Below are 264,360 nucleotides of genomic sequence, written 5' to 3'. Positions count from 1 at the left end.
TGAGGCAGAGATGTCAAATCCAAACTCTTCTGTGTAGAGGAATTATAGAGGAATGAAGGCAGGTTAATTAACATTGATAATACACAGCTGTGGGCTGGCTTCAGGGGCAGTGGGTTGGCTGATGTGGATAAGGTGCAGCTGTGGCTGGTTCCTGCTAAGCAGTTAAATAGCTCTAAGGGGTACAGAAATGGAGTACTGGATGAAGAGAGACCAGGAAAAAGCAGAGGGATGAGAGAGAGAGTGAGCAAGAGTGTGTGTGCCCTGGATATAGGAGAGGCTCTGGGAAGAGAAGGGGGCCTGGATGAGGAGAGGCTGGCTGGAAGAGGAGCTCAGAGAAGGAAGAATCCAGACACAGCAGAGGTAAGATGCAGGGTGGACTGGCCCAAAGAGGATGGAGAAACAGCATGGGCAGTAGATGAACTGTTGAAACCTTGTGGGGGACTGGTTGGCTGTGCTGGGGCAAGGTGTAGGAGCTGCTTACTGAAGTTAACCTGGTATGGGGCAGTAAGAGCCTTGCTGCAGCTGGCTGGTTTTGATAGTGCTGCAACACTGCCGAGTTTTACATCTTGGTATGTTTATTGACAAAATGAAGTATACAAACCCCTTTTTTCTCTCTGAATGTATTTCTAGCAATTATTTTAAGACAGCTTAAAATCTGTGCAGCCTCAACTGATCTCAACCAGAATTTCTAAAGCAAGGCCCTTGCTCTCCAAGGTTTGCTCTACTGTTAATGAATGATGCACTCTCATGCATCAGGTCTGCATTATTGCTGATCCATGCCAACAGTTCTAAGAGCAAACATTGATTCCAGATGTTTTAGTTCAGCAATACATTTGCCATATTAAATATAGTCATTCCTGTTAAAACACTGACTACCTTCCTCAAAAGCTATCTTGAGTGGAAGAACAGCTGTGCTTAGTATGCAAATGTACTGGTGTACCAATAAATTCAGTGACTGATAAGGATTTATCTAAATAACAGAAGTATGAAATAAAACCAGAAATTACCATTAAAAGGAAGATCAGTGTATTTCAGCCTGCACAGAGCTCACCAGAAAGATACCCTGCATGCAGAGCTGAAGCTGCAGTGCTGAATTGGTGAAACCCTGCCCACAGCCTTAATTACCTTGGGGTTAACTTGGACTACGCTTGTGCTGCTACAAGGACAGGCCTACAGGCAGGTGCCCCCCCACCCCCCCCCCCCCACCCCCAGAGCTGCTTATCTCCCCCAGGACATGTAGAGGCTTCTGCTGCCCTCACCACCCCATGGTTCCTGATGTTTCCTACCTGGGGAAAGGTATGTCTGCTCTGGAGCCTTCTCCCTCTTTTGCACAGCCTAGTGATCAAGGGGGCCCTGCCAAGGTCTTCCTCTTCTGCCCCAGATGCTGTGCAAGGAGAAACAATGGCGATGGGCAGGTGTGCCATTGACACCAACTGATTGCACAGGGCTTGATGTGCGATGCACTCATCCAAACTTTGGGCAGGTCTCTGGCATGGTGTGGAGTGAGGTGGCTGAGGAATCTGGTGCAAGTCATGTTTATTTTTAACGTGACTGCTCTGCAATGATTATTGTGTCAAGTTGAATGCATGGCAAACTGGTTACGTTTCTATTCCAGTTACCATGGTTGCTAATACTTAAAACTGCCTGAGAAAGGAAGAGAATTGTTCTCCCCATGCTGGGAAATGTCTCCCTGGTTCATTCCTGCCCACATAGTGCAACAATGCTGTTGGTCTCAGCTTTGGATGTGAAAGCTGGCGGAGATCTGCCTAGCCGGGTCTGGCAGATGGAGCTTGGTTTCTCATGGTTTATCACTACACTGGCAGAACAAATCTCCTCACCTCTACTTTGGTTTTATGTAGGGAGAAATCTTTCATACTATTGCTGCCAGTAGGCATCTGTGGGAGAAAAGAAAAAGTGCACTTGCATCCCAAAGACATTTCTGCTGTATTTGATCTGAGCCAGTAACAGTGTGCGGTACCAGGCAGACAAGAACAAGGCAAAAGCCTAGAGGAGCAAACTGTGTGCAGACAATATCTGTGCTCCCTTAAGCACAATGGTCCACTATGATAAGCAAATAGCTCCGCAAGATTAAAAAAAAACAACAAAAAAACCCAAACCACAAAAAACCAACCAGAAAGTGGACAGAGAACAGTGGTTTGAGCATAACGAAGTGAGCTGTTTAATAGTGTAAGCCTTTGCCTTAGCCCTGTTGCTAAGCAGGGGTAACTTGGCAGCAGCATCTCCCTTCCTGGTGGCAGGTTCAGCCGTGCTACAGCCTAGCAAGCTGTGCAGGTGCAGTGTGGCAGGACATGGCACTGACCCTCCCTGTGCTGTGCCAGGCGCCCCAGTCATCATCAGTGTGGGTCTCACCTCCCCAGTGCCATGGTCTGTGGGTGGGATGGACCTGACCCACCTCACCCATCCACAGCATATATGAAATCCCTCCAGCTGGCAGACCCCGCCAGTATTCTCCATAGTTCACAGCAACAAAAACATATTGAGTCAATATGAATCTGAAAAGTCTTTTGACTGCAGGTCTGATGCAAATCCTCTAGCAGGTTGATTTCCCTCTGCTCTCTACTTCCCTACATCCGTGTGATGATTCCCTACATACAAAGAACTAAAACAAAATGTCACACCCCCAAAAAAATACCTGAAGTCTGTGGAGCTTAAATTCACAATTAATTAATGCATTATTAAACAGGCAAAACAATGACCTGAATCATTAAATCTCTAAAGGGTTTCAGAATCAAGGGGACCTTGGTTCAATTTACCTTCATTTAGGAGACTCAAAATAAGTTTTAGTGCCAGTTTAGCTAAATTTATGCCTTTATTCGCTTCTCTGAGCATTTCCGTGAAGAAGTTTCCCTCTGTCAAAATGGTACCTTTTCTGGGAAGTGCAGCCAGTGAGATCTCACTATCGGCACCAGTTTCTCCTTTCTACTGGTTTGAGTGAGGTCATTAAACAGAAGACTGCTGTGGGAAGCCTCCCTCTTCATGGGTGGTGGGGGATTGTGGCACTGGTCAGCACAATAAAGATGCCCTGAAGACAAGAGGACCCCCGAGAAAGGACTGCTGCTGCGGGCAGGGGCTCACGTGGAGGTGCTGCAGCATGACGCCTGGAGAAGGCTCCCAGAGGCTTTTACTGAGTCACCATTAAGTAACAGGCATGGAACAAGGGACCAGAAGCTGAGGAAGTCACCAAAACAAATACATGTTTATTGCCCAGCTAATCATCTGGTGAAACATTCCATGGAAATTCTTTATTTTATTGCTAACACTTCAAAGAAGTGTTAAATGTGTCCCAGAGGAAAAAAAATTAATATACTGCAATAGATTTTTCCTGTTTTCATAACAAATGTTTTGACCAGCTCTTCCTAGGCACCTTGGCATGTCATTCCCTGCTGTAATTCCTAGACCTAATTATTTAAATGCCCAAGCAATCATTTGGAAACCACTGCTCGGCAAGCACTGTTATTTTTCCTCTATTTTCTGGTACATGGCTGACCAGAAGGCATCATTGCATGTGGTAAACTACAGCCACACCTGTGTTTAGACACTTGCATCCTACTTTCACAAAACAATAAATTGGAAAAGTGCTCAAAATATATCCAGGACCAATGGGCGCTTCTTAATATTTCTGTCCATCTGTGCCCAGGCTTCACATTCTTATTCTATTTTTTTACTGAAACTTTTAATAAAAAAACCCCATGTGTTTACATTCCATAGCGTCCCCTGGTGCTGCAGGATGGAAGATCACCTCTGATCAGACCCTGTAGTTCTGCAGCACATCATTTGATAGACTGGATTTGGCTGGGAAGTATTTTGTCCCTGTGCTATTGAGAAGTAAGTTGACACTTCACAGTGGTTTCTTCTGGCTTATGAGTCTGCCAACAGAAAAAAGCAATAGAAATACTTGGGTCATTGATATTTCAGTGAAAAAAGAGTTTTGTAATTAAGGCTTACCTGGCTCTTCTGTTTCCTATTAAATAAGCATCTGGTTTATTGCAACCTATTTGTGAAGTTATCCATCATTCCTCACAAAATTTGGTACAAATTCATGTGAAAAGTCATTATAATATTCAGCTTTCATTATTCTCCTGTCTTTATGCCCATTCAACCACGTGACACCAGTTCCAAAGAACAAGTGGTGTTGTGGGATGAGGCAGCCATGGCCACTGCCAGGGGACACATACCGGCAGGACACGTGCCAGCGGGTCTGGGGGAAGGCGAGGACACAAGGCAACCTCTCGTGTGTACGCATAATCTGCCCTGTCTCAATTACACAGTTCAGAGGCAGCTAATAGCCTAGTAATGATATGAGCAGAACTAGTGAGTACTTACAGACTGCTACACCAGCAGAATATCAAGATGGAGTGGGAAGCTGCTGGCCGTGCAAAGGCTGAGACTCTGGTGGAGGGGTTTGTACCCAGGCATTTTCAGCCAGAAATGCTCCCTGCTGATGTCACTCATGAAGAACTCAAGAACACAGAAATACAGGGGAGCAATGCCATTTCCTTCTTCACAGGCATGGCAGCAAGTGCGCTGGAGGCAGGGCATCCTCCCAGCTGCCTGCCTGTCTGTAGACCTGCTGGTTGGTGTTTTTTTTTCAGCTTGCTTGAGCAGGGGCTTCTTATTAGAAAGCAGCACTCCCTGGCCAGATCTAGGGAGAAAAGGGATATTGACGTCTCTTTTTAGACACTTTGAGGTACAAAAAGCAAGCTAGGAATAATATGAAGTTCCACTGGCAATGTGCATAATGTGCTCAAGAAGCAAGGGAGACTGGAAGGCACTTGAGAGCCAGGTCACAGAAAGTGCTCCATGTGAAGCATTTCTCATGAGCAGATCAAATGGTGTTTTAGTGAGGACTTATTAATATGGCACCTGTTTCAATTATTTTCAACTAGCAGGAGCAGTCACGCCCCGTGTGTGTGGTGACACAGGAAGGGAGCAGTTTGTGACAAGTCTCCTATGTGTACTTTCATGCTTCTCTCCAGGATCACATAGGCTTCTTTTTTAAATGGCATTCTGGGGTAAAAGTGAATCTAATCACAAGCTGAAGAAGGTACAGCTTCATAATTTAGTAGATGTGCACTATATCCTCACAAAGAGAAGGCGGCTTTGGTGGGTACCAGAACTGATCTCACAAACGGCTGCGAGTCTGCAGTACGTAAGCCTGTATCTAAAAGTGCCTTTGGCTACTTGAATTATTCACAATTGCCAGCATATTCCCTTGCAGTAAATACCCTCCTATATAGAGGAGAATGCAGCAGATATTAAATATTGTTCAGTGCCAACATACAATTTATTGCTGCCTCCGTACCCCGTGAGACACTGCTTTGTTACTGGTCAGAGGCTGCGTGTGGAGGCTACCCAGGTCAAAGCTTTTTACAAATGCTACTCTTCTGTAATAGACAAGTGACATTTTTGGGTAAAGGGCAATCCATGCAGTTCTGCCCACCTGAAAATTTACAATGCTTGAAAGCGAGCTACTGTATTTCACCTGATCCTGACGCCTTCCTTCACACAGGGTGTCCAGGTTGAATTCTGCCGTGGAATGGGAAAGCAGCTGGGACTGCCCGAGCTCTGACGCAGCAGTGTCCTGCGCTGCCCACCTTCCCAGCCTGCGCTGCCCAGGGAGGCATGGGCTGCTCCCTCTCACCTGGCACACTTCTGCGCACCCTGCCAGAGCTCAGATGCTCATAAATAACAATGACAAAGCTCAGGTGTTTAAAGCACAAGGGGGAGAAACACAGAATAGCCACAAAACATTTACTGTCAAATAGGCTCAAAGTGCTGCTTTTATAACTGTTACTTACGTCATGACATACTTCTGTGATACAGTGATACACATCCAACCATAAAAATATTGTTTGCTTTTTAAGTCACTTCCAAGTATTTCAGTGCAGAAAACTTTTATATAATATCATTGCACTGTGCTGCATGTGAGCACCTGCACCCCCTGAGTGCTTTTGCGCCCAGAGCAGGAGGCAGTGAGGTGGTGCTGCCCTCTTGCAGATGAACAACAGTCACATGAGGAGGCTTGCCAAGGTCACAGAGGCAGGCTGAGCAGAATGGAAACTTGCTCCAGCATCTCCTGACTCCAGAAGAGATCCATACGTGCTGGACCGTATCTCATTGTGAAGATGCTGGAGCTTTGCAATGCAGCACCAGCACGAGCAACACGGAATAACCCAGCTCAGGGAGGGAGGAGAGAAGATACAGGTTTCTGGGTGGTAACCTGACATGAGTTAAAATTTTATATAACCCCTGCTTATCCTCTCTGCCCTTTCCCCCTCCCTTTCTTTCAGCAAGGGCCCACACACACCAGGGTGGGTAAGGATGCAGAGGGTTTGGTATTTCAGTACTTCAGCCTATTACGGGGGTATCTTGGGATAAAAATTCAGAGGTTCTCACTCTCATCTTCCCCTTTCTATTTCTGCCTTCCTGTTTCAGCCAGATGGACTTCAGCTACTCCTTGAAGCTCTATTCAGTTTCTGATGTGTTTTCCATGAGCAAAAGGGGTACTTACATTTTTCTTCCATCAGCAGTTTTCTACAGTAAATAAGGAAAGGAAATGGAAAACCTCGTAGGAAGTCCCAGGCTGCTGAGGCTTTTTAAATGGACTCAGAGCTCAGGCGTGAGGCAGATTAATCACAAACCAGACATATTGAGCCAGTGCAGAAGATGACATTTCAGGGCCACTGTAAGGAAGCAGGATTAATCGAATGATGGGACTAGGGAGAAGAAGTGAAGCCTGAGAATGAACCACCAGGTACAGGAGAGACAGGTTATGATAGCGCTGAAACTGTTCAACAAAATTAAGCACCATCATCAAAAGATTTTCCTTTGCATGAGCACTGTGATCTCATTCTATTGTGCTTAAGAGAAATAAGAGAAATCGTAGATGATTAATTGGATCATTTCCATATCCTGCTCCTAAGTGAGTACTTAAGGAAACCGTTTTTCTGTTGCTGCCTGACCTGCAAATACAGGGTGTCAGCCACTCCAAAGAAGCTTCAGCATGAAAAAGGATGGAGTGATAAGCAGTACATATTAAAGAGACAGGCAAAACAGGTAATAGCCCCTGTGTCCCCTGAAATATATCCCAGTCCTCAGGTTAACACTTTAAAAATGTATTGCATGGAAATGTACCCCTCATTTAACAAAAATAAATGACTATAGTCAAATAACAGGCTGCTGTCGACAGAAAGCAGCACTTGCCAAATATAATGATGCCTTTTCATGCAGTGTTAGTGCTCCAGAATGGTTAATCTTTGCTCAATGGTCCTTTTACCCTAAAAGTACAGAAGATACATTGCAGTGCTTTCTCCACTGGGAAACCTACATGTAATACTACAGCCATAAGTACTGAGACTCAAATCCCTTTGTCATTTCTCCCCTCTCATTTGGCTTCAGGTGCTGCAAGGTAGAACCAAAAAAAGAAAGGAAGGAACAGAAAAGCTACTGCTGCTGCGAGTGCACCCTCACTCTTCATGGACATGGATGGTGCAGTTCTGTTTGCTGGACAGCTGGTTCCTTCTTAATGCTTCATTTACTCCTGATTACCAGCAGTGTATCTCTTTGTATATCTTCAGCCCCAAAGATTTACTTTTCTTGGGGCTGGAAGATGGCTCTCAGAGCACCTAAAAAGCTGGTTTCCACATATTCTGCTTCCACATAAATATATTACTCATGAATAAGCAAAAGGAGGGTTTTTACTCCTGTCTGAAACCAGGCAGGTAAGCAAATGTTTCATATCAGGCTTGGAGGCAAGCCATCAGCAGGGCTTTATCTGGTGCTTGAAAATCTGGAATGTGCTTACATGGGTACTGAATTGGGTAGTCTCAGGAACAACATATAGCTGCCTTCTCATAGAGTTTGTCAATTCTCTAAGCCAGTTAGGGAAGAATCAGCTTCTCAGAGGCTAATATCCATACATCTGAACCTCAACAGTGTGGTTTCAACTTGTGTGTCGTTCTGAAAACCTTCCCATCAATCCATGACTTCATTTCAGTTTCTCAGCATTGCTAACTTGTTCTGAAGCTGCCATTGATTTGCTGCTCAATTTCTGAGCAGTTTGAAGAGTTTTTCCCCAGCAGAAATGTTCCTTATTTGAAGTAGAAGATGAATCAAATAGGAAAACTTCTTTTAATTTGCAAAACAGAGAAGGTTAAAAGGAGTAGAGAAAAACCAAGCTCCTCAAACCACTGAGTGACAGTTTTTAGCATAGCAACAGTACAGTAGCAGTTCCTGTACTGATTTAAAGGAAAAAACCAAAACCACATCACCTTTCCAACCCTTGCATCGCTGAGACATGTTAAAGGGACCTACCAAAGCCTCTCCGGTGCAGAGCATCATGGTCTGGCTCAGGAGATTCGCAAAGCAAATACTGGCACATGAGGGTGCAGCTCACTCCTGGGCTGGTACCATGTGCTCGCAGTGCGTGATTCCACAGCAACCTAGGAGACTTTAAAATGTTTTACAGATATAAAGTAAACCTTAACACCACCTCCCCTTTTTGCTCTCCTTGTGATCTAAGGCAGCTGAGCACTTACCATGTGGGAGCGGGAAAGGCTCTGTGTCCTGCTCTGGGACATCTCCAGTGAGGTGGAGCAGGCTGCAGACCTCCAGATCAGTGACCTCAGGCTGTACTTTGAACTGTGGATGCAAGCCAGTGCTCTGCATCTTTCCCAGCATTTCCAAGCCAGGTGACCCTCTCTTGCCACTGCTGCACTGCTGTATGCTCATATTTGCCATGAGTATGGAGCAGGGAATTCAACCATTGCTGTGTGATGTAGCACTCTGTTATCAAAATATAGTGACAAACCAGTTATGCATTGATATATGAAATGAAATTCAAGATGAAATGAATTGATGTGGTTCTCATCTGAAGTGTGCAGAGACACCTTACTCTGTCATTTTCCACTAAATATACAGTCTTTCTCTTTGCTGAATTTATTTGCCACTTACCCATATCTGAACATTTGCATTCTTTGTTGTTGCATTATGTTTGCAATGAATTCTCATTTGTATGTTGTAGAGAAATATCTTTTTCGATGTCTTTTTCGGTCACCACATAAATGCTGCTTCTTGTTTCCTCATCGGATAACTCAAGAGCAGAGGCTGAAATTTACAAGTGTAAAGGAAAATGATGGGAAGACTCTGTTCCACACAGAGTAATTCGAAGAATGTCACATTTCTTCCGCTGTGAGATCCTTGATCGTTGGTTTTTTCCTTCTGCTAATAAGCTGTTAAAAGTAACACAGAAATTTAGATTCCTGGGTGCATGTTACAAGCCTTGAAGAGAAACACCTTGACCTGCCTTTCCTTGGCATCCCCGCTGCCTGCCCTCCCCAGAGGCGGCATTGCCGTCGCACCCTGCTGTGCAGGACAGTGCCTGCCTCTGCCTTGGACAAGGGCACGGCACGGTGGTGTGAAAAGCAGGCGGTGTAGGGGCAGGGGGGGGGCTGGTGCGAGTCGGGAAAGGTAGATGCACATGTGGGGGTGCAGCAGCAGGGACAGGGCAGGCAGTTGGTGAGCAGTTCTGCCTCCTGCTGTGCTGTGTGTTGTGATGTCTCAGTGTTCCACAGCTAAAATTGCTGTTTTGGGTATCGTTAGCCTCCATAGTTCAAGATAGGACTAATTATGAGTAACAGACTGTACTGTTCTTTTATCACAGGTTTTTGATTAACATGAGACATTATCTTTGGATATTTCCTATGCCAAATTATCCTTTCAATTACTGGAGCCTACATCCCAGGTATTTAGAACTGGTTGTTCCTGTTGAAGTAGAACAGAAAGAAAAGGACAAAATAGAAAATCTAGCTCTCCTCCAACTCCTGCTCAACGGTCCTGCTGGCACCATTCAAGTCTTGACTGTACCTACAGGGAGAAGTGAAAAACCTTACTGACACTCGGTGTTTTGTTACAGGTTCTCACCTTTTAGGCCAAGTTCAAACCTGAGCTCTGACCTTCATGACTGAATGCTGAAGCAAGACACACTCTGAATCAAGCAAATAACCAGCAAATCTGCTGCCACCTGGCCGAGGCATGCCGCACATCAGGGGCGAGAGGGGATTGCAATGGGATGAACAGGTTGCAGAGAGCATTTTTGCAAGATGCAGAACATGAGCCTGTTCCTGCTGCCACCAATTCTGCAGCAAGACCGAGCAGGGTTTGAGCAGCCAAAAGCAGCTCCCCCCCGGCCCCTGCTTGTCTGCCTTTTGTGCTTATTCCACCCCAACGCGGGTGGCTGTGTCTCTGCCCTGTCACAGACCACCGGCTGTGGGACCCCCTGGCCACCCACCTCTGTCACCCTGCTGCACGTCCCTGCCACGTGAGCAGTGCTGTGTCAGCCTTCAGCGCTTCAGAGGGCTGAAAGTAGGTTAGATTAAATCTGGTGGACCAGATTTTGGTCACCTTAAAAACAACACACACACACACACACACACACACCCCTTTTCCCTCACAGCCCTCCCACGCACACATCTGCCATGCTTAAACTGGAAAATTAAATCACTTTTCCACTCAGCTGGCAGGAGTCAGCTGATAAGTTGTGAGAACAAGTGTTTTAAAACAAATTAACCCCTTCAGCAAAGCAGCCGAACTCAGAGGCAGGGAGGGCTGGCGCAGAGGTGGCAGCTGGGTCTGTCCCTGCCTTTGGGACAGCGGCTGGGAGGGAGGGCTTGGACACCCTGGAACGAGATACATTGCAGAGTCCACGTGGAGCAGAGCACTTCCACAAGGGCAACGTTCACACCAAGCAGCAGTGTGATGTGGTGGGTTGGTGCAGCTTGCCCACTGCTGCACCCCAGCCTTTCAACCAGAAAAAAAAAAGCAAAAAAAAAAAGCAAGCTTACAATTTTGTAGTGTATTTTGTGGCAATAGTTTAAAGGTCTTGTGGGGAACTACAAAAATTAATTATTCTCAACACTTAAGTGATGCTTTCTCTGTCATTCTGAAATAGAAGGCTACAGTGCTCACTTATAAGTGCCCTGACGTTATCTGTAATTCACACATCCAAGTGTCATCCAAAGCGTGTGGACTGTCTGTCTCATTTTAAACGAAATGTCTCCTGTCACATGCTAGATGAGACTTTTATCTTTCCTGGAGATGCACCTAAATGCAAGCTCACGTGTCACTTCTCAGTTGAATTGTCATTTAGGTGCATTTCCAGAAAGATAATACTCCCTTATCGAAATTAAAGTTATTCTATCTTATTTAATTAATTAAGTGGTTTTGCTGACCTCCTCTCTGCATTGTATTTCCACTTACCTTGTGCTTCATTAAAGTTGTATGAAGCTATCCAGCCTTCAGTGGCTTGCACTCAGGTTGCCAGGAACTAATCTGACAACAGATTGGAAATCACCATGTAAAATAATGAGCAGCTTTTACTGGAGTTATGAAAATACCTATGTCATGTAAGGTGATGCAATTAGCAGGGAAGCAGCTGAGGTCCTAATAGTGAGACAGAGATGACAGACAGAAACAGAGTTAAATCTGCTCAGGAGAGAAATGGGCTGGTGACAGCTCTGGGACTGGGTGGGAAGGGGAAGAACTTGAGAGGGCACGACCACAGCAGCTTTTACTACTGCACTTTTTTTTTTTTTAGCCTCTATACTGAAATGCAATCTAGATGGCATAAAACATTTACAGAAGCACTGTGCCTCGTCTACGTTGCTGCAATAAAACACAGCCTTCTGCAAGTGTCCTCACACAAATTTGATTCCTGTTTTCAACATCCAGCTGACATTGTTACCTGCATAAAATCATACAGACAGGCACGTCCAGAGCTGCCCGCACCAGGACACGAGGAACTCATCAAAGTGCTTGCTCCATGAATGCAGTCATTTGTGTCTGGCAAGTGTTCACATGTAGACCTGGCCTTTATCTCAATCACAGATATTCAAGTCCTTTGTAATTACACCTTATGCTGCAGGTGCTTCCTTGGGGATTAGGTAAGTGATGGGAAATGTAGGGCACCGAGTCATAGCTAACGCGCTCTCCATTCACCACTCACTTTTAGGAAAAAAAAATTATTATCAGGCAATATCAACTCAGTAAGTGATGACTAGCGTGATGAAGAGTTAGCTTTGACGAGCCTCTCACATCTCTAATTTTTTGGGGAAAAAAATTCTGATTTGAAGTGCCTTTACATTTTAGAAATTGTTGCTCAATTCTGGTTTAAAGAAGTTCCAAGGACAAACCCAGAACAAATTACAGTGTGATAAAATCTAAATGTGATGCTCTGATTGGGAACTCAAATGTGTAATGCTGAATACCGTTTCAGGAAAATTTTTAGAATTTATATTTTTCAGCCCAACACAGTGAGAAAAGAGTTGACATCTCAGAAACGTCCTGCCCATCTCTCCCACCCACATCCCAGTGTTGCTTCCAGGAATCTCTATACATTTATTTTTAGCTACCCATTTTCACATAAGATTCGGGACCAAAGCATTCAAGCTCACTCTCATTTTAACAAAACATGTTTAGTATTCAGCGCTGAACTGGAGGGCACAGAACAGCAGGCATTTAAACAGATCTCTCTGCAAAGCTTTCTAGCAGAAGGTTGCTTGCCCTGAGTCGGCCTGGTTGCATTTTCAGAAGTTTAAACCAGGTATCGCTCCCTCAAAGACACTGACTGGTAGAAATGGCTTAAGAACAAGGGTACGGCAATCCTGGGTGAAAGCCTGGCTCACATGAAGCTGCAGGAACCCCCCCAAACCCAGTGATTTTAACGTGCCTGGGGTTTTGTTCTTCACATTAGTATGAGAAGATTAATTTCAACATATAGGTGTGAATAATAAAAATAGAGATGACCTTTTTTAAGCCCTCTCTTAAAGCATTTTCAACGATGAAACAAGTATACAGGCAAATACTCCCCAGTGTACTCGCACCCAGCAAAACATGACAGAGCATTAGCAATCAGTGCAAGAACAAATTGGCACAAACTTACCATCATAAGAGAAACACAAGTGTGCAAACCAGAAGCAAATAATGCCAGGAATGCAGAACAACAGACAAGTCCAACCCCATTGCTGTTGAACCAGGGGAGGATTAAATTTACACTGACTGCAATGCTAGTAGAACCATGCCTTCAGAGAAGTGACTCACATTGGCCATCAAAGGATGCATGCATGGGGAGCCTACCACATTTCTCAAATACCCATAAGACCTTCAGGACAAAAACAAAATTGAGAAAAATACACAAATGTTGATAGCTGGGTGACTGAGGTGCTGCCCCATATGTGATACAATATCTTACGTATATCGTGCAGTGTTTACTTAAAGAGTGGATTTTTTCCTTTGATCTAAATATAGTGAGGAGCAAACTCAGAGTACCTTTTGCTGCATCTGCTAACTGGGGTTGTTTATTTGAAATGCCTAACAGTCAGTGGCATTTATCTTCATTTAGCATTAATCATGGCACACAGCATACTTTATGTGACACCACCTTCCCCTGCACAGCATACTTCATATTCATAATATTCCCAAGTTCTTGCAAATCAGTAAGATTCAAGCTCTGTTTTTCACACTTGTGGTGGTATCAGTAAACATCAAAGTACTTGAGAGACCAATCAGGACACTGTGAGTTTTGAGACAGGAACCAGTGCCTAATGCTACACCTGGAAAAAGCTTTTTTTTGCAGAGCAACAGCTCCCCACAAGCACAGCCACCAGCTGCTGGAAGCATCTCCAGCTTTGCCACCACAGGTGAACTCAGGCATTTTGAAAGCTGCTGCCATTGGTGCACAAAGACGCACTCTCTAAAGTGATGACAAATGCCACATGTGAGATGCTTTATCTACTTCCCTCCTCACTTGCCCTTGGACCCCGCTGCAGCTGCCTCCGAGCATTATTCCAGAGGAGTCAGATACTGCCCAAGCCACCTCTTCTGAGCTTAAACTCTAACATAACCTTTTTTTTTTTTTATTAATTTTTAAAATCTATGTAAATGATCCAAACAAGAGTTTGTGTACGAACCCAGACCCCACATGCACATCCGTGAAGGCATTTGTGACATTTCTCATGCTCAGAGCAGCCAGTGTTGCTGTAAAGCCAAGCACCCAAGGTGGCAAGCGTTGCACTATTGCTGGCAGCCACTGCACTGCAAAGCCATACCTGAGCGTGGAAGAGGATTGATTCGGTGCACATCACGCAGCAGAAGCTTGACAATCCCGTGCATTATTCAGCAGAGCCTGTGATGGCTTTCCGTTTAATCTATGTGAAAATTGGATTTATGGTATAGGAGTAAGAGCTATCTGAACATGGCCCATAAAACTGGAAGAATCATATTTTTCTCTTCAGCAAGCAACTTTTAACAGCTCTGCTGGGTGCTTATTTGCAGTCACCAGGCAAAAATTTTCTCTCTGCTGTTTACGACCATTTTACTCATTTCTGTGACAGAGGGGGGTGGTTTGGAGTATGGTGCCAGTGATGCTCTAGTTACTGGTGTTATTTGCTCCAGGGACTCTTTTGATATGTAGTCCTCTGCTGTACTAATGTTCCCATTAGTCTTGATTGCCTCTGCAGGGGGTAGTAAAGACTTCTGTGACAAAGTGCCTAGGAAAATCCTTCTTGAGCCTTTGATATTTTCTTTGTAACATTTTCCTCATCTTTCACAAGATAGCAGTTTGACTTTGAAGTTATTTCCAGTTCTGTTGTTGTCATTACTTTAACTTCTACTGGGGAGCTGGATACTTCTTATGGGGGAGCGAGGAGACACCAAACAGCCTCCCTTTCTGTGTTCCTTATGTGGTCCTGACCCCTTGAGTAAAGCCTCCAGTTATCGAAAGCATACAATCTAAAACCACAAGGTATTAAAATACAGGCATCAAATGCTGTGAGGTATTGCTCAAAGTTGCTGCAAGGAAAATGAAGAACAAAAATATAAATGCGGAAAATCATATACATTAAATATCTCAGTGAGAAAATGGCTGGGGACCAAAGCTGTTTAAAAGCCATAAAGCATAGTGGAAGGTCAAATAAAAAATCGGATATTGGCCTAAAATGTTCAGATGTCCAGCTTCATGCCATGGAAGCGTGATGTTTTTAGGAGGCTGAGCTGAAATGAATGGAGATTTCCTGGTGAAATTTCATAACACTCGTGTTCATGGGTAGACTGAAATAATATTTATTTATTTTTTTTTCCTCTGGGAAACAAGATAGGACTTGAAATGGAAAAGTGAAAATAAGGAGCTAAAGGTTCTTCTCACACTTCTGCTACCTGGAGAGAGCAGCTCTTTTGTAAAAGGGCTTTATATCCCCCGTGATAACATTTGCTTTATAAATATGTCATAATTGCTGCAATTTTCATTATGATTAGCAACAGAAAGTACATATAAAAATACCCAATAAGGAAAGAAAACTTAAGTTAACTTTTTTAACATTGAATATTACTATGAAAACCTGGGAGAATTCCAAGGTAATTCAGAAAAGCTGTAACAAGACTTCTGCTGCTTTGTCATGGAAGAGATGGATATACCTCCCTGCAACATTAAAACATGCCAGAAAAGAGTCACCTCGGGTTTGGATTTGACCTTTCCAGTTCTGTAGTACTCCAGTCCTGAACTGTGATTCAGAAACATTTCTGCAACATGCAATTCACGGAGCTAGACACCAATTTGCTGTCATTATCTGCAGTCACAGTTCCTTTGGTTCAAAGACCACTAAACATTACTTCCCATTACAGTTCACGCCTCAAAAATACAAAGCAAGGGCAAGAGCAGAGCTGCAAAAAAAAAAAAACCACCACAAAGGAAAGCACAGCAGCAATAACCATGCAAACACAACTGATACAAAACCAAGCAGAGGGTTGTCTCCATTTTCAGTTGTTTACATGTAACCCAAAGGCTATTCAGCCTTGAGCCTTGCAGCTTCACCATATCCTCTGCAAGAAGCCCAACCTCTCCATCACCTCCAGCATGCACCCTTCCATGCTGGGATCAGACCTGCTGTCACTGCGGTAACCTACCCATGAGAGAGGATCCAGAGCAGTAGGACTGATGATCCAGCTGCCCTTTGCTGTAAGTTCAGCCTGGGGGGAGGTCCCAGGGGGAAGAAAGGGCTTTTCCTCCATGGATCTCCTGTGCTGCTGGTGACGTTGTTTTTATGCATTTGCAGGATGCAGATAAGAAGGGCATCGAATCTGAATGTTATGCTAATAAGAACATCTGTGTACTTAAAGCAGCACTGAGCAGCTGGTACATCTAAAATAGCCCCCAGCATGTCTAAATGCTCTGTAAATACAGAGTTAATATCTCCTGAGATCAATTTATCATTAATAAGTTATAAAAACAGGATTTGATGCACACTGAAATAAAAATATTTGGGGGAAAAGCCTATTGTTTATTTCCATTTTCCCCACCATCTCAACCCTCCAGTGTGGGAGGGACCCCAACCAGACACTGAGTGGCACAGATGAACTCAGGGCTGGCCTTATCCTGCCTAGGACAGCTAAGTGCAAAGTGCAGTCATCCTTTGGTCCCCGTGCAGTCAATGCCAAGATGCAGGCACCCCAAAAGGTGATATGGCACACAGCTTCTCAGTTCAGCACCTGAACGTCAACCAGTGAGCGTGTGCCCAGGCTAACTTCGAACAAGTGTTTTGGAAAGAGTCTTGGCCAGTATTTGGTGGCTGTTATCCCCCTCCACAGTCACCTCTGCATTGCTGCTGCCATTACTCAGCCTCCTCCTGCCTTTACTCAGCATGCCTGGCTTTACTAAGGACACTGCAATGACCTGCATGTCCCCAAAAGACTCCAGATAGCATCTGAACTTATTCTGAACACTTTGGGACTCCACCTAACACGTAAAAATTAAAGATAGCAACTATTATGAAATGGGTCCCTTTTCCTCTTTTGCTCTCAAATAATCTGTTGTGAACAGGCATTGGGCACAAATATCCTATAGGATATATGGCTATATATCCACTTCTTTAGCCTCCTAGATCCACAGACCAGTGACTACTTCATTAAACATGTATTTTATGCATTGTGTAAGCTCAGGGAAACTGTATAATTCAGGGTACCAGCCAGGGAGTGCAGGTGGCGATTTGATCAATGCTGTGTGCATCTGTTAAAACTAAGATACTCCTCTGAATATTTGGAGGCTGGTTTTGTTTTTTCTCCTGCTCTTCTTTTCCTGGAACACTTTTATCTCGCTCCAGTAATTGCTAGCAAAACTCACAAACAGTAAACTCCATAAGTAAACCTTATCAGCTATGTTACACTCAACAGCCCTCCTCTCCACTTCTGAATGTGTCATGCCTTGAAAGATAAGCACTACTGTCACAACCAAGGTAGTCACAGGTGCCCTTGTCCCACAGGGTCTGGCGCACTGGAGACACATCTGGGAAAGGGTTCCCAGAGGGGATTGTATTTTATTTATTATGGTTTTATTATGGCCCTAAGATGGGTGTGCATGATCTTCTGCTATAAAGGGCCAAAAAATGCACACGATAATCTGTAATTTTGTCTAGCTCCACCCTGTTTGGAACATGAGAATAGATACATAAAATATGCTAAAGCCCATTAGGCTGGCTTATGATGTTAAATAGTCTCGCATAATGAACTTTGGAGCGAGACTGAAACCCTCCAGAGCATACAGATCATTTGTGCAGCAAAACAGCGAAGTCCTGCCTCTGCACCAAGCATCTGAAGTTGCCACACGGCTGCTGGAGCTCTGTCTAGAAGGCACATAAGATCTTTATCAGGGTGGTTAAAACCCTTATGTTATTTCTATGATTTATATTTTTCCACTCATCTACATCACATAAATAGCATTAACACCTGGCAGAAGTTCCTGTAAACGCTGAGAAAGTCATCTTGGGCAATTTTCTCTGGGCAACTGATTTGATTAATTTTCTGGAGAGAGCCGACCCACCAGTTGGCCTGGCTGGGGAAATGTTAAGATGTTTGTTTGCTTGGTTATCCCTTCCCAGGGGCCTCTCTAGGATTACAACTAATTTAAGTTTCTAGGCTAATTTGTTTCTTAATATCCTGGTGTGAAACATGAAAAGCGGCATTAAATTTAACAAGGGAAAAAGGGGAGGAGGGTCACTGTTTTGTCATCATGAAGCTATGCTGAAGGTTTGCATGGCTTTTCACTGGAAGAGACCATCTCTCTTGCCTTGTGCCAGCAGCTCTCCCCTTCCCCGTGGTTGGTTTCAGTTAATTGAATCACTAACAAGAAATGTGCCCGCAAATCCATGAGCTCAGCCCTGCTCGCACAGTTGCTGGTGAGCCTGCTGATCCAAGCTTCCCTGGATTGCACCTAGGTTTTAAGAATTCTTGCTGACATTAAAGGACATGCATAAGATCTACACACTGCTTTGTGAACTTCACAGTAAATATGAACAGGATACAGAAGACAATACATAAATACTGGGTGCATGCACAAGAACCAGCTTTCTCTTTGACGTGTGCTATCCCAAGCTTTCCCTCAGCACTGATATTCCCTTCCTTGGCTTTGCTGTATTCTGGAGAATCCTTTTTCTAATTGGTAAACAATGTTTTTTTCCTAGATATGTGAAAAAGATAATAAATAATGTTCTAGAAATCCAAAACTAGAGTGGGAGTTTTGATTCCTAATGCTGCTGTGAAAATTCAGTGTTCACTGGAAAGGCTTCTTTGAGCCTTACAGCAGAAACTCAGCGTGGCCAGCACAGAGCTGAACTCACCAGAGCATGACTGCCAAACCCAAAAGAAAGGTTTTTGTCACAAACCTGCCTTGATAGAAAGGAAAATGGGTTTTAGGACAGAAAGCCAGCAGCAACTGAAATTCAGTATTGTATGCTTGTAAAAAGGCATGTAGCATAAAGCCCCCAGTCATCAGAGGCAGAGTCGGGGTGACATCTGAAAGGCGGCTCATCTCGGTCTGCTTCTGAGCTGGCCAGAGCCTGGCACCGCAGAATTAATCACAACCCCAGGCTGTTAAGGACAGAGGCACACAGAAATGAAAAACTTCTCCTGAAGATTTTGAAAGATGGGCTCTGGTTTTGGCCAGGACTCAGGAACACAGGTTTTACATGTATGTCAAGGTAAGGTCAGGTGAGTGAAGTACAGGGAAAGACACAAACTACAAAATCATTCACTTAACAAGAATCCTCAGGATGCATTTGCCAACCTGCCAGGTGACTGCCAGTCAGAACAAGCGCTGCCATATTAAGATAGCAATAACTCAGACCTCTTCGCTTAAAAGGTTAAAGAAAATTATTTCCTGCACTACGGATACCATGCTGTAGCCCAGAAGCATGCTGCAGGTGTGCTGAGATGGCTTTGACCAGGCCAGCATGTCTCCTGATGCCCAGCAGCCCCACAGCTCTTGCCCAGCAGCAGGCTGGACCACAGCAGCAGACTGGACCACAGCAGCAGGCTGGACCAGGACACACACGGCTGGTGTGAAGACTGAGCCCATGGGTCTGAACAACCTGCACTCACATCTGGGAGCTCACGTGTAACCACAACAAATACACGTGTTTAATGAGCAAGGTGACTGCCAAGGTGAGACTGACAGACAATTGATTGCACTCACCCGTCATTCAGAAAGGACAAACCAGACTTACCATGCAAAGGAAATGGAATCAGGTGCCTAAAGGACACCCCTGTGAAATATTAAAAGCAGCACTTACGAGATGAACGGCTCTTCGTGGTTGCACTGACTTGAACAGGAGATGGCAAGAGCTGGTGTGTTGGCACTGAGTTATTTATGGCCTTACCACAAGAGCATTTCCCAATCACTCCTTAGAGAGAACAGAAACTAAACCAGGTGCGAGCCCAGCCTGGGTTCTGCCTCTGGTCTCTGTCTTTCAGTCTCCGTTTCAGTTCTCCTTGCAGAAATGGTGTGACCTCCAAAGTGCTCTGAGAGCTAAGCATGGAAAAATGTAATAGGTAAACTACATATAATTGTCATTGCTGTTTTCTTTCAGATCACCTGGAAAACAGCACTGAAGAGAAATGAAAGCATCAGTGATGCAAAAGCTAAAGGGACATGCTCACTGGGAACCCATCAAACACGGAGGGGCTACCTGAGAATGGAAAATTTAAATGCTTCTGGTGCCATAATCCAAGAATTCCCTTCCTCCTGGCTCTTCCTATCAGTTTTTCCACTGAAGGGGAAATTCCCACGTCCCATTCTGCTTCTAAATTCTGTAAGGAATGATGTTTGAATTTCCTTTTCCCACCTCCCATTTCATGTCCCACTCTGGCACGTTCGCTATTCTGAAGCTATTCTCTTCAATTCATTTTACATTAATAATGATGGTCCTTTCCCTTCCTGTTTGAATCCTAACATGTCTTTTCAAAAGCTGTTGAAGTTTATACAACTGTATATACAACCACCTTTTTATTGCTACTCTGCAGGCACCAAGGTACAGTCTGAGTATTTGTAGATGCTTTGGGAATACACCCTCTACCTTTACAGGTGGGGTTTTTTATTGGAACACTGACATATTCTTACAGATAAAACGTGCCTCTACCTTAGTGTGATGACACAGTATCATCTTTCTTCCCCAGCATATGATACACTTCTTTTAAACCTTGAATGTTCTGACCTATTTCCTTTAGTTGGCAAGGTTTGTGATTTTTTTGAAACAGTTTAGAATATTTTTTGGAAGAGATAACTGAGGTCTTTATAGTAAGTGTCACTCAGACTAATTCCAGATGCTTTGTTTGTTTTTACATCGAAGTAAGAAAGAATAGCTCTGCTTGTAGACTTCTCTCTTTTCCTGCATTTTCCTGGGAGAATAACTTGATTAAGAGAAACTTGCATCTGTTAGTTTTTCTTTCATCCAGGATTGACAGCAATTTAATTTTTTAAGGTTTCTTAAATTATTTTAGAATGTGGGAGGGCTAAATTCTGATTTGCATATCCTTACTTGGACATTTTCCAGGGCAGTGTTCATCGGGAAGTATGTGAATATGTTCCACCTTGCTCAGGATTCTGCCTTTAATTTAGGGGGAGGTTTTTGGGAAGGTCCTCAACTCACTTGACTTGTTTAATCCTGCAGGCAGAGCATGGATCCCACGCTGCCCGCCCAGGAAGGGATGCCGGTGGGCTCCCTGCTCTCTGCGCAGCGCTGCAGAAGGGGCCCAGCCTGCGGGTGCCCCAGGTTTGCCAGCTGTGCCCAGCCTGCCCTGCCCTGCCTGCTCAGCCGGCTGCGGGGCCGGCAGGTGGGCGGCCGGCAGATGGAACCCCCAGTGTGGGCGGCAGGGCTCAGCACCCAGGGGCAGCGTGCCAGCCTCGCCTTGTCCCAGGCAGTGGGGCTGCGACCCACTGGCAGCTGTGCCCCAAACTGAAAAATCCATTCTTCTACCGTCTCATTTGCAAGATGAGAACAAGAAGGGTCTTGATTCGAGCATTTCTGCGCTTAATACATTTTTTTTCTCATAAATATATAGGTGGTCATTGGGTGTGTCTGGGAAGGAGAAACATTTTGGTCTTGGATCATTCGGGTTGTGTTCTTGCATGGTTATGAGAGCCCCCAACAGGTACAGCATTGCCGATACCAAAATAGCAGGAATGCTTCAAAGAACGGGGTAAGCGAATGGTAAAAAATCAGTCTCTTTCTAGCAAGCTGTGAATGTGTAAATAAGCATGAGCAGTGTAATTAGTTTTTCCAAGCACTATGAACAGGATGCTTTCCTGGCCAGAAGCAAGCAAAACTTCTTGATGTATTGGGATGCCGTGTACTGAAAATTTGTTTTATATTTAATTGCATTTAACATTTATTCTCTCTTCTGCTCTATCAGCTGAGCAGTGCAGCATTAGCTAGTCATCTTCATTTTGTGTATTTCCTTAATCATATTTGTAAGAAAACTTTCCTAATGCTCAACCCTTCTTTAAAAAACACAGGCTAAAACAGTAATCAGGTAGGTACAAATAAAAGAGATTAGCTGAAGCAATCAATTAAAACTGCATAAAAAAACTGAAGGCTATTTTTCTTCTACACATCATACAGGGTTCTGCTAAACTGCACGTAACTCCTTCACTTTAAACACTGTTTCTGCTGGAGATGCACAAGTTTCTGCAAGGTTAGGAGATGGTTTACCTTGACAGCAGATGGGAACGAGCCCAAACTACCCAAACAGTAACATTGCCTTTGCCCCTTCTGTCCACAGGATATTTCTGGATTGCTTCTCAGTAATGTCTGGCTGAACTTGTTTCTACACTTCTGGAGAAGGTCCAGGACGGTGGAGCACTCCTGGGATGGGCAGGGGCTGCTCTGAGCTGGGGCACCATCTGCCTGGGGAAGAAAGTGGTTGATCAAAACTCCCATCCTCTGCTTCATAACAGTTCTGCTTGACTGAAAGACTTTTAACGAAAACAATAACAAAAATCAACCAAAACACCTCTTCAATTCTTGTTAGGTATATAAACAATCCCAGTTTATAAAAGCATAAAACTTTCGGTAAAATAAACAAGCAAAGAAAAAAGTTTGCTAGTAACTTTTTGGCAGATAACCATCATTTTAACTGTTTTTAGTGCAGTTTTTCCAAATGCTTCAAGCTTAAGAACTTACTTGCATGTTGCCTGTGAGGAAATGTTTTTGTGCAGAACTACTGACCATTTAGTTATTTCTTGCACTTCCCAGCAGTCAGTTACAGCTCTGGACACTGATGTCAGCTAACAGTCATCATCTGCAATTACCAAGATGGTTAAATTTTGTGACAAAGAATGTGTACAGGAAACAAAACCATTAAATATCTAAATAACAGAGAATCACTAACCCTCTTCAATTTACCTGCTCCAGGAAAATGCTGTGCAGGCTGCAGAGCAAGATAACGCTCCCTGCACCGGCGCAGATAGTGCTGGGTGGCAGCTTGTTCTTTTCTGAGAGAAACAAGGATGAACAAAAATCCAACACGCGAGTTATTTGAAAAATGCTAGTAAAATTGTCCTGATCTGAAAGGAAAGATGCTTTTCCAGCTTTACCCAGTGGTGTTTTGGATGTGTGTGATTTTTTTTCTGCTTCTGAGGAATTCTGTGCTTTGCCACCAGCAACTCATCCTCCTTGCACAGCTGTTGCTGCAGCACCTGCCTTTACATTTATATTCTTGGCACAAGGGAAGAAATACTGCCTATTGTCACTTGTCCTCACTTCTTCTATTGTGATATTATGCTTATTACCAAAGCGATTTAAATTTTAAATTTTGTGACTGAAATAGAGAAACTACTCGGTAAATGCCGATTGATGAGTAGCTATGATACCTACACATCCTGAGCTTTGTTTATCCTCAGCATTTCTGCCCCAGCATTCAGCAGCTTTCTGCTGGTCCACCTGGGCACAGTGATCTAAGGAGGAAAGAATGAGCAAGAAATACACACAGTTATGTACAGTATAATCCAGTTTAAGGATATGAAAATACCCTGCCAGAAGCAGCAGACTCACTCTACACCACCTTCTTTATAAAAACAGAAAATGGGTTTCTGAAGTTCAGTGGCAGGAACTGGCTGATGCCAGTGGAGATGACAACCAGCCACCAAGCACTGGTGGTTTATAGCATGGAGATACCCTGGAATAAATCCCCCCTGGGTCAATAATCCCACCTCTCATACCCCAGCCTCCCCAGACCAACCTCTTTCAAATAAGCAGATGAAATTAGATTTTTGAGATTACTTTGTTCTGCAGGACTTGGGCAAATGCACAGCTTAAGAGGCTGCCCTGCCTCTGCCCAAGTACTCTCATTCTGTTCCCTGATAAATTCACTGTGCTTTTAAGGTTCTCCAGATTTAACTCAATCACGTTCCCAGGGGCTGGCAGGAAAGAACAGAAATAAAGAAATCAATCACTTGATGAGAGACAGGCTTGAAGCAGTGCCAGAACTAATACTCCCAAATTCTGGGAAGGGTCTATTTCAATATTTATTAGAAAGGCATGATTCTGTCAGATGTTTACAAGTCTGTTTCTCCCAGCACTTGCTTCAGAAGGCTCACGCACCTTCCCCGAGGCACAGAGGGCATTCCTCTGCAAAGCTATCTCTACAAGCACTGCAGAGGATTGCCATCCCTGTTTCTACAGCAAGAACATCCTTTGTGTCCTGAGGCAGCAGCAGCAGCACTGGTGACCAGAGCCACGCTGCCCGCTCAGCCCATTTAAACCTTTTAAACTTCTTTTTGCCCTTTGTGGGCTTTGGGTTTTACATCCTCCCTCTTCGCAGCTGACTACGTTTTCGGACTGTTGAACTGTACTCTGTAACCTGAGAATAATTGAGGGCAACGGGTAATGGCTTATTACTGCAGGAATGTGGGTTCCCTGAGCATCAGAAACATTTCAAACAGTGCATGGGGTTAAGCCATTTAATGTTGAATTGTACAGGTCAGCCTTCAGAAAGCAGGACTGAAGGTGCAACATTGCTTCTCTTCTTTTCACTCCTGTGCCAGCCACTTATTTAATTTGCCCACAACAGCACTAAATATAACTTAAAATACTCTCTTGTTTATTTAATCTAGTATCTTCAGTCTCTGGTTCAATTTTTACTCATCAAAATTACTGAAACAGGCAGTTCAGACTCATAAAAAATGAATTTTTTCCATCCAATCTTAGTTGTATCTTTGAGAGGTTATTTTCAGCCTTAATTGAAATCTATACACCAAAACTACCATTTTCCCACTAAAACCAGCATCAATGTAAATAAAGTAAGTAGAAGTCCCTGTCTTTCCAGCACCATATTGAAGAGATGGATTCACGTAAACCAATTTAAGAATAATTTAATTCACCCACCAGATCATCACCCATAATTTAATTCACACCGTGTCTCAGCATGGGGCCGCAGGAGCATGTCCAGCCACGCCACGTGCAGGAGTCACGCTCCCCAGCTACGCGGCCTCAGCCCAGCAGCAGACCCAGATACAAAACTACAGCCAGATAACCTTTTCTTGAGCTAAACATACTCATCAGAAATCCAATCTGAACAAAAAGTGCATCATCTAACAAACCATGGAGAGAAGGCAGCCCATGGAGGAAAGCGGGGGCAGCTGCCAGAGTGTTTAGGCAGGGCACTGGGAAGCACTGGGCACTGCTCCTAGCTCCTGCTTCTCTTAGTGCTCAGTCAGTGCTTTTTATCCTGACCTTCAAATGAAAAGCAAAGTAATTTGGTAAATAGAAGCACACTGCTTTGTTTACAGCTGACCAGAATAAACTCTCTTGTTAGGTGTTGGCTCAGGAAAACAGCCAGAATAATTACTTGGATCAAGAAGAGATAGCTGAAACAGCTTTTAAATGTTTCATCCCCTGCCACTTTGTTTTTAGAAAAGAAAACCACGTGGCCACATGAAGAAGACAAGGGGCAATGGACACAAGTTGCACTGGGAGAAATTTCACCTCCATTTAAGAAAGAATTTTTTTTTGCTGTGAGAACAGTCACGGGAACAACCTCCCCAGGGATGTGGTGGAGTCCCCGTTGTCACAGGTTTTCAAGATGCAGTTGGACAGGGTGCCAGAGAACCTCATCCGGGCTCCCTCTCCCACAAAGGGTTGGACCAGAGGATCTTTTGAGGTCCCTTCCGACCTGGGCTGTTCTACACGATTCGAAAGCCAATTCCCTAACTTGGTTGTTTTTTCAGAAAAACAAAACAAGAGAGAGGCAGAATCAATAGCTAAATAAGAAACAGGCCAGATCATTAGTTATAATACTTTACCCATTGACAAAAGGTATCGACTTCCATTGACGTACTATAATATGTATTTAAAGAGGAGATGATGCTTTACAGAAATATTTGGAGTGCATTAAGAAGAACAATTCCACCTGTGACAGAAAATCTGTTTTTATTTTCCATCATTTTTTATTGGGAGGACCATTCACATCAAAAAATGTTGTATCACAAGGCTATTCTCCTTTCCGAGCTCATAATTGGTGTGCTTACGGAACATTTCTGCAGAATTTAATTGCAAATAATAGATTTTTGCAGATTTATTGATCACCTATATAGAATTTAATCAAAATCTATATTTGTGCTATGGAATTAGCAACTAGATAAAGATAATTATTTTATATGGGACATTATAGATTTCATAAAAAAATCTGTAAAGTATTATGTTTCTTTTGAATTTCACAAGTTTCATTCCACAATAAATTAAGTGGTACTGATCACAAAACATCTACAGATATAGGACTATTTAGGCAATGTTATCCTGGTGCTTTAGTTTTGTAAGTGTACTAGAAATCTAAAGTGGCATAGGCAGCCACCTATTTCTACCGGTATACAGCTATTCATGTCCATTCTGGGAGTCTGACAGAGCAAAATCTTCAAGTAAAACTTTTAGTAAGCATTTAGGGTTTAAAAAAAGGTTTTAGGACTTGACCCACATTTTCAAATTAATTTGGAGATAAAGTTTTAAAAAAGCTCTGCACGACCTAGAGTGCCTGAATTTTTAGAATCACTGATTATCAAATTCTTCCCTTACATGTAGGACGAGGAGTTACAGTTTTAAACCAAAAGACAGGAGATTTAAATTAGATATTAGGAGGAAATCCTTCCTCGTAAGGACGGCGAGGCGCTGGCACAGGCTGCCCAGAGCAGCTGTGGATGCCCCATCCCTGGCAGTGCCCAAGGCCAGGCTGGACGGAACTCTGAGCAGCCTGGGCTGGTGGCCGGTGTCCCTGCCCGTGGCAGGGGGTTGGACTGGATCGCCTTTAAGGTCCCTTCCAACCCAAACCATTCGATTTTGATGTTTTTGACGAAAGTGGTTTTGACAGTTTGGACTGGTAGAGCTCTTAAAGCTCTTTTTTTTTTTAAGCAGAGTAATGCCTCAACACTCAAAGTGTCTCCATGTTGGACATCTCACTCTCCGTGGAAGCCACAAACCACAGAGCCTGACCACAGGGCTGGACCACATCCACTCCTTCCCCCGACACTGGGGGCTGCCACCTACGCTGCTGCACCCCCAGCCCCCCTTCTCCAGCAGCAGTGAGGGGGTGAATCCCAGCAGAAGACACCACCCCTGTCATTTAGCTGCAGTCCAACAGGCACATGTGCCTGAGATCAGGTTCCTCCAATTTATTCCATTACGAGTTAAGCAGAGTCACTGAAGAAAATCATTAAGACCATTTTGCTGTCACATCACCTGCAAATGAGTAAACAATTTACTGGAGTGCTTTGCCCTCTGTGGAGGCTGGACCTGGCTCACATTTGTTATGTGCAGAAGCCCCTACACTCACCCACTGAAATAAAAATTCAAGCTGAACTTTGCACTTCTCATGGGAAACTTAAATCAGTGCTTTTCATTACAAATTAAATTTTAAGTGCCACCTTCCAAGCAGCTGTTTTGGTTTAAAAACTGGAAAGAAAAAGAAGACAAAGTCAAAATTAAATAAAACATCTTTTCCATCTTATAATTTTCTTTCATTCATAACACTGAAATTTGAATTCCACCATATATCGAAACAGCTTTTGAAATGCTGACTTGGAAGAAAAATTTTGTTCTGAATCGAGTCACCGGAGACCACAGAGCACTCAGAGTATCTCTTACACGAGTGTGTGTGCAAGGTGCAATGGTGCAATTGTGCAAACTGTTACATTTTATCCAGCTTTTCTCTTCTTGTGTGGAGAGAAGGAATAAAATAATTTCATTCAATTTGTATTAATTTTCGCTGTTCTGATCTAGATAATTAACACTGTTATATATAGTCTTGTATCTATTGGTTAAACAACAGTGTGTGTGAACTGGCATACTCACATGTAGTGTGTCTGTGTATATATATATACACACACACAGACATATGGGAACATGCAGTAAATGAAATGTGAATCAGCTTAATGTGGAAGCCCCCATGAAATTCCTGCACATCAAACAGAAAACAATTAATAAAAAAACAGACAAGAAACAAGTCAGAATTTAAAATCAGCACCCTGAATGCCCACAAAAAGGAACTGTCTATCAAAACCAACCTAATTAATATTTTTTTTTAGCTGTTCTAGGTCTTTGGCCATCAGCTAGTCCATTTTAAAAGAACATTTCTATCATTTGTTTTTGTTGAGCACTTATTTTCATACACACTAAAACCTCCAAGTGATGAAGTTTCTCCTTCAAATGCAAATCCTCTGTAAAACAGAAAAGAAAACCTTCCTTTAAAGCAGCATGGTATGTGTATGCAGCTGACCACATGGCTCCAGATGTTTACAGCAGGCTGCTGTTTGTGTCTGGACTCACATTAGCAGGACAAATTTAATGGCATATTCTGGCAACTGGTTGAAGCGCTATTATATTTCATTACATAAAACAATTTTTTTAAGGCTGCGGGATACACACCACCTAAACCTGAAAGGTATCTCTGAGTTGAGCACCATTACTGAAGGTGGAACCTGCCCATTGCCCTGGCACTCACCTCTGCTGCAGAACTGGCGTTGTGGAATCGCTTAGGGATCACTTCCCTAGTGTCCAGGATATTAAATCAGAGGTCAGTGCTAAGCTTTTTGCAAAAGTCACGAGTGCCTATGTTTCACAGTGGACTAATGACAACCAAGTATTGTGGATTTTAGATTTCATAAAATCTCCACGAAGGGGACAGTTGGCAGGCACTGCAATGGAAGAAGAAGGGAAAAGAAAATCTAAAAGGCTCCAGCACAGATGAGAATAACGAAGTGCAAACAGTTACATATACAGTTACTGGAATGGCATTTGAAGCAGTGGTCCATCTCACAGGTATTTTTACTATTACATTTACCATGGGTATTACAGCAGTGCCCTGAGAGTAAGAACACAGCCCTGCTGCACTGGGAGCTGCACAGAGCCCTGCCCTCAGCAGAGGTGCGTTCCCATTGCCACCTTCCCTTGCTTCTGAAGCACTGCTGGGATCTGATTTACAGGGGAAAACGGCACAAAAATGTTATACATAGTCCAAAGTTCCAAAGTTATAATTTTTCAAGGCATTTCCCAGTCACTGCCCAGTGACCTGGGAAATTGGATTAAGTAACTCTGGATCAAGCACTCTGGTTCCTCACGGGCTACCTTGGTCCAGCAGCCGCCTGCGCTAAATGGTGCAGGTGCATATGCAGACATCTTCTTCTTAAGCCACGAACAAGCTGGTCTTTGCCCTGAGCCCCCCTCCAGCCATCCTGCACACCCATGTCAGCACCCTGGTGCTGCCACCTCACCCCTTCCCCACAGAGCAGGGTCTGGCTCTCACAGGAGTGGTTTTAAGAAGAGCAGAAGCATCCTTTCCACCATTTTTTCCAACTAAAAAGTAATTTTAAAAGTCTTAGTACAAAGCCTAGTAATCACAGGTAAAAATGGATCTCCTTTGGAAAGGAGACAAATTCTGGTGATTCATTTTGAAACTTTATTGCAGAAATAAGCTTCTAGCCTGTCATAATCACGTGCATAGCATTAGCTGCTACTGCTAATGACATTCTCTTGTCATCAAGTCACTGTCAATTTTGGGACAAAATACCATGTGCTCCCGTAAAATTAGTGGGGACTATGGAAATATAAAAACATAGATTATTGGGCTTTATTACCTTTTATAATAATATATTATTATTCTATTGATAAAGTTCAGTACTATCAAAATCTTAAAGATTCATTCTACTAGCAAAATTCAGTACCATCAAAATCTTGGAAATTCATAATTCCAGCAGTGCCCAGGACCGACAGTTCATCACAAGGCAATTGCATTTGCTGAGCCTTCACTTGGTGCCTTTTGACTCTGAGCAGTTATTGTGTGTCATGATCCAATGGAAATCCACATAATGAGGCAGCTGCAGACTTGCTTGAAGGCTCTAGCAACCGTTTTAGCACGTTCCTTTTAAATGACAGAAGGTAAAGATAAGCTCCTGATCCCCACCATTTTTCCAAGAGATGTGCAGAGGTAGACAAAGGTCAAACAAGCCGTGGCTTGGATGTTTTTGAGCAGATAGTGCTGCCCTTTGGCGCCAGCCACTGTGGCCAGGCAAGACCAGAACAACCTGCCAAGGTCCCATCAGTCTCCTGATCTGAGGAAAAGCAAAAGAACAACTGAAAGAACAAACTGTTCTTGTAATCAGGGCCATCTTCGCCAAAATTGGGGGTTTGGGGGAATGTTAATGCTGGTGACATTACACTAACGCCCCTAGAGCAGCTCTGGGCTCCTGCTCAGGTAAGCAAGCAGAAAATAAAAGCCAGTTAAAACAGCCTGTGCAAATTAGGAACTGGGTCCTGGACCTACGGTGGTCTTTTTTCTTTCCTTTCTTTCAAGTGAGCTGTGGGTCTGTTATTTGGTAGTGATGTTTACTTGGTGAATTTTGACATATCACATATCGGAAAGGAAATCTTTACGTTCTGAGACTAACAAATAGGAAAATCAAATTGGTTAATGCAAGAATCCTCCCATCTTCCCTCCCTCCAATTTTAATAGGGGATAAATATTTGCAGAGAAAGGGTGCTGTCTGGAGCTCCGTTTATCTCCTTAACCCCATGGCACCAATGCAATAGGTGCTGAGGACACACACTGGTGGAGATGCTATCGTAAAGCCCCAGCCCAGAAGCCTCTTCTCTGGGCTGGGCAGATTAATTGTCACTATGGCACTCATGTTCTGCATTGTGGGTTTGGGTGTTACTGTCACCCACCTAGGGCCTCAGATAAGAGTGAAAACCCAGCGCCACCTGTCAAAGTGTGTAATATCCCTTCAATATGCTTGACCTGATGATCTCAGCATGGCTGTGGAAGACGGCTGCAGCTGGCAGGTGCTTTCTGGAAAAGCACAGCCTATTCCCTTACTGTTTTTCCACACTGCTATATCTGGTGTTAAATGTGGATGACAGGACTTGGGAAGTCCCAAAGGCTCGTGTCATGTATTCATGGTTTAAAACAGTTATGTTGGTACTTACTCTTTGAAAGGACTGAGTGGTAACAGGTCACAGCACACCGATGGCACGCACACACACAGGCTCAAACCAGGTATCACCAAATGTATCAGCCAACAACCGGAGGGCTGCAAACCAGGTGCAAGTGCTAGATAATGAGTTCCAAAACTGTGTTAAAGTACTGGGGGGATAAGAAGGGATGAGGAGGGATGAGGAGGGATGAGGAGGGGTGAGTGAGGAGCACCCTTACAAGGACATACATCAATAAGCATACCTGTCACAAGAGAATTCGGAGCTCGTGGCTTTCCCGTTGTCTTTTAAGTTGGAAATTTTTTTGCTACATTTTTTTGCCTCTTCAGAAAAAATAAGTTAAACCAGTCCATAGCAGTAACTACATCCCCTTTCTTCCATTTCTTTTCCAAAAGACATGTTTTACAAATAGAGTTTGACTTCATTTGAAATCATCTCCTAATAGATTTCAGAGAAAATTCAATAATTTTCTTTTATCCTGAAGTGACTCAGTGATGGAAAATAGATGTTAAAAAAAAAGAAAAGAACAATTTATTTATCTGCTGTTGCACTTCCTTTGCTTTCATTTGCATATAAGCTGTTTGGCTAAATGGTGGGATAGGGAGAATGTGAACACTGCTCTCTCCTTGTTCTGATGATGTAATGACAAAGGGAGGATTATTTCTTAATTTTCAGTGTGTTAAGTGGGTAATTATTGTCCAATTAGACTTGCTATTAACCTCTCTGTATCTCATTTTTCCATCCATAAAATGAGAATAACAGCACTTACCACCCTCACTGAGATATTGTGGATATTTATTAGTTAATGTACATACAGCACAATGAAAATGAAAAGCACAACACATTAGCTAGAGCAGAATTATTAATAATAAATTGTTATTAGCTTTGTTAGCATGGCTGTAACTCTGGAAACATGGTGTGTCATTTGATGTCCAGCAATAGGTTGCCTCCCTAAGGGTTTCTCTTGTGAGCCTTGAATCTTAAGCTTAAGTAGATGGAGAATCTAGAAATTTGGATGTAGTAAAATGAAAAAAGCCAATTTTAATTGCTGCAGAGATTAATGTACCTTTTTTGTAAGTACAAACAAAAAAAAAATCAGAAAAAAAATCTTCTAAAAGAAAAATTAGTTAGCTGGGAAAAAAAAATCTTAAACTCTTCCTCACCAAACCCATTGTACTTGAGCAAATACCTTGTGTCACATCCTGTCCGTGATGTTCTGGTTCTTTAGAAGAAAGCTTTAAGGGGATGGAAGAGACATCTGGAGAGGTAACCTGCCTCAGGGGCGACAGTGGGACCAGAGTTGGTCACTCAACAGCAGAAACGTGTCCTGCTGCAGCTGTACAAACAGGAGCGAAGGACAGAGAGGAGAAGGGACAGGGGCAGGAATCAGGTACTGCAGAATTACTAGTAACATCCTGGAGACACAGCTGGTGGTTTTACTGGTGGAAGGCTCCCTTAACATCCATCCTTGTCTCCTGCCACTGTGTATATATCTCCTTTCCACTCGTGCTGAAATGAACTGAAACCTGCAAATTTTTTTGATTTACCACAGGGATTCCACCAAATCTGGGAAACTCTTACTTCAGAACAATGTTCCCTCACAGATGCTTTGGAGACAAGGTCTGTGACAGTACCTGTGGCCACAGGCATTGACGGGGTTATCGGAGGAACCTTTTGGTTTAGCACACTGCTTTAAGCAGCTTTAGAAGCAAAGCTGCTTGGGCCATGATCAATTAACTAAGTTCCATAACTACAGTCCAGTGCTAATTCACATTCACAAACAATCTCAGAAATCGTGTGTGTGTGGAACAAGAAATCTTAGATGTTAGTTAAAGTAATCTCTTCTAAAATTTTGTCCCAATTGTATTATACTTTCTCCAGATGGCTGTTTTTGATGGATCGGGAAAACCCCAACATCCTCTGGCAGATGCGTGGCGATGCCAGCAGTGCTGCCCAGGCACCAGCTGTGGCCTCGTCCCTGCTCTGTCCTGGCACCCCAAGGTCCAGCTGTCACATCAATTGCTTAATGCCTGTGTACCAGACCAGAGGTGGATGACCAGTAATCTTTGATTTGAGGAAAAGTTGCCTGCAGGCACATGGTCCCCCACTCAGCTAACTGCTCTTTCTCCTACCTTCATGGTGATCAGCACCCTACAGCACTGCTGGGGCAGGAACCCATGGCCCCCGACCGAAACATGACCACGAGGACATGGGCACCTGCGGGGTGTCCAGGTGGGGCTGGTCAGGTACCATGGAGAGCAGCATGGGACCAGCTGTGCTGTTACTCTCTAGGCTGTAAAAAATTGAAACAAAAATAATAATTAAAAAAGCTGTAGTATTTGGCCAGAGCTTGCGGTCAACAGTGCAGCCTCCAGACAAGAGCAGCTCACAGCCTGAGGTGCCTCTGCCTTGCGCCTGTGGCCTCCTGCTGCGAACGGCCCGTTACCGACCCGCAGGCTGGGGCAGAGCCACAGGGACCCCGTAACGGGACCCGTACGGTGTTCCAAACCCAGCTGTCTTCTGTTTCACCGGTGGAACCCCAGAGCTACACACCGCTCCTGTGGCTGCAGCTGCCACTGGGAGCAGGTCAGGCTGTTTCTGGGGCTGCCAGGATGCGCTTCCTGGCCTGGAGCGGCACCACCGGGGTCTCGGCTGGTGACTGGGACACGGGAACTGCTGAGTCCAGTCCTGTGCGGGTCTCTCAGGGACTGGAGCTGCTGGTCTGCAGAGCACAGTGATGGCCCCTACAGCCTGTCAAGAGTTCTGTTGGGCAGCACGAGTCTGTGCTGCTGTCTGAGAGACTATGACTTTATGTCAGGGATAATTTAATTAAAGACTATACTAACCGATGCATGGGAACGTACCAGTAATGAGTGTATTTTATCCACTAAGGAACAAGTACATTTTCAGAAACATTCTTTCTTCAGCTCACTTCTCATTTAAACATTTGGATGGTTTCCAGTAGCTTGCTGTTGCTCCTTCTCCCATCTGTCCCACTGTGAAATACAAAACATCATTCTGCTCGTGTATATATGTGTGCATACATGCATACAACATATACATTCATACATAAACCAAAAATGATGTTATACCTTCAGTCATACCATCTGATACATCTCAGGCATGTGAAAGCAGCAGCTGGTTCCTCAGTGCCAGCGCCAGGGCAGAGTCAGGTGCACATTGAACCTGAAGCCAATGTGGGATATCGAGGTATAGCCGCAGGAGAGGGGATGCCTTGTCCCTAATATCAAGTTGTACTGCTTTACTGATAAAAATTCCTGGGCTATGCCCCAAAACTGTGGCCACTAATTGAAAATTCAGTGGCTTTTTCCTTCCTACATACTGTGAAAAGTTGGAATTTCAACCAGCCACACAAACACCCAAATAGTATTTTCTTTTTGAATAAACATAGAAAGAATGAATATTACCTGGGGTACTTGTCAGCTTTGTCTAGCCCAAAGAGAAGTATCAATCTGACTTGTGGTTCATAGTCTCTAAAGAAAGTGGTGACTGAATAACTCTCATGATTGTCCTACCAACAAATCACTTCTAACAAAAAGATCTATGGATACCAAACTGCAGCACAACTGCTTCTCCAACACAGGAGATTAATATGGTGACGTATGTAGGTGTAGCAATAATGTGTTAATGAGTTATTGATTTTTTTAATTAAACTTCACTGGTATCATATTTTCAATCTAAATGAATGCATCATTAAAGTAATTAATAGCATGGTGATAATGGGAACTGTCTGAAATTGCAATTAATCAGTGGTGCACAGTCCTCCTGTAGCACCCTGTAAGGCAGACCAGGAGCCTCGGCAGTGACACTGTACCTGTCCCGGATGGATGCTGTAAGGAACCGGTACAGCAGAGCTACAGGCACGGGGAGCTGGGCTGCGCCGTGCCTGCTGCTTGCACAGCCGCCCTCCATCTGTCACCAGGTGCCGCACTGCTGGGGTGCTGGCAGGCATTCTGGGAATTAGCAACAATGTAATCACTAAACAAACACACACACACACAAAAATCATCAAAAAACCAAACCACGAACAAACAAACAAACAAAAAAACCCTCCCCCCCCAAAAAAAAATAATAATTAAAAACAGAGACAAATCCAAACATTCCAGACCACTTGATTGAAGCCATGCTCCAGGGCTCAGCCTGAGCAGCCTGTAACCGAATGGATGAACCTTTTCCTACTGGTACCAAGATACATTGCTCTAGTTTTTTTTTAGTTGCTTCTGTCCTTTTCTGTTTTCAAAGCATCCCTGTCCCCATGGAGGCCAGACGTGTGTGAGCTGAGCCGAAACCCAGCCCTGGAAGGATGCTGCATGGTCAGCAGGCACTGCGTGCCCATCTCCTGCTGTCCTGCCTTCCCCTTCAAGCTAAGAATGAGCAATCACTATTCATACAGCACTTAATTTAAGAAATTTGATTTTTCTCCTGCTGATCAGTCATATTTGAAAAGCATCCTGGCTGAGCCATTGCAGAGTTAGCTCTTCTCCTCCTACACACACCAAAACCAACCTCAACTTGTGCGATGTGAAAATGGCATATTAATTTAGCAGTTCTAGCTTTGCAAATAGTTGCTTAGGACAGAACACATTGTGTAAACACATTTGAAAGCTTGGTATTTTTAAGCACAGCATTAAAAAAAAATCAAACTCACATATACTATGTTACACAAAGTATAAATAATAATAAATAAAAAAAATACTTAACTGTGATCATAATTACAGAACAATTCCTGAAACTGAGGAGACATTTTCACAGCTGAAACAGAGTGTTCAGGTAGAATATTTTTTTTTAAGATACTTTTTTCTTATAAATAAAAAGCATCTAATTTTCTCAGAATAAGAAAGTCTATTTAAGCTGCCATCCTTGGGCTGGGAATGGGGCTACAGATGTGGTCACTGATGCTCAAGTTCTAGCCCTTCCACAGCTTCCACGTATTTTAACATAAAACCTCACCAGCTATTTTTAGCCTGAACTGATTTTGTGTGATCATATCTGTCTGTGGCAAAAACACAGTATCAGACTCACCCTTACGAAAGTTATGACTTTCTGTAACTTTTTCCAGGACTTGTTCTGCCCTTTTAACCCTGGAAGAACGGTGCGATAAATTCTGAATTCTCCTGCTATAAACCAAAGGAAGAAATGTCCCAGCTGAAAATGAGAGCTAGACAGCAGGACTCTCTCATAGCTTACCCCATCTTCTTGATGAAGACACCTGACTTACCTGTCCTTGCTGTGTGACGGCATCGGACCCACCGCAGAACCATGTAACTGGATTAATCTGATGCCAACGAGGCTGGTAGCTCGCTGGAGGCAGGGAACGGACAAGGGGCAGGGGAAAAAACCTGAGTGATTCTTAGGGGTTCATATAGAACTCAGCTTAAAAGCTCTTTTATTTAAACAAGTTGCCACTGCTAACAACATTATGTCCTTCTCTTGTCTTATTTTAAAAGAAGTGCTTCCTTTAGGGCTAATTAAGCTGATGAATAACACTTCCAAAGATTGAGCAGTTTAACTGATCACAATGCAGTGATGCTGGGGACCCTGGAGAGGACCAATTGCTGCTGTGCACAGCTGGGAAAATTACTGTGCCCCCTCTGTATCAGGACACGGAACGAGAGAAAAATAATACCTCATTAATCTTCCTAACGAACCTCTTCCAAACAAGATAATACACAATTTTATGGGACACATGGGGTTGCTGTGGAGATTTTCTAAGCTGCCTACCAAACTGCAAATGGAAGCGCACAAAACCAAAAGCCAGCTGACAGCAGTAACATGGCAAACCTACCTGCGGTCTTCCCCTCCTTCGAGTTAGCAACACCACCTCAGAACCAGGGATGGGATAGACATGCCTGTGGAGAGGTATGTTTAGCTTTCATGATTACTGGATAGAGGATGCAGCCCAAGCAGCACAAACTGATAAATGGGAGAAATAAAGCGTTCTGAGTCAGGAGCTGGGGTACCTGTACCAGGTACCTGTACCTGGCACTGGGCATCTCCGGAAAAATCTCTTTGCTCCTCTGGTCATGCTGCTGCTCACCAGCTGAGCACGGCTGTCCTTGACCACCTCTGGAACGTGAGAGCAAAAGGTACTGAAACAATCCTGCCTATGCTTCACTTTTCTACATAGAAGGAAGATGGTGCCTTACATCCTCCCTAGGCATGAGACACAGACTCTGTTTAAAATTTGAAATTAATTACTCTAGATGTAGTACTGTTAATCTCACAACATCACAATCATCTTCTTAATGTTCACAATTCAAGACTGAGGTCCCAACCTTTAACGGTATTTGTATGTTTATTACTTGCTCAATAGGACTTATCATTATCTTTGAAGATTTGGATTTAAGTGTGTTGCAGTCCCTAATAGGAAAATGCTTCACCACAGTACAGAGGTACACTGACTCTTTAAATCTTCTACAGGCTTTCAGTGGAATCCCAGATCTATAGTGTTTCAGAGTCCATCTGGTACCTTTCCTACTTTGTTACTGAGTTTTGGGAAAATTCCGATAAAAATCTCAATACTAAATGGTATAGCAAATCCTCAGGCATCCATGGTTTTTTGTATTTCTAAATAAATAACATTATTAACGCAAGTATCCTTAGGAAAAAGAAGCCATCAGGCAATATCTGCATGGGAATTTCCTTCCTAGACAAAACCAGGAACCTTTATCACTGAAGGCTCTGATGTGTGCAAATAGAACTTTTTTTTGGCAGGTCCATTAGATATTTTAAGAGTGAACGTGAGTGCCTTGGCAGGGCAGGTATACATTTAAAGGTTTAAAGTCACAGTTCCTCTTGATGCAGGCCACGTAATGCTCCATAGTCTGCAGCTTTGGGACAGCCTTATTCCTATTCCACAGGCAACAGCACTGAGCAATCACAGATGGTGGTACAGCAGTTCACGAGACACTCATGGATTTCTCATAGTCCATTGTGACCCTAAATCATACAAATTCACATTTGCATGTTAAGCTTTTTTACAGCCTAGGTAGTCTCACAGGACTAAATAAGGATAAAGCGACATCAAGTTGTGTTTCTTTTTTCTTTTTCCATAATGGAAATATAGCTATTATCAGACCAACATGACATTAAGTAAATGATACTATTGCAAATATCCACCAATTTCCATAATGTTTCAATGCCGTATTTCCATAATTTCATACACTCCTCTCTTTCCTTTTTATTTAATGCTGTTTCTTTCAGACAAGAGCTCAGAGCCCATGATCATTTGTGTGTGCCAGAGACATCAGTGAATGCAGAGAGGAGGTGGGAAACCCCACCTTTGAGTTTCCTGCGATCCAGAGGCTTTATCTTTAAATCCAAACTTGAGGCAGCTTTGCTGAACTCATCTACCAGCTGCTCATCTGCGTGTGCCAAAGCACTGACCATTTCTGTAATTTAGTGTAGCCTGAGAATTATTCCATTCTGTGCATTTCCGATTTACGTATGCACTTCAGCAGAGCTATCAGAGCCCAGGGAAAGCCCCATATGGCAACCCAGAACCCTTTATTTAAGGAACCTCACCAGGGCCACAAGGCGTGTGGAGCTGCCTCTGCTCATCTGGAGCTGCTCTCGCTGCTTGCCTTGCACCAGGCTTGTGTGGCTCTGACCATGCCTGGGAGAGCAAGGGAACATCATGCTCCTCCTGCAAGGTCTTGGGCAATATGGGGAGAATCCTGCCTTTAGCAGAGATCGCAGAAATATGTGACAACCATTTCACAGTAGTCTGAGTGTTATCAGAGCCACTCAGACTTCATACAGTGCATCTTATGGAAACTCCTAAAGAGCAGCCAAAATCTTTGTTCCATACACGAATCTCTTAACCATGAGCTCCCTTCCACAGTGTTCTTTGAAGGGTTAAGACAATGAATGAAGTTACCACTTCTTTTGCCTATGAACACAGTATTGAAAGCAGTAGCTTTGAAAAGCACTTCGAAAAGAGTTGAAACTGAAGCCTGCTTCTTGTTCAGTCTTTCATTTCTTTAAAATTGCTTTCCAACATGAGAAAGGTCCACAGAGACAAAGCTCTTCCTCTTTTCTACGACACTGCACTCCTTGGACACAGAGCACTGCAGAGACCGAGGGTGGTGGGAAACTCAGCTCTGGGTTGGCGTTGATTTTCTAGCCCCCAAATGGCATCACCAGTCACTGATATCTAGCATTAATGAATTAAGTTTATCTTTGTTTGTTTCAATACTGTCACCCCCCTCCTACCTCTCCCCTAACATAATCTTGTTATCTTTGGATCTTGCATGGTTTTTTAATTATCATTATTATTTATATAGCACGATACATGCAGACAAATTTAATCATGTTGTTTACATGAGCTAACCTGATAGACTAATGGAGAAATTATGTATTTTGTTCCCACTGTTGGCACAAATGCAATTTCTTTCCTCACTCTCATTAACACAGTTGGTTTTGTAAAAGTCTGATGGTGCTGGAGGAGGAAGTGTTTCCTTCAAAGGAGGTAAACCATAAACAAACAAAAGTTCCTCCCACCCTAATAGCTCGGGCAAAAGTCATGCAGAAAGGCAAAAAGAAATTACTGAACATACACAAAAATTATGAAACCAAATCCTTCTGCAACATAAAGAAAAGAACAGTAAAAAGAGGTGATGGCCAGAATAGTATTCATCAGTGTATGAGATGGAAGAGCACACAAAAGCAATCTAGAGGATAGGTTAGAAAAAAAACCTAAAGGTTTTAAACAAAATATAAACCTACACCCCAGAATAGGCAAGGAAAGAAAAGGAAAAGAGCAAAACTTAAGTTATTCTTGCTGACTTAGAAAGTCATATGAAAGGTCTCTTGCTGCTTGAACAGATGGGTCTAAAATTGTTCTCTGTCAGCAGAAACATCACAGACTGTATTTGCCTGGAAGGGACAAACCCTGGCTGAGAGGTGTAAAAGGAGAAATGCCACACCAGTACTTAGATTGAGCACGCCTCTGTGCAGGCAGAGTGCAGCTGATGTGCCTTATGCAGAGACACTTTATCTCTCCTTCCCCTTTTCTGGCCAACCCTTGTACAATTTATCAGTTACTTCTGCTGATGCACAGATTCAAGGAACACTGGAGCCAAAAATTAAGTAGAACAAAGACCCCTCCCCTAATCTTCCAGCTCATTTTTTGAAAATATCTTACAATTTTCTATGTAAAAGGTGTATTCAGCCATCAGAAAAGGAAGAGCAGATTCTGACCATGTGTGGGGTCAGCACTGACTTTCAGAACAGCCCTGGCCACTCCAGTGGCTGGCAGCCAGGGCCATCTAGTGCTCAGTGGTGGCTACCATGCAAACATCTCCTGCGGAAAAAATTGGCTCCACCTCTCAAGATTTGTACCTCTATGCTGTATACTGTGGACTTGAAGATACCCTTGATAAATACTTATGTTTCTGTATATTTACATTTTCCTTGGAAATCTTTCAGTTTGAGGCACTTTAATCAATTCTCTGGTGGAACATCAAGAGGAGGTTTTGCCTAGCTTGTAAAACTGAGTACAGAAACCAAACTGTTCTGAAATTGCCCATGCAGAAAATCTCATTAGAGCACATCTTTCCAAAAGTACAAGGTATCTACCAAGCTTCATCCTTTTATTTTCTGTACAGCAATGGAATAATTAGGCAGTTCTGGTGGTTCCCTAGAAAGAGAAGAGATACATGGCTACTGTGACACAAATAAAGATGACTAAAACATAGCTGCAACTGGAAAACAAATCCTTGTTCAGGTACATCTTTAACCTGATGCCAGTAACAATGGGTATCATCACACATAGGTACTGAAGACTTTAAAAGGAGACATATCAATTCAGTGAATGAATTCACATCAACACACTTGGACACATTTGAAATCAAGAAAAATTTAGCCAAGTATTGGCTGTTACTGTTGCGAGCAGCTGACTTCACTCCTGCATCTCTTGAGGGACAGCAGAATCCCAGTAAGTTTATGGAATAAATTGCATTAGATGATGAACAATTGAATGAAAAAAAGGCTGAAACACCTTTCTCAATAGGTATTTTAAAAGTTTTTGTGTATCAGAGATGATTTCACCTCCTCTGAACCCAGGGAAAGCTGTGCAGGTGTGACAGCAGTCATCCTCACATTCTGTCTACAGATGCGGTCAGGACATTGCTGACCAATGCACATTGAACGAAACTACACCATGCCTTGACATATGCTTGCCAACATATCTCTGCAGCCAGCACAGTGAGCCCCACTGCCAACAGACCCCTGGGTTCCACACATACACAGCCGTTGCATACAGCATCTACCACTCACCCACCAAAGTCTCAATCAAAACTCTGCATGTCCGAAGGGGGTCATACAGCCAGCCAGTGACCTGCTCACCTGTGGCAATCCCTTCCCAAGAAACAGCTACTCCCTTGCCAGCTTCTCACTCATCATTCTTGGGAGAACTACAAAATACCTCTGAAGAGCAAAAATTTGTAAATTACACTGGGTACTAAAAATTAGAGTCAATCCCACATGGCCTTCTACAGAAGACACCACCAGCCACCCCCCGCCCCTCCCCAAGTGTTTTCTGCCTGCCTGTCCCTCTGTCTTGCAGGGACACAACCCTACTACCTCTCATTTTGCTGACACCCTCCCCTGTTCCTCACGTGTCAGCCTTACTTTTATCTTGTAATACCTCGGAAAATAAGTAGTTCAGGGCAACTATTCCAAACCTTTACTTACCTTGAAGTTTGTTTCAGTTTCACCCCTGAAGGCAGGCTTTTGTGTCTGAACGCTTGTCTGGTTTTGCCATCTAAATGAGTTGATCTACAGACTTGTCCTTAAGCCATTTGCTCACCATGGTTAAAACCAGCCTCATTTTTGCAGTCTCTCTTCATCCAGTTCTGTGGTTTCCATGATATCCCTGCAAACACATCAGAGAGTGTTCACATATACACCCTATGAGGCGTTTTCTACGTAACAATCATCTTTCTGGTCTGCCTCAGTGATGGACTGGCACACAGGCAGAGGTTAGTTTGAAGCATTAAGGAAAAAGCATTGCAAATGCAGTCAAAGGAAACCCCTTTCCAGTGAGAACGTATTATAAGAACACATATGGAATTAGGATGCTGATTACATATTTAAGACAAGTGTAATTTTGCAGAATTTGTATGTGGTACCATAAAATATAGTTCGGGAAAAAGAAATCTAAATTCATAGCTCCCCCGTTCAGACAAAGGCTAGCTGGCTGGCAGCAGTGGATTGTAATTTTCTTTCCCTGAAGAGTCTCCAGCTCTTTCTGATAAGAATGCGATGGAACCGAGCAGTCAGATTTTTATAAGCCAAGAAGAATATTTCTTTGGTGACTGATAGACCTAGCTCTAGGTATTTATATTTTTAAAAAGCAGAAAAAAAATCCAGCTTTTGTTTGTTTGTTTTATAAAAATGACCATCTCTACAACAAAGCTAATCATAATGGCATGAGGGGACAGAACCCAGTTTGAAAGAGCAAGCAGGCAGCAGGCAAGCCCCGACCTGGAGACAACAGCTGTCCAAAAATTATACAGAACTTGCAAGGGATAGGTCAGCTTTGCATCCCAAGTTTATATAAGCTGGGCAATATTAGAAGCAGCAGGTGACAGAGATTAGCTTTTTGTTATCTGTTGGATTACCATGCTCAGGTGGATCATGTAATGCAAGTTCCCTGAGTGGCTCTAATTAGGCACCCATTGTTTACCACATCTTTCAATTTTGCAAGGGCAAAGGCACAGACAGTTTGCTCATTGGGCACAAATTGCCTCTGTTGTTCCGATGAGCCCTCTGGGGACTATGCCCAGGGGATGCTGCAAATCTCTGGCACAGTGTGCCTCCGTACAGGAGGAGAACAACGATTTTGTAAGGTGGCAATTGAGAAGAAATCTAACTACGTGAATACCTGGTAGGGCTCTTCATTAGGTGTATGTTCATTTTGTCAGTGCCTGTGCCAGCATTCCATTACTAATACAGGCCTTAAAACCAGGAGAGCATCACTTCAGGGATAATGAAATTTCATGAGGAGGAAGAATATTGACTTTAAAGGCCTAAAGCCACCAAGACACTGTTTTCAGACCAACTGTGACTCACCTGCCTTGTGGAAATCCAGGTTATGATTTCCAATCCCAATGTTTGACAACCCTGATTATGTTGATTTAATTTTGTCACATTTCTGCAATTTTCTGGTATTAGATTATATTTTTAAAAATAGAGAGACATAAAGAGAGGGGGTTGCCTCCCTGAAACCACATGGAATGGAAGACTTCTGCCTAATGGCTTTTAATCCAAGCCTATGTAAATTTTAGACTGGATGATCTATGACATAGTGAGATCTGTCAAGCACAAGTCATCACACTGTAACTGAAATGTGAATAGACACTCACATTATCGAGCATGCAGCAGATAGATATTGCTATTAGAGAAGAAAGGGGAGAGGTGAAAAAAATGTCCCGTTCCATGGTGAGCAGTGGTAACATTTCATTGCAATGTGAGTAAGAATCATTGTGCACTTTAATCAGAGCAGCATCTCCCATTCTGAGAGCAGGTAACCACAGCACAGAGGCTGCAAAGTGACTGGTACTCTTCTGTGTATCTATTGAGAATTGCCTGGTAGTGCTGAGAGCAGAAACACGTGTGGAGGGCTGAGGGGAGAAGGCGGCAGATACTGTTTGGGAGTATCTTCTTCTGGTTAGTACTTTAGCACCTCATACCTCGCGTGACAAATGGCATTCATTTCGCTTCCCTTCTTGGGAAGCTGTCCTATCCATTCTGCCTGCATTGAAAATCCAAGCACACAGTTCAGATCATGCTTTCCAGTCTTCTGCAGCCCATCTCTCTCCCTCCAAACTGTTCCACAGCACTGGCTCAGTGTCTTTGCCTTCTACAGAGAATTTACCCTGCAGAAATATGTAGCAGTAAGAATTTATTTCCAAAAAACCTGGCAACTCTGGCATAACATTTAGAACAAATTAAGCTGTAATACCAATTCCTCTTTTTGTTTGGTTTTTTTTTTATTTATTTTCCTTCTTTATGGGTCTGTTTAATTCTCCTCCTCCTCTGTTGTTTTTGGGGTTTTTTTCTGTGCTGTTGTCATTCTCACCTTTTCATTCCAGTGAAAATGAAATGAGAAAGGGAAGAGACTATTTGTCTATGCTTCAGTTTTAGACTTTGAAGACACACACACGTATACAGATCTGAACATTCAGGTTGAAGGAGAGTTCATTGCTGTGGAATAAGCGCCAGCACTTAATGCTCAAGACATGCAAAGCTGCCTGGTCCCTTCTCAGGCGGCTCTGAAAACAGCCTTGCTCTGCAAGGGTACATAAAGTGGTGGAGTTAATGCACAAACCTGGTCTTGCAGGAGGCACACCTGATTTCTGTAACCGAGGACTAACTGTCCTTTTACCCTCTACCATTGATTCTATTAGAGATGAACCTGTGTAAGAGACAGATACATAAAATATGACTTTATAATAAAATATGCAGGGACTATAAAGTCCGCAAATACTTAGCACTCTCCAGAAGTGATCTGACAAGATTAAACTTCTTGTTATGCTATTCCCTAGCTAACAGTCCACTTAATATTTGACTAAGCATTATTAAGAATCAAAGACAACCAGAAAATAGTCCCTAATTCACTTCAGAAAGAATGAGACCGTATTCAGATTGACTTGCACTTATTTCAAAGCTCCTGTCCCCCAGCTTCATCAAAGAGATATTTAATCTTTTACACCATCATTTATTCATGCTGCTAGCACATACAGGAAGCTGGAGCTAAGGGAAGGAGCCAGTGGCATGTACAATGCTCATTATCAGATGGATGACTTTCAAATCCTATTACTGAGCGTGAGGCTCCAGCTAGTGAAAGCAGTCATTTTTCTCTCAGGGTCTCCAAAAATCATCTTTAAACCAATAAATAAGTGACAGACACCCTCAGCTTACTGCCTGAATGTATATAATTAGCAAAATTTCTTACATAGAGCGAAATAACCCAGCAGCTCTAAGAGCAGGCTCGCCCTTCCTTGCACACCACAGGTCCTGGGCAGGAGGAAAGGAGAACTCCATGAAAAGCGAGTGATGCTCCAGGCAAGAGGTGGTCCATGGAAGAGGTCTGCATGAGAGACCCTTTGCCGCAGCGTGCCGCCTCAAGGCCGGCAGCCCTTGGGTGTGAGGATGAAATTCAGACTGACCCCCTGGCTGGGGCACTGCGGTGCTGGGGGTGGGCTGGCCATGGCTGCCCCCTGGCAGAGGGCAGGGATAGAGCTACGCACACTGCCAGACCCTGGGTAATCCCCCATGCCCAGTGCTTGCTGTCCAGACAGATGGAGTTCAGTCCCAAGCACCCCTAAAGGTAACGAACTTCAGTTCCTATTACTTAAACTGAACAGAATTATAGTTTTTGTCCAGCTCCAACTGATGCTGCCACAGCAGGTCATCGCCAGCTTTCCTGAAAGCAGCCCTACTCCTGCCCCTTTTACCTTCAGCCTCTATAGACTTAGACTATAAACAAACTGCTAAAACATCTCAGTCTCTGATTTAAGCAACTTGGAGATTAACTTTTGTGCCAATTCAGTTCAAAATAATTTTTCTTACCCACTAAACCAAAATAAAAATGTCATGCTGGAAGCTAGAAGCAGTATTTCAATATTTCCTAAATGAGATATGCCCGATGGAGCCAGCACACAAAGGCAAACACCCCCTGTTACCTTCCTCAGTCACCACCATGCAAGCTGTGGACCTCGGAGGTTCCCCTGTGCCACACACCCCCGCGGGGCTGCAAGCTCGTGGGCGGCCCACCAGGGGAAATGCCAGAAAAACAAAATTTTGCAGGACGGACATATTTTCATGACACCTTTCTGTTTCTGGTAACTGGCGCATTCCAATGAAATCAATTTTGCCATGAAGTTCTTGACCTGCTCTATCCACAAGTAGACATAATCTGTTGGAAGAATAAAATCTATCGCAAAATCAATACTACATTTTTCTGCACTTAGTTTATCTCTTTCATTGATTACACCACTAAAAATGGTTGAGGCACAGCTACAAGAAAAGATCTAAACATTGAAGAAGTTAGAAATCCATGTAATAAAGGCAAATGTTCCATATCCTCAGCTGCTGGATGTCAAACTGTATGTTTTTGTAAAAGCCCTAAAATTAACTAAAATGTTAAGGCCTGGGGATTTTTTTTGATTTGTGGGTTTTGTTTTGTTTTTTAATGCAGTACAAAACCCTGATTTTAGTTGTATTATATTATATGTATTATATGCAGATACTCCATACACATTAAGCAAGCTAAAACACATTTTATCATTTTATAATTAATCAGCAGCCAAAATTCCACAGATTAAAACAATTTTGAATAAAGCCTAGTTTACAGGATTAGATGATTATAATATCTGCACACAGAGAACGCCAAACTTTCTATGACTTCATACAGAAGGGTGGGGAAAATCCAATTTAAAACTGCTTTGCCAGAAAAACTAAAAGCATTGCAATTGCATTACAAGAAGCAAGAAGTATTAGTCTTTCAACACCTAAATGAGCTGTTATCTGTAAAACTAGCACAGAAAGGTATTTTTGGAATTACTATATTGAAAGCTAAAAGTTCCAGAGACAGTTTAGTAAAGAAGAAAAATAAACAAATAAACAAATAAATCACTGTATATTTACAGCAAAGCTTGCAGTGCACATAAGTCTCTTTTGGATGTTTGCTCAGTTCACACCTGAAAACCCTGCCTTTTGAGGTTATTTTTCTAACAGTCCAGAACAAAGAAAGCTGCAACAAGTAACTAGGAGCACTGGTTTGACTGTGCTCATTAGTCCTAAGGGAGGAAAAAATACCTCCCTGTTTGCAAGCCCAAATGGCAGCTGCCTGACAAACCTGCTTTACTCTGCCTGCAGTCAGCTCCCAAAAAGATTCTCCAAGTTTCCCAATATATGTAATCAGTCATGCAAGCTCTCTTGAAAGGAAGGACAGGCAGACATCATCCCTGTGTGACCCTATATACCTTTTTTCATATTTTTAAATTAACATGAGATTCGGTTCAGTATGTAGGTGATACAAAGATCACAAGTACTCCTGGAATCACCACTGCCTCTCTGGCTGAAGCTCTCTCGAAGGCTTACTAAATTACCCTAACACTAATAAGCAAAATAAAAGCTCATTAAAGTAACCACAGATTTTGCAAAGCAATCTGCATAAAGTCCTCAACACAAATTCCTGCTTCAGTAAACGCAGCTAAGCATTCTGGATTAGATTTATTCTATGTTCTATCACCATAATCACAGTTACATGGCTGCAATCTGCCACAACAATAATATTCTGGGGTGGGGAATCTATGTATCTGCAAGTTTCATAATTGCCTTTTTATTGCACTCCTGGAGTTTTTAGAATTTCTAAAAAAAAATGATATTAAAATAACGTTCATAGAGAATATTAATCGGTTACAGCAGAGCAATCAGGGTAGGTAGCTGCCTTGAAGCATACCACAGAGCATTCAAATTGAAGACGGCATTTGCACGGCTGACAACGCTGTAAAACCAGGCACCAAATCACCCCATCAGTCACACAAAACGCAGCTCTGAACCTCTTCCATGGCATATAACTCCACAGAGCCACATATAAGACTTCACTGTAAACAAAGGTATAAACATAACCATTTTATCACAATTTCAGCTTCATGAAATCATTTATCTTTGTTGAGTCTCTGTAATTACCTCGCAGTTGCCAAAAGCACATCACAGTACGATCAGCAGTACAGCACACACTAAGCACTGCTTGCAGACACAGCGCCTAATTTCTCTGGTTAGAAATTCCAAACATGGCACAAAAAGCACTGCCGGGCTTTTCTTTTCTTGAAAGACAGACCAAACTGCTCGCAATTCAAATGAAGAGTTCTAATCCCCTCTAAAAATACTGACAGTTTTTAGGTTCATTAAGCTCTCCCTGCTATAATTAAAGGTTGTTGTTTTCTGCTAGCAAAAACTATGTCAAAAGAAAAGACCAAAGAAAATTTTCTAAGACTAGTCGGTGAGAATGAAAATACTGAGAAATTCCACTTCTCTAAAAGTGAAAACATTCAAACAGCGGAAGAGATTGCACAGCAGACCTAAGAGGTTTGGCATCTTTTTTATAATTGGAGAAAGAGGAGACCATAAACCTGGAGAAATATCAGCTGCATAGATTATAAACTTCTCTGTGTCTTCTTCCATTTCCTAACACAGTGAATAGCAGGCACATACATCAATATAAATCAGCGCTATATATCTGTTAAGGTAAACATCTACTGTAAATGTACTGTGACAGTCACAGCCTTTGACTTTGGGATTTCAAACATTTCAGCTGCTGTAGACCTGCAATTCTTCATTCATTTATTTCTGACCAAAAAATCCACCCCACCCTGAACATACTTTCTCAAGAGGGTCTTAATATTCGTACCAATTAATGCATGAATTCGAGCAGGTGAGTTGCTTCTCCTTCCTCCTGAGGATGATATATTCAATTACCGCCAGCAGATGTAAGCAAGCAGGGGAGCAAACCACTTTTTTTTTATTATTTCTCCTCCATGCATTGCTGAGTATTTTCAACTCATTTTTATGCAGAGGTTTTGGTGTTAAAAAAAGCTATTCACTCCCATCCGATGCAATACACTGTGCATCTTAAAAAATAATTTAAATTGTGCTGAAATGTTTCTGTCTCCAATAACCTAGTGAGTGATGCCAGCCTATGCTTTGGACATCTGTTATTGCAGGGAGGCCTGTGCAGGGAGATGGAGCATTCAGAGCACGCATCATGCCAGGTCATGCGCAAGAATGTTTCAAAACATCAGGTGTAATTTGCACGAATGAGGATCCTTGGGAGTTTAGTGTCTGATCTAAGAGCAGCTAAACGATTATCAAAACATAATAGCCAGTCTTTAAAGTTTCTGGTGTTTAGAATAACACTGGAATCCGCCACCAAGCTTGGTCAAGTTCAGGAGCCGGTGGAGCTCCCTATCTCAATGAAGGAATTTTGCCTCTCGGAGATGACGTGTTGTTCTCTTGAACCCAAACAGAGCTAAGTCACGCGTACACTGAATGCATATAGACTTTTGTACATGAAGACCCTTGGGCAGCCTTGTGCCTTGAAGAACTTCCTACTTGTGTTTAATGACATAATTTAACCCCTCATGCCAAGCTCCCTGGTCCTAGTCTATGTCAAAGTGAATATAGTGAACTTGCATGGACCCAAACTCAGAAAACTATGCTATGAGCTTCACCCAGGGCTGATGGAAGTCAGAAGCAGCCTTTCCCTTTCCCCCAGAGACTATGACAGACACGGAGCAGTCTGGGCCGTAGGGGACCTCAGGAAGTCTCTTCTCCAGCCTTCTGCTCAAAGAAGGGTCACCGTTTGGTTCTGGCCAGGCTGCTTACAGCAATTGGAAAGCCACCAAGAGCAGAGGCTCCAGAAGCCCCCTGGGCCAGTGCTCAGTCATCCTCACAGTCAGAATCTGATCCTCTAGAACCCCCGCTCCTCCACTTTATGGCTGTCATCTGTCCTTCTCCTTCTGTGTACCCACCTGAGCAAGTCCCTAACTTCATCGTCTTTGACCTCCTCACCGTTACTGGAAGGCTGCTGCTAGATGCCCCTGAAGCTCTTTCCTCTCCAGGCTAAAAAAGCTCAATTCCCTCAGCCTCTCCTCGCAGGAGAAGTGCTCCAATTGCCTGGGAACACTGGCATATGCACAGCTTATTACATTTCTGATTTGCTTTCCTAATAATCTGTTGCTCAGCCAACTTCATTCTATAGTCTTACAACTTAGAGGTGGTGGAGCATGCTAACACTTTATTTTCTTGCCTTTTTTGAAAAATCAACAAGGTCCCACTGTGGTGATTGCATAAATTACCATATCTTCATGGAAAATGTTTCAGAGAGTTATTTCAAAGTGACAGGTTCTGGGCTTTCCAGAAATCTGCACCAATATATTTCTCTATGCCCTGAATGGGATGGGGTCATATGCGTAGCTGATGTAAGCTGTCATAGCACCATTACTCTTATAGAATTTCATTATTCTTTACTCCAGCTAAGGATTAGACCAACAGTTTCTCGTAGGAGGCTAGACAGCATTTCAAATCACAGTCTTGTTATTTTGGCAGCTTATCTCTGTGTACAGAAACCAATTATTGCTGGAATGCATTCATTTCTTGTTCAGCTTTATTTTAAAGATTTAGCAACCCCTTTTTTCCACTGCTGTTCCTAGACTACTTAAAGAACACCACAGCAGAATAACCAGAAGGGATCATGCTGGTAAAGAAAAAATGGTGGGTATTTTCTTTTGAGCATTAGCACACAGAAATCCTTACTTAAATGCCTAAGGATTCACAAGTCATCTGCTAACATGCACTAAACAGGAAAATCCCACGTTCTTCAACGTCATTTCAAGTTTCTGTTCTCCTAAAAATCCCCCAGTCCAGACCTCTGGAAACGCAGATCTTCAAAGAGGTTGCACAAATGGAAAGGAAGGGCACTTCATTAACCAGGCTACCCTGAACCATGGAGCCAGCTACAGGTGAAGAACGGTTAAATAACCTAGTTTTCACTCATGTTCAAAGTACTTAAGTTTATTCCTTGAACCCTTAGCCAAGCAAAAGCCATGGCCATCATGGCAGAGAAATAGAATCAAACCCAAAGGAAAGAGTCTGAGAGGTTATAAGCTTCATCCTCCTCCCATAATTCATTTTCATATTTGGGGAAAGGAAGGCGAAGTCTAAATAGCATTTGCAAAAGTTTAATCTCTCTAATAATTTCATCAGTCTGCCACATTCTTAGTATAATAGAATTTCCTTTTTCTCTGTACTTCCTTGAAGTCTGAGATACCATTCCCAGTGCAACTGAACAACAGAATTAGATATCAGATGAACTCAGTTGGTTCAGTTGCACAGTCCCTATCCTTCCCAAAAAAATAATTTATTTTTTTTTCCGGGACTTTTCATTTTCAACTCACTCAGACTTTAAGCAAAAGCATAGAATGTTTTTAACGCATCTGGGTGGAAAGTAAGTAAAAGCTATGCTATACATAGACAATGTTAATGCAGAATTCTAGAAATGTTTGTTTGGGCAGCTGGTATTTGAGAAAGCTGGTTCTTATTTTGACCTTCGTCCCAAGCTCTCTGGATGAACCAGCATTCTTATTTCTTGTCTTTTCCACTTCTGTGGTGAAGTGGGGTGCTGAGTACTTTGGGAAGACCAAGCTCTTTCTGTGCCCCTTCAGAGGACAAACAGGCAGGTCACTGATGCAGAGATGCAATCGGTGCATCAGTCACAAGCCTGTGGAGAAGTGGGAGATGTTCTTTAGGGAGAATTTGCGGTTATGGAAAGCTGCTGGAATAAAGAAGAGAGCCTTTTTCTATTTCGTCTTTTATATATGTGCGTATATATATAGATGACACAGAAGAAAAATTTCCTTGAAAAATATTAAGCTAGTGCAGTTTGAAATGGAAATGTTCTCATGAACTCTGGTCTGGGCTGGTTTGATGCCCAAATGCTTTGATGTGTGTTTGGATCAGGGTAGTTCTGCAACTTAAAACCAGTTCTACCGATTTCTCTTTTCTTTTACTTTCTTTATATACGACTGCATGTGTCCCACCTTTGAAGAAGGGGAGAAGGACTGTCTGATCACAGAAGAAACCAGCAGGGAAATTCACATTTAGACGCCAATTACTGTTACATGAAGAACTACCCAAGTGATGGAATTAATCAACTGCATCGATTAACAAGACAGAAGCAACTGCACAGAGCTTGGACTATGAAAATAACATAAGACCGCTCATTTAGAACGCTTTTACCAGCACCAACACATGGTGCTAGCAAGTAAAATACTCAAGTGCCCTGATGGATAATGCTCATTGCTCATATATCCTGCAGTGCTTCTGCCCTTGCACTAATATACTGATCCACAGAGATAAGGGAAGGCAAAGCTATGAGCTGAAACAGGTTGACACCCTGCTTTATGATGTAATATAATTAAACATAAAGTTCACCCTTAAAAAGAAAAAACAACATCTTGTCAGTCCTATTGCTGTTAATACCGTTAGTTCAGTCTCTTACACAGCAGGGAAGCCCTCCTCTCCCTGCCATCAAATAGTTTAGAAAAAAAAATAATCTCTGAAACACCTGAAAAACCATGCACATATTATACAAAAGGAAAACAAGCCCCTATCTACATGAAACACAAGAATTTCAGAAAGCAAGCTTTCCCCGTGCTGTTCAAAGGTCACATGATCCACAGTTGAATGAATTTATAAGTGACTGACATCTCACCTTTACAATTTGAAATGAAAACCCATAAAATGTGTGCTAAGTATTAACTTTAGAGATAAAATACCAGTTTAACCACAAATGATTCAAAAGAAAAAGGAAAGAATACAACACAGAAAGTGACTAAACAAAGTTCACATCAAAAAATCTGTTCAAAATATATCATGCCTACTGGGACTGAGCCAACGAAGGTAACTGCCCCCAGCTCTCTGCCGCCCTTGCCATACGAGGCCAAAGCTGACTAACACCTACCCTCGCCAGGCTGAATTTCACAGAGGTGCCTGACCGGTAAAACACCCAATTCAGTTATTTTGAATACTGCTTTAAAATGTTACAGAAAACACAAGAATCACACTTTAACACTTGTGAGCTGAAATGTCTGCTTTTCAACAACTGGACGCTCTGTGTGCGGGCGGCGAGACCTGCTTTCCCCGTGTGTGCATTGTCCTGTGAGCACCAGGGGAGCAGCACACGGTGGCGACGAGCAACGAAATCAGGAGAGATAATACTTTTTTTACCCTCATGGAAACGTAGGGGTTTAGTTGTTTTCAAATCCCACTGGCTTCGAACACACTCCTCATCAACCTTAAAAAGACAGAAACAGGTTCAGCTACTGGGCTGGAGCAGTTAAAAAAAGCTGGGAGCCACACTGACCAGAGCTCAGGGCAACATCAGGCTGGGGCGAAGGATGCCAAACCCCACGCTCGTGCTTTCTGAGATGTTTCATTTCATTCTTGTCAGGCACTACAGGCTTCCTGAGCTACAGCTAATTATACAAGATTTATCTGTATGAAAACATGAGGATTAGGCAGACTGGAAAGCAGCTAAAATTTATTTGCAGGTTTTGTTTAATAAAGAGGTATAAAAAACAGGATTTGTACAGAAACAAATAATTTCTGAAACATGTATCTAAAAGCAAGGGGGGGAGGGGATTAGCATTCAGGGTTTTTTTCTTTTCTCCCATCCTTTCATGCTGCTGCCAGGGGGGGAAAAATTTTAAAAAAACCCAAAAAGCAATATGAACTTGTGATGCAGCAAGGAGTTGATACTTCTGGTAAACAGGAGACTGCTGCTCCTCCCCATTGTTCCTGAGAGCCACATGCTCCTCACAGAGCTACGATCAATTCTTTCACCAGTCTGTACTGTACGCCAGGTGTGTAGTTCATGAGGAGGCCAGTCCCCACAGACGAGATCAAAACCCCATTATTCAAAACCTGAGATGATAAAAAATACCACTAAGGAATCTAATGTTAAACTGTAGTCAATATCAAAGCTTTCCCCAGTTTCACCAGGAGTGGGATCAGGATGAAGATACACACAGATGATAACATATGGACACGTAAAGGTCAACACAGTTCCCACCAGGTGAGCTAACTAAACCCATTTACACTGTAGGAATGGACCTGAAACCTCTGGCATCACACAGCACCTCCACGCACAGGTTCATTTCTTTTTACGACTAATAGTAGCTGTGTGAGCAGCTCCTTCACTCATGCTGGGCAAGATCATGACTCTCCCATTCATTGCAGTGAGAGATGAGAACACCACTGGCCTTTTTTTATGTTTCTCTTTACACCTTGGGTGAGAAATTGCTGCTAAAAACATTTCCAAAACATAGCTTTTAATCTTAACCTTATATTTTACTCCCCTTAATTTTGGCAAAGATAGCTTTTAGTCTTACTTCTTTAAAAACAATTTCTTCCCAAACTCTCCCCCTGTATTAGTCTCTCCTGGAGTTTCTTAGTAACATTAATTAGTTATTGTACATCAGTCCTAATCTGCGATACACGTAAAGAGACCTCACACTTCATCACTTCTGTTTATAGCTCATTTGCATGAGAGCTTTGTAATAAATCAGTCTCAAGACAAGTACATTTTGCAGGTTAAACACATACACCAGAACTTAATTCATCACCAGCTTTTCCATCATATTTACATTTCATTATCTGTGGAAATAATGCCGTGTGTATCCATTTAATTTGCAAGAGTGTAGTGCTCCTCCTGAAAGATTTGTAGTGGCTCCTACATGCACTGGAGCCACAAAAAAGTGTTTGCACCCTTTTTTCAGCACTTGCTCAGCATCTCAGGCAATGAGTTCTTGAAAAGAAGCTCTGCCACAGGATGACACATAAAAAAATATACATGAATAATGGCACAGATACTATAAAAAATATCGTTCACCCTTCCTTCTTCACTAGTATTTAACATTTTGATGAACTGAAATTGGAAAAACTACAAATAGCTGTACCGGAAACATAACAATTTGAAGCTGATTTTATAGGCAGCTGTTTGCTAAAAGGTATATTTATGGTATTATAGTTATCTTAGAAATCCATTTGTGGGTGGAAGGCCTCGTATTTCTTCTCCATATAGCCTACAAGCTCTGAGAAGCAAGGACCATCTGAGCCTTTATTCTGTATGGTACTTATAGTGGGAACAGAACACAAATAAATTAATAAAAAAAGATGGTAAAAACAACTTTGTACAGATAACCTTAAAAAAAGCAGCCAGTGGGACCCCTTTCTGCCTGGGACAAGCCCACACTGTGCTCTGGGTCCTGGTGCAGAAAATCTCCCAGGAAAGCGCTCTCAGCTGCAACTGGCAGTGGGAAAATCTGTTGCAATTTGTCATCAATAATCAGTGCAGTCAATATTGGGTTACAATGTCACAATAGCAACTGGAGATCCATTCCAGCACCAGCCAGACTTGGCAGTGTGTCTCCGTACAGGCTACCGCCCCGACAGACAGGAACCGTCTGAGGGACTGGCAGTCGGCGTTGCAACACCGGCTGAAGGGTCCGTGTGGCATTGATGCCTTCCCGCGGGATGGGCTCTGCGCACAGAGGGTGCGGGGGGCGTCTGCCCCCTTGCTGGGCACGTACCAGTGCCCGCCCGTGCCCCTGAGCTGGGGTGGGCTGGGCCCGGGTCCAGCCAGTGGGGGGCTCTGGGGCGATGTGCTGGAAGAGCGAACACAAGCTCTCTGCTCCCGTGGCTCAGCATCCAACCCCTTCTCTCCAGCCATCACAGAGATTCTCCTCCTTGCCCCTGTTGGGCTACTCCTCCTCCTCCTGGCTGTTGTTGGGCATCTTTGCAGAGTTCTTTTTCCTCTCCAATACTCATCAAAGGGGTGGTGCGGCCCAGCCACCTCTGCCACTGCTGGGGATCCCACACAGCATGCTGCTTCATATTTCTTGCCAGCAAGAGAGATGTGGGTCTGCTATCATCATGCTGAACTGGCCTTTCACCATAAACTTCTCATTGTTTTAATTTTCTCTCTCTTCCTTTTAGGTCTCGTTACATGGAAGATGCATTTTTTCCTGTAGCAGCTCATTTTTTTCCTGTCATGCTACCTCACCACAAATCCTCTGAATTAAACACCATGTCATCTGTGCATCTGGAACAGTTAAGACTCTCACTGCTGGTATTTCAGGGTGGCTAAAGTAATTCTGTCAGCAGAAAATTGTCCTGTTCTTCCCAAGGCACATCCCAGCAGCTTAGGGTGCAACAGGGAGTCACCTTGTCCTGGTTATCTGCTGGAACTGAGACTGTCATGGTCTCTGCATGACCTGTACCACTTCACTGTCACAGAGGTGTACGCTGTTTCTGATTGAGCAGCTGTTAAAAACAGTAACTTTAGCATTTTGAGCCTTCAAGAGTTATGGTGGCTCTTTGTATAAGACAGTGCCTGCTTGCAGCCTGGAGCATAGAAGCACCTCTCAAGAAGTCCTTGCAAAATCAGATGAACTTCTTTAATAGCTTACCCCATTTTTCTTCTTTTCAGCATTTAATAAATTGTCCACTCACTGGATTGTGGCAGAAAACCCAGCAGTAGGTGCAGAATAATTGCACCAGGTTCTCTTTTTAAAATCTCAGTTAAAGAAAGGATCAGCAATGCCAAATCAGGAAGCGAAGAGAAAAAATAATTTTATGGCTTTCTAGTTTTATGTTTCTCCATTGTTTCAGTTCAATCAAGAGTCACAGAAAAAAGTAGTTTGGATTTAGCTGGGACTTTGCAAGGGTCATAAAGCCATTGGCAGGTGGTAGGATCTAGGGTTCTTGCATCCTACTGAACACCAATCAATATTGATGAGCTTTGGGTACCTCACTCCCTAAGGTTCAGACACACAAATCGGATACTTAGGATAATATGCAATATGAACTGATCCATGGCATATCTCTCTCTCCACATGCACCCTCACTTCATGGAAAAAAAATAAAAATCAAACCACAACACCCACAGATAATCAGCCTAAGTAGACAGGAAAGTGCACTAAATTAAATTCCTCATGCTTTCCACATGTATCCATACATGTGGTAGGAGGGTTGGTAACCCTCATTAGCTGTTCTGGAGGAGTAACCTTACTGCGTGCAGCAAGGCCCCTGTCGCTGCACTTGAAATAGGCAGGGCTGATGTGCGTCAAGCAAGATACAACATCAGTCACATGAAAGTTTAAATGCAATCCAAAAGATTTCAAGTATTGTCTCTCTGGAGTGCCCTGCACAGGAACACAAGCTTATGCACTCATCACGCAGGACAGAGAACCCCAGGCAGCATTTTGAGCTTTCAGGTCTCTAATATACTTCTAAGAACTTTTGTCTGAAAGGTACACCCCTGAAGGGGAATTGAAAACTGTTGTCAAAAGACAATTTAATTTGCAAATTAATTCAATTCTTTTTAAAAGCCAGGTTTCACCTCCCAAGCAGCTCCAGCATAGCCCTTTCTCCTTATCACATGACAATACAGCCCTTATCCAATTACACGATCAAATAACATTCTTGCTGTTAGATTTTTATCTCATGCCACAGGTTGTTGAAGAGATTGTAGAGGAAAAGATTGCTTTCTGTTTGATCTTTCCATTTTTGCTGCCAAGATGGAAATATTTGTAATCAAGAAGGTAAGAGGAAAGTGGAAGGAGCAGCGAACACTCCCTTGAGAGTGCTGATCATAATGCTATACACCAGCATCACGATCAATAGGAAAACAAGCAAAGAAAAGAGAATCCTGTAATAGATGGTGGGAGACAGAGAGAGCAACCAGCGTTGCTCTGCGTGGAGCTGTGTGGTGCGGCGGCAGCAACCAGCACAACCAAGGGGCGATGAAAAGAGACCCTCCCCTGCTATAACAATTGGTCACAGATAACAAAGAGGTACTGAAGAATGTGCAAATAACATGCTAGAGGTGATGCTGGAGGGGATTTACACATGCTGCTCAGCACAGAAACATAAACACACAAAATATGTCCCATTCACTGCAGATTCTGCCAGCGAAGGGAGGGAGAGGTGGGTGAGCCTTCTCCCCATCTGGGCATCATCTGACAAACCCCAGTGAGGCTCAGAGCATGGTTTTTTAACTTGAGCGAACTAAGAGAGCTGATGATTTTTGGGTCAGAAATTGTGTGTTGTAAATAATGAAATAAAGCCAGAAAAGAACAGGCAGAGCTGAAGCTCAGTGACGCAATGAAGATTTGAGCAGATACAGCTGCAGTTGGAACATTAAAATTTTCAGTGCTGTGCTGGCATTTCTCAGCTCCTGGTAAAAATAGCATGGCTGGTGTGGTTACCAGGGACTGCAAAAACCTGTGAGAAAGTTCCAGTGTTGAACAGGTATTAAAAATAAAACAGCCCACTGGGAGAGCGGATTGAAAAGCCACGGGGAGAAGAATGAGGTTTGCATGTGTGAGGCGAGTGACAAAATGCTGTGAAAAGGCTCGGCGAGCAGGTTTGGAACTGCACATTTTGCACTCGCTTTAACGGAAGAGCTACAGCAGCCACTGCCACGTGACCGGCCATGCAATGCAGTTACTGTGGTCTCTGTGGTAGGGTGATACAGTCCACAGCTTGATACAGCACATCTAACAACAGCATTATGTTATTCAACATAATTTCCTGGCTTGGGGTTAAAAGATCAGAGGCCCAATGCCCATTTCTGACAGCACACGTACCAGGAAAGTGCAATGTAAACTTTTCCACCCTGATTCTGCCAGTGCATCAGCCCTGAAACAAATGCTGTTCACACTGCATTGGACAGGCAAGGGACAAGAACCTAGAGAAGACCTCAAACTATAAATTTCCATATATACACATATTTTTGTCTGAGAAGTTGCAAAGTGTTAAAGCAACTCAATCCCTGCCTTCATGACTATTTAGCAGCAACTGATGTTGCGTGGGTCAAGCCCTTCAATCAAAAAATGTAGAAGCTACTGCAAATTATTAAATGGCATGTACAGTTGAAAGACAGCTCAAAAGAGAGAAAATCATCCTGCTGAATTGAAAAATAAGGCCTGAATGCCCTAAGTGTATATTACTCAATCTCACCATCAACAGAAGGAAAAAATATATGGTGTTTTATAAGACTTGTTGCAGAGAGCTAATACATAAATGTTTCGAAGTATGCAAGGGGTCCTGCTGAATTAGAGTAATCACAGGAGTTAATGGTGAGTTCAATTCACTTGCAGAAATCCTAACAAGAGCACTGCTAACCTGCTGCTCACAGCTTGACCCCCAAAATCTCATGAAAGCATGTAAAATGCTGTCAACAGTAGCCTTTTCTATGTACCTTATTGCACCGATGCTGGTTTTCAACTCAAATGTATTCTAAAAGCAACCAGGCAGCTACCTCGGGATTCAAATCATCACCTTCCCTAAGCAGATAAACCACGGAAAGCAGAGCTGCATGTACACACGGACAGCTGCTCCAGCAGGATTTTGGTGGCTTCTGAAACAAAAGGAAGACCAAGAGGGAGCTCACATGCTGTTCTCAGTGCACTGCAAGTAGCTAACAGACCACCTGAACTATGAACACTGTTGAGAGTGGATCTCAAAGGACTAAAACATGGGCAGTCATACCTGTGAATATGTCTTAGAATAAATAAGCTGAACCAAAGGTTTTCCAGAAATACAGAGTAACAGCTAAACCTTGTGAAATTGTGACTTGACATTTTTTGAAGCTTGTGAGGCTGACTACATCATATTACTAAATCTCACACAGCAGAAGCAAATAATTTCCAATATAAGGCATGGCAAATGTCACAGGACGAGTCAAGGTGATTAACAGCAAGGCACTTGACGTTGCCTCCCTGCTCAAACATCCATTCGTACCTGGGTCGCTTTGGAAAACAGCTTTAAGTTCAAGAGCAGAAGACAGGTGTGAGCTCATGTCCTCAGCTGCTTTAGCAAGATGCCCTCCCCGTTCTGAGTTAAGGTACAGGAATCACTATCTTCAGCCTCTGCCTCAGGCCTTTGGCAATCCAAGACTTTCTGCAAGGGGCTGCTTTGCACATCAGCACAAGTCATTCCTGCTGTGCCTCACACTTGTTACTTCTTTTGACCTAGCACAAGCATATTCCAGAGCTATTGTCACTGCAGCAGGATTCAATTAGCCCTCTCCCTCCCCACACCCTAATTCTCCCCTTTGCTAATTCTCTAGCCTGGAATAGCAGATGCCTTCCTCTCAAAACTTTCAGTGCAGAGTGCTGACATTTAGAGATAAACAGAAAAGCACTAGACAAGCAGCTAATTCTCATCTCATCCTGCTCAGAATTTCGATTACAATTTTCTTTTAAGATGTCTGTCCACAGCACTAGTATAGAGATATGTCAGACATGCAGCCCTCCTAATAAAAAGACAACATCACACTTTTGCATGTCAAACAACAGTGTAGATAGGTTTAGAAATTTCACAGCACATGTAAAATCCCCTTAACCACACCACCATTTGAAGACCCAATTTGAAGCTGCAGCAAAAGCTATTCTCCAAACTGATTATGGCATTACAGAATTTGCTTATCCCTCTAGGTCTGAAGATTTTATTTATTCAAGCTCCCTGGCCCCAGAGGCCAAAATTCAGTAAACTTTGCAGCAGGCATAATAATTAGACATGCAAGAGCAAGAGTCTGGCACCCCACATACTCTCACTGCACAGCCTTCATCCCATGCTCACTTCCCAAGCACTAAACCATGTAACCAGGCTTAAGCACATGCGTACAAGCCTTTAAACCTATCATCATTTTAGGCACACAGACAGCCCCCGGGGTCAGGGAAAGTGAATATCTACAGAAAATAACAATACAGTGCATTTCTTACTGCTAAGATTCAAATCACACCAGGAAGGAGAAAAAAGCACCGGGCTGGCTGGCTCACAAAAATTGTCTCTTTGATAGCAGACAAGTATAACCCTAGTCTGTGCTCAACCCAAAGCTTCTCCCAGATTTAGAGAGCTCGTTAGGACAACATAACCGAGAGCTTAACACATCTCCCATCTACCCATACATCAGCTTCGGGTTTTACAGGAACCTTCCTCTAAATGAGGGGGAAAGGATGGGCAGCGTCAGTGTGTGGATGCACATGGCGGTCAACAGAACAGTGCTTCAACAGTGATTTGCAACAATCCTTATCAAAACTATGAACATATTTAATTTGATCTCAAACTCATTCACCCTTTGGTCTCTCACAGCTGCCAGCCACTAGTATCTGTGGAGCTTATTCTACGCAGAACAAGAAAAACAACAATGTGATGAACAATTCAGCCTTACTGCTCAACACATTTAATGCAACACAAAGGCCACTGGTAAAGACATATCTTAGGTCTGAATTAACACTAAAAACATTATTTTTTTTCAGTAAGATGATGCCTGCTTTTGTGGAGTGAGAATTCCATTACTTAGTGGCAAAAGAAAGCAAAAAATGGTGAATGGCATTGAGCAGATTGTCTAGTAATTTCTGTGCAAGGTTTCACACAAATGTCATCCTCACAAGAACTTACTGCAAGGGAACAAATGGCCAGCAGAGGTGACTGGTATATGCAGCTGTTATAGTGATTAGGACCACTACTGAAAGCTTACGTTGAAAATCTGCTTCCTCATGGTTGCATTTTTGTTTTAAAGGATGTACTGAAGGCATTGTAAGATTCATCTTACCCTCCATAAAAGCAGACTATACTCCAACTGCAATATTCCTATCCACATGAAACACCCTACTACGGAAACAACAAGCTGGTAAGTTATCCTGCTTGTAACAGGGTACATCCCAGCTGGAGACTTACAGGTTTGTCAAAGGATCTCTTGGAAGCGTCTTTTGCCATTAGCACTCCCAAACACGGCATTCAGGGGTTCTGACAAGTACATCCATTTCCCCTCAAGCCCAGCAGGTGGTCAAATGGCCAGAACATGGTTGTTCCCCAACGAGACGTGGCTTGGCATGCGCCTGGGAAGTGGGTAATGAGGTACGGACACTGGTCAAATCCAGCAGCCTGGCTAAATGCAGTGCTTCAGAGACCCAGAATAAGCATGCCCCCAAGCACACCAGCACTGGAAGTGCTGTTGCCTTGCTGGGACAGATGCATGTATGATAGGAGGAGTGTGAGGTGGCACTGCCAATCAATAGCACAGCAACAATCAAAGCCTTTTCATTGACCCACACAACTACATCCACTCAGTTCAGCTGCCTGTGTCCAAATACATCTTCCAAAGCTCTGGCTGACAGCAGAGGCTTCCTAAAAGGCCACGGATACATTACTGCTAGCAAAGCCTTGAGGGATGGTCCTGCCTCTGGTAGAGTTTATCACGTATCTGGAGACAGACTGTGGCTGAGAAATGTTTCTGAAAGACAGCCTGTGTGCCCATGGGGTAGACTGGGCTGTGTACACAGCACAGGTATTTGCAAAAGATTTCCCTAAGAGCTATAAATCCATGTAATTTCTCCGCTTCGCTCCTTGCCTCAAAGCGAAACTTGGTCTGCTCTACTAGCAACCTATCCCAGACATTTTTCAAGAGGGCTTTGAACAAACACCAAGCAATAAAAGCTGATGTGCCAAACAGGCCAAATGGTGTTACCTCTTTGGTTGCTGGAATTATAAAGTGCCTTGCTGTCATACAGAGACAAACAAAGAGCTTTTACCCTACTCTGTGCAGAGATAGAAGGCTTATCCCAGCCAAGGAATAACCGCTTTTATTAAACACGCTTGTTAAAATACCAGCAGCATCTCACTATGCCAGAGCAGGTGCCGAGGAAGCGAAAGCCACCAGCTAATACCCTGGATTTCATGATAATCCCAACTTCCCCTCCGGTTCAGTAAAATATTTGCACCCAATCTACAGGAAGGGTTTTCTGGCCACATTTTATGCATAGAATATCTCTTGCATTAATTCTATTGGGTAATGCGTGAAGTTAGACCGATCAGTATTTATGGGCGTTGTAGGTATTTTCCCCCCACAGTTTAATAGATTTCCACCAGAGCATTCATGTCATTTCTCAGGTACCATAAAACATACCTCCACCCTACACGCTGGTGTTTTGTAGTGAATACTGTATATCAAATCAGTAGAAATCAGTATTTTAGTCCAAGTCAGCAATTTTCAATGAATCATCACCCGCCTATGAATATCATGATACTATTTTGGTATGGTATTTTTATGCTTTAATGTTAGGGCATACAACAGTTAGCTGCATGTACTTGAGACTATGTTCAGCTCAACAGCTGTCCATACGTAGTTGTAGTCTACGAGCTTGTACTGGGAAAAAAAAAATCAGGTAAGGGAACATTCCTTAACAGCAGCCATCACGATATTTACTGTATCAGTAGCAGAAGCAGGGTATTGCATGAAGAATAAAATACTGGTGCCCCCACCTTGTGCACCAACCTTTATGCAGGGCTCCAGACTAGTCAGGTTTGTCAGGGAGAGGAGGTAAATTCAAGTAGAATGTAACTTAACAGAAATACCAGTGAGAAGACTTTTGCACACCTTTAACTTAAAGCACAAGCAGTTTGGTTGAAGCCACAGATTTCATCTCCAACACACCTTATGGGTTTTCTCCAAGATAAGCCCTTTTCCAGTCCTCAAATACTGTGGGACTTGTCTAACTCTCTTTTTTCCTCCAGTTCTTTTGTTAATAAAACTTTAGCACAACCCTCCCCACACCCCCTGACCTCTCTCTACTTCTCTCATTTAAGCATCTTCTGAAGCTTTAACTATCAGGTTAATTATGTTAAAGCCAAATTCACCCCCATCTAACCACAATTTTGAAATACACTGAGGAAACTGCTGTTAATTAAGGTGAGACCCTGACAAATGGAAGAACAAATTTACCTACAAGAAGGCAATTAGGACATTCTCCTTCCACTTTCCCAATACAATTTGTGAAACAAACATGAGTTTTGCTGCTGATTACAGACATCACAAACAAACATGGCTCACAGATTTCCGGGTGCAGTTTTATGCATCACCACTTCAGAGCACTTAGCTGAGCATCACTGATTGACTGCATGAAGTCCTGCCCACTCCCCGCTTCTGCAAACCCTCCTGCAGAAGCACCATCACTGCTAATCACGGAAACTGTCTGCCTGGCACATCTGGCCTTGCTTGGCTACACATACCTGGTAAAGGTGAAAAACTCTGTACTGTCCTATTGTATCCAGCAGTTTCCAATGGCAGAAGGCTTTGCCTTTCCTAGTGTGTCTTCGTCCCCACTGACTAATCCAGGCTGGATTTTCCAAACCCCCCAGAGACACAGGATCCAGATTTCTAAGGCAGACCCGAGCCTCCTTGCATCCCGCTCCCACAGCATGCACTTTGCCTTTTCGCCCATTGCTGCAGGGAATGGGTGGGTAAGCATGTTGTGCTAAGCAAGAGCATCATCAGGACTCAATTTTGACCCAGAACTTTGAGCAACTGGTGAACATCAGGTTTTAGGTGGTTTTGACATGTTTGCCAGTGCAAACTTCCCAGGTAAGGATTTATGCTAAGGCAACCTCAGGATTATGTGAAAACTGAACAGGAACATAATGAATGACAGTGATGCCTAGGTGTTGGTCTTCGGTACATAAATGCCTTTCCACATATTGTCATCTGCCAGGGTATTCAGCTCTAAGTCATTTGCACGTCTTCTTTTTCCAAAGGTAGCTTAAACCCTCAGGATCCTCATTTCCATCAATGCCAATGAAACTTGGGCTTCTCAGAGGTTTCCACCTCTGTTTTATGTGTGAATCTTCAAACACTGCTTATGTCTGAGGTGCTGTAGTGTCCAACAGCAGACAGCTAGGTACCCTTTAAAAGACAAATCCAAACTCAGCCAGGTGGAGAGTGCATGAAAGGCAAGGAAAAGAAATCAAACTTTTGTGCCTAAAGAGGTGACCTAGCCAGACACAAACATGTGGACACATTTGTCTAACACCTCTAAACATTAAAAGACAAAAAAAAAAAAAAAAAAAGCAAAAAAACCCCAAACCCCACAACGAAACCCACTCACCCATGTCTTTTAACTTATCCCACTACTTCTAGCTAAATCCATTTTAAAATTACATCCTCGGCACTTTTACCCTTCACACACTAGTAGCTGATTATCGCAGCTACTCTTAGTCGCTGTTTATCGCATTGAAACATTTTGTTCTTTTAATCTTTCTTCCTAAGTTCTTCAAGCTCCTTAATAATTTTTGTTGTACATCCCTGGATTCTTTGTAATACACAGCTTGCTGGCATTTTGGTACTCTTGATAATAACACTTGTAAGTTAATAGAGTCACGCCAAGAATGAATCTGCCCAAATTTACAGAAGCATTTTTAAGAGGCAAAAAATCTGTAATCCCTCTTCAAACGACATTGGTAAGACTGCACATAGGCTTCTGCATTTGATTCTACATCTCTAAATACTAAAACTTGTAGGGAAATTAATGACTTCGTTATCTCAACAGAATTAAAAGATGGATTGCTCCCCCACACTTCTTGCCAGTATGACACACTAACAACTTGAACTAAATTGGCTTTCTTCCATCAACCTCAGATTTTGTTTCTCCCCACCTGCCACCCAGTTTTCTGTCAGAGTTGCTGCTTTCCTGATCTCAGCTCCCACCTGGTGCTTGAGCCCGACAGAGGAGCTGCACCTTGGAAAGGTCACACTGGCCAGGGAACCTTTCTCTTCCCCAGGCAAAGACTGTGCATCAGCTTATTTTTGACATACACGATGTAACACTTGAATAAAGAGAGTCTCATTTTGTGTGTCTTCAGCTTTTTAACCTTTCTGGTGATCCCTTTGTAAAAATATTTTACCTTCACATGATTTCCAAAGCTGTTCAACAAACTTTGTGCTCCACACAATGATAGGTGCCCTTAAGGGCAGACATCTGGAGGCCAACTGAAGGATGCATTAGTTCATGCACCTGCACACTGCTTACTCAAAAAAAGCTAACCCAAACAATCCAAAAAAAACAAAACAGGGATGCCTGGAGAAAACAACCCCAAACTTCTTGGCTGTCCTAGCTGAAAACACAATTGTGCCTTACAATATCCATTTAGATTTCAGAAAGAATGTGTTTTTAGAGGCAGCACACTGAATCACACAAGCAGAAAGCAAGCTGCTTGAGGCTGTCCATTTCTTCTGGCTGTCAAGGTTTTTCAGTTTTGTTTTATAGTTTCCTTTGGCTCTATAAAATACTTTGACACACTGCTGCAGACCTCTGGCTTGCTTTCTATTCCATTTTTTTCTGACTAAGTGAGATGCCACTTTGAAAGGCATTGAGGCATCACTGCTAAATTACACCCACCGTTTGTGCAGACAAGCATGTAGTGAATTTACTCCTACTTACCAGTTCAACATTTAATTCAGTTCAGACTTGGGAGAACACTGGTGACAAGACCGCTGTGCTAGACCAGACAGAGGAACCCAGGAGATGCACGGAGCGCCCTGCCCTTGCCTTCCAAGCACACCTTTACCTTGGTTAGTTCTGTGGGTGGCTCTCCTTTTCATCTTTCTTTTGATGACTTTGACTTTGTCCTATTTTTAAAGAGAAGATAACACTATTATTAATCACATTAATTCACGTTGCTCCTCAAAGGTTCACTTTCACTGTAGTTGCATCTGTTTAATCAAACATCCAAAGGGGCAGAAACCCAGCCGCCTAGGCGTAAATACAGGTGTCACCCTACAAAAATTAATTTCCTCCCCATTTAGTAATTTTCCTTTTTGTACTTTATGATGTACTTTAAACTACTTTAAACTACTTTAAAATACTCTAGCTAAAATTATTTCAGTCAGAAATGAATCTGTATTTCCAAAATTTTATAATTTTTGATAGTTGACTTCAGTATTTCTGTTGTGGAATAATTGCTGTTTTCATGTTAGACAAAGTAAGACTTTATGCAGCATTTCAGCAGGCCAAGTTAAAGACAGACAAAAGACAAGCTAATACAACATTACTGGATTCTAGACAACCTAGTATTTTATTTCTGTAAGAATAAATTCTAAAATTTACCTGTTGCAAATAAAAATGTTTGGACATGTTATAGATCTCTACATTAAAACATTAAATCCTAACTGGAATTAAGAGAATAACTGACCTGAAACTTTCTGTCCCTAAAAAAACCCAGAACAAATAAAGCAAATCAATCAGATTGGAATTGACCAAAACATTTACTAAGTTAACATTTAAAATCTTTCAAAAACTCAAACCAGTTTGTTTTGGCATTTTCAGATGATAATTTTGATTCACCAGATTCAGAGCTTAATTATTTCAAAGTTTTGTTCTACTGAAAAAATAAATAAAACTTTTAAGCTAACCTAAAGTTAAGTGTTTCAGTTTTTCATAAAAACTTTACAAAAAGACCTACTCAAAAACTATTAATTTTAGCTAAAGAAAAACTCTTAAAGTGGAAGAAACAACAAATTTACAAGAAAACACTGTAAAAAACCACTTATCAATTTACTTGCAGAGCCTGTATTTGCATAGGGAATCATTTTATACAGCTGTACCCAGGTAGCTGCGACTCGCAGCAGAACATCATGGCTCCTTCTCGGGTGCACTTGACCCTTACGAGAGAGAACAGGAAACCAAAACTGCTTCGTAAGCCAGCCCTGGTCCTAGCCCAATTGCATTATTTGGTGTGGCTTTATAATGTCCCTGTCTTTGTATAAGGTTTCCATGACCCAGGCTGTTTAAATCAGTGCATCATAGAAGATATTGAGTTGGAAGGGACCTGTAAGGATCATCAAGTCCAACTGCCTGCTTCTTGCAGGACTCCCCAGAACATGAAACTGAACACCAGCATGCTCCCAGCCACCCTCGGGCCCAGGGACTTTGGGCTACAGATGCCAGTTTGCGTTGGGACAGAGCCAAGGGGATGCACTTTGTACTGGGAACTACAGCTAAGGGGATCTAATTTGTACTGGGACAAGACTACTTTGTGCTGCGATAAAATAATTATGTTGATTAAATAATTCTGGGGGCTTTGGTGCTCTTTGACACTCTAAGTTTCAGCAATCCTGGTCACACACTGCTTGGTGCTGGCATCACCCCAGCCCAGAGGACCTTGCTGGGAGGGACAGCAGCATCTCCTGTTGGGTGGGACAGCATCTCTTCATCCCGGTCAGGACCAGCTGTCCCCAGGACAGCACCTTAGCTGATAACATTTGCCTTTATGGGTGATTCAGAAATGAAAAGTTTCCGAACCCAACGCCTCACTTTGCCCCTCAGGGACTGAGCAGTGCCCTCTGCACCATATTTCGGAGGTCAACCCTCTCTGACCCATTTGCAGAGCAGTTTTGCCCTAAGGCTGCAAAGGACCTTTTCACGTTTTGCTCAGCTGAAACTCCACAATTATTTTTTTCATTTCCCCCCCATCTTAATGGAAAAAAAAATAATTGTAGAAATAGATGGTGCTATGAGAAGACAGCTGAGAGGTGGCCAGCTTCAGATGACATCAGAAACGGGGGCAAAGGAGAGGGCAGAAAATGTATTTTCATGTATTACAGATATTGTTCTTCAGAGACAAATGATACCAGCAAACACAAGCTCCCTGCCAAGATATAAATATCAAGCTGCTGATACAAGCCTGCTTTTGCTGGTAGCTCATTCAGCAATTCAGAAACAACGCCAGAGGAGGGTGCAGAATTACAGATGTTGCCTCCGATGTCACCCACAGCAAAGGTGCTGAGAGCTCCATTCATTTTCCAGGAATAGCAACGTCATTACTAAAAAATTCCATGGTGACATTGAACTGTCCAAGTTGTACCAGCTTGCTTCTTTTAAAGGTAATATCAGACTTCACGTGGAAACATATTAAACTGCACACATTTTTCAAACCAAGAGGCTGAACTAAAGCAACCAACGTGCTCCACAAATTCTACTTTATCTTTTTATTTTGGCAAAACATTCACTACCTGTCTTCATGCTGACCAGCCAGAGTGACCATTTCCAGACTACTGTGCTGAAAGACCTTTTCACATGAAGGATATTTAAGACTTCCCAGCGGGAAAGAATTTTCATGCAGTCCAGTATATATTATTAATCAAATATCTCAGACATGCCAAACACAAAGTGAAAAGGAAATACTTAGAGGAGCTATTCTCTGCCAGTCTGAAATAAAAGGATAGTTGGCAACTGAGACACAGACTTTACTGGAAGAACAGCTTCTGTAGTGCTAATCCAATCTCAGATATTTAAATGCTTTGATTTTCACAGCCATCAAAAACCTCAGCAGACAAAAGATGTGTAAGAGGATCCATTAGGCAGAAAAATCAGGGAGCCTTAACAAGACTGAGAAGATGCAAAACAACTAGAGGAGTGGAAAGACCATTTAACTTATCCTTAGCAAAACAGAATGACATGTGGCTTGTCAGTGTTGGCCCAGTATATTGAATTTAATGCTCTGTGAGCCTCCTCAATGCATTTGTAGCTGCATCGGTTTAAATGCGTCGCTAGTCCCTAAAATACATACCAGCATCTGGAAATAAAACAGTATGTGCCAGCCTGAAGGGGAACGATTCAAACCATATGAATAAATTGGAACTTTTCAGTCACATGGAAAACCGCGCAACTGAACCACCTGCCTGGGACGAGCCCAGTCTCCAGCTGACTTTGAGGGGACACAGCCTGCAAGGGGAGGGAGAGGGCTTTAGGGGATTTCTCCCACCCCTTTAAAAAAAGTTATAAATACCTTCATGAAAATTAGACACACCAATTCCCAGTGTGCTTTTTTAGACACCTGAGTGTATGCTGTACACATGCACACACACACAGAAAAACATGAGGCGGGTAAAGCACAAAGTTCCTTTTGCTGTGAGAATCCAGCTGAGTTCAGTCCTCTCCCTCTCTGAGATATCAAGATTTGAGCAGATCTGGGATGAGAACACAGGCTTACACGTGGAGGGAAGAAAGGCTGTGCTGAGTACTCACAACAGAGGCAAAAACTGTTTTGTGATAGAAATCAGGTCAGAAAACCAGAGCACTCAGGTTCTTCAAGAGAGTTGCCAAATCCTAAAACTGACGGAGGGCAAACCAGCTGCAAATCACCCTGCCGATAGCTGCCTGCTCCAGGATCCGGCCACGTATGCTTCACCTGGGAACAGCATTACCAGAGGCAGAACATTCATGATCCAACAGTCTTTGTATGCATTATTTTATAATAAAATCCAGCCTATTTCAGAGTCATGGCAGAACATGACCATGACTGAGTGCAGAGCATCACAGATGTCCTCAGGGCCATGCTTCAGCCTGGGCTGGAGAGAAGGCATCAGAAAAGGGACAGAGTTTCATTCAACTGGAATGAAAGGGGGCTTCAATGCTTCAAAAAGACAGAAGAAATCAAGTACAGCAAGACGTGTCCTCCAATCTGTGTCTGTGCAGACTGCACACCATTTCCTTTGCAAGACTTTAAGGACTTTGACCTGGTTCTTCCCCTCGCCAGGGCTGGTCTGAGCTACCACCATGCGCCTGCAAATGCAACAGCAAGGAGCAGCATAACTGCCTGCAAGGGCCACACTCCTCCAGGACACAGCATAGCACCTCTCCTTCCAAACCCACTTCTGGAACTGTGAGGAAGCCATCAGCAATTCATGCACATGCTGTTCCATTACTGAAAAGTTTCCATACGTTCTCACCAAGCACCCCTTGCTCTATCCCACAAGGGTTTGCAGCTAACTGGCATTTGATGGGATGATTTTGGCTTTGTTCAGAGATGTATTATAAATTTTGATTTGCTCTGTTTATTTAATGAAACTCATTGAGACTAATCCTAATTTTCTACCAAGTGTAAAAAAAAAAAAAAAGGTCTGTTTAATTAAAATTAATGACCTTCATGCCTACAGAAGATTTTCAGGCTCAGAGGATTAAGTTTAACACTTTGTGCAAGATGCGAATACAAAAGCAATGCTCAATTACACGAGGGAAAAAAATTATCTCTGACAAAGACCACTGTTTCTGTTGATAATTTAAACTTTTGCTTGAAGGGGAAGATCTAGTCAGTGGAGGGGAAAAAAAGTGGTTTCCTCCTACTGGCTACTCCCTGCAATCATAAAATATGTGTTTGTAGTTTAATTGCTTCCAGTAAATTTACTGAAACATTCATGGCTTCTTTTTAATTTTCATTTTCAAGAATTAGTATTACAAAGAAAGAGAAAAAATTTGATATATCATCATTTAAAAAGGCCTTCCTAATACATGGGATTTCAGACACGGAGATTTTAGAAACTAATGGCAAAATTAAATTACATTAAAGGCTCTGACATAAACCATGAAAACTAAGCAAATGGTGAACACATTTGGCTGTGCCTCACTATTATTCCCCTCACAAAAGCCTATATTGCATATTGTTATCTATATGTATAATTTATTAGAGAAATTCCAGTGAAGTCCCCTTTACATTGAACTGCTGAAATTACTTTCCAAGTTAATGGATACGGATTTGAAAAAAGAAAACAGCTTACGTTCAAAGGAGCACACCCCCAGCCTGCTGGGATGCCGCTCAGAGCTCGTCTTTATTAATCCCACCCTCACATAAATTTTAAGGTATAAAAATTAACTGTATCATTCTAAGACAATCACCTTGGTTTATTACAACTGTAGGAAGGTATATTTCTATTTATAAACATGTTAATGGGCACTACTCTGCTGTGTTTTTCTGATTCACATTTGGGTATTTTTAATGAAATAATGCATTTCTGCTTTAGGTAGATGTCTATTTTAAACTGACTGCATCACAGTGCAATTATGAAATCCTTTATTTAAATTACTGTGGCAAAGCAGAACATGACAAATTGATGTGTGGGAGTTGAATGTTCTTAATTTTCTAATTAGTGCTTTAAAAAATAACCAAAAAATCAAAAAACAAAAGAATCTTGCAACAAAAAGCCCAGCAACAGCAAGAACCATCTTAATATCACACTCAAACCAAAAGCTGAACTCCCTCCCAACATGCCTTCATAATCACTCGTCTTTCTGGGGGCATGTTCAGCCCCTACCATTCATCTCAGATATTAGGGACTTAGTATTAAACATAAGCTTTCACAGTCTAAAACCTAGTAGCTTTCCATGCAGGTGTTCTTTTTGAATGGGAAAAAAAGGAAAACAACAAAACCATATTTATTTCCACATTCATGTTCTCAAATCCCCATTTCTTTTGGTTTTCACATTTTTACCTTTTAATCACTGTTGAAGAAAGTCAATTTTTCTCCTGGTCCAGCTGATAATCTCCACAGCTTGTTGAATTTTGCCAAGTTGCAAATGGCTTACATGTTTTCACATTTATTTTTAAAAATTTAACTGTCAAAAATTTATCCTGAAGCAACATCTGTGTTTGCATATATTTTAATTTTTCCCCTGAAGTATACTTGTTAGTGGCTTTTCCTTCTCCATACTTCAGTGATAAAATCTGAGGTGTGAAGGAATAAATACATTTCAGTCAGTGCTGTCTTTTTGATTTAAGAAAAGAATTACAGCTGCATGAATCCTGTGCCATTCCTCCCTTCAGTTTGTCTTTAGTCCATTCTGGTAGCACCACTGCCATCTTACAGGCAGCTGGGCTTTTTCCAGTATTTCTTTGCGATAACACCACTGGCAATATAAGGTATACTCCAAATACTCCAATGTAACCACATTTTCCTGCAAAGAAATGCTAGGAGGGTTTTAGAAAGTTGATAATGAGGCATGTGAATCCCCAGTGGCCAAACCCCTGGAAGCCCCAGCGCTGCCCATGTGCCCTGTGCTCCTTGCACCAGGGCATGTGCCCAGCACCCACCGGCTGCAGCCACCCTGCACAGAGCCGTCGCCTCCCAGCACCTTGCTGCTGGCCACAGACTTGGGGCAAGAATTCCTGGTCAACATGGAAAACCACAGTCCGATGCACGTATCCACAAAGCAGCAGCCATTGAGCTTTCCCGGTGGGACACAGGGCTCGACTCTGCTGTATGGGGCAGCTCATACAGCAGCCAAATCAAGGCTTGCAAACACCTCATCATCTGCATATCCAACCCCCCAAAAAATTCAGTGCAATTTTCAACGTTCATTAGCATTTATTATCATAAGGCTCTATTTCAACATGGCAGTGCTAGGTTTATGGTTGGACCTGATTATCTTAAAGATCTTTCCAATCTAAATAATTTTATAAGTCTATAATAATACATTTTGCACTTATCAATAGCTGCTATAAAACAATATACCTAGGCATCACAGGCCACAGGAATGTCAGAAGAGATTCCCATGAATATTCGTAAACACATGAGGTCCCAACAAGCTGTTTACAGCCCTCTGTATTAGGACACCAGCGAGCTGTTGCCTGCTGCAGATATTCAGCACCTACACTTCATCTGAGTCCCTGTAGCAACCTCACAACTTGTCTGCAGCACCAGACAGATGTTCACAACCAGAGACCCAGATGGGCTTATTCCCTCTGAGCTGCTGCCCTGTACGGGACTACAGCTTACAAAGTGCAAAGCAAGAGATTCAGAACAGGTTTCCAACGGTGTGCTTACAATTCACCTTGAAAATGCAAAGCTGAAATAAAACAGACCCCTGCCACCTCCCATCACTCAGTCCTCCTGCAAGCAAAAAGCCAGAAATGTCAGTGGGGATTTATCAGGTGGCAGCAGCCAAGTGCAGCACAGAGCACCCAGGGCTCAGCTGCAATGCCAGCTACCCATCACCAGTGCAGCTCTACTCTTACAATGATTGATAATGAAATTAAGTAGCAATTAGGACTGGGCTAGCATCTAAAGGTTACAGGAGATCCTTAAAGCTTTCCAGATACACATGAGCTACATAGTGCCTTTTGATTTACGAACCTAAGCTCAAAGCACTGGGCTCAGGGCTGAGGTCCCCTTTCAGGAGTTACTCAAGTAAATTCTCCCAATGGCCCATTCGCATCCTTAACAAGACCTCCACATCACTGCGTCTTGTGTTTAAAGAAAAAATAGAAATCAGATGTAATTTTTGGTACCATTTCCAAAGAACAAGAGCAGGGAAGTGTGCAAGGGCAGGGGCAAGCGTGAAATGAGAAAGAAGTTAATCTCTCTGTCCATGGACATCTCCACCTTGGGGTACAATGCAGGTAGAGCACTGAGACCTCAGATTTCAGCTGCTTCCATCAAAAAAATCCAAGTATTTTTTATATAGATTAGTCACCTAATTAGGGTTTTTTTTAAGACTACTGTGCTGACTAACTGCCCGAGCCTCCCTAGGGCTCAGTACAGCCGGTCACCAGCGCAGCTCCACCAGCACACCTGCCATCCCTGCTGGGAGATGAGCCGCACTGCAGGATGCTGGGGTGCCCCTGAAAAGCCGCCCCTTGAACTCAGTATTTCCATCCTGCCCACTGCAACAGGCGTAAAACCCACGTGCTTTCCCCAGCCCTGGGGTCAGGATAGGCGGTCACGGTGCTCCATTCTGGCCTCCCAGTCTACAAGCATACCTGAGCCAGTGTGCATGTGCTGGTTTAAGATGCAGCTTGCTGTTACAGATCATCTGCTGGAAGGGGCGATGCCTTACCAGCTGCTGTGCTGCCCCTGTGCTGGCACAGCCAATAGAACACACAGGGGGTGCCCAGGCTGGGTTCCTAACCAGGAACAGCCGCACAACAGGTATATTGGGAGTTAAAAATACAGTGCTGCAGGGAAAGGTTTTGGGCCAAATAGCAGCAAATACAAAAGCCCAGATAACTTTTACATTAAAGAAAATTGTCCCTAGTGTTTTGTTAATTAGAGCCTTGAAGGTGTTAAGGTGGGCGCTCTCCCCTTGCAGAGAGGCGACGCAGGGGGCACGGGCTAGCCCCAGCCTCCAGCACATCACGTTCCTGTCCCCATCAGCACCTGCAGCCCCAGGAACCTGCAGAGCTGCTAACTGCCTTGTGATGGGAAACTGAGGCACAAAATGGGAAACGACCTCTCTGAGGCCATTCCACAGAGCCAGGGGTAATAAATCAACATTTGAAAAAAATCATGATGTCTAATGTCTGTGGAATTCTTCCTCATTAAGAAGTTTGCAACTAAAGTAATGTCTTTGGATTCATTTCAATCTAAACTTATTTCCTTGAGGAAAGCTAACCAAATTCTAACTTCAGTTGGCTTGAAAATGTTGAAACGTTACGCTTAACATGACTTCATTTCTCAGATTTCAAAAGTCATATTTCCCTCAGACCAAGGACTATATAGGGACGTATTTTGCGTTCAAAACATTACCTACGTATTTCTCAACCCAATTTTTCCTCAACCAGTTACATGTAACCAGCAACATAAAACATTCATCGCCAGGTTAAATGAACTAGTAGGATCTTTAGTACTCGGGATTGCACAGATAGCTTAGCCCCAAGTTCAAGAAAAATTCCTGAGACTTTTCACTGAAATATATTCCAGGTACCCATCACCACTAATCACTTTTCAATGCATTTAGGATAGCAGTCATGAATCATAGCCTCATCTGCTCATTTCCAGAGCTTTATGCACTATCAGGGGCTCTCAGGAATATCTTCAGGGAGCACTGAGATGCAACAGCTTCCCCAGAAAGCCCTTTAATGGATCTGGAAAACAAGAGTCTTACAAAAACACACTCCTAAATGGATCTAAAAATAATTTTGTTCGGGTATCTAAACAACTCTTTAAAACACAATTATAAATGTTTAAAAGAAACAAACCACAAACAACAAAGCTTTCCTCAGTCCAACAGCTTTAAAAAAAATCACGTATCTCCACAGACCTCCACCACAAGCTGCAGAAACCCTCCCCCAGGCCACGTGGCCCTTCCCAACCTTCCTGGGAATAATGGGCTCCCTCCTGCCCTCATTGGGTCACTCCTCATGCTAGGTGGCTTCAATGGACTGGTTCCTTAGTCAGTTAAGCTAATTAGGGAGGTTTTTATGCTGAATAATTCATAAGCATTTATAAAACCTTTTCAAAATTGTGGGCCAAATCCTGCTTAGAGCTGCAACCTTACAAAAACATTTTATTTCACCTTGAAAGTGATTGATATTTAAAATTATCATTCAGAATTTCCCCAAATTCAGACAAGCAATATTACAATTGCTTTTTCTACAGAAATCAACTAAATGAACACCAAGCTACCAACAATTATTTTTTTTCCATGGAAGTATTTGCCATCAGCAATTGTTCAGGACAAACAGCAGCATTGTGATGCGTATTTGTTTTTATTTAAGTGAGCTCCAGTTGGGATGGGTGGGATGGGGAGTAATTGGGTACCCAGGCTGAAATAATGAGGCACTGCGGTGTAAACGAGTTGGTATGCTCCCTCTCCTGCCACACAAAGTCCTTAGCAGAGGACATTCAATGACAATGGTCTTTCTTGCCATCAGGACAAACGCAGTGAGGAGTGACGGACTCCGGCGGGATGGCCCATGGGGTCTAGCAGTGAGAAATGCAAAGCCGGCACAATCACCACATGCATGGGGCTGTAAAAACCTGCCGGTACAAGTTCAGTGCACCCTGAGCAAAGGGTTCTTGTGCCGCACGTGCTTCTGCACCATTGTCCTGCCACAGAACCCTGTCCCACTGGCCACAGCCTGAGCCAGCTGCCATGAGGCTCCAACTTCTGGTGAGATCCCAGCTAGTGTGGCTCTGGGCATCCCTGCATGCTTTGACTAACGGGGGCGCCTCAGCATCCTTCTAGACTTCTGCCGCACTTGGGAGCTTTAATTGGAAATGCATGTTGTTTCTCCTCCTTTCTGTTCAGATTAGCAGGTCTGTAAGATGCTGTTTGGTAATGGCAACAGCTGAGTGGAGGTTTTCAGGATCAAGAATTTAATTTTGCAAATCTAATGTGGCAAATAGGTAGGTGGTGACCGAGCTCCTTCTGTAGATATAATTTCCACATCTTCATTCCTCCTTCAAAAAAAGACATACATCTCAAGTTCATAACAAAGTGTAATGATAAGTCTATTGAGATTATAAAACATATATAATAAGATTATGAGACATTTAAACACTCTATAAGGGTAAATTGTATGTATGAAGTGGGACTAAAAGGGTAGAAAGGCATCTTCCGCCACCTTCCACACCTAATCCAGGCAAATATTTTATTAGCATTTAAGAAAAACTAACGCTCAAGCTTTTTCCTTTTTTTCTTTTTTTTTTTTCCTGATTTACTTTCACTCTTTAATTGAAAATAAAGCTTGCGAGAGCCTGGCGCTGCCAAGGCTCTGCAAGCGGAGCAGCTGGTCCGGAGGACGGGCACAGCTGAGCCCCACGCTGCGGTGCCTGCCCCGCCCGGTGGGCAGCCAGCAGCACAGCCGGGGGCACAGCACCTCTGCCACCGCTGGCCCCGGCTCCTGCCCGGGCTGCACGCTGGAGTGCTCTGTGAGCCCGTGGGGCTGCAGGCTCAAAATGCTGAAACTGCAGTCCAGCCAGCTCCCCTGAAAACTGCAAGAGCTTCCAAATCCAGCTGTGAGCTTCTAGCAGAGCAGAAAGCCTCCTCTCTGTATTCTCCTTCTCCCTTTCCTTCTCCCTCTCCTCTCCTCCTATCCTTCTCCTTCTCCCTCTCCTTTCCCTCTCCCTCTTCTCCTTCTCCCTCTCCCTCTCTCTCCGGGATGAACGGCCGGGATGCTGGCAGGGAGAGGTTGCCTGCGTTGTGCTCCGCAGTGCCAGGTTTGCCAGCGTTTTGTTTATGGCACAGACGGCCGCCTAGGGGAGGCTAAGGAGAGACAGCAGTGCCAGGGACCCAGCGGCTGCGTGTCTGCACCAGGCTACCCCAGTTGGAGGCCAGCAGCCAAAGAAGCTCACACGGTGGTCACAAAGGGTTTCTGTGTGTGTGTGTGTGTCTTACTTGCTGCCTGTGATGTCTGAGCTCCAGAAGTGCCCTGTTAAGATGTGGGGAGGTGATGTTATCATCTGCTTTGGAGAGGAGAAGGTGAAGGACACTCCAAACCATCTGCTGGTCAACACACACTGAGCTGGGGACCTGCACAGGCTTGGCAACATCATCTTTATGCTTTGGTGAGCGCAGTGCAATCCTTGTTTCTTCAGTAATAGTTTGGGACCCTAAACAATCCCAAGGAAACAGGTGCCAAAAATACAGAATTTATACTGATTTATGCAGGTAAATGTTATTGAAGAAGGGATTCCAAGTGAATTATTTTATTTAGTATAAATCTGAACAGATGGATTAGAAATAATCTTGCCACTGATACCCAAGACCTGGTTTTGCAAAAGTTATTCAGAAAAAAGGAAGGGATTTTCATCAACTGGTTGTGTCCAAAGCCCAAAGCTGCAGCACAGAACGGCAGCAGCGGGCTCCCCTCTTGAAATCAACTTCCCTTTATTTCCTTTTTAGCATGTTTCTAAAGGAAAGCCTGCCCATCATCTTTACCTCAAAACTGAGTTCTTACCCAAGATGGGTTAAACACAGACAAAATGGAAAAAGAAAAAGGCAAAAAAAGAATGATCCATAACAAGATGTTCAGGTGCCTCCTCTGGGGTTGGTTTCCTGTGACGGTTATTACCCACTGCCACATTCAGAGGGTTTGGGTCTTGGATCTGTGTAATTCACACTGTTAATTTGCACTACAGGTAGCTCTGATCTCCTGAAGTGATCTGTGTAAGCAAGCAGGGCTCTTGGGCTTCTGGAATGCCTGCACTGCTGCTGAGTAAATTGGAAGAGCTTGCAATTTTCCATGCTTGTACTTTGACTTCAAAATCCAACATAGCAGATAAGCATTAGTTGAAATAATTGTAGAAACTGCTTCTACTAAAGCATCTTTAATACAAATGAGGTATCATTAGCAGCAAGATACTTGTTTTATTACAATTGTTCAAGACTTAGCAATGATTATTGTTGGCACACATACCCAAGTAAAAATCCTTTGACATTATTTTGGTTACGGCATTTAAAATATTGTACTAATAGAATAGTTAAAGTGAGGCAAAAATAAACAGAAAGCAAAGCTTTGAGAACCAAAGAGAACAAATCTTATCACTGCCCCCATATGCCGCATGTCCCCATTGCGGTGGCTGGCTGCCTGGGGAAGGACGGCTGGCCCCACCAGGCAGCGGGAGCTGTGCCTGGGGCTCCAGGAGCTGCACCCCGTGGTCCTGCCGCAGGGACAGGCAGCCTTGCCACACACCAAGGCCTGGTGGAGGCAGCAGAAGGGGAGGTGGGAACGGGTTTGCCAGACAAGGACGGCAGCGTGAGGGGCACGCAAGGGCAGGAGGTACGGGGGGAGCGGCGGAAGCCGGGAGCCGACAGCGGCACAGGCAGGGCCAGCACAGCCTTGGCCAGGGGAGCGCGTGGGCAGTGGTGACACGATGGAAGAAGACAAGTGTCGTGGCTTGGAGAGTTAGAAACAGATGAGAGGTGAGCAGCCACGTCTCAGGTGGCCTGGGTGACATGCTAGCTGAGCTAATTTGTTGTTTACATGTAACTTCCACAAATTTAGTTTCTGAGTGCCAGAATAAAAGCAGCAGAACATGGGCAGATGTCGCATGAACTTCTGTTGCCTTTGCTGCCACCACACTGTGCTCCATGGGAAAAAGCATCTCTTGATATCCGACGACAGACTGCTAGGTGTTTAAAGATGAATTACAAAGCCAGAAAAAAAGATAAAGAAGAAAGTGCATAGCTTCAATCCTCTCTCTACTCTACTAGAAGAACAATCAGGCAGGATTCAGAACAAGATTCTTCTCTGAACATGGAAATCAGGACACAGGCAGGAAAGGCATTTGCGAGTGAAGCCCACCTTGCTTCCCTCAGTGCTGCCCTGATTGCAGCCAGTGCGTGCGAAGCATCTCCTGGTGCTCTAGGAATCGTGGCGGAGACCCTGCTAGTCTGATTTCAGATTTCTCCTGTTGCCTCTTGCATTTATGCCTCTGACTTGCTGCTGTCACAGCACGGGCTGCACTAACCTGTGCTGCCACGTGAAATGCCAGATTTAGTGTCTGCTCATGATTTCAGCTTTCCAGGGCTAGCAGGGAGCCACACGGAAACACAAAATCGAGCCCATGGCAATGGATTCTGGCAATGCCAACGTTTTACATGCTATTTAGATGCTGTTTCTAAGCAAGCTGTCAGCCAGAAACAGTTCAAAATCCAACACATCACCTAAATAATAAGAAGAGGAATTCTGAGCAGTAGTGACAGAAAATAAAATTTACAACCCTTTTTTTATTAAAACCAGCAGGAAACTAGGGATTACAGTCATAACCAGCATCTCTGATCTCTGAGGAAGTGGGAAGGCAAAGTTTATTGTGGGGCGTAGTCATGGGCCTTCAGAAAAGAAAACCTGTTCTCTTGCATCACTCACCATCCCAGAGCACTTTGCCTTCATCTGGAAAATAAAAAATACAAGCTCAGCCCACAAGCACAGCTCCAGCAACCCACGTGAGAACTACTTAGCTAGTACTCACTCAGCTCTGCTCAGGCATGACCTGCAGCACAACAGCACTTACGTCTCCGTTGCTTAATTCTGCAGCCTAAACAACTTCTGCATTGTGCATGTAGGTACGTATATACTCATCAGAAGTATGGCAGCACAAACCCAAAGGGATCTAGATCTCAACAATGCAAAAATCCAGCTAAGGAAGAGAAAAATAGCCAAAACTCTCACAGTATTCAACCTCAGGAATAAATGTCCCCCAGCTTCGATCCCTCATTTTCTCGCCTCTAGTTCCATTTCCAAATTCAGCATTTACCTTTCTGATTTGAACATCCCTTGCAAAATGAGCAACATTTTGATTTTACTTGGATTTGAAATATATAGTGGCCTAAAGTGAAGCCGGAAGAACAGGCACCAGCATGCAATTCTCTCTGTACACAACATCTGAAAGAAAAAGCTTTATGAATGGGTTCCTTGAAGGCAGAGGTAAAAAATTCACATAAAATTCAATTAAAATAATTTAGCCTAATCTGCTGTTAAACAATTAAGACTTTGCTAAATCAGGGGTAGAATTTACATAAAAATTAAACTAACCCATGTGCAATATTGAGCCATTTCAGAATTACCAGTAATTTAATTGAATATGTTTAAATGGTTTGTTATCAGTATGATTGTTGTGGATTTCTTCAGCATCAGGAAGGTAATCAGAGAAAGCACCAGACATGCCCACCCCACACAAATCAATTATGCCATAAAACTGAACTTAATGAATAGACATTTTCATGTTTTTGTTTTATTTTGAAGTTGCTTTATTTGCATGTTAATATAAACATGTGCAGCTAATTTCAGAAAGCAACTTGCATGCGTAATTCTGCATAATTTCAGGAGCCCATGCTGTGCAGTGATGATGACTCTGGCAGCATCGCGCTGGCTTGCTGGGTAGGTTTGAAGCCAACAGAAGCCCCACTGGGGGAGGGCAGAGCACCCCCTCCCCACACACGCAGCGGGCACCCAGCAGAACTGCTGGCCCTCGTGCGCTCGGCGCAGCAAGGTGTGTCAAAGGTCAGGCTGGCCTGCTGCTTGCGAGAAATCATTCCCCATGGGCAGGCAGTGACTATAATCCTTCCTAAGAAAGTCTTCAGTACCCATGAAAAAGGGAGGAGAGTGCTCTCCTCCACCCTTAAGAAATCTTAGGAACTTATTCTATCCAAAAGAGTTTTTTATTCTCAGCGGTGCAACCAATTCAAGGAAAAAGTTCTCTGCATGGTGCTGAATGCAAATTAATAACAACCCCTCAGCCTGGCACCTGTGAGTTGCTTCATTGGCTTGGCTGTGGAGAATTCATACTTTCTGGTGTGGAAGTCATCAGCATTCAGCAAGATGAAGTCCCTGTTAAATACGTGCATTTTCTCTGCTAAATGAATCCACTTGTTGCCTCCCTCTGCTTGTACGTGGGCACCAATTTATCATTTTAACTCCAGAATGTTTATTCTTTTCCATCGTTTTTGCTTTTGGAAGGCACAGCTGCTCCCTAACGTGAGGCCAACAAAGTCAGCTGTTATCACTGTGTACGTGTGGTCTGAGCCCTCCATGCAACCGGGGAAGCAAATGAGATGCCGGCGGATCGAGTCAGAGCTGTACAACTTGGCTGCTCAGCTGAGAAATTGGAGAAGCGGGAGGTTGCGGCGTGGCGAGTGGTGGGTCAGGCTGGCTGGGCTGGCAGCTACCTTCATCACCACGTCAAAGTCGCTGCAGGTACTCAAGCACATGAAAGAATAATTGAACGCTGGTTTAAAATAGTCCAAAAGTCAAGGAAAAATCAACACCACACTTACTAATGGGTATGATTTATAGAGCAGCATCCTTGAGGCTTTGTATCTTGACAGCAGAGTTTATAATACTGTCCTTTAGGACAGGGAATATAGAAGAGTTCATCTACTGTCTGTTACAAAAACCTCTATTTTTTTTTTTAAAGCTTCATTTAAATGTGTAGCATGGCTTTAAATGCCATGCCACTTTTTTCTTTTTAATTAAGAAACCTTTGTATTATGTACAAACATACAAACACATGCAAATATATAAATAGAAAAGTGACAAAGGTATTTTAATGAGTTAGAATATGAAATCTAAGTAGGATTTTAGGGTATAGATTCAAAGACTCAACTGACCTCTATTGAGGTACTGAGTGTATGAGCTCGCCAGCTCAGATTTTGCTAGCTTTGTGGATGAGAAAAGCTCAAGCCTCACGTAGGCTTCTCTTGGAGACATGCCCCTGTCTCCGTTAGTTTTACATGATCTGCTAGAGCCTTCGCTGGTGCAGGTATGCTATTATCTCTGTGGGACCTGGCTGGTTTACAACAAGCTCAGGTTTGTCTGCTTGAATTAGAATACCAGCATGCCTTTCAGCACCTAAAAGCTTAAACTTATGCTTATGTTAAATTCTTAATTACAGTTCCCACCCATCTGGCCAGTGGAATGACTGGGTTCAGTACGACCATCACAAAGGTTAGAGGGTGCTACCAAACCGAGCACAGGCCATAAATCTGTTTGCATATTGGAGAGGATAAAGAGAGTCTACTGTGTAGTTTGGTTTTCTCTGGATTCATTCAATGAAAATTAAGTATTTTTGTTTCCTGGCACTGAAACAGACAGTCATGTTCTATCAACCAGTATGAACAGACAACAGCAAAATAACTTGCCCTGCAGTGACTGTGGAGACCTAGTCTGGACTTGTGGCTTTATTACAGGCTGAAGTAGGTAAATAAAGCTCCTTTGTCCCAGTGGTCACACTGAAGCACACAAACCCAAAACCTGAAGTCCTTAAAACCCCCTTCCCTTCTGGGGAGCCCAAAGCACCGCAGCAGGAGGCCAGGGGGTGTGCTGGGTCCAGCCCTGCCCATGGCTGCTCGGGTGCATCATGACCAAGGGCTGGTCAGACCACAGCGCAGGCGCTGAAGATCAGCTGGGTCCCCCCCCCCCCCCCAACACACACACACTCTGAGATGCCAAAGCACCCTGTCCTGCTCTGTTAATTATTAAGGCAGCAGGGCCCTGTCACTTGAAGAGCCTGGGAAATGAGGGAATACATCCCGTTACCATGCCCAAGAGACCAGCCAGCATGTTTACAGAAACCATGTGCTGTCATTATGGTCAGTAGTATATAATATAATTACTTTCATTTATCATTAATCCTGAGCTTTGTTTCATGTCTGGAAGCAGCACAGGGTTGTGGCCACCTCCAGCACTGCATTTTCTTACCTCGGGGCTCTGCTTGATATGAAGAAGCAGGAGATGACAGCTTCACCAGCAAGCCGGAGCAGAAAAGAAAGCCTCAAACAGATGGTTCCAATTATAGCCCCAGCACCAAATCTGAATAATGATTGTGTAGCTGACAATATTAAGAGCGTTCTTAATGCTGTTAATTGTTAAAGAAGAGCCTGCGAAGCAAGGATGAATCACACGTCACAAGTACCTCCGCAGGAGCATTATTAACTACCAGGCAAATGATCTGAGGTTAAAGCTACTAAATGAGGGTCAGATTTTTGAGACAGCAATTGTGTAGCGAGTGAATTAATACGTGGCATAAGACGTCTAAGGGGTGGATGTGGCTGTAATATGCAAATAACTGAACACTGTTTCAATCTCTACCCCAAATTTACTAATTTGCCACTGTGTTTACATCAGACAACTTTGATACTTGTTATTTACTACTTAATTTATGTTAAATAACAATGTTTGACAGTCACTAGGCTGAGTGCTCAGTGTTTTGTTGCAATATAAGAAATACAGAATGACCCAGAGAGTGTATTCTTTCCATACCAAATTCAGACAAGCAAACTGGGATCTTGGTCTCTGATTTCAAGTGCCTTTCGTCCCTTACTCTCTGGCTGGTGAGACTAGTCACCTCATTTTCCTATTGCTTTTGTATAGTTGGTGTTGCTAATAACAGCTGAAAAAGAAAGGGAGATTATAGTATATCTGAATTTTAATCAAGGCTTTCCTAAGAGCTTGCTACTCGTTACCGGGACCAGCTGGCATTGTCCACGGTGTCCATGACTTGATTCTTTCCTGCTTGCTTGAAGGTCACTGTAAGGGGCTGCATTTCCCAAAGAGCTCAAAACCACTTCAGACACTTACATGCACAGAAGAACTGTTTTGAAAACCCGTCTCTGACTGCCAGATTTTGCAGAAATATTCAGCATTTAACCCATAGATGCCTTTTGCCTTTACGCAACTTCTCCACAAAGTGTACAAGCTGAGGTTTCTCCCCTCCATGGAGCACTCCAAGGAATGAACAGTGACAGGAGAGGTCTTGGAGCTGTCGGTTACTTAAGCCACCAAGGAGAGCCTGCGAAATCAAGGGCAGCAGCGTGTCCCAGAGGAGCGGCACCCTCCAGCTGAGCCGGCAAAGCCTCCCGGACAGCTCCTGCCCCAGCCAGGCCAGCAGCCATGGAAGCCAAGTGGAGGGGGCTCACCCACTTCTTAACATGCAAAGGAAAGTTACCTGCAGCTCATCTGACATTTCCAGCCAAAAACAGCTGAGAGGAACAGGCAGAAGGATCAGGCTTGCCTTTTCCTTGCTGGCTCCCACCATCTGGAACTTCCCAGATGCTTATAGCTTGGACACAAGAGGTCAGGTGGACACAAATGTCACATTCTGTGCTCATTTGTCTGAAAAATATCAGTCCCAACATCTTGGACATTTCTGAAAATAAGTTTGATAAAAATAAGAGTGACCTGTTTTCCTATAAAACACCCCAGCTTTCCCCAGGCTTCGCAACAGGGATTTCTGGGGTGCAGTTGTGTCAGGTACAGCCTGCGCGACCACTGGGACACTCCACCTTAATCTGGCCCTTGGAGCAGAACAAGAAGCAGGTTGCACAGAATCAGACATCATTAAAGGTTTGGCAACTGGATGTCCTGTGGGCTCCCTCCATGCTGGGGTCCAGGCTGCTATCTGGTCCCAGAGGGTGGTTGGGGCTTCAGATAAACATCTTGGTGGTTAGGACATCGGTTGTCATGGCAGTTGGAATATAAAACATGAACATGGGGGATGTCCAGACATGGAAGTAATATGACAGGCATGTACAATATGGAGGGAAGATCTCTGCCTGGACCACACCGACCCTCTGCTCCATCTTGTTCTCCTGTTCCCAGCTTTGCTCAGGCTGATCGACACCAGATTTACATTAAGGTAAAGAAACACAGAGCTGCAAAACTGATGACAGCCATTAGCAAAAATAAAAAGGATAAACAATAGAGTTGGGTATTATTCAATAGACCATTAATGCTACAAAGACACAAAATGGGTACTAGGGAGTCATGCTTATAATCAACTTTTTAAAAATTATGGGGGTCAGGATGAAAGGCCAGACATATCTGATTCTCTCTGCCAGTTAGGAGAATTACATGTTACAGAATGGAAGAACTCAGTAACAAACAAAAAATGGGAATAATCATAGTTATTTTGGAACAATGAAAAATCTGGGAAGAAAAGTCTGATCTTTTTTTCCCTTCATTTTAAGTGCAAAGTCCAGTTGTTTTCAGTCTAGGTGAACTTCAAACATTTGTTTCCCATGTCTAAGAAGCTTTCTGACTAGGAACAAAGTGAAAGGAAAAAAAAACCCCAAAAAATCAAAACCCCAAACAATTCATATTTGTAAGCCATTTCTGTTTGAGAAATAACTATTACAAGCAGTCAGACTAGTGCATGAAGTTAGTCTTAGACAAGGCTGAAGCTTTCTTATATTCCTTCTTTCCCAGAAACAGAAGCCACTTCTATCCCCCTGTGGATTGTAAGTTGTTCACTGCAATTTAACGTTCTCCCTTGGCAGACGGTGCTGATCTGTTCTCAGCACCAATTTCCCTGGTCAGGCACGCACCAGGAGGATAAAGCGTGCTGGGAAGGAGAGCTGGAGGATCAAACTTCTGTGACATGTCCAGGCCCTATAAATATCCTCAAGAGGCAAACAGAACCAAAGATGGACCCATGCGTGTATACTACATCGATTCACATGGTCCGCATGGCGGCAGCAAGCCTGCGGGGTGCTGGCTACTGCTGGAAGGTGCTTTGGCATCGCCGGCAGGGATGGACCAGCCATGGAAAGCACTTGGGTACGTACCTTCTGCTCACCTGTCCCTGCTGGTGGCCCACTCCAATGGGGTTGGTCTTTGAAATACTTCTTACGCTCAGGAGGAGGCAAGTGCAAATGGCAGGTTGAACAGCAGAGCATCAGCCTGCTGGGTAAGGAGAGATAAAGGGATTGGCAGACATCCTTTCAGGTGTTTTTCAAAAACATACAAAGTTCTTTGTGGTTCCACTCAAAACATAGAACTTGCCCCTCTCTGCTCGGCTCTAACCACCAGAAGTACTGTTTCCCTCCCTCTTTTTGGCTGGGTGAATGTTTATTGCATTGAACTGGAGCAGCTGGGACAAGAACAGGTAAGATTCCCAGCTGCAGCACCTCCACTAGCAAGGAGGCTGGAGCACCAGCAGGGCCAGGACAGTTTGGCTGCTCTGAGGGGACTGGGGCTGAGCCTGGGCTCTTCTGCCCTGTGCCCTGCTCCAAACACCCCCCTGTGCCCTCCGAAGGAGGCTGAGGTTTTGGGAGAGGGCTGGGTTCCCCCTCCCCACCACTCCTTGGCAGCACTCGGCATTGCTGCATCGAGGCACTGGCACAGCTCCCTTCTCCCAGAGCTGGGCTCTGGGCACGCAGGGCGAGCGGCAAGGTGGGCTCCTGCAGCTGGAAACGCTGCCCAGAACATGAGGAGTCTCCAGCTTCTCCCTCCTTTGGCATCTTTGGCAAACCTGGTTGGGCAGTTCCCCCCTCCCCCTCTGGATGAGCGCGTGCTGAGCCACCATGTGCACTCACCGCAGTGTCTTGCACAAACAGCCAAAGCTCTTCTAAAATGAAGCACTCCCCTCTCCTAGAATAAATGCAAGTAATATCAGATGCCATCCTGGGTAACAAGAATTAATAACTTGTTTCTTCAGAGTCAAGTGCATCACATAGACAGGAGGGGAAATAACTGCAACCTGCCTCTGATTACAACAGAAGATGACGGAGCTGTTCCTGGGCCTTCCTCGTATGTCACTGTCTTTTGCTGCCATTAGCTATTTACCCCAAAGTCATTGAATCATACCTTGGATTTCATTATCAAAACCGATAACTGTTTTGTTACAAACCAGAGTATGTTGCGCTCTGCCTGGAAAAAAAAAAACCAACAATCCTGGCATTGTATTTCTCATAATAAGTTTTAATTGGATTTTAGCTCTCTGTCTTCTGTGCTTCATCTTAGGCTTTATTGGGTTTAATTACAAATCCATAGTTATTTGTTATGTGGCTCTGGTTCGATATTTTGCAATGACAATTACATTTTTATTCACAGAAAAAAATGTATTAGGAAAAAATAGCAAGAGAGAGGCTCATTGTATGAGCTGATTAATTGAATTCCAGCTTTATGTGCATTTATGATGAATGATTGCATGCCAAAAAATGAGTTGAATATTAGATCAGAGTACACTTATTCATTTTAATTGGTTTGCACAAAGTGCAAGCCGCCGTAATAATAGATCAGCTGTGAAACACCATAGCAATGGAGGCACCCAGTGCCCTGACTCTGATGTCTCATAAAACCCTGTTCATGATTTTTAAAAATCTTCCCATGCAGAAGAGCAGTGAGATAGATAGTGAAGCCTCAGCACTCTCATTTAAAGAAAGCAAGGACAAAACATCACTACCTCTGCTTCCGAGTTGCAACTTAGCTTGAATTATTCATTATTCCAACAATAAGCCCTGAAGCATGGCCAGCGAGAAGCCACCTGCCCACCATGGGGAGATGCGATTCTGACCAGCCCTGGGAAACAGAACTCCTGGGGAAAGCATTCTGGGTTTTGTTCATGTCAACACAACTTGGTTTCAACATTTTGGTTATAGGCGCAAGAGACAGGCTGACTTTTTCATCACCTTTTTGCCATACTGTAGCATAGCAGCTGGTTGTCCCCACTGGGAGCTGAACCACCAGCTCCAGCGTTCATCTGCTGCAGCTTTGGCCAGCATGTCTCCCTGGCCAGCACTGCACATCCTGCAGGGCATCAGGAAGAGCTGGAGCCTGTTGCAGAGGAAACCTAGAAGTGTATTTAAAGTCACAGCAAATAGCCTCACAGTAAAAGCACCTGTGTAACCACAGAGGCTTTGCATCATACTTTGAATTTTGGTTGAAATACTTTGCAGAAAGTAGTGCCATTTGAAGCTCTGATGTGATATTGTGCAACTGCAGTTCAGCACCACCCCACAGCGTAACTCAACGTGACACGGCACTGAGAAATACAACCTGACAAACTAGCAGCCACAGTAAGTCTTTCTGGAGAAAGCAAATTTTACTATTTGCTTTCCTCACCAACCACCATTAAATATAGTTTGCCAAGTATTTAAACTATTTACTCACCCCACTTTTACCATGTCACATGAAATTAATTTGAAAGTAGGCAAGGACAAATGCTAGCACATGAGCATGCCAAACTGATGCTCTGAACAAAGACCTAGGGGGGTGGGGCGCGGGAAGAAATGCAAAATCCTACTTTTAGAGGCTGCAGCATTGCAAGGACAGAGAATTTGGCAATTTATTACCACAAACTGATTCAATATATAAAAAGTAAAAAAAACGCAATTCTTTCTTGGCTTTGAAAAACTGCAAGAATAATAGAAAAGGACACTCCACCCCGCCCCACACATTCAGCCTTCTGCCCAGACAGCACATTTATTATACCAAGCCTTCATTTCGAATCAATATTCCTAGTTACTCCTTTGGCCTGTGCTTATTGACCACAGCTATCCTTGCAGCCTTCCTATTTGCAAAATACAGTTCACAGACAACAAAATTTGAGGGGGAGGAAAGCATACTTTGTTTCCCTCAACTCTGCAAAGCAAAGGACAATGAGCATAAGCCAGAAAAATAAATCCAAACTTTTTTCCCCCTGAAAAGCTGAGTGCCAAAACCTGGGTAGGGACCTTCCAAAACCTGAGGTTCGAAAACCCTTGCAAGTTTTGATTTTGTGGGGGAGAGGGGATGGGCCTTTTGTTTTTTAAAGCTTACCAAAAAACTCTGGAAGGAGAATTTGGTGTCACAAGCACTGACCTAGATCATAGCAAATTTACTATGTAAAAAATAAACTGTACACTCTTATTAAGTAAAGCCATTGTGGCTGTTTGGTTGCACTGACACTGTGCTTGTACCACATCAGTGCAACAGCTTTATAGAAATCCCTCCTGACCCTCGGTGACAGGAGAGGGGGGAGTTGGGCTCCTGCTATTGAACAGTCAGCGACATTAGGAATTGACACCAAATGTCCAGATCACTTTGCAATAATGCTGCTTTTTAAACCAACCCCTCAGCTGCATTCCAGCAAACTTAGGAAATACCATACCTTGTCAAATGTCATTAAGTTGTGTGGGTTTTCTTTATTTTGATAGTACCTTCTCAAATAATTTGTTTATATAAAAAAACCTTCCCATCTGCGTGCAGCCTCAGAAGTCAGTGACTGCAAGTGCGAATGCTGCCGGATCCTTTCACGCACATCCCACCAAGACTTTTCAGCCAAGGCTTCAGCCTGCTGCAAAAAGCAGGACTTGCATGCTTGGTGTGTGCTGCAAGGAGTGAGGAAGAAGCAAATAACATGTTAGGTCTCAATACAAGAAAACCATCCACTGGCTGGTGCAGCGGCTCTTGGCAATGTCTGAATAAAATAATTTTCCTTTTATCACCCAGGCTGAAAGCCTGATGTGCTGTGCTGCAGGAACATTAGGGAAAAGCCTGGCACAAACAAGATGTGTCAGCCCATTGAACATATCAGGGGAAAAAAAAAAAGGCTCATCTGAAGTGGTCTTCATATGGTCGTATCTAGAGAAATCAAGATCAGCCAGGAAAAAAGTGAAATTAATGGGGATGGCCAGCATCAGGCAAAAGGCTCTCTACAATAACAAGCTGAAAGCCATTTAAAAAAAAAAAAAAAAAAAAGAAGAGAGAAAGATTAAAGCTGAACACTCAAATGCATCTGGTCCAACTGGAAGGGAGAGAGATTTGTGCAACACAGATCTAGTTACTAATTTTATTAAATCAATTATTTGGAGATAGATTCACATCCCAACAGAGGTGAGTCCACAAAGCAGAGCTCATGAATGAATTTAGAGGGAGGTTCTCTCCATTTAGCAGTACTAGTTAGAACCATCCAATTTTTATATGATAAAATGTTCTTATTGTAGGACTACAACACAGTATAAGAGCCCATTAACAGAAATGAAATAATCAAAACACTCATTGTGAACCTCTGAACTGAAATATGAGTGTGCGACAGCTAAGGAAACATAATAGTTTCCTTAAATGTGTTTGTAACTCACACTGAAATATTTAATGTCTGCTCTGCCCACTCTTAACACCTCAATTTTACCTGCCATCGTCCTGACCTAAAACTAATTCTGATCCTCAGCTTCCCAGACTTCATAATTTGAACATCCCAGAGACAATAAGCACTCTGCAGCTGTCACCACTGTGTGGAAAATCAGCTTTTTGCAACTGGTGCTGGGGAAGTTGCCCAATTAATTTTTTCAGACCCAAAACAGCAGCACTGGAAAAGAAGTGACATCTTAGAGATCTGCCAGTTTACTGTTCTTGAAGAGTTAGTACAGGTCAACTAAAAGCAAAGTAAAAACTGCTGAAATATTTGCACGTAGAATAGTTTCAAGGATTTTTCCTGAATGCTTCAAAGTTATCAGACTGACAATTTTTAATAGCTTTGGTGCCTCAGATCATGTATTCCACAAAAATATGAGTATTAGATGTTGCCATCAGCATAAGATTAAGGAAACCATACAATTCAAAAAACACCTAGGAGAGAAAATGGAGAAAAATCTGTGTTTCTCCCCCTTTCCTTCATGCCAGCCCTCCCCCTATCCCAAGGGATGCAGGGGTTCAGGCGCAGCACGCAGTGCCGGCTCCCACCGAGGGACAGGATCCAGAAGCCAGGAGGTCAAACACATCAGTGCTGCTGTGCTTCCCTCCCTGCACAGGGCAGGTTCCCTGGGTCACACCAGCTCACACAACGTGCCTTTGAAGGGAAGAGTAAATCCTGTGTTTTCCTCTTGGCATTTACCTCTGTGAGTGCCTGTGTTATGCCTTTGAACCTCCCGACAGCTCTTCCTGGGTGGTAGGGGAAGAGGGGGAAAAGCCACCAAGGGCTGGGCTGGGCTTGAAGCATGAAATTTTCTGGCTGGGTTCCTACCACTTGCAGAGCCATCCCAAGCAGGTTGCAGAAGCAGAACGCATATATCTTGAGACATAAATATTAAAAGCTACAAGGCATACCTTAGCTACAGAATAAGCAGCCTTTTTCACAAGGTTTTTTCTCAAAGCTTTTTTCCTTTCTTATTCAGAGAGGCATTCTAGCTGTTGGTCTTGTATACCAAAGGGTCTTCAGCTGATCCTGGATTCTTCCAGTTATTCATTAACCAGCACTAGAGGATAAGCATTCAGTCTTTGCATTTATTGCATTACCTGGGTGCATGTCTGTCTGCTTTGTGAGCAGACCCATAGCAAACAGCTTCCACACAGCTGGAGGAAAGAGGTGAAGAGCCAGTGCTTTCTGGTGCACATCTGCAGGTGAAATGATGCTCAGGACAGTGCACATCACCGGTGGCTATAGCTGACGGAGGGTTGGGTCATCCCCAGGGTAACCTTCTCCCATTACCAGCTCAGAACCAAGGAGCTGGGAGCTGCATGGTGGTGATGAGCAGGTTTAAGCCACAGACCTGAGATCCATTAGTCACACAAACGCTCACACCGATGTTTACCCTTGGTGCAGAGGCTGCCAAGCCCAGGGCAGAGCAGCCCATCCGCCCTACTGATCCCAGCTGGCCCCAAGCCACAGCTGTCACAAATTACTGGGCAGTGAACTAAACCTAGCTTTAAAACAGCATCAGGAAATAGATATGCTCTTTCTAGCCAAGAAAAAACTTAAAATTCATCTTAGAGAGAATATTTCCCTTAAGTTTTTCCTCTGTTGCTTGACATGCGTGCAAAAGCATGCTATGTTATTTTATTTCTCCTTTAGTGGAGCAGAAAGGACAAAAATTACTGTGTTATTTGCTGGCATAAGTAAAGAAAAATCCAGAGGAATAAAGAAACTACATATTAGTTCTTATAACAAATCATCTGACACTGAACAGCCAAAGTCCTACAGGCTTTTAGTTGATGACTGCATGGCAGTCCAATGCAAGGATGGCAATTTCCCAGCTTGAGGTAGCAAGTCAGCAGCATCTCCTCCACAGCCTGTCAAAAACGTCTGCAAGGGGGGCAGGGGAGAGGGAACAGAAACAAGGGAGCTTAGAGATGCCAAAAGAAAAGACCGTGAGTAACTGCATGTTTATTAATGTCTGGCTTATTGTCAGTAATGGCAGTCTTTAACAAACAGCCAATTTCTGTGGAGCTAATGTCAACATTTGAGGCACTGCATATTTTTTTTAAATGTCAATTATCAGTTCCAATTGGCCATGCCAACTCAGAAGTGGTTAAGATCACTGTTGATTTGCCAGCTATTTTCTCTTTATCAAATGGAGAGGGCATATGATGAAGTTCAGAAGCAACCCCCTTTATTCTTGCCCACACAACTCTCGCTGCCACACCTTGAGGAGATGAGATGCTCTGCAGCACGAGGGCATCTTCCTCCTGCTGCTGCCAGTGCAGCTCCCGCTGCACGCAGCACACGGGATGGCAGACAGTTTTAGAAGGTCTGTCTTCAGACGGGAAAGTGTCTCTGATCCAGGCTACATGAACAATTAAATAGGCCTGTGTGCTCAACATAAGAACCTCTGAAAAACACATCATGCTCAACAACAGCCATGCGCTCTCCAAGGCAGAGCTCAGGAGCAAACAGCATTTCCTTAAGAAACAAAGTTAAAATAAACACTGGTAACTCAGAAATTGTATCTCCTTGCAGAATGAATGGGTGAAAATTGGTGTCCTGCTCCTCTAGCATGCTTCACGTAGCAGCTGGGTGCTAGCCATAACAGAGAGAAGCAGTTACAGAAGTGCAGCACCGTGTGCTGTGGGGCCTGCCCTTCGACTGAGCCTGCACAGCTGCAGCACATAAGACTTTACAAGTCTGACAGAACAGAAAACACAGTCATGACAGTACAAACATGTTCCCTGTGGCTCCTGCATTCTCCTTAGACCAGCTAGCAACACCAAGTGACCTACTGCACAAACAGATGAGGTATCCGCTATGGATGCTACAAAATTTCCAATTCTGACAGCATTCGATGTTCACCTATGAAAAGCCCAATCTTCACTGGCTCATGAGAGATTTCAGGGAATAAAATGTCTCCAAGGTGCCTGCAAACTCCCGGTTCCCAAAGCCGGAGCCCTTGCAGAGCACTGCAGGTATCAGGCTTGCAGGAGAGCATGCCATGGGGCTGGTCACTTCTCAGTGGTGTTTTCTCCTCTCCCCTAACTTTTAATTTTAACATCTCCACCCTATTTGAAGCTCCATATCACACCTGTAAGAGTCATCTTTGAAGCCAAGGTGGGAAAATGGGTTTGGTCATCTTCCATAGCATGTAAGGAAAACAGTTCTGACTCTGCTGAGGATCTAAGATCTGCTGGTCTGTACTTCAACACCATCCAACAGCACAGGAGTCACTACTCTATCCAAGGTCCCTGGGTTTTTCTCTTAACATATACTCTTAACATACAGCACAGACTTGTTTAACAAGTGCTATTTTTCCCAAAAAAATAAAAAATTCTTTTTGTAACTCATTGTGGTTGCACCAGTAAATGCGGCTATGCTTCTTTTAAAATCAGAAATCAAAGTAAATGAAAGCTAGTAACAAAGTTGATGAAACCATTTTTTTTTTTTTTTTTTTCATTTCTTTTAAGCTGTCAGACTTCTCAGCTGGTAACTTTACAGCTGATATTCTGTTCTCAAAGGGACACGTGATGTCATCTCTGAAAGCCTGGACAGGCAGCTATGAAGGAGATGTAAGGAACGGGAGACGAATGCTGATCCCCTAACACAGGGACCAGTTTTCACACCTTCACATGTGGTTTAAGTGCTTGTGGCTCTCTGGAGATCTGGGACAACTGCCCTTGGAGAAGGCCAGCAAGAGTTGTTTGGGACATTCATATGAGCAGCAAGTTTGACAACCTGCCTCTGCTGCAGCTGGCAAGGCATCACCCTGGCTCAGAGCGTGGGATTCATTTAAAGAAAACAGGCTGTCCATACTGGGTGAGATCAGAGGGGAACCTAGACCCAGCCCATGCAGAATTCAAGTGGAAGTTTTATATCGCTACAGAGCACAATGAAGAGCACCCGTTTCTAGACAGGCTGCATTGTCTTGCATTTCTCAGCACAGGTTTGTGCCAGTAACAGGGCAAACGAAAGGGTACCAATGTGAAAGAGGGACAGAAGAAAAACAAAGGCTAGACTTAGGCAAGGAGAGATGCTGACAAGCAGATAGAAAACAGGACAGTTTGAGGTCACACGTTAATTTATATTCAGAAACAGCTTCCAGTTTCAGCCTCAGGATCAACTGTTATTTTTCCCACTTATTACCTTCTTGAACGTCTTTGCACCAAGAGGAAGCGACCGCAACTTGTGTCTGTCCTTGCATAAACTGCTTAGAGGACTGAGGGGCTACAGCCCTGCAGAGGCTGCATTGGGGGGGTGGGGGGTTTGACACCACCACCGCAAGCTCATCTCAGTGGAGCCCTGCACGGTCCCAGAGATGACTCCCTGTACCTCTGACAGCACCCCGAAAGCAGTACGGTGACCGAGCAAAAGCATTTCATTCATTAGTAAAATTGAGGACACTGAGGAAAACACTACCCTCAGAAAAAGCAACCCTTATATTTAAACATCATAAAATAAATTGGATGTACTGAACAGTACTTTCAAGAGTTTCAGGCATGCAAAACGTTGAAGTGCTTGAAACAGTTTTCTCTCTATCGTAGTGACATGAGTCAGTAACAGCTCCACCAGGCAGGCTTCTCATGGGGCAAAGGGTGGAAAGGCTGGAGTGGAAAGGTCAGATTTTAAGGAAGAGTCAAACCTGACAGCAGCTGTAAGCAACTCAAAACTAGGACAGAAAATGCCATCATTGGGGTCCTCATTATATCCCATCTCACTCCTTAGCATACACCTCCATACCTGGTGAGGTTTTAATTAACAGGACACCTCAGCATCCTGATGACCTGGCACTTGCCTGGGATAGAGCAAGAAGAGCACAGTGCTACTGCCCAGCAGCCATCAGCATGTGTTGCAGCATTAGACAGTACATGCTAACACTCTGCCACTATGGAGAAAAATTATGCATTTTAACCTTTTTTGCACTGTTATTTTTACGCACCACTTAGTCTTGTAACCTTCTTAGTTGATGTATGGAGGTCTAAAACATGCTAAGATATACATGTTGAAACAAATGGAACTGGGTAGAAAATAATTGCTATTTGTGAGCATGCTAGGTATTAATTAGGGAGCCTCATACAAGATGTATGAAGAAACATATTTTAGGGAAGTAAATGTATTGATCAGAATAGGAAAAAGAACAATCTAAAAATATCTTAACATTCAGGACTACAGAAAGGCACGAAAGTGGAAATGTGGTTCAAAAATAAAGATAGGGTCTACAACATGCTGAGTGTTTCCTGACTAGGAAGACAAGCTATGTGAAGGAACTGGGATTTGTAAGACTTATAGCAGAAAGGCAGCAGGAGTGAGAAAAGGAAAAGAAAAAGCAAAAGAAAATGAGCTTCAAGTGGAAAAGAACACCTCAGCTGGAGAGAGCCTTTCCAGCCCTGCCCAGGGAAGATGTGCTGGAAGACATCTGGTTCCCAGAAGCTTAAGACAACCAGATTGAATTCTGAATTGAGGAAAGGCCTCACACTAACACATATGCATTCTTTACATGTGAACATAGAGGCCATTTAATTTGGGCCAGAAAGCAGGCTGATGGAGAAAAAAAAAAATTAAGTAGGACTGAAAATGACATCCTAGACAGCCATTCAAATAAATCCCACCATTAAAATTGGATCACTCCATAGCTACAGCAATGGCAAACCAATAGCACACAGAGGGTGCATCTGTGCTGGCAAACAGAGAAGACAGGAGTGGCTGTGGGCTGAGGGGACACTGCCAGGCAGGTCACCCCAAGTGCCTCGCAGAGCTCTGTGTCCCTGCAATCACGTTTCGGTTACTCCCACAGCAGCACAATGCTGAAACACAAACCGAGAGACACTTTTAAAAAAAGATTTCAAAGAGAACTGCATGTATTACTACCAGTGCAGGGGGTGGGAATGAGACTCAAATGAGAAATTAATAGAATATAGTAATAATATGATCCTATTAAAAATGTATCTAAGTTTTTGCTGACAATTAATGGTCTTATCCTGAAACACTCAGGCTCTCATCTGTGTTTCAAAGATTTCACAGCTGCAGTTCTCCTGACTCAGTTTTTGCCATCTTTTAAACAGATGTGGGGAGGCAAAAAGGAAGTGGCTTAACACTGTATATCCTAGAGTTTTCCCTTGCCCTTAGCATGTGGGTGACAGTCCCCGAGAAGATTGCTGAGATTGTGAGTGCTGCAGTTATTATCCAAATGGTGAAAAACATTGAGTTCAGTGGTGAGCCAGGTAGGAATTGGCCAGATGGAACCAAGACCTTTCTTCAGTGGGACGGTCAGAGAGCACCTTCAGCCTCCCCATTTTACAGAACCGCTGAAATCCCAGAAAATAATAATAAAAAAATACAACGTGTATGGGTAGGGGAACAGCATCATGTCAGGCTGCAGTATATGAAGTGTTTGCCAGCATATGGGGGCTGAGCCTTGGCTCACGTAAATTGCCACAGCTACATAAAAATCTAAGGAGTTACGACATACCCTACCAGCTAAATATTATTCTCTGTTGGCAAACATTTCACAAATCCTCATATCTATTGAGGGCCATAACAAAACTCTTCTTCCACCCCCAGTAAACAGCTTGGTGGAAGCAAAGTTCTTGGAGCCCATGAGATGAGCTTCTCTCAAGCAGTTCTGCCTCCCCCAGACCCATTGCCTGAGATGGAACACGTCAGAAGGCAGAGACAAAATAGATGGTTGGAGCTGTGCTGATGGCAGAAGCAAAGCTTATTCTGCACTTCAACATATTTTCCTTCCACAGTTGTCCATCTGTATTTTTGATGAACACTGCAAATTCCTAATCATAATCCTAAAATACCCACCCCTGACTCTAGCAGTTTTACAGCCTGTCCTCTGGTACCTGAGAATCCAGCAGGACAAAGGAGGTTGCCCTCAAACCACACACATTGAACCACTTGCTCCACAAAACAGACCTCATAGGAACAAAACTCTGCAATGTGAAAGCTATATAAACTTGAATTACAAATATTGAAATTGTACACATCTCTTCAGGTTATCTCCCATTAAAAATAAGCCTGAAAAAGCTATCAAATGCTATCCCAGTTTAGCATACTGCTCAAGAGGGCATTTGTACATGGTGCAGGGAAGGATAATTGCATTGCTCTGTAAAGACTCGGTGGTGTTTCAATGATGTTTGATTGCTCCTTGAGTAGCCAGAAAATACAAGCTGAAACCTTTCTGGCAGATACAGAAGTACGGCCAGGGCTGAGTCACTGTTGCACTTGTCATACTCAGAGACTGCACCATTTAGCTTCAGCTGTGGTGGGAAATGCATTGCAATAAGAAACTTCTCAGAACAGAGCAAGATTGTGCTCTTCAAGATGACTATGGCCAAATGGCGCCAGCAGCATCTCAGCAGCAACCTTTCCCCAGTCATTCAAACCCAGATCCACTGACTTCAGCAGCACATCACCACTGCTGCTGTTCCTGTTGTACCTACATGGAAGACACAGAGTACTGGACCCTCCAACTGCAACACAATTATTTGTTCAGTCCCAGAAGGTTACACCTGCACCAATCCCCAAAAACAGAAGGGCTGCACAAGTGCAGTTACAGGGAGTAAGTTGAAAACGGAAATTTTACAATTCTTCAGCTGTACATCTATGTCACATGGATGTAACTGAGGACAAAGTTTCATGATTTGAAAGAGGAGAACTCTGCTTCTCAGTGCAGAGTCAGCACAGCAGTCAAATAAACAGATTTTTACCAGCATGGAAAAATACTGTGAGAACATGGGATCCCATGTCATGATTGATTCTGATGCCTATTTCTAGCAGAATGACATAGAGAACATTTTCCTACCACAACCGATACAAATACCTGAGGTGGCCTTATAGCCATCACAGCCAGTGGGCTGCCCTGTCTCATGCTGATGAAGGTTTGGGTGCAAGGCAGTACTGACCAAGCAGCCTGTGCTCATCTCACAGCTGTCCTTGTGCAGGCAGAGCAAAGGGCCACCAGCCTGCAGTGTGCCTATGTGATCCCTTCAGCAGGCACTCCATCCCCGCGTTACCCTGCGGGGTAGGGACTGCATCAGAGGGGGACACTGCGATCCATTCGGGCAGCCAGCACTACACTGCACTCGCTGCTCTGTAGGGCTGTTTACTGACCATCACTGTATGTCACATCAGCAAGGGGAAAAAAAGGCTCTGCAAAAGTTTAAGGCCAGCAGACAAACCCTTTCCCCAACTTTTCAGTTTCTGAAGGCTTACGCGTTCTTGGTTGCAGAAGTACTGAGACTCGCAACCCAAACCTCTGCACCCAATTCTGACCCTGAGACTTTTGCAGCCAGTTTCACTTCCAAGGCCAGTGCCAGGGTGAAGACCTCCCCAGGACTCCTGGGAGACAGTACTCAGGTGGCTGAAGGCACACAGCACTCCGCACTGCAGAAGCGGCATGTGCCTTACTGCTGCCCCTTGTCAGCGCTGCACATCAGAGCCCACTCAGCTGAGTTTCAACTTACCTGTTCCACAAGCATTTTGGTTACGGGCTGCCTCCTGATCTTCCCTTGCAACTAAGAAGAGAGCGTGATCGAGCCCAGGTGCTTCACTCCATGCTCTGGTCAAACGATTAGCCACAGATGAAGAAGCAGGCAGATCAGAACAGGGTGCTTCCTTCCAAAGGATACATACACAGATAGAAAGATAAGTACACACTCACAGATTTATATATGTCAAATGATATCACATATATAAGTATGTGTATTTATATAAAAACAAGCACTTAAGGAAAGAGCATTTGTCATGCTGCGCAAAGTTAACCAGAGGCACTGAGCACAGAGGCTGTAACTGGGGATCCTGGAACAAAGAGCAAACACAGAACTAGAGAGGGTAAAATTGATTTGATTTAGAGTTGCCTGGTATCACCAGGATCCTTTCACTCATCCCATCGTTATATTCAGAGAGCAAAATAATCATATTGTTCAGGGAAAAAAGGTTTAAAAAAATACAGGAGTGAAAGTCAAAAAGAGGTCTGAGCAAGTGGGGTTTAAACAACTCTGCAAGTGAAATGACACAACATAGTTGCAAGGAGAGCTATCCATTTTATTTAACGGTAACCAGCTGCATAAAAAGAACACAGATTGTTAGCTCTGAGTGGAAAACTCTATAGGAAAAATCTCAGCACTAGACACGCTGGGGGTGAGCCCAGCGGTTTTCCCTGCAGCATCATCTGCACTTGGAGCAGAATATGCTCTGCACCCTCAGAGTCTGAAAGTTAATAGTTAGGCTGAGCTATTATTTCAGGGAGTTTTCAACTCATTAGTATTCTTGGTGCTTACAGACAAAGGGATTGTTTTGAAGGTATGAAAAAAAACCCCAAACCTGTTTAAGCTTTCCAGAACACCAAAATATTTGTTTTTGAGAAAATTAATTGTACTTGGCCAGTTCTGTGAATCTTGACCCTTACAAAATTACAATAAAATTAATTTCAAAATGAAACAATTTAAAGTTACTTGAAGGCTTCATGTGAAGTCAGATTTACCTTCTTTTCAGGGAGGTTTTCAGGGTTTATCTTTAATGAAGCAAACTTCTAAACTCAGGAAGTTTTAAAGCTCCTGGCTAAATTGAGGCTATCTTTTATGGAAAACAGGAGCCTCCAAAATAATTGCATACTTCTAAGAATGTGACTATTCATACATCGCTGTTTCTCTACTCACAGCTATGATTTTCCTGTTACAGAAACACAAAAAGCCATTAATGTCCTTGTTGCTACGAGCAGATTTGCAAAGAACCAGGGATAACAGCTCCTTAGGAAGCGCTGCCTGCACAGGGCTACTGGCAAGGGTAAGAGAGATGAAGCAGGCTGTTAAGACAGAGCCATATGAATATTTTTAAATGGTATGTTCCAAGATGTTGTTTTCATTGGGGTTTTGGGTTGGTGTTTTTTTTGGGTTTTGGTTGGTTGTGGGGTTTTTTTGGGGTTTTTTTTGTGCTTGCATGGGTAGCTTTCCTCTCTGCCCACCACAACATTGTATGCAGCCTTGCTGGTGGTCCCACCTGCCAGGCTGGAGGCAGCTTTGTGCAGGGGGCACAGCTGCTTCTGCCCTCCAGCCCACGGCAGGCAGCCAGGGGGACCAGCCACAGCCCATCAGCAACCACAGGCATGTACAGATGGACAACATCCATCAGACACCTGTGTCTGCAGATAACCCACAGCAAGTCAGAGCAGAAACAAGGGCAGCTCGGAAGAGGGATGACAACGGGCACTACAGAAAGAGGTTATTAGGAATAAGAGGCTGATGGGCTCCCAGGGAAGAGCAGGAGGGCAGCTTTTACCTTGTATTACTTGTGTAAACACACAACCTACAGTAATGAATTGCAGCGGGAGGCAAATTGGAAGAGATAGCCCACAGATTACAGATGTAAAACTATGGTACTTGCTCTTAACAGGTACAGACAGTAACCCTGTAAGAGATAAGTGATACTGATGTGGAGAAGCTGAACAGAACAAAAGAAAGGAGGTAAATCTCTGTGCTTTGATAATTAGCAAAGGGCTGACCACTAGAAGAGAAGCAACAACGCACTAAGAAGTCCTACCTGCTGTCAATGGCTATTAACGCCAAAGAGTTCTTTATGGTAGTTCTTCATGGTAGTTCTTCCAGATTCCAGTGATATTTATTCCTTTTGCAGGACTTAACAAAATAATAACAATACCTGTGAGGAATCTTTCTACACGCAGCCTGTGACAGGGCCCTCCCATTGTTCCATCCGTGATTTATCTGGGAGCTCAGAGTGCAATCATTAGATGACCACAGAAAGCATAAGACTTTTCGAGGGCTAATGATCACTGTGAAACCTTCCCAGTGGGTGCACAAAAGGTAATTTATCATAATTTGCTTCTGTAATTTTGATGTATTGAGCAATACTCCTATTGTTCAGCGGTCTCGTGAACCTTCCAGGGTAACACAGAGGCGGAGGCAGGTGAAGCTGTGAGATGCAGGAGGTTGACTATGCAACTGTGAGACCACTCTTCAGGCACACTCATGTGTGTATCCATGATAGCCTCATCCAAGGAGTCCGTGAAAAACGTGCTCAAGTCAGTGGACTGACACCAGAGTCCTCGGTGCTGGGTGGCCAGGCTGTCTCTGCCCTGACCTGAGAGCAGAGTGGTCAGGTGCTGTGGGAAGAGCTGGTGCTGCACTACCTGTTCAATTTCAACTATCAAAATGTTTATTTACATCATGTTTCCAGCCAGTGTTGGTGGGCAGAAAATCCAAGCAAACATCACCAGATCCACACAGCACCCCCAAACATGACAAATAGTCCTACAAACCACAGAAGAATTAGGAACAATGCCGTGCCAGACAGGTTTTCTGAAAAACGACATTCTTCTTACTAAGCAGTTTCTCAGATGTGTTTTGTTTTTCCCCGGCATGGCAGAAGCATGTCTACTCTCTGAAATTTGTATTATTTGCTTGACTGAAAATCAAAATTATTCACTTCTGAAGTGAAAAGCCCTGGGTTTTGCATATGTGAACTAGGACTGAGTCTTGCTAACTCTATGTGAAAGGAAATAAAGGTACCTAATTTTCAGTTGCTTTTGAAAACTCCACTACAATTCCTTTGCATCTCTGATAAGAGACACTTTGAAAGTCAGGTAGTGTTTGTTTTTTTTAAAGAAAACCAGTGCAGATTAAATGATAGACGTTATCTAACTTTCCTTACATCCTTGATCTTAAGATAAAAATGCTAACAGGTATTGCAACTGTCAGTTTGGTTCCCAAAATACATCCTTATCATTTTCTTTATACAGTAAAGCATTTATCACTTTTCCTCTTTTGTAGGAGTGTCAGCGTTTGTGTACTAACACTTTTCTGGCACTTTGTCATGTACTCAGCCAGTGAGATTATCTGGGAGCATTTTGGAGGCACCAAACAAACACAAAAGGAAGCATTTTCTGTTTAGAGAAGCAAAGCCAGTCTCATCACTGCAGAGATCCCAGAAAATGCATCTCAGATGCAAATTGGTTTCATGACACCAGGAGAAAAAAGCCAGTCATATTTCTAAGGAAATAAGGTGAAAAAAATATTAACTGTAAGCAAACTAGACATCACTGGCAGGATTGGTAGCATTTTTTTCAGCAGTCAGTGGGTTTTTTCCCCCCTACCAGATCTCTTATTGCTTTTTTTCTTCCACCCCAAATTCTGATGATCAAGAAAGCATGCTGGAGAATCAGTTTTGAAACCAGAAATCCCACGATATCAAAATTAAGTAGATTTCAGAACAGTTATTTGGACATCAGCCATGAAGGAAATGCTGGCTTTGGCTGCCCCCGCCCCAAAACCCAGGGATTCTTTTTCCCTCTCCACTTTGGGTAGGAAAGTCAGTTTGTTTTCATCTGCCTCTTGTACTATCAATGATTCAAGTCTCCTTACAAAACTCCAGAGCTGTCACTCTCCCATTGACATGAATTTCTAACAGCTCATCCATGCACCCTTCTGTTCTTAACGATCTTTAAGGGTACCTTCCGACACATGATATTCTAAGATTCCTACTAGGCATGACTACATCACATCTCCCCTTTAACTCAGCAATGAAGACAAGCGTGAGGAATAAATAACACTGGGAGAGATGTAAAAACAAAAAACCAACAAAAAATAACAAAACAGTAGAAAAATATAGTTCTTTGAAAGATGATTAATTAACAGAAGGCAAAAGGTTCTCACTGATCATATTTACTTAATCCACGATCAGCAGCAATATTGCCAGCAAATAAAGGACAGTCAAACAGCTCTCTTATCAGTTATCCTTTCTAGAAGGAAAGCACCAAGCTTCCTGAAGCAACCCTTTATCCTATTTAGCTACAATAAAATTACACCAAGGTATTAAAGAGCAGCAGACTCCAAAGGCTGTTACACCCCTAGAATGTCCTGCCACAACCATGCCAAGGGGTCACTGCTAAAGCAAACTGTCCCAGGCCATGCCCGCTCACAGTGTGACTGGGGCGTTCATGTTTTGGAGAAGCACTTGCTGCCTGTTACAGCACAGCTTTGTTTGTAAGCTTGAGGTCATCACTACAGAAGTCTGTCAGCATCATTTCTGAGGCACAGAGCTTTTGCCTCCTGGTCTGCAAGCCAGGACCTGGGAACCAAGACATGGGCTGTGGGTTATGCCCATAGCATAAGGGGGACAGGACAGCACAAGACCTGTGCTGGACTCTGCAGTGTTGAAGGAGCTGCTCTGGGCATGCGTGTACCCGCAGGAGAGCATCCTCACACGCTACAGTTCTTCTAGCATGTGGGTTAATCACACTTCATGACTCACCAAGACATTACAGCAGAGCATGATCAGTAATACCCATAAAACTCAGGAACCCAGATGTTTTGCATTAAAGCTAGTGGAAAACGTCTCTGTTTCAGCACAAGCAAGGTTAGGCATCGACGTGCAGCCCCAGTCATCTCTAGCACAGCTGAAGACCAAAAGGCCCAGGCACAGTGTTTCAAAAACAGAGGCAGCACTGCAGACTATGTGCCTAGCCCACCCCAGGGCACATCCAGCCTAGGGTGCCCTGGCCTCCGACACAGCTTGGCACCCCAGCGCCCTCAGAGCAGCTTGAGACCAGCCTGCAGCCCCCCACCCTAGCCCCGTCCCACACAGCCAGCTGCAACACAGCGCTGGCACAGCTAACACCTGATTTGGTCCGAAAGCTCAGCATAATAAAACTGCCATTCCAGTAGTACCCAGAAGTGCACTAAGCGTTTTAAATTTAAATAAATGAACAAATTTATGTTCACTGAACTGCTACCAGCTATCATATGAATGGTGTTTGAGTGCCACTTCTCCAGCTATTTGGCCACTCACTGCATGTGCCAAAAAAAGTTATTGAGTAACTGACTTTTGTGCTGTGATGCATCTTTGATGTTGATGCTTTATCATTTCCTGGCAGTTGCAACTGTTTTCTGCTTTTCTTGCCATTGCTACTTTTCTTGAAAACTCCAACTGTCTTTTTGCTTCATTGATATTTGTCTCTAGCACGGTCTTCTGCGATGCTGGAGTTTATGAGCTGGAATTAATGGCAAGTGTGGCTTTTGGCTAAGCCTGCTTAGTGTACCCATGAAACCTATAGTCATTTTTCTGTATAGCAGAGATCATACCATCCTAAGCCTTGCCCCCAGTCAAGTATCTATTAGTGCATAGTATAAGTACTAACATTTTCATTTGCTTTGTTCTTGCTTCGCCTACATAAGGGCTCAGTAGATTTCTCATGCAGCCACACAATTGAAACTCTTTTAGTGTCTACCATTTTTTTCTTTTTTTTTGTCTCCAAGTCAAGTGAAAAAGCAGAAGTCAGGTCTTTTATTAGCTGTATGGGTAGATGAAGATTTATTCATCTAGACTTCAATTTTCATTTTTTTTTTCCCCTGGGGGTGCGTTAATTGGCTCCCAAATGGAGAAAGAGCAAGGCACTGGGGTGATACCTCAATGCAGAAGCAAGAAAAGTCAGTTTATAGATGCTTCTTAACTTTGTGAACAAGCAAAGTAACCCAAATCCCGATGGAAGCTGTGTTCAGACTTCATAACTCAGGACACTTACTCCTAATCCAGTCCCCCATCATGAAGGGGTCCTTAGGGTAAACAAAGGAGGGATGGTGAAACAGGGGACCACCTATTCCTCCCAGTCCTCCAGGTCATCTTTCCCAATCTAAAAATGCATTATGGTCATCTTCACTAAACCAAAACAGTATATAGGATAAATAGGATAACCTGCAGGACAAACCTCCTCCATTACATTTTTTTTCCTCCTGTCCTTGCTTTCATTAGTAGCATCTCAGAACACAAGCAGTAATAGTTAAATTCAGGAGTTAATTTCTTCTCTGGGCAGCTGAAGGAAAAGGCCGTGGACCAGTTACTCACTTATTGCATATCCAGAAGGTGGTCAGGTATCACAGGAAGGAGTACATCATAACTACCTAAAGAAAATAGGAGAAACAAGCATCACTGCTGCAACAACAATTAGCTGGTACACTGGCCATTAAAGTCTAAGTAAAGATGATACAATAAGCAAATGCTTATCTGCAAAATCCAGGCTCCTAGTAATGATAATGACCTTTCGTGCAGTGTTTTGTGATAGTTACTGACCAGTTGGAAGAGTAATCCTTGTTCAGTTTGTATTAATTGCGGTAAAACACATTCCTTGTTAACCATTATTGCTTCAACAACATATGCAAAGCTATTCAGAGCTGAGTTTACTCTGTACAAACAGAGCTCAGTCATAATTAATCTGTGTGCATCCCTTCTTTTCACACAGACAAAGGAATGGGACGGGTAGCGCTCATCAGCACAGTTCGTAAGTATGGAATGCTTGCCAGTCAATGTAACTTCCCAGTAATGCTCTAAGGTTGCTCAAATAAAACAGCAACGCTTACTGCACAAGAAAGCTTTGCTTCCTGGTGTGATATTGCTAATTCTGGAGGAAAACATCAAACATGTGAAAACAAAGGCCGTGTCATTATTCCACAGCATAAAACATCTCCAGGCAGTACAGAGTATATTCCCCGTTTCGGTAAATGGATTATCTGAACACATTCTAACATTCACAGCCTGCGCTCCATTAATCCCGTGTGGCAAGTGGCTAACTACGCTCTGGTACCTGGTAAGGCATTTACACAGCCTAACCAGTCCTTTCATCATTTTATAAATGGCTTTCACTTTAATAGGTTTCATTATGCCTTAGTTGTCATCCTGCGTTCCACATGGTAACTCACTGCTCTGTCACCCAGTTGTGCTGTTTGAGGATAATTAATGTCCCTGGGCAAAGGCAAAATAAAGCACAAATGCATAACGCTAGTTCTGGGTTTTTTTGGGATACGTGACAGAAGAAAACAAGCTCCCAATCTCCCCTTCATTTTGCATTTTTGTGCTACCATAAAAAGCCTTTTTTCCTTCTATTGTTTACTGGTTTACTACCAAGGCCCCCTCAGATTTTATTTCAACATGAATATTAATTCAAGTGTCATTTATATTATTGTGAACAAAATGAGAAAAAAACCTCAAGGCTGTTACAAATCCTAGTCTTCCTGGCAGAACAGTCAGGCTCTTTTTAGAATAATCACACACCCATTATTCATATATTAACTGGTGCTTTACAAAATAAATACAGAAGCACAGCCCCTGCGTAAAAGGATTTCCACTGGACTCCTGGCTCCATCTTTGTTTTTAGCTGGATAACACAGCAAACTGGTTAACCAGGGCTAAGACAGGAGCATTTCCTTCCACTTTTTTCCACATCCATTTCTGTTCTGCTTTGTCACACTCAGTTCTCTCCCCGTCTGGAGCCCCAGCATGTGCCCCGCCGCCCACAAGCTGAAGGCACCCGAGCCCCTGCGCCTTGTGCGGGGGGATTCAGGCCAAGTGCTCCTTTGCATTGCTGGTTACAGCAGCAGCTCACAGGAGCCAGAGGATGGCCAAGGCTGGCAAGGAGCTCTGGAGATCACCTCGTACAACCCCTTCTGGGCAACTCATTCAGGCGTTTGACCACTCTCATGGTGAAAATGGGTCTGTCCCATCCGGCCAGAGCCAGCACTGCTCCTGGGGCAGCCCGGGGCGCTGCTGACCCTTCTGCAGCAAGAACACCACGCTGGCTCATGTTAACTTGGTGGCCACCCAGACGCCCAGGTCTTTCCCCAAAGCCCTTTTCCAGCTGGTTGGCCTCCAGCATGTACTGGGGCACAGGTTTATCCTTCCCTGGGCACAGAACTCGGAGCTTCACTTTGCAGAACTTCATAAAGCCCCCGTCTGCCCGTTCCCCCAGCCTGTCCCAGCCCCCTTGAAGAGCAGCACAGCCATCTCTGCTGCCTGCTCCTCCCCTTGCGCTATCTACCAGCTTGCCCAGGGTACGTGCTGTCCTGTCAATAATCAAGGTGTTAATCAGTAATCACTCCAAGCATACCTTACAGTCTCTGTCCATCACAGAACAGAGAGCACAGAACAGGGGGAACAGATGGCAGGGAGGGGAGGGGAGACAGACCAGATTCAAAGTTAATGATTTTTTAGTGTTTAACTTAAATGGTCAAGGCAGCAGCTCTTTTGCAGTGCAAGAGTCACATATGCTGCCCAGCAAAACTTGAACTTGGCTAAGAAGCTTGCAGCCTCCAAGGCAACAGCAGCTCACACCTCACTCCATATCTGCACGCTTCCTGAGTACAGATCTGCACCACCAGTGACAGCTGTGACACCCACCATTCATTCCTACCCATTCCGGTGTGCTGTGTTCACAGGGCAGGTTTGAGACTCCACACCACAACTTCCAGAGCCTGACCCCCAAATGCCAGAGCTTCTGCAAAATTAGTGAAGAAAACTCCTCTGAGCAACCAATTCTTGGCTTCCCTGCTAAGGGCAGTGCTTCCAATTAGCATCTCAAAGCCTTCTGAACAAAATGCTGCATTTACAAAGCCTGCATCCAGAACTCTGTGTGACATTTTGCAGTACTGCTGGTTTTCCACTCCCTGGAAAGCTGCCCATATAAGCCTTTAAAATGCCCAAAGCCTCTTCCAATACAAGTGGCAAAAAGAGCCTTCCAAGACTTTCAGCGGTAGTATTTTACCTCTGAAAAAAGTATATTTTTCCCATAATATATCAGGCTGTCACCTCGTTCTCCAAGGCTGGTCTGGTCTAGTGGACGGAGTTCATGAACTATAACACTTTGCCAATGAAAAGGGGGTTCCTAGAACAGAAAAGGTTTCCCTTTGTTTCCAAAATCACTGAGTTATTTTGCAGTAGGTGCACGTTGAGCTTCAGTAGCACAAGCAGAGCTTTACAAACACCAAGGGAAAGTGCAGATCAGTCGTGGTCCTGTGTGCCCACACCCCCTCCCACCTCTTGTTCACAAGGACCATGTTTTTCTGAAATTTTTTCACGGTATGTGGATATTACCTGGAAAAGCAAGCTGAAGTACATGCAGTATTTGAAACAGGCCAAGCACAGTGCTCAGGACACTGGGCTAGTAGAAACAGCTGCTGTTCAGGGAGACCTAAAACATCACCTCACAGGTGTTAGGAGTCCCAAGGAACACCTGCAGCTGTTAGATGCTGCTGTTAGGGGCATTGCCCTCAGAAAATTAACATTTCTTTTTAAACTTCCCATGCAGCTACAGCTACCTAGAGCTTTTTCCACTGCACGGAGCTGTAAAACACTATGTTCTACTTCAAGGTTTTTTACTTGGCTGATGAAAGTTAACCAATGATAACTAGAAGGACATTGGAATTAGCTGCTGTGAATGTTCTCATTGCTGTAATCATCTCTGGCCATCTATAACGACCAAAGAACGGTATTTGAAATTATGTAGACCAAAACAAGTAATCCCTCGCAAATATAAATACTCCAAAGAACTCTTGCCCTCCCCGAGGTCCAAGCAAGGATTAGGAGAGTTTGTCTTGCTTTGAATGAAGGAATCAAGCCCCAATGCCAAAAAGCTAACAAAGTTGAGAAACCTACCTTACAGCTTTATAGCTAAAGATGATTTCTTATGTTTATTAAGCTTATATTCCAAAACAATTTGAAAAATCTCCAGCCTTTATTGTGTTAGTGTTTACTGTGCCTATCCGCCTGATGCATTTACCTGGTCCTTTCCAGGCACAGCAGCGACTTGTATACATTCCCTTTGTTTCTCTCTCTCCTCTTCCAATTGCTGTCTTTTCAATCTGTTTTCTGTGGGCTCACTTCGGTTGAGAAAAGGTCAAGAAGGAAACTACTCAGGGACTGAATACCCCAAATACAACCTGATGTTCCCTAAAATGATGCTAGGCTGAGCACTGAGGTCAAGGAAACACAAGAGAAACAGCTTCTAAAACACACATTCTGAAGAAAGGCAGGCCAGCGGCAGTGTGCTTGGGTTGTTTGGAAAGCAGGACCCCCGAGGGGGACAGCATTGGCCGGCTGCTGCCTAGCCATCTCTGTTCATGTATCAATCAATCACAAATAGCTTATTTAAGAAAAAAAAAATATAAATACCTGAACTTCAGAAGAACCAACAGCATGATAAGGAGGATGGTTTCCTTACTAACTAGAGGTGCGGTATGCGAGACAGGTACCCTGCTGGTGATCCCCCCACCCCTGTATTGGTATAGGGAAGGGTCTAACCAGCTGCTGCTCTGTTCAGCTCAAGAGCCTAATGCAAGTGATATGCTACAGCACCTAAATGCTCTCGAGCAGCACTACAGGAGACATTTTAGCACAGAGACACCTGCAACTGCACACATGAAACACGATGATTTTACCCCACCGGCAGCGCTGCCTCTTGACAATCCTTTCTGCACAAATCAGTGCAGACAACAGCACCAGTGCCACTGCCAGCTATTAAACTCTGTGTAAGTTAACACACAGCCTTGGTCACAGCTTGATAGGATTAACCTAAACAAAGCCTTACACACAAGTGCCGTCAGCAGAGCGTGCTTTCCTAACCCACTGTAAAACTTCGAGTATTAATAAAGCCTGTGGGTACAAAATAAAATAAGAACAGCTGCACCAGTACCTCTCCCTGGGATTACAGAAACACTCCTGAACACCACCAAAGAACTTGAGCCAAGCAAGAAAAAGCAGAAGAGCACCAACAGATCTGCTTGGGCAGTTTGTAGCCAGCAATGCTGTCACCCACTGAGTGTTGCAGTCAGCATCACCACCAGGCTCTGGTGCACCCACACTGCACAACACACACAGGGGACTTACTCCACCTGCCTTAGCTGAATAAGCGTGGTCCCTCACGCCTGGAAGTAGCATAAAAACACTACAGTGTCTACCTTAATCTTGTCTAATTCACTACAGCTCCTATTTAGATCTTGCTCAGTTATCTCCTACAACATACAAATATCCCCTAAAACAAGATTTCTGGATTATTGAACAGAACCAGTTGTATCTTCCAACATCACACATTGCATAAACTCCTCACTTTTTATAAGTAGCTCTTCTTATGGATTCACCTTGTCTGTCTGCAGGTATTTTCATTATAGGTTGCTGGAGTATTGGTCATCAGATCTCTGGTCTTTGACTGTTTTGGATACATAAACATCACCTAGCACACAGACAAACTCACTTTTATAGTTACATTCACACCAGCTTAGGGGATAACCAGCCTCAGTGCAATCCTACCTGCTTATCTTCCTTGCAGCTGCTTGCCCAGATCTACCCACAGAGCTGCTCAGGCACTGGAACCAGAGCAAGCAAGAGAAGCTGGGTTGCTTTAAGCTACTTATAGGGTAGCTGTTTGTTTAGCACATTCATTCTGGATGAAAGAGATTAGAGAGTGATCACATGCAGCTCTGTGGGCAGATTGGGATGATGATCAGCAGCTGGGAATGGGCAGAGAGCTCACCCCCAGCACAGCTGCAGCCAGACAGCATATGTGTCCATAGTATAAATTGCACAGTACTCTCTAGTTGCTGTTTTTATGGCATGTTTCACAACAGATGGAGTAGAGACAGCCTTATTTGTCTACACATTCCAGCATTCATATACAAATACAGCTCCTGGTACAAAGAAAACTACACCCAAAACATGTGAAAAACAACTTTTTTTAAAGAAAAAAAAAAGCCCTGAGAAACACTTGCAGACCCAGCTAGCAAAGGCCACAAACCTGACTGCCTTGGCAACGCAGTTGGGATGCAAAGTACTTCCCTGTGCTTTGTTTGCAGTGCTCGTCTGGTTCTGTTTTCTTTGATTTTAAGGAACCAAGGAAGGTGAAACATGTTGATCAAACTGGGTAGTAAAACAGCTGGAGTACTTAATCGGTTACAGGAGGCTACGCACAGCCCCTGAGGTAGGCTGTGGCCTTGTTAGACAGTAAATCTCTGTTGGCTAAATTGCCCATGTGCAATTGCTTGCGTGATCAAAAAGACAGAGGAGTAACTCCAGTAAATCTCAAACTTCATGAGCTATTATTAACACTTTAATCATCAGTACATTGCAGATTGCAAAAGCCAAATCCTTAGCAAGCCAGTATTTCATTATGTATTAATTATTTATTATTTCCATCATTGTTGGTCATCTGAAAAAAACCCACAAAGGCAAAATCAGCACTACAAATTATCTACCAGTATCCTGAAGTTAGCCAGTGAGGTTTGGTCCTTGGCTGTAGGTCCCTCTGTCACCAGGACACTGAGATTTGGGAACACCTATACTTGGCAAGTGTCCACATTAAATGAGTGAACCTCAGCAGGAAAGAAATCCCCCTGCACATCTTGTACAGCATGATACAGCTCAAAAGGCAGTGTAGGTACTGAATTATAATGCTGAACTGTTTTAAACCTTCGCAGCATAAAACCATACCAATACCTTTTACTCCAAACTCTGAAGAAACAGTGCAGGCACACAGCAGAAGCAGAAAAATGAAGCCACATAATTCCATCAGCATTTGCCACCTGCATGAGTGAAGCAGTGCTTCCTCTGGCACTGGGGGAATGCTGGTGAAACTGGTGGGCAACTGCTCTCTGGGGCAGCCCGGGCACTGGCTGCAGCATCTTGCCAGGCTCGGGCTGGGAAGGCACAAGGGTCCTGCCTCCTCTAGCTGGGTGTCGAGCCTCATCCTCTGCTGCAAGCTGCTTCTAATTGCTTTTACCAGAATTGTGCGGGTTGATTGCTAGTCCAAAGGACAGCTCTTTTATTTTCCTTTCTTTAATTGGCAATATAAGTGAGCCTAAGAATATCTTTATTGCTTGGAAACAGAGTGGTTTTGAGCTTGTCTATCATATCTTCCCATCTTAGCTTTCAATGGGGCAGTACTATCCCCTAGAGAGGTGCTGGCAGCTATCTTCTCTTTCTCCCAAGTGATTCCAAGTGATTAGAGACACCACAGCATTCAGGCATTCATCAGATGGCCATTGATGGCTGGGAAGTTCATCTGAGAAAAAAACAAAAAAACATCAGAAGAGCTCTGTGGTAGCGAAAAAAACCTGATCTCTGGAGAATCACTTATTGGAACGGACAACATGGACACGGGAGCTGGTGCCACCACCAGGGAAGCACCTGGCCATGGTCTGCGTGACCATGCCGCCACTCTGCCGAGCCTGTGGCAGCACTGTTGGGCAAGGGGCTGAGGGGGGACCCACGGGGTGGGTCTCAGAAAGCGCCTTCCTCGGTGCCTTTAGGAGCAGAGGACACAGGCATTACACTTTCTGGATGAAAGTGGTCTGAAATGGTGTAACAGAAAACCCTGCTCACTGCTTTCTGTAACTGCAGATTTGCCTGTGTGGAAATATTTCCTCCTGTATCTACTACTAAAGCTTTATCTTTTTGTCACAGAAAAAGTCAGGTCTTGAGCTCCAATTGTTTACTTATCATTAAAAAAGGAAAGAAGGGGTTGAAATATGGCTGCTGGCATCCAGCCACCATGGGTCCACTTTGCAGAGATATAAATCTTTCAAAATAACAATTTTGATTTGGTGCAACATTGTAGGATTGAAAGATGTCTTTTGAAGCCCACAGCAATCATCCTGACTCACCCGTTGTCTTAGGTTTTACACTGACATTTGGTGACTCAAACCCTCCCTGTGAAAAGCAGGGGTTTTCACATACTACGAGAACTGTTGTATAGCAGTTTCATTTGGCAGTGTAGGGAAGAACGGATTTTTTAGAGGCGGATTTTTACACACAGCCTCGGAAAAAAAGAAAAAAGAGGAGGTTGGAGTCAGCTAAAATGTTAACATGACAGTTCTCCTTCTGTTCCCTGCTTGGAGAAAGCCTGAGCCATGGATTGCCAGAGGATAATGTCACATTGAAAATTGTTTTGTTACTATGACCATATTGCATGAATTGGAGCAGCAAAGAGGAGCAGGCACCGGGGTACCTGAGATGCACCCGGGCTCGGTGGGGCAAGGCCAGGGAGGAGATGCTCAGTGCCCAGGACAGGACCACAACATCTCTGACTGAGACTGGGTGCAGCCTGCCCTTGCACATTGCCAGCAGCTTCCTTTCTTGGAAGAAACTGGGATTTTGTAGCCGTTCAAGTCACCTCTTGCAATTAACCTCACGGGGCTGTGCTGAACCACCAGGAAAGCCCATAGTCATGATCCCTCATAGAAGCTCCAAAACCCAAAGGAAGCTGAGATCTGCCCCCAGAGCCAGGGCCAGAAACAAATGTGTGGCTACTTCCCTATGGGCTACTAAAGCTGGATGTTACAAGTTTTCTTGTCCTGAGGATGGTCATTTTCTCTCTCCAGCATGTGTTGTATGGGGCTCTAATGCCCTGATGAAATGTTTCCTAGTTAGAAAGCTGCGTGAGCATTGCCAGGGAAATGGCAAGGCAATCCAGACAATTATGCGTTAGTAGAGTTTAATCAAAGAAGCCATGGACTGTACTAGCACTGGAAGCATCCTGCAGATGTATTGATTTCCATTATGAAAGCCACATCTGTGTGCTGTAGCATGCAGAGAAACAAAACCAGAGGATTGCGAATCCTGGCTGGAAGATGGTTTGGGATAAGCTTGATAAATCAATGTACAAATAGGCTATTTTATTTTTCAGAAGAAAGCAAAGACAAGCTTTCACTCTTCTACCACTTAGGCTTTTTTCCCTTCAGAAGAAACATACATTTTTGTTTGAAGTGTGTTTCTCTGGTTGGTAACTGCGTGATCAGGGAAGTTCAGCCATTTTATCCTATGAAGTACTTCAGCAATCTCTTAATATTCTTCAGAGCAGGAGCTCAGAGGGTAACCAGGACTGCCGATGTGAATTAGTGCACTGCCACATTTCACATTTTACACAAAGCTGTAATTCTGGGGTAAGATTGTCTACACGCTACAACAGATCTCTCTTTTTCTGTCAAAACATATTTACTTCAGAATATAGCAAATCGTCTACATTGACAATGTGCTTGGTGTTGTGTTTATGTGCATTTAGCAGACCCGTAACATGATAATCCTAACACCAGATCTGTGTGTGGGGGAAAGGGTTGATCAAAGTACTGTATGCAAAGTCTAATGTATTTTATTAATGCCATGTGGCCACTGTAAAAGGCTGTTATGGTATGTGGTGTGCGTGCACAGTTTGCTGTGTACGTTCATAGCTGCAGCTCACACATGGCACTATATGTAAAGCTACATTGTAAACATGCTAAGACTCAAAACCTGCCCTTGTCTTTCTGCTCTCTCCAAGCATGCACTCAAAGCTGCAATGGAACGAAAGGTCCCCTGAGTGGAGAGCCCTGACTTTCCAGGGCAAAATTCCACTTCATTAAAATACTGTGGGTGGTAAGCAGAAATACGATTCAAAAGATGGTGAGGCCATCACTGGCTTCAGAGAGCGAAAGTTTCCCAGCACAGGGAGCAGGCAGCCTTCAAGCCGCAGGATGCTGCTCAGCTGCTCCCAGCTCTTCTGGCTCAGAGATTACAGAGACCTGAAGTGACCACTGGAAAAGAACAGTAATAACAGGTATCTTTTGTGCATGGGTTTTCTTGTTTTGTACATTGACTACATTTCCAGTTTCATGGAGGGTTCCAGATCCATGCAAGTAAATGCAATTGCATTATGGCAATTCACCTGCCCTGTTGTCCCAGCAGCTGTCACAGGACCTTGGGAGCCAGAACCTGCTGAACCACACTGTCTAAAGCTGTTTCTCCATTTGAACACGAGGACTCTCAAACTTCCAGTGGGCTGAGAAATGTGTTTCTCTCCCCATCTGTAATTAAGGAGCAACCAGCTCCCCTCACTTGGGAGAGGGGGCAAAATGTTCTAAACCTGGGCATTTCAAGTGTATTTTTTCCTATTTTCATTGCATTTAAAAAACATTGACTTCCAATGGGAGTGCTGTTCATCACTTGTACTGGATGGAGCTTATAATATCATGATTATTTTTTTTAAATGGGAAACATGCAGCTATGTGACGTTTGAATAATTTCTGTCGGTTTATTAACTTGCCCTGCAGCAGACTGCAGGCAGGCACCTTTGCAGTGGCTGAAGGACAAGAGCCCAGCTCCACCTGGGCTGTATGGACACAAACAAGTCTCTGCTCTGAGGAACCTACAGTAGTGCCAGCAAAGAAATTGTAATATAATTTATCCCTCTCTCAAAAGGCTGATTTCTTATAGTAGAAACACTTACGAGAACAAAGCTGTTTCAACTACATTTTCTACTGAAATTTTTTTCTCAGCGACTAGATGAAAGTATTGATGAAAACCAGGGAGACTTTCAGAGAAACGAGGCAATGTGGTCTGCTGTGCCCACATCCACGAGAGACGAGAGCACAGGCTTCCTGCCATGGACTTGAATGTCCTCCCTACCAGGCAATAAACCCTTTTTTGAGATTGTCTCTCCTCTTCCCCACTTTCCAAATAGTTAAAAAGTCTTTGGTTTTGCAGTGTAGAGTAGGGGAGAAAAATTAAAGATAAAAGTCTTCTGCAGGTGCCTAAGCAGTTTCCCACCCATCCAAATTATAATCTGAACAAACAAATGCACACTCAGGTTTCTAGGACCCTAATTTTCAAAGAAAACATTTTCATGTCAACCCCCTTTTTTTAGTACCATAGCAGGTCCTGAACACTGCAGCATTGCAGCCGCATGCCCAGCTGTGCCATTCATGGATGCAGTCTTAGAAACAGCTGATTGCCTCCAGTAGCTGCTTAGGAAACAGGCTGAAAAATCTTCTTTCCATAAAGCAAGACAGACCAGAAACAATGTTTTATTAAAAGAAACGATTGATATTTAGGTATTTGGCATATCCATTAAGCAACTTGAAAGGTCACCCTTTTAAACATTTGTGAACAAAATGCAGGAAGAAAATGTCGCCACATTGTACCTCGCATACCAATAAGAAGAAATTTAAACAATACTAGTCTTTCATTTCAAAAGAACAAACAGAAAGATTTGTGTTTCTCTTATCTCTAATCCTGACTTCTCTCTCTAGAGATTTGGTCCAATTAGTTATTTCATATTAATCATGGTCTGTGCTGCTCATTTCTTCCTGTAGCAACCTCCCCCAGCCCTGTGTCTGTGCCAAAGGCAATAAAATACAAGTATTACCAGCTCCTATACCTTAGCAAGGACAGTAGGTTGACTACTGAGGAAGATCAAGAGTTACTTCTTAATTTTTCAAACACCCTGCACATAGGGAGATCTGTTTCTGTAATTGCAGGTGTAAATCTGCCCACAGGCTGATCTCTGTTGGGCCAAAACAGCTGGAGTCAGGGCAAATCTCCAGCCATTTTTCAACTGTGGATATTTTTGATGCTACAGTTTACGGGGATGTTTTTCTTATTTTAATATTTGGTGGCTTATCAAATGCTAAAGAAATGTGAGATGCATGCAGTCTTTTTATATGTAGAGTGGGAGATGTTACGATGAAGCTTGTAAAACTATGAATGGCAGATCAAGGGTGAATAGGAAAAACCTAATCATTCATGTAATCCCACAATAAGGAATGTAACATTAAATTATCTATCATCAGTTCTAAAACAAACAAAAGGAAGTACATGTAATTACATTTTGGAACTCATTACTATAGAATGCTTTGAAAAAACACAGTCTGAACGTGTTCAGAAAACAAGTAGGCAAACTCCTGGCAAAATTTGTGCCAATGGGTGCCTAATGCAAAGGTGTAGATATAAGATGTGGAATCTGAGTAAGAACTACTTTATCCTCATCCTCTCCCTTTGATGTTCCCTAATGGCCGTTTTCCAAGTCAGGACATTGCAAGACAGACCGTCAGCCTGACCTTATACAGCTCTTCCACAATTTTTCAGTCAAAAGCCCCATGGCTTTACAATATTCCAGGGCACGTAGACTGAAGGCATCATAGTATCACAGAATGGTTTGGGTTGGACAGGACCTTAAAGATCATCTAGATCTAGCCCTAGAAAACAGTTCCTGGAGCTGTTTATAGTTTCTTCCAATGTGCAATTTGATCTTCGTTGCCTCATTAGAAGCAACAGAAATCGTATTCAAGCAAAAACCTGGGTCCAAACAACCCTGGCTATATTGCTGGTGGCTGTGCTCTACCTGATAGTGCCACCACACAGGTGGGTCTGTGCCGTGGCAGGGCACTGTGTCCACAGGCAGCTACCACGGTCACACAGCCACAGCACCCGCACAGCCACAGGCCATTAGGTTGTGCATGCGTAGGTCTGTGTGTGGGCTCGGTTCAGCGGGTGCAGGAACCTTTGTGCAGCTGTTTTACACAGCATGCTGCTGTGTATTCACGCAAACATAGGCTGTCGAAAGGGTCACCTTCCACTGTCGTAGCAAATCATGTCTTTGTCTTAAAATCTGCTTGGGCTTTTAAGTTTTGCCTTAACATTTATTAGCGATAAACAACCTCCTCTTGGTTTTAACCCCTCAGCATTAATATGACTCAATTTTATCTAATTTCAGTTGTATTTCAAGTTCTTTGGCAAACAGAAAAGGCTCCAATCACAAAGATTTTGATAGCCAAAGCACGTTTTTTGTTCCTGAGAATTGACAGACCAACAGTGAATGTCAAAGGCACTAAAAATTGTCCAAACTCATAGTCTTTAACTTAGGCACTTAACCCTCTTGACAAGAGTGTACATTAACTCACTGCAGCTTTCACCTCTTCAGTCTTGATGCAAAGGAATTTGCTCAGCCCACATCAGCGGTGGCCAGGCAGGTCTTGATGCTTTACATCAGAGAGCGTACCAGTGTCTGCAGAAGACAAAGCCTGGGAAATCGTTAGCTGCTGCTTTCACTTTATTGTCATCTCTTGTAACTTCATCTAGTAAAGACACCATTTCTAAGTTACATACGATGACAGTGCAACATAACGCAAAACTGGTGGTCAGTAACGAACTGTAAATCCTCAGGGCACACTGTACTGAGATGCTGCACCACTGTCCCATGGCAGTGCCCTCATATTCTTTTCTAGACATGACAAAGGTTTTTAGGGACTTTTGTACTGCACCATCCGCCGAGTTTTTCTATGCCAACTGCAGTCTTTTGGATTTGCTAGATATGAAGCAACATTGGATGGGAGTTAATTTCCTGCCATACTCCTATGTCACTAGTGGTGATAAGAGTCTAACAGAGGTTAGAAACCAGCATCACTAGAGGAGGGATTCTTCTGTGTTAGGTCATTTGCATATCAGGCCATTAACCCTTTTTTTCCCCATAAATAATTTTTTTTAGCATATTGCATGACCTACAGCATGGGAACATTCCAAAAAGGAGGAAAGAGATGAAGAATGTGCCTTCTTTATACTTTTTGCAGCCCATACCTTTATTCAGTATTCTCATCACAAAGGATATGTAGAAAGATGAAGGTCTCTCAGATTTCACTACATTTATTTATTTATTACCAGTTCTCATGCACTGGGAGGGGAGGGGAGAGGCGTGAAAAACAAACAAAAGAAAAGAAAACTAACCATACTCTGACCCTCTGGGAATGATAGAATAGGACTGAGCATACACTAGCACTTCATGGATCTCTTGACCACCCTTCTGCGTATACTGTGTGTATGGCCATGACCCTGCCTCCAACCAGCATCCCCATCGCTCCTGCTTGGGCACAGCCCTCCTCAGCATTTGGGAGAAAGCAGGCAGCAAAAGTCTGGGCAGACTCAGAGTTTGCTGCTCAGCTGCTGTCCAGCTGTTTCACGGCAGGCAGATAAAACACAGCTGAAGGTACCCAGTGCCCTTCCCAGCTCTGCCAATCCATTTCTCTATCTGAAAGTGACGGCACATTCTACACTCCTGTAAGGCACATGGCAAGTGCAGTTAAGGTGTGCTATTCCATAAAAATCTCTTAATTCCTGTTCTTCTTCTGGCCTGAAAACATCACAAAGCCACCATTTTCAATGTAACAGTTTCTTCCATCCAGGGATGGGATCACCTCACTTCTTTAAGGTGAGTATAATAATGTTGCATACCCTCACTGCTGTGATTTCACTGCTGGCCCTCGGAATAAGAAGATATGTAAAGAAATCAGGGTTGAGTCTTTTGCATCTCATAGATCGCATTTTGTGTTTAATAAGTTTGACTTCTCTTGAGATTAATTGATAGGCATATCTCTTGAAAGAGCTGTACTACCTTACATCTCCATTTATGCCTTTCAGAAAGCCTGCTTGACAAAGGTATCCTGTTCTCTCTGGGTACGAGAAACACTGTGCCACCTGAGTTCTTATCTATTGCAGTGTTTAGAGAATGCTGTATTCTGTCATCTTCCAGTATATGGTTAATATATGAGATTAGACAATGTTCCCTGTCAAAGCACGTTCGGTTAGATCAACTTTGTCAGTACTACTTAGAACAACAGATCTGATTTAATTGAGAAAGCTCAAAAAGGCAACACTGTACTCCAAAAAAGCCACAATCTGTCCAGTATTCAGCTTTTCTACTAAACTAGTTGAATACACCGATCTTACTCAAAGGTACGTTTGAGGTATAGCTGCACTGGTATTCTCATGGTAAGCCTTTTCAAACAGTCCAGAGAAAAGACGTGCAACTCCTCGGGAGACCCACCCCTGCCCTTAGGACATCACTGCTGGAGCATCTGCTGCTGCTCTGAGATCTGCTAATCAAAATAACTTGAAATATGTCCTGAGTCCCAGGGTGGCCAAAGGTATTTTTAAATGCTTAATTTCTGTTCCCTTGCCCCATTCCCATAAATACCCAGGGGACTTGTTCAGCCACTGCCTCTGTGGGTAAAGGTTTTGACTGAAATTATTGGAGATTCAGGCCTCTCCACACCACGGAGCGGGAAGCTGTCTCTCCAGGGAATTTAGATGATACTCATTTTTACTTATATGTCTTGCTTGTACAAGCAGTCAGATAAGGAAACTCTACTGCAACTATATTAAGTTTTTAAGAAAGGAAAATATTACCAGGTAAAAGACCTACCATTTGCTTATACTGAACTCTGGTCTGTTTCATTCAGTTGCTGTTAACATGACTGCATATAAATATATACATTGTAAAAAAAAAATAAATAAACAATGTACTGCAAATACATCCAACTAACTTCCTATGGTGTCATGCAAATGACATTTCCCCTCTGCATCTTCACACAAAAAGCATTGATTTCCTACTGTCAGAGGCCAGTTCTCATTCAGACCTCAAGTAAAAAGCTAGTCCGTAAGAAAGTCATTTAGCTGAGTGATTCTGCTTTATCTCATTTAGACTTCAGTTATGTGTTCTTTATTAAATAAAATCAAAAATACAGCAAAGACTACCATCAATAACTTACGTCTGTTTGAGAGGGCAACAGGATGAAAACATCTGCCATAATCTTTTTCACCAAGATATTAACATCCCCCATTTCTAAGCTTCACTCATTTGGGTTCATAATATTCACTGTGCTTATATCTTATATATATACATATATATATATATGCATATTATATATGCATATATATATATATATATACAGTTAAATGAATTTTTATTTTCTCCACTAATTATTTTACATGATGGGTTTTTTTCTTTCCAACAAGAAACTGTCATGAGAATTAAATAAATTCCTGTTCTGTGTTTTGTTTACAAGCCTGTAGCTACTTCAGACAACAAGCAAAGATGAGGTACAAGTTGGAGAACATGGACCAGGCATGGCTAAGTTTTAACTTCACTGAATTTTCACTACAACGCTAGTTAAAGATTTCTTTCAAGCTTAGCTAGTGGTGCCATGAAACAGCACCAAAATGGCAAGACTGACAAAACATTTTTGTTTCAAGATATAAGAGCAAACCAAACTAGGAAAAAAACAACCAAAGAGAGAGATGCTTTGATGTATTTTCTTCGACCATCTGCAGTTTTCGCTTCTGCATCAGTTTTTTTCCCTTCCTGAAGTGTTAAACAGCTTTTTTTGTGGCTAAACTTCCTGACTTTCCTTCACCTTGCTCCTCTTTATTTCTAAGCAGTTTAGGGTACAGTTTGAATAAGAGGCATTCTTCAATGGATATGAAAGAGTCATTTGATGTAAATATGTTAAGTACACTTGATCTTTTGTGCTCTTTGATTATCCAGAGCTGGATGTTAAATTTGACTTTACTACCTGTCTAATGAGAGCCAAAACATTTCAGTCTGCTCAACAGTTTGAAAATAGCGGAGTCAGGTTCATCACATCCAGGTAAGTGCTGTGACATGGGACGGGCTGGGGGATGCTTGGCCCGACCTCCAGCGCTGCCACCTGCGGGAGGAGGACGCCTGGCTGGATGTCCCCAGCCACGGCCCCTGGGAGGGATGCACCGCTGCCAGCACCACCACGCCTTGCTTTCTTAGGCAGTGACGGTTGTTTCCCATCTCAGAGTATCTTACATAAATCTGATTTTCAGAAGTGCTGGAAACTTCTCGTCTGAATTCATACCTGTCACAGTGCTTATTTGGCATTCAGGTACGGATTAATTTAATAATGCTAGTGATGCTAGAAAAAATTAGGCCTTTAGCTTTTATAAACAAAAACATCTGACTGAAGGTTTGAAGGAAACAAATGAAAAATATTGCAAATATGAGTGAATTTACATCTTTTTATATGAAAAAGCATTCATAAATAACATTTGGTATTATTCTCTGCATTGCTTACACAATAAAAATGAGTAAGGATACACAATTTTAAGGAAAAGCCCTCTGAAGGATGTTTTGGAAATATAAATTAATTATAATTTACAACATTCCTCTATGGTCAGAATTGTTATCCCACCTTTTAAAATAGGAGTTTAATGAACTAATCTAAAGTCCACAATCAGTCTATGCATGGTCAAGAAAAGACTAAGGACTAATGACTTTTCTTAACATAAAATCATCTTTCCTCTACAGCACAGCTCCACAGATTTAAGAAGTGTAACTACGAACAATATATGATGCAGGGTAAATGTCCACGATGGAATCACATGCCTAGGGATACAATTCCAATAACTCTTGCCTTTATGTTGTCTGCCTGGATGCGTACAAGGGAGCATTGCCCTTTCGGCATGTTAACAACATATTTTATTGCTTTTGGAGATAATCAGACCTTAACAGAGCTGTCACATTTCTCTCGCCTTCCAGCAATGAGCACACTTCAACAGTTCCAATGGGAGAACTCCTCACTGGGACAACTGCTGCTCTTCCCAGCTGTGATCCCAGCCAACAGCATTTCCCGAAAGCTGGTCCCAGCAGTATTAATAACATCGTGCAAGTAGGTATGGAAGGATGTCAAACCCAACAACTTCATTCTGTTTGTGCCTCGCAGAATGGAGCAAATAGATCACCACCTCCAGCAGCCTGTGGCACGTCAGCAGCTTTGGGCTCCTACATGGACTGGGAGGGAGTACAGAGCAGGGAACACATGTCTGGTCACGTGCGGAGTCATGACTGCCCCATGCACACCAGCACTCACCTCTGGAGCATTTCAGAAAGTTTCAGAGGAGTTGAAATCAGGTCACTAGTGTGATTTTTTTTTTTCCAAAAATTTACAGCCTCATTTTTTAACCATATGTAAAAAGAAAAGGCCACTTGCTCAATAATCAGCTCCAAGGGAACATTTATGGAATTGTAATCAGAACAACATAAGCCACATTTTTCTGTGATGAAAATCTAGCGTGTGAGAGCACAGTGTGAAAACCAGTATGTAATCACCAGTTTAGAAGTGGGCACTTATCAGTACAAATGCTGAGATGATTCTAGTAACAAGTGGGGTTTTTTTCCTGATCTGAAGCTACAAATACTTCTTTTAAATACTTTAGTAGAGCCTGGGCATCCAGACAAATTAGTAACAGAAGGCATAAGGGCCTTTCCTGGGTACTAAACCAAAGTCAGTAAAAATAAATACTGCTACTAGATTTATTTTCCACATGGAAATGCCTCACAGTTCAGTCCACAGTAAGCAGACAGCAGTAATGGTTTAAGGTCCCGCTAATGGCTTTGTTCTCTTTCCTGTCAGCTATATGCATAAAGATCTCCACTTTATGGAACTTTATACATTACCCGGGAAATTAGGTGGCAAAAAGATAATACTGTCCAGCCTTGAATTCCCTCCACATCAGGTACTCAACTCCCTTACTTACCCCACCTCTTTCTCCCTACTTGCCTCTGCTCTTAGACCTCATTCACACTCCTCCACATCACCTGTTTGAACTCAATGGTTGAATGATTATTTGCACGCCAAGTTCTGAATCCAAGATAAACAATGCTAATCAAATAACTGCTGTGAAGACAGAGAAATGTACTTTGTGTTACAATGCACTGAATCTTCAAGTTTCTTACCAGTACGTGTCTGCAACACACTCCTCAGTTCAATACCAAAAGTAGCAAACATCCCACAGTTCATAAAATTTGACCTTTCCTGATTTATTATTCTCATAATTACCTTTATTAACTAACTGTACTTAAGCACTGTAGCTGCAACAAAATACAATGAAGACTACAGTAAGGCATGTCTGAGTGCAGAGTCCTACGGCACAGTAGTTTATCCTGGAACATATGGACCAGATCTCAACCTCACCCACTTTGTGCTGCCTTAGCAATGTGGACACCTTAAAGAAACCTCCTGCACAGTAAAGCTCACTTAAATTTTTCAGTAGAAACATCACAAATGGCTTTTCCAGTAAACTCAGAGATCACAGAATTGTAGAATCATTTAGGTTGGAAAAGATGTTTAAGATCATCAAGTCCAACCACTAACCCAGCACTGCCAAGTCCACCACTAAACCATGTCCCTCTGCACCACATCTACACAGCTTTTAAACACCTCCAAGGACGGTGACCCCACCACCTCCCGGGCAGCCGGGTCCAGCACTGGACAACCCTTTCCGTGAAGGAATTCTTCCTACTCCCCCATCTGAACCTCCCCTGGCGCAACTTGAGGCCGTTTCCTCTTGTCCTGTCGCTGGTTACTTGGGAGAAGAGACCGACCCCCCCTGCCCAGCCCCCCTGTCAGGTGGCCGTAGGGAGCCACCAGGCCCCCCTGAGCCGCCCCCTCCCCAGGCCGAGCTCCCCCAGCCGCCCCCCATCAGACCGGAGCCCCAGCCCCTTCCCCAGCCCCCTGCCCATTCCTGGACACGCTCCAGCCCCCCAGCGTCCCCCCTGCAGTGAGGGGCCCAAACCTGAACCCAGGGTTCAAGGTTTGATACTTGTGGTTGAAATATCAGCAAAAAAAAATAATCAAGTAACTGAAAACTGTTTCCCCTTGTTTTGATCTTTCTTGACCATAAAATATTAGAAGGAGGTTAAGTACTTTGCCAGTTTGGGACAAATCAGTCTGGCGTGCTTCATGTAGTCTGTGCAGAGGCAGCATCACAGAAGACTGGCTCATGGCTGAGAGTGACATGTTTCTGCAAATACCATACATGCAATCCTCTGCAGTTTTACAGATATACCATAACAGGCTCTTCTCCTGGGAAACATTCCCATGTTTATTTTACTCCTCCAAGTAAAAAATGTAAATGTCTTTTTTTTCCCCCTACATCTTCTGTCTCTGCTTCTCTGCATTTCGCAGGGCATCTCATTGCAGTGCTGTGGTACCATGGCAGCACCAATCTGTAAGTACAATCCAGCCTGCTCCACATGGAGTGCTAGCCTCAAAAACCACTGGGTATTTCAGGGAAGGAACAGACACCAGAGTGAGCGCTCTGAATTCCCTTATGGCAAAGTAAGAAATCTTCTGGTTTGGAAAGCTAGTGCCTGGGTGCTGCTGGCCCCGGCTCTGGGCACAGCACGGAAAGGTCCCCTCCTCCTCCTCCTCCTCATCAGCAATTTCAGCTGTAAGTGCAGAACTGGAATCCCAGGATTGGGCAATGCAGGGAGAAGCTGAGTTTGTTGGAAATACTTGAAAAATGCTAACCACCCACTTTTTGTCATCACTGCTCCCTACCTGCATTCCCTTTGTCCTCTCTGAAGAAGAAAGCCTTTCCCTTAAAGCTCCCAGCCAGCCTACAGGCTTTATTGTGATGGTAAAATACACCACCACAGGTCGCCCCCCTGCAGCCATCCCTGAGCTTACCTCTGATGCTTTTTTGGACCAGATCCCCTGTGGGAAGGTGCCCAGCACCCAGGCAGTCGGGCTCATGGTGACGACAGCACCGAGTGGTCGGCATGTCCCCAGCGTGGGCTGGTGCCTGGAGCTGGGCACATGGCACAGCCCCACTTTGGCAGTCACTCTGCTGCTGCTGCAGGTCAGAAGAAAACTTTTCTTCCGTGGCACAATCCTGTAGCCCACCCGGGTCTGTCCGAAGCTGGGCACTTATGTGTCCTGCAATTAAGAAATAATGGGATTTCTGAAGTGATGCATTTCCATAGGTTTAGTGTCAGCTCTGAAAGGATACAGTCTCCAAAGCATCACTCTGACAAAGCACTGTTTTGATAAACTTTCCTACTTAAGCAGAAGGCTGGTTGGAGACTTGCTCCTCTAGATAGCCTGGAAATGACGAGAATACCATGTGTGCACCCCCAAACCAGCGCAGCCAGGAGCATCAAATGTCACACACGGGCGGTGACAATGCTGCTCGACACATACTCTGAGCAGCTGCTCCTTGTTTCACTTCTCTGGAGGAAGCACAGTCCTGCAGCTCATGCAAGACAGCGGAGAGGGGTCCAGAACCAGGCTTAACTGGCACACAGCCAGTTAGCTGAGGAAAAACACCAAACTCATAAAAAAAAAATAAAAATGTCCCCAACTGTCATTTTTAGGGGTCACAAGTTCTTTCAATCACAATCACTTTCCATCTGAGCAGGAGGAGAGAACAGGACTCAGAAAGAGACCTGCTTATCACCGAGGACAGCAGAGACAAATCAATAAATATCTGTGTCTTTATTAACTCTGGGATCGAGCCTTTTGGCATCGCCCACACATCCACCAGCTACAGACTGCGGTGAGCCAGGGCATCCTACGCATTACTGGAACTGACTCCTAGCAGTCTATTCTGCTTGACTCCAGGACACAGCAGGAAAATGAAAATGCCAAATCCAGGCCAGACTTTCACCATTCAGTCCCTAGCGTCACACAACTCCTCCTATCCAGGCTGGTTACTGCTAAACCAAATAAATAAATAAATCAGGAACAGTTTTATGACCTCACATTAAGTGTCATTGACTCTACATTGAACACCAAAACCAGTTTGTTTTCCCAAGAAAATTTTCAAAAGTTCATGCTTTCAATCAATATGAGCATGAAAACTTTCTAAAGTCTCGTAAGGAATAGGAAAACTACAACCAACAGGTTTTGAGCCAGTGCTACTCCTCCCGTTCTTGAAGCGTGACAAGAAACAGCTCCAAGTTTTTGGTTCTGAGAAAAAAACTGAATTTTAACCTTGGCAGCTTCCTGTGTGGCTGAGCTGAATGACACAACTCTGCACAGTACCATATGAAAACAATGAATGAAAAGGAAATAGAAGAAGCAGCAAAAGTAATTTTCCCATAGCAATGAGACACAAAAGAAGTTAAACTGAAAAGGTGCATGAGACAGACCTCAGAAACCACCACAAACCCCTATCCAGGTCTCTGCACAGATCAAAAGAAATGGGTTTAGTGTCTCTTCTATGAAGCAACAGCTGTAATCTAGGCAAAGAAAACCCCATACAGCTACAAAATTCTGTTTCCTCAAGCTAAAATCCCCAAGACTTTTGTGTGGTTTTGCTCTCTCCTTCCATGACATCTGCACTGGTACCAGTTACGGTTACCAGAGACCATGCTTTCCATTAATATAAGCAACAAACAGCGTATATGGAAGAATAACTCATTATATATAAGGAGTATTTTATTGATACCTCAAAAAAGCACAGGAGATTTTGGACCTACTACTGGGGGTGGGGGGTGTCCCCTCAATGAGAGGGCTGCACTGGTTTCATAATTCCGTTTACTTGATTCAGAGGGGCCCTAGAACCTTGAACACCTGAACAGTGCACTTCCATCACTGCAACCTGCAAAACTGGATTGGAAATAAAGTTACACCTTCCCAGCCATTCAGTCCTGGAGATGTGGTGTGTGGCACCTATTTCACAGCTGGTTTGCACTTCTGGACTTTCCAATCTGTACAAAACCAGAAGGGAACAGAAAAGAAAAGCTCCTTCAGCAGGAGTGTGGGGGCATGGGCGATTGGACGGGAAAGCCTTTTAGAAGCTGCTAAAAGGTTTGTTTACAAAACCAGGAGTGTATTCTGGTTATAAAACCGGGCAGGCATTCACAGGAGGTGATCTCCTGCCTAATCACGCTGCCATCTTTTTGCAGAGAAAGCTGCCGTGCTGCAGATTTCACTTCTCTGTGGCAATGGTTTTTGCAACGCAGTAATCAAAAGATGAAGAAAAATGCTGCATCACTCTGCCTTTTACACTCTCTCCATTATTTACTTACATCATGACTAATTTCTCTACTAGAAATGATGAACGCTACCCGGTCAGAACTTCCCTGTTGCTTGAAATTGCTTCTCAGCCACCTGAAAAGAGAAATTTCAGAGAGAATGGCTTCTATTGCTCAATCCATCTTCAGATGAGAAACCCACCGCCTAATCATTATTTATCTTACCTAGGCAAATCGTAACATCTGTCTGTTTTTTTCTGGTGCTGCAACGAAGAGATGACTGGGCACAGGGACATTCGTTATAAGGAAGGTTGCCTGCATTTAAGAAAAACGAGAATGAAACAAAGAAAAGTCAGCAGCAGGGCAGTATTAACTGGGTTGTTGTTGACACACAGAGGTTCTCACTCTCCCAGGCAGCCTTGATCGATCCTGTAGATGTGAACATAACAGAACTACTCTATTTACTTATAAATACACTGCATTGGGATTTGGATTATTCAGAACACAGTATTTCCTGTTGTGGAATAACATGGGAATTGGGGGGGAGGCTTTTATTTTTCTTATTTTTTTAATAACGCAAGCATCTTCTTTCTGAGGAGGAATCAAATCCAATCTTTTTCTTGTTAGATTTAGGGAAATCTTTAAACAGCAAAGATAACTATAACCTTCAACATGGCCAAAACTCTGAACACTGTGCAGATTTTCCCAGTAGGGAAGGGGCAAATAAACATTTAGCTTTGAAATCCTCAGCTGTCCCTAAATCTACCAGCTTTTTCTCAGAGTGAAACCCTCAGCACCTTTCAAAGGTGGAGCATGGTGATGCACACCCCAAAGAAGATTAATCAAGTGTATAAATTAATTTGCTAAACAGATTATCTTGGTTTCATCCATATTCTACAGCCACAGAAACCTTGCTATCCAGACTCATGAGCAAATTACAGATTTGAAGTATTATGAAGAGTTTTACCAGTATAGCTGTAGTTTATTTTCATGTATGCAATTGTGCCAAAACTCTCCGCTGTGTCTCAGATATAAGAAAACACAGCATTCAGGGCAGGGGAACAGCCATAAGAGCACACAGCAGCATTATTAATAGCATCATTCCAGAGCAGAATTGTATGGAAATTCCCAGAAGACAGTATGTGAAATTCAGATCAAAAATATGAAGTAATATTTGAATGGTAGTGAAGAAAGACCTTACCCAGAGCCTTTATAACAGAAGACAGTTCATACAATTAAATAAAACCTCAAAGCAACACTGCAGGCCTTTCAGCGTTTGGAGATGCAGTGAACTCCCGACAGCTTCTCCGGGTAGATGCTCATGTCAGTCCCGGCAGAAAGCATAACCTCCATTTTCAGCTATTTCTCTCTTTCAGAGTTCATAAGCATGCTCTTTTAATAAAAGTTAAAAGCAGTGCATAAATTAGGTACTTTTTCTTAAAAGGATGGGGCTGCTTTTAAACTGCAGGCATATGTTACATCAGAGGAAGTTAACTTCAGAAGTCTCAGAGCAGTATGAAATGGTTGCCAGCAAGAGAGGCTGATTTATTCATGCTCTGCAATGAGTTTATGCAATGACAGAAGTTGTTCCTCTCCTTTTGCTCCACGCTACACAATCTGCCTTGACACTTGACCAGTCAAAAGTCCATTAAGAGGTGCTTCATTATTGATACAGCAAATTGTTTTAAGATTAAGTCAATTATATATGCTCAGCCAAAAACTATTGCAGCATCCCATAAGCATCTCTCCCGAACAGCCTTCCTGCCATTGCCTTCTCTCCAGAAACAACCACAGCCAGTCAGCAAGGACATACATGTAAATAAGCAATTTGTTATATAGTGTAAATACCTTCAGTTTAATGCTTTGGTGTGTTATTTTTAATATAGGGAAGTAACTGCACACAAAACGTTGTTCAATGCTTGGCAGTATTTTGGACCATTAGACACAAAGCCTCGTGTAACAGCTGCTGTATTTTTTCTTTTATGGTCAAGATTTTTTTCCATGTGGTTGAGGTTTGCTTGCATGGACTTTATTTTTCTACTCTGAATCCACTGTTTGCCTCCACTGAGGTTAATAACGCTATTTTAGGTTAATATCACTATTTTAATCACACCACATGTACTCACCAGCCTAGGGGGATACTCCCTGATTTATTGTTTTTTCTCTTTTCTCCATAAAATGTTTCATCAGTTCTGATGGTGCAAAAGGTACATCAGAAGCCAGAACTGCAGTTAGCACGTTATCACACCTCCCGTTCCCTGGGGTGAAGTCCAAGTATTGATTCCAGGGGGTTTGTGACAGATTTTGTGACTCTCGCTGAAGTCAAATGAAGACCCAGAAGGACTTAGCTGGCCCAGGACTTCAGTGGACAACTTCCATCAAACTTCTTAACAGGACTAGTTACATTTTTAAGGTGCCTTTGCCTTCAGCTGCAGTGAACGGCCCCAGGCTGGAGCACCCAGCTGAGGAACACGCTCGGTGTGGAGGTGAGCTTCACCTTCTTGCAGGTAGGTCAACTTGGGCTCGATCGGGGCACATTTGGCAAGTACCTGTGCAAGCAGCAAACATTTTCACGTAAACCCATGTATTTATAAGGATGTTGTTCATCAGATGCTGTGCTTCTGCAAGAGGAACACATAAATTCCATTTATTTGCCTACTATTTACTCCTATTTGGATAGGAGTAAAGTGGCTGTCTGGCATACCTGCATTTTGCAAGTGCAAGAGGCTAATAAGAGGGTGCAGGCCAGAAAATAGCAGAAGGGAGAATTTATAACCTGTATGGTAAAGGATAAGCTGAGCAAGGAAAAAAAAAAAAGAACTAGGAAGAAAGTAAAATAAAAAGGTAGCACAAGAAAGTCTGCCTGAACAAGGGCAGTGGCAGCCCTGGGCGACCCTGCTCCAAAAGCTGTGGTTAATGTTGGCCACCAGATCCTCCTTGTACTACACTAGCTCCATTATCTTGTTAGACATAGAAGTTTCTGGGAAATAATTGTAGCAATGACCTACACGCAAATGAGATCTGTTTACATTTCTAGTAGAACTACCTTAATGATTCTTTCTGACAAGCAGGGTGTTGAACAACTTTACCCAACACATTTCCGTATCAGTCTGTGGCCGGAGCAATGCTTTTGCTCAGCAGTGAGTGACCCTTGTCTCCACACGATGTTCTACCCTGGTGTGTTTGTAAGGTTTATATTACCATTTCTGGTTAGGGTCACTATTATACACAACCCACTACATCCTCACAGAGCTTCCTTGCGGTTGCAAAAGCAAATTTCTTCGGCATTACCTCCTGTAGATCATTAATCAAGAACTTCAATTTCAGCAGACACTCCAGTAAAATAAATGGACAAATAAATTCCTTCTATCAATGAAGAGTGATTCATAACCACTTTTTGTTTGTATCCACAGTAATGGAAGAAGATGAAATTCAGCTCTCCAAGTGTCTTGGAGGCATTATGAGGCAAGTGTATCAATAGCTACCTTCCATACTGAAATTATAAATACAGAATAACTGAAAAAAAATCTGGTTTCAGAGTTCTTACTAGGATTTTTAAAATCCATATCTTTGAAATTATTAAATCACATTTCATGTTATTCTTCAGTTTGGAATGTTTTCAAGAGACCGGTTTTATTTTTCTGTCTTTTCCCCAGTGTCAAAAAAATGCTATCAGAGCAATGGCGAAGTTTTGATCTGGATTCCAGAAAGATGACTTTTAATCTCCATTGCGCTACTGATCTATACCTCAGCAATTCAGTTAATTTCCTTGTGTATGTGTTTTCAGTCCCTTCAGTTGACCACTTTGCCTACTTTAACATTTAGGAAGTTTTCCAGAGCAGCAAATATCACTTACAGGATTTCTGCAGCACCCAAAACTTTGGGCCCCTAAGCTACACACTTGTACATCATAAATGGCTTATTTCCAAATATTTCTTTTGTATATTGCAATGAAAAGAAGCTTTCAATAACGTAAAGGCAACTGGACTGATTAAAAGCTAACTCCTGGGGAAGGACAAACGCTACCTCTATCTTAAGGGATGCATTTAGAAATTATAGCACCTTTTAAGCAGCTGGAAAGATACTGGAATCTATTATTCATCAATCAACTTGTTATCACCTAGAAGATTAGATGGTGGCCCAAGAGACACAGCCAATATAAGTTTTTATAAATTTCTCAAGAATAAATAATAGAAATAAAATCTAACTTAAGAACAACTTGATCTGGTAAGGGAAGAGGAGGGCACAGCAGGGAGGGAAAGCACAGAATACAGAATGGGCAAAGGACCTCATCACCGGGGCAGTGTGAGATACAGCCTCTCAGTTAGCAAGGCTTTATACACAATTCCATAAAACTCTCTCATAACGCTCAAAAAGCATAATCTAAATAAAATTAACATAACAAAATTATGAAGCATGTTGAAAATCACCAGCCAAAGAGCGCTTATTAGCATCCCCCACGAAGATGAGGGGACAGATAAAGTGGAGACCCATGGCGTGCTCCTGCTCAGACTCAGGGGCTGGAGCAGAGAAGACACCAACATAATTTGTGGATGACAGCAAGCTGGCAGTGGTTGCCAGTGCTCTGGAAGACAAGATCAGAATTCAAAACATTCTTGATGATGGTGGAAGTGCTAGGGAATCAGTCAGATGAAATGTCGTGAAGGCAGTTACAAAGAATTATGCTTAGGAGGAATCAACTGCACAGACAGAAAATGGAGAGCATCTGGCAAAGCAGCAGGGCTCCTCTGACGCCTGAATACCAATAGCAGTTAATGAACATAGTCTTGCCTGCAAACTGGCTGGCCACTGGATAAAGACTAGGAGAGGGCTTTTGGAGACCAGCTGCTTCAATAGGCCTGGAAATAAACCCCTGGTCGGCTGTCACTAGATGAAGTACCTTTGCAACTGGGAATGTTGCCTCAGTCCCCAGTTCTGACTGTGCCCAAAGACATCTCACCATGCTTAACACTGATCTCTCTTTACAAACAAGGGGGAAGTGGGGAACCAGCAGTCTGGGATTGTTTGAACCAAATACCACCTGTGAACCAGCAGATCCCATGCACCCTCACGTCTTTCCCTCGTTAGTCCCTTGAGCGAGCCCAAAGTGGCTGTTGATGTCTCCTTGTCCCAGGGCAACCCTCTAGGTGCCCTCGTTTAACAGTGAAACAGAGGAAAGACAGGGGGGAGGCGGGGCGGGGGGGGAACATTAACAGGGTGCATTTTTAGCAAATATGCAACAAAAGCATTTCAGATCATTCACTCTTGAGTGACCCATTATCAAAATATGTAAAGTCATCTATCAACCCTTAATAGAGTTGAAATTATCTTACCTGTCCTCTACATTATTCTTGATGACAAGTCAACAGTATAAATGCCCCATGGTTCTAGAATAAATACACTTCCCATACAGATCAGGTTAGATGATATAGCATTAACAAGCACATCCATGAAAAGAAAATAGATGTGCTATTCTATGAATATTTCAATGAAGGAAGAAGCCACCAATCTGTCAAAAGTTATCAGCTTGTTTTTCTTCCTGTGTTACCTGCAGAGATTTCTTTTTAAACTATTTACCTTTGCTACTCAGGAGATCATGTACAAATTGCAGCTGGAACACATTTTTTCCTAAAAAACCCCTGAGGAATTATCAAAAAGGCATCCATCTCCCAAGTGTGGGAAAATGCCTTGACAAGGAAAGTCTTTTCTTTGAAACTTCTGTTTCCCTAATTAGGAAAGCTCTCACTGTGTATTTAAAGGTAGGAATAAAGGGGGGAAACAGACAAAAATAGCATTCCAGCACTGCTATCAAAATAAATACAAGTGTGGCTTCCGAAAAGCTGTGCCATATGTATTTATAAACACTTTGGTCTGGGTTTTGTTGTTGTTGGAGTGCTTCATTGCTTTCTTTCCTCTTTAACTTAGAAGGCATTTGTTGTTTCCCCAACCCACTCCACACTTTGTAATTCAGCCGGTGACAGCCCCAGGTATTGCTCTTTGCAGAGGAGGGGGCTGTGCCTTGCATCAGGGGAAATCAGAAACCCGAAACGGCCTCTCAGCTCTTCCCTCACCTCCAAGACCACCAGCCACTGAAGGAGAGTCTCAGTCCCTGGCCACAGGACTCGGCACTTCCTCATGTGCGGGTGATCCCAGGGACACCAAGGGAAACGGTTCCACTGTCACCTTACCATGCCCTCCACCAGCTGAGATTCAAGACAGTCAATTCAGCAGAAAACAGTATAAAATTGTTTTACAAGCTGTAAAAAGGCCCCAACTTTTCTGCAGGCAACCTGTACCACTTTCACAGCCAACAGAAGTTTTAAACCCCCAGCATTTCATTAGGCTGAAAACAGGGACCATTAGTGTGCTTACACAGACTGTGAGCTCGCATGGTGATGCTGCTCCTGCTTCAGTGTTCATGAGGCCTGAAGGACCCAAAAAGAGGGACAATCCTCCCTGTCACGCAGGGCACAGTGTGGCAGCAGCCGAATGTTGCGTCCCTGTCTATATGCTACAGTCAACATTTGATCAGGGTGGAGCTGCAGGGAGGTTTGAGGAGGGGAGATCCAATTTCCAAACAGGAATTTGGCAGGACGGTGGACTTCAGTAGCTTCCAAAGAAGCAGAGCTGTATCCCAGTCAACACAAAATACAAGAGGTTATTTCAGCCACTCCATACTTTGTATGTGATCCCAGAGTTGTATCAGCACATCTCTAGCAAAAATATTTTTTGGCTCTTCGCTGATATTAGCTCCATAAAGCCATGCAGCTCTGCAAGACCACACCAGAGCCCATCCACCACTAACTAAAGAATTAACTGAATTCTAAACAAAGGGTATTCCTGACTGATGACATCTTATCTGGAAAGCAGCCAGCATTCGAGTCAACCTAAGTTTACCAGTTTGGTAAGAGAAAAACATGAAGGACATCAATCACGAATCTCCCATTACCACTGGTGGGAAAAGATTCATTCTTTTTATTGTGTTGTGCTGTCTAAAATCTGCCTTTTTCTGCATACGTTAAGTAAGTGATAATTCACATCATGCTTTCTTTAATGAATGAGACAGAAATGACTTCTATTTCTACATAAATTAGAAACACTTATAGTCTAAACAACTGAATAGTTATTTGCTAAATTGTAATGATGCAGCTCTGGCCCAACTAATGTCAATAGGATTACCCATGTGAGTGATTACTTGTCAATGTGGTTAGGGGGTCACTCACTAGCAGCGAATGAGACACTTTTGCAGAACACTGCCATAAAAGTCCCACAGTGCTCTAAAAATGATGGTCAGCTTTCCATGGTTGTTTTCCATGTTAACACAAGTGCTTCTCCCAGCGCAGACGGCTGCTCCCCCAGCAGCACCGCGAGCCCTCAGACATGCCCCCCCAGGTCGCCCTCCCGGGCAGCTCGCGGACACATCCCCGAGCACCTCTGTGCTAAGCTGCACCACCTTCCCCTTCAGAAGAAGGAGGAGCCTGTGGGACATGGTGTGTACAAACAGGCTGTGACACTTTGCAAGTGGGTGTTAACAGATTTCTAAATGGCCAAACATTTGCATGGCCATCTGTTTTGTACCTGCACTGTACACCACGCATGCACACTGGACATGCACGGAAGCAACTGTCAGCATCTCCCAACATAACCTCCTTCTCCATCCTTCTCTGAAATGCTGCAGCCATGCACAGAAAACCTCAGCGACAGGTTAGGAGAAGGTGAAAAGTAGTAATATCTTATCTGAATGCAGGATTAATTACATACGTTTGATTTTGGCCAGGACATCCATTCTGCAGTTCGTAGGAAATCAGATTGCATGGCTGCATTTTACACATCCTCTGCAGATGGAGCCCATGGCGTTCCAGCACCCTGGCTCCATGCTGGGGTATTTGTTCAGCATTGACTCACCACAGAAGGTGCCATCTTCAGACACAAACAATTCTCACAGCATCATGAACTCCTATGAAATCGCTCATCCAAGCACTGGCTAACCTCCAACCAGCTTAGTTTGCAAGATCTGACAAGATCAAAGACTGAAGTGGAATAGCCCTAGGCAACAGAAAGTACAAAAATATATATACGTCAATTCAGTGAATACTAATTCTACCGAAAAATAGGAAAATGACAACTACACCTCTCTGTGAATACTCTAAGTTAACCTATAAATTATATGGCTATGCCAGAATAGATATAGACATTAATTTATAGAGCATGCTATATTGTTCTCCACCTTCATGAGCATATAGACAGATATTTTTTGACATTACTACTCACTGCCTATGTTTTCCACAGTGTCATATACAGGTTTGTCTCCCAGAAATTTCAGAATCCTTTCCTTTGTGATATCCTCATGAATAGCTTTTGGAGACTTCACTGAGGGCTAGTGGATGCTGCCAAGAAACTCAGTATAAGATCCAGTTCCACTGGCAACCATTTATGTGTAGAATATTAAGCTTCCATCCAAAAAGTGCCTAGTGTATTCAGATACTGCTGAGTAAGTTCCTGTAGCTCGCCGAGTGCAGAAGTTCCTCCACCAGGTCCCTTCCAGCCCTTGATTCAGCAGGTCCTTTGCACTGGGGCTGGCTTTGACGCTTTCCAGCTCCCACCTACTGGAGGCAGTGGATGTGTTTTACTGCTTCGCTTTCAACTCCTGAACTGTGCTCACTTTCAAATGAGGGCCTCTCACTGGAGACCTTCCATCAATATGTAAAGTAATTCCAACTTTTGCCAGAGCAGTGCTCTAACTCCATGATGGCAGCAAATGCATTTGAAGTCTACCACAGCCTTTTTGTCAATACCATTCTCATCACCACCAAGTCAAGTTAATAACCACAGTTCATCAGCTCTATCCCTTTGAATACTTCTTTCCTGAAGGGGAATATAATGCATTCAACATGTCAGATATTTAAAGGGTTCTTTCATGTGCAGCCTCAGTTCATTGCTAATAAAATACATTTTATTCTGCTGTTTTGTTCCCTATGTGCCACATGCTGTATTGAATTTAAGATACAGCTTCTCACCTCATTTTTTAGCAGAAAATAGTCATCTGAAGATTCATTAAAGCCTTCCAGACTTCCAGTTGCCTTCTGTCAGATGCCATTAAACAAGTGCTGTAATGAAGGACAGCAACAAGTGCCGGCAGGCAACACTGGCAAGACCTGTGGGATGACTCTCCTTTCTCCGGAGCAGAGGCAGTCCTTCAAACCACCGTCCTACAACAAACTTTTCCAACTGCCACCTTCTTTCTGGCAAGGCAGCAAGCAAGCGGCTTGACCTCCATGGGGCAGATGTTGCATTGCAGCAACAGTGCCAAGCAGATGGCTTCAGAGAGCAAACTCTGATCCCAAATATCCTGCTTTTCCAAGAGGAATTACTTCCTGAGATGAAAGCATCGCTCACTGGCCTTCGGTGTTTGCCCCAGATAATTTTTTTAGAAAGACACAAACTTTGAGATGTTTGTCCTAAGCAAAATGAACATCATTCATCACCTTTTGAGAACAACCAATCACCAGCAGTTAATGCCTCCCAAAGCTTCTCAATTGCAAATTCCTTTCTAATACAAAGTTAAAAACAACCTCTGAAATGCAAATAACCCAGCAACCTACACAAGATGATTTATGCCATGCCATCTTTTTCATGCAAATAAATTAAAAAAAGAAAACGTAATTTAGGGTGGACTACTTTGTATAATAAAATAAGAGAGTGACATTTTGTCTGCAAAACTCCAAGCGCAATGCATTGCTGCCATTGCTGCTGGAGGTTTAACCTTTTCAAACATGGAGAAAAAGATTCTGACTTATTTCGATTGGTTTTATATACAAATCATTTTATGGCTTCAGGTACATCCAGAACAGACACTTATTTTAATTTCTTTCTGTTGGTATTATTGCAAGGGAAGGCAGAAAGTTTGATTCTCAGTTAACGTTTGAAACAGCAAAGGAGAGTTAAGAGCCTCCCGCAGCAGTAAACGAGCAGCAGCCCAGACCCCTGCACGAGCCCGGAGGGTGAGGGACGTGCTCCTGGTACACCAGGCTTCCCACACCGGCAAGTTCAGTGTGTGCTGGGGGCATCAGTGGGGTTAGATTGCTTCTGGTAAGAAACAGTTAGAAATGCAATCTCAGAACAGCAAAGGTGTTTTGAACATACAAGAGCTGAAAGATGCACCAAAACGTGCATGCTAAAGTCAACAGCGGCAGCAAAACCTAACCTTTATAACTGCTCCAGCAGTACTAACCACAACAGAGAAGACTGCTTTTTTTGTAGAGGCTGCTGGAGACAGAACTCCACAACAGCAAGGGTGGGAGCAGCGGGGAACTGGTGTGGAGCCACCCCCGCCTGGCAGTGCTGCTGCAGCTGGGCAGCAAGCTGGGGTGCAGACTGATCCTGGGCTCCTCTGGTGAGCTTCCCGTCAGTGGTGCAACTGCGTCTCCCTTTGTCTCACCTTACGATTAATGTTAACATTTGGATTACTGTTCTGCTCTATTAAACTTTATCAAATGGAGGGGAAAAATCTATTTCGATTATCCGAGCAGATATGATCAAGCCAGATGGGGTAATCGTACTCTGTTTAACAAAACTCCCCAGCAGCAGCTTGCCCCTAGAGCTACACGGGCTGCTATGCTATACAGCTCGCTTTAGACTGGGAGCTAAATGGGAAAGGACTTATAGATTTGTTTACTATCACTATGCAACGAGTCAAGCGGGGTGTAAAAGCGCCCTGCTATAAATATCAGCAGAAAGGGGCTGTCAGTCCTAGCCCAAGGAGGAACACTAAAGCTTCCTCAAAGGGATGACTTGCACAGTGCATAAATCTGAGCCAAGTGATACTACTCTGAGCCCCATTAATAGCAAAGAGCTTGTCCTAAGCTGTCAGACCGTCACCAGACCCTTCCAGCTCAAGGATGCCCATTCAGGCATCCAGCCATGCCAGCTCGAGTTGGGAGAGAAAAAGCTGCCAGGAGCTAGGGCATGACAGGCAGCTTGTGCGCAGAACCAGGAAGGATTTTGTGGTCTCACATCCACATAAATTGCTACCAGCAGCTTATAAAATCCAAGAATTGATCTACAAGGCTCTCCAAATTTCATTTTAAATCACAAATTCCATCCAAGTAAAGACATGGGCCTTAGTTTTATTTTTACTAATATTAATGGCAGGAAGAAAAAACTGTACTATTAAAAAGCAACAGCTACTCATAAATTAACAGATCTTTTCTAAATCAGGGTCATTTATCCTGGTTATGATAAGGCCCTGTCAGGTAATCATAATCCTTACAGAAAAATGCTTTGCCTTCACTGCTGTCCTCTGAGATAGTAAATCTGAGACAATCTGTCTGGTTGTTAAAATATTATTCCTCTTTACTAGAACTGATCTTCTAAAACGGGCTGGGGGATGTGTCTTCTCATTCCTCCTTTTTCTCTGCATTTTCATTGGCGAAGCCTCAAATCTGCTTAGGGTTGTTTTGTGCATCTCCCAGTATTCATGTTTTTTGCAGGAGGGGGAAGTCTTCAAACAGAAAAATATCATAAGCATCAGTCAGGGACTGAAAAATCCCAAGCTCCAACTTGAATTCTGCCAAAGAGACAATGTGTGGCCTTGGGAAAAATCACCTCTCCTCCCTGCAGGCTCTCCATCTGCTTCTCACTAATAAAATGGGATTATAAAACTGCCCAATCCCAAAGGGCAGGTAAAACTTTGAAGGTGAAAATTGTGTTACAAGCATGATACATTATTATAACACAGCAAAACCCCTTTCAGGCCTCTTTTCTCTTCTATTCAGTGCGAGGCAGCCACATTTCAAAATGAAGGCTGTGGACCAGCTTTTCCATTTGCACAGGCTTCTTTCAGCAGGCAGCAGATTAAAGCTGAGAGAATAAACCATAGCAATTAATTTATTCAATGAATTTAGCCTCATTTCCTGTTCACAAAATGTCTGCAAGCCATTTAGCGTTTTTGCCGTGGTTTACTCATTATTCACAATTATTGCAGCATAACTCTTGGTCCATAAATTACTCTTGAACAATTAGCTGAGTGCATTTTAGACGCTATTTGTGTTAGTTTCAGTTTAATACACAGGGCATATCTTCTCTTCGTTCTCTACTCACCATTAAGAAAGGGAACAGATGTGGTTGGGATGCAAGCAGCCATGTTCACCAACTGTGCCCAAAACCACCCTGGTCGCTCTCCCAAGGTGGGATGGCTTTTGCAATAGAGAAAACCGAGCCTGCTAGATAGCCGCAGGCTATTTCCATCCCTTGGTGCATCAAGACTTCCTCTTTAGAAACATGCCAGCAGAAAAAAAAAGAAAAAAGCGTTTTTTGAGAAACTGAGCATTTATTGCATTTTTGAATGTTTTCTTCTATTGGTTTAAGTACATGTTTTTACAAGCATTTCCATCAGCACAGAGAATTACTGCAACATTAACAAACCTTGCAGAATCATGGAATCTCTTTTAATTTTAAACAAAAAAAAAAAAAAAGAGGCATCCCTCAAGGTATCTTCCCAGAGAGAGAACACAGAGAATGCTACTTTAATAAAAAATGGATGGGGTTACTGGTGGGTAAAGGAGATGCTGGCAAAGCCCATGCAAGTTACCACCAGACTGGCTTCATACAGGTTCAGAGACATTTTAGCATTTTAATGTGCTATTGGCTTAGCAAATAAATAAATTACAAAGTGCAAAAAGAGCTTCTGGAATATACATTAAGGCAATTTGGAAATAATTACAGTGAGCTGGTCTATTATGACTTTGACTTCTGAAGTATAAAATCTCCTAGAGATAATGATGATAATCATATTGAAAATAGTTGCCACCCTTTAATCTTCTAAGACAAAACAGAGATCTTTGGGAACTTGGGACCCTGTCACTCTAATGGAACATCTGACAGGAAAGTAATTAGAGTGGAAAGCAAAGGGGTCACCTTACTGCCCGTGCAGAATTCATCAGCTTCCGTTTGCCATCACATGGGGCAGCCAGTTCATCTCCTGCACAGGTTTCTCATTTAAATAGCTTTGTTGCCAATAAAAAGGCTGTCAGACAGACAATTTCCAGAACAGATTTGGATCTCAATAACTCGTACTGGGCATGTAAAGATTCACCATTCATTATAAAGGCAGCTTAGGAAAAATGGCACCAAAACATTGAACAAAAGTCATTTGCTGACAATTCTGTTAAGATGCAGGACCACTACCTGGAGTTTCATTTTTCTAAGGGCAACAGAAATAGATCAAAAATTGGCTGTGCAGCGGAAACATAACCATTTCCAGCAGAAATGCCTTTCTGCCCCCCTCCCCCAGCCCCTTTTCTCAAAGTGCAGCCTGCTTTTATTGCCCATGTATTTCACTGGTTCAGGCAGGCAGCCAGGATGCTGCCTCCTGGCCAGGCGATCCTCGAACACCTGCATTGCACCCTCCCGGACATCCCCAGCCACCTCTGGAGGGACAGCATCGCTCCGAGCATGGTCTCGGCACCAGTGATGGCCTGGAGATACAAGAAGCGTCCATGTGAAAACTGCAGCAAGGTTCCTCCATGGACAGAAAAAAGATTTAAGAAAGAGAGGGGAAAATCGCAGACTGCTGCTGTTGCATTGAAGGAGGCTCTCAGAGCAGGTTTAACTCAAGAGCCTTGGAATTCAATGGAAAAATCCCACTGACTTCAGAAAAAAACTCGGACTAAGTCCATCACCTTTCACAGCTCGGTGGATATCTGTCAGCATAACATGTGACATGGACGTGCAAAGAAATCAAAAGATCATCCATTCAGGTAATTCAGCAGTCATTATCAGGTGGTTCAAGAGAAAAGTAAATACCAACTGACAGTCGCAACATATTTCATGGACTTTAATTAGTTTGAAGTATGAAGGCAATTTCATCTATGATACCTATCTTTGGGAAATAATGTGGTTTTTAATTTTTTTTATAGTTGAAATGCCTGTATCCCATTGTGTGTTCCAAAACATAAGCATATTTCAACCTGGCTATTTAATAAGGATATTTCATCTGCTTTTCATATATTCTTTTTAGGTTTTATTTCAGGATGTATTAGCAAAGTTCCTAGAGGCTACTACCTATTTTTCTTGTTTAATGTATGAACCTAATTCCCATAGAGAGCAACAAAATATTCTCTACCTCAGGATACAGGAGGTATCAACACACAACCATATTTCAACCTGGCTATTTAATAAGGATATTTCCTCTGCTTTTCATATATTCTTTTTAGGTTTTATTTCAGGATATATTAGTGAAGCTCCTAGAGGCTACTACCTTTTTTTCTTGTTTAATGTATGAACCCAATTCCCATAGAGAGCAATGAAATATTCTCTACCTCAGGGTACAGAACTCCGAGCAACCTGATCTGGAAGATGTGCCTGCCCACGGCAGAGGGGTCAGACTAGACGATCCTTGAAGGTCCCTTCCAACCCAAAGTCCTCTGTGACTCTGTACTCCATCCAAATACAGCAATGTGGCAAAGCTGGCTCTTATTTCAGTTTAAACCTTAGGAAAATAAAGGACAGACCCCAGGTCCCACCTTGTGCTTTGTGCTGGAGACGCAGGATGTGTTAGCCCTCTTCCCCAGGCATGACGGATCTCACCAGGGGCACAGTGGGAGAGTGACAGTCCTAAGAGAACACACTGCTGTGCCCAGAGCTGAGGAAGGGCTGCAGCAGCCGTGTCAGGACACCCATCCAAGGGGTGCTCCATCCCACTGTTACTCACCCTAACAGCCTTCAGAAATTTCTCGTTTTCAGCCAACTTGCAGACACTCAGTTGATGCTGTTTAACTTAGGGTCATTGCTCAAGGCTAACAATAAAAAAGCCTCCTTGCATTTTCAGAGCTCTGGATGAGGTATAAAAACAAATTGCCTAGAAAAAGAAGCAGTTTAAGAAAGTGAACTAAGGTAATTGAAAAATAAAAGTTTGGTGTTTGGCCAGTATAACATTTGGATTTTGAAATACAAATGATTCCCAACATGAGGGTTAAGCTCCTTTCAAAAAACCCTATTTTTCTTCTTCAGATCATCTAAGAAGAGTAAAAGAAAACAAAAGAAAACCCAAGCCACACAGTGTGGGGGAATGCAATGCAGTATGGATTATCATTTCCCAAGTCTGTTTTCCAAAACTGACTTAGCTATATACTTGGGTACAGGTCTAAACACTAGGACTATGAGAGGCAGAAAATTCAGCCTTGTCTCCATTTGCTAGAGTTCTTGTGCAAGTGGATCTAACACAAACCTTCCTTGCTGGCAGGTGGGCAGTGCAGCTGCACAGGGTGCTGGCTGCCTTTCTGCAAGAGGTGCAAGGGCTTTATGGAAAGAATCTGGGAACCAAAAGACTGAAGAGGTCTCCACAGACCTAAGACATGCCTATCATCCCCATGCAGCTAGATTTTGTTTTTCCCTTATACCTAAATCAGATCACGTGGTGATGCAAGCATTTGAAAATTTATTTTTTCTTAACATCATCTCATTACTCTCAGCAATTCTGCCTGTGACATGCTGAATGGTTCTTCCAGTCTTCTGTATTGGTAACCTTGAAACGCTCATAAAGAGTTACACTTCCCCTTAAGTCATTGTTTAGCCAGGCTATACATATTTAATTCTTTAATCTTTCCTCAGAAATTCCATTCTAGATTTAATCATTTTAGCTGCACTTGGAATCATCTCCATCTCCCCAGAAGTGGTGCAATGAGCAGAGCCCCCAGTACAGGCTGACAAGAGACGTACATTGAGAGACAACTGCAATTGCTCCGCTCTGCAACTTCATACCTGTAATCCATAATTATGTTGTACTTTCATTCAACTATCAGTCTTAGAACTAGAATTTAACCTACCATTAAAATCTCTTTTGAAGTCTGTGTTTCCCATGTGATGCTTCTCCATTATATGGATTCGATTTATGTCCTCAATGCTTCAGCTCTCCGAGACAGCAGCGAGGCACCTCACCTGCTTCATGCGTCTCCCAGGACAAACAGCTGCTCGGAGAGTTTCTCTGGAGAGATGGCAAGTGCTTCCCTGCAAGAGTCAGATCAAATATGATGAATTATAATTCACTTCTACTAAATATCTTCAGATTATTTTCCACAATAGTTGCCTGATGAACTTCATGTTCTTCAGTTCTTTGGCAGTAAAGTCACTGTACAAAATTTGTTGTGCCTTTCCTAACACCTACCAGCTCACGATTGCAAGGGACCAGCCAAGGTTTTTAAAACGTTGGCGTCAAAAGTACTGACAAGCCTTATGCTGTTCTAGAGGAAGGAAAGGCTGCAGATTTTGATAGATAGATAGATGGGTACAGCCATAAATAAGTTTAATTATGCAATGACACATTTCTGAGTTATTCATTCTGTTCTCCTCCCTTTTTGGAATAACAAATTTGAAAATTTGAGGTAAATTACAATACAGGACCAAACCTATTAATTTTGACTATTCAAACAGATGATTTATTCTTCAGCAGATGTAGGCTTAACTATACAGCACAGCTCAAGTGACACCATTAAAACCCTACACCAATCACTGGTGTGTTGAAAATTAGCCAGCATAGAGCCAACAGCAGCACAGTATTATCATTTAACATATATGATTGCTACAGCAGCTCGATGTTACCTGTGATCAAACATCATACTCAATACAAGTAATTAGGAGTTTGCTTTTAAACTTGATTTTTATGGGGACAGATTTACTAAACAAGTCAGACATTACACTGGGTCTTCAGGAAAGCCATTAAACTTTGCATCTGCATCTGAAATAGAACTGGTAAATGTTCTTCTCAAAAGTTAGCTTATCTTACAAGACCCAGGGCAGAAAACTTGAAAATGCAAAAAGCTGATAAGCTGCAAGAAAAACTAAGTCAAGAAATAGTTTTTGTCCAAAAAAATACATGATCAGAAGAAAAAGGTTTTATTTATTTACTAATATTTGTTTTTACAACCAGAAAATTAGGCAGGATAGTCTCTCTCTCAATCAAGGCTTTGAGGACCCGCAGTCAGCACGTCAGACTTGCCAGGTGTAGTTGGTACTTACTTATGTTTATATTCATGCTAAGGTGAATGTACCAACAGTCACAGTCACTCCTGATTTCACAGCATAAGCAAAAATCAACAGATTAATAGTGCTGTCACGAAGGGTACCAAGCTGGGCTGGTGTGAGGGCAGTCATGCCTTGAAGGCAGTGCTCACAAGGAGCTGCTGTGGGGAGGGTGTCCAACTTACCACAAGGTAACCACCAGGTCGAAACGATGCTGAACCAGATTTCCTAGTGATGTATGTTGATCTGTAGGCCATTACTAAACTTGTGGATGACTCATTGTCACTAGTTATGACATGTTAATAGTCATTAAAATGCTTTGCTTTTTATCTTGTGTTTTACCAGAATGGTTTTGCCTACAGCCACAAACTACAACAGGACACTTGTAAGGTGAGAGAGGGAGATTGACCACCCGTCGTTCAAACCAGAGGAGTAATAGCTATTGCAGCAGAAGCCGAAGGACCAAAAGGCTCCATCTAAATAATTCAATACAGTTAAAAATCACTAGTACCTTTCAGGGAATTTTAAGAGCATTCCCACTCAATGTCCTCCTACAGGCCAGGGGCTCTGGGGGCAGCAGACAATTTTTATGGGTTTCTAAAACCTTCCAGGATTAATTGTCGCATGCGTCTGCCGATGACTGAACAGCTGCCTAGAGCCCACTGGAGCGCCCGGCACGAATGCAGAGCCGCTCCCGCAAAACCACGTCCAGACCCTACCCCAGCACTCCACAACAGCAGGTCCATCCCATCACTGGCAAGTATTCCCTGGACCCACAAGTTCTCCTCCTGACTCAGGAGGAGACAGAGAAATGAGGGGTAATAAGGGTCAGGCTAAGTGCATGGGCTGGATCCAGTCGCCTGTGACCTGCCCAGCCCACCTGCGCCAGGGCTGAGCCATCTACCAGTCACACCAGGAATTAACAGGTCTTCCCTGGGATTAACCACCACTAGCAAGAGAACAAAAGCCTGTGCCTTCACCTCTCGCTAGGATTTAATTTTCCCTTTTACCTCACATTTAAAAAAAGAGCAGAGATATCATTAAGCAGAATTAAAGAAGACTCACCTTGTGCATCTTCGTGTATCTCATTAATCTTTTATACCAAGCCTGGAAAATGAATAAGGGTTTTCAATAAAGGTGGTGAGATCCTGCAAAGCAATAGCTCTTATGCATGGCTGCTGTTGTCTCTAGCACAGAACTTTGACACTGGCAAAGCAGAATACACACAGTACAGAACACTGATTTCACAAACATGCAATTTATCACATGACAGAAATCAGCTAAATGACATGAAAATGTATCTGGAGACTTCATAATGTCACCTTACATTCCTGACACAATTTGACAGATACCATCTGAAGAGAGCTGCTTCAAGCTGCACAGAATACTATTGCGGGGTAAGATTATTCTATTACTTTAATACCAGCTATTTCCTCATCTCTTAGGGGTTTTCTTTCCTTCTAATTTTACAACTGTTAAACTATTGACATAATTTCTACTATTCTAGTAAAAATTGCATCCCATTCTCAAATCAAAGTACATCTTTGGTACACACTCAGGGAGTAGGTGGAAGAATCCCAGTTCAATCATGTCCGATGGAAGGATGGGAAGGAAAATAAGGTGAAGCAACCTTTCAGTATGTGGCTGTCTTTGATTAGGAGATGGTGAGCATGAAACTTGTGTTCTGCTTCACTTTCAACCCTTTCTGAATCTTGTCTCCTGTCTCACCTTCTGCATGGGATCCTGTTCTCTCAGATCAAGCTCGCAGGAGTCAGTTGGGGTTTTAACACGATCGATCCAACTATCTCCTGAGTACTCACACTCCTGATGAAACCACCAGGCTTTCCAGCAGCTACTCGGAACCTTCCCATATTTTCCCACAGCATCCAAGGCATTTAGGACCTCATCAGATAAGCACAGGAAAGAGCCCTGGTCCTGCTCCCAGGCACTCTGCAGGGCTTACTCATGGCTCAGCACTGCACAACTGAAAAGGCTTTTGAAAAAAACCCATAAAGTTATCATTTACCTTGCAAATACTATATTGGGTTCTGATGCAAAATGTTCTGATGGAGGATATTGCTGCAGCTAAAAAACACTTCAAGTAAGCCTCCAAGTAGCAACATTTCAGGGATGTTCTTGGGTGAGGAGGTCTCGTATTTTCCTGATTTTTTTTTTCTCTTCTCCTTCTGCATTGTCTGCTTATCACTATTTTGCTAGTCAGAAGCAGCTTCTCCATATTTCCTGGTGTTACAACATCCACAAATCACGTTTCCATACTTCAGCCAAATGTACTAATTACATCTAATTTACTAATTCGGATACTCCAACTGCTATTAGGCAGGTATATAAGTAACTGTAGAATCAGAACATTTAATTGCAGCTCCTTTCTCTCCTATCCTGTATATATGAATCCCATGACAAGATGCAACGCAGGCACCGTGCCTCCCCGTAACACACGAGCTGTGCGCTTGCGAAGGGCCAAGCCCCGCCGTGCCCCAGCAGGAGAGGGTTACACAAAAGCAAAGACTCAACGAGCATTCTGCAACACAGCAATAACCAAGTTCAGCGTGAAGCAGCAGAGTACAAACCATCAGGGAAAAGCAATCCCAAATATTATTGGTTTTGCTAGACCAAAGTCATCCACTTGTTTTCCTGCTTTTCTGAAGTGGCAGAGTAGGCAGTTCTGCATGTTGCGAGCTAAAAGCTGATCTTCACAGCACGGGCAGAGCGGGCTGTGCACACCCAGGTGCCTCTGCCTCCTGCTGCGACTCACAAAGATCATCTCGCCCCGTCTCCAAGGTGCAGAAAGGCAGCTCATGCACGTGTGATGTGCTCCAAGAAAAGACTGCACCTTGGTTTCAAGGGATAATAGAATTATTAAAATTATTCCAATTTAGATTAAAAAAAAAATCCAAATTTTTCTCTTGCCACTTTTGTTCCATTTCACCACAGAGACCTCAATATTTTTAAAAGCTTGGCCTATTTTTTTATCATTAGTATCAAATTTGATCCACAGCAAATGAAGTCAAATGAAAGAAATCTATACTAATTTCTGATTTGCTTAACAGCGCGTTCAGCTCACCCAAATGCCATCAGCCTAATTTTCCTAACAGTACTCTCTTCTGCAAATTGCTTTAATATAATAAGGAGCTGAAATAAAACTTTTCCCATGAAGAGAAAAATGGGTATAAATAGAGATTTAATTGTGCATGCTACTTGTTTGCAGCAGTGCATTTAATATCAAAGCAACTATTAGCTGATAAAATCTAAAATTTGTTAAAGGGAGTCAGTGAAAACAAAAAACTGACAAAACTGAAAAATCATTATAAAGCTTATTCTCTATGCTTTAAACTAAGCTAAGGAGGAAGCCAGGGCTGAGTTTTTCGGTGTTTACATCATGTTTCTCCTTACTTAAGTTGCTCTGGGAGAAAATGAATCTTCATGTAATATAATTCTAGATGGTAACCACTGAGATGATTAAATGAAGTTCCCAAAAAGATGCTGCAGTCTGGAGCAGCTCAAGACTTCACTAGACAAGCTGTGCTTCTCACACAGCTTACCTAACACCCACCACCAAAGGAAAGTCCCCTTTGGAAAGGCAGGCTAGTCTTCAAATCACATAGGAATAAATCCTAATATATGCTGATTATATTGGAAGGCCAAAGATGACCAGGAACGACAAGGGATGGATGGTGTTGTACCGCTGGCTACGCATCACTCCTGACGCAGGACCGGTCACTTAACCTCTTGGGAGGGCTTTCCTCCCTCCTCCCACTGCAGTGCCTGCAACGCTTGAAGGCAGACGCTGGCGAGCACCGAGCATCACAGCCCTTCCCACGGAGGCAGCTCACAGACCGGGCTGCCGGCCATCCAGCCACGCAGTGCTGCAAGCCAGCCCACCCGCAGAAGATGTTTTCTGTAGGGAAGGTTCCTTGATCCACACGGTCAGTGGCCCTTTGCTGTGCTCGTTTCTTCGCTTGAGCTCGCTCCCCTAATTAATGCTTCCACACCAGCTGCGGGTACACCGGGTGACAAGTGCTGCTTGAGATTTGACAAATCACTTGCCTTCCAGCTACTCCTTTATCCCACCTACTATGTGAAGCAGAAGAGATGGTTTTGGCACATTTTGAAACAAATGAATGACCAGCATGGTTCCTATTTGTATCTTCTGGGTTTAATACAACTTGATGTAAGGCTGAACTGGGTTAACATAAAACTAAAAATAGCTGCTCCTGTTATCAGAATTGTTCACTAGTTTTGACAATGCCAACATCTGCTTTTATTAGGAACTTGCAGGAGTAATTTGTCTAAATGAAATTGCAACACAAAATTAGTATTATGCAGCTGAGCCTGTTGCTTTCGCTCTTTACACGGCTTTCAAAGCCAAATAAAGAAATGCCAAATATATCCTGAACTTTCCTGCTGTCACTTGTCGAATGTGTCAAACATCAACAGATGAACAGAGCTTGCCTCTTCCATCCAGGCAGAGGAGGAAGGACAAGCAGCACCCTGGCACCTGGATGTGCACCACGGCAGGCATGCCTTGCCTGAGAAAACCCACCAAAAGAAGATGGGGCATCTTCCCAAAGCCATCATCCAACAGCTGCACTTCCATCTTTGGTTCAAAGAACCAGTAACTGGGAAAAAAACACATAAAAACCCCAGAAGAAGGGTTCGGGAAGAAGGTGTGCTTCTCCCACATGAAAAGGGTTTCAGACCCACTTAAGTCACTTCTCCCTTTCCCATGGAAACACAACCATATACCAGCAGCACGTTATGCCAGGCTTGTGTGTGTTAGACGTGGGATTTGAGATTCCAGCTGTGTGGCTCCGTACACAGGATGAGCTGTCCCTGGGGCAGATACCGGGGGATTCTAATTCCAGCTGTCCAGGGAGCCTCACGTTCAGCTCTGCCACACAAATTCCTGCTGTGTCCCCCTCCCAAGCGAGAGCCCACTGTGGGGGGCACTGACGGGGCTAAGGGGGCTGCTCCCTCCATCATTTGATGGAAGGAGGTTTGGAGAGATTTCAGCCAGACTGAAGGGGTGGGGAGCACTGCAAAATGAGGAAAAGCATTTCATACCTCGGCATGTTTTGTAAATTGTGTTCTAGCTCTTGAGCCATGCCTATCAGTGACACTATGCCAAAAAACAGTAGTCTATCCTCTCGTATTTCCAGGGTCCAGCTCTTCCCATCTCTCGCTCGAGCTGGACAGAGTGAAGTCACTGTGCTGCTTTCTGCTTCACATGCAAGCAATCGCTCAATCTGAAACAGATGTGCAGTAGCTGGATAGAACAAAACACAAACAGAGGTTGCAGGGGAGAATATGATTATTCAGTCATGAATATTCCGGGCAGCACCCTGGGGAAAGCAAGAACAATTGAAAATCACTTTGCTTCTCTGGGAAAAAATGAAGGCAACTGAAGCAGCACAGTATTATGGGACTGAGGGGCTTCCCCCCGCCCCCCCCCCCCCCCCCCCCCATTTTTCTTGCACAAGTTCTCTTTTTTAAATTGCATCATGCCTGTCATTTGGGTTTCCCGCATTATCAATCAGAAACTGTGGCTTGTCTTTTTGAGATAGCATCTCGGGGTCACCTGGCTGCCGCCAGTTCCATCATCCTCGTGGTGGCATCACCTCTCCAGAGGAATGAGCGGCTCGCTCAGGATTCACAGTGCTGCCGCTCTGCTGCCGGGTGTGTGGCAGCTGCCTGCCCGGGTGCCACGGAGGGGATGCATCTCAGGATGCTGAGCTCAGCTGAAGTTTGCGGGTGCGAATGCTCTCACCTGCCGCTCAGGGGAGACCAGCCCAAGCCAAGTGACTGCACGTTCCGTTCGTGGCCATATGGCCATTGCCCAAGGAGCTTTTCTTACGTATGCCAGGATGTGTGTGTGTATAATTTAAAGTGCACTTTCCTCCCTTCTAGATCTGATATGCCACTCAAAGGCAAGGCTGACATAAAAGTAGCAATGGGCCTGAGCTGCACAGCATCAAAGCTGCTCTCAGAGGTCCCCGGAACTGGCGGCATTGGTTTGTATGGCACAGGTGACCACAAAGCTCAGGCATACATCAAGGACTGAATTTTTACTCAAACCTGAGTGCATATGTAACTCAGTAAAAGCACTGCTATCTGGGAGTACTTAAGTATAAAATATATCTCTTTTTAGTCAAGAATTGAAGCATTGCTCACATTCTACATACGTGATGAAGTCCCAGGGGAGGAAAAACCTTCTACTCACCTTTAATCGAAGCCCAGCCTCAATTTGCACACTTTTCAGAGAAGTGCTAGAACTGGGGCAGGTTTAGGAGGTCTGCCTAGCCAAGACCTGTAAAAGTTCAGTCCTTTGGTCCTAACAGACCCCAGCCCTCATCTCAGCTCATTCCTTGCACTCCTCAGGGAGCAGGCGGCAGAGCCCCCACATCCTCCCTGGCAGCACCAGGGTTCCCACGCGCCACAGCAGCACGCCCCCTCATCCCCCCCCCGCCCCCCCGAGCGTTCAAGGGATGCACACCCCAAACCTCGGAAGCTAAGGACTCGCATCTCCAGTATATTCTTAATCTGCTAAGGGGAAAAGGCTGCAGCTTTCTTCTAAAGGGCAGGCAAAACAAGTATTTTGTCTGCATCAGCTACCGGTACAGGGGCTTTTCCTTGCCTCTGTCCCAAAGCAATACAGTAACGCAGGTGTCATTTAATTAAAATCTAAAATATCCACCTTGCATCAGTGAGGTATAACAACCTATAAAACTTCCTCCAAACAAGATAATTTGCTGTTTCAAGCCTGAATCATGTTCACCCAAGAGTACACCGACTACCACAGGTGCACTAGAGACATGTGAAGGGATTTTAATTGCCTGAAACTCCAGTACTGTCAAGACGGTAAGACAGGGAAGGAGAAGCCTTTACAGTTGTCTCACTGTTGTAGATGAGTAGGCTGTTTGAGCTTAAAATGCTTCTACACGATAAGGGGCTTAAAATAGTAATCAACTTTTCTTATTCAAATAGATAGCTGCTTTTCACTCCCATGGCTTTCTGCATGTACTCTGAGTCAGTAACTAGGTCAGGGAGATAGAAGAAGCCGTGGGAGGAGAATAACTTTTGTATTCTAGGGATAATTCAGTTCCTCTGCCATGAGGCACTACGGGACTATGAGCACAAAGGCTCCTCCATCTTCAGGAGGTGCCGGCAGCAGGCGCCGGCTGCAGTGCCCAGGGTTTGGCCGACATGCACCAACACCGGCTGCTCTCAGAGGAGCAGCTCCCACCCAGGAACACCCGCTGTGCCGCATCTGCCCATCACACACCAGCACTCCGGTTCTGCCCTTGGTGCCACAGTCTCCAACAAGGTGGGTCAAGGCTGCACCCTTTGGGAAGCAACCGCCGCCAGGGGAGCTCCAAGAGCATCACCATCCGCTCGTGCTCCCATGGGATGCATTACTTGTCTGCTGCATCAGGCTTCCAGCGGCAGGCGACTGGGAGGAGCTGTGGGACAGAGATGTTCTATAGCCTAAACATAAGTGTTCTCTGCTACCCAGTGGAGAATAGGGTAACTGAGTACTTACGGCAAGCTGCTTGCTTAATTGCTTAACTATTTGTATGCTAAATGACCTCTGGATCATCCATGAAGGGTGCATGAGTGAAATTGTGCAAGACCAAAATTATGCGTGACCATCCTCAAAGCCTGGGGACGTGCCTGGCCATCAGAGCCAGCTGGGAGGGCTGGGGCCAGGCTGCTGAGACCCACCTGTCTCAAGTAGTGCATCCCATGGGAGCACGAGCGGATGGTGATGCTCTTGGAGCTCCCCTGGCGGCGGTTGCTTCCCAAAGGGTGCAGCCTTGACCCACCTTGTTGGAGACTGTGGCACCAAGGGCAGAACCGGAGTGCTGGTGTGTAATGGGCAGATGCGGCACAGCGGGTGTTCCTGGGTGGGAGCTGCTCCTCTGAGAGCAGCCGGTTTTGGTGCATGTCGGCCAAACCCTGGGCACTGCAGCCGGTGCCTGCTGCCGGCACCTCCTGAAGATGGAGGAGCCTTGAAGATGGAGGAGCCTTTGTGCTCATAGTCCCGTAGTGCCTCATGGCAGAGGAACTGAATTATCCCTAGAATACAAAAGTTATTCTCCTCCCACGGCTTCTTCTATCTCCCTGACCTAGTTACTGACCACGGACCCAGCCAGTCATGCCAGCGTGCAAATCTGGGGTTTCGCCTGTCTGCTGGCAAAGCTGCCAGGGACGAGCAACAGACAACTTGGAACATGTTGCTTTCTGAAAATGAGATTGGAAATGCATTACCCAGGAACAATTCTGAATACATGTATTTCAGTTCATAAGGATAATCAGGATATACTTACAAATGCTTTTACAAAATGTGTTTGCATTCATATGTCTCTCTATATATACACTCAAACATATATACCACAGAGCTGGCCATGTGTAGGCAGTCTGTACATACAAATGCCTCTCTCCAGGAGGGATTGCTCACTGTCAAAGGTGCAACAGTATCTGGTTACTCATCCACCTCACCATGACAGCCCAAATACTGCCATTTGTATTAGTGGTGCTAAGGTGATGAGATGGGGCCATTTTATAAGCTACATCAATCAGTAACTAATATACACCCAGGCAGTAATACCCACCTATAAAAGGTATACTCTCTATTTATATACAGATTTTCTAAACAGAGCTTCAGTTTTCATATGTTAACAAATGTAATTTACTCTGCCCCTCTATTGCTGACCACATGTGAAAGCACACACGCTGCATGTGGCAGGTTGCAGATGTTACCTGCTTGTGTGTGTCATGTCCACCCCAGCGCGAGTGCTGCAGGGGACTGGCCCACTGGCAGGATGGGTCCCCTGAAGCATCCTCCCACCTCCAAAGCACACCCCTGCCTCCCACACAGAAACCAAGGGAGGCTGGTTCCTCTGAGCTGGAATACACATTACACCTTTAGAAAGCAACTAAACGAAGATGTTAATTACAAAGAGAGAAGCTGCCAGGATTATTAGCGATGTGTTGAGCTAAAAAACCCTGTTATTTACGTGGGGAATAGTTTAGCATATGCTTGGGATTTTTTTCATCTATTCAAACCCAAGGCTCTAATATGTTGCACTGCTTCTTGTTCCCATGCTACCTACCTGTGGCAGGCACACCACAATGAAACTCCACACTTCCAATTAATTTCTGTCTTCCAAAGGCACCCTTTTGGCATAGTAATGCGCTGAAACGCTGTCAATGATTCCCTCCAGTAAATGGTGATGACTAGGCTGTGGTACCGAAAGAGAAAGTTCTGCAGATGGGTCCTTCAGATCAGGTTAGCATCTCCTCACTGCTAGCCGACTATGCCATATTGTAGTTTAATTAATAATAGCCTTCTCTGAAATTTACTCATTAAAACAAAAAAAAAATATGCATAATGCAATGTGGCAGATCCTCAGCTACTCGTACTAACCTCACATGGTAGCAGTCACACTCCTGCTAGAGCAAAGGAGAATTTAGATTATGGAAATGGTGAGATTACTAGTTTAGAACTGAAAACACAATGAAGAGATATTTAGAGCTGCTTAGGTGGCTTGTGGATGCGCCCATGTAAGTGAAAGCACACATGGGCCCCTTGACTGTTTTCAGATTGCAAAGCGTTTTTAGCTCTTTCTGGTTTTCCGGCATTTCCATACTTTCTCAAGCATTTAATTTCCAGTTCTTCTTTCCTGAAATGAGCACGTTGTAGCTGTCACAAATTGGTATGCACACATAATCATACAATCAATTCGTATGTACAACCAAGCAACTGAATGTGTAGGAGTTGTGTATGAGTAAGTGCACGGATAATGACAATATGCTCACATTAGTTATATTAATGCCTGTTTATTTCTAAGTATGATGTTCCAAATGACTTGCAGTAAAACTGAAAAATAATATGATTCTATTCTTCAGGGTGCCTACAGTGTGTTAAGTATGTTGATATTCAGATATACTGAATATTGAACATAGATATCTTATTAGGTGCAAAGAATTTGCTCTGTGATGTGCTGAAGAAAGAGGTACCATGAGAGGGTGATTAGGGACCGGCTCAGGCATCAGAAGTTTATGGGTGCAGGGAACTTGGAACCCCATGAGCTCCCTGAGACCCAAGAATCTGGCTGGCACCTGCCTGTCAAAACACAAATAAATATCATAGACCACAACCTTGAAAAAAGTGTTCCCAAAGTGAAGCCTTTAAAGACAGGACATCAAGTCTGAAGCACAAAATGCCTGCAAGGTTGGCAACATGTCAAACAGTTCTTACATGACATTACCTTAACCACCCAGCCGCAATCCAGTGCATGTATGTTGAATACTAATATGATGCAATCATTATACAGAGGCACACAAAATTTGCTTCCCCAAAACCCAAGTGAAGCTTGAAGCATGTCAACCAGAAATGTCAAAGTCATGAATAAAATGGGGGGGGGGGGGGGGGGGCGCGGGGGAAAGAAGGTTGTCTTGAGGTAATTGTAGGCTTTTAATGAAAGGAGTCATGCTAGACTCCAAGCCATGTCACATCACACAGATACGTAAATAATACTGACAGATTAATGCTGAATCTGTAAAAGAAATCACACTCACTCATTCAGAAGCTTTTAATGTGCAGCCATGGACAAACATTTGGTACATCACCTTTGGAGCAAACCAAAGCACAGATGGATTGCAGCGAGTTACAGGACTGACCCTGCAGGATGCCACTGACCTTTATGTCATCTAACCTGTTGGTAAATAAGTCACTGTCACCCACAGCAAAGAACCCGAGCTGGTGGTCAGCAGCAGGTTTCCACCAACTAAAGGGTGTCAGCAGGACAAGCCCCACAAATACAGGCTGGGTCAGCAGCAACAGGAGAAGACTGCTTCTGGTACAGAGGTTAGCAAGAAGAAATCTTAATCCCTGCCCGGAGTTTATTTAGGGTGTTTAATACAAAGGAAATTGATATATGTGTTTGTTTTATCGATGCCTGGCTTTCTTCACTTAAATCCTAGGTCATAAGTAACTGTGCAGAAAATGCAAATGTGTTCCCATGTAGGAACAGCCGTTCTAACCTGGCACACAGAGAAACCTCTGGAGCAGACAGACAGATAAAATAATTAGTTCTGACAGCTGACAACAAGACTAAGCAGCTGTCAGTCCCATAGAAAAATCTTGTACTTTGAAAAACACATTTAAAACTTCAAGCTTAAAAATCCACATGCACACTTAAAACCCCATGCTGTTTGAGTTATGTTTGTTTTGCTCCACTTTCCTGCTCTTTCCATTTTCCTGATACTCTGTCCTCCCAGTTCCTAATGGGAAACTGTCCAAATCCGAGTTATAAATGCCAAACATATAACCTTAAGTCTTCAGCAAAATAAAAAAAAAAATAAATTAATCAGGTGCCGCTCTTACTTGGCAGTCAAAATATAAAAATAAAACATTTATTTTTCCAACTTTAACTGCACATTCTTGCTTTCTACTATTTGCCTGCATTAATTCAGCAGCAAGGTTCTCGGAGACGAGCTCTGCCCTCCAGCTCTGGTGGTGGTGGCTTTCCATCCATTCCAACAACACACATCAAAATTTTATAAAAGCCATAAAATATGCCGCAGTCTAGTTTTATCTTCTCTCTTTGAACACGCAAATAATTTGACTCCATCTTACCCAAACACTCAATAACCAGCAATAGGAAAGAACAGGATAATTTACTGGGTGGTGTTGGCAGAGGAAAGGGGAGAAGGGGCCGGGGGAGAGGAAAGGGTCTGAGGCACTTTGTGCAAACAGCGCTGCTGCAGAAGCCTCACTTCTCGGTCTTTTATCACCATGCACCTCTAATCTTTTCTGTTTCTGTGAGAAATGAAAACCTTCTGAACGTGAGCTCCCACTTGCCACCGTGCTGCTGTTCCCGCTCCCTGCCCTCAGTATCGGCACTCCCCCCGCCTCCATTCCCCCACGGAGCAGCCGCTCCTCCATTCACACCCCAGCTCAGCGCATCGCTCAAGGCCTGCCAACAGCCACCCAGACACAGCGAGCACCACGGGGAACAAACCGGCGCTGCGGTGGCATGCCATGGCAAAGCCAGCAGCCTCAGCTCCGGCCCCGTCCCCTGGGGAAGCCCAGCCAGGCAGCTTGCTCGCCTGAGTGAGCGTCGGTGGCTGCAGCCTTTGAGTGGGATGCTCCCCCCACCGAGAGCACGAGCACCCACCCACCCCTCTGCATCCAGCTTTGGAAACACTCAGGTAAGCGAGACACCCAGAAGGTCGGGGATGCACGGAGTTCTCCCAGGGAAGGCTCAGCCATACCCCCCACGCCTGCCTTTGGCAACACCGCTACAGGGCTTAGCACTGTCGCCAAAACCAGCAAGTGATGCTGGGGCGGCGGGCAGCCACATGTAGAGCCAGAGCATGCAGGGCTGTGGATGTTCTTCATTCAGTCTTGCTGCCCATAACTGCAGTAATCAATTAGTGAACAATAATTGTCTTGGCACTACAAAAGGACTTTCGCAAGGAATGGGACTGGCTGCAGCCTGCTGCTTGCCAGCTGTTTCAGAACACTGGTTTTGTGGGCAGAGCCTTCATGGAGCAGCTCTGCAGACGCACTGACCACTGTGGTCGGAGGGCTGCTAGCCCATGTCCTCAGGGAACCAGCCATGGGACAGCCAGAGTCGACGTGGATGCCCACCTCTACTACACCAGCCCCCCCAACCAGGTCTCCCTGCAAGGAGGGTCACGCAGTCCCCCAGCCGGCGCCTCGCAGCTCCCCAGCCCAGTGCCTTCCCGGCAGGCACCTATGGGCAGCCCACAGACACCCAGAGAGCCCAGCTTAATCTGCACACAGAGGGGTATCCAAGAGTTAATTAATTTTTTGATCCTGTCATCCTCTCTGAGGATCAGGCAAGGGAAACAGAGGAAAAAGCATATGGCGAGAAGAAGGCAGGTTAGCAGGCCAGAATATGAGGAGCAGATCCAGGTGCTCCATGGGCTCACATTTTCCAGAATTACTTTCAACGACTTTAATTAAGCTCTCCCCAGACTCACCAGCTTGGAGAGATTAAAGCAAGAGAGATCATGCTGAAGAACTTGCGTAGCACGTAGCTCTCCCTGTAAGCTTTTACAGTTCTGTAATTGAATTCACTTCCAAATGCATCACAATTGCACTATGTGAAAAGCCACGCTGACCTACTTTCAAGCCAATTTGTATGTACTCCATAGATGCTTTAAGTCACTTTATAAACACAATATATTTTTTGTCTTTGTTAGACAAATGTAGCGTTTATTGATGGAATCAGATACCCCTCTTGTCCTGCAAGAGTCATTCTATTGAGAAATATGGCACGAAGTTTACTTACAAGAAATTGTCCTGCATTTCCACCTAATCTTAATCATTCGTTATTACTACGTACATAGCAGGTGTGTGGGTGTTTTATTTGCAGCAGCAGCACCCAGCAGGCAGGCTCCCAGCACTGCAGGAGGCAGAGCCACCCAGGTGCTCAGCACCAGCGATGAGCATCAGGACCCGCGCTCCAGCCCCATGCTGCAGGTCACAGCCAAAAGGTTCCTCTGCACCTCCCTTTCCCCCAGCACTGGCCACTGCCTCCCAAAATACACACCTAACCAGCCTGCAACTCTCAATCACCAGAGCTGGGAGAGCTTTTCTGGTAACATTTAGTGGTCTCTTTGCAGTCCTAAGTGCCAGCGCTTTGGATTGCACCTGAACCTCAGCATCTTTCTTTTCCTAATGAAGGATGCAGCCTTGTTAGCCAAAGGAGCAGACAGCCCTCTTCTCCCCCCTGCTAAACGCATTCTTTTTAAAACATCCATGAAGTGTACATATATAAATATATATAATTAGGCATTATATAAAAAATTATATATATATATAAAATATATAAACACAATACATAAAATTGGGAAAGTCCTAATTTTGAAAGTCTGACACACAGTATTTGAACAGTTTAACCTATATTGTTAGTGCTGTGTTTCCCCGTGGCCATGGAGGAGGGTGCAAGCAGGGTGAAGGAAGGGCACAGCCATACCGCGCAGGCAAAAGCCTGCATAACGGGGCAGGATGCAGCAAACTGCTAGGAAGAGGACATTCAAGCACATTTCAGACAAGAATGACACTACGATGGAACTTAAACTGCTTGCAAAATTGTATTGTTTTGATTCAATTACGCGCAAAAAAAAAGTTACCCAAGACATCTAAGAAACAGACTGAAGAAAACATACATTCTGAGGAAAATAACCAAACAAAACAAAAACACCAAAACCAACTTCCAGATCAAATGTCACTTCGAATGTCTGTTTTCCTGTTTCCACTTTCATATTGCCTTTATAATTGCAGTGTTCTGTATCAAGACTGGAGCTCTCTACCAGCAAACCTCATCCCCGCTCTGCAAATGCTCTTCTCTGATGTATCCTACTCCCTGCCCACGTGCCAACGATGAGGAAAGGGGAAGAAGTCACACCTCTCTGACTTAGGTGTCCGAGAGTAGCGGTGGGATCAGAGGCGAAAACAAGCCATACCACAACAGGGGATGCAAAGCCCGGCCAGGCACCGCCAGAGCCACTGCAGCACCAGCCCGCAGAGCCAGCCCCGGGTATCAGCCCGTTTACAGCACCCCACAACCCGCTGCCCAGTTTGTCAATATACATTAGGAGCCACCTTTTCTGCTTAAACTTGAAAACCAGCCTACAGCAACTGGTGCTTTTTGACAGCAATTAGATAAGGTGTGTTCAATAGCAAATTAAATCCACTCACACACCAACCCTCCCCTCTCCTTCCCACCCCCTATGTGAATTTTAACAGGTGAGCTTTGTTATGGCATTTAAGAAGTTACAGAATGTCAGCTTTTTAATCTTCTGTCTCAAATAAGTCAAAGCAAACCATAATTCTGTTGCCAAGTAAATAAAATATTGAGACATGAAATAATTTTGAAGAACCCAAGAAACAAGCTATTTGTAAACAGCTCAGAGCAGAAATGCAGTATGCTTAGCTTTTAGAAGGCTAGACTTGCAAACTAATTACTACATGTAGATACCTGTTCTGGAGGCTTTGTTAGATGCACCCACGTGTCCTTCCAGCACAACAGGACCTCTAAGCCAGGAGAGAAACCAGAGTCCTGCCATCCAGTCCTCAGTGGGTTTCATTTTTTGCTCCACTTCACAAGCAATAACTGTGGGATGATAAGGATTTGCAAAACAAACAGAAAGCTGCACAGTGCTTGTGTTTGGAAGCTCTGAGCATGAAAATCCATTTCAGGGCCTATCTTCCCCCTCGCTGCGATAAACCCCTCCTGAGAGTAGTGCATAAATCACAGAATTGTAGAATCTCGTACCAGAAACGTAAACATCCCCAAAACTTCTTATCTTCTTGGCACGATTAGCGCTCGGAGCACAGGACCTGAGCACCCTGTCCATCTGCAGTTCGCATTTGCACAAGTTCTCCCCCTCATAGCTGAAAGAGGATGAAAATGGATGTTGCCTTCCATGAAGCACAAAACCACGCTGGTTTCATGGACCAACCTTTCTCATTGGGATGCCAAGAAAGCATCCCGCTTCCATCCTCCTCTTCCCCCCACCCCCCTTGAAGGTAAATAATTTTCAGTGTGCAGGGCAAGCTGAGGGTCCTGAGGAGCTGGGTGGGAATGGCCCCTTCACACCTGCCCAGCTTCAGGGGGGTCTGTGGGGCAGACCCTGGGGCTGGCTCAACACGGGGCAGGATGGAGTGGCCAGCTTACCGCTCAGCCCAGACAGCTAATGTGACAATGCTGGCCTTAATCTCAGCCAAAATGAAAGCTTCCATGTCACAGGTGGAAATATTTTGATGGGGCTATGCCATATTTCAGGGGGTGGGTTTTTCCTCAGGGTGGGGGAACCCCCCATGGAAAGTGGAAATTCATGACCACCACCTTCCATCAGAAAGCAGATTTTTCACTGATTGATGTTGATGGGAAATTCAGCAGCAGCAGCATTTTTTAATATTTTGTTGAGAATTTTTCTTTGGGAACATACGCTATGTCACAGATACATATGCTTTAAAGATAATTATGAATAATATTTTTCACTATTTTCCCAACACACCTCATGGATGAGCAAAGGCACCACACTCCATCAGCAATGAAAAACATTCTTCTGTGCATCTAAAACTACTCCAAATTGCATGTTCCGTGACACTGGAAAGTCACGTTCTTCATCCATTGCCGTCTTGGATGGGAGGCACCTTAGCACGAGCAACAGACTGAGAAGCACCAGCGATAACAACGCCTGAGATGAACTGTTTGCTTCCAGGGCTTGCTGAGCCCTGCGGTGGTTATCTTCCTCCCCAACTGCACACAGGAAAAGTTTCATTTCTAATAGATACTGCTGCGCTGGGATTTATACCAACTAAAATGTAGCATGCTTTCTGATGGGATGCTTCATAGCAAACACTATTAAATTTCATCTTATCAAACACGACATATCCCGTGTATCCCAGACAGACTGCTCCCACATGCTCAACCACCCCACACACAGAAAGACAGAAAATTGAATGCGAAAATAGTAAATATCAGCCATCTGCTTTCCAAAGAAAGGTGCTGCTTTTTTGGGGAGCAGGTGCTCACTGCACACTGACCATGCCAGCCCCCAGATCATTCTCAGCCCTGAACGCAAGTGAGCAGTGGTACAGCCCCACAAATCTGGATAAACCTCACAGCGAGTGGAACAGCGCTTCTTTGCCACACCACTCTCCGCCTGGTACTAACACATCTTTTAGTAAGAAGCAGCAGAAGCAACTGCGGGAGGGCTAGCTGAGCAGCTCATGGTGGCCCCGTCACTCGGCTCCTGTCCCCTGAAACACCTCTGCCTTTTCAGAACAAAGTTTAGATTTCTTCCATTTCCTTTGAGCTGACACTCAGCTAACACAGGGACAGAATCCGCAAAGCCCCTGCAACAGGCATTCGAGAGAGTGACCTTGCAGCCCCCCGCTGCGGTGACCACATCACCGCCCCTGCCACCACGGCCATACCACAGCTCCAGGAAGGCCTGCGGTGGTGCCAGGGCAGGATTTCTGTGGTGTGGAGGACACACATGCACAGGACTCACAGCCACCATCCCACAGCACCAAGAAGACATCACTCTTGGCTGATGCACGTGTTGGGTGGACCTGAGCTGGCACCCCAGGGCAGCGGGGGACGCACACGTCCCACCAGCCCAGCTGCTGCCTTGCTGGGCTCTGCTGCTGTCTGCGCCCACCACCAGCACCCATCGCTTCGCCCGGGAGTGGCCGAGCAGCGGTGCCCAGGCTGCTGCCACCAGCTCAGCTGGCCGCACTCAGCGAAGCCCTGCGCCTTCGCCCGCCGATGAGCTCAAACGGGATCGGTGCAGCCCCTGTCAGCAACGCACATCCCGGTCAGCACCTACAGGAAAGCGTTTTGCTGAGGGATTGCTTTTCCATCCAAGAGCAGGCGATACATTCTGCTGTACAGGTGGAGGATGGGGGGGCAGCTGCCACAGGGGCAGGGTCTCCTACCCCAGCGATGGCTGCAGTTGGAGCCGCTGCTGGCAGGCTGCGGTCACCCCCAGACAACAAGAGCAGCCTCCCCCCACAAAATATTGCAGGACCACACACAGCAAAACATGCTGATGGCCCAACTGATGCTGCAGCCTTCATGGCTGAGGTAAATTTGGCAATTTTTTGTAAAATTTCTCTATCAACAAGACTTGCTAGCTAAGCACACCCCGGACGAGCAACACTACTCGTGTCTGGACAAGAAACCATACTTATTTAGATACTGAGCTCATTATCTAACACCGCAACAAATTGTTTTATTCCAATACAGCCATCCAAAAACAGAGTTACGTTTTATATTGGTAACAAGTAAAGGAAACTGGACAAACGCAGCAGAGGGGAAATTCATTAAGAAACACTAAATACAAAAGATTCATCTCACTCTGCAAGTTTCAAGAGCTGAAAGTGGTCAGAGGTGGGAGCGGCTGGGGGGTGCCAGAGGGATCTGCCTTGCGTCCCCCCACTGCCAATGCGCCCTGCTGCAGATGGGAGAGGACAGTGTGTGTCCCCGAAGGAGCCAGCAGAGCAGGTTGCCTGCGTCTCCAGGTGCACAAACCTTGCTCAGGAGGAGAGGAGAATAAAGCTGTTTGCCTTAGAAAACTTCAACATAGAATTTTATTTTCAGAACAATAAAGCCCCAAAGGAGAAAGAATGATTTTGTTAACATGAAATTACCTCTTTCACTCAGAGTTGTTACAATTTTTTAAAAAGCATATTGCTTTGTCTCTGCCCTGCCAATCTTCAGCTCTTCCTCTATATTTCTAATAGGTCTAAACTAATTAATTTCCCAGAATAATAACCTCCCAGGGATATACAGCTAGACAATCCTTAACTCCTCATGAAGTTAGTTTCCTGTAGGGTTGGGGAGCAATTACAACTCATTAGTCATGTGTCGTAGGAGGAAACGGCGGGATTTGATGTTGATTGTTTTTCCAGGAGCACCCTGAGAGAAAACAGAAGCGCACGGGTGTCCACATTAACGTAGAGTTTGTGGGGAGATAGCATCAAGTGAGATGCAGCAGTTAGCCTTTTCTGGACATGTGCACAATGACAAGAACAGCAGAGGCTAAACTGTTTTCACCTGAGTGAAAGATACTGACTGTATTTTCTGAAGTGGAGGTTCAAAATACTGATCCAGATACCCAGAAAACTGAGTAAGTACCCATGAAACTTCAAACTGTGAGAGAGGTATGACCTAGGTTCTCCAAACTGTGCTACTACAGCTCTTAACATAGCACTATTCCAAATCGTGTTCCTTATGCTAGGTGGTGAATGCAAAATTGTGCACAAGCTCATCCATTAGACCATCAATAGCACTAACCAGTTAGACATTAAGCAAGAGATAACGAGCATCCTGCTGCCCGTCCAGCTCAGGCAGGTGAAGGGGACACCAGATCTGTTTAGCTGGATGCACAGGCAGGTTCCCAGCTGCAAAATACATTCAGAAAAACACTTGCCCAGGGTGGAGCGCAAGACTCTGGCAGCATCACAGGCCTCCAGGAACCCAGCGATGTTTGGGGAGCAGAAAACACATTTGAAATAAAGTACTCATTTAGCTTAACTTAGATAATTTATTTCTCCTCTCTGATGTCCAGCTATCTTCAAAATTTACATCTGCAGACTTGATTAGAGCTTTTCATGTTTTATTTCTGAACTATATGCTGCATACGTTACAGTGTGATAAATTCGACATTTCAAATGCAACAAATGGCTACAAAATTGGCCCCTTGTGAATAATAGCCCAGCAGCATTTACATGTAATTATTTTGCCCAGGAATTTAATTTGCTAGGCGTAAAAGTTATGCTGAATGAAAGAGCACTGCATAATGATCTTTAAGCACAGGAAAGAGACAGCCATTACTATAGGCACTGAAATACATGCCACTCTTCTCAAGCCATAAAGCAAATTCCCTGCGGCGAGGAGCATTTCTGCCACAAATTTAGGCAATGCTTTATGATGAATGACAATACTTATTTTGCAAGGGCTGTAAGTATGTAAATCACCAGTCACCACACTGCCAATTGTACATTACCCCTGTATTAGTGCGAACCTGTGTCCTTCAGGGCCACAGAGTAGGAGAGGGAAGAGAAGGGGAGAAGGAGGACATCACAGCCATGGAGGCTAGCAGTGCCCATCAGAGTTGAGGGTCCACTCTACCACCACAAACAGCTACAACAGTGACAGTAAAAGGAAGATTTTAGTACATATTAGTGCAAGCTGCAGCCTGATGTAACACTGTTCACTCCACCATGGTGGGTGATCTCTCTGGCTGCCCCTGATGAGTGTAAGAAAGGCACATTGCTGTTGACAATACGCATTCGCCGGTGCGCTTGCTTTTAAAAAAGTATCCATTGTCTTTCTGGAGTGCACAACCACTGTGTTGTAATTACCTTTTTAAAAGCAGTGTCTTGCGAGCAGACCTACATACATAGTTCAGACTCAAGCAACTACCAAGGGGTTCCTGGCAACTAATTTTATCAGTCAAAATATACCTACTGTCAAACATAACTGCTGTTAGGAAATAAAAGATTGTCTTATCATCTTAAAAGACAATAAAACCCCAACACAATATGAATAAAAACCAAGGAGAATCTAATGCAGAGGATACAATGCTAGTCCTGTATCTGGGAACATTATATATTACCTGTTATATTTGTATAGATATATAGAATACCTGTTTCACCAAATCTGAAATATAGAGCTGAGCTCAGCACAAAATCAAACAAATCAATAAAGCAAAATAAAAAGAGTTCTTCAGATGGGAAAATTCTGGGAAATTTTTTGATGATCAATCAAGGTTAAAAGTCAATTTTCACCTATCGGGTAATGCTCTGACACATCTACTGCCACAGAGCCAGCCCCGCTGGCCCATCACACTCCCCCAGCAACAGCAATGTGGAGCCCAGAGCAGCCGCAGCCTGGAGGAGGATTCACCAGTGGGAGGGTTGCCCAAGCCCCACAGGGTACCCCACAGGGTACCCCAGCCCCTCTTCAGCCACAGCCTCTGTCTTGTTCCCTAACTCATCACTTACAGACTTAAAAGGCATGTAAACCCACTATTTTCCTCTGCTTATATGCATATTTAAGGATACATTCTGGCACATTGAGGATTTGCACTGCAAGTAAACTGCTAAATTAAGACTCTTAAAAGCTAATAACAGAGCTACAGGAAATCCTTAAATCACAGGATATCAGCCAACAGAGTAACACGCAGCTCCTGAAACAAATGCCTATTTCCATCCCAAGGAACACACAATAATCTGAAATAGAGAACTGGCAGCAAGAGGTTGTCGGTCTTGCAAGTCACGCTCAAAGCAGTGTTCAGATGCGGTGTTATTTTTTCATTTATTTGTATTCTGCAGTTTCAAGAAAATGAAAATCTAAATGCCTTGCACACAAACATGCCGGGGCAGAAACAGGCCCGTTACTAAGGGAAGAGTCAGCAAAATTTGCATACAGCATCTTGTCCCACTTTTGGCACTAAAAACACTACGGTGAAGCTACATTGGAGTGACAATTTCTAAAATTTTAAGGCTAAATAGATAATTCGTAACCATACCCTGCACTTAAGGCTGTGACATGAACGTTTCAGCACCACACAGCATTGTGCTGACTTGCACAGGGTGCCCAGTGGCTAAGTGGAACCGACATATTCCAGCCCATCCTCTCCAGACTGCTGCCTGGCTCTATGTAATAACAAACAACACATCCTGAGTACCTGAGCTGCCCTGACTGAATTTAAAGCAGATGGCATTTGAGAAATTTTGTATCATTTTCATTTTGATTTATTCCAGATAAAGTTCTTATATAATATTGACATTTAGTGGCTTAATCTAGGGAGAAATTTCCCATTCCTTATCCTGTCCTCTCTCATTCTTTTTTTTTTTCTTCTTTTCTTTTTTTTTTTAAGATTCAAAGTTAAATGCTGATCATGGCACTGTTGAAATAGATTCACTTTTCCAGTCACCAGTAATCAATGGAGCATGATGTGAGCTGCCCGATCATCATATTTCAGTTCAGACCCAGTTGTAAGGAAGCAAAGCACCTGCAGGAGGGGTGGTGGAGGGTCTGTCTGCTGCTCTGGTTGAACGCTTGCTTTGTTAACACGGAGCTAAGGACAAGCCTGGAGCAGCTGGGGACCGGCATGGAAAGTTATTTTAGCTAAGCAATATGAACCAAGATGTTAGCCATCTCCGAAACGCCTTTCATCTCCTAGGAAACCTGGGATGGGGACGAACTGCCTACCCTCCACAGGGGCTTTTTCTGCCTTTGGATTGATCACGGGTGTTGCTTGCTCAGTTTTGACTTCCATATGCTGCACACACACACCCACCCCCCAGTGCCTTCCTTAATCACCCACGTAAGGGGGAGTTCAAGTCTTGAGGGGCAGCTGGAGCAGCAATTCTAGAGAGCCAAACTGCAGCTGTTTGTGCTCACACTAGTCCAGAAATCACACCAAGCTAATCAGCTGACACTGCGATTCATGTCATTTCATACAAAATAAAAGTCTACTGCAAGTCAGAGTACGAGCCTGGATGTAGTACGGTGTCCCTAAGCAGCTCCTGGATTGGAGTTTGCTCAGCTACGACCAGCTGAACGCGCGGGCAGACCGCTCTGGGCCCAACACAACCCACAGCCATGGTGACACCAAGCTTAGACCAATTTTTGTTTATGAGGTAAAACTACAGAAGAACTTATAAAAGAGCTCAGGCTTAGAGTGAAGGAATAAAAGCAATGTTTCTTGGGACACTGTTCAAAATTGAGTGTGCGAGCCCACAAGTCTCACAGCAATGTCCACAGAAGCTTCATTGCTGGTCTCCAGCAGTGCCGGCAGAGCCCGGCTCCCAGCCCCTCCCCAGCCACCCCCCCAGCGGGACTTTGTGGAAGAATTAATACAGCCCTCAGCACGGTGAGCTTCAGTAGGTAAAAAACCCCACCACAATCATCCTTCAATCTCCTTAATGTATTCTCTACCAACCCTGCACTTCTGCAGCTCCTTGCTTTAAATAATACGAATGGCAAAACTCAACATCATTAGGGTCAGGATTTTACTCTTAATTACTTAAAGCAGGAGGTTGCTATCATTAGGGTCTCTACAGGGTCAGCAGAGAGGGAGCAGATGCCTAATTCAGGTAATCTAGATCAGCCTAAATTACAGAACCTCAACAGGAGAGCCCACACAATTAGCATCCTAACTTGGTCACATCACCTAGCTTTAAGCAGCCATCTACCTTAAACTCATCAGCTTCCTACCACAGACTTCTCCAAGCCAGGGAATCCCTGATTTGATTATCCAGCCTCTTCCCAGGAAAGAATTTCCTCCTTTTGAAAGGTATAAATCAGGAAAGAGGAGAAAATCTGGATTAAGTCTTCTTGAATTTTCAACTGGGACACATTTCTACCCAGAAAAAAATTTATTTAGTAACTGTTCTAGTTAAACGAAGCTTAGCAAAGTACTTTCTCTAAAAAAATCAACAAAAACTGTAGAAAGACAGAAGCAAAGTCAAATCATGGGATTATGCAAGATGTGTAGAAATAGGACACTCACCAATATTCAGTTAGTAAGATCATATTGAGTCTTGTGGGATCTTGAGCTTCCTGACTTGATCAAAAAGACTAAATCCCAATGAACCCAGTTATAAGGTATCAGAAATGATAGCTTAATTCTGTGCTTAATTTTGACATTCTTATCTTGGAAATCTTCCCACATACTTTGCAGAGCCAGAGCCAACAGCCTCAGGAAAGTTGTGAACCTGCATTAGATCTTTGTCAACAAATCTAGATGGAGAAATCTCTCAAATCATTAGAGGAAATGAAAGAAAAATGCTTTATGGGTATTTTAAGTACTTCTCTGCAGTAGGATAACTAATCCCTCTCTTTCTCTCTGCAGATACATGACAGGTTGTTCGTTACCTCCTTGATGATTTTTAACTGAAAAGAAGCCTCTCTAAATAGTTTGTTTTCCCCATACTGTGGATAGCAAATTCCACATCACCTTGCTTATTTGTAATTGATAAAATAAGTAGCAAGGTCCAGTTTCAGCTGGGTAGCTGCAGGAAGGACAGCCCCCACCGTAGCTGCCCACGTGTCTGGATGCAAAGTTCTGTTTCTATGAATATGCACACATACCCTTTAAATCAGGCTTTCAGCCAATGTTCATCCTCAGAGAACCACACCACTGACAAGTTTCAAGTTTCTGCAGATCTCAGATGTAAAAGAAAAAGATGAAAAAAAAAAAAATTCAAAAGAGAGTGAATATTTGCAGAAGGTTTTTCCCATAAAAGTCACGGTTTTCATTGAATAACATATTTTACAAGTTTTACCCCTCCCCATTATTCAAAATACTAAAGAAATACATAACCTGATCTGCATACCCATGAGAAATCAAAGCTATGGACATTCATCATGTTACAGAAGATATTAATTGGGTTGTTTGCTAGAACAATATCCCACATGTTGGCAGATTTGTGGCAACACCTCCCTGGTGGAGAGGGGACCCAGTCACAATCAAGGCCTCTGAACAAAACATCCCAAACCATTTGCTTGGTTTTCCAAGCAATATTATTTGTTTAACAGAGAACATGCCCATACCCTGACTCTTCCTTTCGTCTCCTTGGCGGAACTGCTGCCATCAGCCAGCCGCAGCCCGTGAGCTCATACTGCCCGAGGGGCACCGGCACGCAGCAACAGGCAGAAAATGAAACACAGATGAAAAACCAGCCCTTTTATTTCAGAATTTTGGAGCAGGGCATTAATGTTCAAACAGCTTTCTAGGTTCCAGTCCCTCTAACCCTTTGACACACCGAAGCACACAATCCCACCTTCCCTGAGTATCCCCATTCCCAGATTTGGCACACAGGACAAATACCTAGCCATCCTGTTTTATCCCGTAGAAAGAATGTAGGCCAGCTTTTCCAAACATCCAGAAGCACTCTATTTCTCAAAGTGATGACAGGCATCCTACTGAAATCAATAGAACATTAATTAAAGTCAACATTGGCCAGGTCCGCAATCCAGCCCATGTAACTTCTCTGCAGGTGATAGGAATTATAGAAATCAAATCCTTTATCATAGCCAAAACATTTTCAAATTGAATTCTACATCCTAGACTAGCAAATTAGTACCCCTTATGGCATCCATGAAATTATTTGTTAAAAATATAGAAGAAATTATGGACCAAACTGATGTTTCCTCCCTTCCTCATCTGCTGGCTAATTGCTTTCCAGGCACATTGCACTGCAGTCGTCTCACACGTAACCGCCCATCAGCTACAGGCTCCAAATTGTTTTGGGGAGTGATCCCGCAACCCCAGTGGTCTCCGGCTGGAAGCCTCCTGCTCCGCGAGCTGCGGGTGGCACCGACACTCCCCCTCGCACCCTCCCGGCCCAACACGCCTGTGCTCCTGTGAACTGCACCAGATAAAACAGTAACACTGCAGAAAAAGGAGCCCCTGTTCTTGCACTTCGTCTGGTCTAACGGACTACTCTTTGTGGTGCTGATCTGCAAGAAATACATCTGCATTTTCGATGTCACCCTCAACACCAGGGATTGCCCTGTGGGGTGCGAGGAACATGCCCTGTGTTACTTCCAGCCCTGCCTGCAGTCCCGCTCTGCTCACCTCATCAGTAAAACACACAAATCACTACCCTTAGTAACACTTTGTCAGCACTTAGTAATATACTACAGGGAACACGCATGCATATCGCACCAAGACAGGATAGACGACAGGCTTGTTTCGGTATTCCGTAGGGATTAAGCAAAGCGTAAGCTATATACTGCATGTAACTCGGGGAGCCCTGCGTGGGACGGAGCCCATGCCCAGCCCCAGCCTTGCCACCTCCCTCCCCCCGTGGTGCTGACCCACTGCCATAAAGCACAACAGAAGCAGCAAAATGGATATTTTAATTGCTATCCAACCATCTTTTTATTTCTAATGTATTATCTTATGAATTTTGTACATCATATTACAAATGATTACTGAGGCAGTTAGATCTCAAGCAAATTACACAGTGAACCATCTATTCAAATAATTTTAACCCTTCTTCCTTTTTTAATTACTCAGTAATAGAATTTGATTGCTATGGGTGCATGTGGCTAATTCTTTTTAGTGAATATTTCATGAGATTTCTTCTCAGGTGAGTAGTGCACAGCCAATTTATCATAACAGTGAATTATTTGTGGCACATGGCCACTCAAAATATCACCTCAGAGTATTTCTATTCCAGGACTGGAGGAATGGGGCTTTTACAAGTAAAAGGAGTAAAACAGCAATGTTACAAAAGCATGCCAGCTGTGCTTCAAAGCGTTTGAAAGAAAACATAATCCACGTGGAAAAAAAAAACCCAGGAAAGATCATATGCCAGTAAAACAAATTTATGTTTTCAATTGGAACAAATAACTGTGGATAAATTTTAAAAAATATTCACCCGTTCTGTTTTTAGATCAGACACTTGCACTTTCGTTTGTGATAGCTAAGGATGGTAAAAATAGCACTTTCCTATCAGATAGGCTGGAGTTACGTGTCATCTTGTAACAGCAGGTGCAGGCAGGTTTCTCATCTGTAATATTGGCCAACAAGCCCTGGACTCCTAAAAGCTAATGGTCTGTTCAAATGCCTCCTTGATGGCTTGTTATGACCTTCTACAAGTGGGGCTTCACTGCTGCTCTAAGAGTTTGCCACTAGAATATATTTTATAGGCATATGAAAACTAATTACAAGAGAAAATAGACTGATATTGAGGCAACAGAAGGCTCTCATTATCCCAAGAAATATGAAGTTGATGAGTAAAATGCATTCTGTCCTCCCACTGTTTGTGCTTCACCAAGTACTTTTAATGTGCTCCTGGATCTGAGCTGTGGAGGGGGCACAGGGCAAGGCTAACAAGTGCAGAACGTTTGCTCCAGAGTATGGGAAAATAAATTACTTGTCATTCAGGGCTTGACAGGACAAGAGCACCCGCAGCTGCTGCTTGCCAAGGCTGAGCTGGCAGCTCCTGTCTCCATCCTCAGCCCCTGGCATGAGCCACCTTCATCGCTCTCCTTCCTGTCCTCCCAGGGGACCCCCGCAGGAGTGGGACATCCTCACATGCTGCACAGGGCACAGCTGCCATTAACAGTCCGCCTGGGTATTTCCACAAGTGCACAGTAGTGGTTATATTTAAAGATTTTACTTGTTTTGCTTTAAGTAACATGTTTTTTATCACCACAATGAGTTTAGGCTAAAAAGAAAAAAAAGTGTCTATGTTGAAAAGTTCTTATTTTTCCCTTGAAACTCTCTAGCAGCCGTGCTTTGGGGAAAAGAATTGAAACATTGGTCTCCACGAAACTAGTTATGGGCTATTAGTTATTGGTTAATGTACTGAATTAGTCTCCATGAAAATTACTTCTATTTCACTTTATCATAAGCCTTTGGCCACATAAGCGTGCTTAGAGAAGATAGCGATCTGTTAATTAATACTTGTTACTGTTGCCTCAGGCAGCATTAATTTTGCCTGAGCTCAGGCAGTCGGTTTTCCAGTGCAATTATTCCCCGTGGAACACTCATACATCCATGCTCCCAAGACACTTGGATCCCCAGGTAGATTTTCTTTTGCCACCCAATAGTCACCAATGGTTGGTTTGGGCCATTTTAGGGCAGAATCCTTCATTTTCCCCACACCCCCACTGCCCATCATCACACATGAGCTCTGTGCCGGTCGCATCACCCTCCTGTGCGGTTTGCCCAGTAGGGTCCTACCCCCTACCCCCTCCCCTCAGGCACAGCCACTTAAGCACATGGGTTTACACCATCCCTCTTCCCAACATCACTGCGCCACCAAACCACCTGGTCCCCAGCCAGTGCTTCACCCTTGGCCGCGGATCATCATGGCGGCTCAGCCTCCGCCGCCTCAGGGGTCTTGTTATCTCCTTCAGACAGCACCAGCTCAGCTCTCTGGGGTGGGTTCATCTATTGGCAGCCCGAGTCTGCCCCCAAAATTAACTGCACTGCCCTGGCTCCTGGGCGGGCAACGCACACTGAACAAGAAGTGCCCCTTGAAGACGGTGACTGTTAACTGCCACCAGTTAAAGCACTGGGGAAGGGAGTGAGTCCTAAGGCTTGGCAATAAAAAGTATCTTCAGAAGCTCATGGATATTTTCAGGGAATAAGTATGAATATTAATACCAAGTGTCGAGATAAACAACTATGCTACATTTAAAAGGACGGTCTATTTATTCTAGGGATTTTCTAATTATAAAATCAATGAAGTGTTAATGATTTTAAGCATTACTTCAGCTCACTGGGAGTTCCAAACCAACTTTTTTTAGTCTATGGCATAAAATCATAAGTTGCTCAGTTTGACCAATTTGTCAAGACAATTTCCATTAGTAAACATGAATAATGAAAGGGAAAACTGGCATGAGCAACTTCACTTAAGCAACTAATGACTTACTGGAAAACAAGTCAGAGACATTAATATGCCACTTCTTTAAGTGTTTGCAGAGCACAACAACCCAAATATTTCAGTAAAACCTTATTTTGCTCTGTCTTTATTTGTCTGTGTATCTACCATTGCCATCGCATACAGATGTCCACTAATCAGCTCAAAAGCAAACACCCTTTTGGTTTAAACTAATCACTGCTGCTTTCACACAGCTTTCACAAGAAAACTTAAAAAGTATCTCCACCTCTTTCATTGTTGAATTAGCTAATTTGTTCGGGTTTTGTTTAAAGACAAAGGCCTTATGACTATAAAGCACTTGTTAATGTACGTGGAGGGAGAGAAAAATACTGCAAGGCACTGAAAATCCAACTGAAGACCCAGGAGCTGTTCCAGAATATGTTAAACCCAATAGCTACTGAAAGCAGATAGCAGGCTCTGTGCTCTCCAGCCATCCTTTGGTGCGACACTCCCCTATGAAAACAACATCACAATCTGCCTTACTAAGTGCACTTTGGGGCATTTCAGAGAAAAATACCAGCAGAAACAGAAATGCTGGCACTGAAGCAAGGCTCATGATGGAGTCCTTTATACAAGGAGTCGAGTACTGAATGGTGCTGGACTTTCTCCACATATCACTGTTTACTCTCAACCAGGAACTTAACTGAGACCACACCAAAGATGCTTTGACTTTCCCACTTACTCTTTCTCCTGCTGACGGATACCTGGGTGGACCAGGCTGCCATGCCTCAGCCTCCCAATGCCGCGCTAAACCCCCCTTTCCATCAGTCCCCAGCTTCCCTGCCCACACTTCCAAGTGGTGGAGATTTGTTCTCACATAAAGCGTAAGAGCTGGTACCCAAACTTCTGGCTCTGCATGACCTGCTGACACTCTGCCTCTCTTCAGAAAGGTCAGTGGAGTTTTGTGTTGGGGTTTTTTTGGTCTCAGATTGCAGCACGGGCAGTACGTGCCCTGAAAGAACCAAATCTACCTATACGCATGGCATCTGTAAGAAGTCATAATTCTGATGAACACAATTATACCCTCTTGAGGAGGAAGCCAGCATTTCTTCAGCAGCAGCTCTCTTCCCAGCTGACCTCCCTTTGCCACAAATCTCTTCTGACAGGCGCTCACAATTACTAAAGTGGAAAGCTGTTTCCTTTAGTCACTATCCCCATAAAATATACTGACTCTCTTAATTACATGCTTAGTTGTTTTCTTGTTTTTTTCCAAAGGCTCTACCCATGCATGTAGGCAATAACTCAAGCTCAGGGGCAAGGGACCATGTAATAGAGCAAGAGCAGCGCAGTCGAGTGGAAAACGCGGCACCCTGGAGGCTGCCAGCACCAGGGGACCAGCCCTGAGGGGACACCACCTGCACAGCCCAGCTGAAGTCTGTGGCATGGGTGGCTTTTTGCCACCCTGTCCCTGGAGCTGCAGACCCACGTTTCAGAGGCCCCCAGCCAGCACAGTCACACACAACTTGTGTTTTCATATGGGACAAGCCAGCGCGCTGGCTGACCAGACTGAGGACATGGGAACCGAAATTCCTACCAGCTTCATCTGTGATTCACAGTATGGAGCATTGATTTTCTGCAGGTGCAGGTCCCAGAGCCGCGGAGATACTGCTGAAGGTCCCCAATGGTCAGAGACACCCAGGGTTCAGCACAGCTTTGTGCTGGTGTGCACCAAGTTAGGGCAATACTCAATGCAGGAGACCATGCCCAGTGCTGGACATTATATATTAAATATGGGCATAAAGGCTCACAAAAGCAAGGGATTCCCAGTCCCATGTGTGCTTTCACTGGACTCTTCCGTTTCCAGCAGCAAAGGCAGTAGGACCAGGAGTTAGCCAGTGGGGCAGGAACCCCATGGTCCCCAGAAAAATTATCACAATACTACATTGTCTCAATTCACCTTTCAAAATACAGAAAAAAGCCCAAGCCAAACCCACTCTTATTTCTCTTCAATAAAATTATAAGCAAAAGAGGTCAGAATGCAAATACCTGCGCAGTGCCTTCATTTTGCCCTGTGAAAAGATCCTCTCCAGAAGCACCTCCATGCCTGTCTGCTGGAAGGTAAAAAATAAATTTAGTGACTTTTACAGCCCCATCTGCTGAATCTGTGTGTCCTTGGCTCCATGACAGGTGGGGAACCTGGTAAAACCCAAACCACCCTCCCCAGCAATATCTGGAAATACCTGAGGACAACCGCTTTATCGGAAACCTAAAGGTGATCTGAATGTTATTGACGAGACAGGCACCAATCGATCTATTTTATATCAGAAGGAAGAAATAACAGCTATTAGCTAGGGCTCACTGAAGATGAAACATTTTTATTTGTTTAAAGAATTGCCTGACTGAACTGAAAATCTTAATAGATAATCTGTGTTGGGTGTTTTTTGTGCAGTAATTCAATAACATCAAAAGCACGCTAGCCAACACAATTTTATGTGAATTTGATATGGATTTACTCATGGCAGAGTTTGTTTGAAGTCTGCAACAAGACACTTTATGGTCTTTCACCCCAAAGCATCCTTCTTCCATATTTCAGGGTTAGTTAGCAAAAAAGAACAAAAAAAAAAAAAAAAAAAAAAAAAAAAAAGTGAGCAAAACAAAACCAAGCCACATTGGAAAAACTAAGACACTACTAAAAAGTATTCCTTTGAAAAGCATAAAGTAAAAGAAAAGATATAAAGCATTTTAAATCTCTGTATAGGAACTGAAACACCATCTTTGCAGCAAAACATTACCTGGGACTGTCTCAGATGCCAGGAGCCAGGGACACACTAAAGAGCAAAGGACAAGACGACCTATGAAATATCAGAGCTATAAACTTTGATGGCCTTTCTGAAGAGCTTTTGAAAGATGGCAGAGCTGGTTTGAGTGCTTTCCCAGCCTTTAAAGAGGACTTTGAGGCACAAGCTTTTACACTGAGTGGTTCTCCAGCGTTCTCAAGCTGGTTTTCACTGAATACACTCTTTTTAAAAGTATCTTGCTAGAAACATTTCACACTTCCAAACACTCAGGCTTGAATAGCTTTTCCTGCAGTGCCTCAGTCCTACTAATTAGCTATGCTTCAATGGTAACAAGATGATCCCTCAGTTTTCCTAACAGGAGAGGCACCTCCCCATCATCGTCAGCCTCATCCTGCCAGAGACCTTGCCAAAATCAGGGGAAAATGGACACACAGTAAATGTTCCTCAGTTACATGCAGAAGATGAAAGTGAGGAACTGTTTTTCCCATGTTATTTCCCTAAGAGCCATGCCCATATTACCTAGAGATCCAGCTACATTCCAAAATATTTTCTTCCTTATTGCTCAACACTCAGTGTGGAAAGGGTTTGTATCTATGCAGGTTGCACTAATGCGATCAGCTTAAACCTTTCACTCTCCTGAAGACACAGCTAGGAGCAGGGAGAGAGCACACATGGACATCCACATATTTACAGAGATAAAAACCTTTTCCTTCTGCTGCCAACGCAACTCCAGAGTCTTGATACCGCTCTCCTCTCACTGCTTAAATTAATTTGAGAACAACCAGGGAGAGAGCAGGGAAAGAAACAGAAGCAGATTCCCTGGAGCACAGAATCATCTTGTCCCGTTGGCGATCACAGGTCACCAAAATCGTCAGTCTTTTGGGAGAAATCTGGGTCAGTTTAGGCTTGCCTTGTGCTGAGTGAGCCTGCCTGGCAGCCAGCACACTGCCTAGGTAAAGAGGGCTTGCTGTCAGACCTGGGTTCTCTGGAGAGCAACTTCGGTCCTCATCATAAATTTCCACCTAGAAGTCAATAAAAACAAAACACCCTCTTGCAAGTCAATACTGTTCACTCCAGCGTGGCCAGAGAATCACTCAAAAAGGGCAGATTCCCTGAATTTCACTATGGTTTGCTGTGGTTTTTTTATCTGCTGACAAATCAATATAAAATAATCCATTGGGCAAGTCACCAAAATATGACACTCCTTGTACAGGTAGCAGTTGATGGTTTTCAGCAGCTGGAAGATGCCTTTGTTCATGCCTGTGCCCTCTCACTGGCAGTTTGGCAGTGATGCTCTTCATGCAGAGGAAGAGCTGTCACCACAAGGGGAAGAAACTCATCAACTCCAGGTCTTGGGCAGCTTTTTGCTGTTGGATGATGTTAACACTTATGGGGAGTTCAGTTGTTTTACCAAACAGCAGGAAATTTGCAAGACCAAACTGTCCTTTTCATGAGGCTGTTGGAGACTCAGGACAACTGCACAGGTATTTCTTGTGCTTCCTGTCGTGCCGCACCCCTACCCTTCAGCACACCCCACCCCTCAGGCACGCAGCGCACCCCGTGGCCGCATCCTTCAAGTCTGGGTTTTGTGTCGGGGGCACAGGGCCAGTGGAGGGAGGGGGACGCTGCCGGCCCAGTGCTCCATGAGCCCCTGGAGCAGGGTGTTAATGCGTCCTGTTGGGTGGCATTGCCTCTGCGTACTAGCTAGTGCTGTGCTTACAAACCCCCTAGTACCCAGGAATAGCATGTTGGCACAAACCCAGATTCCTTATATTTTAGCCTGATCACCAGAGGCTTAAACAGCATTGTGTGGAAATATTACTTAACTAACTTCAAATAAATCAAATATTTTATTGACCCCTGTTACTGGGAACTAGGGATCTATTTTGATCTTCAGCCTAGGGAGAAATAAGTTCATCCCATGCTGAAAGACAGGGGAGGCAAAAATAATTTCAGTTTCCTTGCCCTGGGCAGAACCTTCAGTGAGGGGTACCAGGACGGCTGAGGGGAGGCAGGCAGTCCCCCTCGGCACCGCTCTGCCTGCAGCATGGGTGGGGACCAGCCCCAGCCCCTCAGCCAGCAGACACACATACACCCCCAGGGAAGCCCCACAGAGCCTCCCCGAGCCCTGGCCCTGCAGACCCATATCCCACATCTAACAGCAGCTTCTCGCTCTCACAGCATTTCGCCAAAGCATCAGTCAACCAAAATGAACGCCAACTTTGCTTCTCTGAGAATTCAGAAACAAGCCTATTTCACAAGTTCTAGAAATAATGTGAAATGCCATGGCTCTCCCAGGACCACTTCCCAGCACATCTGGGGACCTTGTGCAGAACCACCAGCCCTCACCAGCTGCACTGCCCACTTCCATAGTTAGCCCATGCGTGTTCAAATCTTGGGTCAAAGCAGGAGGAGACAACTTCTCTGAATCATAAAACAAGGTCTTGATTAAACCCAGTTGCAGAGTATTTTTTAATATCAGTTCTCACCTCCTTCATAGCAAGATGATTATGAGAAAGATGGAAGAAAAGAAAAAAGCAGGAAAAAAAAGCATCCTCAGAATGGTACTCTGCAGACAAGGACTGCATCCCAGTTCTGACTTCCCAGCAGAGTATCTTCCTTGTCATGTATCACACAATATTCATAAATTCAGGTTGTTGATGTGTTAATAGAAAGCTCTTCTGGCTGGGGAAAAAAAAAAAAGTAGCGTGATGTGGACAACACACTTCCATCATGAACAGTGTGCAGAGCCAGCACAAACAGGAATGAAAGCAAGGCTTTCGTTAGCAGCCAGCTGAGGGGTAGATGGGTAGAGTGGACATAACAAACCGTCTCATGTAAGACATGGAAACTCTAGTTTCAGAGAATGCAGAGCTGGGGAGAGAGCATGTGTGACCGTATCACACACTATCAAAATTAAGCTCTTCTGCAGACGAGTGATGGAGCCAACTGGAGCTGCTGCTTCCTTTTAATTTTTATTATTTTTTTAGAAAGTGCTTGCTCACTTGGGAATCATGCAACAAAGACATTTTAGGCTGGAGAACTGATAAATAGCCCTGGTTTTCTGCAAGGCACCAACAGCCTCACCCAGTGTCTTTGTAAGTCAGCACGCATGGGTGGACACCAGTGAATCAATGTGCCTACAGCACATAGTTAGCAGTCACCTTGTGCCATGCCTCCTACAGCAGTCATTTGTGCAGCTGCAATATTAAACAAATGTCTTTCCCGAACCTGCTTACCATGAATGCCCTGGAGACAACTGAATTAGTGGAAATGCAGGCTGCTGTTGTCATACTGTAAGTAGTTCAGAATGGAGTTCCCTGCCTGCATTTCCCCAGCGAGCTCTTTACATCCATCTGAGCTGATCGATTTTCAGTCAGTTTTCTGTGGGATGAGTTCAGATTCCCCCGCCTCAGATATGCAGAAAGAGCATGTGGGTTAATTCACTAAACTGCACAGCGATCCTTCCCCAGTCTCTTCAGGAAATGCAGTCTGTGACAATGAAGACTAAATGGACCTTGTTCTGCTTACTAAAATTGTTTTTAAAGAGGTACCCTATCTACAGATTTGGATTTATGAGCAATTGCTGGGTGCCAAGCACAGCAGTTACCATGAAACCAAGGAAGCTGGAAAAAACCCAGAAGGAAATAAGGATGCAGATGGAGGAGGACTGAAGTGTCTTGGGAGGAGAAGGAAGAAAGCAAAAAAATATCAGTGGGAAGTGGCCCAGACCAATGATTTGAGAATTCTATACCCAACTGCCCTAAGTTTTTTTAGAGTTATTTATCTGACTCTACCCATCATGTTTTCCCCCAAGTCCATTACCCCTAAAATCAACAGAAATAGCTACATCCTTACAACTTTTCCTACAGTTCCCTGCAATTCTCCAAGTCACAATCAAAATTCTGTCTGGAGCAGTTATTTTGGGTATAACTCTATTACCAGGGACTGATAGAATTAAAAAAAAAAAACCAAAAACAAACTTCTCTGGTCAGAGAGTTTATTGCTGTCTCTCTTATATTTCATTCTGAGTTTCATTTTTTCAGCACATTCTTTTTCTGGAGCAATCACTGGCAGAGATGATATAAGCAGGGTCCTTGGACAACAGCTTTCCAGTCCAGGGAGTTTATTTGGAAGGGTATAAATGCCTAAGAACTAATAAAATATTCTAGACTCCCCAAGGCAACACACGTGGCAACCTAAGAAGGGTCACCCCCTGAACGGATTATAAATACACACTGTGCATCAAGTTTCTCCAAATTCCCTTCCCCTAACCCACCCACTTTTTAACACAAAATAAGATAAAATACAAAATTAGCTTTGAGCATACTTGAGAGTTTAATCTAGTAAAGGAAGAGCTGAAGGGTGCTGCTCTCCTCACCGAGCCTGCTGCAGTGCAGATCAGGAAAGCCCGCTCCTCCCTGGCTGGCAGCGTGTTGCACAGCGCCTCTGTTTGCTTTGCCGAGATGCTCCCGCGGAGCGCTGGGGCAGGTGTGAAGCAAGGTCAGAGTGGAAGTTGCGAGGAGCAGGGGGAGACGTGAACGAGCCTTGTGGGATGCAAAGCAGGAAGATAACAATAATAATAATATCACCAGAAAACAGATGCTGGGAATTCTAGTGTCATTTCATCACAGCAACAGATCCAAATCCACATTGGCATGGGAAGGATGCGTATCTGCACTGAAGGGCAGGCATGACAGAATACTGGAATTCATTGCATATACATACCCACACAAACACTTCAATTTAATGCACAAGTAAAGCTTTCATTTCCATTAATTTTCACTATAAGCGTCTTCACTAATTATACACTGCTTACACTAATCACCTGCCTGAAGGCATCAGATTTTATGTGGGGTTCTTGTCAGATCTCATAAACCAAATAGGGCTGGATCAGATGCTTGGATGAAGAACCTCCTTACAATACAACCTGGTGCTAAAATAATGTAATTGGCTGCAATTCTTCCTTCTAAACAGGCAGAATAGCAGCTAATTCTCAGATGAGCCTGCCTCCAATACTGCCCACTCATTCTCTTCACAGATCCCACAACAACGCTATTGGTTTTTCCTCCCCCCCCCCTCCATTAGGATGCTTGTCTTTGCTGTCTACCAAAATTCCCATTCCCTGCAGGTTTCATCCTTCCTACCTACATTCTTGTCCCATGGAGCTTTCTCATTCAGAAATGGCCACGCATCAGGAGTTGATGCATGTTCTGTACTTTTTACTTACGTTGGAGAGGGAATTATAACCAAAAAACTCTGCGCTAAAGGTCCTTCATAATGACTCAAGGTTATTGTATATAGTCATCAATAAGGTCACTACCAAAGAGGGATTCCTGTGCAAACCAGTGTACCCAGCAGCCTCCCTGGCTCTCACAGCGGAACTAGCACAAGAGAGGTGATGCTTTATAGCACCCTGCTTTACAAGGTGTGCAGAAGCATGGGGAATGTCACAGGAAACCCCACCACCAGGCAACCAAACCTTGCCCTCTGCCCACCATCCCTCCTGGCGTTGCTCACAGATGCTGTGAGCGTCACTCTCATAAAAACCACCTGCCCACAGGACATGATCCCTCTCAGCCCCGCTGCTGCAGCTGGGCTGGGCTGGTTCAGCCCTTCGGCATCTTGGACACAGCTGTGTCTGTCCATCTGTCTCTCTGAAGACAAGGAACGGGGCTTCAGGAGCAGTTGTGGACAACCTGAGGCTCATCTCGGTTAACCCTCCTCTTCAGAAAGGTACTATGCACCAGCCCCTCCACAGAGGGTAATTCAGATTCAACAGCGTGCTTAGGGATCCAGCCTATCTATGAACTTCTATTTCGTTTGTAGAAAGAATAGAGAAAACAAACCAAAAGAAAGAGAAAGAAGGCAACAACCAGACTTGAAAAACTTGGTAGACATTGTCCTGCTACTTTACTTTGGTATGCTCAGGGAAATTCTACAGTATCTTGCCGCTTCCACACAAAGAGCTGCATCGCACCCCAGCACAATGCTCTCACGTGGCACACCAAGTAGCCAACATGAAGATATGCTCTTAAAATCCTAACGCTCTCCTCCTCCTGTCACTCTCCCCAGTTGCCCTGAAGTGATCATTTATTTCAAGGTGATTAACTTTCTGCCACAGTAGCAGCCCCATACAATTCTGAATGCTCTGTGCAAATGTTTCTTTATTAATGAAATTAAACATCAGAGACACATGCTGTCAGGATAAATTGATACAGTAAGCTCTTCTTTAGCCTGAGTCTGATAAATCACGTGCAACACTTAGAACAAGATTTGTAGGGGTTTATTAAAAAGCTCAGCTACTTTTCAGTTCCCAGGCTCCGATCCAATGAGTACCCCATTAAAATTAATTGGATGTGCTGAACCACTTCATGATGAATCCATTTCATACTTAAATATACATAGAAACAACCAGGTTGGAATGACCTCTAGCCATACATATATATATAAAAAAATAAAATCAAAATTACTCTGAAAACATAAGAAACAAAATTGTTTTTATCATTGACTATCACCCAGAGGAACAGCTATAGCAACCTCACACAGCTAAAAATCTAACATGAAATAGTTTTGAAGAAGGTGCAGACAGCAGCAATTAAAAGTCTAGTTTTACTGGTGTGGCGGAGTTTGGTCTACTTTGTAATAGCCAGCCTTCTCCGCTGCCTGCTGTACCCTCTTCTTATGTGCACAAGAAATCTTTTATTTCAAAAATTGTGTTTTTAAAACTTTTTCTCCTGATTAAAAAAAGCTTCTCTCCAACACCCTTTGGCAGGGGGGTGGCGTGGGGGTTGGATGGATGGATAAATTATCTTTTTTATTTCTCATGAAAATAAATCAAAGCAGAGAAGCAAAATACTAGAATTTCTAGAATTTCTAAAATGAGCTTTAACAAATGGACTGTAAAACTTTCACAGTATGCTACAGAATCAGCATCTAGAGGTGGAATTTGTTTTTTCAATGCTGACCACCTGTGAAGAGTAACCCAGCAGCAGCCACAGCAGTTACCTTTGCTTTCAGAGCAAGCCATTTGTCACCAGACCGCAGAAGGAGAGAAAACAGGCACTAAGGTCTAGGCAATAGAGTCACCTTCTTAGTTCATTACAAAGCTCCTTTACCTGATCCAAAACATTCAGCTAAAGACTCATCTTACATAAACACTTAGTTGCATATCATTAGTGCTCTTTCCTGGACTTGGGAGATTACATTTATTTTAAATATTTTAGAAAGTAGCATTACAAGGATTTTATAAATGTGGCACTGGGCCTTGCAGTTCAGCTGTGCAGAGAGCAGCCCGTGTGAGTGCAGGTACCTTGGGCATCTGCACCGGCATTTCAGATACAGAAAGAGAAAACAGCAGAGAGACTTTCAGCCCTTTGCTCAAGCACTCCTTGCGAGGGCTCCCACACACACCCACCAATGCGTTCAGGATTGCTTCCCTTTGGAAAGTGCTGATCCACCAAGGGCACAACTCCCCAGAAATGGTCATTAAAGCAGAGGAGTTCAGGGATCAAGATCTGGATATTATCATCATTCCCTTGAAAAGTTCCACGGCAGCTCTGCATTCCTCACCAGCACTGGGAAAAGTTCAGGACCTGACTTCAAGCACTGCTGCTGCTCCTTTATGAGAAGGCTCAGCCTCCAAACTGGAGCAGAGGGAGGGGATTGCTGCCAGGGGAACAGGAGCAAGCCCAGGGTGGCAGAGGAGGGCAGATAACCAGAGGGGTAGAACACATGTCTGGGGCACTGCTAAATGACTATAAGTGTGGAAATTGGCCTTTTGCTACTTCGGGGCTGGGTTTTTCATGGCAAATTCCTTCCCCAAAGCCAGTATGATCATCAAAAGCCTCCAAACCCCCCAAAAAAGCTTGCAGGAGACATCACACAGCCTAGGCCTAAACATGGTCCAAGACATAAATGTGATCTCCCAGCTCTTTGAGACGGAGCTTCGCACAGCGACCCATTTCATTGCGATTTACCTTCCCCCAGAACTCCACTGACAAGTGCAAAAGGGGTTCAATGCCCCTTGTCTTTTTGTTAAGACAATGTCAGGCTTTCCTTAAGGGACTCTACAAATGTCTTCAGAGCAACTGCCAGCAGAATGGGGCCAGGCCCTTCCCAGTGGTGCCCAGCAACAGGACAAGGGGCAACGGGCACAAACTGCATCACGAGACGTTCCAGCTCCACGTGAGGAAGAACTTCTCCACCCTGCCAGGTGACGGAGCCCTGGCACAGGCTGCCCAGAGAGGCTGGGGGGTCTCCTTCTCTGGAGACATTCAAACCCGCCTGGACATGGTGGGTCCTGCTCTAGGAAAGCTGCTTCAGCAGGGGGTGGGACGAGATGCTCTCCAGAGGAGCCTTCCAGCCTTGACCATTCTGCAATTCTGTGACTCCTAGCTGGCCAGGAGAGGCTGGGAGCATGTCAGCATGCCCCCCACCATGGACATGCTTTGGCAGTGGGTGCAAACCTCTCTGAGGCCCCACCTAAAGCCATCTGAGGGAATCCAGCAACCAGGTCTCCACCTTCCTCTGCCCAATCAGAGGTGATGCTACACACCAAGACGGCACCTGCGACACCATCCCCGGAGCAAGATCAGGGTGCCCAGCACCCACTCACCTCTGCTCTCCACCTGCCCACTCGCCAGATTGTTTTTCCCAGGCCGGGAGCGTTCCCTTCACACAGGGCTGTTGTGCACTGGCAGCACATACACGGATGTTTAACATCCAGACCAGCTGCCTGCACAGACCACGTGCCTCTATCAGCCCACGTAACAGACCTGCATAGCTCAGGGAGGCTGGTGCACCCTGGGAGATCATCTGTGCCTCCAGGTTTATTAGGATTTCAAAGCTAATGCGCTTCTAAAAAACCCAGATTCATCATCTGTGAGTTCATTACAGTCTCCTTGGAAATTTATTTGCCTAATTTTCAATTAAATCTATGAGAAGTTCTGCAAAGAATATTTTTTTTTTCCTTCTTACAGCACGCAACATCCCCCTTGGATGGATCTGTTCTGGATCCAGTCCAGATTAACAACCCAATTTAATAGCAAGGCTGCACTTCACTCCAGATCTCTTTCCAAAAAGTTTTTACAGGCACGCTGCTACAGTCAGAAATCACTGTCATGGCTGCTGGCCAGGAGCTGAGGGTACTCAAGGGCCAGGATGGACCCTCAGCTGCACAGACCACGGCAGCCAGGACACCTCAGATACCTATATATTACAGTATGGAGATTTAGGCTGGATATTAGGAGAAATTTCTTCATGGAAAGGGTGGTCAAGCATTGGAACTGGCTGCCCAGGGACGTGATGGGATCACCATCCCTGGGGGTATTTAACAAACACGAAGATGCGGTGCTTGGGGGCATGGCTCAGTGATAGACTTAGTGCTGGCTTAACGGTTGGACTTGATGATCTCAAAGATCCTTTCCAGCCTAAATGATTCTGCAATTCTACATCAACAGAGGAGCAGTAAAGGAGTTTACCACAAAAGAGTTCGCCTCTCCTCTTGTGAAGAAACAAGAGTCTCTCAAGCCAACTCTATTAACAGCCACGGCATTGACAATATGCACGCCAAGGGTAAAAGAGAGACTGCTAAAATTGTGACAAGAGAAATAACACTGATGGGTTTCAGCTGAAGGTCCATATCCATCTAGAACATATGGTATGGAGGTGTATGAACAAGACCACACTATTCTCCATGGATGGCTGTCGTCTAAAGCCTTTTGCTGATGCACACACAGAAAAGGAAACAAACAGCTCTGGCAAAGCTGGGACAGCCAGTGCCACCCCCAGGAAGGCACCTGTGTCCTCCTCCACCCTGGAGGAGTTCACCTCCCTCTGCAGCCATCTGGGGAACCTCAGCCCCGGATACACCCCAGCACCAGCAGCGGGGTGGGAAATGCCATGGGACAGGGAGCTGCTCCCTTCCCCAGCATGGAAACTGTCCTAAATGGAAGAATCTGGGATTCAGCAGCTGCATGCTGCTAACACTTCCCATAGCTGAACCCTTAGAATACAGTCTGAAAAGTAAAAGACAGTGTTTAAAAAATGGTTTAACAGATGCAAAGTAGAGAATGGATTTGACAGGACAAAAGATCCTCAAAGTTACACCGACGTCATTTTCTCCAGAGTAAAATCCAACAGGAAAATATCATATCATTATAAAACCTCCCAAGGAACAGAACATGAAGCACGTCAGGTAGAACTGAAATTCACTGTCTTCCCCAGACAGCTGGTAAGTTTATTCACAGAAGGTGACATTCACACTCTGCAAAGGACCAGCAAAACAGAGGATAAGTGGCAGGGAGCAAAGTTAATGACTTCTGCAGACCCCCAGTTTTGACCCAAACAAAAGAAATCTCAAACAAAACACAGCCATGGGCTGGTACAATGGCTCCGCATGGTGATCTGCTAACTGTAGTGACTGATAGTTATTTCTGCAGGGAGCAAATGTGTTCATGACATTGAAAGCCTGGATATTGGCGTGCCATGATTCATTCCTCCTCCATTGAATCTGCAATATTTAGACTTTTACCAAAAGCTGTGCTTTTGCAGGAGTTTGGAAGAAGGTTGATTTCACTTTTTCCTATTGAAAGTGACATTCCCCTCCTCTCCTTCTCAAAAACAAAAGATTAATTAAAGCAGCATTGATTTTCCATTCCCTATGTTAGCTCCTATTTGATCTGAAAGCTTAATAAACTATTTCTGGCATACAATGAAATATTGTGAGTTAAATCCAGATGAGAGTTTGCAAGCAGTGTCTTTCTTAATTATAATCAAAACGCTTACGTAGGAAAATACTAGAGTCAGCATATAATTTCAGTATTAGTGACAAGTCTGTGGAAATGAAAGTAAGAGAGTCTATCATGACTGTAAGTTTGTCAATCCACTCATCCATCAGTTTCTGCACTAGGATGGAAAGGCCATCCTCACATGAAGCCCATGAAAAAAAGGTGATGTTCTGCATTTAACCTGCTGCCTCCTAAGATGAGGCATCTTCTTTCATCTGAGATTCCCCATTTTTCACCTTTTCTGTCAAGGGCCACGAATGGTAGATCTGAAAGGACATTGCATGAAGTGCTGTGCTCCCCCAGTGCTCCCTGGCACCACGAAAGCCCTTACGGTTAATCAGTGCAGTCACTCGTTACGGATCTATGACAAAATAAAGAAGAATTCCAGGTTTAGACCTCATTAGAACCCTCAGATTTGGATGTATCCAGGTTGTAACCTAAAAGCAACTAATATAGAAAGAAATGCCTATCAGGAAAGTATCAGAAACACAATATGTACCTAGATGTGTGCTGTAGCTAAAGAAATACTAAAAAATAGAAAATTCCAATTCAAGATACATTTATAATTCATTTTCAGTGGGGAAAAATAATAATTCTTTAATCTGTAGTTGAGCCCTAAATGTTTTTTGAAAGTGTGCACAAGAGGAACAGGAACATAGAAAAGCTGATGCTCGATTTTCAGTTTGAAAGTACTTTGGGGAACAATTTTTCTGGTATCTACTGCAGCTTTGGGCACGTCATTTTGTTATTAGTCCAGTCATTTATTTTTTTTAATGCATCTGATTGTTCAGCAAATTACAGTATTTTAACTTGTCATCTGAAGCTACTGGTATGCTGAATCTAAAATTCTTTCCATACACCACAGAGAACCATTGTGGAGCCATTGCACGGTCTGAGTGGAAGTGCTCTCGGCACACACAGATTCCACGGTTCCTGTTCAGAAGCCCACAAAAGCCCCATGCCAGCCCCACTCCCGCAGGGGCCAGGCTGCCCACGCCATGCGCAGCGCCCGTGGCTGCAGGGTCATCCTCCAGGCAGGGCTTGCTCGTGATGATGCAGCTCCCCTCGAGCAGTCTCATTTCCCCTTACGAATGTCCTATTTCCCTTATTTATGAGTGCCCTCACTTTCCCACATTAAAAACGGGCTCTCGAGCCTTTCTTGCCTGCCACACCCCACTATCTTCTCATCGTCACAGAAGTTTTTGAAGCTTTGTAGAGGATATGCAAGATGAATATTATGATCTCACCTTTTTATACTTGCTGAATATTTAAAGGTTTTTAGCTCCCTTAAAATAAATCTTTTCCAATTGGAAGGACAGAGGGCTACTGTTTCCATAACAACCATCCTCAGAAAATTTTCTTTTGGTAAATACAGCAGAATTAACTGCATAGTTTTAACGTTTAATCATATTCTGTTAGACACATATGAAAAAAGGTAAACTTTCGTTCACCTTGCCTCTCTACCATCTGTCTCATTGACCAAAATACAGCTCCCTTCAAACAACTGAAAGATCGTAGAAGAAAAGCACCTGTGAACTCATTCATTATGCTGTTAAGCAAGCTGCCGGGCACCGCTGGCTAAGAAATAAGATTGAAAATTACTGATACATCTTCCATCACTGCAATTTCCACAAGGTTAGAAAAAGTCACATTGGATAAAATCTTGGGAGTGCTAAGGCAATGGTCTGGGTAATAAATGCAAAAAGGCATTCTCATTTTTTGTATTAGGTGCAGAGAAACTAGAATTGAGTGCTGCTGGCAGAAGAGCAGAAATCAGGGTAGGATTTCCCTGATCTGGATACGAGAGGCAGTTCGAGGGGCCTTGCTCCCCATACAACCTGCCTGGCAGGCGTGAAAAACATTTGTACCCATCTCCTCAGATAAATGAAATACACTCACCCCTCCAGCTGTTCTCCCAACAAGGTATCTTACTGGATATTCACCAGAACTGAACCAAGACTGATGCAAGGCAGCAGGCTTGTGGAGTTTGGAAAAACATTGTTTAACTTTGGAGTCATCAGAGCTCAGGTATGTGCCCAGCACTGGCTCTGAGGAAACAAGGCTTTGGTGAGCTGCCACCTTGGCTGCTTACAGTTGCCATCACAGAGCTGTTGCCCCATGTTCCACGTGTGACAGCAGCAAAAAAAGGTTTTGTTAATGTTCTTTTAAAATCAGTCCAGGTCATTTCTAGCATGTTTCCGTGTCTTTGTACATTCACCCCCATGCCTACTGCATTGAACAGTTCATCGCCAGAAATCACATCATCATGGAACGGTCTGGGTTGGAAGGGATCTTAACAAGCATGCTTACATATAAGAAAAATATTTGCTACAGATTACCTACGGAAACCACTGCCAAATGCCTGTGTGAGCGTTCACACATACTGAAACCCAGCTCGGAGATCTCAGTTTCTCCATCCAGAAATGGAAGAGCATGTGGCCTGCTAATCAGATCAAAACTGCTCAGATCTCAAATTAAGTTCCCAAGTATGAATGAACTATGAAATCGGAATTTGCAGGTTAAAAATTTTCACACAAGACTCGGTAAACAGTTTCCACCAACTATAGTTGAAAAAACCCCACCTTTAAATTGACCTTAAGCTGCTTTTTGCCATGCTTTAAACTACCTAACATATTACACCTTATACATTTCTGCCCATTTTTAATAAGAGCAGTTCAGCAGAAACTGTAATACATGGAGCAGGTAGAATGTATTTACCATACGTATATACACATTTATACGGGCTTTTAATAAAATTCACTGCAATGCTATTCTATTTTTCTTCTACAAAAAATGCCTTTGGCTTTAGACTCAGAAATGATAAAAAAAAGCATCTCTCCTTACCAAGTAGAGAGAGTACTGCATAATGACCTGAGAAGAAAGAATATTACAATTCATCTATTTCTTAACTTCTCAGAATAATAAATTTGAAGATCTGACTTGCAACCTGAACTAAAAAGCTTCGTTGAAGCTCTTGATAAAGAAAACATTTCATAAAGGCCATTTCTCTCTCAAGACCACTCAGTACCACTTACACAACCTAAGGCACAATTCAGGTTGCGCAACATCACTGAACATTATCCTGAGCCACTCAGCTTGCGTGGAGCCTGGGTGTTTAACTCTGCGCACAGATGCCCGTACTGCTGCGTTATCGCACAGAAGAGGGAGCAGAGAAAAAAGAAATCAATAAGCAGGTACCCACTGAAAGAAATGCAATAAAGCAATTAGGCTCTCTGAAGGTAAAAGCTATAGAGATATTGTTATGACAAAGACTGATAAACCATAAAACAAGATCAAAGGATGTGCCATTGTGTTGAAAGTGGCCAAAAGGAAGAATAAAACCCACTGTAAGAGCAGGTTCCTTCACGCTGCTTTTGGAGTACATCACTGACATCTAACCAACTTGTCCTGGGACATGCTGCTAAATCCTGGTACGAAGGGACCTGGCCTCACCTAGCCATTGCTTTGTGAAACAGTTCACATAGCCAAAGGCAGTTATTTTCCTAGAAGTTTTCATCGAGAGGAATCTTGCCAGGAGGTCGGTCTTTAGTATCAACAGGTCCCTGTGCTGCTCGGAGGCAGCTCCACCACGGGCAGGCACATAGCGCATAGCAGGGATTTCGGCAGCCAGCACACAGGCCCCTGAGAGGCAGGGGACCTTGGGTATCTTCCAGCTGTATCCACACAGAAGTACCTCAACAGCTAATTAAGCTATCAACTCTTCAGCATTTGAATGAGCTCATGCATCTCTGTACAGCATCACCATATGTTGTTTAGACAGACCGTTACTGTTACTTCATTTGGGGCCAAAAAGCTGAAATTCAAAGATAGCCCTTTGCAAACACTTGAGCCACTTGATTCCCTTGAAAATGTGGACAGGTTGTCTCAAGGCCATCAAGCTTCAGAAACTTTCCATTCCCCCTGAAAAGTGACTCTCCTGTTGGCTGCCTCCTGCCATACTCGGTGCCGTGCCCATCCCTGCTGCCCAAGTGAGCGGTGCTCAGGACCAAGGTGGAAAACAGAAAATGTTTGACTCCGCACAGCTTGGACCACTGCAGTGGACATCGGTCACACTCCTGTGATGGCACCTGAATCTGTCGGACATCAGACAGCTCCCAAAACATCTGTTGACTGAGGTTTTCTGTCCTCCACCCCAACTGTTACAGGTGCTCCCAAAATCACTATTCATCAAAAGTCTTACTCCTGCCTTGACCTTTCCGTAACCTTGTGCAATCACTCACACCTGCATCCCAAACTGAGGGACCCTTTACCCTCCACACACCTGCCTTTACCAAAGGCCACTGCAAAGCCTTATTCATTTAGTTTAAATATTATGCTCCCTTCCTAATTCAGACCACAGCGGCACTGCAAAACCTCCTCTAGCCCCAAAAGACTGTCCACATTCAACTGACATTCCAACCTGACAGAAACTTCTGCTGGTGGCAGCCCAGCTGTGACAGTGAGGTGAGGCATGCTTAGCCCTACCTAGGAGAAGGGACCAGCTCTGGCTCCTCACCTGGCAGCTGCCGAAGGTCCTTTCCAAGGAGAGCTACGATTTACTGAAAAACCCTTCTCATGATGCATGTTGACAGAGCAAACACAGACACTGATGGTGCAAAGGGGCAGAAAATGCACCTGCCCTCAGCTGCCCAAGGCACTCCTGCCATGTCCCAGCTCACAGGAGGTGGAGAAAATCTGTTCTGAAATTAGGTGAAAACAAAAGGCTATTCTTTTCTCTCCACCAGCACCTTTTTGCTGCAGCTTCTCCTTCCCAGCCATAAGTGCACTTTCCATATCAAAAGGCAAGAGGCCGATCTGGCTGCGTTTGAAACGCAAAGGCCTTGTTTCTTTTAACAAGCAGCGCGAGAGGGTTCAGCAGACAGCGCAATCAAGGAAATACCAACACAACAGGCTCCCTCGGTGAAAGCTGCCTGTGTGTAGCGCTGCATCATGGTGTCTGCAAAGTAATAAGCAGCGGAAAGAGTTGTTCAAGCTAAGAGAAATGTAAATTGCTGAATTTGGACTTACTGTGCAATAAAGGAAACCTCAGCACAGTAGATGAGCAGGGAAGAAAAAGCCATATCAAAAGTTACAAGACATGCAAGAGCAAGCCATGCTATTTCATTCACCTGAAGGTTGACACATTTGTTAGCCAGCAGCAGCTTCTTTTTCTCTATGTTTAGATATCAATGTGCACAACATTTTTCTGTCACTTGAGCACCTAAAAACACCTCTTGGTAATTATAAGCACAAAAAGTCTCATGCAAGGAAAGTACCCATCTTTTCTAGAGGATTCCAGCACTCCCTCTGCACAGACACAGTCCAAGCAGTCGTTCAAAGCCTCAGAGGCTGGTACCAGGATTAAAGATGAACCTGCTCCAGTGCTGGGGCCAGCACCCCGGCATGTGGCCATGCCCTGCTCCAGCCTCATACCTCTGCAGCACACAGTAGTCTCAGCCCTGTAAGCAATACAATTGTTCCCGTTTTCCTTCCCACACCCTGGGCACAAGCAGTCCTGCAGGGGTATATCCCTCATGGGCACGATGCCAGCCAGTGCCCAATGACCTGGATTAAGAGAAGCCCTCAGCTGTGAAGGTAACAAGAAGGTGGAGGTGACACAGGGTGAGAGAAGCAAGAGCACCCTTAAGAGCAGTTCCATCTCCAGATTCACTGTGCCAAGATGAGTTAGGCAAAACACATCAAAAGAAACAAATCATTTCACAGGCAATCCTGTTTACATGGCTTGCTAACTGAAGAAAATGTGAATTAAGAGGGCTACACAGAAGGCAGGGGAACAAGTCCTATCCCAGTCCCATGTCATTGCATTATGTTGAACTGTTTGTTCAAATTCCACCCTTAAAAAAAGAAATAAAGTGTTCACAAGGCCCTTTAAAGAGTAACTTCCAAAAACCTGGGCTCCACTGCCGCTCTCCCAAACAACTGCAGCCCAGCACAAAAAACAGCTAGGATAAACCAGCTAGGATTTTACCTGCGTGTGAGGTTACAAATGAATTATGAGATTCGTGTCAGTCAGTTGTTTGTTTTGGAAGCAAAAAGCTAAGGAAATAACAGCCTGAAACAATCTAGTGGCTTTTAGCTACCCCAAAACTACCCCCATACAACTCAGCCACTGCTCCGAGGAAGCCAGTGCCAAGTGTGACACTAAAAAGGTCACAGAGGGTCACCAAGGTCACAAGGAAAGGAACTGGAGCCTGGGTTCTGGCTGGGGAGAGGGAAACACTTAAGGAATAACTATCAGAACCATCAAGGAGTTACAAGAAAAAATATTTTTTTTGAAAGCATCAGTGTAGTAACTCCCTGACACCACTCAAGTGACACTGGGGCCTCTCACAAGACGACATTGAGGGACAAAAAAAGGAAAGGGTTGGCATTAGGGATGGGAGCCTGAGTTCTGCAAGATACACAAAACAATCTCTTGGGAAGTGCTGCCATCCCTCGAGGAACTGAATTTCTTCCCACTTTTTGTAACACAGACACAAATTAAAAACAACTAAATGCATGTAAAGAGTTTGATTTATCAAGGGTCTTGGAAGTGGGGAACAGCAGTGAATCAGATGCTGTAAATCAGCTGTCACAAACTTGGCTCAAACCATCTATGAGAAATTCAATTCCAGTTTGCTAATGCCATTATTAAGTAGTTTGGCAACACGACATTTCAGGGATGGAAAACACATTGTGTAATCGATGATTTTACACTGACAATACATCAAAGCAGCCGGGACGGGGAATGCTTTGCAGCATGGCTCGCCCCTTCGCTTTGCAAACACGCAGGGATCTGCGCCAGCAGCAGGCACCCACGACAGCGCTGTAAGGCATTGCCTTCAAACTCTCGATCAAAGGGAAGCAGTACAACTTTTATACAAATACAAATGCAGTAAGAAGAAACCAAAAGCACATCCACCAACCTGATGGCTTTATTAAGCCGAAAGGTTGCGTATCTATTCCCTACCGATACAGCTTTGCATAAGTCTTAAGTTTAGTAGTGTTTCATTGCACACATCCCATTACAGGCTGTGTTTTGTGTTTATTGAATTACACATCTAGCCAAAAGGAGAGGGCTCAGGATTTTCTAATTCTATTTTGATAGAGGATCCAGCTGTAGCATTTTGCATCTCCATTTTGTGCTTTCTGTCATAGACAGGAATTGTTTCCCAGGAATGCCTTCACTTTCAGTAATATCCCCGGACAAAGTCGTATCAAGATAACAATCTAGGATAGCAAATGCCTTCTGAGTGCTCCAGTGATTGGGACGTGCTTTGTCTGAGCCACACAGGCTTCATTATTCCAGTATAACCAGTGGGGTAGATGATATCATTTCAATATCAAACAGTTCGTCAGCAGGGAAAGAAAAGTTGTCGGGTCTCCGTGAAAAATGCTTTGCACTCTCAGTATCTCTAAACTGTGGCATAAGTAAAAGCTATCCAGGACAGACCACATGTTCAGGAGGGTTTTTCACATGTAGGCAGAGAGGGTCAGTTACTCCTTGGGGATGGACCCATGCCTTGGACACACTTCTCAAACAGGGCCATCAAGCCAAGTACCAGCCCCATCTGCTGCCAGTGATGAAAGAGAACTGGCTTTCAAAGCAACAAGGAAAATTTTACTATGGACCAAGGCACAATTTGAGTTGCTCACACAGGACCTTCCCACGGCACCATAGTGAGCCCATGGGCTCCCTCCCCAGCCATGGGACAAAGAACGCTTGCGCCCAGGAAAGCCCAGTCCCCTGCAGTGTCACAGGGGACCAGCTGAGCAGCTCCACTCATCAGCTGGTACCACTCACCACCGGCTTTCTGCAACAGTAAATTTCCAGTTTAAAAGATTAAGAGGAATTGGGCTGTGAGGAGATCTGCCTAAAGGGCTTTTTCCTGTGACTCACTCATTCCATTTCCTGACAAGATCACTAAAGGCTGGGAGATGTCAAACCTGAAGAATTCAAAACAATATTGAAAACAGCTCAAAATGAGGGTAGTGAAAGTATGAGCATGGGCAGGGATTCTGCAATTTCAGCATGTTGGTATTTAACTAAAATTATTCACGAATAATTTAAGAAGCCAAAAATGTTATCCTGGCACTGCGGTTCCACGTTCTCAGTCTCTCCCAAAGACACAGAGGGAAAGAGAAAATGCACGTCATGGAAGATAGTTTTGCAGCACAAACTGGTTCTTTAGACAGCCCACTAAAAGACAGCCTTGCTGACCGGTGTCAGCAGCTCACGTGCGATGTTAGTAACTGTATGAAAACCCATGCTGTCAGTTGTCTGATCCACGCTCAAACTATTGGCCCATATTAAGAGTTTGGGAATCAGATTAAATGTCCATACATAGAAAATTAATACAGATTTAATGTCACATTGCAAAGTCACTTGCAATGTTTTCTGTTAAACAAGCGTGTGTTTTCAAAGTCCTCATTTGGACTGTTTTCAAGCTTTAGTACATGTATGAAGTTCAAGAGACTTCCATCATAAAATTCATTGCAAGTAATTTGACTTAATTTCTGTAGGCTGCAGTCCTTGAAAAGGATGCAACATCTTTGGTTTAAAAAAATCATTAAATGCTGTCATGCACGATTACAAGCTAAAAAGCACAGTGACCAGTTACCTAACAATAACTTCCAGTTATGTATACCATGTAAACAGAATATGCTTAACAAACTCAAAATTGTTGTTATATTATTATGGTATAAGAGGCACAGAAATAATGCAGAAGATACCATGCTGCATTAAGCTGTTAAGGTCACGCTAATGGCAACCGTTTATTTCATAGGAGTCATGGAATACCTGACACGAAACAGAATGATCCAGTGAGAGAAGAAATTGTGCCTTATGGATGTGGGAAACTGCATGCTCCATCTATTTTTTTTTCTTTATTTGTTCTCCTTTATAGAAAGATTTTGTAGACTACTGTTCGCTTGACTGACAAGTATATATGCACAGTTAGCCTTCTTATTAGTTAAACATCTCCTTGGGGAAGTCTAAAATCCTTCAATAATGACCAGTATGTATACTTTCTAATGCAGTTGATGGGTTTTGCCTTAAGAAAGGCTCAGGGCTAAAACAAGCTCAAGTAGCATATTACTTAGAAATCCTCTTTTGCTTTACAAGTGCAGGCTTCAAAAAGATTTTAGTGAGCTCAGACTTAACCTTCTCACTGCTAACAATGGGCACATTCACTGTGCTGTCCTCAGTGGCAAACAGGTGAATATTGCACATTAAAAATACCAATATGGGCTATTTATGTTGGTGTCTAAATTCGTACTGTGAGCTAATTTTGCTTGCTAAGTCACAAATGTACCATTAATTGAAAGCTGTTTGATAAGAGACGTTTCAAATATGTTCAAGATACAATTTCCAGATCTCTCTTTCAAACAAATGAAGAAAGCACAAGGCAACGAGGTTTGAAAACTTCATGCATCTTGAATTGCAATGGCAAACATGGCCATTCCTTCAGAGCACTGCAAGATGCCTCTAATGAAAGTTTCACAATACAGTTTATTTAGAAAATAACTCTATCCTATATCTTTTTGTTATCTGATTTTCATTGATTTTCATTATAATTATGCCTTTGACTGAAAACAAAGGACCAAACCTGATCCTTGGGATTCAGCATCAAGAAACAGGCATACTATGTATTATTTAACACATATTTAAGAATCTGTGGGAACCAAGTGAAGACTAAATAAGTTGACAAAAGATACAGAAAATGATCGTAGTTTAGATCTAAGCTGGAAGGTTGTTACATGGCAGGTAAAGGTAGGTCTTAATTTTCTTTCCTGGGAAAGCCATTCATACTGTTTCAGACAATGTGAGGAAGGGAGAATCTCTCTAATGTGGAAAGCAAAGTGATACCACCAGTGAAGGTACAGTTTCAGACAAGGAACCAGCAGAAAATGAAGGTGGGGGGGCGGGGGATGTATCAATGATTTTATCAATGATTTATTACATGCAGACGAGGTCAAGACTCTGTAGCACTTGCCTCAGTATAAAAAGAGAGCTATTTTCTCTGGTTGATACAATGCAGTGATTCCTCCACTTGATCTTAAACTGTACATAGTCAAATTAAAGAGTTCTGTTTAATCTAAGGGTTGTTTACCTGCAGCACATATGAAAGAATAAAAGCTTTCTAGAAGGGAACAGGAAGACGACGGATAGTTCAGGTGATTTCAACTTTGCCATATAGCACTGGGAATAGAAGACAGATGAATCGGTGACAGGTCTGTACACCATGGGAACAAAGGGTTTCTTCCAGCCTGACTAGCTAAGAAACGCTGGGGTTTTGTGCATGTTGCAGAATATACAACAGAGGGAAAAGAAGTGGAGATTACACAATTAGGGTCAAGCATGCAAGAAGATGTTCTGACATTGCTATTTCTTATGTAGATCAGTTCAAGGTCCACGATACAGTAGAAGGATAACACTACGAAATACAGTGCCTCATATAATCAAAATAACTTGCTCCCCATCCTTTTAAGAGGCTATAAGAATTGGTTTTCTTAACAATTAATTGCACTGGGCTGTGCTCATATTTACAACCCATTTGGGAGGAAAAATGTTGAGAAAAATAAAGGTGTCTTTGACCTTCATCTTCTTAGAAGGATGGAGAAGGTACAGCTGTCTATTTCCTGTTCCATCCTAATTTTCACAGCATTGCACTGCTCATTTGGGAAACATGAAAAATATGGTTGAGTCAATTCCTCTGAGTTATTCTGGAGAATTCAGGCTCTTGGTAAGATGGAAGGTGATTGAAATTCTATGGCTCCACTTTTTAAGTTATTGAAAACAGAAAACTGTCAGCTACAAAGTACTGAAAACAGTACAGTATCTTGGCAGAATATATTAGAGCCCATTATTTTGCAGCTATTATTTATTGAGCATTTTTAACCCTTCATATTGGTGCAGGAGATGGCTCTACAGTCAGAGCTCACATGAGCACAGATGCACAAAGCCACCCCGGCAGAGCCACCCTACCCCTCCAACTGCACCACATTTCACTTCACCTTGGCGTTCCTCAGAATCAAAACTGCAGAGGGGAAACTAAAAGTTTGGGGCACTCGGGCCCTACAGGTGTTACCATAATAGCCAAGCTGCCTTCACAACCCCTCGCAGAAAGTCTGACGTGATCGCAGGTTGTTTTACATGCTACACAGCTCCTGTCTGGGAGGAAAAGACAGCAGGAGGAAGGGTTCAGCACTCCAAGTTTACAAAAAGTTTTCCAAACACAAAAAACCTGGACAGTAATAATGAGATAGAAGATAGTGGTCTGGGCTGTGATTGGAGAGCTGGGATGGGTCCACCATGCAGGGCAGTCGCTGGGTGATGTTACTGCATCTGAACACCCCCTCGCCCCAGGACATGCAGGTTCCTGGCTGCACAATCCCGCTCACTGCCACGGCGCAGGATGATGTTTGTGGTGCTTTCAGCTTGTAGAGCTATTCAAGCTCAGCATGGCAAGGATTGAGTCTTTTGGCCAGAAAACATACCAGAGGAAGGTTCCCTCAGCTCCAGCAAAACCGAGCTGAGACCTGCTTGCGCATATGTGCGTGCAACCAGCCCCACAGGGACAGCACTGGCGCCAGGGAGGGTTCCTGCACCTCTAAGCAACTGCACCATGTCTGGTGCAGTGCCTCGTCCTCAGAAGTACTCCTTCACTTTTGGGAATCAAAATAACACCCCGATTATCCCCACAGCTCTGTGTCATGTGGGGTTGGCTTACACGTTATACATGAGGGGTATAAAATCCTGACAGGCGTTGTCATTCATCGCTAGTCACTGCCCCCCTTACTATCCTCAAAGCTCCATTCCCTGCCCGCTCCAAGCCACACATCATCAATAATAGAGCCAACACTTTAAAACTTGAAGTTTTAAACGCTTTAAAAGCTTTAAAGGATTTGGGTTTCCTATGGACTTTTTCTGTTCTCACAGCCAGCATTTAAAACCTCAATATGTAGTTTTGCATGTAATTGGAAATACCCCATTGTTTATTAACTTCATTTTAATATACTTTCCATATGAGCCTTGCCTTGCTCCTGAGGATTAATCAGAGAGCCTGAGCTGCTACAGCTGAAAGTACATAAGTGAAATTGGTTTAAATTACAACTGCAGCATGGATTTGTGTTCCTCCAGCTAATTCCAATCAGGAAATTAGTAGTCATTATGTAGTAGAAAAAAAACCTCCAACGATATTTTATAATACCAAGTCTGAAACAGACTATGTTAAGCCATCCACCTAGGATCTTGGAAAGTTTGGTCAAGTTTAACTTTCCCAGACTTTCATAAGCTTAAGCAAGCCACTTTGCCTCTCCTTGCCTCGTTTTTCCATTCATAAGATGGAGATAACAGATCCCCCCTCCCTGGGCATTGTTGGATTGGGGGAGTCTCCAGGAAGGTCAAAGCGAAGACCTACAGGAACAGCAAATTAAATACAAAAAGCTACAGCTTTCATTTGCTACGTTATTTAGAGTAAAAGTGGTTTACAAGTTTTCGTCTGAGAGATGAAAAGAAGTCGATCAGCAGCAATTTGACTACTATAATAAATTTCATCTCATGTTCCATTTCTGTGGCTCTTCTTCCCCTCCAAGACTGGCATTATACTCAAAATATTAATCCATACTATATGAAGTATTTACAGCTATCCAGCCAACTATAAGAGAATAAAATTGTCTGTCAGGAAGTAAAGGTAGCAGCAATATATTTTTTCAAGTTTCCAAGCTATTTGAAGTTATTTGAAGTTCACAGAGATTTAGAACATGTGGTATTTGTTCTTCTTAAATGAATGGGAACACAGAGACCTGATCCTGCTTCTGATCACGACTCACACGGAGTTATTTCAGGACTGGCGCCCCACTGCTCCTGAAAGCAAAGATCAGCTCTGGTGACAGGGACTCCACTTCATAAGGGAAGAGGTTTTGCAAGCTCCCCACACAAAGGAAGCGAGATTTCGCTTTGGGATATAACTCAGGTTCCATCTATCACATTCTTCCTTTAGGGCTGATGGGTAGAAGACAGACTCATCGTGGCCTTCCCTCAAGCTAGACAGTCAATCAACTTCCAGCCAGCTGGCCACGTAGCTGTACAGCTGGAAAAATAAAGTGATGTTGTCAGATATATGAAGTCTCATGCACCTTTTAAATACCCACTGCCAATTATGACTAACATGAAACACCTCTTCCCCAGCACCTGGGAAAGCCTTGACATGCCGCAGGCTCAGGGCTCAGCAGGATGAGGTCTCTCCCAGTGTTCACCACCAAGGACACCAAGGGAACCAAAGGTCCTGCTACAGCTGTATTACATTTTGCAATAATTGGTAATTTTTAGGGGTGCAGCCACAATTAATTTGCAGTCTGTGTTGAGCCAAGTTTACCAGCCCAGCTTGCCCAAACCAGCTTCCCACCCTGTCCCATTTTCTGAGCCAGGACCAAAACTGCCCATTTTGTGCTTCCCATCTCTTAAGCCCCGTGCAGCACCCTGTGCCACCACAGCTGGGAGCCACCTAGAAACCGCCCTGAGTAACCTGGCCTTCTCTGGCTTTGACTGCACTTTTGGGAAGACCCTGTGCAGGAGGCAAAAGGACAGGGCCACCAAGTCAGGAATGAGAACCGTGGGGAATGGTGTAGGAGCTCTGGCATCCAAAGCCTTCAAGTGTCACAGCACCTTTCAAACACTGCAGGAATTAGCTGGAAAACAGGGACAGATCTGATCCATCCCAAAGTTCAGCCAAGAATCAGGCAGAACTCACAGAAGATGACTTGGTGCTGTTAAACTCAAACCCACCCCAACTTCACAAATAAATGCCAAGGCACACAGCCCGCCACACAGGTGCCGTTCGTTTCCCTGCGTTCTAAGGAAACAGATTGTGCTGTCCATGACACCAGCGAGCAGGTAATGCAGAGATGCACTTACGCAGGAAAGCACACTGACCAAAACAGACAAATCAACAAATTACATCTTGGAATTAAGGCAAGCTTTTTAACATAGCTGTCACAAGCAAAACCCCAGCTCTGAAGTAAGCCTCCCAAAATACGCAAGGCAGACAACTACTGCAATGCTTTTAGCAACTGGCTTCTTGAGGTACTCGCACTGCATTGTGCACACACTCTGCCTGTAGCTCTCCTATTCCACATGCAGGCACTTACTGTTTGTTCAAGTAAAACCTGAATCTGACCTTGAAAACTGCAGGCGGAAGTGAAACGTTATGTAACTAGTGACAGCTAAAGTTAAACAAATACTACAGAAGTAGAAGCAAGACAGGCATCACAGAAAGAAAGGAAAAGTCTTTCCCTAAACACAAATTTGAAGCGGCAGGATTGCCCAGGTAAGGTTGACTGTGTTTGTGATTACAAATACCAACAATATTAACAGTGATGGAATTCAAAAGCTTATTTACTCAACTATTGGGCTACCCAAACCTCATTCAGGCAAACACAAGTCAACGTTAAAACACCAGGAACCAAACTTAGAGACGATAATTAAAATTGCTAGATTGTGAGAAGTGTATTTGTTTGAATGCAATCTCACAAGGGCTGAACTACACCATGTTTTATCATCCATCACCATATAACAACAACAATGTAAAAATAAACGTATTAGTGATTTTGGGGGTTTGTGTGGAGGTATTGCATTTTGTAAGTCAGCAGTTTTCTCAGAGACTGTAAGATCCTGTTTACTACTGCTCTGCTTCAGAGCACTCGCCTCGCTGGTCTGACTCATAAATAATTATGAAGCTTTGGGAATACCAACTTTTGTTGCAGCCAGCTGGTTTTATTTATGAGCAATTCAGGCACCAGTGGCTGCATGCACACTGAAACAAGCTTATCACTATGAGGTGGCACCAGGGTCCCCAGAAAAGCAGAGGGACAATGTGTTACACGACAGGCAGTGGTCCCTATCAGCTCAGCTGGCATGCATTTTGCACTTGCCACCAGAAAGCCACATGGCATTTCGCATCCCTGTGGCATTTTGTGGTGACATCCTCTAGTACATCTTTGTGCAGCCACATGCACCCCGGCAGTGAGGTGGGAGGGAGGGGGCTCTCTCCAGGGGAGGCAAGCCGCACTGCCGGGCTGGCATCAAACAGCATCGCTCCTATCAAGTCCCATGTGGTGAATCACAGCATGGATGAATAAGAGGGGGAGAGGAGGGGAAAGCGACAGTGAATAAAGCAGCTGCTGATGCGGAGTAGCAGCCCCTATTTAAAGCACTGTGCTGCAAACAAGGTTGGCTCTCTGACGCTGCTCCATCTACTAACCTGTCTTACAGCAGAGTTTGTAAATAAAGGGAATGACTTTATTGTTTGGAAACACTGGTATGCACGTCTGGGTTTAGGCTTTTTGTTTGTTTGTGGGTTTTTAAATACCTGAGCTTTCTGCTCTGCAAGGGGAAGCAGGTCTGGGCTGCTCAGCCTCATCCACTCACACCCGAACGCTTTGGCCAGGGCTGCTGTCCTGCTCACGTACCCACACCACCTGCACAGAGTCCTGAAAATGAGAGCCCCGGCGGGGGGGTTAACTGAGCCACACACCATATCCTGGGACTCACCTCCTGAAAAGGTGTTTAGAAGGTAAGAGAAAAAGCCACCCAGAGTAATCAGCTCTTTGTTCCCAGGCATGAAGCAGTCCAGGGCTGAGACCTCAAGATCGTGACCAGGCAGGGTGACTGGGTGGTGCCACCCAAGGGCGACCAGGGGGCATGGGGCAGCCCTCAAACAGACGCTGCTCTGGCATCGATACCACCTCCCCAGGGCCTCGCAGGATCTTGGCAATGAACTGAAGCAGGAGGGATTTCTCCATCTCAAGCTCAGCTGTGATAGCAACCATCTGAAGAATTACAGCTGTACAAGTAAAAGATGCACACAGGCTTCAATCGATAATGTGTCTGTTTTAAGGCTGTAACTCTCCTCCTGAACAAACACGGGCAAACCAACCCGTTCACCCAGAAGAGAAACACAGAAACACTTACGCACTTCAAAGGTGCCAAACCCTGACCGTTACAGGTAAAGCAGCCTGCTTTTCTCACAGGGTCTCAAGTTTGTCTGGGCTTTACCTTCCCTCTGATAACCAACATCTGATCCTCACAGAGCTTTTGCTAGGTCTCCAAAGTGTGATTAGGTATGACAAAGTGCATTGACATTCTTATTTAACTTGGTTAATTCGCCATTTCAGACCTTACAGAGGAGGCTGCACAGAGACAGACAGTGAATAGCCAGTGATAAGGAACTAATTACACCAAAAAGAAGAACTGTACCCGAGGGAAGATCTACCGACCATTAGGGGAAACAGCTATGCAGTTGAAAGGGCTTCCTCCTCTCAGTTTTTAAACCTGGAAGAGAGATGCATACATCACACTAATATATTTTCCACCTTCACACATCCATCTCTGTTGAAATATGGACGGTCCCAAGGAAGGGTTTCCATTTTAATAGCTGTATCAAGCTTTCCTTCTTTCAGAAGGCTGTGTATAAAGAGATCATTGTGTGCTGAAGTACAAAATGAAGAGCCTGCTGCCGCAGCAGAAAGGCCAGATTCATTTGTTTGCTCCCTCACTGCCAAGCATGCAGAAGTGCATAAGGGCACTGCAGTACTCTGCAAAGTCTTGGCAGCACACAAATTGCATAAAGTTCTACAACTCTTTCCGTTACTCAAATGGAAATACACCGCAAGCAAGGCAGGTGCAGAAGATGTTTGTGGTTTGTGCTTTTTTTTTTTTTTTTTGGACAAGCCGATTGCATCATTGCAGTCCCTTGGGTGCACATATATCTTTCCAGCATCACACAGACAATAAGGGTTGCTGGCTTCGCATTAACATTGTTCCTAAAATCTTTCAACAACATCATGCTGTAAGGAGCTGTGGCACCTTTGGATTGATTGCCTTCACTTCCAAATGGCTGGTTTGGGGTCTCTAGCACTACTCATTAATGAAATTAGGATCTTTCAGTCTCCTGAGCACACAGTTTGATTCCCTTCAAAATCTTAGCCTTCAGGGCTTCCAGTTTACAAATCCATTAGTGTCCAAGGGAAGAAACCTTCCAGCTTTTCGATACACAGACTGATAGTTCACCTCCAACCCATGCTTAGCATATACAGCACTGAATGGATGCTAGCCATCTGCAGGAGTGGACAAGGGCTGTGTCCTGAGGTCCTGTACAGGGTGGTACATCAAGTGATGCACTGCCTGGATCTCACCACAGGCATCTCATGCTTGTAGCTTACCTGTGTGACTGGGTCTTTGTTGCCACTTCCCAAGAAAGTGAAAGCTGTGAGGAACTGCACAAGAGGGAATAGCAGCCTCATTCCAGAGTCTGCAGACCCTGAGGTCCCCACCACAATCCTTTTCCTCTGGAAGTCCCTACATCGCCCATGGCTATACAGCCACAACACAATCACCTGCCTAGGAAAGTTAGAGTATCCTCAGTGGAACCGCAGGCAGTTCTTTCTTACAGCCTTTGCACTGCTGCCTCCAGACTGGCTTTTACCCCTTCCTAGTGACGTTGGATGGCGCTCTGATGCACACACCCCAGCCATAACTCCATCACCTCATTCAGCTCTGACCTGCTTTGTGGACAAAGCTCGACAGGAGTCAGTCTTCCTGCCCTACCACCCCAGGGCTTCAACCTACATTTACAATATCCCAGCCCATTCCCACCTAAGCCATCGTATTTACTCAAGGTTTCCAGGCTGCTTTTTGCATCTGTTCTCTCACTGAGAGCAGTAAGCAGCCTACATTACATTGCCAGAGAAAAGATTGTACTAAAGGGCAATCATGCTGAAAAGCAGAAAACACACTCTTAAACTGAAAGATTGATCATAATTTTATTCAGCTGCTTTGTTTGAAGGCAGAGTGTTATCCTGGTATTTTAAAATGACTGAAAGGAATGTCCAGACATATTCACAAACCCAGACAAATTCATCCAAAATGAAAGAACAGAAACTGCAGCTCTTCAAGTCAAAAGGGGTATTTTTTGGAATGCTCTGAAGAGTGGCATACATTTATGGTAGATGAAATAACAGGCTCCAACAGAAGTAATTTTATACTCTGGTTTGTGGATGATGGCATACATATTCATGAAGCATTCAGTGAACTGTACAATGTACCATGAACATCAGCAGAACTAATTGCATCAGTAATTAAAGGTGTGTTTTATTGCACAGACATCAGAGAAACTTCACTGCCCCGATCATGCTGTGATAGGACACTGCTGCCTGCAGAAGCTGCAGCAACCACACTGCAACAAGAAGCATCACAGATTTTTATACCCATCATCATTGCTGCATGTTAAAGCTGTCAGGTCCAATACTATAAAAGTTAGTAAAGCTATACACTATATTCTTGAAGTTTCCATGCTGCCACATTCATTTGAAAATCACCTAAAATGAATATTGCATTTCAGAACATAAAATAGATCTGAAATCCTGCAAATACATTACTAGGTATTCAGATTCTCTGTCCAGCAAGAAAGGCCATCCATAGGGAAGCATTAATTTACACCTACTCAGAAGTGTAATTTACTTCAAGCCATGCAACTGGATGATAGGTAAGCTTTATACCAGGAGCTGCTCTAATGATATTAGTGTTCAAATTCCCAAGGAAGAGAAATGCTTCCAAGAAAAACGTTAATAGGAGCTCATGATCCACCAGCTACTCAAAAATTAAAGTTTTTTTCAGTGCAACTACTTGAAAAATAATTTTTAGAAAGTATGGTTCTCTTAAGTCCTTTACTCAAGAACAAAAACCCCAAAACTGTCTGGTGTCACAACACTTGCAGAAGAACACCAACCAGAGCAAAACCATGACTTTAAGCCTTACTTGATGCATGCAGTTCTGATTTCAGATGTAATCGACTGATTGCTCAGCTTCAGCTGCTGCAAACAAACCAGCAGCTTGCAAAGAGACCAGGGATGTCAGTTCAGAAATACCTCGGGTCACTCAACCAAACTGAACAGCCCTTTCTGCAATGGAGTACCTGGCTGAAGTGGCCACCAGTAGCTCAAGAGTGCAGTGTCAGGACTTTGATGTACTAAACCAGGAGCTCAATCCACAACAGGATAATCAACTGACAGCCACAAAGCACAACCAGGTTTATACATAAGAAAATAAAGTATGTATGTAGCAGAAGCAGTTTAAAGAAACTGAGACAAATAATAGGCTAAGATATGCTCTCACTGTTTGTTTGAATATTGTGAGTACTTCTGTACTGTAACTGCACTGGGTCCTGTTTAGCAATAGAAGGTAGACTGGCTCATACTCAAAATGCAGTGTTTGCATAGCAAATCCAGTCCCCATGGATTCCAGTCGCTTGTGCCCAGGAGGAGAGATATGAGGAAACCTATATCTGTAGCAGGTTCTGAAGACATGAGGAAATGCACATCTGAAACAGTAAACAATAACAAAAAGAACCAAGACTGGCTTCCAAGGAGGAAATGAGCCCTATTTCTACTGGGAAAATGTTAATGTGCAGGCTGCTTAATTGAAATGAAGAGATACCCTCCCAATTTTCTCTATCTAAACAACTGGCATTTTGCCTCAATCACATATTCTGGAAAGCTGCTGACATATTCTTACAGGCGTATCAATTTGTGCGGTGTGGAAGGCATTCAGAGATGAGGCTTTTCTGTAAGCAACATACCAAAGACACCAACAGAGCAAAGCTCACATGAGAACTATTTGGAGAACACAGCTTGTACTACATATTGCAAGGGGAATGATGATAGACTAAGGTCTGTGGCAGTGGCGCGTGCCATATGCACCAGGGATGTGTTGTATACCGTATAGGAAAACATAAGCTCTGGTTTCTTGATTTTCATGAAAAGAAAAAGAATATTCACCCAGGTATGGCAGGTTTCCACATTATATGCCAACAGGAATTTTTTACTTCTTTACACCAAGTCCCATCATTTGATAAACGGGAGCAAGAGTGGAGCAGAGCACAGGCAGGGGCGAGCGGCACCGGTCCTGCTCCCCAGCCTCCTGCTTTGGGAGGCTCTGCTGCCTCTTCACGCGCCCAGCGCTTGCTCAGAAAGAGAGAGTTAAGCTAAACCCACTATCACGTGCTGTTGCTTTTAAAAAAGACACATAGAACCCTGGAAGTACACTGCCAAGGGAGCAGACTACAGGCTCCGAAGCAGGATAAAAGTCTCACCCTGTAAACAGCTTTGTTTCTAAATCTACATTATAAGGAAGCTCCATAAAAAAAAAAAAAAAAAAACAACAAACAAACCCACACAACTATGACAGACTGCACGAGGCCAAAAGTAGCATCTTGACCACCTGCAGCTCTCCAGCTATTATGACAATTTGCAGAGACACCTCCTCTCTCACCATATGGATCCCAGGCACAGCTCCTTCCCCCCACTCCCCAAAGCCATCTCCACGCTTGGCAGGGGACGCAATGCAATTAGAGACACAGGCTTGCAGCTGCTGTTGTGCACCCTGCCCAGCACCCTGCCTGTCACAAGTGCACAGCAGATTAGAGCTCGAGAAATGCTAGCTTGTCAGTGGGATGAAGTTTGTATTAAGTTGTCCAACAAGAAAACACCTGGCTTGCTTGAGCAATCATCCCTCCTGGCTCAGAGTAACTACATCCCACAGCACACCAAGAGATTACGGACTCAGCCAATGCCTGTGTATGCCCTAATCTGTGCACAAAAAAGTCACAATCATGCTACTGTCATTTGCATACTCCAGGATAAAAACACCAGCCACAACCCACTTCTGAAGCATCAGGTATAGACCACAGGGAAAAATTAATACTAAAATAAAGAAAAAAACCCCAAACACACCACAACCACCATGTTCCTGTGTGAATGACAACAGTTAAAAAAAAATACTAATTCATGCTGTTAACAGCTGGGCTTGGTGGTTTGGGGTTTTTTTGGCTGCTGTTTCTGAATAAAGTTCTAAGGGGATCTGAAGAGATGCAGACAGGGATGACAAGCATGAGCACAGCAGCAGCAGAGCTCCAACAAGAGCTTAATGAAGCCCAGGATCCCCTGGCTGACAGGGAACTGCAGGAGGACAGATACGATGCAGCTACATCAAATCACGGGTGTCAAAGAAAGCAAGTAGGGAATTCATTGATTGCTGTTTCTTATAATACAGGAATAAGGAGGCACAAAATGAAGTGACAAGTAGGAAGTTAAAGTAACAGACTGAGATCCTTTTAACACTGCACTAGAAGCAATAAAATAAAGTTTATGGGAACAATGACCATCAAAGGTTAACCAACATGACAACTCAGAGAAGCTCCAGCTCAGGAGCTCCCAAAACCACAGCTTTCCTACACCAGGAGGTGACAGCGGAGCATCACACTGCCCTCGCCTTGCCCAGCCGCCCTGAACCATGCCCACGGAGCAGGACAGCGGCTCTGGCACCATCAGCCATGCAGCTGGTGCATCACTGCTGGTGTGGAACCCACCAGTGCCTCACCTGCTGGGTCCTACCCACCCCAAGGGCCAGCGGAGAGGCTTTATGTCAACAGTGTGACACTCACAGATAGGCCACAAATATTAGGATCAGAGCAGAAAAACAGGATCAAAAAAAAATATCAGTATTTGCCGACCCCATGGCAGGAGATATGGATGAACTTCTATTCATTTCTAGAAGATGTGGAAGCAGTCTGGAGATGGGATCGAAGTGAGAAGCAGCAGCCAAGGGACACAAGATCCCCTTGGAAACAGGGACAGGAGGAGCAAAGGGACAGACCAGATCACAGAAGCAGACAGCCAAAAACAGAAGTAAAACCCAGTTCCATTAGTATAGATATATTCTAATTAGTACTTTGTTCAATTAATGGGCATAAAAGAAGTCACCAACTGGTTTTGTTTTATCTCCATAGGAAACAAGCGTTCCCTCTTTGCTAGCCACCAGGATCCACAGCATCCCCAGCCTCCCGTGCCCGAGCAGGAAAAGCTGCTCCCTGTCCACGCCAGCCTGGCTCAGGGAAACACAGAAAGTTTACACCAAGCCTGTTTTCCACTGGAAAAATATTACTGTATTAAAACAGCTTTTAAATAACCACTTAAACACTGTCAAAATTGTCAAAACAAGGCATTTCAGCATTAGTTTCCAATTTCCACATTTTTTATCTTTAATACAACACAGATTCAGCACAGAAAACATTTTGATTGATCTCAGATTTTCAAAATTTCACTTTAATTCAGCATTTAAGTTTAATGCCAAAATAGCCAGTTTCTGACCATTTGAGAGTCCTTCTGGAAGCACACATGAACTAGAAGTAACAGAAGAAACAGGACTTTCAACACCACCTTCCCTCTTTCCCTCCTTGGTACCACCTGTCCTTGCTGCAACCCACCCCACGCAGCAAATCCTTCCCTTGTGCAGAGCCCAGACTGCCTACAGAGACCACTCCATCGCAGGGGAGACCTGAAGGCAGGGATTATTTCCATTTTAAAAACAAACCTGGACCTCTAAGGTTAGATTTTGAACAGCCAAAAAACCAAGACTGACAAAACCAAACCCAAGCCCACACTGCCACAAGCTATTCCAATCCCACTCCCTGAGCTGTGCAGGTAGACTACTTTGGTCTCAGAGAGCCCACGCAGATTTAAATATAGCTTATTCTGTGATGAAGACTAGTGGCTTCTTTATTTTTATTATTTTAAATGCTGAGCTATAACTACATTTGAAAAAAATCAAAGTCTTACTTTAAGAACAACCTCAAGAATTGCACTCTTCCAGTCTGCCCTAAATTAAAGGGTCTTTTTCAAGAGATTGCTTGCACAAATTAAAAAATCATTTGAAATACAAACCTTTCTTCTACATCACAAAAGCAAGGCAAAAAGAAACCATATTCTCTTCTTTCCCGGTAATTGCACAAGGGCTCAATATTAACCTGGTCAATGAAATTCAATCAGCTGATCATCACAGGTAACGCTGAACAGACCAGGTCATTCTTTCCTGGGGACCTTTTCCTGCAAGTGAAACAAAGGAGCATTTATCCCGCGTACATTCCTTGCTCACACACTTTGAGCTCTCTCTGAAATTGCATGCTTAATGGGATTTTGAATGATCACCCGCTACTGCTGGAAACAACCCCCAGCTCCCAGCCTTGCTTTTACAAAGCCTGTTCTTATAGGGTAAGCTGTGATCACTTGTCATTAACAAGGGATTTTATGGAAGGAAAATGGAAAACTGAAGACAGAAGAATTCATGATCTTCTGGGCTCTCAGTTACAGTGACATTAAAAAGTGGAATAATCAATCAATCAGAATCACAGAATTGTTTAGCTTGGAAAAGACCTTTAAGATCATTGAGTCCAACCATTAACAAAGCACTGCCAAGTCCATCACTAAACCATGTCCCTCTGCACCACATCTACACAGCTTTTAAACACCTCCAAGGACGGTGACCCCACCACCTCCCGGGCAGCCGGGTCCAGCACTGGACAACCCTTTCCGTGAAGGAATTCTTCCTACTCCCCCATCTGAACCTCCCCTGGCGCAACTTGAGGCCGTTTCCTCTTGTCCTGTCGCTGGTTACTTGGGAGAAGAGACCGACCCCCCCTGCCCAGCCCCCCTGTCAGGTGGCCGTAGGGAGCCACCAGGCCCCCAGAGCCGCCCCCTCCCGAGGCTGAGCACCCACTAGGTTTCTTCCTCTTGCAGAATAAGGCCTGAGGACACACGCCAGACATAACCCTTTGGCTCACACAGCTCACACACAAAACGGGGTTTGGGGATACAAGATGCACAGCTCTGAGCACGCAGCATTAGCAGAGCATCTTCTCTGATGCAGGAGTCCCCCAGGCAGGAGCACGGCAGCATCACCTGCACAGCAAAACACAGACCCAGCTGGTCCTCACCACACAGCACAGCCTGCGTCTTCTTGGGTACAGTTTTAATTTTATTCTGGTCAGAAAACATAGCAGCAAGCAACTTAAAGAAATTTGCATGGTTTATTTTTTTTTGACCAAAGGAAGGAATCCACTTGCTAAGAAAACAGCTGCATTTTCCCTCTTCTCACTAGCAGCACAACACACCAACAATTTATACTATGTTTATGGGAGCACCATACAAAAAAAACCAAATTAATTTACTCACACTACAGGAGGGGTTTATTGTTGTTTTCAGGTTGTGTGTGTGTGTAAGAATAAGCTATGTTGTGCTGGCTTGCTTTTCAGGCGAGACTCACCACCAACTTCACAGCTTAGAGAGTTGCCCTCAGAAAGGTAATTACAGCTGTAGGTTTCATATTTCCCAGTTTGCCAGCTGCATGTTCGATACTGTGCTGGGAAGCAGCAAAAGGTAAAGCTAGGTTTGGCCTTTTTCAAATCCTTCCTTTGTTCACCTTTAGTTTATCTGCAGTGCCAGCAAGACTGAAATCCCAAACAACACCGCAAGAGCAATATTTCAGTGACACCTGAAAAAGGCATCTCAAATCATCCAGCAAATCCTGCAACCTTCGCCAGCTAATGAAGGCGATAGACCCTTCGCAGCTGGGGAGCTGCCAACAGTAATGCTGGAGCCCTGCACTGCTCATGCTCCTGACGTCCCAAGTGAAAAAAAAAAAAAAAGAAAAAGAAAAAAAAAAAAAAAAAAGAGCCACCACGCACAAGTGCTCTCCATCACCATCAAATCAAGACTTAGCCTTATCTCCGAGCAACTAACATCACTGGGGTTCAGCCTCCTTTCATTAAGCAGAAGTGCTCCTCCTTCCTATCAAGGTGATCAGAAGAGGAAGTTCTCAAACCTCATTTGTCTGAAAAAAGCACCAAAGAGCAACTGCTGCATTCACAGCACTGTCACCTTGTTAACTAATTACTTCTCACAGCAAGCTGAGAGCAGAGTAAATAATTATCTCTTGCGCAACACAAAGAAACGGAGACACTGATGCTCAGGGACTTGCTCCGCACCAAACCACAGGGCAGTTGGTACAAGCAGCCCAGCACGGGCACACATTTACTCACACCCCTTATTCCTGCTGGAGCTTTCAGAGGACACCCCCATTGCTGAGTCCTCAGCCCAGGACGGCGATCCAGATTCCTCAGGTCAATCTGTCCTTGCTCAGGAAGAAAGACCATGGCTTTAAGCAGCCATATTTTCCTTTTTCCTCCTCCTCTTTTCCTGATGTCTCCTGTAGCTTCCCTTGCTTCTGCGTTGGGTCCGTCAGATCCCCCTTGTCCTGGCTCAGCATCCGGGAGCGGCAGCAGCCCCAGCCACCAGCACTGAGCACCCAGCAGACAGAAATACCTGCTCTGCCGAGAGGTCTGCATCTTCTCCCACTGCAAATCACCAACAAAACTCCCGTGTCTCAGTGTCAGCAGTATCAGACTACTCCAAGGTTGAATTTAAAGTGCTCAACATCAGACACAGCTTTTCTGTGAAGTCATTTTGGACCCAAAGGCACTGCTTGGTTTTTCACAAGGGACACGACCCCCATGCAGTCCTGCAAGAACCTGTTTGAAGGTGGCAGCACCTCAGGGATCAGCCATGGGCCACCTGCCCAGAGACAACAACAGTTCCCTCTGCCTTAAAGCTAAATTTCATAAAAACCGATGTGGATCACCAGCTTATTGATATATAAATACCAAAAATATCAACTGCACAACTTGATAGCCTCACCAGTATCTGTCAGGATAGAATACCAGTTTCATACCTGGCTGCATCCCCCCACGCTGTGGATCTCCATCCCTCCTGTGGGTCCAACGGGCACTGCCCTCTGCGGCTGCAGCCCATGGTGGAGGAAGGGATCCCTCTGCTTCAGACACCGCTGTAAATGCACCAGAATTTCAGTTACGTTCTGGGTTTTTTTTTCTCCTGTTTGTGGCATTTTAAACTTGAGAAGTGGACTCTCACTGCAGTAATACAATAAAAACTACCAACCTTCTTTTGATCTTTCAGGACACCAGAATACTGCAGAATCATGGAATGGTATCACTTCTGCACTGATGCCAGCACAAGCTCTATGATTGTACCTTTCCCCAGGGTCACAAAATTCTTTTTCCTCCAATCACTTGGATTTGGAAGGCATCATATGGAGCTTGCAGGGATGGGGCCATACATACTGTCTTGTGACCAGAGGGAGCCATACAGCTGTACATGTCACCTGTAACGTCCCCACAAGGGATGGATCTAACTAGGTCAAACTCCAAATGAAATGCTGGATCAGAAAGGTGGCAGCCAGCCGCTGCACGGGCAAGAATCGCTGCATTCTGTTTCTCCAACAGTTTTTAGGTCACACCCAGCACCAGGTACTCACCTCACTGACTAATGAGCTGCCACCCCAGCTGAGAAAGGCCCGCAGGCACAAGGCAGGGCAGCACTAGCAGAGGAGCTGCAGGCAGGCAGCACACAGCACCCCCTCCCCAGCCAAGGGCACCCTCCACTCCCCACACATCCACCCGAAGTCACAGGCTGTACCTCCCATGCCCCCACCAGACGGTGCGTTATCTCCATCCATAACCTAAACATGGCAAAGCAAGAGGAGCTGCATCCACTGACGCGATCGAGGTGGGTAGAGCTACTGAACCTCATGTAAATACATTATTGATTTTTTCTTCCTCCAGATGGTGCAATTCAGAAAAATTGTTTTTAAATTATGCCTTGCAGAAACACTGAGAAGTGCAGCTAATAACAGGCATATTTCAGGTGAACGCTGACCTCCTTTTCTTCCCCATCAAGCTAAAGCATCCAAAGCACTACAAGCACTTTGTATAAATTACCTGCAGCCTATGAACTTGAACAGAAGGCACTCTAATTGGAACTACAGCACTGCAACCTCTTACCTACTGCTCATTTATGTTTCCAGCAGGATTTGAAGTCGGCTACAGAAAACTACTCAGATTAATTGCAATGTTCAGTATAATTCTTTTCCTTCCTTTTAAAGACAAATAACAAAGTGCCCCCAGGAAAAATTAATTTGCCTGATGAGCTCAACCTAGTTCTACTTTAAAGTGGCGAGAGAGACTCCAGCAAACAACAGGAAGACCAGCCAGGAGCCCCCAGCCAGCTCCCCATGGCTGCCTTCAGGGGTGGGTACCAGCACAGTGGAACCCACCAGCTCTGCTGCAGCATCCTTCTCACCCAGAGAGTCGCTGCCACCAAGGGGCCAAAAGGCAATTTTAAATGAGTCATTCCTTAAAAGTTCTACCTTTTGTTACTAGAAGTTGGTTTAAAACCAACAGGCAGAAAACCCAGTAAGGGTCCATGGAGCCGAGGCTGCTGTGCTCCATGGGGGTGTAAGGGATGAGTGTTCTCCACCAGAACTGGGAAAAAAAACCCATCCAAAACCACAACCAATAACAATAATTGTATCCGCATTTCCATGTTGTGAAACACTGAAGCACCTCTTCTGGCCCTTGCCACCAAACCTGATGGAAAGATCCCAACTTCTCCAGCAGAAGCTGGAACACAATTTTCCACAGCAAAACAAAGGCAACAGTGGAAACCCACTAACTCCTTCCCCCTGCCCATCTGTCACCCACTTGTGAATTCATGTCAGACCAACCAGTGCAGCCAGCGTTGCTGTTTCGCTACTAAAAGGCACTTGCAGGACACTTAACTCCCTGGGGATACTGAATCAGATCATAATAGATTTTGAGCTCAGTTTGCTTCTGATTTTTTTAATGTACCAAAAAGAAATCTTCATTTTCTGGCCAAATGAAATTTTTCCAAAGTGCATCACTTCTAACAAGAATGTTGGTGTTCAGCCAGAAAATAGGGACTCAGACCCTCTGTTTTTTAATCTTTACAACTGAAATTTTCCCAAAGACAAGTGCCACCAGGTCTTCAGAAAACCTCAGCATCCCAGCAAGTCTGAGGCAGTTACAAGCACGCAGTGCCAGCTGGGCAGAGAGGGGGAAAAACATACACTTTTTTTTATATGTACACAAAGCACAACTCACCTTCATTAGAGCACCAGCTGAGACCCCCGAGAAGTCTGTCTCCATTCAGGCTCACACTCCCACAACCACCACAATCAAGAGCCTCCCAGGTGAAACAGTTTGAGCTTTTCCCCAAAATGTTTTGCTTCAGAGAAGCCAGGGCACCTGCGCTGCCACCCTCCCCAAGCACCCACCAGACCTGCTCGTGAAGCAACAAGCTCTGTACTTCCAGTGAGCACACACTGTGCCAATGTCACGCAGGGCTGATCTTACAGAGGAAAGTACGTGGATCTCATGTACGTTCCTGGGTATTTATTAGCCAATTCCAAACCCAGGATTCTTTACATATAAAAATGTGTCCCTGTAAATCAGCTTCTCTCAGAACTGACCAAATACTCTCCTATCCAGCTCTTAGTAAGTCCAGGCTGGACCAGCTGAGGAAGGAGGGATGAATGTTAAAACTGCAGCTCCTTAACCAAAACATCCTCCACAAGCATCTCCACAGCACCACATGGTCAGGAGCCAGAGCAGGTCTCAGCTCACCCGGGGAAGCAAAGCATCGCCTGCAAATTCACCCCCCGCTCCCCCTCCTGTGAAGGCAGGAGCTAACGGGCCAACTTCCAAAAAATTAAGTCGTAACTTTTTGGCAGTTTTCCCGGTACTTTTTAAAAAAACCGCAACTGTAAAGTAGGTCACTGTACAATATGGAATTTCCCAGATATTTGCACCTTTCAGTAGAAAGCTAAACACTGGAAGGGACGAATTTCCACTGTGGGTGAAAAACGGGCTCAGGGTCATCTGAAGATATGAAACGTGGCTGCTGGTGTGCTGGAGGATCCCCTTCTGGTCCTGGAGCATCCCACCACCCCTGCATGCTGCACGAGGCTTAACGCCCCCGCAGTGCTCCCAGACATAACCCCCCTTGCCCATCTAACAAGGGATGGCACTGTGGATCACTGGGATGCCAGGCTGGTGGCACACGCCAGCCCCAGGCCGGTACCCACTGACACATCTGCAGCAGCTGCTGGGGCCCCAGGCTCGGGCCGAGGGGCTGAGCTCGCAGCTCTCCACCTGCCAGCATGGCCAGGGCTGCAACCCGTGGGTGTATCAGCTCTGGGCACTGCCCGCGGCACCAACACACGTCAAAACCACCCAAGGACAGCTGAATCCATGCCGCAGCAGGCTGCCCCCCGCGCATGGCAGCGAGCCACTCGCCTGGCCAAGGCACGGGCAAGGTGCTCCCCATCACTGGGGCGGGAGGGTGGCAACACAGGGAACAGACAAGCCATTGCACAACACCCCTCGTGCCCAGCGCTGCGCCCACTGGCACTCTGCCCTGCTGAGCACCCGCACCCCCCACCCTCTGGAGAGCGGTGCTGCCCCTTACCCCACTTGGAGGGGAAAGATGGCATCAGCCTGGCTGCTCCAGGAACACCCACCCAGCGGGGCACAGTGGTGCTGCCTGCCCCCTGCCCCCTGCCCCGCCGCGGGGACGGTCTGTGGGCAGCAGAGCCCAGCTCCTGGGGACCCCCTGCCACACAGGCACTGGCAGTAGACGGTGGTCACAGCCCCAAATCACTCCCCACCGAACATCCCCAGACCTCTTCTCAGGGACAGCTCCTAACACCTGTATTTATGACCCTGCTTCCCTTATTTTATAAAGGGAAGCTGCTAGTAGGGTTTTTCTGTAATGTAACAAAGGCAAAAATGCTACAAAGATTAAAGAAAAAAACCACTTATTTTTTCTCTTTTAAATAGCACTTGTTAGTAATTTACTGCTGTGCTTTTGAATACAGTCGCGGTACACTCTCCCAGTGATCCAAAGTCAGCAGATGTAGTAGAAGGAACTTACCCCTTTTTTAAACACACTTTTCTGCCTGGTAGAAGAGTTTCAGTCGTGATGGGTTATTATTAATTACTGCCCTGCTTTACTTCACATTTCCTCCCAGTGAAGGGTGACTTGTGGGTCTCTGCACTGCCTGCAGAGAAAAGCAGCATCACTCTTGACAGGTAGAGGGGAATTTATGGGGCTTTTAGATTAAAATATATTATGTTTACTTGTTAACAAGATTTATTCTAGTTTTTTGTTTTATTTATAATGCACTGACTCAGAGCTAGGGCAGCCTTTACACACGTTTTTACCTGACCAGTTTTAAATATTTTAAAACTCTTTTCAAAAGCATTAAGGTAGCAAAAACTAAACAGGGGGAAGGAAAGTAAAGTTTGCTTATAAACCTTGCACAGAAAGTTACTTTAAGTCAACTTTACTTTAAATAGGAATTAGGCTATTTAGGTTTTCTCTTATCTCCAAAGTAACACCTTCCTTTATAATATGTATTAGCAAGCATGTGATGGGGGCACACATGTTTTTGCTGAAATCAGTCATGACGTGACATGCAGCAGCTCTACGCTGTCCCCCTCCCCAACACAGGGCATTAAAAGCTTGAGCCCAACTAACTCCCAGCACAGAGAGTTCTTGCAGAACCAGACCCCAGAGAGGCACAGAGCACCCACTAGCCAGCAGCCCACCTGCTAATTTAGAGGATTAAATACAGTTGGTGGGCAGGCGCAGTGTGATACTCCCAGGTGCCTCTATCACAGCCATCAGCATCACCTGAAGCCTACACACCCGCCCAGCATGACCTGCTTCCCTGGGAGCCTGAGGGCTATGTACTGGGGGCAACAGCACCAAATCCTCCCCCCGGACAAGCATGTCAGTGGGTAACCCCTAAACTATCTGTGACAAACAGCTGCCCCTTGTTGAACCAGCTGCAGGAGCTACAACCACACAAATACACACAATTCTTGTGTAAATGAGATTCGTTAACATTTGATCAGTTTTCTGTGCATAAATATTTGCAGAAGCTCTTTATCTTCTTCCACAGAGCATCTTTCTCCCCAGATGCTCAGCCAGCCTGCTTTTTTTTCATGTTAACCATGAAGAAAATGCTGTAGGCCTAAAAAACTACAAAAACCAACAAAGTGTAACAACATGAGAAGCGTTATTAGCACTGCACACACACGTGGCAATGCCTTGTTATGGGCACCCTGCACTCTGCCCAGCTAGGAAGGACAGGTTTCACATGAGACCCCCTGTTACAGCTCCATTTGGCCCAAAGAAATAAGCAGTCAGGTCATTAAACCGTTCGTTTGTTCCAGGGCTCCCAGCAAACATGAGGCTTCAAAGCTGCAACATGCAGCCATGTTGCTGGGAATTATGTTGGGAATAGGCAGGAATTCTGGAAAAGTGCCATTTTTGAGGGCAAAACCTGGGGAACATGTAGACCTCCCCTGGCTTGTCCGGTGCTCTGCTTGCCGACAGAGGCAGTGGGGCTGGTGGTGCGGCCCCACACACACCACGGGTGCTGGGGGTGTCTCAGGATGGAGCAGGGTGCCGTGCCGAGCTCCCGCCTGCCCATCCCCCACCTCAAAGCCCTTTTCTGTTGGCCAACAGCAAGAAAAGAAGAGTTAGCATTGGGTCAGATGATCAAAATTGGCCTTTTGCCCCCTGTGATGCGCAAGGGTAGCAGGGAGCTGATAGCCTCGTATAGAGCAATATAAGGATAACGCTGCTTTTAACCATGAAAGAGCTTAATGCCACGTGTCCTCAAGGGGTGCTCCTGGTGCCAGCTGAAACTGCCCCGGGGTGGGACCCCAACTGCACTGCCAGAGACCCATGCTCTGGCACACCGGTACCTGCAGGCATCCCGCTGCTCACAGGCATCACGGAGAGCATAAGGAGCCCAAATAGAAAAAAACCCAAAGTTACATAAAGATATAAATCAGGAGGAGTGTTTTTTTTCTTTTTTCTTCAACTTTTTTTTTCTTCAGCTTTTAAAAGGAAAAAACATGAAAAAAACTTTTCTATACAAGTACGTTTTGTTCGATGCCCTGTTTTTGTAAGATGATGCCACAATAGAACTGAGTCATCTCACGCCATTATACCATCATTTGATCTGGTTTTCCTAATATTCCCCCCGATCTGTTCCATCCCTGCAGGACAAATTCCCACCCTGAGAATAAAGGACAGAAAGAAGTGCAATAGGTACAGATTATTGTAATATAAACTGAAAGTTCATCTTGTTATTTAAATGCAGGAGCCAGCAATGGGATGAAATCGTCAGAAGAAGGATGCAGTTGTGTGATGGCTGAGCTCAGGTTGGAGGCAGCAGCAGCCCTGGAACCACTGATGCCCTGCGTTTCAAATCCAGGGTGAGGAACCCCCAGGGCAGCCCAGGGCAGGGGACGCCCAGGGAGCTCAACAGCCCCCAGCGTGGGGGTCCTGTGGTGGGACCCACCTCCACCACAGCCGCTCCTGTTCAGTTCTGTCCCTGGAGAACCAGGCAGCAGGATTGCTCCAGAGACATTTTTGCAGCTGGGAGGTGAAGTGCTGCTGCACTGCTGACTTGCTGGGTCAGTGCGAGGGGAGACATGAGTGGGGCAGCCGCAGCCCCTGCGGGGATGTGTCCCCAGGCTGGCTGGTGTCAGCACACTGGGGAGGGCTGCAGACCAGGGACAGGCCAGCAGGGTTTGCAGAGTTCAAAAAGAATGCCTGTACTCCAGGCCATCGATCTGTTTAATATCTAAGGCTGAAAACATGCCTTGGCCATGACTTCTAAGCACCACCAGACGGCATCTGGTGAGGATGAGCCCTCCAGGCTATGTGCAAAGGTCTGACAGGAGCAGGGATCTGAAACGGAAGGTGAAGTGCTCCCAGCAGCAAGGGGACTGGAGCACCAGGGTGAGTGGGGTGCTTTCCTCATCACCAGATGCTTTATATCACATACTTTTCTCTAAAATATATTCTCCAGCCCAGCCTGACCATGCAGCAGGAACTCACCCAGGGAGATGCTCAGCCCATGGTACCCAGCGGGTCTGACCTGATGCTCCCACATGCTCTGCTCCCTTGGTTGTGGCCGCTGCAACACCCAGACCTGGGGACAGTGAAATGCTTTTTTCAGGACTTGGAAAATGAGATCTTTGGCTTTTTTTTCTTGTTTGATTGCTTTTGGTTTTTAATAAATGTCATGGGCCTGGCAAGCCTCACTTCTTTGCATTTACACTGCTCTGGCTATTCTACCTCCAAATACACCAGTTTGCTTTTTCTCCTGCTACTGAAGCCAATGCTCCCTGGATCCCCAGGTCCCTCCTGAGCCTCTGCCAGCAGTAACACTGCACCCACATGGTGCAGAGCTGCCCGAGGCGGACAGATGGACAGTGTGACACTGCGCTGGGGGTACCAGCCCAGACCAATTCACTTTGCTCGTGCCCTGCAGCAGTATTCACTCCTGCATCCCTGGGAATCTGTTTATTATCCTGTCATGGAGCACAACCAGCACCATCCTTCCAGCTGTCCAGGCTCCCAGCAGTGAAGCCAAGATGCGCTGGTTAAGCATCCCTGCCTCCGAAGCAAGGAAATAGATTTGTCCTTTCTGTTCTCTTCAATTTTCGAAGTAAACAATTCATCCCCGCTGCTGTGCCAGTCACCTTGGGGTGTCTATTAAATCTCCCAGTAACTTGAGGGAGGACTGCAAAGGCGGCAGCAGGGTTTTCTGCAGCCTGCAGCGTTAGTCAGCTCCACGTGTCACACGCTCACCCAAAGAGACAAGGATCACCCTCCGCCTCGGCAGGTTAAAAGCTTTTCCATTAGCAACTTTGTTGGATGCATTTTGTGAAAAGATAAAGCACTATGAGAAAATAGAGCCTTGTCATTTACATCTGCAAATAATTGAGGGCTGATAATGAGAACAAATCAATCAAGACAGAGCAATTGGATTGCAAGGTCTTTCCGAGCGGTATCAATGGGAAAAACATATAGAACTCTGGCACTTTAATGGTCTCTCTGCATCGTTTGCAAGAGACCAAGACTGCCAAAGGGAGTCCAGTCTACTCCTCTGGCTTGAGACTTGCTGATGTGTAAAACAAATGAGAATCGAAGCAGAAATAAAGAGAAAAATAGGTGTGAGGGAATTCTGCAGACGAAATGGAGAAACTGACACCAAAATAGAAAGTTTGTGCCCAGAGCCCGAGCCCGTGCATCGCAGGCACACCTCTGCTGGCAGGCGGGAGGGCAGCTACCCGGCCCCGGCCTGAGCAAGGGGCACCGGGGCAGAAACCAAACAAGGGCTGACAGAGGAGCTGCGGCAGCTCTTGTGGGGATGGGAGCCTGAAAGCACGAGGGCACCTTTGCTGTGCCGAGCAGGTGGCAAGGGGCTGCCAGGGCACAGGCCAGCATTGGCCATTTGCCTGCCAGGGCACAGGGGGAGCATTGCTGAGCCCCCCGGTCTCTGGGGCTTGGTTGGAAACAGAACCCCACAACTAAATCTCTGCAGCTTTATCAATGCTTTCAAGTACCTGCTTCCCAGCCAAGGAGCTGCCATCCCAGCGAGGAGATGAGGATGCTCCGCAGAGCCTGGCTCCTGAGAGCCAGCACCACCACAGCCCCCAGTGGGTTCCCACATGCCGCCCTCCCATACTGAAAACCAGCCCGTGTTGCCAGAAACCCAGCTGCAGCCTTCGGGCACGTACACCCCGCCAACCCTGTCTGCGCAGCGGGCAGGGGCACCAGGCGAGGAGGGTGATTCCCTGTCCCCCGTGCAGGCACTTGGAGTGCCCGGGCTGGGGGCAGTGCGCGCACAGGGCTGACCCTTGGTGGCAGTCAGCAGCTCTGAGCCTGCAAACATGCCTACGAAGAACAAAATGTGATTCCTGCACAAAGCAGAGCTGGCTCCTGACATTTGGAACACATGATGAGTGCCTGGCAGTTAAAAAAAAAACAACAAAAAAACCCAGTGGAAATGTACCGTCTCTTCCCCCAAAGACGGTGTTAGTGACCTAAGATTACAGCAGTGTCACTTCAAATGACAGGAACATTTACAACACTTTCTGTTTACAAGGCAACACCAAATGTGGCAATTTCTTTCAATGCTTTGCTCTGAACTGCATCCTGCCTCCTGACAGCAATGTCCCTTTTCACAATCCTTTCCTAATTGATCTTGGGAGCAAATTAAATTATTTTCTCTTTGAAAGGATCCAATCATGGGTATTCTTTAATTCCTTTGAAAATAGAATATAACTTTTTATTTTTAAAGGCAAATACTATCCACCAGGTATTCAGCACTTTAAAAACTTGATTTCTAAAGAGTACAAAAGATCAGTGCCATTCTGCCAAGCCCGTTCATCTGGGCGCTTTGTTTCTTCAGCTAATGCAAACTAAAGCATAATGGCATCAGATGGATTTACTGTTCTGCGTTTAATTGGCCTCTTGTCTGCACCTGGCTCTTGCCTGCGAGTGTCGGCTGGTTTAGGCTCCCAGCCAAACCAGGTTTCCAGCCAGTAGCTAAGGCGAGCTGTTTATTCACTGGAGAAAAAAAAACCAAACAAAAAAACCTAACCAAAAAAAACCCAAAACAAAACAAAGCTTCAGTCAGATTCAGCACAAAGTTTAAAAAATAGGAGCATGACAGCAGGTGACCGCCTGCCTGTGCAGTGTCCTGGACCAAGCAGGAGATGCACCGGGCGCGGTCCCGAGCTCGGGGGCACAGGAGGGTCTGACCCCCAGCTCTTGGGTGCACTGTGACAGCCCGGGCACCTGGGCATCCTGCTGCCCTCCCGTGCATGTGCTGCTTGTACAGACCATGGACCACAGCGCCACACCGCATCACACCCCTCCTGCTGCCCTTCCTGCCCGCCCCACTCTCCGGTGATGCTGCTGCTGCACTCACCCCCACCCCATGCTCCCCTTACCAAATCCTTTGCTTTTCTCAAGTTTTGCCTCTGCTAAGCAGGATTCCCTAGAAAAGCTTTAATGACCTGTCACCTTTCACATCCCTCTGTGGTTCAGAGTGTTGTTCGGCTGCAGAGCAGGGGAGGGTGGGCTCTTCAGCTGGAACCAAGAATTCACCCAGGAAAACATCCCTCGAGCCGCAGACCAGTGGCCATGCCCGGCATGAGCATCATTATTTCCAGCTGCAAAGGTAACTAGAAATGGAGTTTTCCCCAAGGCCCTGTTATCCCTCCAAATAAGGCAATGGATTAATATTAAAGCAGATTAAGTGCTCTAAATCTTGCCACTTTTACTGAAATGTTTGTCCCATTAGTGAGACAGACGTGAAACAGAATACACAAAAAAAGAAATAAACACAGAAAAAAAAAAACCACAGGCTTGAAAGCTGGAAATAGAGTTGAAAACGATGGGTTTAGATCATGGGAAAACTATCGTGCATTGAATTTGTGTCCTCAGAGCTGTCAGCTCATCAGCATGGAAACAAACACCAGGTCTGGGGAAGGCAAACTTTCCAGATGTGCTTGACTTCGGGCAGCAACACTCCTGCAGCACCAGCGAGGCTGGGCCCTGGCAGTGGCAGCAGTGCCCAACCCACGCACAGCAAGTCCTGCCATCACCGCGTCAGATGCTGCGGCCACACGGACCCCCAGCCCCCACGCACATTCCTCCCTCCCGCTCCGGCTTTACTCCCTGCTCCTCTGCTACTCAGTCCGATGCATGATCCAGCCTCATTTCTTATAGAGTGATTTTGTGTAAAGCTTTTGCCTCCAGACCTTCGGTTCCTCTCGGCTCCAGATTCCCAGCGCTCCCCCTCAGACCCTCGGTCGTCCCATTCTGCCCCTCCCCAGGGAGCTGCCAGTTCCAGGGCTGCACCCAGCCCTCCCTCCCTACCACCCTGCTCCCCCCAAGGTGCCCGGGTTTCAGATATAAAAACAACCAAAGCCACCCATTAAATCCTGACACTGGGTTGATTGTAGGTAGGTATTTACAGCAGAAATCTGCTCCTAGCACAGTTATTTTTCATGGAGCCAAATGTTTCATCCCCTGCTCATCAAATGTGTGCCATGGCTCCGGGGGAGCAGAGCTGTGCCTATGTCACGGCAAGGAAGGGTTCAGAAGCTCACGGGCTTCTCTCCGCATTTGTGCTGACCCAACCCCAGCCAGGAACGTTCGGAACAATCATGTGTATTTAGAGCAAAGAGAAACAAGGACTTCTCAGCCGCTGGAGCAGGGAAGCAGGCAGCTGACAGAAAATGCAGCACAGGATCAAGAGGCAGCTTTGAACACGGGAGAGCTCATTCCCGGTAACAGAGCAGCCCTCCAGCAGAGACTTGCAGGCAAATTCAAGCTGTTCATGTGCCGCTGTGGCAGGGAGCACGGGGACACCTTTGATCAGCCAGTGACTTAAGCTCCAACATGGGACACAGCACTGGAAGACCCTCAAAGCAAAAGCTGCAGGTGGCTGCTGATTTGCAGCCAGAGCGGGACGGCTCCCCAGCCCTGGGGCTGTTCTCCAGCGGGCCAGGGCAGACCTGGGTCCTGGGGACGAGCAGAGACAGTCAGTTTTTCACTCATGTTAAGGACGGGGGTTTCCTAGAACCCTTCATATTCCATCAGCCTGTCAGTTTCCCAAGACAGATGAGAACCTTGTGCCCAACCAGCCCACCCACTCCCTGCACTCCGACAGCCCGCTGTATTGGAGGGTGATTCTGCTAAGCCATTCAGGGACCCCTGCTGACAGCGTCACTGAGTCACATCCCTTACAATAACTACTCAAAACTCTGGAGATTTATACAAAATGAACTTCAGCTGAAGATTTTTGTTATACAAAATGCAAGTTTGTGACAGACTAAGGTTTGAAGATTGCTGGTGATAACACACTGACTGCAAAGCAAGCTTAAAATAACACACCTAGTAACAGCTAGCATGAGTTAGCCACAGAATAAAGTTCTAAACCAGCAGGCGTCCCTACTGGGAAGAATACGGGTTCAGCCCGTCAACTGATCCCAGAAGTTACAATGGAGCCTTCCCTAACTTCTCCCCTCATTTGCTCACTTTTCAGACTTTGTAGTACAATCCCAGAACCCTGACCATGTGCCCTGGCCTCACAAAGAGCACCCCGCTTCCCAGAAGAAGCCTCAACCCTTCTCTTTCTGGCACCCAGCAGATGGGCAACACAGGCTTCAAAGAAGAGACTGGATTGTATTTGACTTCCATTATTCACAAACTACTTCTGCTTTGGGGGTGGGGGAGGAGGCAAATGCTTCCTCTGTCCTAATTCCAGAATCCAGACTGATGCGAGAAGAAAAATGCTAGTCCTAAAATTGTACACAGCAGCTCAAACAGAAGAAATTTGATTATTTCCTCAGGCACACAAAGTAGCAACTCAATAAAAATAAATATGCTAATGAATATATTTAGTCTTGGCCATTACATTTCATAAATATTTACTGTTCCGTATTCAGAGTCCAAATTTGCAAGAATCGTTTAACAACCAAAATAAGATGAAGTATTTTGTTCCACCGTGCCAGTATGGAATACAGTCATTTCCTAAGGACTGTGTTGCGGCTCTTCCACCACAAAGTATGGGCCAGCATCTCCCACAGCATAAACCTGTAGCGCCACCCACGGAAGCAAAGGTTCGTGGATTTCACTGCTGGAGAGCCGGTGGTGGCCACAGGCTGTGGCTGGGCTGTTCAGCAGTATGCTTGTTTAGCTTCAGAATAGGATGGTTGAGACCAATAAATATTGAAATAAGCAGGACCACAGCACTTAGGCATAGTATGAGGAAGAGTCCACTAAGAGTTTACATGACGTTTCAGGAAATAAAGCACAACCCACCCTGAAAAATGCAGAGCCCATTGTTTTCCTTTAGGGCAATCAAATGCCTGGTTTAAATCTTCACAAAGAACACATGCAGGCTCTCATGGGGCTATTTGTAAAGTGTGGTATTACCCTAACACAGTAAAGGGTATCAAAGACAGGTTGTGCTTATCTGAATTTTAAATGAAAAGTTTAAAATAAAACCATCCTGATGCGGTGTGTGTAACAGAAGGAAGAGAAGCGTATGAGAGATGCTCTTTGTCAAGATCTTTTGCGCTTGATCAATTCCCCTCCAGGTTTCTTCTTCTTCTACTCAGAAGCAATACGAGAGAAATACTTTTAGAAAGAATTCAAATATATGCAAAACTTGTATTAAGGCATATCTTTACAGCAGAAAATAATCAAGCTGGCAGGAGTATAATAACCAAATACTTCCAACACTGCCATCAGAACTGAAGTAATGCGTGACTCAAGCGGGGAACAGTAACCCTACTCGGCTGCTACCACTCAGCTTCATTTCTGTAGAAGGAATTAAGCTGTGAAATAAAGAGGGCACAGGGTGTGCTTGCGCCTCCCTTGATAAGGCACAAAGCAACTGGTTGACTAGGCAAGGGTGTCTTCAGAGCAACAAGGGCTATTTTTGTTTTGTTGCTCTGTGTTCCCTTACCAAATTCTCAGTCTCTAGAGATTATAGCACCAATTCACAGGAAGATGCTGTTTCCAAGCTTACAGTTGATCCTCCATGACTTTCATTATCAATGTTCCCTTAAGCAGTACAATTCCTTAATCTTTTGTAAAACATTTGCAGTCTGTGGTGGTCTTTTCTTCCAGCTGTGTATATTAAACGCTCTTTCCTCAATAAAAATGGTACCAGTAAAGTTCAGACAATGGACCTGGAATTCCCATGGCAATGAAGATATGTGGTTCCGAGGAAACTCTTATGCAAATACATTTTCTCCTGCAAAAGCAGAGAAAATAGCTTTTAGAAGAAATTTATTAGGAGGTAATCAATAGTCATTTCCTCTTGTTCTAACGCTAATTTAAGAGTCGACCAATTCTTCTCTCCACAGATAACCCCTGAAGATACTACTTTTCAGTAAAGATTCTTAGATAGGACCAACATCTTATTTTACTAAGGCTATTACACTCATGGTAAATTAACAAAAACCAGAGGATGAAGTACAGGACACATAAGTCATTTTCATCAACATACTATTCAGTAACTCTGCAATAGTATTGAGCCTAATGCTGCAGTAGATCACTACTTTTCTCGAAAATTCCTCAAAAATTGCATGCTATTTATAATGGACAAAACCCCCACATTTATTTGTAGAACTACAAGGAGCACAATGTGCAATAGGTGTCACTAACTCTCAACAATTTTTACAATCTGTAGATGCATGTTGCACTTAAGCTGCTCACTAAGAGCACCATCACCTACACTGCTCCTGAAGAAGCGTCTCCATTATTTTAATACCCTGGAAAAAAAGCAAAAAAAATGCCAGTTTTGCACACAACTTAAGTATTTCATACATTAGAAAGGGCATCCCACAACATACCATTAAGCCTTAAAAGAAATTGCGTATTATGGTCCTGCACAAACTCAGTGCGGGTCTCCCCTCTGCCTGGGAAGCACAAGGAACATTACAGCAGAGGCTGCTCAGGGGAACCTAGAAAGGACCAAGGACCCTTAGCAGCTTGCAAGCTCTTCCAGGCCAAGACTGCGCTTGATCAGGTCACACATTTCATTCCAGTTCTGTCACTGCTTCGCTTGCACCAAACCACTACTCATCCCTGCACCTTGGTATTTCCATTTTAAAGAGGGATATACCATCACTCATGTTCTTTGCATGCAAGCAATTGGGAGCGTGAGTATGAAAGCGCCCCATAAAAGCCCCATGATTATTTCTATAATGAAGGAATTCATGTTGGAATGAAGTAAAAAATGCCATCAGAGGACCAAGAAGGTGAATACTTCTTTCTCCAGGACTGATCTATGAAGGAAGGAGGAAATTCTAAACAATGAACTATTAATCAAAGCAAAATGCACGTTGAATCTAGGGGGTTTGTTTGGCAGGGGGTTTGCTGCAGACAAGCAGCTCACCAGCCTGCAACCTGGGTGCTCACCAACCAGCAACGGCTGCAGGGGTGCAAACCACGGAACTACCTACAGCAGGGCAGCCATCCAAAAACTGGGGGGAAGCTTTCAACCAAGTGCTTTTCCCACGTCAGGGCTACAGCCTGCTCCACAGCCAGATGCTTTACTATTCTGCAATTAGTTTAGGTTCGAGGTTCAGTACAAAGTGAGAGAGAAGCAGCGTGTACTGTAACTGTAGTGATTTGCCAACCCTGCCTCTAATGTTTGGTGAGATCATGTGGACTAAAGCAAGCTCTGAGCTTAGCTATAACCTGTGTGGGGCTAAGGTTTACCCTAGTAGGCTCTCTGTTTGTCAAGATAAAAGAAAAAGGATTTCTCTGAGTCACTGTGAGAGGAGGTAAAAAAGGGCAATGTTAACAAATAGGTCAAGAGAATTTCTCTTCACATCTCTACAAAACCAAAATGGACGAGGTATTTTATACCTATAAAAAACAGTTCATCTTCCATGCCTATTCTTTGTAGAAGGCAATAAACTGGCTACCTTAGTCTATCAGCCTAAATTGGACATGCCACTGTTTACAGAATGAAGCACTAATTGCCGTAAGTGAAGACTCGGAGGTTTGCCTAGGGAATTTAAAAATGTTACTTATTGAATCAATTATGTTCACAGTGTGACAACTGCTTTTTCTTTTATTTCTCCTCATAGCGCTGCAGACTTTTAGGCAATGTGGTGTTGAGGAAGAAAAGGGGACTGAGAGGGGACTCAATTAAATGAATAAAATATGAAAGGGCAGGCACAAGTCATTACCCAGTATCTTTTCAGCTAGGAACAACTAAATCAAAGCCTAATCAATATATTCCTTTCAACTAAAGTTCAAACGCTTAAGTCTCAGCCCCAGGAGATCAAGCTTAAAGGAGCTAAATTTACACTGCTTAGAGTGCAATGATGCACTTGAAATGCAGAACAAACATTGCCTACTCACTGCACTCTGCACCTCTACAGCTGCAGCTTAAAAGCTTCTCTGATGGACAAGACACAGAATAGTTTTATTTTCAGAGGTGGAAGTGCTCTGCTAGTGTAAGAGCTCTCCTGCCGTAAGTGTCTACATACAGCCCTTATCAGTGCAATACCCCAAGGCACTCGAAGGGATGGGAGCCCAGCAGATCCCAGTCCAGCAACAGCTATGGGCAACTCCTCCAGCAAGTGCCACTTTGTCCCCACAGCCAGTACGTGGAAACCACACCGACCCAGCAGTGGGGTGACAGGGCAATGAGGGAAATGAGAAATGGCAGTCTAAGGACTTTCCAGCACTACAGACTTGTTGAGCAGCCTACATTTGCATCTGGAGTAGCTGCCAGGAGCCAGACTGGACTGCCAGCTGACAGGGACAGTCAGAACATATCACATCTGTAGCAACTCCACAGCTTTACCAAACACTGTAAGTTTTAAAGAAGAGGTTAAGTGATGTACAGGAAAAAGATAAATGGCCTGTTTGAATGTGATGAAGGCAATGCCTATTGCAGTGCACACCCCATTTCTGTTGCCATCACAAAAGCAGGGTAGCATTTTAACAGACTAGCAGAAGATTTTATGCTGTCTCTGAAAAGAGCACCTAAGACCTTTCAATCTTTTTCTTACCACGACAAAACATTTTTCAGTTAGATATCTGTTATTTGAGCTCAGTGCCACCATTTAACAAACACTACATCATGGCTTTTAACTTCCATCTCCTTATATATTCAAGTTAAGCAAAAAAATAAGAAACCAAGATGTGAAAATGACAGAAATGTTGCAACATTTAAGAGGCAACAATAAAACACCTACCAACATAACAAAAGTTTCCCACTACAAACGCTCCTTTATTGTGTGGCCTTAAAATCACTCATAACTTCATCATCTGTACTGCTTCACACTGCCAGAGATCATTGTAACTTAGACAGGTACAAACTAATTAGGCCACTCTTTAAACAAATTTTAAAAACTCAAACACACAAAGGCCGACTTCAGGGGCCACCACTACCCCCTGGGCTGGAAACTTCTTGCAGACAAGGGAGCATCCTTTCACCTCTCTGAAGGAAGCCAGGCTCTCACCATCAGACCCAGCACAGGCTGCGCTGGTAGCTGGCATTTACCAGCGTATCTGCTCAGACTTCTGAATTATTCAGGAGCAGAGTTTTATTGGCAATAATGTGAGTGCACATCATGCATTAATACCTTTTCTGAACAGGTAAGAAAAAAAATAACCATAAATGCTGTAATTTTTTCACTCAAATGCACTACAACTTCTATACAAACAAAAGCAGGGCAGAAAGATTTTCTCTCCTACATTTTTGTTCAGAGTTGGAACAAAGTAAGGGAAACATGACAAGTATGAGGAGCCATAAAATGTCACTGTCGTTCTGCTAGGCATTAAAAAAAACCCTACCCACAGAACAGGCTCATATCTCAGTTACAAAAATAATGATTCAAAAGAGAAGTGCCTTTGGTATCCATGAATAGTAACTTTCCCTCTCTTTCTACAAAATAAAGATACTTAATATTGACTGCGTGAATACATGAGCATTATTGTTGTCAAACAGATTTTAATATCCATTCAGTATTTCCTCCTGCTCTTCATGTAGCTCATCCCCTACTCCATTTCCTCTGCCCCCTCACGTTGCTGCCTCCCACTGATTCCTTACTCCCTTATCTCATCTGAGCCTGTCCAAACAGATGGATGGAGGAGTGCACTGCTGTCAGGATAGAGGAGATAAAGCAGGAATCATGGTTTGGCTTTGAAAGTAACATCCTTACCTATTCCAACCAATTATACCAGGTGCAGAGCCTTTTTGGTCAGGCCGTTAGGAAGGATGGAGATCAGGTACTGGAAGTAGTAAATGGAAGCCTAGACAGCATTTATCAAGCATTGTCATACATGCAACATATACATTTTAAAACTTTAAATATTGTCTTTGTATTGCCATTTATTACATTTGGGTATAATGTGCCTCAGAACTACTCTTATGGCCAAGCCACCAAAGGAACCCTGTCTAAGAGCTTAGAAGAAATGAGATGCCTAGATACAGCTTCTGCCTTAGGGAGACAGATGTTTTGGAGGTGGGGGGAAAAACCAGGCAAGACCACACATTTATACCAGATCTGGTGCACTTGTATTTTTCTTTTTCACAGTTCTGCAGACACAGCCAAAATTGCTAAAGGATTTCTAATGCAGCACTGTAGAGATACTGCGAGCTAGTCTGCTCTACCCGCTAGCTCCACGCTGCCACAAGCCAGCTAGATGTGTCCCATTGCTCACAGTCACTGCTTACATTAGCATAGCTCACAATTTCTGGGGTTTTTCTTTCAAAGCCTCAACAAAAGTATCTTACAGTTATCAAGAATAATCAAATATATTTCTACCTACAGCTCTTGGGACACAGGTTCCAAAATCAGGTTTTCAAGCACAAATGAGAGGTGGGGACTGTCAGCCCCTAGGCTGGCAGAGAGGAGACAGTCCCGAGGGACTGCGGGTGGGGTGCTGCCCAGGCTCCCACTGACTTCAGTGCAAGAAAAGGCAGGACACTGCTAAGGCCACTTCAAAACAAAACCAAACCAAAAAAGCCCCAAAACCAAAAACCCCACCTTCAAGAGTATTAACCTCTTGGTCCCTGTGAATAATTAAAGAATGGCATAAGGTATGATCTGAACCATGGACATCTAAGTTCATGTGAAAAACAAATTTTTCAATTAGATAACTAAAAAATGATAAATAATGGTAAATCTAAATTCATTATAGTCTTGCAGTACATAAGATTCATGAGCGCAGCCATGAAAATGCCATGGCCATGTTTTCAGGCACATACACATGCTTTCATTCACCTGAAACAAGATATAAACTGGAGGGAGGGAAAAAGAAAGAAAGAAAGAAACAAACAAAAAAACCCAAAACAAAAAGAAAAAAAAAAGAAATAAGGCAAAAACCCTCTCAGTTTCTCATTAGAAAAGTTTAGTGAAATGTTCCTTCCTTCTCCTTCTTGCTCCCTTTTCAGCAGATGTAAATTTTAAACAGTCTGCACAGCACAACCTGAACCCCCAAATCTCTTCAAAGTATAAACTCGCAGAGAACAAGAATTCCACAAAACTTCATTTCCCAATGAACAAATGCTTCAGGACACATGGCTCTTAAACCTAGTTTATCAATATGACATGACTCCCCGAAATGAAAAGCCTTTGAACACCACCTCCCTTGGGATGCTCTGCTGGATAGCTTTTATCCTCTTTCATAATTCTTACTGAAAGACAGAACTATTGAAGTATACAGAACTGCTACAGGGAGATTGACTGTGGCTATTGTAAATACATCAAGCTGCCAAAAAAAAAACCCTGACATTACTGGAGAAAAATGTGTGACATGATATAAATTCATGTTGACTACTTTTGACTACTTCAGTATAAAGGTGCTATAGAACGGCAAATTATTACTACAGTATTAGCTGGTACAATGAGGCATTAGGAAGAAGAACTGTTCCAGTGCCTGGGGGAAATCAGGAATAAGAATGAATTACAGAAACTGATACAGTCATATACGCCATGTTTTAAGATGTATCTGAAATAAAACTATTACCATAATAAAACTAAATCCATTTTTATTCTGCTTATTCTCTGTAGACAAAATATCAAATATTCTTTCAACAATTAAAAGATACAAAGAATCCAGACTCAATTTAATTTTGAACCCAAGATGATCTGGTGATTCAAAAAAATACAGAATATAACTCAGAGAGGAAATTCAAGCAAAAAAATTACTTACCTTCCTCACAGCCTGTTTTAAAAATGATTGAGCAAAAGCTTCCAACACACAGTTGAGCAAACCTGCCCCCGTGACTGATATTTGGCCTTTTTGTGTGAAGTCTGTCCTAAGAAACAGGAACAGAACATCCTTTTATTTTTCTGTCTACTTAGTAAACACTAAGCGTATGTTAGAAAGTTAGTCTTTGATACCCAAGTACAGGATTAATCTCTTACATTCACACATTTTGTATGACAATCTCAAAGGCAAACACACAGCAGACCAGTGGCATAACAAGATGCTTGTGACGAGCATCTCCCGCCGCCAGCACTGCTGAAGGTCCAGCTGGACTCTGCTCCAGGGAGGACACAAGACACACGTTTACTGGAGAAACCCAAAGAGCAGCAACACAGAGAGGTCTGAAGGAGACACAACAGCTGTCCCCAGAATCATGAAAGCCAACGGCAGACACAGGAAAATACACCTCTACAATTTTATAGAGTCCTCAGGACATCATTCCACCCAAGCAGAGGTGGTGATACCAGTGAGGAGAGGACCCCGCAGTCCCATCCCGGCAGCACGCAGGCGAACCACCATCACTGATGCCCTCGGTGTGCCACTAACATCTTTAATTTCTGTCAATGCAATTCAGTAAAAATGCAGACACATGGAGTTGCAGTGAAGAAGCAGGAGAACATGAGAAGTTTGCCCCAACCACAGAATGGATGTCAGCACTAAAAATCCACCACTGAACTCAGCCGCTTTGGTTGGAATTTATTTATTCATTTTGCAGTTTCACCATTGAGCCTCTTTCTTTTTTGTCCCCTACAAGGAAAATATTGATCTCTAATTGATTTCTGTAGCACGCAGCTAGCAATGCCGCATCATTACAACACAGTCACAGGGAGAAGTCTATTAATGAGATCCAGCTACTAAATTATTGACTAGTTAAGTACAGCAAATTTGGTCTAATTGTTTTCATGATGGGGGTTTAATTAAAGTGTCTTTAGTATAAAAAGTCTAGCAATATTCTTGCTCCGATAGTGTCAGGGAGAGTTTCCAAAGCCTGCATGGCTTTCAAAATTAAATTAAAAGTTACATCCAATGCAAGGCTCTTCAAAAGAGGGAGCTTTTGTATGGAAGATCTTTTTAATTCCCATCTCCAGCTGACAAGCACTGCTCATGCATCACGTGCCTCTCTCCACGTCAGGGAGGCATCTCACCCTGCGCCCACCGCACTGCAAGAGACTGTGGCTCCCTTGGGCTCTCTGAAATGAGGGAAAGTGCTGGGCAATAAAGGGAATCTGATGGCAATTGAGGGATATAACATGAAAAAGCATCAAAATGCTCCTGGCAGGGAGGGGGAAAGCAGTCAAACCAAAACACGCAGGGATGGCAAACAGCACCAGAGACAAAATTCAAGGTACACAGGGATTCTCCACTGTGGAAAACCAGATATAATGTGTCCCGACACATGGAAATTTGCCAGTACACAACTTCAGCATAAATCCAGGCAGCTACAAGGGAGTTTTGCCACTGACTTTCCCTTTCAGTTTGGCACTGTGCACCAGACAACTCTTCCCAGAGCCCTCCCCGTCAATACGGACACTGCCCATCTCAGCTGGGTGGGTAGCAGGCTCATACCTAATTTATGTAATACACACTTTTAGGGTAAGTGCAAATGAATCACTCTAGGAATTTCCAACGCAAACACATATGCGTGCAAGCAGAGGGGAACAGCTGACAAGATTCAGACGGGTTTGATATACCAGCAGTGAAAGCCGTGAGCCCCAGAGCCCTCTGGAGCTGCATTGCGGGGCAGTGCTGGCGAACACTGGGCAGTGCCAGCAAACCAGCCCCAATCCTCTGCAGGCAAACACTGCTCAGGGCTGGACCTGCCCTACCTGCAGCACAGCCTCGCCTGCAGGGACTAACTGGCTTTCTTTGGACTTCAGGCATCAAAAGGAGATGCTTGTCTGTAACAGCAATTAAATCACAGAAACCAAATAAAAAGTGTCACAAAGAAGTTCAGCCAAGAGGGTAACAGGTGCTTTCTGGCCTCTGAATATCCGGATATGCCCCATCGTGCCTTTTTCAATGGTTTATAATTTATTTACAGTAATGTCTGTTTGCTACTAGATCTTTTCAGACTTTTATATACTCTTACTTGGAAGCACCCACAATAATTCACTTTGCAAGAATATGCAGCACTTGGCATCACTGCATTCACATTTATCTAGAACAGAATAACCACCTGATGCTAAAAGGAAGAACTGTTTGGGACTAAGCAAGCATCACTTCAATTGCCCCAGTTCTATTAGGGACACCAGGAATGTCACAGTCTCCCTTCCCTGACTTGCAGCTCTCTCACTGAAAATAATAAATGATGTAACTGCCAATCTCAAACTGGGTGAACTAATTCATGTCCTCTGGAAGAGGTTCTCCTAGGCGCCTAGGGACTGGATTCATAGTTTGATTTTCTACAGCATATTGGTCTACAAAGTAGCTGAGCTGAAGTCAGCACAGACAGTTGTAACTTCATCTGACAAGGGCAGAAATATTCTAGATTCCCATCAACATCATCCCACCACAGGTGGGACCAGGCTGCAGCTCTCCAAAGCAGCAGCTCCGTAATCAACCCCACTGCAAGAGACCTTGCAGAGGCACAGAGCAGGGCAGTGGGTGCCATGGCTGTAACGCACCCAGGGAACACCCACAAAGCAGCCTGCAGCCAGCACCCCAACAACCCCCCAAGCCACCAGCTCCCTGCTGGGCTGGGAACAGGCAATGCCTGGCACAGAGCCCATCACACACCCTTCTAGCGACCTAAAGAGTTTCACAAGGTCGCTATTGAAATCTGCCCAGCAGTGCACAGTAGGGGAGAACAACAAGTTTCTCTCTGTACTCAGGCTACTATCACTCTCATAACACTGTTCTCTTTTTAGGGGCATAATATACAATTTTCCCACTAATCAGGATCACTTGAGTCTCCTCACTGTGTGTTTTCTTATTTCTCTCCACTACAACAGTATGCTGCTAATGTTATGCCCTTTGCGTAATTCCTTCGCCTATTAAAATGTAAATGTCACCGTATGTACACTACATGCAGCTGAAATTTCACACCCGTTTTGGCAGCCAGCATTTGTTAGATCCGATTACCTTCATAAGAACCCTGAAGAGGTGACAGTGGTGTGCACAGGCATGCCCAGGTATCCTTGAACCTACCCAGCCAGGGCTGCATGGCTGAGGGCTGCAGGCTCCTGCAGCCAAGTATTGCCGCTGCTGACCTGCACCGGCACCCACCGCACCTCCAGAGGCACTGGCAGCTCGGCAGGTGCTGCAAACCTGCATGAGCGAACCTGCTGAGGCTGCCATCACACCCTGGCAGCCCAGGTATGCCTCTGCCTTCCCCATTGCCAGTGTGCTTCAAGGTAAGAGTGAGCAGTGGTGATGCCAAACTCGCACAACTCCCCTGCACAAGCCTGCAGGAGCAGACACAGCATGCTAAGGACAGCATCTCTCCTAAACTGGAACTGAAAAGCCTTGAAAATAGGGTGTGAGTGGCCGAACAGCTGCAGTAAATCAGTTTCTACACCAACAGGACCAACATCTACAGCTGCAATGCAAGTCTGATGCAGAGGAAGCCTCAGTAAGGACAGAGGGTCCCAGCAAACTTTTGAAACAAAACATTTTAAAAAGCCAGAGGAACATGTCCTCAAACAGCAATGTCCCAGCATGGGGCTTTCAAAAATGCCTCAGCCACAAGGAATTTAATTTCATCTGAAGTTGCTGGGGTTCTTCCTTAACACCCTTAGAGCTTTCCAAAGTCACATGGACCTTGCTGGACATCCCTGCCACACTTCCCAGAGAACATCACAAGGCAAAAGTAACAACAAATTACAAGAGACACTAGAACAAAGAATTAATGGGGTTGACATCAGCTGGAAATAAATCTTTTTTTAAAGACAGTCACACTATCACATACCTGCTCATTTCAGTGCTATGGAAGTTAGAAATTCCACTCTGATCCTGCTGTAAATGTGCATAAAGACATTTCTAGGCTCCACTGTGTACAAACACAAGTCTGTGCTCTCCCAGGCAAAGTCCCACAGCAGCTCACATCTCTGGGTCACAGCGGGCCAAACACCGGAGAAAGAAAATTGTTTGGGAACAAGTACGTTCCATGCCAATGGTGGGCAAGCAGGAGGGAGCTGATAATTTTTAAACTGCTGTCCAAGCATCTGTTGGTAGATGCAAGAGCAAAACGAACACTCTGGCTACACCTGCTGTGCAGGAACAGCAGGGCAGCCTTCTGTAACTGCAAAGCAGCACATAGAAAATTAACTTCCAGCGATTATTTGTGCTCTGGCCAGAGCCTAAGCTTACGTCTGAACAAGCCAGAGGAAAGCTACAGGACATCTACAGCTGCTGCTTCAAATGCATTCAAGACATACCAAAGAAATTGTTATTCAGACCCCTCTCATTGCAAAAGGCAACAGAAAACCCATCTGCAGGGCTTCGGGCCTGCAGCAGCAGCCCAGAGCCAGCACAGGGATGCTGCTGTACCCAGAGGCCAGTACTCACCAGTTTGGATTCTCCAAGCTCTCTCTGAAGACAGATTCCTCACTGAGAGACGCATACTGTGTCCACGTAAGGCAATGAGTTTTCATAGTCATATTTCTTTTCCGCATATTAAGCCAAGATTCCTCTTCCAAGTAGATGTCGGGCACTTTTAAGACACCGACCTGGCAAACAGAATTACAGCTTTTTAAGAAAAAAAGGTAGAAACACTTCCCAGTACTTTTAAAGTGTTACTAGCCTCATAGGGTAAGACTGAGGATTCAGCAGGAGGGCACAACAGCTGTGGATAGCCCAAATATGAACACTCAAATTGTTCAGAAGCTACTGAAGGCCATGTAAACGCTCCAAAATTTAGGGAAGCGGCTCAGTCCCCAGCCAGGCTTCCAAGACCACTGCAGGCCAACTTACCAGCATCACTTCATGCTTCCTGTCTTGCTGATGACAACTAACTTATGACAAAGAAGGATAAGAGAAGCCACTTCCAAACCGTTAAATGCAAGGGAGCCAAACCCACCAGCTAAACCATGAGGGCAGGAGAACAGCTTGCACCTCTGCCCTGCTCCAGCTCCTTTCTCCCAGGAGGCCTCCTCCTCCTCCAAGAGCCCACTCTCAAACTGAGTGACCTTGATCTAATAAGCGTGGGCTAAAGAAAGGATAAAAATCTCACCATCGGTTTATTTACATTCTGCCTGTATAGGACAATGATATGTTCTCCTTGGCAGGTGAGGCTTGGAAGAGACAAACACATGTTTAGAGGCAAAAACATACAGAGTTGTCAGCACCAGAAAAAGAGGACATGCACACGTTTAAGCATGCAGACAGTGAAATAGTAGTTGTTTGATCATGCATGAATGTAAATGTACTTTTCTGTATACAGACTATCTGCTGCAAGATACTCTGAAAAAAACCCAAAGAATAAATAAGGCAAATTCTCCTCCCATAACAAACTGTGAAGAAAGGGCTGTCACTAAAAGAGACACTAAGGGATTGCACAACCCAGGTTCTAATGTTTTCTACAGCCTTGTCTTATCTTCTTCATTGGAACCCTACGATGCCGTATTTAACTTGCAACATGCTACAGGCACATTAAGTATTCTTTCATTCCCTCTGAATTCACTTACAGAATAGTCTTGTGAGAGATTACAACCCAACATGTTCAGAAGCCATGGATCAGACATCCAAAACACCTGAGCTCATCTTAGAATTACCTAGTTTTTATTACTAGCTGCCACCCTTTTGCCGAGATCCACGAGACTGAGCTTTTGTAAAAATACCATCTACCACACAAAAATCGTATTGACAGCAATATGATCATTATATTGGGATGGGGGGAATGGCTGTACTTTCACCGTGGCCCAGGTAAGCTTTTAAAGCAGCTTTACTTTTCCCAGGTACAAAAGTTGAAAGCCCATCTGCATGTAAAACAACCACCACCACCAGTTACATCTTAGTCTGCTCAAGGCCACAATTTTGTCCATTCAAGTTAAGTATAGAATCGGTTCCTAGAGGGTTTTTTTCTCTTAACTTATCTTTTAAAGTAACTCTTCTAATTAAAAAAAAAAAAAAAAAAAAAAAAAAGAAATCATTTGGAAATGTGATTCTTTTAAACAAGATAAAACACCGTGAAGCATTAAGGTTTTACAACTTGACTAAATTTCTCTAAATAGTTACCTTTCTTAAAATTTCAGGAATTACATTCTGGCATGTTGCAATTCTCCTCCAGTAAATAATCCCTGTAGACAAATCTGATTATAAAAGAAAATCAGAAAGGAAGAGTTACAGCCGCTAGTATTACCATTTTTTAACAAAAGCAAAGTAGTTGAAAGACTTCACATCAGAGCAAATGTGCAAACAGAAATGCTGGCAAATTAACAGAGTGCTGGGGGAGGGGGTCATTTGCTTTGGGGGTTGGGTTTTTTTGTTTTTTAAGTATAACCCAGTACTGCTCCTGCTTTGCCAGACAGAGGGCTCTAAGTAAGACTGCTATGGGCATTCTGTGCTCTGCCTGAGGAGGAAGGCACCTGTATCCATCACTGTAACCCAGACTCCCCTATTCCAGCACACAGTACTAACATTTTACTGGCATTTATACTGGTGCTCCTGGGTAGCAAAGCGCACTGCAGGCAGTGCCAGGCTGCATGGGAGCGTGCAGCTACCAGACCAACGTACAGGCTTAGGCTTTAATTTATTTCTATCCCCACCCCAATTTATATTCTCAGGCTCATTCTCCGGGCAAACACACTGTGTACAAGTTTTACAGAACAGTCCTGTCTCATCACACATTCAGTTTTGTATTGAGTTGGACCCAGTGACAAGGACAAAACTATCTATTAGGAAACAAATTACAGTTATTTAGTACCTCCAAAAAAATGGTTGGCTTTTAGAATCACTTTGCCTTTTAATATTTAATGACCCAGATCAAGAACAGAACGCTACTGAACAAGAAGCCAACTGGCAGGCGGCCCAGGTTAAAGACTTCTCTGGGATAAAAAGAGTACCTTCTCGAATAGTTGCATTTGGTGGGATCTGTGAAATGAAAACTTCATGGGGTTTGGTTTTCAGAATTCTTAACAAACACCACATTAATAATATGAAGCACCTCCATGCAACATGAAAAGCATTCTCTGGAAAGAGTGGTTTACTGCATTTGAAGAAAACAGCAACAGCAGCACTAATGCTCAACTTTCTTGAATCCCAGGGCAACCTCACTAACAACTTGGTTAGAGAGCATAAACCTGGAATTAAGAGCCATCATTAAACCTGAGCTGCAAGACAGAACACATCTCTAAATGTATGATAAAGAATTTAGGGACTAAAACTTCACAGAACCATAGAATGGTCTGGGTTGGAAGGCACCTTAAATATCACCCAGTTCCAACTCCCTGCAATGGGCAGGGACACCTCCCACTAGACCAGGCTGCTCTGAGCTACATCAACTCCATCAAAACTTTAATTCCAAAGCGTCTGGGACTAAAAGTTTAAAGTCTACAAGTTATTTCATCCCAAATAGGTATTTGATCAGAGTTCCCATATTAGGAAGAAAGGTTGTTATTTCCACACAAAGTCCTATAGTACTTGTTTCCCACGTGGCTGCACAACTGTTTAACCCACCCTCCCAGAGGCATGTTACTTTAAGTTCCTAATTGCAAGCAATTCCTGCAAGCTCAGCAACAGGAAAACAAAAGGCCATGTGGTACCAGCAGACCTGATCTGACAACTGTGCTCCAGCCCAAGCAGATTTATTTTCCTGTCAATATGATTGGGAAACAGTAACTTCTGATTTTCAGTGTTTCAGGAATTCTGACTGATGAAGCAAGAGACTGACGATGTGTGATGGCTTTCTGAGCATCAGCATCCTACAAGGCCACCACGTGAGTGTGATTCCTGGAACTACCTCCTCATCCAGGAGGTGAAACAGCAAGAGATCCCTCCGAAGGCAGGGATCATGAAAGCCAAGTAGCACAATGCCTGCAGAGCGCCTGAGGCTCGATCCATACAACTCACTGTGCTTCCTTCCAGGGGCCTTACATCTGATCTGTGGAGCACTGCAGATGGAAATCATCACAGAAACACCAAGGAACCATAACACAAAAGAACACCTACACAGAAACAGGCACAACATGTCTGACGGCCCTGGAATAAGCTGAAAATTCAAATACTTAATGCAGTTAAACCCCACACTTTGGGGTGGGGAGTGGACTATATTTTCTTCGTTTTGCTTACACAATGTCCAGCACACAGAATCCCAGGCATGTCTGCAGTGCACGGCTTCTAAGGAAATAGAAGTATTTCATAATTAATTTTAAAGGTTATGAAAAATTTTAACTAGCTCTGTAAAAATATTCAGGCAGCTTACCTGTTTTCTCTTCCACTGTTTCTACAGCTGTGATGTGTTTCTCCATGGGACTGGGATACTGGGATAAAAATGCATAGGATGAAGATTACCACTTCTCATACAGGTAAAAGAAAATCACTAGCTGTCACTTGTCAAGTCAGAAGCACTTGCATAGCTTCTCTCAATGGGCACGAGCCGAGCTGCCTGATACTAACAATCTGCAGTCTCTATTCAGGTTAGCGGAGAGGAAGAATTTAGTAAGATTAGCTTAGTAAGTAAGAATAGAAAATGAACAGAAAACCCACAATCCTGCTATGAGAAAAACTGCTTGAAGGGGGAGATGCTAGCTTTTCCTGCAGCATACAGGCACCTTCCACACACCCTCTGTAGCACAGAAACAAAGACACAAGCTCTTGACCCATATCACGTTTTTCAAACAAGGGCTCTGCAGAGCTTTCAGCAGCGTGGCAGCTCCACGGGCCAAAGCCCCTGCACTGTGGCCGCAGAGAGCCATGGCGTCCTGAGTTTCTGCAGCAAGCTCATGCCTTGCCACTGTCGCTAAGCGCATTCAGCCACACAACCTATTTCCTCGAGCAAAAAGCTGGAACGGTACAGTGCGGTGTCACCTGAATGCAGACTCTGGTACGTAACATTTTACTGTCCTGCAAAAGCTGCTGTAAGATTGCAAGGGCAGGACGTCACTTCAGACTGCTGTGTGGGTCCACCCGGGCAGCAGGGCATGCTCTTCTGCTCAGGGGCTGGGGTGCAGGCTGGGGTGCAGCAAGGATAAACGATTGCTACTGCCTGTTCCTGCTCAAGGCAGCCTCATTTTCCTTCGGCCATACAGACGAATCACTTCAAGGCTGGAAGAAAGAGATTCTCATTCCAAGACCCCCACTGAAAAGGAATTATGCCAAAATTATACAGGTTGCCTGTAGGGCAACATCCTATATAAGAAGCATAAGCACAAGAACAGGACTTCTAAGGATTAATAGTCTAGTTAGGAACTTAGAAAACTCCTCTGGCTAGAAACCAGACACAGAAGGCTACAAGTACCTTACTCTCCATTGCAAAAAGTCATCAACATTCACTGAATAATGAACTCCAAATTGTGAAGCACAAGATAATGTATTGATCTCAAGTAATACTCAAAGTTACTGTAACCTCCACACTAATAAAATGCCAGACTGAAGAAATACTGACCACCAGACTGACATAAAACAAAATACGAAGCTTTAGGAAGGGTGGGGGAATTGCATCCTAAGGCTAACTCAGTTACATAATGCAATTATGGTGTGCAATAATAGGTGCTTCAAAATTCTGATATAAAAGAAATCTCAGGTTCCAAGCTAAAAATGTCAACAATTCCAGAATAGGCTGTTCTATAACCCAGCTCTACTACTTCTTGCTGCAGAACATAAGTTGATTTAAAAAGCACAAGGTTTTCAAGTCCTGTTCTATACAGAATTTGGAGGCTTCTCCACAATGTGCTGCTTTCAAATGGCAGGAGTGGCATAATTACATTATCAATGTAACTTACACTCTGTAAGGCCCAATCGTGTGAAACAAAGAGCCATTTACATAAATCTTTCGCTAAATAGCAGGCTCTATTACCCCAGTATTTAAACAGAAATAGACTCAATTTTCTATACTGCACAGTAAAAGAAATAACATTACTAGTCTATAAGCAGATGTAACAGCTAAGAGAGTCTAACAGCCACAAAAATAGTGTTTCCAGCCAGCCACGGCCTCCCTGCAAGGTTTCCATTCCCTGGGGACACCAAAGTTAACAGCACTACAGAACAGAGCTCGCAGCCTGGCTGGTATTTCAGCCTGCAGTAACCCAACTCCGAACCCTGCTGCCCAGCACCAGAGGCACAGGACTCCCAGCCCCATCCAAAGGGCTCCCACCAGCCCAAGGGCTTCAGCACTGCCCTGTCCTTGCCCAAGTGTGCAAATGCACATTGCCCTGCATCACCTCTCCTGCTAAGCAAGGGCACGGGGCAGGCACAGCTGTCACTGCCAGCAGTCACATGTAACACCGGCTCCAGCATCCTCATCCCTACCATCCCCAAATCCCCAACTGTGTCAGGCCGCAGGACTGAGCAAGCACTTCCGAAATTCAGAACTGCCAGAAGAGAGGTGGCTACTACTGTGCTGCTAACCTGGGTTGGGCCCAACAACGGCAGCTTCCCACCACGCTGCCGAGCACACAACTGCTGGCCATGCTCCGCAGGGCACGCCTGCACCAGGAGAGTGGGCTCAGGGTGCTGGGACAGGGACGGGCTGCCCACCCGCTCTCGCCACACATCCCTGGGAGCAATCAGGGCACACCTACTGTCCCCACAGCCCGCACCTGCAAACCAGCACCGGAGAGGGTGCCAGGAGCACCAGGCTACAAGCTGAGAGGATGGCCAGCAACTGCTGGGCAGAATCCGGCCAGGGTGTCGTAGGGCAGCTCTCCTGCCTGCTGTTAGGGCAGCAGGGCAGACAGGCCAACGAGCCTAAACCTCTTCACCGCTTGAGCAGAAACACCCAAGGCTGTTCCCGCATCGCCGACGGCACCGGCCGAGGAGGGAATGCCATCTCGTGGTGCTGCCTGCAAGCGCATGGCACGGGCAGCGTGTGGGCAGCGGTGCGGGCAGCGGCAGGGGCTCCGCCTGCCCCCCAGCTGAGGCAGCGCTCCTCGGCCCCAGCCCCCAGCCTGGCGTGTGCCAAGCTGCAGAAGGGTCCCACCCCAGGGGACCAACACGACCCTCTTGTTGTTCTGGAAAGGCACAGGTGGAGGAAAGCCACGGGGCCTGACCATCGGATAGAGGAGCGCATCTTACCCCTCCGCCTGCTTAGGTACAACCTTCACACCTTGCCTTCGACCTTCACACCTTGCCTTCATCAAATGCATCCCTGGCTGCAGCCGACCTGGCTCCTGTATCTCAGACTGCACCTGGGGAAGTAAGTGCCGAACACTGTAACACAAAATGCTCTACTTCTATGAAAAAGGAAGTTACCCAGGCGAAGTGCACATATTTTGAAAAAACTGAATAATTCCAATGAGTTCCTGTAGTAAATTTCTTTCCAGACTGATTTGCCCATCTTAAAGACATTCCTCCTCCATCACACTAAGAGGACCTCAAGCAAATCAGTGACAGCAGAAGCCACAAAGCTGACTTTGCCTTTAAGCTATCCATAGCTTTGAGATGACTTTTTTCTATCCTAGCTGCCAGTCATGAGTGTTTCCTGAAGATATCAGAGCCCATTTTACACATGTGGCGTGGCAAGCATGGTGCCAGCAGACAGCAGTTTGGAAGCACGAAGACCTCCGTACCCAGAAAGCCCTCAGCACCGCAGCACGGAGGTACCCGAGAGGGTACAGGGTTATCCCTCAATTCACCCCAACAGGAACTGACGTACTTCATTCTCCACTTGCAAAAACCTGGCAATTAAAATTAAAGAATTCTTGTGCTTGAGCTCATTCGTTCTTGCTGCAAACATATTGACTGTTTTCTACAAATAACAAGCAGAACTAATTGCATATAGTCATTATTCTGAATCCAAGGAATTAAGAACTGCACATACCTTTCCAAACTAGAACATGTACGCTCATTTATCAAAAGCAGCAGTTCCTAACCACAGCAATGTTTCTTAGAAGTTATTTGAGGGAAATAGCAGGCTTCTAAAAGCAGCAGAGTGTTTAGAAGCAGAGAGGAATCACTGCAGGTTACACATAATGATTTGTATAAAAATGACGTATTTCAAAGCAATGAAGGGCTGGTTTTACATGCAAGATCAAATGGAGCCCACATAAATCAAAATCACAGCCTCAAAGTCTTGCGAAAAATAATAATATTTGAATTCAAAAATATTCTGATTCTTTCTTTTTTAACTGCAAGGAAATGAAGCAGTGACACTGCAAAATCAGCTAAACCTTTCCAGATTCCTCCACTTTGTTATTGGTTTGGGAAAGTGGTAATAGTGAATAAATGTAAATAAATAAATTAAAAAGTCTAGCAAACCTACTGCACGGATTACCTGCTGTGATACAGATCAATAAATACAAAAGCCTTTCAGATACAATTATTTCAAATACAAATCAATTTGTCATGTTTGATTTACAGTTCACAGGCTCACTTTAAAACATCACCTGTGCTAACCTAAAGGCCACGCCAGCAGAACCTGCTGCCCATTCTAGCAGGCTCAGGCCCCTGGCACGGGACGACACTCCCCTTGGCTCCATACGCCACAAATGCCCAAAAAGCCTGGCTTTCTGCAGCTCTGCCTGGGGACTGGCCACACGAGCCCAGGCACATCAGGCAGGTATGACGGAAGTTAATGCCCCTACTTCCACCAGGATTTTTCCTCATCTATGTTGCAGATGCCCGAAAGGCTTACTTGGCAAAGCACCATCCTTCCGACCCATCCAATACATTCCTCAAGACCTCTGCCAGTGCCCATCCTCCCGCACCAACCATTTTCTCTAGAAACATGTGGCAAAGGCAGAATATTTTCTCTAGCATATTTCTGAACTGACATACAAGAACATATACCCCAATATCTGTAGCAGGCTATCCACCTGATTACCACCTATCTCTCACTGATTCTACGTAATGAAACCGGAGGACGTATAAGAGCATGTTTCTAGAGAAGCTGGGTGTAATTCCGCTGCAGAGTGCAGGGATGTTTTAAACCTAACCTCATAACCTGAGAGATGCACAAGCCCACAGTGACACTTTCCACAGCCTTGAGTGGCTTCTCTGCTCCATCCTCATACGTTGCAGCTGATACACAAAGCGCCCCAGTCGAGGCAACACATGGTCTTGGTGGCACAAACACGCCCTTGAAGAACCCTGACTGCTTTGGCATCCTCTTGAGAGCACGTCTGGTTGCACCTTCCCACCCTATTTTGCAGCACAAGAACATTCAAAGGTTCAACCTGCAGAGTCACAACAGAAAGAACAACAGCAGGAGGCCTGAAGTCAATTCTTAACGACAGCATTTATGAGTAACTATGGCAATTATTTTTTCAATCATATCAAATTCCCGGTTAAAAGCATGTGATGCACTTTGCTGCCACACACAAATGAGGATTATTTTAACCTTTCTGCTCTGCGCTTCTGGCTGTCATAATTAACCTCACTATTCACCTCCAACTGCCCTCCTCAAGTCATATGAAAGTATACTACAGAATACAATTTCCATTTGCACTTCTATTTTGGTTCAAATCTTTCACAATGAAAAAGCATTAACTCTGCTTCTCCTCTCACCTTTAATTGCCAAACACTCAAGAAAATCAGCAAAAGGTGGCCCTGCTTCCACTTTTCCATGTGAGTTTGGAATTTTCAAATGAGTATTTCAGAGCACATCCATTGGTTAGCCATAGTGTGGCAGTCTAAACTACATGGTTAGCAAATTTGACTGCCCAAGCTTGCCAGATATATAGCTCAGGATTTCTGCAGCAGGGTGAGAGGGGAAAAAAAAAAAAAAGACTTTTTTGCCTTTTTGGTTTTTGGCGGTTTTTAAGGAAAACCTTAAATACATCTTTGCACAGTCCTACTCTAGGGCAAAAAAATCATAGCTGTAGATGATTAACAGAAACCAAAGAGAAACAGAAAGACTCCAGACTAAGCATCTTTGTCTATATTTACTGTTCAAAGTTCTGGCTAGTGGGGATATTTTGGGGTTTTCCTTTGTAAAAGAATTTCACATACATGACAGTTTGATTTTCAGAACAGGGCATGGCACCACTACAGGGATCCAATTCCATTTTGTACTGAGCCATCAAGCATCAGAAAAAAACAGTCAATCAATTAAAACAAAAACATGCTACCACATCTTTTAGAGATTCACGTTATCGGTCATTTCCTCATGTGATGGACACTGAAGACAAGTGGCTGACCCCACTGAGATCCTGTGCAGAAGCCTGGTGACTTCAGCAAGCCCAATGTTGTCTTTACAGGCTTTCAGCAAACAGGAAAAACTTGTTAGAAGTGCAACATATGTTCTCCAGTCCTACCCTACCCATAAAACCAATCCAGTTTTCAAGGATGTGACAATTCTTAATAAAAAGTTACTTAGCACAGGGCACTCTCTGCCTCCCTGTGCCCAGGGTGGCTGCAGCAGAAGCAAGGATGCACACCACAAGTCGTCATGGCACTGCTGATGAATTAAGAGTCACTGGGACTACCTCAGCTGCAAGTAAGCATGTGGGGCTCTGCTCCACCACCACACCAGCTGGGGCTGCCTCAGGCATCCTCACCGCAGCGCAACACCAGGCAGGTTCAGCTCAGTTCTGCTGTGCATCAGTCGCACAGCCGCCCAGGTGCCAGAGTTGGCTGTGCATCTTGCGAGCAGGGACACGCCAGGTTCCTCTCGGCACTGCCTTTGTCAAAGCCAGACCTCCGTTAACATGAGATGGAGAACTGGCAGCTGGCTGAAACAAAACAAAGCAAAACAAAAAAAATACTCCTTCCTTGTGCTTTAAGTTGTTGCATCAAGGATGAATTTAGCCCAAAGTCAGCATTTGTTTAAACACCTTGTCCGGCTGAGAACATTCACAAACCCATGGGGTTTTGTGCCAAGGAACACCCTGCACAACACAGCAGCTTACATCTATCCTTAATGTTTAAACACACGTGGCCAAAACAAAGATTATGGAGCCCACTCTATTCTTCACCCTGGTGTTCACAAAAAACAGTCGCAGCTAGAGGGCAAAAGCCTAGCATCAGCTTGTAATAAGGATTAGAACTCACGCCTATCTCTACGCTGCTGTTCAAAGGAAAACACCAGCAAAAAGGGCAGTTTTGATGCACAGCTTGGAGCTCGGGTCTGAGGGGCAACAGTGCTCACAAGGAAAATTTAGCAGGATGCTGTTTTGCTAGGATGCAACACAGAAACGCTCTTTACCTGCCATTAACACCGCCTTCTGTCACTGCAAAACATTTTCATTTTAAAGCCTACTAAAAAGCATAGGGATTGTTGCACTACTAGGCCAAAAGCCATACTGCACCAAGCCTCAGCGAAGGGGTCAGCATTCTGCAAGGACAGAAAACTAGAATTCATTTCTACTGATCCGATCTTTCTTTCAAACAGATCCCAGCCACCACGGCAGAGCCGCTGGAAGGGCAGGTGCTGCTGTGCTGGCTGTGCGCACCCCTTGTACCACAGGGCAGCCGCGCCAGATCCCCGAGTCCGTCACAGCTCACAGACTCGCACACAACACCAGCGGAGCAGAGCCTGTGGCAGCAGGCAGGATTTGCTGGCTTTCTTTACTGCATCGAAGTCCCTCTTGCATGTTTTGGCCACACCACGCTCTGCAAGCAGCAGCTGGGCTGTTCCTGGCCAAGAAAGGCCACCTGCTTTTCACCACTGCCATAGCACTGCCCATCCTGTCCTCCGCACTGGGGCCAGCACCATCCCCGATGAACACCACCAGGGGCAAGGCTGTGGGACCCACGCCGGGCACCCTGGGGTACCAGGCAGCAAAAAGGAAACCGCTCCGCTCTGGGACTCGGATGCAACTGATGCGCAACCAACGCCTCGGGCACAGAAATGCGGGTTTTCATCTAAGCATAAAGAAAAAGCTCTGATAAAGAGGAAATCCAAGCTTTCAGCTTCAGGAAGGGCCAGCACATGCACAACGCCCCAAAGCAGGACCTGCATGAAGGCTCATCGAGCCCTGCCCCTCCTGCACATCCTGCTCACCCCACACACCCCGCACACCTCGCACAGCCCCGCACACCCTGCTCACCCGCACACCCCGCACGCCCAGCCCGGGCCAGCTGCCGCCGCTGCGGTAGCACAAAGCAGCCTGGCGGCTTTCTGCGGCCCGGCCCCGCTCCGGCGCGTTGCCCACGCCGGTTTACTCTCCCACTGACAGGATTTACGGTTTTCCACGCGGCCGCCGCGCCACAAAGGCCGCTGAAGAGAGAACGGGGCGGAGCCGGAGCTTAAGGCGGCAGCCAGAGCCGGGCAGGGGGCCCCGGAGCGGGCGCAGCCCGCGGCCCGGCCCCGCCGCCGCCGTGAGGCGCTCCTGCAGACCGGCAGCGTCCGCGGAGGCGGGGCCGGGCCCGTTACCTTGCGGAGGTAGCTGGCCACCACCTGCTCGAAAGGGTACCGGTACACGCGGTGCACCTTCACCGTCACCCCCATGGCTGGTCCGGCCCGGCCCCGCTGCTGCCCGCCCCGCCCCGCGGGCCCGCCGCCGGCCTGTCCCGCCCCGCCACCATCTTGTGTGCGGCCGGCGGCCGCCTCGGGCTGCCCGGTGGGGCTTCCGCGGGCCGCAGCAGCATCCCCGGGCCGGGCCCGCACCGTTGGGCTCCGTGGGGTGCCCCGCGGCACAGCGTCGCCACAGCTCGTGGGACCATTTAGGCTGGAAAAGGAAAAGATGAAGCCCAGCCACAAACCCAGGGAAGGAAGAGAGCGCATCCGCCGCACCGCGGCCTTGGTGCCTCACAGCGGGCCTGGGCCTGCCTGCAGGCCATGGCGATGGCCCGGAGCAGTGGTGGCCCTGGGCAAGTCTGTTCTCTTGACACTGCTTTCCGAGCCGGAGGACACACGGGCAGCGCTGCCTGGGCGGCCAGCAAGGGCTGTGGCTGGGATCGCGCCTCAGGCCTTGGCCCTGCTGGAGCTGCAGCCCCAGACCCGCGGGGCCAAAATCCAGCAAAGCAGTAAAAGTAACCCATAGCCTTGACGCGATGCTTTAGGAAAGCTCAAACCTTTGTTTCACATGAAACAAGAGAGCGTTTATTGGGCAAATTGAGTCAGTGTATTAGCAAAAATAAAATGAGCACATTGAAGCGGAGGGAGCAAATCCAGGTGGTGCTGCTGGGATCGCGTCTGCTTGCAGCCCAGCCCTGACGCTGTATGTGGACAAGTGCCATGGCCCCCAGCCCGCTGGGCCAGCAGGACACCAGGCTACACCAGGGAAAGCACAGCTGGCTGCCAGCATCGCCACAGGGACGTGTCGGGATCGATGGGAATAGCTGACACACCAGGAGGAGTAATGGTGGTTGAGACATAATTACCAAAGAACAATAAATACTGATTTTATAAATGGGTATTTGCATCTAGTTTAATTGTAAACAGTAAACTATCAGGCAACAACTTTGCCTGGTAGCTTTTTTCTTATCTTAAGCCAGCAATTTTAAACAAGCCAAACAAACTATGAGATCAAACAGGTCCAATTTGAGGGAAGAGATCCGCTTGACAACAATTTCTGATTTGTGAGGTCTCGCCTGCCCTCAATGAATACCTCAGGGACTACATTTTTTTTGTATTGCAGATCCTGATAGGATAAACGCAGCCAGCCAAGTATCTGCTCTGGATTTATGCACATTTTCTGAAAAATAAACCCTCAGTACCCACTGAACAATTTCAGTAGGAGACATAGAAGTCTAAGACTTAAAACAGCATTATTTCTAATAATTTAAGTTTTTGTAGAGAAATCTTATAACCTACCATAGGAAAACAAACTTGGCCATAAACTACCCTGTGTAAGCTTGCAACCTCAGCACGAAGTACATGTGAGCAGTCTCTTACCTCATCAGAGTCTCAGAGGCAATGTGCAAGTTAAGGCTGCATTAACATTACTTACGAATATAAAATGAAACAGGTTAATACTTTGGGAAAAAAATAGTTTCCCCTGTTTGCCTCAATTCCTTGAATCCCCTGTGTTCTCTGCCACCAGTGGCAGCCTGCAAAGTATCCCCATATCATTGCTTCACCTCAACTAATTACAGTTTACCTTCTGCAGATTACAAAACGGGATTAATATTAAGCAGCAGAAGTCCTGCTCACCATCAGCCTGATCCTGAAAAATGCTGAGCATCGTACAGGGGAATTTTGGTTCAGCAGTTCCTCATAAGTAAGCTGAAAACTTAATAACCACTATCTATAACAATAAATTATTGTTCATTTTTTTATAGCTCCAGGTTCAGAAAGGGTTTTCAATTTTCCCCATGAATCAGACCTCAAAGGAGTCATTGTGTCCACTAAAGCAGATATAAGAGTCGGCAAAATCTTCAGGAAATGCTTGTGACACTGCAGGGAAAGTAAAGAGTTAACTGCAAAAAACAGTGTAATTTTAAAACATTCAGCAAATTAAAACCATGGGGAGGCACTGCTTTGCTGTTGTCATTACAGACTTTACACCCTGACACATTACTGACGTGCCCAGACTGCACCTACTTCTGCTGCTTTTAATGATGTTACTGGAGTGCCTGGTGGGTCAGGACCTGGCTGTGCCGGGCACCAAACACCTGACTGAGGGCTAGTGCCAGCAAATTCAGGCTGGGTTCCAGATGCCAGAGACATTTACAGAGGTGCTTAATTTCCAAACGCTGATAATTTCCTCTACTGTCAGGGGATATGCTCACCATGCAGACACTGGGATCTGGCCTGATTTGAAAGTTAGACAGGTGTATGTAGCAGGCAAGAGGGACAGTCAGTAGCAGAGGTGTGGTGGTGAGATATGTATCATGTGCCTTTCCCTTGTCATTATAGTGAGGCTGCTTGAAGGTTAAATAAACCAGTTTTTAACACAATATTGCTGTGGTGCCTGTAGCCTGCTGCAGGGGTGGCAGTCCTGGTCAGGCAGCGCAGATCTGGCAGGGCTGCAGGCCTCTCTCGTTGCAAGCTGGACATCGGAGAGCCCTGTAGGACTCTCTGAATCTGTTTGCCAGCATTGAAAACTTGCTTCCATGGCACAGTGAGCAAGGAGCTGAGCCTGACCCTTTACACTGGGAACAACCATGTTCAGCATCCCCTTCCTGAAAGAGACAGACCACAAAAAGAAATCTGTTACTGGATATCAGACACCAAAGTCAGCAGCCTACCTGAAAGAGGGAAATCCTGTCTTCTGGTCTTTTAAGTAATTGTTGCTCCTGACATGCCACTCTCATGATAACGTTCAGCTCTGTACAGCAAGATATTCAAGAAAAAGGCCCCTGTATATCTGGGTACAAGCTGTGGATACTTCTAGAAAATGAGAAGTTAATGTGACTGCGCTTATGACACAATTCATCTTTCTCCTCCTGCAAGGGTCCACATAGCTCCACCCATATTCCTGTCATTTCTTAACACATCCATCTTCTCAGCTCTGTATCCTCAGTTTTGAGTTTCATTTCTTCAAGCATTTCTTCTCACCCTCTCCCCCCCTCCCCCCCCCCCCCCCCCCCCCATCCCTCATCACAGACAAACACAGCTTCTTTCAAGCTGTCCCTAGTGCCTGCAACTCTTCCCCCGGGGTGCCAGACAGCCTCTTTCAAATCTCATCTTAAAATTCACTGCTTCCACTGAGCCCACAAATTATTAAATATCTGCATCAGAAGAACGTAGTAGCATGGCATAGGTTTGTCCCTTTGATGTCAGGTTCAGAGTCCTGCATCATTCCTCTGCAGCAGTTCTACTTTACATGGCACTAGAGAATGAGGTTTTAACTAAGGTATAGGCAGCTGGTGCCAGATATGCTTCATGTTGGTGCCTACTTATAAATTTCATAGTCCAAATTAATTGACTTCTCAGAAGAATAACCTTACTGTGACTTGGTCATCTTTAAATGAATGTTCATAATACCAGTGTATACAAAGTCCAGAAGTATTCTAAAAAAAATAATAATATCATAGTTTTAGGACCTTCAGGTTTTACTTTTTGTTCCCCAGACATCAAGGAGAACGGAAGTACATTGCTGAGTTTTCCAAGGTTAACAGATTTCTCTGGAATGTTGCCTTACAGGAGCTGTTGTCCTTCTCCAAAGCACGCTGCTCCAGTGAGGGCGACTGGAGGAAGACAGTTACCTTTTGAAGGTCCTTTCTGACATATTCCTCCAAAAGTCAGAAGTGATTTTTTGATGACTCTGATATCTGCTGATAGATGGGGTGAATCTTGGCTTTTACATTAAAGCTCTCTTTCTGAAAATCAAGTTTATTTCAAAACTGACAGAGGCCAAAATGCCTACTTAGTTTCTCATGGCTGTTTCCAGTTTTCATGGGGTGTTTGTGCAGGTGAGCCATAAGCAAGGCTGCTGGTTGCAGACAGACTGAGGCAACCTGTACTCGCCACAGGTTGGTCTCAGATCTGCAAAACTGTAATACTTTGCATTTGCCCTGCACGACATTATGTTTTGTGGGATCAAATTATGGTCAGACTAATTTGGATTCTGACCAACAAAGACTAACCCATGAGAAAACAAGTGGAAGGCACAATCTTATTTCAGCTGATATTAAAATTTTAGCCTCCAGCAGTCTCAACCACAGAGCAGCTGTGTTTAGCCTTGTCAGGCTGGAGAGACTCCGGCCTGCTCTTATTCCACTGGGAGATGGCGATGAAGGATGGACCTCAGCCAAACTGCATAAATGTCAGTGATCTCCAGGGAAAGAATCAAGTGGGAGGCATGAGCATCTGGAAACACAGCAGCTGTCCCCAGAGCACAAACTGCAGTGCAGCATTGATTGGTTATCTCCCGAGTGGAAAGAGGAGCAAAGTGATGCTTTAAACCCAAATTTAGTTAAGTGCCAGATACAGATGGGCCTTGGGTGGGAATACTCAGTGGCCTGACTAGGGCTGAAAGACCCAAAAGCCTTAGGCAAAAAAAACCACTTCCCATTTTCTCTTACCTGCACATACTGGTTGCAGGCAAAATTTTTGTCAATGTCTTTTCTATGTCCACCACCAAATCTTTCTTTCCTTTCCCGGTATATGAAGGTCCAGTCATTTATTCCCTCAGTCTGGATGAGTCTTCTCATGAGCTCTCTCTGGTCCATTGGCGCACGGACGATTTTCAGGTTATTAGTGTAGATTATGATCTTGCCAAAATCTATAATTGGGGAAGCCTGTAGAAAGATTGTATCAGTGTCTCGCCTGTATAAATACACTCTGCAAACACTGATGATCCCTGGGCGTTTAGAAGATCCCCTTCACCCAATGATCTGCTCAGCTGGCTCTGCAGCACAAGCCAGCTCCCCAACACCACCCAGTGCACCAAGCAGAATGGCAGTGGAGACCCAGCCCTAATGGGCTATGGGATCAGACCAAAACGTTGGGTCAAGTCTTAGTAGCCTCACTTTAATGTTATGTTCTGGATGCGGAAAGCTTTCTGGAATGTAAATTCTCATTCTAACCCATATGCAAGAAAAAAAAAAAAAAGAAAAAAAAAGGCAAAACTCCAAGACCAGTGGTGTTGGCATATATGGAGAAGCAACCTCCTCAGTGGGGACTAACCTACATTTCTATGAAAGCTGAGTAGTTGGAGTGCAGGCATAGAGAGGGGTTTTCATGTTTTTGGCCAGAAGTAGAAATTCCCCATGATGGTGACCTATTCTTCAGCCTATCAAAGCGTTTTTCAGATTTTGAAGAAAGCTTTTCTTTGAAATTTATTAATGCTGGCAAAAAGGTCAGATGATAAAAAAACCCCTCGTTATCTAATGCTGAATTGTGTTCCTAACAATGAGGAACCAGTCTAAATAACCATCTGTAGACACACTTGAATTTGTATTCTTTTCTAACGATTTTAAAGCTAAACTTGGTATGGTCAAACCTTTCTCTGAAAGCAGCATTTTGCTTACCTGGTCCCCTTTTCCCTTTGCACTAGGTATCCTATGGCAGTCACCATAGCCTGTTGTTTTACACACTCTTCATATTTCGCTCTGTTTAAGTATCCGTGTCAAGAAACTATGCAAAAGATGTTCTCCTGGGAAAATACCCTACCAGAGTCACATCTGCTGACATGAGATGGCTGATGGCTCTCCTGGCACTTGGGCACCTGCTTCTCTTTGGGGAGAAGGGGGGGGGGGGGGGAGGCAGGTGAGCACAAACCCTCACTATTAGCAAAAGGCTTTAAAAGCCTTGTATTTGTTACACAGACATGGTGTCTCCACATACCAAACGCATGCTGATACAAAACAAAACCAGTACTGGATAGCATGATTACTCGAAGTATTTATGGTTAGGGAAACTAGGGAAGAGATGAGCATTACCCAAGAATGCAGAACAAATTAATGGTGTGGATAAGATCACATTAGTGCTCTGCCTTTAGGCAGGAGAGATTCATTGTGGTTTGATATTTTCGGTTAAACTAGATGTCCAGTGTATCAGCTAAATATAGTTCTGATATCAGGCATCTGGGTTTCCTGTGTGCAACTGTGATCAGCACCAAGAACTAACAGACTTTTAAGGTACTCAAATCAAGGCCATAAAAAGCATTTTAAACTTTTTAAAGCACTTCAGTCTCTTTAGTTATGCAAGTGCCAGAGTGACATTCCTTATTTACCCAAAGACCACAACGGATGATGACACAACTTTCTTTATATCGCAGCAGTTGGTGTACCTGAGTGACCTCACACTTCCCTCTGGGGATACACTCAATTCTTGGCCTTTCTGCAAGCATCTGGGGCACCACCAGCAGACAGGCACTGCAAGACAGGGCAGGGGGGAGAAGGCAGATAGGGGACAAACAGATGAGGGGGGGGAAAACAGACCACAGGCTGACTTGTTTGCTGGCACTAGCTGCTCACTGTGCAGCCTGAACTGGAGCTGAATGAGCTGTCTCCCAGGCAAAGGCCAGGTACTGATTCAGCAAACCAGCTTGCCTCACACTGTTCTTCCTTTTTATCATCTTTTCTCTGAGCAGACTCGCATCAGGTTTTAGAAATCTACTTATTATATCAGTATAATGTACTCTATTTAGTTTGCATATCGGCGTGATGTGGCTGTGTTATCAATAGTGCTGATATGCCATCACTGTTACATGAATTGCTTAGTTGGTGCAGCTAGATTTGATAAAACCAAATAGCAGTAAAAGATACATAAATCTAATTTGACAGGATAAGAAAATGAACATAATCCCTGTGTATTAATCAATTTAACATCTATTACACACGTACTGTCTTTTTAGTAGGACTAAAGAGACACTTCTGTATCAATGACATTAATTATATGTCAACAAAATATCCAGCGAAACTAAGCCGGGAGTTTAAAAGTAGCCAAAGGGGAATTCTGACTTGCCAGAGGATGCCTAGCTCGGAAGCTCACTGGTATGCTGCTGCCGGTGGCACTAACCTTTTTGCCAGCTGAAGTCATGCAACTTTGATGTGTTAGATGTAACTAGTTAAGATAATACCCACCTTACATTTGACTGCTTTAGATGCGTTAGGATTACTATGCATAGATATTGATATATATGGCAATGTTATATCTTACTCTACAAAATGGAGAGATGTAAATCAATCCAGTGAGAAGACGGAGCACAGCTAGCTAGCAGATGCTGTTCACTTGCTGACTGCGCTGCTGCAAAACACACAGATCCTGCCATTTGAAGAGTAAGCAGAACACAGAATTTGTGGGATAGAGGCTGAAGATTTACAAGATTTAAAATCCTGGACTGACAAAACTGAGTTTTATCTGAACAAGGTTCCAATTTGAGACTCCTGTTACCATATTACTATAACAGTTGTTTAGTCCAAAGTTGGTTTCCAAACAGTTTGACAGCCCTGGGCTGACATTACTTACCTTGCAAAGGCTGTCGCTAGACTGGTAGTCACTGAGGAGAGGTGAGTTACTGGTGAGACCATATTTCTTATCCTCTTTGAATATGCTGATCCGCTGGGCAGTCATCTTGGCTGTCGAGTAAAACCTGCTTTCTGGCATTTCCCCAGCCCCACAGAAATGGTCCCCTGGCTCGAAGCTGTGGCGCAGAAAGTGCCGAGTGCGCTCTTTGGCTGGGGGCTCGAGTGCCTGCCCATCTTCATAGACTTGTTTTAACACTCTACCACTGTAAGCTGATGATATTTTGAACCTCACTTTGCGGGGCCTTCCTTCATGCCGCTGATTGAGTTTCTTCTGGTGCTCATCCATTATTAGGATTTCAAGCTGCAGGTCCTGGAGATCAACAGCAAGAGCTTTGGGTCCAAAAGAAAACTCTCCCCAGCTTCTCCCAGCCACACAATGTATAATTCAAGGTTTCTAGTAGTCCCTCTCATCTTACAGCAAAACTGACACCACTGTATTAAATATTGATAGATATTCACAAAGAGAAAATATCGATGGTAGTGAAATATGAGGCAGGTTAGTGAATAGTGGATAGGCTGGCTTACCGCAAGAGGAAAGGGGTTAACTTGGGGAGGACAGAATTAAATAGGAAACTTTGCCCATGTTCTGAAACCATGGAAATGTTTCTGCTATGTGATGTGATAAGAACTACCCCAAATACACCATCCCAGCAGCTCTTCACAATTTTCTGACAAGGTGAGAAGTTAAAAAGACAGGTTCACAGAAAAAGCAATCCAGCTTCACAAATAGCAAAATGCGAATAATTCCTCTTCCATTCTTGCACCAAAGCCCCGAGAGTACAAAGCTCCATTTCATTTTGATCCAAATGTGTTCCTTTACAGGTTGGTGGAGATCTAATTAAGATTTTCTCTCTCTTTAGCTTTCAATCCCTATTTGTAATTCTTGCTGCCTTTTCAGGGCCTTTTGACCATTCTAGGTTTGCTTTTCATTTTTAAGACAGTCACCTACCGAGAGCCACCGAAGACCCAGCCCTCTGCTCATGTGCAGTCCTGTGCAGGCGCCCGGGGAGCATGGCAGTGCAGCCATTCTGATTCCAGTAGGCAAAGCAGCGGTTTGCAGAGGGGCTGAGCAGAAGGGATGGGGCCCCTGGCTACCCTGGGGAAGGGCCGTCTGCCTCCGGCAGGTCTCTGCTTGGTGCTGGTTACAGCCAGCCTCGCTCAGCCGCTGGCTGAGGGGCTTGAGTTCCTCGACACACACACAAACCTCCATCCTGATGGCAGTCACCCAAGTTACCGTCCCTTGACAGCTGTTGTTAGAGGTGCCTGCTGGTTATGGCGAAACTGATACCTTACCAGCGTGTGCTTTGTGACTGTCAGAGCGGGGCTCGCTCCCTGCACCATCCCCTGCTGCGCACGCAGGGCTTGGCTTTCCTTTTGAGGGAAAAAATGAAGAGTGTGTTTAGTGCAAAATGCATCAAGAGGGTAACTGCTGTCTGGGTTTTAAACATCTCCTGATACCTACTTGTACCAAGTACACGCAACAGGAGTAAAGTCTTTCAGGTGCCAAGATTTCAGTAAATTTCCACTATTAAATGCAATTTCATTGAGTGGGAACTTCAGCTTTCTGACTACATCCTGCCAAGGCTATGTTCTTTTAATTCAAACCTAGTGCTTTTAAAGATTAATATTGTCAATAGATTGATTTATTATATTTATTAAAAGTTTCTTCATTAAACACTAGGACAACAGTTTAGAAGGCTGTATATTAATAATACACCATATAGACCTTCCAACCAACCAGCCAGCCTTCAGGTGCCAAAAACAGTTTCTGTTGTGACAGACGTTGATTTTGCAGCTTCCTTGGGCTGCTGAAAGCCTCACTGTAAGTACACATAAAAGATGTATATTCCACCAAGAGAACATGCACGAACATGCCTGGGTAAACATACAGCCACAGATACGCCCTTTTCATTTCCAAAACACTATTATAATGTTCATGTCAGTCTCCTATCCTATCTCAAACAGGAGGATCTTGCATTACGTGAAAACTCTGATTTGCATGAATCAAACTCAGCTCATACTGCATTTTCTTGAGAAGCTTGATCTATCCCTTTCTCTTCTAACTCCTGTGTGAATCAGGCCTCAGCATTACTGCTTCTTCAAAGGTACACCAGCAGTCTTAATTTGACATAAATCATATTTTGTAAGATGCCTTAATTGGAGTTCATTTTCTTTTGATTAAGGGAACAATCAAACAGGAAATGAAGTTCAAAGCAGCAATGAGAGAACACAGCGCGAGCACCACTGCCGCCTTCCGCACTTGTAAGACAAGCAAAGCAACAGCCCATCCCAACCCATCCTTACAGTTACCTACGGCTGCTGTCAAAACACAGGAAATCTACCCTGGCCCTGTAATTTTCAAGTTAGAACCACCCCATCCTCTGCAGCACTATCAGCTGGATGTGCTGTTTACTTGAACAGCTCGGGGCTGCCTGCGCAGGGGAGACCCAGCCTTCTGCAGAAGTGCAGAGTCCTACAGCCACATGTTCCCCGTGTAAAGCCACGGTCAACGCACCAAGGCTGCTCGCCAGGCTTTGCTGCAGAGGGATTCCTCACTCACCTATGCACGCACTTCATTTTATGTCCCTGTACAGATAAATATTGCAAAGAAAAGATTTCTGAACAGCCTTTCTGCATTTGTTAGCTGTTCTGAACAACTTGGCTCGACCTTTCCACATTAAATATCCCAAACAGGGACTTTCCAGGTGGTGTTTCATGAGGCCATCTCCAAGGCCGTACCTGCCGCGTGCTGGGGGCAAGCGGCACAGCTGTGAGAGCTGGGTATCGGCGGGTGAAGGATGGATGGATGGTCTATGAGCAGCTTGACACTGCCTGCTACAGCCCTGCCGGCCTGGCAGCATTCATGCTGTTCTCGCGTCAGCATGGGTTTATTTCCCACAGCTAGCACAAATCTTCCTAATAATACAACAATGATCATTTTGCATTCAACAGTGAAATCATTAAGTTTCATGATCTAGATCATCACTGCACTGTGCTTTACCTCAGACTCTGTATTTTAATGACATCTGTCTTTCAAAACGGGCCCTCTCTTCGCTGTCCTCCCCATCTCAGGAAATACGAAGTGATTGTTGGAAGCGTGCTGGAGGCTCTGCAGAACAAATTGAGACAGCCCTTGCCCTAAGGAGTGTAACATGTTGGGTTAGATCTATTGCAACAAAGTAGGGTATGTACAAAAAAGGACAGAAAGAAAAGCTATTGTGAACTGGACTGTAAGGCTTTGAAGGCATGTTTCTACCTGCAAGTTTTGCTGAAAGATGTTTTGTTGTGTTTCACTCCCTTGGAGCAAGTACTACAATCCTCCTCAGGAAAGCACAGGGCAGGCAGTGCATCGGGATGGGGAAGAGCATTGTGGTTTCAGCTGCAGCAATGCCCAAACGCTTCAGTCCTACCCCACTGCTCACATAATTCTGAGCATGCACAGCATCAAAGTAAGATCTCTGGGTGACTGCTAGAGAGGAGAGAAAAAAAGGGGGCCTGAGACAGCATTAGGGGCTACAGAGAAGAGCTAGAGGTCATGGATAAGACAGCAGGTCAGATACGACAGAAGCAAAGGAGCAAAGCAAATGCTTGAAAGCAAGGACACAAGCATTACATTTGCCTCAGTGTGAGAGTAGCAAGCAGAAAGGTTCAGATCAGCAGGTCAAGAAGATTTTAGCTGATAATTTCAAGGAATTGGAGCAGGCTCTGTGTGTGCTGAAGAGGCCAACAAGTAAAAGCAGGAGCAAAAAGATGTTGCACGAACTCACAAACAAAGCTGCTTGCTGCTGCCCTAAGGAAAAAGTACATTTTGGATATGTGCTAGGAAAAACTCACCAGCATTTAGACACATCTTGGATGCATGAAGAGAAAGAAGGGAAGGAGTCAATATTTGCAAGACTTAATGGCAAGACAGACAGCGGCATTACCACCGTAGATATGGAGGTGTGCATGAGGAACTGTGAGGCATGCCATGTGAACCATAATTGACCGTTAGTAAAAGAAGGAAACTTTTTTCCCCTGTTGTTCTGGGTTTCCTTGCAGCAGGGGGACAGCCTGTCCCTCACGAGAGAGGAGCACAGTTAGACACACCCAGCACAGGCAGGGCTCGCACCAGCGCATCTCTTCTAGGGTGAGTTACTGAACCCCTGAATACAGGGGTCTGCACCACACTGGGCTTGCCCAGCCTGTGTGCTGCCGTGGCTGCGATACTGCACCATCCCCTTCATGAGCTAATTAGGCAGCCGGGAGCATCCTGACATCTTGGCCCCTGCTGCTTTGTCCGAAAGGCTGCTACAGATGCTAGTTTGTTGCACAGTTAGAAATATTCTAGCTTCTGGCCTAAATTTATTCACAGCCCATTGGTACTCGTTTATGCTTGTGCCAATACTGTCCTTTAGTTTAATACCTCTTCTATGCTGCTATTTTTTACCTCCTGATGAATTTAGAGAGAGCAGTCATATCCCCTCTGAGCCTTTCGTCTGCTGGGCTTAGCAAGCCCGTTAGCTGACGGCTCAGGCATTGAGACAAGTCACTGGAAAGCAGAAAAACCAAACAAGGTGGGGAGCGTCAGGGGGTTTGTCCAAGCCAGAGCTGGGTTTTGGCTCTTTGGTGGTTATTCACACATTTGCCCTTTGGTCCAATTTTCAGGCCTCCTTCTGCCATGCTCCATTTTCCTCCAAATTTCAGAATTGCCATCAGGAGGTTTCAGAGGCATTTCTGTGCCCCAAGAACAGGTCTCTCCCTCCTCTGCTGCTGCCAGCAGCTGGGGGATCCATGCTGTCCCTGCCCAAGGGGCACCCCCTCCTCTCCTCCTGCCCTGGGCCCATCGATGTGCGCAGCGGGGCTGGATGTGCTGCTCGCCACAGCCACGCTGCCCACGGGGAGGCTCGTGCTTGCTGCCGGTGGGAGGGTTCACAGCACGGTGCCAGCAAACTGAGGATGTTTCTCAACATGCTACATGACAATGAAAAAAAGCAGGGCTTGGGATTCCCAGAAGGGTGTTTGCAGGCAGCACGGTCACTGCTCCACCTGGCCTGACAGCCTGTGCTTAGATTTCATCATTCATTACAAAATGAGGGTTTTCCATATATCATTGAACAGACTGCGTGCAGTTTCCTGATAGCATCTGCTCTGCAGGACTCACTCACTCAAACCTGCCAGCCAGGAGGATTTGCCACCCAGCAGGCAGAATGGCTACAATAAACCCCTCATATTTCTGATCTCATAAAATAAAGAAAAAAACAGTTAATTCCCTTCTAAACCAACTTGCTGCAAGCACAGACTGATGTTTGTACACCAGCCATACTCCCTCACTGCTGGGGCCAGCCTGCAGAGGACCAGCCGTGACAGGATGGGCGACCAGGCCAACAGCACCCGGACCAGACACGGGGAGCGGTGACATGGTCTGCACATGGAACAAGACATTTTGCCCACTGATGCAGGACAGCCTAGGAAGTTATGCTGGTTACAGGAACCTTGCACCATATATAGTGCCACAGCAGGTGCTTGATGAAGGGAGTGGCTGAGACCAGACTACTTCACCCACCAGCGTGAGGAAGATATCCATGAGGCTGTTGCCTAAATACAGCACTTGTTTCTTCATCTGCAGAAAAAGCCTCCCAGTACAGTGTGTGGGGTTAGACTGGGACCTGGAGTAAACATGTATTGATTTGTCTGGTGCAAAGTCTCAAAGCTCTCAAACTAGGGGTCTTCACTGTTGCTGGCTCCCCTTACTTCACCCAAGTCTGTCAAACACCCTCCTGCATTTTTAGCTGAAGAAGTGGTGAAACACAAGCCTCCTCCAGCCAGGCTTCCATTCCAGTAAATGGGAGCATGCCATTGATACAAAGAATCACATTTCACCATTCCTCTTTCCATTAAGTACTACCACAACACATGGATCTGTATTGAAGAAAGTTACAGTAATTAAGCAAAGCACAGCAATTCTGAGGAAAGATGGCAAAAAAGACAGGACCAGACCAGTCCTTATATACGTAGCGAAAAAAATTCTCCCTTTTGGCATGCCTTAAATGTGTTTCAGAAAGCCCTATGTTCCCATGTAAAAGAAACAATGCAATACAGTGCCTGTCAAGCAGTGAGATCACCATCTTTTCATTTCAAGCACTGAACCTTTCCAGTGCTCACACTGGATCACCACCTTGATCGGACAAGGTCTGCACTTGAATCACCCAAAGCCCTCCTTAAACCCAGATATTTCCCTCCAGATTAGTTGATAGAAGACTTGCCATCGCTGCAAGCAGCAACACGGCATGCCAGGCTGCATCATTTTGTCCTCACGTGGTCCCCAGCAGCAGAGCCTATCAGTTCAGTACGGCCACCTCCACACTGGGGACATGACAGTGACACAGTGCAAATACATTGCAGAAGAACGCAGGTGGAGATGCAGAGCATGGACATGAGATCTGGAAGACTATAACCTTATCCCTCTGCTTACCCAAAGTATCAGGAGATATTGGCATCTGCAGCTACAAGTATATTTTAGCAAATAAAAGTATTCTGCAAATTACTGCTCTGTATTTTCCTATTCAGCAGCATCAAGAAAGTCTTAGCTGAGGTTTTATACTGGGGGCCTTACAAACCAGTCTACATGAGAAAAGACAGGCAAAGGTCTGCTTCTAGATATCTTCCATTTATCTCTGCAAGCAGCTCATAGTATTTGTAATCTTCTATCTGACATTAAAGATTGTATCATTTTTTAAATGAACAATTTAAAAGTCTGAATAATTTTCTTAATATGAGTTGCCCCAGCCAGATCTGACTGAACAGGGAGGTCACAGGGTGCTCAGTGCTAGCTATACAACGCTCATTATTAGATTTAGGATCACCAGGGTGGAAGTGACCTCAAGAGGTATCTAATCCAGCCTCCTGCTCAAAGCAATCTGTTCACTATTCTCTGTTCCTACAGATATGCATAGCAGTGAATTTGTTTAACAGTATTAGCAGAAAACAGGCACAAAAGAGCAACACACAGCAACTGAAATGGGTGGTACCAGTGAAACTAATTAGCCTGACAACACAATTTCAAAATCATGGAAATCATTACGAGATTGGCTCAGCCCTGGATGCAAGTGTAAGCTCTGATGGTCAGATCAGGAAGCACTACGTGTTGTCTCCATTTGGTGATGGTGAGCAGTCTGACCTGCACAGTGCATGGCTGAAATCCACAGCCATCTTCATCCTCTACCAAAGATTTACATAAAAAACCCTGAAGCATTGGGCAGGCAACTTGTTCCTGCTACGAAATACAGGGGCAAGCATGGACCCTGCTGAAATTCCAGGGAGCTGAAGCAGGGGTTTCCCTAAGGCAGGGCACACCCCTGGCTCCCACAGCCAAGGGACCCATGCTGCTGCGGAGGGTTGGTGGGTGCAGCCCCAGCACTCCCACTCCCCTCTAGGCTGGGGTTGCTCAGTGCCAGTCTGCTCCCCCAAAGGTGTTCATTCACTTGCTGATGAGCATGTGCATCAACTGGCAATCAGTTGCTGCTCATTCACCACCAGCCCTTGCTGAGCATCCTGACCATGGGGCTTCTTAACTCACTTTTCTTTCTCATCCTGCATCCAAACTTCTTGTTACAGAGGGCTGAAATCACGGGTCAATACACCCCCTATAGGCTAAAGGACCAGGACACAGCATAAATGAAGCCATTGGTATTATGGTAATAACTAGCAGGCTTATGTGTAGAGCAGCTAAAGCAAGCCCGATTCCATATGCATTTAGCTCACAGTTGGATTCTCTGATGTCCGTTAATAGGCAAACATCCTCTCTTGTTTGGAGCACCTTTACCATCTCCTGTGGTGAGTTGTGAGCATCTAATTAGATTTGAAATAAGGCATGAAGACATGTTGCATCATCTCCCTTCACGAGAGGGCTAACAGGGTTTCCTTCTTTTGTGCTCGGCCTCCTGTTTTCACAGAAGTCACAGGATACTTAAAATTCTGGATGCTTTTACTCTCCGCTGAACTGGATTCACAAGTTACAAGGATGCATAGAGACAGAACTACACATGCTCACCTTCACCTACACTGCGAGTTCGTAAGACTCCATTTTTGTAGGAACCCAAGCTCAGAAGGTCTCCTTCTGCTGGCTGCTGCCTTGCCTGGCGCAAGGCAGGTCCCGCCGTGCATTCCTGGAGGCTGAGCTCAGTGGGAGTGGAGGACACCCAGCACTTCCAGGAGCGTGCAGGCTCCCTGATGAAAGCCAGCTTACTTAGCACCCACCTTAGCCTTAGAGACTCTTACATGTGCGGGTAAGAGTCCCAAGTAAGCATAAAAATCTTGAAGTCACAAAGAAAAAAAACCAGGAAAAAGCACTTCAAAGAGGGAAATTCCCAAGGGTTGAGTTTTACCTACAGAGGCAAACATCCCTTGGCTCCAGCTGAGAGCAGCAGCACAACCTGAAACTGGAGTGCAGAACACCACATGTGCTCTGGGTAGAGAGCAGAGCAGCAGAGACCACCATTGTGCAACAACAGCATGGCACCACAAACACCCCCAGAAACACTCAGTGACTACAGCTGTGGAGAAGAACAACAGGAAAGAAATGGGCAGTGCTTGGATAAACACCACCTCACATCAGAGGCAAGTGCATAAGGAACACAGGTCTGTCCCATGGCTGAGCTACAGCTCCCAGGCACCTGCAGACATGGAAACTGGCCTGCCAGTGTGGAGTAACTCTACCACAATGACTCCAACCCCACTGTGCCTTTCCACTACACTCTTCTTCACAAGGCTTACAGGCAGCCTGGGTCCTGCTCTCCAGACCTCCTTCCACAAGGAGCACTGCTCTGCAAGTAGTTGGAGACACAAACTCAAACCACCAGCCCTCAAATCACCATGTGACAAAACAGAGCAGCAGCAAACAGCTCATCCAGCTGCTACTTAACTCAATAATGCAGAGGTACATCTGCAGCAGTCCACTAAATACTTACCCCCATCATGCTCACTCTCCCTCCCACAACCATCCCACCCTAGTGCTTCCTCAGCAGCAGTATTTATAACCTGGCTGGCTTCACTGGCTGAGCTCCAGGCCCTGCTCTGGGCTGCAGCACACACTGTTGGCCAGAAGCACCTGGAAACACTAAAAGGTGATGCATTGTGGCAAGCAGTGTTGTTATTTGCATCTGTGTTTAATTAGGTAACTGAAGCCTGATATTTTCTGTGGTCAACCTATGTGAAGAACAGCTGAGAAGTGCTCAAAGCAACTTGCAAAGGCCTGTTAAGTGGTGC

At 44.4% G+C, this 264,360-nt stretch overlaps 2 protein-coding genes and 4 long non-coding RNA genes across 47 annotated transcripts; all 6 read right to left on the bottom strand.

Moving 5' to 3' along the window:
• Positions 1-1,519: 1,519 nt before the first annotated feature.
• Positions 1,520-4,523, bottom strand: LOC129736668 (uncharacterized). Its single transcript, XR_008733622.1, has 2 exons — positions 4,345-4,523; positions 1,520-3,887 (listed from the first exon to the last, which is right to left on the bottom strand). It is a non-coding gene; the product is annotated as an uncharacterized LOC129736668 (long non-coding RNA).
• A 6-nt stretch (positions 4,524-4,529) lies between these two features.
• On the bottom strand, positions 4,530-23,066 carry LOC114016265 (uncharacterized). Of its 4 annotated transcripts, none has more exons than XR_008733619.1 (8): positions 22,743-23,066; positions 22,050-22,638; positions 19,632-19,867; positions 14,124-14,865; positions 11,278-11,349; positions 8,559-9,251; positions 8,331-8,470; positions 4,530-4,663 (listed from the first exon to the last, which is right to left on the bottom strand). It is a non-coding gene; the product is annotated as an uncharacterized LOC114016265 (long non-coding RNA). The 4 variants fall into 4 exon arrangements; XR_008733621.1 differs by lacking the exon at positions 22,743-23,066 and adding an exon at positions 13,117-13,177 and having other exon boundaries at positions 22,050-22,187; XR_008733618.1 differs by lacking the exon at positions 22,743-23,066 and having other exon boundaries at positions 8,559-8,805; positions 8,974-9,251; positions 22,050-22,187.
• Positions 23,067-29,308: 6,242 nt separating this feature from the next.
• Positions 29,309-34,234, bottom strand: LOC114016261 (uncharacterized). The gene is made up of 4 exons (XR_003560636.2): positions 33,905-34,234; positions 31,057-33,808; positions 30,807-30,930; positions 29,309-29,932 (listed from the first exon to the last, which is right to left on the bottom strand). It is a non-coding gene; the product is annotated as an uncharacterized LOC114016261 (long non-coding RNA).
• A 44,161-nt stretch (positions 34,235-78,395) lies between these two features.
• Positions 78,396-139,567, bottom strand: LOC114016262 (uncharacterized). 14 transcript variants are annotated; one of them, XR_008733593.1, is made up of 7 exons: positions 139,388-139,567; positions 127,514-129,837; positions 127,343-127,424; positions 124,998-125,246; positions 86,555-86,609; positions 84,524-85,922; positions 78,396-84,387 (listed from the first exon to the last, which is right to left on the bottom strand). It is a non-coding gene; the product is annotated as an uncharacterized LOC114016262 (long non-coding RNA). The 14 variants fall into 14 exon arrangements; XR_008733590.1 differs by lacking the exon at positions 139,388-139,567 and adding an exon at positions 87,650-87,794 and having other exon boundaries at positions 127,514-129,946; XR_008733595.1 differs by lacking the exon at positions 139,388-139,567 and adding an exon at positions 87,650-87,794 and having other exon boundaries at positions 84,524-85,919; positions 127,514-129,946.
• A 2,429-nt stretch (positions 139,568-141,996) lies between these two features.
• PRELID2 (PRELI domain containing 2) lies at positions 141,997-247,881 on the bottom strand. Of its 26 annotated transcripts, none has more exons than XR_008733493.1 (10): positions 247,862-247,879; positions 239,579-239,636; positions 239,446-239,493; positions 237,394-237,467; positions 235,726-235,886; positions 231,163-231,268; positions 174,276-174,340; positions 145,370-145,411; positions 143,113-143,293; positions 141,997-142,145 (listed from the first exon to the last, which is right to left on the bottom strand). XR_008733493.1 is itself a non-coding variant. In XM_055718064.1 (10 exons), the coding sequence occupies exons 4-10, from the start codon at positions 239,622-239,624 to the stop codon at positions 168,621-168,623; spliced, it is 690 nt and encodes a 229-aa protein (XP_055574039.1). In that variant the 5' UTR covers positions 239,625-239,636; positions 242,389-242,501; positions 244,248-244,487; positions 245,739-247,274; the 3' UTR covers positions 168,562-168,620. The 26 variants fall into 26 exon arrangements, 24 of the variants coding, with proteins under 24 accessions (XP_055574039.1, XP_055574033.1, XP_055574034.1 ...); XR_008733494.1 differs by having other exon boundaries at positions 174,276-174,337; XM_055718064.1 differs by lacking the exons at positions 141,997-142,145; positions 143,113-143,293; positions 145,370-145,411; positions 247,862-247,879 and adding exons at positions 168,562-168,810; positions 242,389-242,501; positions 244,248-244,487; positions 245,739-247,274.
• Positions 247,882-247,994: 113 nt separating this feature from the next.
• GRXCR2 (glutaredoxin and cysteine rich domain containing 2) lies at positions 247,995-258,206 on the bottom strand. Its single transcript, XM_014281062.3, has 4 exons — positions 258,116-258,206; positions 255,056-255,424; positions 252,166-252,381; positions 247,995-250,320 (listed from the first exon to the last, which is right to left on the bottom strand). The coding sequence occupies exons 2-4, from the start codon at positions 255,398-255,400 to the stop codon at positions 250,141-250,143; spliced, it is 741 nt and encodes a 246-aa protein (XP_014136537.1). The 5' UTR covers positions 255,401-255,424; positions 258,116-258,206; the 3' UTR covers positions 247,995-250,140.
• Between the last annotated feature and the right edge of the window lie 6,154 nt (positions 258,207-264,360).

Source organism: Falco cherrug, chromosome 8, assembly GCF_023634085.1.
Source record: "Falco cherrug isolate bFalChe1 chromosome 8, bFalChe1.pri, whole genome shotgun sequence".
Taxonomy (NCBI): Eukaryota; Metazoa; Chordata; class Aves; order Falconiformes; family Falconidae; genus Falco; species Falco cherrug.
Note: the sequence above shows the minus strand (reverse complement) of the source record. Positions and strands in the feature narration are given on the sequence as shown.

Bases quoted from the DNA above. Each gene is read 5' to 3' on its own strand.
- PRELID2 (XM_055718054.1), bottom strand. From the start codon at position 247,702: ATGGGGGTGACGGTGAAGGTGCACCGCGTGTACCGGTACCCTTTCGAG. The intron at 239,637-247,627 runs GTAACGGGCCCG...TTTTTATCCCAG, and splicing joins TGGCCAGCTACCTCCGCAAG to TATCCCAGTCCCATGGAGAA. The intron at 174,341-231,162 runs GTAAGTAATTTT...TTTACCTTCCAG, and splicing joins TAAAACAGGCTGTGAGGAAG to CAGACAGGCATGGAGGTGCT.
- GRXCR2 (XM_014281062.3), bottom strand. From the start codon at position 255,400: ATGGATGAGCACCAGAAGAAACTCAATCAGCGGCATGAAGGAAGGCCC. The intron at 252,382-255,055 runs GTAAGTAATGTC...ATCTTTCTACAG, and splicing joins CTAGCGACAGCCTTTGCAAG to GCTTCCCCAATTATAGATTT. The intron at 250,321-252,165 runs GTAAGAGAAAAT...TGTCTCTTTCAG, and splicing joins CCTGCAACCAGTATGTGCAG to GAAGGGGATGCTGAACATGG.